Source organism: Nyctibius grandis, chromosome 4, assembly GCF_013368605.1.
Source record: "Nyctibius grandis isolate bNycGra1 chromosome 4, bNycGra1.pri, whole genome shotgun sequence".
Lineage (NCBI taxonomy): Eukaryota > Metazoa > Chordata > Aves > Nyctibiiformes > Nyctibiidae > Nyctibius > Nyctibius grandis.
In genome coordinates, this window is record NC_090661.1 from 77,438,309 (window position 1) to 77,665,644 (window position 227,336).

At 40.8% G+C, this 227,336-nt stretch overlaps 3 protein-coding genes across 9 annotated transcripts; 2 read left to right on the forward strand and 1 right to left on the reverse strand.

The window, feature by feature from the left end:
* The first annotated feature begins 9,192 nt into the window (after window positions 1–9,192).
* PLAC9 (placenta associated 9) lies at window positions 9,193–21,948 on the forward strand. 2 transcript variants are annotated; one of them, XM_068399367.1, is made up of 5 exons: window positions 9,193–9,481; window positions 19,163–19,263; window positions 20,198–20,318; window positions 21,117–21,180; window positions 21,765–21,948. In XM_068399367.1, the coding sequence occupies exons 1-4, from the start codon at window positions 9,424–9,426 to the stop codon at window positions 21,140–21,142; spliced, it is 306 nt and encodes a 101-aa protein (XP_068255468.1). In that variant the 5' UTR covers window positions 9,193–9,423; the 3' UTR covers window positions 21,143–21,180; window positions 21,765–21,948. The 2 variants fall into 2 exon arrangements, with proteins under 2 accessions (XP_068255468.1, XP_068255469.1); XM_068399368.1 differs by lacking the exon at window positions 21,117–21,180 and having other exon boundaries at window positions 9,206–9,481.
* A 998-nt stretch (window positions 21,949–22,946) lies between these two features.
* Window positions 22,947–46,258, reverse strand: ANXA11 (annexin A11). The gene is made up of 15 exons (XM_068399399.1): window positions 46,091–46,258; window positions 36,570–36,630; window positions 35,363–35,475; window positions 34,197–34,574; window positions 33,599–33,686; window positions 33,104–33,198; window positions 32,568–32,681; window positions 31,341–31,431; window positions 31,148–31,227; window positions 30,978–31,034; window positions 29,969–30,062; window positions 29,109–29,204; window positions 26,418–26,476; window positions 25,687–25,809; window positions 22,947–23,688 (listed from the first exon to the last, which is right to left on the reverse strand). Exons 2-15 carry the CDS (start codon window positions 36,619–36,621, stop codon window positions 23,629–23,631), a joined length of 1,500 nt encoding a protein of 499 aa, XP_068255500.1. The 5' UTR covers window positions 36,622–36,630; window positions 46,091–46,258; the 3' UTR covers window positions 22,947–23,628.
* A 48,196-nt stretch (window positions 46,259–94,454) lies between these two features.
* On the forward strand, window positions 94,455–216,863 carry ZCCHC24 (zinc finger CCHC-type containing 24). 6 transcript variants are annotated; one of them, XM_068397919.1, is made up of 6 exons: window positions 94,455–94,783; window positions 111,699–111,899; window positions 198,680–198,844; window positions 203,496–203,675; window positions 205,449–205,649; window positions 210,141–216,863. In XM_068397919.1, the coding sequence occupies exons 1-6, from the start codon at window positions 94,544–94,546 to the stop codon at window positions 210,252–210,254; spliced, it is 1,101 nt and encodes a 366-aa protein (XP_068254020.1). In that variant the 5' UTR covers window positions 94,455–94,543; the 3' UTR covers window positions 210,255–216,863. The 6 variants fall into 6 exon arrangements, with proteins under 6 accessions (XP_068254020.1, XP_068254021.1, XP_068254022.1 ...); XM_068397922.1 differs by lacking the exon at window positions 94,455–94,783 and adding an exon at window positions 121,469–121,571 and having other exon boundaries at window positions 111,815–111,899; XM_068397920.1 differs by lacking the exon at window positions 203,496–203,675.
* Window positions 216,864–227,336: the final 10,473 nt, after the last annotated feature.

The window sequence follows — 227,336 nt, forward strand, 5'->3', positions numbered from 1 at the left end:
TACCTCCTCCCAGCTGCTCTTTGGTGGGTCCCAAGGGAAGAAAGCCAACGCCTCAGCACTGTATAGCTTTCATTTATATCTTCCATACTGCCACCACTCACACTTCTTGTGTTTGTGCAAGGAAATCATCACTCATACCTGCACAGCTTTCGGTGTACCTAACTGAGACCTCAGTAAAACCAGCCTCTATCACGGGCACTGTATACATCTGAAGTGGCAATTCTTGAGAAGTGTTTTTATCCACATCATCATACAATATTATTATCTTGTACTTACATAATTTTGAGTCCAAAGGGAAAAAAAAAAAAACACTTCAATCAAGGGAAAGAATTGTGCTCATGTGCTAGTGTGTAAGATCAAGGATTAGGACTGGAAAGAAGTGGAAAATCTAAGTCTTGGAATAGCAGTTTTACACTCATCAGGTTATATATGACTGCCTGCCTTCCTCCCTCAGTCTCTAGCACAAAAGCCATTAAAAGATAGCATATGTGGAAAGTAACAGCTGCTGCTTTTCCTAGAAAACCCTCTAAACAACATTATGCTACTTTTTCCCCAAAGTGAAAAATAAAATAGGGCCATTTTGCCATTAAAATGGAAAACAGTGTTTCATTCTCTTGCAACCAGAGAGAACTCAGTTTGGACAGCACTGGGAAAAATAGCTATTACCATTGTAAATAAAGACTTCATTGAATTACAGGACTTGAAAGATGGTTTTGAAGGGTTAGCCAAGTTTTTCCCCACACTAAATAAAATTAATGACATTTCCAATCTCAGTGAGAACAGCATGGGTGGGAAGTGATAGTCTATCCAAAGCGGAGCATTCTTTGCAGAATTTGATCAGTTGCAGAAGGAAAGAGGGTGGAGACGGTCTGCAGTTAAGCCAAGAAAAACAATAAAAGTTGTTCAGAGAGTAGCAACAGAGAAAGACAAAATGATAATTTAGGATTATGCAATGTATCGATGCAAATGTGGTGGTAAACCACTATAATTATCAGTATGGATAAATAAGGACAATTCAAAAAGAATTGCCATTTTAAAAAAATGAAAAAGAAGGAACAGACACCAAAAAGCTTCACATTTCCTTCTAATTTAGCATACTAATTTAACTTCCATCTCAGTTTCTGCATAAATCAATACTTATAGAGCAGACCCCAGTGTTTCTATTTGTCAGATAGCAGGTGATCCATGGTAGTGAAATGTCACGTTCCCATTTGTTATCTTCAGGGAGCTGAGAAAAGACTGACAAGGTAGATTGAAATCATTGGAAACAGATCTAGCTTCCTCAAGCTATATTTTGTAGCAGCTGAGAGAAACGGCAGGCATCGATTCAAAGAATGTATTTGCTGGCACAAGAGTCTAGAGGGAAACCTGGGTGCACTTTGTGTAAAGTTACTGTGTGGGACAGACTCTATCTGCTTATCAGGTAAACATTTTGCAGAAAGGATGAGATATTTCTCAAGACAAAGAGCAAAACTTTACATTAGAGGTCCAAAAATTATCTCCCCAAAACAGTATTCATATCCAGAAAAGGTCTAATTCTAAGATGCTGAACGAATACATTTCAACAGCTGAGAAAAACTGGGAACTCCAGCACAGAGCTTGTGCTTTGCTGTTGCAAAACTATGCACACTCTCTACTATTGAGACTAAATAACTGATAAGAACCAGCAAAACATTTTGCGTTGCTATTTGGGATATTTAGCTCTGTGATATCCTGTTTAGCTCAATTTCAAGTTGTAGGATAACATTTTTAATACATGCAGAGGCAGTAAATTAGCGTTGCAGATGCATGAAAGTATCCAATAATTTATTCAAATCCACCTGACAATGATATTAATAAGCAAAGACTGGATCTAGGTATCTTTGGGTAATATGAGATACCGTATGTTATGATTGACTCCAGGCTTTTTGTCCTTCTGGGTCTAAAGCACTGGTCACGTGGCTGTGCTCACATTAGAGGAAAAGTGCACCAGCTGAAGCCCATACAGTGAATCCCTGAAAATACGTATTAGTTTGTCTGCGCAGAGCACAGCAACTGCGATCGGCACCTTCACCTTCTGCTATTTCAGATGACATTAGAACATCACAGCAGCACCACATAATTTCAAAGTACTACTATAATCATTAACTTTATTTTCACTAACAAAGATCACTGAGCATTCAAATGGCAAGGGCAAGTGAACGTGAGCTGAAACACAATTAGCTTTTTTTTTTTTTGCAGACTTACTCTCAAAGGGATTCTCATTTGCCGCAGTCTGTAGATAACCACTACATGATGCTTTCAGAGGCTTAAAAAGCCTTCAAAGATGTTTGAGATGTCACTGCTTGTATATCCAACAGCAGTGAAGAACAGATGATGCTTTCTGCTGAATGTAAATAAACGCTGTTGCCATACACCAGACTCTCTCAGCACCAGCACTTATGCGAACCCCCCTGCTTCCCCGCCAGCCTAAGCATGCTCAAGGTCAAGTACGTAACAGCTCGGTGTCTGTTACTTTGGCCTAGACTCTCATTGATCTAAATCCTGTTCCCTCCCCTCCCACAGCGTCTAATTAAAACGCTGAGCCCTCAGTTGCAGTCTACGCTGTGCTGGGGATCAGCTCGCCTGGGCCGTACCCAGCCCGGCCCTCCGCTCTGTCGAGTGCCGTGGTGGGAAGAGCAAAGCGAAGGAGCGGCCTGCGCCAAAGATGGGTGGGAGACGAAGCGGCTCCTGGGGTAACGCAGTGGCCACGCAGACAGAAATAGATCACCTCACCAGCCACCTGTGAGGCAGCTACCCTCGCTGCCAGGCAACGTTTACCCGTGCCAGCCAGCCTGCTCCCTGCGCTCCTTCCCCTGCCCTTCTGCTGGGCTGCTCCTGACCACCTTGCCTCTGCGAGGCCCTATGCTCTCTTTCCACCGACTCCATCGAGGCTGCACAATCGAGTCCCTCTCAGTGGTTTTTTCCTGGTCTTAGTATCTAACACCAGCAGAACACTTTCTGCACCCTGGACTGGTGTCATTTCTTCTTCCAAATTCAAACCACAGGCTCTCGCCCCATCAGCTTCTCCTAACTCACTTTCCTAATGATGGTTTAAAGATAATATATTACCTCGGAATTATTTATAGCATCCTGATGATTCACATGACTTCTCTACCCTCACACTTTTGATGCTTCTTATTCTTTGAACACATACAATGAGCCCTCTGTTCCCCTTCCACGTTTTCTATCCTCTAATCTTCTATTTCTTCTTTTCTCAATGTTAATTAGAAAAGACCTTAGATAGCCACTGCTGTGAAATGGAAAATTATCCCTTCTTTATTGTGTAGACGGTAAAAAAGTAATATCCAAAAAGGAAAAAACAGAAAGCACTTACAGAAATAAAAATACAAAATGACATAGATTAATATCTAAATTAAGAAATAATATTTCTATTATTCTTACAATGAGTTCCAGTGGTGGGTCTGCACTAAAGAACAGTTGGGACAGATAATTTAAAGCATTTTACTACATCTGGACAAAGCATTGTAACAGATATTTTAATATACTTAGAGCCAACTGGTCTCTTAAAGCAAGGTAGGGTGTCTGAAAATCGGGGGTTAGAAACAGCGTCCATGCTATCCTGATTTCCTGCAAGGATTTTGTTTCAGGCGGTAATTCTTGCTCTTACTTGTTTCATCCTTAACACTAACTAGAACATCCATGCAGATGCAGCAAACTAATAGCAGGTGTAACCACTATCAGCCTCCCCCCTAAACACATATGGAACTGATCACTCTTCAAGGATCTCATTAGAAAAAAATTCAAAATAAGGGGTGGAAGACAAGAATCCAGAGTCTACATATGTTTTCTAACAGTCCGAATTGATGCCCTGCCTCCAGAGCTTGTGGTGCATGATAATCTTGTTAAGCTATTAATTGGTTCATAGTCTCACAAGGTTTTTCATGCCTTGGATCAACTTTTAATAGAAATTGTTTCATGGACGTCCCCGTTCATGATTACACAGTTTCCCTATGGCAACTACCACAAATTCTCCTCTTAAATAGCGGCATTATGAAAGTATTTAAGTTGTCTTTTAATGTGTTTTTGCAACGGGAATTAAAGAGGTGAGAAGCCAGTACCATACAGTAATAGCTAGTCGTACTGTTGGGGAATCTTGTCGGACAGGATCCACCATGTGATTAACTACGCAGACAGCAGGATGAAAACATTCATACACATTCTTGTTCAGTCTCTGCCTAGAAGCATGTGTCAGAAGCATGCTTGAAGAAAAATTGCAGCTAAAGATGTAGGGGATCTGTAATAACACAGGAACTACTCCCATCCTGCTACAGTATTATATTTCCTCTGACACACGTATTTTAAAAGGAGTCTTAACCTGGGATTTTGACTACATTGGCTGTAAAATAATTCATGTACTGTAAATTTTCAGAGGAATGGCAGTGGAGTGATTAGCTTGGCTTCTTTCTCTGGCAAGTCATTCTTTCCCCTGTATCTGTCCATGACCTTGTGGTAATTAAGAGGAAAGAAGAATAGGCTGACTAATAATCCAAAATGGGATTTATTTCCAGCTGTTTCTCTGTTTCATTAGATACCTCCACTTCACAGCTCCCTCATATGGTAAACATTACTTATATTCAAAGGCTTCATATACATGGCTGATGCATTGCCTAATGGAGAAAGGTACACAGATGTTAAGTAACAGAGACCTCTGCTTTACAGCTGTTTGTCATGACTCCTGACCAGCAAGGTGCTATTCAACAGATGAATAGCTTCTCAGATATTAGCTGCTCCTTCACAGAATGAAAATGTTGATCCAGTTTCAAGTAATTACCTCATTTAATTGGTGTGGCTTGCAATATTGATCTGCTAAAGACTAGCTGAGTAATTATAACTTGGGAATAATCAAGTACTTTCCCCATGAGTATTATTTTCTGGAATATTATCTGCCATGGACTCACAGATCTATTTCACATTTTTGTGTGACTCAAATGGGTGGACATAAAGTTACAACAGCAAAGGGATGCAGCTTTCTGTAACAGAAAATACAGCACATATTATCAGGTTACCATGTGTGCAATACAAGATTGGGAGTCAAGAGTCTTTTCCTGAGTCACTAATTTAGCTGGGAATACAGTTAATCCAGCTTTGTTAGCACAAAGTTTTCCTTCCTCCAAAATGGGCAGGCACATTGCATGCCATATTTCACAGGGGGTTTCTGAGGCATGGCCAGGCTTCATAAAATGTATGAAGCCTGTCAAATGAAAGGATCTAACAACTGGTTAAAAATACAAAACAAACAACATCATTCACTGATATCCCACACGACCCACCTTTTCCTTCAGCTTTCTGATTCAGTGTCCTCGCAGATGATTGCTCAGGAAGCTGAAGCCACAGATGCAAAACAGCCTGAAGCCATCGGACGCTTACCTAATGCTGGCAAACAGAATCCACCCTAGTGTGTTGGCACCAAGATGACACAAAAGAGTCAATTCCTGTAGCTGACTCACTGTTGGCTTTAGGCGTAGTACAAAATGTATTGTTTTGAAGAAGGCTGGATCAGAGTTGTCTGCTCCATGACACATATGTTTGTTAACTTCTTCAGGGAGGGTACAATTAGAGATAGAGCTGATCTTGACAGTACCTCATACCATCAACCATGTGATATATTTTTTTAACAGTGTCGAAGATTATGCCTTTATGACAATAGCAGGAGAACTTCACACTTTTTGATGTCCCTTGCAAATCAAGATAATAAACACTAGTCCAAGTTGATATATAACGGACTGGAGAGGGGATTGCACTGGCACAGAACCTGAAGGTATTCACATATTGAAGGCTGCAGCCCACAAGACCTGTAACACCAACTGCGGCTTCCCCATGAACAACAGAGACATGGAGGCTCAGTGGAGACTGTCAGGGATGAGGTACTAAGAGTCACTATTATCAAAGCTTTAAATGGCAATGCCTACTTCATTCTGGTGAAATCACCACTGCAAGAGGCCTTTCATCTGTTCACCAAACAGATGCGCTGGTTGCAGAGCAAGCTTCTGCTTACCTTAGAAGGAGACCACAAGCTGCATATCTGCTCTGTGGAAATCAACCTCTCCAGGTAACAAAATTCTACTTCAACATCTACCCAACTACTGTTTCAACCCAGCAGCCAGAAACTGAGTAAATTAAGAGTGTGAAAATAATTGACCTTTTCTAAAAGGATCATCAACCAAGCCTCATTTTACATAGGGTGTTGAACTGCCTCCAAGTAGCAAGAACTTCTGGCCATGAGCAGCTAGCAGATATTAAGCTTCTGATGAGAGCCCAAGGAATCTCCACAGTCCCTAATGGACACAAATCTTCTCCTGAGGACAGGTAGGCAGGACACATAAACCTTGCATGGATTTCATCATCCACCAGTGTTAATCCAAGATAGAGATTATTCTCTTTCATTTCCTTCTTGTCAGTGTAAGGCACTTTACTCTCCCTACAAGGACGAGTTTTCTACCATATTTTTGTTTCTTGAAGTAATCTCAACTTATTTTTCTCTCTGTCACACTTAAAGTCCCAAGGGACTGCAGTACAGTGCACTCCAATTTTTGCCAAGTATATGCTCAGCTACATCCCATGCTGTGGGATTTCATGCCCAATAACAATTCAATTTTTTTTACAAGGCACATATGTCCTCTGCCGACACATGCCCTTTGTTTATTCTGTTCCTTCTCCCTGTGCACTCAGTGGGATCACTGTGCACTTATTTATTGCTTTTGCGAAGCATTTGACTAGTCCAAGAAAGAGATACAGAAAGACTGTACAAAAAAACCCACTCCCAAAATAGACTGAATCCTTGTGTTTGCTCTCCCTTTCACCAGACTGCCTGCTGGCAAAAATTCACATCCCTGTTCACTGGTATGCTTTTTTTGGCTGCTTGTATCTTGGGAACATCTCAACAGCTGGATTTTGTGCAAACCTACATTCATATGATCTCATTATATTCTCATATATGGACATTTCCAAGATGAATGTGCTGAAGACTGCTTTCTCTGATGGTGATCAGTTACTAACTTTTCAGAAGACATATAGATTTGTATCATATTCTTTCTGCTGCTCTCAAGTCTTCTGTCTTGCACTGAAAAATCTACTTTGCAATTTAATGATTTCTGTCATGCACCCTAGATTTTTTTTGTACTTCATGTTTCTAGCTAAACTGTCTTCATCCCTAGCTTAATTCTGAGTATTTATGAATAACAAAAGTCATCTTAGGTAATTAACCAAGATCATAAAAATTCTCAGGACAGGTAATCCTACTGAAAACCAGAACCCCACCTGGCAGAATTCTGGCTGCGTTTCCCTGCAGCTGAAAGAGCTTCTCTCTCACTACAGAAACAACCCCTGGAGTATGATACTAGAGAAAACCCTCACTATTTTGTTTAGTTCTCCATGGTTATCAGACCAGCACCTCACTACGGTCAAACACAACACAATATGTAAAAATAAGAAGCAAGTGCCTTGGAGCAACTGAACTGTCCCTGAGAGGAGCCTGAGAGCAATTCAGGAGGAACCTCAAGGAAATGTGCTGTAAAGGGGGTGAGTGACTTCAGCAGAGGTGGTCTGGAATGGAAATTGCATTATTTTTTACAGTGTGTTGAAGGGGAAACTGATTCAACGAATGTTCATTGCTTTTTAATAGTATGGTGTAGAGGACGGCAGAGAGCACACAGAAAAGCATCCACGAACAGGCTCCCTTTGCAATACAGAGAATGTATTGGGTGATTTTGCTTAAGAAAGGACTAAGGTAAAGGACAAACACCTTCAGAAAACAGCAACCAACTATTCATAAATATTCTTCTTCTGCCCCTCAGTCTCCTCTCTCCAAAGCGCAGACAACATGCAGATAATATCTCACTTCAAAAATCATAGCCTACCACATCAGCGTCTCATATTCAAACAGAATAAAACAGAGTGGACTCACTGTTATCTGTCGCAGTTCCTCTCCAAAGACTTGTTTATAAGAAAATTAAAATTTATGTAATTTTTCAGCAGGAATGATCAGATTTATTCTCAAAACAGGAATTTGTAAAAATTGCAGTATTGCCACATAGTGATTTAAGCCAAAACACCCAGAAAAACACTGCTATTCTAATTCTTAGAGCCAATTTCATTTTTATTTCATAAAAATGTTAGCTTACTAGCAGTAGCCCTGAGAGCTCAATACACACCGAGGTTGTTCTGTACCCTGTTTACTCAGTGCCTCAGCGAAGTTACCAGCTAAATTCCAATCACAGAATCTTTATTACTGAGGCTATTTTGCCTTGTAATTGAACATACAATCTAACTTCATTTGGAAGTCACTGAGGATTATTATACTTTGAACTCTACGATAGCATCTTTACAGGCTCACTTTCAGATATCTTATTCAAATAACTTGTTTTTCTGACTGGTGGTAAAGACTAAGGAAATCTATTCTAGTTTGCAGGTTTTTATTCTCAATAGTTAGAACACTCTTTATCATGGACAATGGCCTTTAAGATTAAGTAGGACACCTTAATGGCCTTTCACATTTTACTTGGAATAGTTTGAAAAAAGGTAACTTGAATATGAGGAACAATACCAGGACAGAGATACCTTAAGTCTTTGAACACCAGTCTAGTGGGGTCAAAGACTGACCCTTATCCAGTCAGCACCTATCAACCCTCCAGACAGTTAACATTTAATTAAGATCCTGCTAAAAATCACACATGTTGCCAGAATACCATTAGCTGTGCTATTTTTGCACGTGATGTTACCAAATCTAACAACCTATTCCAAACTGGAAAGAGCTCAGACGGCTCCTCAGGAACCTCTACGATGCTGTCCAAAGACAAGGCACCACAGACAGTTGCCACCTCCCACAACGCTGCCACACTTTGTCCAGTGGGACTTTGACCTGCCCCAAAAAGATTTTTCTGCAGTCTTAAAAATGAACAAATAATGGAAAAAGCCCTGTAAGATCACAACATCTAAAGATAGTGTGTTTTCCAGTGTTCCTGCTTTCCCCACCCTAGATGAAACCCTACAGGGAAAGAAACAACCAGCACCCCTTCCTCCTCCTCTCTTCCTTCCCTTTCTTGCCCCACTTGCCATATTTACAGGATTCAGAGCTCTTCAGCACATGCCAGTTGTAGTCTGTGTAAATAAATACAAGGGTGAAAAAAACCCCTTTGGGGAGCCTGGACCATTGCCAGCTTGCCTGGGTAACTGGACTTTGCGTGGAGCTGGAAGGGTGTTTTTTAAAAGGAGGGAAGCAGAAGAGAACAGCTCAAGAATCTTGGCTCAGCCGGGGCATATTTCCTCCTAACTCTGGCTAAACCTCAGCACGAACGGCTGGCCGGAGGAGTCGATGCAAAGCTGGGGAGGGAGGCTGCAGGGCTCACCACCAGGACTACAGCAGAGCTTGGAGAGGCTGGAACCATGCTATTCCTTTGGGCACTGGCATTTATTTTAGTCCTGCAGGAGCAAGAACTTTCAGGTAAGCCATTCTGAGCTTGCAAGGCAGAAACTGTGGCTTAAGTGTAGCACGGTCAAAGCCTTTGCATGGGGTGGGAGGGGGAGCTAAAGAATTGCTTATTCTGTGGGGTTTATATGAAGGTGACACAGGTATGTGTCAAAATTCTGTGGAGATATTGTGGGGAAAAACTCCATTTTTGTGCTATTAAAGCCCATCCTGGAGGCATATTGCTTTGGTAGAAATTTTTCACTTCTCACAGGAAGTATTATCACTGTATTTTCAGAAACTTAGAACCTCATTCAGGTGCTGCAGCCAGTGCCCTGCATTTCCATAATTACTGTTCTGGCAGCCTTAATAACATACACACTAATGCACTCAGAAATGAGATCGAAGTTCAAGGTGAATAGGGAAAGATTTTCCTTTATTCAAATCCTTCTTTTTTACATTTGCTGGTAACAGCACGGCATTTTTTTCTCTTCTGCTTTGGATTACTTATTCCTGAGATTTTGAGTCACATAACACCTTCTCCAAATGCCTTCAGAGTAAGAAGTATAAACACAGAACATCTGATAAACTTGCATCTGAATTTTATTTTCATTAACAACAGATTAGTGCTGGAACAACCTGTAATCACATTGTAGCTGACAGTGTGACTGAAAGCTATTCAGTTTGGCTAGTTCAAGGGTTCATAGTCCCCGTGTAACCACAAACCTGGCTTCCCAGCCTGTTTGTATTACGTGTTTTCTGCTAGCTGAGGCCCAGCTTTATTTTCTCTCTGCTCTTACTTCTTGACAACACACAATGTTTGTATTTCATGGCAGAGTAATGTTTCCATTACAATCAAAACATTTCCTGAAAAAACTGTTAGTCCCTTCTGCCCCCCAGTCCTAGTCACTCTTCCTTGCCCTGTCTCCCTCCCACACAACTGGCTTTGTAATGTTTATCAGTGATGAACTGAAATATCAGTACCCCAGCAAGGGCACTCTAACTTGTTTTCACTCCACAAGTACTCACTATCCTCTTGTGAGTTCTGTAAGCTTCACAAAAAATTTGTGAAATTAAAGAAGAAAAAAAAAGGGCTGCAAGAATGTTTTTGTTTATTCCCCCAAAAGTGTGGTTTTAAGCTGAAATCATTAGCAAACTCGGATAAAATCCACTTAAATAGAATAGTAATTGAATAATCATAACTGCAGTGGAGACTAGTACCTATTATCATGCCAGGTGGTAGTTACTCAGTCAGGGAATCATTTTCACTGTCTCAATAGTGTACTTTATGTAAGGTGGGAAATTATGTGTCTGTCACAGCCAGGGGAGTACCCTGGCTGGCTGACAGGCTTAAAAAGTCATCATCACTTTCTCTTTGCTACCTTTGAGTCAAGGAATCTAACTTTTGATTTCCTTACAGATCCTCCCTCCCAACCCCCCTGGGTTCCTCTTAAAAATGGTTCGGGGTTGGCCAAAGCAGAATTTATGTTTTAATTCAGCCATTAATATGAACAATGTCATATTCATAGAGCTCAGCCTTCAAAGAGCTCAGGAGGAGAGGCTGGCACGGGAGCCCTTCTGTATGCAACCACGTGCTCCTGCCTAATGGCCGCAGTTTCTAGTTCTTTGCTGTTGTTGCTGGCTTAGTTTTCAAGGTGCTGCTCAAATGTAGCATATAATGTAGCCTGCAGCACTGAAGCGTTCAATACCTGCCCCATTGAAACGTGTTTCCATTCTTACAAAAACCTCCGGGCAAATTGTTCTGAGGGGTGCAGCACCCCAACAGCAAAGTCTTTGCTACGTGTTTATGCACGGCAGAGAGGTGACCTGGAGTCCTCAGGTAAACAAGTACCTGGCAAGCAGGCTGGCCCCACTGACATGCTCCGTTTAGCTGAGCAAACCAAATACTGAGCATGCTACTAGGGAGACGGCAACAGGAGAGCTCCAGTGGAGGTATTGCTGCTCAGTACTCCGCATTGTGGCGTGATTTGTTTTTAAACAGCAGAAGTTTCCTTTGGTTTTAACTACAAGTTAAAGTAAACCAAGTGTAAGAGTGTTTTTCTTCGTTCAGCTAACATGTTAGGACTTCTCAGAATATTTTGGATCCTCTGATATCCACATGCAGTATCAAAGCTGAGATCTATAAGCTAGACCATTGCCTAGAAACTGGAGAGAAAAAAATCCCTTCAAAACAGCCTACTTTTGCCCAAAATTGACCACTTGCATTCTCACAGAATGGCATTTTGCCTCCAGGAGTTTAACTACTGCATGGCAGAAATAAATCCACAATAGAAATTAATGAGACATGTCCTATCTTAAACCAGACTTGGTTTCATATTTCTCTACTAATTAACTAGTAGTGGTTTAAACTATACCCTATGTTACAAGTACTTTCTGTCCTTACAGAAACTTACTGGCATGATTGTCTCCAATGCAAGAATTACAGTCTTTGCAAACACTCATCTCTGAGCTCCAACAAGGAAGGAGAAAGAAAATTTGTCACAACAAAGTGTACCCAGATGTAGGCGTGTTTCTTAAGACCATAAGGCATCTGAAGATAGGGGTTCTGTACAGAAGCGAGGCTTTTTACATATTTCATATATCTGTAAAACTTTATGTTTTGTTATATTTAGCTAAAAGGAATTTATTAATTTCTGTGGACTTTGTAACCTCCATGTGTAAAGCAAAGGTTAACATGGAACTCCAAAAAGTCAGGGGTTTAGAAATACAGGACTCCTGCTGTTCATCTGCAGGATGCAACTGTATAAACGCAGCTGATCTGCTCTGGTTGAAGCAGTTGTGAGACTTGGCCATGAATGTGCCGATCTAGTACGTGTGTGTGTGAGTGTATATATAAATATCTTGCTATTCTCCTTCCTGAGTTGTTGCAGAAGACATGAAGTATCTGCCAGAGGAAAACATATCCTCAAGCAAGTTCTTAGACTTAAGTATTAGAAAAAAAACAACAAGGATATTCTTTCATTGTACTATCATATGTCTTTCTACTACCATAACTTGCTCATATGCAAACTACACAACCACAGAGCTGACTAATAACTCACCTGACCCACTTCCCATGAACGTAGCTCCTATTACTAAACACAGACCAAAAGCCATGTCCTCATAAAATTGAAAAACTCTTTATCCCCAGATACCAGTGGTGATCCTTAAACTGATGATGGCATCGAATACTCATCTCCTCCATTCTCAAACTAGCCTCAAGCTCACTCATTCTACACAACTTATATTCTTTACATATGCTACAACATGGCTCTTCTTCTTCCTAAAACGGCTCATCCCCTTCTCCACACACAAGCATGTCCTATACAGCTACTAGCTATAAGCCTCCTAACACTTTGCCTTAGTTTCCAAAACAAATATATATTCACACAGAAATAAATACATAATAAAGGGAAACTTTTGTTTGCAGTCCAAAGCATCAGGGTATCCCATCGTACGTTACAGCATGAATTAGAGTCACCTACCTGCACATTACGTAGCTCACGTCTCTTATCAGTCCTGTTCCCTGTAGTCATTTTCCATTGCATCAACAAGCACAAGAGGATATTCCCTGTCTGCTTGTTCAGAAGACCAGCATGCTGGAAACATATTCCAAGCCAACAGCTCCCGCACAGGAACATTTTATTGCTATCCTCCTTCCTTTGAATGAAAATATACGAAACTTAAGTGCTTCTTACAATCACAAATATGGTAACACAGCAGCAGAAGAAAAGTGGTTTTTCAAGTAGTAATTTTGCTTCTGGCAGACAGCCATGGCAGGGGGCCCAGATTTTGCTGTGCCTGAAAAAAAGAGTGCCCGCTGGCAGCACGAACTGTCTCTGGCCTTGTACACTCCTTCTCAGTCTCCACTGCTGGGTAAGCTGAGCTGAAGCTCCCCTGTGAAATGAGAATGACATGGATCACGACAGCAAAAACTCCCTCCAAAAGAAGTCGTTTTACACAGAAATATGTGGCAGCCATCTCCTAGTCAGGAACAATTTCTATGAAGTCCCATTTCTGATTTTGCATATTTCACAAGCACGAGTGAGGCATAGTAGGACCCGACCACATCACAGCGTGACATCTCACATGTAGGCTGATCGGACAGACAAGTTAGAGAAGGGAGAACTGGTAGGCTGATACCCCAACCCATCTTCACTACTGCAATACATCCCACAATGCATGAGATTTCCTCTTTGTTCCTTCTCTTTCAGGGAAAAAAAAGAATTAAAATAAGTTCAATCTTAACCAATCTAGGATCTGAAATAATATTCATAGTAGCGTATTCTACATATTGATAAAAAGAGTATGAACCAAGTCTGAAAGTCTGGGATTCAACTTTCTGATATGGTTATTTATCTTCTAAAATGAATATTATAAATAATTAATTTCATGGAAGAAACTTATTTCAGGATGCTTCCATTATTATCAGAGGCTCATGAATCTTGGATACCAGAGGAATCCCTTGGATTTTGTTCCATGTTTGAAATCTTTCCAAGACTTGGCATTCAGGTTGCAGTTGAAGTACATAGTGAATGTACAGATTACAGATTAATCCCTAATCAGGCATTAAAAAGTTTCAATGTACCTTCTTGAAATTACTTTTAAAACATCTGAACCGAACCAAACCAATCCTCCCCTGCCCCCCAAATTCCAGAAAAGCTTTCTACTGTCAATTCTCTGTCTAATACACAATGCCTACCTTCCATCTCCCACTTTGGATATTCCACCTTTGCCCTGTATGGAATTTTCAAAGTCGTTCTGCCATAAAAGCTAGAGCCTAATAAAGGTGTGTGTACATATATATATATATATATATTTATGTGTGTGTCTGTGCATATGTATATTTGCATGTACATATGAGCAAACCCCTGCATTTGCCTCCAGTGTAAAGCACTGTAACCTATGACAGTATGTAAGCAGCTAAGAAATTTTATATATTTATTCCAATTCCTGCGGTCTTTATTGCAATCACTACAGGCAAGAATTCCTTTATCTATAAGCAAATAGAAATTCTAAACTCTAGAAAGCGGTTCAGAGGTGCCTAAATCACAGCTAAGCATTAGGCAGTGTTTTATGGATTACAGCCTGGAAGATGCTCTATGTCCAGTTAAAGATATGCTCCTGAGCACGTAAGAATTTGAAGACAATCTGTGCATTAAAAGGCATTTCCAATACAACACATTCTATCCAAATCAATTATCTTTGGGGTCCTAACAATAAAATTTGATACCGATTAAGTTATATATAATACAGCTTAAAATGAATTTGGGCACGCTGGTGATAATGAAACCGGTAGTGGTACAGAAAGTTAATCCAGTACTTCCATATCTAAAGATGCCAATGTAATTAAGGCTTGACATAACTGGCAATTCAGTTTGATGCCTTTAAGAACAGCCCCCAAAATTAAATATAACTAACAGTCTTGGCTTAACATGGTCTTAGGTCTGAAAGCACTAATACTGATAGTATTAGTATCAGTTCATGTTCAAAGCAATTGAACCTTGCCTGTATTCAGCTGCAAGTTAATGTCACCAACCACTTTTGTAAACTGTGTAATATCTTGAGCTAATAGTTCAAAGATACACACACATGTTAAAGTGGAGTCCAACACTTATATTTAGACAAGGAATAATTTAAGCAAGGATCAGCAAATCCCTTCAGAAGTCTGTTGCATTCTTCCCAAACTGGTTAGGGGGTTCACCATTTGAACTTGATACTCAGATTTGTGACCTTTTTCCTATTGGAACATAAATCCATTACTACCCCCTTCATTTTCTCATTGAAAGTTATCTGGCCACCTTGTGCTATAAGCCCCAGGAATAAAATGACACTGCTAAAGCTAAGGCAGTGCAAACAAGAACACACAGCATAGTATGTTTTCTTGAAAAGCTATACATGTTCTCCGTTATTCCCCTTGGTCTATCACATGATTTCAGGCTTCCGTATTTGCCATCTGGTTCCCATTTCAATCTCACTTGTCTTTCATTTGGCTTGTGGCCTGCTTTGTTTTACCCCTCCCTCCCTACTGAGCCCAACATGAACTCTCAGTTAACTTTCAAAACCACACTGGTCATAGAATGATGCAAAAGGAATTTCACAGACTCTAAGACCAATAGGGCATATGATGGTTACTCAGCTTGACCTTCTCCATAACACAGACCAAAGAACCCAACCCAGGAATTTCTGTATCAAGCCTGTAACTTCCATTTGACCAGCAATGCATGTTTAGGAAGGATACTTATAAAGACTTACCAGATCTGTGTGATTGCGTACTTCAATTCTGTCAGTAACAGCAGCAAATGACAGTGAAGAGAGTTGCTCAGGTTTATTCTGATGCTTAACATTAGCAACTACTTGGATGATCAAAATGAACTATTTAACAGCATTTAGATAGAATCCTGATGGTCCTACAAGGGGACTTCTTCAGGGAGTGTGTAGAAGCAACATCCTGGGGGGCTGGGAGAATATATCAAATGTACAGGAGGCAGAGGAGCTTAACTGAGAAGTATTCTAAAACTAAGGCCTTTGCTCTTAACCTGTTTGCTAAGGTTGTTTTAATTCTCACTTCATTGCTCTTTCTATCTCCTGCTATAAGATCAAGATTTGTACAGTCAGGCTGACCATGATACATAGATCTTTACTCTCCATCATGCTGCTTCTTTCAAACATTAAGCATATTCTTCCATTAAACATATCCTTATTAGCAACCAACTCGGAGATTCTCCATTTTCCTGCTCCATCTGCCGGTGTTTGACCGTATCACAGCACAGGGCAGTTAGAACTACCCAGCTTTATGGGCAATATCGACGTAGCACAGAGGACTTAATCAGAGGGAAAAAGGCATGAGTCGTTTTCTTACCTTGAACAAGAGAGTTCTGATTCTTGATGGAAAATAAGCACCTATATATCAAATAGAATGGGCTTCAAGAATTGAACTAAGCATCCCACTTGCAAGAACCATCAAGTGGGAATTTGCAGATGGGAAATTAACTGAAAGGTAATGTTCTCTCTGCCATATTGAAACATTACAAGAAATATCTGCCTGAAGGAATCCATTAAGTTTCAAATGAGATAGTCAAGACATTGAAACATGCCTCCTACACACTTGCTTAAGCTGTCAGATGTCGCAAATACCCACACACTTTAAATATGTAATTTATACAGCATACAAAGAACAGTTTACTGTTAAAAGCTGTTAGCTTTAAAATTTACTATCAAAGTTTTCTGTATTTGTGCATGTGCTTTGACACATCATAGGCAAGTAAAAATTCTATGCTACATTTTAAAAATGTTTCTTCAGCAACAAGAGAGCAAGTATGCAGAAGTATCCTAAAAGGCCATTAGTCTTTTGCTTACACGGCTTGCAGCCTTCCATTCTTCTCTTCCTTTACACAGTGACTGCTATTATTACGTGAGGTAGAGATGCTGCTGGAGAAGGGCAGTGCCAAAGGCAGAGTGTAATTTTCTTCCACCAACTGCAATACAGAGAAGGGCAGTGCTCATAAGCAACATGTGATACTCTTTGAGCACATGGAAATTATTGCTTCAGCTGAATTGTCTGACCACAGCGACCCAGATAAGTGCCATATTTACAAGGGACCGGATATGTCCTGTGAACAGACCATTCCAGAGAAAAAGGCTGTGGGTTAAGAGCTAAAGCCAGACAACAAAATAACAACTGGTGCTGGCCTTCGCCCAAACTTGCCATCCAACATTGTGATCCAACCATCTACAGCTAGGTTAATACAGTGAAAAATAACCTCCTGGGGAATTCTTAAACTCTTCCATTTGCTCTCAGTCCACCTAATGACTTCTGCCACCTCTTTTCACAGTTCATTTGTAGCTAGATCTGGGAATGTTCCCAGCAGTCAACAACCTATCTGCAGTTACCTCATCACCATGCCTTCTGCTTGCCCTTAGTCCTTTCTCCAACATGACGGGTGCCAGTTCAGCATGCAGCTGAATTAGGCCATGAGGCTTGACGCTGAGAGCTAGAGCTGGGAATATTGGAAAGGTGGAAATTTTATTAATCTCTGACAGTAAAATGGAGCTTACCTTGCTATTATCCTATTATTAGGAAAGCCAAGGTTTGTAGATAAAGGCTGGCCACTGCTTTGTAACCTCCATTTCTGACACAGAATTTCAGTATCTCCATATTGTTCCAGACATGACGGGAAAAAAAAATGTAAATAAGCAAACATTTTGAGAAGTAGCATGGTTCACTTGACCATTAAGTTACAAGGGAACAACATTCCCAAAACACCACCATCAACAACAAAGGGTAAAAAAAGGGTAACTTCAAAGCAGCTAGTGTTTAAGTACCTGCCGTATTTCAGAAGCCTTCTGTAAAAAAGTAGAGTAATTCTTTAGGATTCTGTCTTAACAGCACCACCTCCTGGTGAATGCAGCAAAAAACACCCAAATGAAAATTTGTTAAAAATAACCAAAAAATCTCTCTTAAGCTCTGCCAAACCGATTTCTAAATAACACCTAGTACATCAGATCACATTTTAATCCTCTCAGCCTCCCTGCACTCCATCCTCCAATTTCAAGGATACCATTCCAACTCAGAGTCCATCTCTCATCCCATCAAGCTGCAATGGCTACAGTCCTTATTGACACGTGGTTGCCACTATCTGATACTTACACTCCAGAAATCTTGGCACAGACTTGCGATGAAGCACCACAGCAGTTTGCCACTGCTCTCGCACAACAGTACTGAAGACAAAACTAGTTGCTCTGCTTACGTTTCTTATGTTCATTACAACACAAGCTCACAGTTTCCTCTTTGTCTCTGTTACAATCAAACGACAACAAAATGAGTTACTGCTGCTTTCTCCTTATCATAGCTTCTTCAGGCCTCAAACAAGAACAAGACCTAGCTTTACCAAGATACATTATCACTTCAGTGGGGTTTAAAATACTCCACTACAGTTCTATGCACACGTATTAAAATCTAAATGTTACTGAATGTTGCACAGAAGTTATGAAAAGGAAATTGGCTCCCTTAAAGCATGAACACCAGCAGGTACTGACCTTTCATGGAGCAGAATGAAACCTTCAAAGAGCAAGAGCTCATGAGTACCGAGAGGTAAATACAGAAAACTGGTAGAGATAAGCGACTTTGTATATAGCACCATATATGAGTGACTTGGTCAGGAAATGGCATCAGCTGTACACATTTTTATTGTTTCCCTTCCCATTGCAAAATCAGATTGTTCTAGACGAGTTTCTGGCACAGTGGAATCACTAGCTTGTATCCATTCGGGGCATAAGTGGATAAATGTAGTTCTTCAAAGCTTTACCATACCAGCTGCTTCTGCAGAAAGTCTAAGAGGAACTTATGTGTAAGACAGCTCTTCCCAGTGCTTAGGTTTTACACTTGTAGACAGAGTTACTGTCTATAAACTTACCCTACACAGGTGGGAAAAAAAAAAGATTGTGTAAACACACACACAAAACCAAACCAAATACCCCTCACAAGAGAAAATACCTTGATCCAACCAACCTTGACAATGTGTACAGACAAGGAGATACTCACAGCACTGGGGTATAGTTGTAGTTATTGGGAGAGAGGTTCAATTTCTACCTGCGACTCCTACGTTTGGTTTCATAAACAATGCTGTTTAGCATGCAAAATACCACTGCAGAAATCGGAAAGGTAAGGACTGCTATTAAAAAGCTCCTGCTAATTAACTGTGGCTGTTTTTCCAGCTGCTGCAGACCCTGTCAGTGTGTTACCTGGAAGTCTGGGAAGAGGAAGCTGGTGTAACGAACATGATATGATCCATGAACGCTTAGATATTATTGAAGAGGTAAGAGCTATTGTGCTGGCTCCTGTACCTTACCAGACCTCTGCCCCATCCTTTTGACCAAAGAAAAGAAAGATGAATTATGTTTCTAGACACTGTCCCTTCTTGATTTTATTCTATTAGTCTATTTTTTCTGATGTCATGGTTTGTAACTATCCATAAAGCCACTATTACTAGAAACATATAATCTTGATAAATTCCAAACAACTGATTAACCAATCACTGAATATTACATATCAGCCTTTTCTAAAATGTTTATAAGTGTGCCTTTAATATAACAATCTCAGAACTGATACTTGTAAAGCTTCACATCTGCTCATGGCTAGATGTGAATTCTGCAGGTGACTCCGAGACTGACGGAAGAGTTTCTGCTCACTCCTGCAGACACTCCAGAGCTAAATGAACTCTATGACTGGGATTCTAGGAAAGCTGCAAAGTTTTATTTTTTTTTTTTTCCATGGTGTCTTAAGCACTCACAAGATATGTGTCCAGTGCTAAATATTTCCAGCTGGGTAACTGCATGCTGTTGGTTCCCAAATGGCAACATTACCTCTCTTCTGCCCTAATCCCAGTCCTTTTCTTTCCACCCCATCAGCTCCTCTCATCTTCTGTGCAGATTCTTTTCTTGGATACGACGGTGGCTCAGAAATGAGAGAGAATTAAAACCAAATGAATGCAAAGGTCCCTCCAAGAAGTCAAATTATGCGTGATTCTTTATACAAAGGTCATTTGCGAAACAAAGTTTTAATACATCATGCCACTAGAGGCCAGCATAACACAATAAATATTTAAATCTGCAATGCGCAATATAAATTAAATTACCTGTTAGCTTTATGGGACATTAGATTTGCACTTCGGCTAACACATTTGGTACCATTCCTGCCACTTGACCCTTTGTCTACCCCCTTTCTCTATTTGTCTCCCTTGTTTTCATTAGAAGGTAATAAAAACAGTGGAGCATCTAGAATCAGAAGTCAAGTCACTCCTCAACATCATCAGTGAGACAACCTCAAATATCCCCACCGCTCCAGGAACCCCACTTATAGACATTTTTGATGGTAAGTATCTAGTGGGATATCACTTCAGTTGAAAACAGCGTTGCATATGTTATTACCAAATATGCCATCTTTTCTCCCCCCAAGATGTGAAGTAATTCCTTCATTCAGTTCAGTGCAGCTAAGGCCTCAGCTCAAATACTGGGTCTAGTTTTGAACACCAGATTTCAACAACCACTAAAGGAGGGGGGGGGGGGGGGGGAACGGAAAAAAACATACCAAACAAACAAGACCCCAGCCAAGGAGCTAGATACACAAACTATACAAAAAGGTTATTAAATTGGGGATGTTTAGACTAAATAATATCAAATGAGTAAGGCTGCCACAAAGATGAAAACTGTTTTCTTCCCCATTGCAAAAGTGAATAAAATGAGAAATAACGCAGCAAGAAATACTCAAGCAAAACACATCGCAAAGCTTTCTTACAAGGACAGTGAACCACTGAAACGATATGACTGTACTTTGCCCAGAACTGGAAATGTTAAACAAGCATCACACCTTAGAACAGCAGGATGGACTGAGCAATCTCAAGGTCTCTTTCAGTTTTAAGATCCTGTGATTCTTTAGTTTTATGTGTGACAAATGAAACAAAGGTGTGCAACAAACTACAAAAAAAGTTATTGGCAGTATTACCATTTTGATACCTTAAATGAAACTTTGACACGCAAGCCCCTCACACAAAACATGCTCCTGGATAAATGTTTTTGGAATAAATTAAACCACAACAGAAATTATTTGGATGAGACCACCTATTCTACACAGCTGCTTATAATGCTCTGTCCTCTTCATTCTCTGTCCAAGTATCAATAGTGCATTTAACAAGGTGATAGACACTCCTGGTGGAAAATAAACCTCTTGTGGAAAGGTATGAGCATCCACAGACATGTTTGTGAAGTGAGTTTTGTCAGTGTTGGGTTTTGTTTGTTTGTTTGTTTACATACATGTGTATACTATAGTGCACTTACGTGATAGAAGGTGGGCTCGAAGTATACACCAGTAGAGTTTATGTTGGGTTTCAGTTCTTGCAGTTGGCTGTATGGATCTGGTCACCATGACTGAATGTCCTCACCAACTTTGTTATTCATTAAAATTTCCAATTTTCTGTGAGGGGCAGTTAATAGGTAACAATTAAGTTACTCCCCTGCAATGGTAACTTATTTAAAAAAGCATTCTAATAAAGTGTTACAGTGAATTTAAAATGGAAAACCTAAGTCAACCTTGGCATATTTGCAGCACATCTACAGTAAGTATTACTTAGATGGAGCTTGCAAGAACTGCCAAATGGCTCAAGAATTGCAGAGCTCTAGGACCTTCCTTGTGATTTGGTGAATCGAGGTGACAATTCCCCACTTTAAAATAGCAGGATTCATGTTTTAAATGATGTTTACCTACAAAGATTGATCCTGATCTTGTAATCAAAAATAATTACATCAACTCTTCTCTATACAGATATCAGCTGAGCACTGCGAAGACAGAAGACAGCTGAATGTAACAGTATGGTTGCCATGAACAGTTGCACTTTTGTTCATTTAATAAGCTTGTGTTTCCAGGATTTGAGCAGGGATGAACAACCCTCAGCTGTAGTTTGCCTTCTGTGTTCCTGTGCTTTATAATAAACAGGTATTTGCTTTTAGACACTGTTTCAAAGATTTATATTTTAAATCTTTCAGCAGCCCTACTTAATCAAAACTGCATTTCAAATACAGCACTCTCAGTAAGAAAACAGGATCAAGCAGGGTCTGGGACTAAAGCACAGCTAATAAACTTCCCTTAATTCAAAAACTTACACCTTCCCTGCCAAAGAAGTGAACCCTTGCTATTGGTGTAAATCAATGAAGATACACTTTCAGCTGCAATTTCCCCTCAAGATACGCATAGATTGTCCAACAAAAACGAGGGTATGGAATGGTCTGGCTTTGGACATACCCACATTGCTGCCATTGACTGGAACAGAAGTCCTATCTCCACGTCCTGGTCAGAATAGGGACTAGTCAGAATCCATCATTTGGACGCACAGCCACCTTATTCTGATATCTTTACATTATTCTCCCTTACCGTAGTGACAATGCAACCCAGAATTAATTCCAGCAGTCACCCCCATGACACACCCATTTTCTTCCATGACAAACAGCACCACAACTTCTTCCGGGACAACAGACCTGCCTGACCTTTACAGAATGGAGAAAGGGAGAGTGCGCGCGTGTGTGTGTGTGTGAAATAAAAGGAGTAGTTTGCACATTCTTGATTAACAAGCAGTCTATTCCACTGACCTAGCTCCAAACCTTCTCCCCCCTTATACCTTTTTTTCTTTACATGTTTCTATTTGGACAATGACAAGCTGAAGAGATGTCATCCATGCTAGCAGAGAATAAAATTTCAGAATTCCAAGAATCAGAGAAATTACAACACATAAAATGAAAATACTGAGCAATAACTACAGATTACATATATCATGTACAGGCAATTGCTCATTAACTGCACAGAAGCCCCAAACTCTTGTCAACACAACCATTTCTGAGTAATTCTGTGGATTTAAGCAGAGAACTTCTATGGAAAAACTAAGTTACATGAACTGAGTCATCACTCACATGTAAATCAACATGAATACCAAAAAGCACAGTCTGCAAAGAGTTAGAAGATAGACAGCTTTAATTTCATAATCTCTTCTTACATACATATAAGGCGCAATCCAAAACCTGAAAACATTAACTATAAAATCTTCACTACTGTCAACGTTACTACTGCCTTGTGACAGTCACCCTAGCGAGAATGAAACGTGGAACACATCTTCCTTAAAAACAATCAAGGAAAGAAAACAGAACTTGACAAAACTTCTTTAAAACAGTCTTAACTAGACACAAAAACTCAAGGCCACTCTCTCCACATATCAGGGAGTAGGCTAGCATGAAACCAACTCTGCATACACCATATATAAAACTTTCACTAAAATGGCAGGTAATGTTTATACAAAATAAAACCTTAAATCATACAACTGTGATTTTTGTTTCATAAAACAAACATTATTTCAGCATAATATAAGCAGAAGAGAAATAATGACCTGCCATTCATGGATTGCTGAGAGTACTATACAGAATCCTGAGCAGATGGCACGTAAGCTTGATATTTATATTTTTTTGGCATTTATTACCTACTACTTTTGAACTGAAGGGAAGATATATGCAATATTACCTTTAAAAATTTAATTGCTTTAGGAGAAACAGGTCATTACGTATTTACTTTTGGAGAAAAAAAAGATGCTTCAAAGCAAAAACATGAAAACAGGAGCTTTTTTAAGAAAAGCTCAGTGCTCCATTTAGTCATTTCCACCACACAACTTGAGTAGGATTTTCCGGTAGTCTCCTGAAGTATCACCCTGGAAAGACAGCCAGAAAAAGGTAAGTTGAAGACTTGTGCTTTGAAATAGAGAAAAAAAGAAGTGTAAGCATCCTAAACACGACATTAACAACCAAAAGAGACGAAGCCAGGGCTCAAAAAAAGCAGATGTTAACATCTTAAAAAAGGAAAAAAAAATAATTAGCATGCTAGTTAGAAATCACTCTAATGCAAGTACACAGTAAAATCTGCTCCTTCCATAACTGGAACCAAAAGTGTCCATAGAGAATATATTTCTTTAGCAAACTGAATTTGGTATACTGGTTCAACTACTTACCTGGGAAAAGCTCAATAAAAAACTCTCACTGAAAAGCTGTCGTCCAGCAAAAGGTATGAAAATGTGGAAAAATTAATACAGAAGTCCTTTTCCTTGCAGTCAATATGGATATTTTTCCAGGGGCAGCAAGTGAAAGTTTACTCTTTAGTATGTTCAAACATTAAAAAAATGCCCTGATATCAAAAGATCTAAGGGGTTTTTTTCCCACAATTAGAGAACATCTCTCTCACATTGCGGGCAGTGAAAGTCAGTATGGATACACACACAAACATGCATTGAAAAGACTGGCAGATTTCATGAACAGCAGCAATTAATCACAAAAGGCCCTGCTAGCTGAGTTTTGCCTGATGCTCTTCTGAGTAAAAAGCGTTCCCTGGGAGCTGCTCATTAACTCGTTTTCCTGATTTCACAGAACAGTTTCGGCTAATGCATTTATCTCATCCTTCACCTTCCAGTATGACTGAAAACTGTTTTGCCCAGATCAAAATTACTACAATAGTGACAAAGAGACACCTCAAAGATGAGGATAAATTCTGTGCAAGGTATAAAGCACAATCTGCAAAATATAACACATTCCTGCTTACATATGTGCTGAAAGAACCACTGTCCACTTACAATTAAAAAAAAAAAAAAAGAAAAATGAAGAACTTTCTTTCCAAGGATGTTTTCGCCTCTACTTTTACAGAAATAAGTAGTAGAGTTTACATGCACATCACTGTGCACATGCATGCCCCATATTTACTGAAACCAAGTTTTGAACAAGTTCAGCCAATTAAATGCGTATGGCCTGTTCCTGTTTCTGAATGGTAAAATTATTTTAATGCCTGGTCGAAAGTGAAGGGGTGGGCGGAGAGAGACATACAGCTTTTCCACCAATGTCTCACTGTTTTTCACTCACACATTGGTGGTTACAGGGCATGTAACTACTGTAGCAGAACCACATCTTCACTCCAGGTACACACTTGGAAAAAGCTTCTTCTAGTTGATCCTCTGTGGCACATGGGCAGAAAGACCATATAGTTGCTGGCAGAAAACTCACATCAAGACTTTTTGGCACACACTAGCCTTCACTATCTTTGCAGGATTCCTTCCAAACACCACCAAGTTGCAGCCTCTCAGTGTCAACGGCAGAATAAACAGGGGCTTAACAGATTTGGCATCTTCATTACAAGGTAAATGAAAGTGGCTCCGCTCGCTCTCCTCCAGCTCTTACTACCCTCCTCATTGGCCAGGCATCCTCTTGACTGTTGCCACAGCTCTCAATAAGCAGTAGTAGGGTGGATCAACTGCTAAAGAATCTGAAGTTTAGTGTATTTCCAAAATCTCGTACTTTCAAGAGAAAGAGGAGGCAGTCTTTTAAAAACATATTAGGAGCTTTCAACTCTTTCAACACACACATGAGGTAGAGCACCATCGTTACTCAGTTGGAGGACTAAGTGGTTTCTACAAGATCATATAAAGAGATTGGGACAGAGACCAGACTTAAAACCAGTTTCTGAAACCCCTCTGGACCAACTTCCCTTTCCTTCCTTGTCTGTTGGCTTCCTTCACATCTCTCATCTAGCCCCCATGCAAAAGCAAGTGCTGTCTGTTCTCTGGCACTTCACACTCAGTGCAGTTAATAGCTATTCAGAGTAAGGATCCATATTCTTCTAGCAGAAAGGATGTCACAGAACGGAAAATAAAATCTCCAAGTCTTACAGTGATATCTGCATAGAGGGATCTGCCATACATCCGCTTGTATTCTGCACGGATGTCCAGCAGGTCAGCCTCACTGCGTGATACCATGATTCGAATCAGAGTTCTGTCTTTTGTTCCCGCTCCCTGAAACAAACAAAACAACAATATAATGTATTAATAATGTGTGGAAATGCTGGATGATACAGTACTAGTAAAAAAAAATAAAATAAAATAAATCATCACCCCACAAATGGCCGACTGTTTGCCAGCATAACCCCATTGACTTCAATAACCTTAAACAGAATTTGGCCTATCGTGCTTTATTTAATTAAATTTACCGGTAGGACACTAACAGTCATTTCTCTGCACAAGGACAGTTAGATAAAAACAAAGCGGGGGTTGTCAGAGGGATAGGGGGTCAGGAAAGTTTTGTGAGTTTCATGGGCCAACTTATTTATTTCAGCTAGACCTCTCTACTTAGAAGACATCAATTTCAATGATTTTTAAGCATATTTGTGTTTTACCAAGTGAGGACTTTGTTTAAGATGCAATTGTATGCATCTCTTTGTTAAGTAGATCAAATTAGCTAGATTTTTCCAGCTTTTCATAATAATGACTGCATCTTGTTAATCACCTGCCTGCTAAAAAACATAATACCTTCAGCTGAACAATTCATCCCAATGAGCTGTACAAGCATTTAAAAAAAAAAACCAACACACTATAAGTTTATGTATCTTGTCACAGGCACCTACCTTCATAGCTTTCTGCAATCTCTCTGCAAAAAAAGCTGGGGTGTTCTTGAGGCACTTAACTGCAAAAAGAATCAGTATTACAGAAATCAAGTTCTCAATCAGAACTCAGTCATTTTTTGAGCTTAGCCTAAATAGTCACATGCTTTAATTTTACATAAACATAGACTTGATACAATGCAGCTTCCACTCCTTCAGTTAGTCACTGAAATGATTTTTAATCCAAACAGTAGCTGCAATAAAGTTAAAGGACCTACTACACTCCACAGCTCAAAGCAAACTTTTCCATCACTAGAAACCATCTAGTGTGAAGCAGTCATAATGAATCTTTAAAGTCTAATGACCAGATTGTTGCTTGTGAAGGGAAAAGAGGGGATGGGGAGGAGGCAGAAGGCTTGCAGGAACACATCGTTAGTGGTGCTCCTGGCTTTTTCCTAATTTAAGAATTGTTAGGCCATGCATCAGCAAGGTATGACAAATTCAAGTCCTGTCCTAATACAAGTTGGGAAGTCACCTATGATAGAAACCTCACCCTTACTCTAAAGTTAGTTACGCTTTTTTTAGTCACAAATTCACCAGGACTCCTGAAAAATTCTTGACATGCTTATTTAGTAATGACTAGATTTTATATTTAATTAGCACAGTTCATCAGAAATCTGAAAAAGCAAAATCTAAATCAAATTACTGTCATGTTAATCAGGATAATGAAAGGATCCTCCATCACTCATCAGATTTAAAATCTATATATTGATCCCATGTTGGTTACAACTAAACAATCATGCAAACTGTGGCAAACTACACAGAAAACCCACCACACCTGACTTGTATTTCATAGCACAAAAAGGTATCAAAGGCAATCACATAAAAACAATACAGAACAAAAGGAGAAAACCTAAATACATACTTGACAGCAACACACATTCTATATAGGAAAAAGTACTTTTCTGAATAGGAAAATGTAGATGAGAGACAGCAGTTCACCACATTGACAACTGTCAATGATACGCATAATACAATTCAAAAGCAAATTACATGCTGCTTTCTTTATCACTGTATTTAGCTAAAACAACACACTTGTACTTCAAGATGTTTGAAGACAATACTGTAAGTTACCAGTTGTACAATCCAGAAAGCTTTAAAGAAAACAAAGTTAAATATTTCCGATTAGAAAACCTTTTTTCCTGAAAATAAAGTCCACAGAACAAATGATGCCAACATCATTGACTGATACAGATATGTATGTGTGTATATACATATACCTAAATTAAAAAAAAAAAATCAAAAAACAAAGAACAAAACCTGTTCAAAGGAGTCATTCAGTGAATATTAAAGACAATTCTTGATCAAAAAGCTATTGACTTCTTTGCAAGTTACAGTCCCAATTCTGAATCTGTATCTACATGGAGACTTGTCAAGGGATTGCAAAGCTCCACGAAGTTGAAGGACTTCTAAACTCTGACACAGTACCATTTCTTCCCTGAGGCAATCTTTTTCTATAAACACTGGGAAATATTCCTTTTCACTAAGTTTGGTTTTCTAACGATACTTTTTGAGATTACAAATTCTGAATCCTGGAAAAGGTTTGCAAATATATCACACCAACAGAGGTGGACCTCGTTTGAGACATTAAAAGGCCACTATAGTGACAGCTGGGCCAAGTAGAGTAAGAACAATAGTTACACAGTTCACATATGCACGAGACAGGAGTGAAAAAAATGAGGCTTTTAAAATTGATTGCCATTTTGCAAGATTTTATTAGAAACTTCCATGAAAAAAATCTGTTGCGGTTGAGCCAAATGTCCTCTCCCTTCTTGTTTCCAAGTGATGCGAAGTACATTCTTCCTATTTATTTCAGTAGGAATTTTTTTCTATTTATTATTTTTGTCACATCACTCTTCTGGTCACTAGCATATTCAAAACCAAAGAACAACACTTTTAAAGCAGCAGCTCTAGATACTACAGTAAATTCACAGTAATAAACAGAAAAAGAAATGGAGATGTAAAGAAGCAGTCTTGCCTAACAGATGAGAGACAAAAGATGAGAGAGAAAGAGGTCCACAATTTTATCTAGAATAAAACATTCCAAATGAAACTACTGTACAACAACTTGAGGCCTTGTCCCAACCTCATAGAAACTAATGACTACCTCCCAAGGGACAAATGTAGACTTGAGGTAAAAGTCTTTACTTTTCAGAAGTACTGGAGGCACTTAAAAACAAAGATTTAACAAAGCTGTAACCACAGGAAACGTGGAAAAAATAACCCCTTTGCAATCAAATTTAAGTTTTCTATCTACTAAAAAGAGGTAGAGGTAACTGATTAGAGGGTTAATGCCTATATTTTGCTTGATTTCCCACGCTGTCCCAAATACTGCATTCTCACTGACTCGGCTGTTAGTACAAGTTCTCATCACTTCTTAAAACAATGCCAAGTACAGTTAATAACTCTCTCCCCACTTCAACATGTGAAATTTAAACTCTGCAGCTGCCTGAAGCAAAAGCTTTATCTGTCATTTTGAGGTGAATTAAGTGCCCTCCTTTACTAAGCACAAGTGACTTCACAGAAAGCTCAACATAAAAAGCAGAAAACTGAAATTATCACTAGGAAAAACATCCTTAGCTGGAGTCACAGATGCCACCATCTCAGCCAGTTGTAGTGGAATATCAGGAATGAACTTGTTAAGATGACACATACCTACTGCCAGCATGCCTCTTTCCAGGTCTCCAGACATTTCACGACATATGCTTTTTTCAATGTCCCGGTTACACATCCTCTGGTACTCACTGAAGACTGTTAATAGAAGAGAAAGATTTCAGGAGTCAGCCTCACAAAAAGAGGTAGCATTGGTGCATGCTGGATGGTTTCATTTCAATCGCACTTCTCAACACGATACTACAGTATACTCACACAAGTTTTAATGTCTCGAAGACTAATACTATATTATCAACCATATTGTTTCATTTACATGTCACAATGCTCCTTCTAGCTTGTCTAGTTCTGTCCTTATTTTTAAAGGGCCAGACCAAGAAACCACTGTAAGGGGAACAGTGAAAATTCTTCTAGGAAAGCTTTGGGTGTCAATAAAATAAAGAAGAAAACATTCAGGTTCTCACACACACACACATCCCTTTCCTCTCCATATAAGTGCCTCAATATGTAGCACACTGCAGAAGTTCTATGTAGTCACTAAAACATTTCCACCACTATAGACTGATGTAACATCTAATCACTAGCAAGTAAAATGGGAAGGGAAGAACTGCAAGTGTCTTGTGCACACACAAGCATGCAAAATTGAAACAATTCTAGCTTTTCAATTCTTTTATCAGAGAAACAGTTGAACAAATATGACCCCTACCTCCTCTGATATTTAAGAAAGATGATCATAATGTGCAGCTCTTGCATACCCTTTCCCACAGCAGAATTCACCCTTTTCATTGAGGTATCATTGCTCCCATTTTACAGATGAGGGAAATTCAGGCACAGAGCGCTGTTGTACATTTTTATCATTACATACAACAGAAACAAGTTACAGTTTATGTACAGGACACAGTTACCTGCTCTGAGGTGGGCCCTGCTTCTCGCACACAGAATGGCATTGAATTTGGATTCATCAGTTCCTAGACGGTTCTCTCCAGCTGCATATAGCTCCTAAACACAGAAGGGAATTCACATTTCATTACTCAGAAAAGCAGTCAGGCTGAAAAGCTGAGCTACAGATCTGCCTCCTTACAGCCTCATCTCCTTTTATACTTATTTCTTAGTCTATGTACTGCTGGAAAACAGGAGCAAGCAATAGATAGCAACTAGTTCTAACCTTTCTACAATATGCTATGCTTGCAGCCTTCCTACCTCACTGATGCATAAGTGCTCAAACACAAGAGCTCCAGATTACTAAAGGGGTGAATATTGTTTAAAAAGTACCTTAAAACTGTTCTCCCTAACAGAGCTAACATCTAGGTTTTTTTCCTAGACCTCTAGGTATGTCCTGGGATGTTCTCATCTTTTGGCTAAGGTATACTATGTAGAAAGCTAATTACATTACTATTTATATGACAATAGTGCACTGAAACGATCCAGGGTGTTCTCTTTGCTATGTGGTGAAATGGAACACAAAAAAAGTAATGGGGCAAGAGTTACTAGGTCCAAGTGCCTTATTTGCTGCAAAAATCCAGAGTTCCTTAAATAACAGGTAAAGGCTAATGCAGGTGTTGAATAGATTAAAATTTAATCCACACACATATCACTTCAAATCTCTTTGGGCCATTCCCTTCATAAGCAGCACAATGGAGTCACTCAACACCTGGAAAAGCCAGACAGCTGACAGAATGAGAGATTTCAAAAAAACCCTATGGGATCTATTCCCAAGAGCTTCATCTTTGTAATGGAGCTACATGGCTCTGTCACTGTCAGGGCTTTTTGTATCACTTCCATCCACTGAAACATAAGCACTATATCAGGAGAAGTCACAAGGTGTCGAAAACTAAGAGTAAGCAGAAACCACACAGTCAAATCTCAGTGTATTGAGTTGACTATACTTAGAAATGATGAAGAATTTCTACCGACCTGCACATCTTTTTGGACAAGAGACATGTCAACAGTTGTACTTTCATCTCTGTTTCCCTGAAATAATTTGAAGATACGGAAGTGTTAATGGTAGGACTTTTTTTTTTTTTTTTTTTTTTTTAAACACACCCATACAAAACCCAAACTCCAAAATCCTGGCATGCAAGTACCTGAGAAAGTGAAATTAAAAGCCTCTGAAAGTGTCCAGATGTGTCACTTTTTATTGCTTCCTCCAGAGTTTTCTTAAATTCTGGAAGAGAAACCCAGTCATGAATCATCATACACCCCTGCTCATTTCATAAATTAATATTGTCAGCCAGTGATTAAGGAAGAAAATTTTGATGGAACTGTAACAAATCTAACCTGTTTTATAGACCCTGTTAAGTTCCTGAATATGCTCATTACTGCGAGAAGCTAAGATTTCAATGAGACAATTTTCATCTGTGCCAACGCCCTAAAACAAAGCATAAGGAGAAAACACACTCTTCAGATTCTCATCTTACTTCTACAACCTAGTATAAATGTAATAAAATTATACAACAAAATACAATTCACAATATAATTGTGTTATAGAAGTCAAAGCAAGTAGTTTAAATGCTACTTATAACGTGTTTCCAAGACACAGATCTGTATTAAAGATACAAATTGAACAGATAATTAAAATAATTATGAAGACAAAATTTCATTTTAAAATGTCACCCTTCACACCAGATTTTAGGCATTTTAAGAATCAATTTTTTCTGCCATTAAAGATGAATTTGTTAATTTTAATAGGTAACTTCCACTAACTAATATATAGCAGTTGCAATTACAATACAGCTAATATTATTTCATCCTCCTAGCTATTTTAGAATTGCAGCCAAAGAACAAGTAAATATACGCATTGACTCAGTAATGGAAATATTTATTTCACCTTCATTTAAACATTGTCTTGAAATACAAATGTTTGACCTGTTTTTATTTTAAAAACCTAAATGTTTATAAAATAGTCTGATTTCTTTAAAGAGAAAGTACCAATATTTCCATAATATTTTAGAAAAGGTTCAGCATGGCCTAGGAAAATACACTTTTGAGGTGTGGGAAAAGATAAAAAGAAGATACACCCTGCCCAAAATCTCTATGAACCCAGCTTTCTGAACTATTCTTGAGCACTGAGTGTAAAGTCACTGGAAACTCTAAGTTGAGCATTTTTATAATCAGTTTCATCACAGCTCAAAGCAAAAACTCAGAAACAAAGATGCCCCATGCAGTGGCTGGCTTAGAAGAGAGCCACCTCAGTGGCTTACTCAAGACTACATAATAAACGAACTCCAGAGACTGTTAGAACTCAGTTTCTGCCTTTTTTGGTGTATTTGTTAATATATTTTTGTCACAACACAAACCTAAATAGTCTTTACCTTTAACCTATGGGAATAACATTTCTCAATTTTACTATCATATACCTCCAAGAAATAGGGTACAAATCAGTCAAACAGTGGGTTGAGTATCTGGACGGAGAGGAGAGAATGTAAGTTCAAGCTTTTAAATACCAAAAATTTTATCAGCTCAAATATTTCCTCTATCTTATAAATTTGTATCTCCTACACAAACCTTTATAGCTTCTTTGATTTCATAAGCATCAAACATGACAGGTGTCTTCATCATTGCTAAGATTGTCCTCTCAAAGTTACCTGATAGCTCAGACTTGAGATCCTTGATCAAATCCTAATGAGAAGTAAAAACAAGAAAAAAATGCATAAAGACCAAAACTGACAAATGTAAGTACCAAAATTAATTAGAATTCTTTATGTGTAAACATAACAGTTCTTCAGAGTAAAGCTATTCCACTTAACAATACTAAAACCAGCATAATGTAACATGTATATCTAGGTAATTAAGTTTCAATTAAATAGACTGCACAGACCAAAGAGTCAAAGTAATAATTAAGCAGACAAACTGCTTTATGTGCTTCATCCAAAACACTGCATGAAGAAATCAAGAGTGGGTAAAAGCAGAACTCTGAACTTGTGAACCATCTTTCCCTTAAGCAACTTCAATTTTTTTTTTCCAAACACTAGGTCTTCCGACTTCCAATGAAGGAATGTAGACTCTTATTTCTTTTTCCTTCTGTTCTCATGATGATTTACCTTTCCATAAGCTGTTTTGAAGGACAGCATGATCTGCTGCCGTTGCTTGTTTGAACGACTTCCAAGACAATCGATAATCGCCTGCTCGTCGGTTCCTGTATATGCACATAGACACCACAGAATGAGCATGCATATCATGTGAGGACTCAGCTTTCTGTTTCCATTTGATCATATCTCTTCTAAACCAAATCGAAGGACATGTATGCCTTTAATTCATCTACGGTGTCTCCTCTTGTGTACAACCATAGAACTTCAAACTCTACTCCCAATCACAAACACAGTAAGAATACAAAAAAAAAACCCCCACCCCCAAACCAAATACCAAACTCATGATGTTATTTATGCCTACATACACTTCCAATAATTCTTCTGATAACCAAGGACAACCCATGTGAACTAGCCTACTCAGTACACATGTAACAATGGACAAAGGCAGTGCTGAATCAAAGCTGCAATTCTATTTTTAACTGAAATGTAAATCCATAGACTGCTCACCGAATCCCTTCATGGCCTTCCTTAAGACTTCTGCATCCTTCAGAGGGTCAAATCCCAGTGCATCGGTGATTGTGCCTCTGTTTCCATGCTAAAATCAGACCAAGTTGAGTTGCATATTAGTGTTAATCAGTAAAAGACTGTGTTACCATTTTTCTTTTTGTTAGAAAAGTAACAGAGAAAACTCAAAAAAACCCCCACCTCATGCAATTTGTTCATTTCTATATTCAAATCACGAGAAAATACAAGGTCAAGAAGGTTCACTGATATTAAACCTGCTGTCCAATTAATTAAGGTTTGATGAAATTGTATATACAACTGGCAATACTTTGTTAAGTTAGGAATGGCAAATTTCATTAAATTTGAGTTCACATCAGGTCTTTCTTCTTGGATAATGTAGTATAACAGCATTTTTTCCAAGTCATATGAGCCTACATTGCTTGCATTTGGAAAGGATCCATCTCTCTCTCTCTTTAGTCAAACTTTCTTTTCATGATTTTCTTTTCAGTTTTAGGCTCGGTTTACACTTATATATGCAAAGAAAATGTAGAGAAACACATACATGGTCACATCTCAAAACAAAAGCACTGAATGTTCTTACTGTTATGGGAGACACCACAGGCCCCGTAGTTCCTGAGTAAGAGGGCACAGATGGATTCACAGTTGGGCCTGGTGGATAATTTGGCATGGGCTGCTGCCCTGGGTAAGTTGCTGGTGGTTGTCCCGGATAGCTCATAGGCTGCTGACCAGGCGGTGGTGTGGGCTGGACTGGCACAGGGCCACCTGGGTATCCTGGGTAAGCTGGCATTCCTGATGGTGGATTTCCTCCAGGTGGAGGATACCCTCCAAAAGAGGGCTGTTGTCCTGATGGAGGTTGCCCAAAGCCACCTGGAGGGACAGAAGGATAACCCCCAGGTGTTGAAGGATATATGCCTTGTGGTACATTTGTCCCTCCAAAGGTCCCTGCCAGGTTGGATGCCTGCAATGACAGCCAATAGCAAGAGATGGGAAGGTGGACAAATGGTTGAGTTTCAATAATGTGCTTAACACAATACAACCTCGCTCCCCACCAACACAAATAGGTAGCTGCTCATTTTGACTCCTGGCGGCCAAATGACTTCATTTAATTCTTGCCTCAGTAAGGCATCTATAATGCAAGTGTCTTCCTACAAACTGTGCATTTGTTATGCAGCATAACAGATTTCTGAAGACTAAACTGTCAGACGTGTCACTCACTTCTACTCTATGCAAAAAAAAAGTCACATTGGAAACGTCTGCATTTTCTTCAATGTAAAACGTTTTTACTGCCATTTGTTAAACATCAGTGCTTATAAGAGACAGCTGATCCCATAGTCTTTTCAGGGAGGAGTCATTGATACCTCAAATTGCACAGCCTTGTTCCTTATTCAGACTGTCCAAAATCCAGGTAACAGGTGAAATCTGGACTGTGTTTCCCAATGTGGATACTCAGTGTTAACAGTCTGTTCCTCTATTCCTCTGCACAGCAAAAGCCAAGTTATATTACTTCTATGTCTATGACTTTTGAAGTTAGGCTCTTAACACTTAACCAGTGGTCTGCTTTCCTAAAATAAGGAATAGCTTGCAGTAACCATTTTCTTCAACAGATGATATTGAATGCTTAACACATAAAGAGACTAGACATAAAGGCACAGAGCTCAGGTGATAAACTTCTCAGTCGCAATGCCAGAAACACATCTTTGAACTTAAGGAAGTCACAGTGAAACACATAAATGAAAGCAAACTCACCATTCCAGCCATGTAGCTAGGATTGAACTGATTGGCATAGCCAGCCACATTTTCTAGACCAATTGGAGGTGGATTTGAAGGTGGATAGGCAGCACCACCCCAAGGACTGCTACCTGAAATCAAACACAGCTGTGCTGAAACAAGAAACTACACCTTTTAAAACTTGTTCCTTACTGCTTACATTTCTAATGTAATGTCTGTGCAACACTAGCAGTTTGGGAGAAGGAAAATCAACTGAAGAGGTGCAGGGTAGAAGTGCAATTATGATACAGAGAAGCCTCACTGGATATTTCTAATCACATCAGTTACGGTTGAATCTGTAAGTTCTCATTTAAAACAACTCTAAACATATTTGAAGGTTAACACTCAAGAGTTAATACTGTAGACACCATATTTTTTACTAGAGAGTAGTTTCTCTTTAACTACAAAGTTGTCTGGGTATTCCAGGAGGAAGAAATTATTCATTCCTTTTAGGCTGCTAATTTGAGAGAAGTGCACAGAGCGTGACGCAGTACATTCACAGTTACCCAAGTGACAAAACTTGGCTGCCCACAGCAGTACAGTCTTGTCCGCGTAGCAGTCTAACTAAGCCAGAATATTCTGCTGAGAAACAGGATTTATCCTCCCAGGCTAGGCTGGCTTCTCACTTTACATTGCTTCCCCTTCCCGAGTTAGCTTGCCTAATTCCACATTTCACCACACCCACGACTCCAGTCCTTTCTTTCTACCAACAATACTAATGACTATAAAGTTCATTACCAACAACTATAAAGTTCACCCTGATACTAAGCAGTAGTTACATATTTCATCAGCTTATATTATTACACTCTATATCCTTTTTAACAGCCCTCTCCCATATATAACCATCTGCCCAAGAACAGTGAAATAGGGATAACATCATAATTAAAGCCCTATTTTTTTCTGGGATATGGTTTTAAATTGTGTGACTGATTTCTTCCTGTGCTCATTTTTCTCACCATCTGCTTTCAGGATTCAGTACTGAAAGGACACTGTTGCTTGACATTTATTGATTTATTATATAAATCGGAATCCCCAGCCAAGATAAAACAGGACTTATCAATAGAGCACAGAAAGCTTCGGTGAGTCAAGAAAACCCTCCACAGTCTTGTTCCTCGTCCATGCCACCTTTCCACTCCAGACAGGACCACCACTGCTATTTAATTTTTACTTCATCTAAACAACTTACCTGGGGCTGCTGGTGGATATCCACCCGCTGGGGGATAGCCAGGGTAACTCATTGCAAAGATCTGAAAAGTATGCGTGACAGTTATTTTCTGTAATACTTTACTAGTTACACCACATAAAACTAACAGGCAACATGTTTGCAGTTACCAAAATTTGGATATAAACTGCTCAAGTCACACAGGCTCTTCCCTGGGAAACCTCTTCCCATTTCCTTTTGCTGGACCAATAAACATGTTCAGATATTTAAGCAGTTGTAGAGTTACTCCTCAGACTATTTTTCTTATTCATTCCTATTACTAGTTACTGCTCCCTTTGTCTATTATGCTGTTAAGGATGTATTACTTGAAAACGCGTACTTTATTCTGCTATTAAAGTCTCAAGAAGTTTGCAACCTATACAGAACAGTCTTATTAATCACAAGTACAAAACCATCTGACAAACAAGCCACGCCTTCAAGTGGATAATTGTATGAGAAGCATTAGAAGGCATTTAAATGCAAACGTCTGCAAAAGTACAAGGTCAGAGTGAGAAGCGGAAGGGATACACTTCATGCGTACAGCATTGCCATAAAATATGAAGGGTTTACTGAAAGGATAAGATAACTAGAACAAATGGCATCTCTCAAAGTTGATAATGCCTCTGTCAGCACAGAAGTGCACAAAGTCATTAGCTGTCCAGAACAGAAGTGGAGGTCAAAAAGGAAGGACAGCTAAATGAAGGACAAAAGGAAAATTATGTTCCAGAATACAGAAAGCCTTATTTTAAACTGAGCAACTATCAGGAAGAATGGTAAAAGAAATGCAAGGAGCTTTTCCCAGATGAAGAAAACATCTAGAATCAGCCTTAACTTTTTCAAGGTTATTTTTAGTGACAATTCCAGTCTATTTTTAAACTGCTGTGCAAAGAGTATCCCTTTCCTTTCTTTCCCCTAAAGCACTGCCTTTTGCATCTGGCTTGTTTTGCCGTGTTTTGGATTTCAGCTGTGGAGTTTTGTTTTGGGTTGGGGGCGGGGGGTGCTGTTCTTGTGGGATCGGTTTTGTTTTGCATAATCTTGTTAACTTCCCTTTCTGGTTTGCATGGCTCTTTTGCATAGCAACCGTGGAATGGAAAAACACTGTTTTTTTTTAAAAAAAAAGGAAAATACAATTAGGAAATCTTCAATTTACTTAAAAACTGTTTGGACTTCAAGCTGCATGTACTCATTTAAATTTAAAAGAGAGGGAAATGAACTAACAGAAATTGCAATGAGCAGAGCAGACTAAAAGTTTTAACCCCACCTTACTTTACTCCAGTATGTAAATGCCTAACAGACTCAATAAATAAGTGAACACAGTTTCTCAGAATTAGAAAAAGCCTCTTTACCAGTAACTCTATAAGGGATGCCTTTAACCAGAAAAAAATTATTTCCGTGCATGCAAATTTAAGTACTGCCCTTCCATTTGTGCCATTTGTTCATTTCTCCATCCCTACAAACATAAGTGCGAGGTGGGGTCAGCCAGGCGTATAACCATTACCCCACCATCACCCCCTCTTCCTCTTCCGATGGGTGTCACAGAGTTAACAATTCACCCAGCTCCACACATAAGGAGACCAAGCAGGACGCACAGCTGGGAAACTTGCTGACATTTTACAGAATCAGGCTTTAAATAAGTAAACTGTCAATCACAAATGGCCACATTTAAACCTCAAGAAAGGTCCAAGGGAAGTCAAAGCCACCCACAACCATCATGGCCCTACTCTGCATATTCAATTGTAAGAACAGACTATAGATGAGCTAACATGACACTGTTCATAACCACATTATATCTGAAGGGTAAAGGCTCACAGAAGTTTTTATATCATATCAGACACATGCAAGATGCTCTCCATAACACAGTGAATGTTTTTCCCGCATTCCCGTTGGCCTCGGTTTCCAATGACATCTTTGACTGCAGTGCTATCTAGGAGTTCTGGAATAAGTTAAATGTCAGGGTTGTTGCTAGCATTTATTTTACCACCTCTACACAGAGCAAATGACATTCTACAGGGCCACATTACAAAAAACCTGAATATGCAAACAGGTTCCAGAGTGGATTCTTGAAAGTTCAAAATAAAACCACTACCTACAAAACAGCTGCTCTCCTACTTAAAAGAGAGAAGAGTTTGCTGTAAGAAGTAGCATCCTTTATCAGACAGCTGCTATAGCTGAACAGACAACAAGCTTTTGATTATATAAGCACTTCTTCACATGACTAAGCTTTATGTAATTTTTCATTTCATATGCAAACACGGTGCATAAGACCTACAGCACCAAATCCAGCACACAAGACAATTACTGTGCAATATACACAAGGGAGTACAAACTCCATACACAGTAGTCATCAGGGAGAGCAAATTTATTTTTCCGGGCATGCCCAATGCATGTACCAATGCAATCGTCAAGATTTCGTTCCTATCTGCATCCCTGTTTAATGCTAAAGCTAAATCTTGGGAAAAAGTCTCTGATGGTCATCCCTGCAGTTCAGCAAAACAATGAATTTTTACTTTTGAATATTCACTAATGCTACATGCTAACATAAAGAGTATAAAGGTATGGCAGCAGCTGCACGGGGACTTTTTCAATGCTCTAGAGAGACAACGTCCCAGCCTGAACAAATGCCACCGCACTTCACTGCAACTTTACAGAACATGATAAAGCCAAATGTGTTAATAAAGAAGATGCAAATTCAGGTTATAAAACCCATCCAAACAGCACTCGAAAGATACTGCTATCCCAAGGGAATCATAACTGCTGGAGAACAGCAACTGCTGGAGGCAATGCCTGCTGTTACCCATACAATGACTGGTAGGACCCCAAGCTCATGAGGCCCAAAAGCAAAACCTCAACATTTCTGATCAGAGCTGAAAGCAAAACACGTATTCTCCTCCTCTGCTGCAAAAAGAGCAGGCAGCTTCCTCCCTCCCGGAGCTTCGCCATGCTCCAAACAGCCCACACACGGGTATGTGTGATTGCTGAGGCCCCAGCTGCGCGTTGGGATGGAGAACTTGCTGCCCGTGCAGCCAGCTCCACGCCACCTCTACCTACGGGCAGGCACGGGGGCACGGGAGGGGAGAGAGGTCAGCAAAAACAGAAGAAAAAAAAAAAATCAAGAGAAGGCAGCCCTGCATTTCAGAGCCTCGCTGCAGTAGTAATTGGCTTAACATAATAAAACACAGCCGTGGTACTAAAACAGAAAAGAACAACTATTACTCAAGTCACTCAAAAAAAAAACCAAACAAAAAACCCATAACCCAGATTCTGAGCATGCACAGTGCTTATTAATCAAAGTGTACATTTTTGATATACAAATTATTACAGCATTGAAAAGATTTTTTCTTTTTTTCTTCATGTGCAACCATAATTCATTTTTTATTTATTTATATACTTAATTTTAGCTTCACATGTAAATACAATAATGACAGGACACTCCAAAAAAAAATATAAGATGTCTTTTCAATAAAGCTTTAAGGCAAAAAGGCTTGAAGGGTTTTTTGTGGTAGAGGGTGGGGAGCAATGGGATAGTCATTGTTTTTCTTATCAGGGTTGTTTGTTTGCTTTTAATCCCATGTAGAATGCTCCTTTCAAACTGAAAAAAAAATAAGAGACCCTTTTGGCAATTAAAGCTCAGGTTGAGAAATAATGGCTAACTTCATTAGCAATGTGAAAAAACGTTACTATCCATATAAAAACGTTCCACTTGCTTCTTTCGAACACTACATTTATCCAGGACTCTTCCAAGGGGAATTTTTCCCACACTGGTTGGATTCCAGGCAAACTAGATCCACAAACACACCGACTTCTCACATTCAAAAACTTCCCTGATCACCACACCTTTTCCGTACTTCATCAAGTCTCTGTTGGCCGTTTCTTTAACTTAGCAAATATTTACCCCTTTAAGTTAACTTTCCCAACCATTCCCACAACTTTGTCTCCATTTCATCTTCTAAGCCCATCTTCCCAAATTTCTTCTGCTACATCCACAACATCTTACTAAAATTCTAAGTGCCACGGCACTTGCCTGCTGACAATAAAGTGGTGACATAGGCCAGGGAACCGAAGATGCCGAAGTCCACCCTGCTATACAAATACCGTGTGGGAGGATACAGGAACAGTGAGGTCTGTGTTTGCTCAGCCATAAAAGAAGCAGTGCATAAGAGGAAAAAAATCCAAACAACCAAGCCACACACGGAAAGAAGGAGTGCCTTGAAGAAAATACAGAACAAATACTGTTAAGGTCCTCTCCCCATTCCCAGTGTTCACCCTGGAGGTCCACCTCAAAACTCTAAATAAAGACCTGAGGTCTTACTCACACAGTGGACACCCCTATCTCGACTCACATTGCAAGGCATGAACTGCTCAAGCTCTTGAGCATTTTCCTGCTGCTTTGGCAAAGCTGAGAGGGAACAGACCTGTTCATAAGAGATTAAATCTGCGATACACTTTCAATGGGAATCTTGAAAATACGCTCCTCTAAGCCACAGCACAGCAGAAAAGCACTACAACTGGAAATATTTATAACAAAAATACAAATTACACAATAGTGGTAGAAGTAAAGAATAAAATTTTAAGGCTACCAGAAAACTTCTGTTTCAAGGTGCAACAGAAATAGGCTCAGCAATTGCATTCACACCTATTTCTGGAATTTATTCGGTGGCTGCTGTTCAGGCTCCAGCTATGCCAAGGTCCAATAATTTGAGGGCAAAAAGGGATGAAAAGATCATGACCTATATTTGTTCAAAACTATTTGTTTAATTATGCCCGTTTCCCAAGGAACACCGATTAAAGTGAAACCCTTGGCCTTCACTCCTCCTTCAGGTTTATTACCAGGATGTAGTACAAAAGGCTGCCTAAAGCTATAAATTACAGAGCCTGTTCCGGGACTGATCCCTGATTATGAAACCAGCAGAACAGAATTTATCACCTTACAATATGCTGTGGATTTTCATCACAAGTAAACTGAGGCATCCATCACTGTGGTTTTGCAAGACAAGGACGAGCCACAGCCAGCATCATACTAGCTAACTGGTATTCTACCAGCCTGAGCAAGATTTATCTTTGGCTTATGCACGGCAGCATAGAAGTTGTTCTCTCCTGTACCAGGTGTAATATTCTTCATCCTGACAGACAAAAAGCCCTGCAATTTGGTTTTCCATTAATTCTTCTGCATATGTGACTCCCTGTCCAGCCTTCCTTTCACTACGAAAAAACTAATTTAGTAGAATGGATTCCCCTTCAAACAAGGCTTAATGTAGCTGAGTTCATGCCAGCCAAAACTCAGGAAACCTCTTTTACACAGAACTTATCACTCATAGTTTGCCTTTAGGAACCTTTTCTGGTCTTCATCCAAAATGCATATTTAAAGAGTACTAACACATCATCCATTTCCTACCAAAAAATGGTTCCTTAAAAAACAAAAACCACAACTCTGAACAGATGGTGAAACAGAAACAAATTCAAAAAATGGGGCTTTTTAAAACTATCAAATTGAACTGCTTGCTAGTATTATGGGGCAGGAACACTGTCATTTTTTATGATCTTTCTAATTCAGTAACATCACTATTGTTAATATAGAAATACTTTAAGCAAAAAAGCTTTGTCCCTACATATATATTCAAGGCAACAAAACCCAGAGAACTTAACCGGGCTGCACGGGCTCTTGAGATTCATATGCAGCAAAAACATGAGTTAATTCCAGGAGATCAACTTAGCTTTGGCTTCCTACTCTGTCCTGATCCAAGTGTCTCCTTTTGTAGCACACTCTTGCAATGTTCTCTCCAGAATATTTACAATACAGTCAAAACATATATAACAACACAAATAAAGACACTTTCCTAACAACACAAGCAAGAAATAATATCAAAATATGTTTATGAGGTGTTTGAAGAAATAATAGAACAAGGTTCTTCTATTTCAAACTCATAACTTGTCATATAAAATAATTCGTTGCAAAAACCAGTCATGCTATAAATAGTCTAAATTATGTTCTCAACTGACTAATGCTCCAGGGATTTATACTCATCTATTTTAAGTTCTACCATGCAAGAACAAATTTTTACATCATCAGTACAAGTCAGAATAGGTAAATACTTATTACTTCATTTCACAAAGTATGCTCTGTGTCGGAAATCCTACAGAACTAACGCAATAGCATAATGTTCAGTAGTCTAAAACAGTTACTAGAAAAATACCTGTTAATTTCACGCCACCAATTTGTAACTAGCTGCTGTGCCAAGCCTGAAGCGCAGAGCCAGGGAGTGGCCCTGCTAGGAAAGCAGAGGGTTCCACTCCAGCGTTCCCCAGCCCTGTGAGGCAACAGGAACAAAAGGACGACAAAAGTTTTCCATGAGGTCCTCTGCCAGTACTTGCTACATTTACATTGCTCAGGCTGCAGAAGCAGACAAGTAACACCAAGCTGTGCTATTTGTAATTAGTAATACTAATTAATACTAATTAATGGCTCTAAAGAAAGAAGGAAACTTTTAACCTTCCCTGTTACCAAATAAGACAGCATCTTCTCTCTCGAACAGACAACACATAAGGAAAAAAAGGAAGCAATGTCTGGGAAGGACTTCTTTCCATTTCATTGTACGTCTTAGAAAAGATTATTGCTATCAATCGGATGGCACAGTGACACTCTGCACTGTACAGGGAACAGCCAGGTGGTGGGACTGTGTGAGGTTGTATTTGTTTTTAGAAAAACACACATGAAGTCTATTCAGTCTAAGATTCTATAATCTAATGATTAGCCTGGTCCACACTCAGCAACTGACAGCTGAGTAGAATGGATACAATTTCACACATACCCACAAAAAAACTGCTGCTAAGCATAGGCAGGATCGGCCACCGGGTCATCACAAGTACGTTATAAAATTGTCCCTTGGAAGGACACCAGCAAGTTCCCACTCTGACCCATAACTGCCCTCCAGGCTTGCCCCAGCCAGGATGTAACTTCCTATCAAGATTTTGTAGTGAGCTCTGATAAAATCTGGACCAAACATGGAGCAACAACAGAAATAATACACTGTGAATACTTACTGCTGCCCTTTGGCTTACTTATCTACCACTTGCGGTACTGCATTACTTTCTTCCCAGCTTGGAGACCTGCCTGAAGGAAATTCAGCATTTACATCAAACACACCTGCTTTCAAATAAACTGGCAACAGGAAAAGCAAAGGGATCACCTCAGCTTCAGTGCACCACAACTCAAGTTTCAAACGGGTGAAAGTGTTGCTCACAGGAGCGTAAACATGCAGCCTTTTCATTTTATTTTTTTTTTTAAAAAAAGCTTTAGCTACCTTCTTCAAAAGCAACCCAAAAGTCACTACATACAGCTGACAAGTCTCTGTCCTTATTTCCAATAGTTTATATAACACAATTGAAAAATATACCCAATAAGAAACACGTTTCAAGGTAGCAGACATAAATGTACGAAATAAAAGAAATTACATTGGTGCTGTTACTCAGTTCAACACTTAATTCAAGGTAAGCCTCTAACTGCAATTTGAAGCTGACAGAAGTTTCTACAGAGGACTACACAGAGCCTTGGCTAAAAATAAATGAAACTTTCTATTTGTTCAAAAGCCCTGCTATTTCTGTAGCCACCATTAAACCACCTGGTCTTTTTGATTACATCTCTGCTTTAACTATAGCTTCCTTTTTTTATCCCTAGATTGCTATCACAGAACTAAGATAGGCTTTATCTTAGCTCTGATTAATGCAAGTTCTGAAACTTACTGGAGGTCTAGGAAACAGCATCTCTTGTAGCCTTCAAACCAGACAGACTTCTTGGCTTGACTTTTTGTAGTACATCAGATTATGTATTTTAAGCTGTTATCTAACACTACAGTCTTTCAATGTTTTTTCTTTAATATACTGTATTGACTACATAAATACCTCCATGAAATATCTCCATCCCACTGTGGTTTCATTATACCTTTTAGTGACTTTTGACATTTCACAGAATTTCCAGTCTGACGATTCAAAACTTCTGGGGACTATAGAGAACGAGCTAAAGAAGTGATGTAGCATATGAACGAGTGTGATGACCACTCCAGAAATTTTAAGTTCAGATTCACAGAGATGTTTCGGCTCCTAACCTCATACTGAGGTCAGGAAAGAGAAAGACACATAAATGTAATTGTTGACATAGACATAAAATCATTAGGTACTTCAAAAATCTAGCTGAATCTCTATTATATATGGTACATCATATTATATATTTGGGGATGGGGTGGAGAAGAAGTCACAAGAGTAGCTACGGAGGCACTTTGAGGAAGAAAAATTCAGCAGAAATGCGGCAGGGACCGAGCCACAAGCAAAACTGGAAGCAATGCCCAGCACAAGTTATCTGGTGCATCAGTGGGAGGAGAGTGGTCCGCATGACTCTTACAGCAGCTCTAAAAACAGGAAATTATAGAAATAGCCAAGCTGTGGGGAAAGCATTTACGCACTCAAGCTTCCCAGCAGCCAGACACTAGCATGGGTTTTGTACAGCTTCTGATGTTACCGTACGTGCCCCAGTAGAGCACTGACTCACTCAACAGAACATACATTGCGTGCTGGGGGGGCGTCAGGGAATGAACCCCCCCACCTCCCACAGCGGCCAGGCTTTTAGACGAATAAAAACCTACTAATCAGCTCCTTCAAAACACATTGCACCAGCACTTTTCCCTCTTATCAGTCTGTTTTCTCTCCACACTTTCACCTCAGTCTTTCTGCCCCAATGTATCTGTCCCCCTTTTTGGCTGAGCTGCTTTCCAAGCTTCTGCCACTCCCCTCAGAAGATTTCTCCCTGAACTGCTCCTCCTTATCAGGGAGCGGCTTCCACGAACTACAATTTATCTGATAAACGAGGAAAAATTGTCCCAAGAAGATACTCCCTGCTGCCCAGGCTCTCTTCTCCAGAAACAGGATGGGGACAGGGAGGAACTCTGCTTTTCTGAATACTGAGATGTTTATGTTGTTTTCCATCTCACACGTTGCTAAGGTAGAGCAAGAGTTTAAAAAGTGTCAGTTTTAAGACACTTTAAGTATGTGCAGTGTAAGAAAAAGTAAAACACATTACAAAACAGTTTGTAGAAAGGGACGTTTCGTAAAAACAAGTGTTGTGTAACAGCTCTGACAAGACTACCACCTTAGGCTTTCTCTTGTTAAAGTTCAATTCAAACTGAGGACACAGGCGAAGTACCGACCTTCAAGAGCAAAACACTCACTTTCCTCTGAAACCACCTCATTTGCCTAAGAAACAAGAGCAGCCTTCTACGAACCGCGGAGCTGCAGCGGGCCCCGACCGCGCCCCGTACCAGCCCCCGGGCCGGTGTCACCCCGGCCGGTGTCTGTCACCCCGCGGATGCCGCGGCTCCTGCCGCCCCGTCCAGGCGGACGCCAAGTTCCCCATCACCCCGGGGACACCAGCCCGGCCCGCAGCCCCGCTCGTCCCGGCCCCGCGGCACAGGCTCGCACTCGCCCCGCTCCCCTTGTCCCGTCCCGGGGGTCGCTCCTACCGCGAGTCCTCGGGAGCCGCCGCCCCTCCTGACGGCTCGGTCGCGCTGCGAGGCGGTGGCAGGGGGCGGCAGGAGAGGCAGGAGGAGGAGCCGCCGCGGCCGTCACTCCTTCCGCCAGCCCCGCCACCGGCCTCGGTGCGAGGGAGGGCCGGGGGCGGGGAAACGCCGGCCGAGCCCGGGCGGTGGAAAACGTGACGGCTGCTCCGGGGCTCGGGGCGGGTCGCCCCGCCCGCTGCGGCAGCTGTCCCGGTCCGGCCCCGCCCGCTGCCTCGTCCGGGGGGGAACCGGCGCCGCCGTCGCCCAGGCCCAGCGCCGTGGCCGTGAGGGAGGCGGTGCTCCTCGGCGAGCCGCCTCGACAGGGCCTGTGGGGCAGCTGTCAGCGGCCTGCGCCGTCCGTGGGAGGCCCTCGGCGGGGCAGGCCCTCGGCAGGGCAGCCTCGGCGGCTGCCGGCTGAGAACAAGTTGGCGAGTTCCACAAAGCAGGTTTGACAAAAAGGCGATTTCCAGCGAGAGGTCCGTGTGACAAAGAACAAAACAACCAGGAAAAGAGTGACTCCACCCCTCCCAGGGGCAGCCTGGGCCTTCCCCTAGGGCACGTCCTCTCCTGAGGGGCTGGGTGACATGGGCACAGCAAAACCAAACCAAGGAAGCTATGGCCGACGTTAAGGTTTTAAGCGTTCAGCATAACATCAGATTTAAAGCCAAAAGCTGACTGCTTGCCCCAGGAATTCATAAGACATTTAGGAAAGCATGTTTTCCAGGCAAGGTGGGACAGAAAACCTCATTTTGTTGTATAAAATATACATTTCCGTCAGTAAAATTCTACAAAATTTTTAGAGAAAGGAGATTTTTCATGTTGACCTTTTCTAGTACAAAAAGTACTAGCTAAATGCTTCAATAAACAGCTTTTTTCCTACATGCATTCTTTAAACATGAGTGAAGTTGCTCACATGGAAGCATTTAGAGAGAGAAAACAAAATAATAAAAATTAAAAATAAAAAGGCCTAGCATTTTCCAATTAAATTTCTTTTGCCAAGACACTCATCAAAATAGCATTGCTGACTGAATCACAGCATTATACAACTTCGGCGGGGAATAGACTCGTCTTTGCAGCTGGGATTTTTGTGAACAGGGCCGCAGAACCTCCTTTCCAATGCTTGCTTCCCTCATCGGTATGCTTTGTAGCAGGCAATTTCATTTAGAACTAAACTAATTTTGATGGACATGTTCATGCTTCTTAAAGCATAGCTCCTTTCAGTGCAGGGGCTGGTTTTTTTCTCCTCCATAAAATGTTCACATACCATCACGACCAATCATTGAAATAATATGATGGAACAAAAGAAAAGAAATCCCCTTTTTTTTCCCCTCATCAAAATTTTAACTGGCACCACAGAGGCCAAGGCTGCACCCATGGGAGAAAGCTAAACTTAAAGTAGTCCAAAGCAGGTGAACATGTGTATTTCAATTTAAGAATGGCTTATTGTGCCATAGCCATAGCATAAATTATAGATTTATTCCCAGCTAATGTTAAGCCTCACTCGTAAAGACATTTCTCATTAAAAGGCAAAGCTAAACATCAAGACAGGTTTTGATGCCAAGTGTAGTCTGATGTTCACTATGCAGGCAGATGGAAAAATTAAGATGTGCCCACAGAGCAGCTCACATGGAAAACAGGTCAGGGATCATTGTGCCCTCAGTGTGCTGGTAGAGCTCCTCTTGGGAGTTAACTCCTCTGACTTGTGCCAGCCAAAAGGGGCACATTAACTCTAACAAGACAGTTTCATTAACCAGAGTAATTTTGACTGAAACAGGTTGGGAGCCATTCAGAGGAGCCACCACTTCCATCCAATGAGAACACAGTGACCTCTGCAAAGGATTACTTCTTCTGCAAGCAAGATTTGGGAAAAAAAAAAACTTATTTTTGCAACTTAAGTACTGTTATTTTCTTGTGTAGAAAAGCCCTTTGAATATCATGCCTAGGCTGGAAGGGATGTATGAGGAAGCTTGTACTGCTGCAGCCAGTCTGGTATTTATTCCAGGCCCAGTCGTGCTCTCTTTGAAGTCACTTGCAATGTTCCATGGATTTAACTAAGGTCCAGATTTGGCTCACTTCTATGAATCCCTTTATTTATCCAGCCTTGGTGGCTGAAAGTCCCACACCTTTGACGCTGCTTTCATAAACAGCAAACTGGGCTAGCTATGGCAGCATATGGAATATTTTTCTGACAAGGAAACCATTGTATGGAAACCTCACTAGCTGCCATTTTCAGACAGTCAGGGAGTGAGGCATTTGCTTAACGTATTTCATTTCTGGAAATTTTTCCACAGGAATGATAACCTCTGAGCCCACGCTCTTTGGGAGCTTTGGCTGGAGCAAATCCCTCTTTCTGCAAAAGCTGTTATAGGCAGCAAATGTTCTTGTCAGCAAAAGAAAAAGATATCATAGTGCAGTAGCTTTGGCAGCATGTTTTATCAGTAAAAATTCATCAAAATGATGAAAACCTGTGAAGTGATCCAAGTGTAAGCAATATAGTATAGCCTGCTTGAAAACATAGGCAGCTCAAAACAATAGCTTTAACTTCCATAGACATGTTGATGGAGTCTGAATTCCCAAACTGCCTCTGAGGCAAAAAATAAGCACTGGGGGAAATTTTGTTAGCAATAGGAATGTTGTGACTAAGGCTTCACTGTTTGTTCAATGCCACATTCTCTGGCTGTTGAGGTTCTTACCTGCTCTGTTTCTTTCACACTTCCACAAGGGAAAGGGATTCCTGGTGCTCTTGAAGAGAGGGACACCCATGTCTCCACTCCTGGGGGAAGACACATGTCTCTATTCTTGGAAGAAGAAAGCAGATGACAGCAAGGCCCTTACCTTTTTTTCAGAGTAGTGCAGTGAACCCTGTCCCCTGCTTTGTTCAACCTGACAGAAATCATTAAACCCACTGAATTTCACAACATTCCTGGGCAAAAATCTAAGACGGTGAGACTCACAAGAACAACTACATGAAGAAATAATGGTTTCATGTGGATCATATATTTTTAGATACATGCATGAGGGAATTACATGGCACAGATACATCAGTTTCTGAAATATCGAACAGAATGCCCATGTGCAATAGTAAGTATTGGTCATGTTTTTGATAGGTCCCTCATAAAGAAGTGGCTCACAATTAAAAAGAAAAAAAAAACACAAACAGAGATCACCTGTTTTGGTATATTACTACATTCCTTTTTCTGTGGATATGTACAGTTATGTAGTCGTAAGTCACACAAGTGAACATTTGGGGCATTTTCAAAAGGAGGATATGTGACTTCCTAAGTTACAGAGCTAGCCGTAACTTGCACATTAAATTATTGCTTCCCTTAGAGAAAAGAGATGTTAACAGGAACTCCCCATAAAGCCCACTTCTGTTCACCTTCAGCAGCATTACATCTGATATTCCCACAGAGATATTCACAGTATAATTGCTGCCAAAAAGGGACAAGGCCACTCTCTCTTTTCCACCCTTCACTTCCAGCCAGGCTTTCTTTGATCCTTGTTAGATCAGCTTAGCTGTATCATGGATTCTTACCAGGAGGATAGATCTAAGAGCCAACTAAGATTTCCAACTAGGACTCTCCTCTATATCTTTGTAACACACTTCATCTCAAAAGTACATTAAAACAGTTTATTGGTAAAGTAAATATTATGTCACAATTTGACTATTTCTCAAGAGCAGAATCTAACTGCAGCCATTTTCCTTAAGAGTTTGCAAGAGGAACAACATGCAGAAACATGCGGTATAGTGTATTGTATTACATATATTTATTATATTATATACATACCTTTTAAGACTGGTTTTGAATCAGCTCAGTTTAGGAAACCTAAACCCAGACTGGAATTGGAACCACTCCAGCATGCAGTTCCTAAGGTAACCACAGAAGCCATGCTGTGCAGCTGATACAGAGAAGAAAACAAGGTTTTCTCCAGTTAAAATTACAGGAAGCACACCAGCAAGTTTTAATACCTTTTTTTTTTTTTTTTTTTTAGTCTTTAAGGTTTTAATATCTAAACTGGTATTTAGCCATGATGGAACTCCCAAACCTCATGTGTTATGCATGCATTTTGAACCGAGGTTTACTTTTACTCATATTAACAACCGTCATTCTGTAGTAGGATTTCAAACCAAGTGTGTGTGGACAGTGATGCCACAGCCAAGATAAGACAGCAGCAAATGAGGCCTAGAATCCTTGGTGTCGGGATAGGTGACAGTTTGCACATCATCTTAAGCATGGTCGTACTGCTTTCCAACATTGTGCTGGTAATGACTTAGTACCAATTCAAACGGAGAAGTCTTTGTGGGAGAACCCACAAAATCACAGCAGCATTTCCTGCAAGCACTGCATCTTCCTAGTGCCTCTTCCAAACTTCAGTTCCAACCTCATACTTTTCCAAGTGGATTTGTGCGATAACAGCACACAAAACAGAACCAAGTGATGGAAACTAGTAGGTTAATTCAATACAACAAAAGGCATTCATTTTCCTTCCTCAGTTTCGTTACTACTCCTGAGCATTCCTTAGGTTTTATACTTACTTTTTTCACTTGTGGTTTCCAAATCATGCAGTTTGCAACTCTTCTATGCACGTGTTTTCCTTCTTCGTAACAGGGACTTCAGTTAAAGCAGCTCCCTGCAAGACAATATCATGTACTTGTATTTCTCTCCCCTGCTTGTTCCTCTGGAGGCTCTTTGTACCCCCTAGAATCTCAGGCTTAATGATATTTAAGAGGTGGCGTTACTCTCTATCTGTGCTACACTCCTGAGAAAATTTTACTGCTTAAAATCTATTGCTTGGAGGCAGGCTTAGCTGAACTGATTTCTGCAGTCCAGCTTTATTTTCCCAGTGCATTCATGTTGCAATGGGAGGCAGCAATGTTTAATGGCTCTGCATTGCCCCTGGTCTGGAGTATAGGTGGTACAGCCTATGGCTTGACTTGATGTATGCTGAGAAATGCAACAAATACAACCGCTTCATAAATGGAACTAGAAATTGTGATGGACAGTACAGACTGTGTTATCAAAACATACCTACTTAGACCTGTGTAGGTCTTTAGTACACAGGATTTTTGCTGAAACAATTTTCTTGCACATATTTTGCTTTTTTCCCAAAACAGGCACATCGTGAGCTTTGATCTGTGGGGCTGTCAATCTGAACACCTTCCACTGTTACTAAATTCATTCAAATTAAGATAAGAGCTAATTCTATGCTGCAGGCTATACAAGTTATGGAGTGTTGAGCATGTGTTTGTATGTAAACAATTACATTTCACACAAAGCAGAATAAAGTCCTGAAATAAAAAGCTTCATCAAGGAGTAGCAGATGGAAGTGCTTTAGTTCCCCTTTTGTATTAACACAAACTTGTCGTTAAACTCTTGAAGTGTTACAGTTGGATAGCTCAGTGTTTTACTGCTTGGTGGACATGACCCAGCTTACTTCAGTGAGCTGACACCTTGCAACACAGACTCATAGAAGTCACTAGTTCAGCCCTTTGCAGGTCAGATTTCTACAGTTTGTTTAGATAGGCTTTGGGTTGTATCTTACGCAAAATCGAACTCCAGTTAACGTCTGTTTCCAAGTAATAGAGTTGGATACCATGAAAAGGAGCTCACAGAAACAGACTGAGCTGGCCCTGACATGCACACCCCACCTACACCTGCACAGTTTAAGCTCCCAATGTGGGAAAATAGATAAATATTTGCCATTGTTGTTAAGTACTTCTGAATGCAAGTCAATTAGGTGACAGGGAAACACTTCTAAATGGGTTCTAGATCAGCCATTTATCCCTATGTGTCAACTGTGGCAGTTTGCAATACCATTTTGAACTCTGCTTCGTCATTGTAAATGACTTTCCAGCCCCACAAAGTTTCTGGGTGGAACTTAATATGACAAACACAGGTACTCACCTTTTTTTTTTTTTTTTTTTTTTTTTTACCCTGTCTCCAGGAAATGGAGAGTGAAGCAACTCCGGCAATCCGACACTCAGCAGTATCACAGAAAGCTTTCAAATCAGGTCAATAGTTGAGCAGAGGATTTCCTCCTCTTGGGCAGAAGAAAAGCAAGGTTCTCTGATAAATTCACAGGAAGCTGAAGAGACTTAACCAACCGTATACTGTATTTCAATAGCACATTTCAAAACATTACCTTTGCATTTTCAATCGAAGGACATTTGGTTTGCAGCAGAATTTCTGAGAAAATATAAACCAAATATGAGTGAAGACAGTTTTTCTAGCACTTCCTGTACTCCATTATGGTTTGTAGCAAGCTGGCAGTGGTTAACTCCAGTGATTATTTATAACAGCTATGGTTCCCTAAAAAAGCTGTATTAGATTCATGCTGTTTACTATTGGTCTTTCAGTTATTTTCAATAGCAAGGTATTGCACTGCTTTTCCTATTATTCAAGCACTACCAGTTTCTTTTGGATTTTCCATACTGCAAGTGCAGATTAAAATATCAAAGACAGACTTTCATTGTAATGTGTATGTAAACTGAGAAAGCGTGAGCTATTATAAGTACCTACACCTACAATTTCAGAGACTTGATAATCCTTGTATTTACTGACACCATATTCCATATTTCTAAAGGTTTAGAAGAAAATGCTTATTAACCCACAAATATTAACAAATTGTTAACAGAAGAAAAAGTGCCGATGTTTTGTGAAGTCATGCAAGTGACTTTTTGTCCTCTTAACTGACCCTGATTTCCATAAGTTGCAGGCGAATTATTAAGACAGGTCATCACTGTGGGGTTAACCAAAAGGTTTTATTAAATGATGGTTGAATGATGATTAAACAACTATTAAATGATAACTAAACAGCGGTCAAACACGCTACTGCTTACTACACTTCTAATAATTAAGCTAGCTTGTATACAATATGCTTTAGATCTAAAACAAAACTTCGCTTACCTCGCTGCAAGTATAATCCCGATCAGCTGGCCCTGTACGGCTACCCAAGGTATGCCTAGCGCTAAGGCTTTTCTCCACAGTTTATTGCGCATTTTTCAGGGGTCCATTACCTCACCAGGGAGTTTATGAGATTGGGGAAGGTGTCGGGGGTTCTGGGGAGTCTGTTTTAGTTGCCAGGTCTGTCTGCTGTCTGCTTCAGCTCAGGATCGCCCAGCTGGTGTCAGTTTGTCCCACCCTATCTCTTGACCATGGTTAACAATGCCATGCATCTGTTCTGCCCAGGTCAGGATGTGTCAGAGGCTGTCCTGACCCTCCTGAGTGGTACACTCTATGTTTTGTCTTATTTCATCCCTTTTTGCAGTGAGGTATGGTTTTAAGACAGCAGGGGCTCCCTTTATCAGTGGTCTACGGGGGCAGCGATAGGGTAATTACCATGTGCTCCCCTGTCATTCATAGCCTGGAGACAGGCTGCTTTTGTAACAGCAGTAGAAACTTCACTTAATGATCTGATTGGTGTAGCAGTGGGCTCCCCCCATCCCAACGGTCTATGCCTCCTGTCCAATATGCCACTCGTCGTGTGATAGAGTGTGACTCGGTGTTAGGATCTGGTCCCTTGTTCAAGAACACTCCTGGTCCCCAAAAGCCAGCCGCTACATCTTGATCTAACATAGCGTGGTCTTCTCCAGTTAAGGAGATGTGCCACAGATATTCAGTCTCACTCGTCCCAGTTTTCTGCTCATATTTTTCTTGTAGATTGGCCAGTTGAAGGGGGTCCCATGGAACGGTCCTTGTGGTATTTCTCCATTTGCCCCCTTGGAGTCCAGTAGATACCCGAGTTTTAACAATAGGGGCTGCCTTAAATCGTGATTCATCTAATTCCCTCTCCTTGCTAAATTCTTGACCAGGTTCTTCCCAAACATCTCTGTCCCAATCTTCCGGGGACACGATTAGCTTACAGGTTTTTACAGGATCTGGGTTATCATGAGTTCTAGTTTATCCTCTACCTTCCTGCATTTTTTGTTTTCCTCCTCCAGTTCTTTCAACAATTGTTCTATTCAAAGAGATAACAGCATTTCTTGTCGCTTTCTTTGTTCAACCTCCTTTTGTAACATTTGCATTTACCTCTCCTTCCATTCCTTATACTGACAGAGTGCTTCCAAACACATTCCCAACCTTTTGCATATTATTGCCTTTTCTTTACCGTCTTTCATTTTCCTTCTTGCAAGGTTTAACTGTTCCTCTATCTTATTCCAATTATCACACACCCAATCTTCCGAAAATTTCAGTGAAGGGCTAACTCCATGCCTCCGTAAGTAGTCAGTGATTGAACCCGCCATCCTGCTGACTACATCAATTTTTGTCACAGGTGAATTATTAAGAGAAGTCATCACTGTGGGGTTAACCCACAAACAAAAGGTTTTATTAAACAATGATTAAATGATGATTGAATGGTTTTAAAATTATAATTATTAAATGGTAATTAAACAGTAATCAAACTGTAATTAAATGGCAGTCAAACACTGTACTGTCACGGGGGAGATTTAGACAGCTTAAAAGAACCACCACCAAAGGTAGCAGCAAAAGTGGTTTTATTGATGATGTTGTACAAGCGAGGCTTAACAAAGTCTGATGGCAAGGTTCAATCTATTACTTACTGCACAAAGAATATAATAACGATTCAAAGTTACCAATACAAGACCTTAATGCCCTGCAATACAAGGTTATGTGCGATATTGGTCACTTACCAAAGATCTGCAGTTGGTAAGGGGGGGTCTATCAACCTTGAGGAGTAACCTTGAGAGGTGTTCAAACTCAGAGGGAGATAGCCATGCAGCCAGCTGCTTGGCAAGGAGAGCTCAAAAAAGGCTCACTCAGTCTGTCATATTTATGGAATAAAGTGGTTGGCTCATAGTCAGATTGGATGGAAAAGGTATGCATGAGATTCCTTGTACCCACAACTTTCTTTGTTCCTTGACAAATGGGTCTTGGAAGAACCAGCTGCTGTTCATGTGTTAAGTGCATGGTCAGCATTCCGGTTTCCAAGCTCATATACATCAAAGCTCACCATGTCACCCTGTTCCTGTGTGGGTTTTCAAAAAACAGGTTGGAACTAGAGAAGGTCATGGCCTGCTCACAGCCTAGATCTTTACCTCCTTTGGACCCTGACCCAAACTAGCACTAGCTTCGTCAAGGAGTCGAGCGTATCTGTCACATCTACTACTTACTACACTTCTAATAATTAAGCTAGCTTGTATACAGTATGTTTTAGATCTAACATAAAATGTTGCTCACCTCCCTGTAGATATCAGATGCCAGGTCAGGGATCTTCTCAACCACGAGGAGTAACCTTGAGAGGCATCCCTGCTCAAGAGGAGATCACCACTGTGCAGCCTGCTGCCGTGCAGAAGAGCTCAACAGGCTCTGGTGGCTATGGATATTCGTAGCGTAAAGTGATTGACTCTCAGTCAAACTCCCCTTTGGTGTACGTGCAGGTGTGCAGTCGTAGCAGTTCTAGTTTCATCTGGTCCCAGCTCAGGCTGGTACTATTAGCTCCCGATAAGACATGACCTAAATTCCTTAGGTTCCTGAGAAGATATGGCTTAGCACAATTCCTCAAGGTTTGCACAACAGGGCTGGCTTCAGCCAGGCCTCTTTGTCAGTGATGCCTGAAACAAAGTACCGTAACTCAGAATGGGTGCACCCCTCACAACATACAGTTTGGGAAACAATGCTGGCAAACAAATATCTCAATTCTTATATCCCCTTGCCTGCTTCTGTCAGGCCATGCATCCACAGCTTTTCTATGCTATTCACTAGACCGGAACCCTTCTCCTGTATCTTCTGCTCTTCTCACCTTTAAATCCTGTGTTAGGATACACCATATTGAACTGTCCTTCTATTCATCTACTATGTGTCCCTCTTTCTTATTTGTATGGTAATTTTGTGGGGAAAGGAGTGACTATAGCTTATTCATGTATTTAAGTATGTCAAAACAATCACAGAGCTGAAAATATGACTACTTGGTGAACATCAAGATCTGGGTAATTTTGGCTTACTATAGGCCTAGTAAGTGACTTTAGCCTGTCCGTGCTTCAGATTTCCTTCCCTAAAATTGAAGATAAATACCACTCCTCTATCCTCAGTGTGAGGATAAAAACCAAGAGGGCTACATAAGGATAAATATCCTACGTATACAGTTCTTCGTAATTATTAGTCAAAATTGAAAGACTTAATAAAAAAAATCCCAAGACTACCAAAACACAAAGTTCAAACTGTAGTTAAAAGTGTAGCTTGTGAGACCTTCTGATCATTGAATCTAAAGCCTGCGGGGGTCATCTGTGCACAGCAAGCTCTGAGGGGCTCCTTCACCTCAGTAATGATATGGGTCAGCACCTCCTCAAACCGTGCCTCCAGCTGCAGCAGCATCGTGCTGTGGCAAAACACTTCTTTGGGGCATAACTCCTGGAACATAATAAACTAGGTCTCATACGTAGAAGTAGCATAATCTTCCCATGACTCAGCCCTGACTCACTCAGCAGCCTTTCCCACATTCAGGGAAAACCATGTCATTCAAGCCATCTTTAGCACAGCTGATCTTTTACCCAAGATTGCTCAAAATATACTGCAACCATTAAGAAAAGCAAGCACTGAAAGAGTGCCTTTCATATGTGTACCAGCCTTCCAGGTAAGCACCCTAACCACGGACTAGGGACCAGATCCTGGGAGAGTTGGATGACACAATATTTAACTGAAACTGAATAAAATCAGTTTTATGTTCTCAGTACTGACAGCAATAAAGCAGTATCTGCATAAAGGGAAGAAGGTAAGTTCAGATATAGAATTTATCTGAATTCATTCTGACAAACATTGCCTACTTAGCTGATACTTTGAACCAGTACACACTTCTTTCCTTGCCTTTAAATTGCAGGGAGCGAGAGTCTCCTGGTGGCAAGCGAGCAGCACAGCTGTGCAGCATTGGGTGGCCGCAACGCGTTGCACAGGTCCCGTTCTGCAGCTTCACCCAGGATCCCCACGTTGTCCTTCCACCGCAGGTCTGTGTGTGGAGCCAGGGGAACATGTACAAAACACAGGCTCAGGTGTGACGGTAACTCACCCTTGCCAAGGAATTCTTCTCTCCTTCTTTCTCCAACTCACCTGGTCCTAGATGGTTACAATTGGCCTCAAACGCTTTGTTTTGTTTTGGTTTTGTTTTGTTAATATTTACAAAGCAGCTGCCATCAGTAAAACCTATTATCTGAGGTGGCTCAAAGCACAAAGGAATGACAGCTCAATGCTAATAGGTAAGATTCAGACCTTCGGTCTATTAAAATACATTGCATGGTGAGTCAGAGCCTTCTCCTGGAAACAGAGAAAAACATTTTTTCTTTTCTTTAAATAGTTGTGCCATTTCACCTCCACCAATATTGAGCCACTGACATTCCTGCTTCCTTCAATTTTGATTTAATCCTACAGCAGGGAGTAAAAAATGTGTTAGGAGAAAATATTGTATGTGATGCTCAGATGTAAATAGACCAGAATTATGGAGGTGTCAAAGTTTACGGTTCAGTTGCAGATTGTGGCTAGTTGGTTTTGTTTGTTTGTTTAATCTCAACTGCATTAATCAAATTGCTGAGATTTCACAAAATTCAAATATCCCAGGAAGATATATACACACAATAATTCTTATTTTATCTTATAGTTACACATAGATTTGCCAATAGAGGGAGTCCTTTTACTGGCTACGGTTGGACTCGACGATCCCAGAGGTCTCTTCCAACCTGACTGATTCTGTGATCAGTTGATTCTGTGAACTTTATTGACGTGAATATTCACAGAGGTTTCAAAGAATGACTGTGTCCCTGCTGTGCAACCATCATTGCACTAATAGCAAGAATGAAAAAGGTTTGCAAAATAAAGTCACCTCAGGGTATTTAGCAGATCAAAGCATGGGGTAGTATCAGCCATCCAATCTCTAGAAGTGCACTGGAGAATTCAAGTGGCCGTTTGTGTCATTGCAGCAATTATGTCTGTGGGCACAGCTATGAAACATCTCGGAGAGTAATTACTTTTAAACACATTGAGAAGAATTATGTCAAATAACTATACAGTTCCCCTCTGCTGGCAAATCAGTGTTTAACTGAAACTCATTTGAGCTCTTTCCTGATGTTGTAGTCAGAGCTTGTCAAACAGCAGCTATTCTGTTAACCCCTGCTGTGGTTTGAAAAAAGAAAAAAAATCATCTTTCTTCTACATTGTCATTTCATTAAAATATTGAACAATTTTAATCACAACCAAACTACCTTGTATACAGTAAGACCTTCCCAACTTCACTGCTCTTTCATCACAACATGAACCAAACTTTCTTTTGAACTATGAAAATGTTAATTTAGTATTTTGGAGCCATTGTTTGGATTGTTACTGTTTCTGCTGCTTACCCTCTACGTGATGTCACCAGTTCCCTTCTGACTTGATGGGAGGATTTCAACAGCTGATTTGATGATGATACAAATCATGTTCCAGATTAGCTTGGACTAAGCATCTTAGTGCATTAAAGGAAGACAAAAAATAAACAGAAATAACATTTATACTTACTACACCAAAGTAAACTTTACAACTACAATGTATTGCCAGGGCTAGCAGAGTTCTGTGGAAATATTAAGTAACCAAACCAAGAACTGCAAAGCAATCATGTTTACTTGCCTAGAGATGTGGTGACTTACCAGCAGTATCATAAGGAAAAAAATATGAGGTTACATTCACATCTGTGCGACAGAAGCTTCTCCCTTCTCACAGAAATTGCCATTTTCATGGTAGTTAAGACTTAAGTGCTCATGAAGCAACTCCTAAACCTCTGCTTTTTTTTTCAGCTTGACATATCACAGTGAGCCTTTACAAAAAAAAAAAAAAAAAACAACCAAAAAAAACCCCAGAAAAGCAGTCCCTTCCTCTCCTTTCACTGGGGCCTGGGTTTACACAGAGATTCCAGCAGCAGTCCTAATCCCAACCAATTCCCTTCTGAAATCAGTTCATGACAGCCAAACCAGTGCCAAGGAAACTCAGAACTGAAACAAAACTGAATCTAATTGTTGATGGGAGACAAATATGAAATTTTTTTCTTCTTTGCTTTCAAATAAGTAAAACTCCTCATTTAATACTCCTTGTTAATGCTGCAAATAGATCAGCTTTGCAAGTTTTGGACATCTGTGATGTGATTCTGTGATTCTGTGATCTGGCCATTTTAGATAAACATTCCAACCTTTTGGATGTTTACAGACTAAACTGCAGAGCTAAATGTTTATGTTGCACTGAATAACTTCAGCATTGTATTTTACAGAAAGGCTGCTAAAGTAATATTGTTTCAATCAGCAGGTGAAGACACACACTACTGAAACAACCAAAATTTTAAAGGAAGATATTAATACTAGTCTGTCCATAAATATTTAGCACATCTCTATGTAGTAGGCTTTATAGTAGGAATATATAAATCTTCCAAAGTTTACATGGTTTCTAACTTTAAATCTATTCCCAGGCCTCTTGAAGAGAATTAATTGCAACTATTAGCTTACATGAAAACTAGAATGTAGCTTTTTGGGTTTCAAATAGTGTATTCCTCCCCTAGTTCTAGTTTAATATGAAATAAAACCTTGGCCTTGCATTTTAAGGAATGTGGCCCAAGATACAGCTAGGAACAGCATTTGGATCCTATTGTTATACCTGTGCAGGGCAGGAGTGAAATGTATCTTGGTTTTAAGAATGCCTTGTGTTCATTCTGACAGGTGCAAAATTACATAGGGTGGAGAACTGGTCTGGTCCAGAAGAGAGAATGTCTGGAGCAAAGTATCTGTTGTCAGTCAAATCTCTACTCAGTTTTAACTAATGATCTAGTTTTTGCCTGCTCAGGTTAATTTGAATCATGTCTCTCCCTCGTGGTATTTACATTTTTCTTACTCTTTGGGGACGGCAACAATATCTAACAGTGTGTAAATTTGAAAGTATGTCATTCAGTCCAAAATACCACTTTGCTTGCAAAAGGAAAACAAACTGGGGTACGATATTGCTTCTCAGAAGAAGAAAAACAATTTGAGGAGAGTTGCATGGTGGCATCAGCTTGCAGGCTGTGTTATTTCGTCACTCAGCTTCTCATGTAAAAAACTTTCCATGTTAAAGCAATACAATGCAGACGAGGATATTTCTTAACTTCTGTGGTTAACTTGTATGTTTCCATTTCACTGCGAGGCTCGGATGGATGTGTTTTCCGCAAGGTCAGGAGAGCTTGCCCTGGATCAGCTCCTCTGGGGTTCATACCATTACACGTTTCCTGTTTTGCACATGACAACACAGTAAGCTTTTTCAAAGACACAAGCTGTATGTATAAGCCTTCTGAGCTGATTTACTACTGTACTATTGCAACAGAGTCAGACAGTACAAAGCTGAAGGAAAGCACTCTTGACCGAAACCTTTGTCATCTTTCTGTCGAGTCCTTCAGGACCTGAACTCAGGCCCACAGCTGAAACAATCTGAATTCAAAGAGCGACCACCTCAGGATTTAAACTGGGTTTTCATATCCCTAAATGTAAAGTGATCATAGCATTTGAGTTTTGTCTTTTGTCCGTTGCTTAGCCAAGGCGATTTTCACTGTGTCAGAGCAGCTCCACTAGCACTTGTCGAGTCTGGTAGTATGAAATTACCAGAGACTCAGTACAGACACATCCTTTCTAACAAACCCAGAGGTCTTCAGGCAACAGTTCCTGAACCAGCTGTTAAAAACTGGCATCACTTCCTTTTCCACAAACTGCTTCACCTATGCTCAAAACGGCAGGCTGCTCATCATCCCATACAATTTTCTGAAAGTTCCGAGTTATTTAGAGGTCGAAAATGTCCAGTGATTTACCATAAGTCTGTTTCTCTGCCATATTGCAGATAAAGTAGTGTTTTCAAAGGAACTAACATCTCCAAGAGTCTTCTGTTAATATGCCGTATTTTAAAAGGATTTTTTTAAAGAGAACAACACCAAAAGCATAGAAATTACAGAGAAGTGTAACGAAAAGGAGCAGCAAGAAACACAGTTTTGTTTTGTTGTTTTTTTTTTTTTTATCAGTTCAAGTGGAGAGGCAATTTAGACATCCATCTGAAAGGCCTGATGGTCATCTATGAAACTGGTGCAGAGGAGAGGGCTATAATGTTAAGATGGTTTATGTCGGCCAAGTATCACTGAAATTACACTGGAAGACTTGTCATAGCTCTCACTTTTGCCAAGACTGCTGGAATCACAGTTCAAACCAGGATGCTCCATCCTTCATGCACATTTCTGTCGCTGTCTGGCCAGAGAGCATCCTTGGAGCATCTTAAAGATAACAAAGAAATTGTCTGAAATAGTCAGGTTTGTCCCAGTGTGGGACATGAGCTTGAAATATCCCTGTTCTCTGGATGTGAAACTGAATTATAAAGCAGGACTTTTGGCTAATTGATAGAGTCTGATAGTCCGCAAAACTGAGATTCGTTATGCATAATTAACAAAGCTCTTTCCTATGAGAAAACTCTTGCAGTATGTAGGACAGAACAGCAGGAGGGGATGAAGGCAGCCTTCATTTGTGGGAGCTGGGAGGAGTCCCACCAGTACAGGGACTGGGGAAAAACTGCTCTCTCCTCTCTCCTGCTGCTTTTCTGCGTGAGTTATCGCCCCAGAGGAAGCTCTGCACCGGAGGTGCCTGGCTTGCCTGCTCCTGCGATTGGGAAAGGGGACAAAGCTGAGCCAGAAACAGTGCATCGTCCTGCAGGACATTGCTCTCTAAACTTAACATTTGGGAAATTGTTTCAAAGCAAAAATTGAAGAAAATATATAAAAACATCATCATTTCTTTCTGGCATTTCTAAGGATCTTGGAGACAAAGTATTTCATCCGTAAGCCACCAGCCTGTATCCGGCTTCAAAGATGGACCATCTCACTTCACACACAATGAAAAACAGCTACAGGGAACAACCTGATGCCCGCTTGAATCCCTCAGCGAGCTCTGCGCAGGCAGATCCATAAACAGAGTGCAGGGGCTGCTAGCATGAAATTCAGTACAGGACTGGAGCCGAATTCTCTGTTCTGACAGCTGTGTGGTAGCGTGCAAGACCCTATCTGGTGAGCTCAGATCAATCCTCAACAGGCACATGCTCACCTCTTAAAATAGTACATTCTGGCAATAGATTGTAAAAAGACCAGATACACATGCTACAAAATCTAATTACCATCGCAGCCCACATCATGGCCTGCCATTGCCTGTGATGCATAGTAAAGGAAAGTTTTACTCTCCAGGACTCTGACAGCTCAGCATGGTGACTTTCCAGCCCTGCAGTACACTGAAGAAATATATCAGAGGAGAGATATTTTTATCTATTTTTCTATAATGAAATATTTTTACAGGAGTGACATCATAGATGCTAGAGATGGGGAAGAAATATAATTGATATGTCTCATATTCCATGCCAAAACAAGACTGATTCCAACTGTACATTTACTCATGCTCCAGCCAAACTACTGTTGTATCTGAAAACGCCATTCCATTGCCTCCATCTTTGCAGTCTAAAAGAGTTCACCATTGGCAGAATAGAAAAGTTTCCCTTTCTTGACTACAACCTGTTAGTCTCTATTATACCACCGTTTAATTACTCACTTCATTCACCAATGTTTGTATATGTCAAGTATTTGCCAGCTTTTACCTTGAATCCTCTGCAGGGAGACTTCAACTCTTTGAGGGTTTGAAAAAACTAAATTCCCTATTCATGGCTCTACTTATGTACTATATGAAGTGCTAATTGGGTGCTTAATGTTTCCTCTGCATATATTTTCTAGATCATCCATATTATCCAAATATAATAACTGGGTACTGAATATCAATTCAATGACCAGTTTTGATCACTACCTTCTACACCTACAACCCCAAGCTTGCATCATATGTATTTCATTGCCAGAATATTGAACAAACGTATCTAAGCTATGACATTATTGCCTTCCTCCTGTATTTTTTAATTTCTAACTATCCTTCTATAAAAGAATGACAGCACATAAGCTGCAATGATCCATGGCAAATCAAATTTGTTCATTTCTTACTCAAGCATCTTATTTCCATAGTTATTTCTCTGCCCATTCTAACATTTACAGTTTCCTCTCAATCTGGTATTATCTGAATATTTTACTAATCTGCTCCTGTTTTCTTTTACAGTAGGCTTATGATGCACTTTCAATTCATGTTTTTAAAAAATCAGTAGTTCATCTATGTACACAAGATTAAAAACTAGAATAACCATTTGTTCGGTGTTATCTTCAGTGTTATCTCCTACTATACCTTGCATTTGCAATCTATTTCTTCTAACCCTGAGTTCAACTCTAAATTTATGATACTCTGGGCTTTTAAAATTTGTTTGAAGCTTATCAATTGAAAGTCTACAGCCCTAGTAGTGGGAGCTTAAGAAACCATTTACTTACCATCTATGTCAAAATAGACTCTCACTTCTACCTATACGATCAGAAATAGAAGAGCTGAGCAACTTCATTTTTTAAAATCTTTTTTCCAGGATCAGGAAGGGGAAGGCTTTAGTAGTGCAGCCAGGTTACTAGGTACAAGTTATTAACAGGAATTACTTACCTTTTTTATTGATATATAAGGACTAAGACACTATTTTTAAAGCAATCTAGTATTCATATTAGATACTAGTGTCTAATACATAATAATAGATTAACATGACCAAATTACACAAAAAACAAGCCGAGTTATATGGGTAAGAGGGCTTGCTTCAGAATATTCTGCAAAAAAATTCCTGATGTTTTTGAAGAAAGTTTACATTCAAAATCCACTTGGATTTCTAATCAGGATAGGCCCAGTGAAGTAGGAGAGATCTCCCCTCAAGATAACCCTTTAACAGCTCTCCCTTGGAAACTGGATATGCAGAGGGATAGGAATAGACTGGCAGAGGATGCACGCTTAGAACAAGAGAAAATAGCAGCTGCTACTATAGCTGCCATGCATTTCTGCTTGTGAGACAGCTTGAAAGTAGCAAGGGAGTAGTAAGAACGAGTAACTTAAAAAAAAAACCAAAACAAAACAAAACCAAAACAACCCTCTAATTCAGTGCCTAATTCAGTGTGTGTAATTTTAACCTGTGCTGAATGACCAGCTGAACACAATGAAACAAGGACAAGCTAAAAAGAAGTCACAGGAGATTTAGGGGGGAATTTTGAGCAAGATTCTAACTCCACTCCTAAACTCAAGTGAGATCCTACTAATCCTATCCTTAATAAATTATCATTTAAATTGACATGGCTACTGATCCTATTACTAGTAAGGTACAAAAGCCACTTTATATGTATAATAATTCCACAAGCATTGAGGTTTCCATTCAACAGGCCGTCTAATGTCTGCAGTTCAAGACTGGGGCACGGCACTTTTGTCAGGGAAAAAAAAAAATCTCAGTCCTCAGTGTAATTGCAACAAATTGATAATTAACTGCTTAATATGGTGTGTAATGAAAGGTTGAGGGTAAGAGAGATTACTTTCACCTCTGCTATAGTTTGATAGCAGGAAGATTCCTTTAGATCCTACAGATTTACATCAGCTGTTGGTTGAAAAGAAAACATTGTGTGGATTTCTATGAGGCTTCTGTGAGAGGCAACAAAAGTTGTCCTTTCTGAGAAATGTACCCAGAATGAGAATATCTCCTGCTGGGCAGCTTGGACAAAGAACTGGAACTACCAAGAGCTAAGGAAAGTTGCCAAAGGAGAGGGAAGAAAATTAGGCAACAGAAAAGCACTAACATTTTATCAACAAAATCTTTAGGGCAGGGAATGGCAAACTTACAAATACTGACAGTCACTGTACACAGAACACTGAAACAGGAAAGACACAGAAATTTCAGCTGGGGAGCATGGTAAAAGACTTTGAACAGGAAACGGGGAGATCACATTACCGTCGGTCAACATGTATGATTTTCAGAGAGGGCCCAGATACACGATAAAACAAACAGTTACAATCCTATAACCCCTTTTAATACTACGAATAGTAAAAAATGTAATGTACGAACTGGAGTTAGGATGCTCCACAGTCTAACCTGCAAGCACCCTTTATGGATTACCACCTGTAAACTGCAGGAAATAGAGTCTCAGACTTTACTCGGTAAAGTGTGATGCACACGTATCAGACTACAGACATTTTCAGGTAACGTTTTGCTGCCAGTCACCAATATCTGGGCTTTGTTCAGTTATTTGCTGGATCAAAATAAAATTTGTATCAATTGCTGCATGAAAACAAGACTAAGCTATTAAAACTCCTGTGCAGAACTACAATTATTAAGCCACTCAGTTGTTAAAACTATGACTTCAAAAGTAAAACCAATTTTTTTCTTCCATATCCAAGGTAGGTAGAAAAAACACAGAAAACCAACACCAGCACATTCCAGAAAATTTCCAGAAAATACAACCAATGACTTGGTACTAGTGAAGCAAGAGAATATTTAAGTTCTGTCCTCAAACTGTCCTTTTTCCCCTCATTCCAAGAAAACATTTTCACATGCACTTTTATATGAGTTTGGGAAAGAATTCAAAAGAAACATCTTTAGTTTTATTCTACTCTCATGTAATCAGGCCTGACTTTTAACAAGAAGTTACACCTGACTGTGGAAACTGAGCTGCTGCATTACTGCCACAGAGAGATTAGATACTACTAAAATTAAGAACATGGAGCCACATGTCATGCTTTGCAGCATAGTTACTTCTCTCATTACAATCTTCAGCATATGCTTCTTTAGTAGTATGCAATTCAGTGTAGTTACACAAAGCATGTGTCTATGCATTTGTGTATGCATACGCGTTCTATATTTCAAATAAATGTGTCAGTTATCATATATACCTGCTATTGGAGATTTTATTTTAGCCTTAGCTGCACGACTAATCGTATCCTGTTTTATTGGTTGGAATGTGCATATATAAGAGAATAAGAAAATATGGCATCCATTTATTTGCATGATTAGTGGAAGCAGTCCTGTGTAAGGATCTCTTGATTGCCATTGACTATAAATTATTATAAAAAAAACATACAGTAGCTGGCACTGAACTCTACGTGGCAGTAATCTACCAGCTCAGTCTGTACAGCCAAGGCTTAAAATAGGTAGGGGATTACATGATGCAGGTGTAAATAGGAAGGTATTAGGATCAAGCCCTGTGAACTTTGAGGAAAAGAAACAAACCCTGAAAAAAAATCTAAAGAATTTATGATTTACCACAATTTAGGGAAAGCATCTCCCCCTCTCTCTCCTGCACAACTAGCAAAAATTGCACTTCATCTTTCTGAGAATTTATTCATGCTTGGTACAGCCTTAAAAATCTACCTATATTTTGAGGTCATCCTGTCTGGCTTTGTAGGATCTTTTGGAACAGAGCTCTGCAATTTTCCACCCTAAGACATCTGATAGCTACACTAAAAATAACCCCGTGGCAGTTCCCCTCTTGAAGATACACCTACTGGTATGTGTCATGCTGATCATGGTTTAGAATCCTCTTGGACCCTCAAACTACTGCTGATGCCCTAGAGGCTGTAACAGAATGAGTCTCTGTGTGCTCTTTAAACAATCATTAATAAATTATGCCCATAATAATCCACAGTAGAAATGTATCTATTTCTGCACATCAAGTATATACAACTTACTGTGTTCTCTGACCACATGAGGTGGGGGGGATGCAAATCAATGAGGAGAGGGTATGAAGAACATCTTAGCGTTGTTTGCACAGCTGTGGTGTAATTTTTTCCCCTTACATTACATTTTCCAGTGTTCCTGTCCCAAGCAGTAAAATACTCAACAAATCAACAACAATTTATTAAGAGCCAGTAGTTAGAAGAGCTAGACAAAATCCTGCTTCTATGAATATCCGCTCAGACAACTTAGAGAAATTTAAACTAGGGTTTTCCACCCAAACCATCTCACCAGCAGGGCTGCTAGGATGTGCAGTAGTAACTCATACCCTAGTACCTCAGGACACACTTCCATAGTTACCCTATGGCAGTTAGCAGCAGTGACGGCTGTTCCAGCAGGAATGTTTCCAGGCAGGCTTTGCTTTACATTTTTCTTCATATACATCAAATAGTTGCATTCTGCGTGTAAGAAGAATCAAAGATTATATAAAAAATAATAAAAATTCTTGAAAAAGCTTAAGTGTAGCTTGATAACTTACCTTAATTTCTCATTAAAGGAAGCTCTATAGTATCTAGTTTGCTATTCTGACTAAAAAAATCTCTTTTCCAAGATCAAAGGAGTACAATGAAAAAGGCCTAAATTTCAGGACTGCAATATGAGCCAGCATTTTCTATTTTGTTAACTGTTCAAGAAGATTTTCCTGCTTTTTCAGCTGATAAAATAGAATTTCTGGAGGAAGTAAACTGATTCAAAATAAATAAATAAATCAGTCTTCATTATTCTGTCACCTTCCTGTAATCTGAAGATATCTGAAGATATTAAGACAACATATCCAAATTAGTCACTTGGTATCTCCAGTCTTGCTCTTCTTTCCATCTATGGTTTTTAGCAGTGTAATTATTGCACAGATGAGCCTTCCAAATGGAAGCCTACAGACAACAACACAGCGAGGCTTGGAAAAGTCTAGCCTATTTCCTTCTTTCAAATATAAGTTTGTAAGAACTGTCTTATTGGAGGAGCATGGAAACTTAAGCCACCTCAAAATACGAACAAGAACCAAGGCAATCATATTGATCGTAAGCTAAGTTGCCATGAAACATAATATGTACCAAATGTGAAGAGAGGAATGGAGTAGGTAGGGTGAGGGAGGAGGCATCTTGAAAAGCGAGAGCATGTTTGATAACATCTTCCTGTAAGGTGTAGAGTATCACTCCTCTACCCTGCGAGACTTTCATTATCACTTTCCAGCTGTTGGCTTCAACCAGGAGTGGAGGAAGGTTATCCAGGTATGTGCTAATTTGGTCAATTTATCCTTTAAAAGTTGCCTTAAAGTCAAAGTTAACAACTGCATGTACTAAAGTACATCATTCATCTTCCTATCTTTCCATGCACTTCTTGCAAGCGTGATATGCAACACATCGTATTACTGCCTGACTTTAAACTGGTGACATGGAGAAGGTCTGTCCTGAGCTTTGAGACTAAGGGTACAGAGAGACAGAAAAGAGAAGAATATGGAAGTTTTTCAGATTCTAGAGACTTCAAGTTCTACTTTAAGATGTTTTTTGAGAAGGCAGATGATAAAAATCCCCATTTCCCCCAATCCACTTAATTACCTGGAGAAAAAAAAAAATCATTCCTGCAAGTCCCAGAAGGTATACAAAGCTTTGATATCCAAAAGCAAGGAACGCAGTTGGGCTGACAAAAGGACACTATCCTGGAAATCAGTGCCTATTAAAAGGCAATTGGAACCAGCATGATCCTTCCACGCGCTCCAGGCAATCCAATTTCTTGGCTATACAAACAAGAGTAGATGTGCTGATTTTTAGTGGGAATGTGATTTATCTCTATATAAGGTATTGGTGAGGTGAACTGGAATACTGTGCACAGCTGACATCTGTATTTGAATGAGACTGGCTGAAGTTTGGAGAGCAGGGTAGCAGAAAGAAAACACTTAGGAAATTAAAATAAAAAAGCTTTTGAATTCATTTTTTATCTAGTAATAAAGGTCTCAAACAATTTAGTCTAGCAAAATGAAAAGGCAATGTGATTACAGGACAGAAGAACTTCCACAGAAAGAAAGCACTGTGTAATTAAAAAAAACCTCTTTATCTGGGAGAGGAGGAAGAAAAAAAGAAGGAAAAAAAAAATTCAAACTGGTAACTAGTGGCTGAGGCCACTTTTAATGCGGTGGGTGATTACTCACTGGAGTTGATGCCATACCTGTTGCAGGGGTGTTTTTAGATCAAGAAGATATTTTTAGCCAAAGATATTAGAAAGATTATACAATTCTTGGCAAAATTCAGTAGCTTGCATACTAGAGTGGGTCAGAATAAACATTTCCATAGTCTCTGCCAGCTTTAAATTCTGTGAAGAGTTAGACCTTCCTCACAGAATTTACAGGTGAAGTTTTTGATCCACTTTTCTACACAAAAATCCCATTATCCACTAAGGTATCTAGTAAAAGCAAGTGTATTTTTAATAAGGTTGCTACTTCACAGCAGTAGAAGGGAAGAAATATGAGCACACACAACAAAACAGTTAAATCCAGTGCTAAAATGCAAGCTCGAGGGAACCGAACCATATTCCAGCATGTCTGCAGGGCTGAGTGGTCAACAAATTAGGTAAGTCTTTTTGCAGACAACTGACAGAGACATATAACAGGGATTTTTTTTTTTTTTCCTATTCCTTCCCAAGAAAAATACTGAGTACATTGAAAGGGAATAAACCCACACAACAATAAAATACACCGGAAAACACTCATGAGAAAACACACTATCAAATCCTTGATCAACAGGTCTTCTGTGCCTGCACAAAGCTACCTACTACTGCAGACACAGGGTAAAAAAAAAAAGTATTTGAGCTTGGAAATATCCAGGATCCCATAATGAAACCTCTTCACATGTTTAAGAGTTCTTATCTAAGCAATTTAAGAGCCAAATGAGTGGCAAGAAAGAGGTATATGGGTGAAAGCAACTTCCTGACCACCTACATTTGACTACCAAAAGGTATTTTCTGGGTAGAATGTATAGCATTCCCTTTTTCTTTTGATCACTATATTTTTTCCAGTTGGTTATTTCTGACCTTGATTCTTCTAATTGTTTCAAAAAGATGAGCCAGGGCAAACCCTGGCACATTCCAGGTCGGATGCAAGTTTATACTCCGTGCTCTTGATAATTTGAAACGGGATAAAGAGCTGATCAGTTTAGGGTTTTTTGTTTGGGGTGGGGTTTTTTTGTTTTTTTGGGGTTTTTTTTGCAAGGAGCACCTCTTACTTTTTTTGTGCTCTTCACAATAGACTGTTTTTCAAGCACCATGAAAATATTTCAGCAACATTTGTCAAGCCAAGGAATTAACCTGAAGACATTTAAAAGAGCAATTCATTTTTCCCTCCTATTCCTCTGCACTACAACCAACATAACAGCAAAGGAAACCTCCCTGCTTTTCACGTCACATTTTTTCGTAATCATGATCCCACTAGGAAATATCTGCTGCATGTACTGCAGATGAGAAGATGCCACCAGCTAAGTTGGCTCTTTTTTAAAAGAAGTGTTTGCAATCCACATGGCATAGCTAGAGCTCACTGACAACAACTCTGACCCAAAGGGGAGTACCACAAAGCCGCCCTATTTCACCCCAAATCTGTCCAGTTGGACTGTTATCATTGTACCTAATAATACACAACAGCATTTTGCATATGAGTTTTAGGCATAGTAGATATGAAGTTGATTTAAAACGAATGTTCTCAGTGGCAGGTTTTATGCTTAGTCTTCCCAAACATCTGATCTGGTTTGAAGCCCCTGTGTCCAGCCTCAAGGTAGGGAGAAAAATTTAAACTATAAAGGCACTTAATAACTTTACCCTTCGTCGTAAAGCAAAGCGCAAGAGAGTGAAATAGCTACACTTGGTAAGAAGGAGAATGATGAACCTTATATATCCCATCAACACCAAACTACATGATACGATCATTTCTGATCTTGGAAACTGACCTATAGGACTACAGTAATGGACACAGTAGCTGGATCTACATAGATGTGACTGAACTATCCAGCCAGGCCTTGTGCTGGGCTTGGCAAAACAGAGAACAGGGATAGTTGCTTAATAAAAAGGCCAGACAACCTAACTAAAAAAATGGACAAAGGAAGTGTAGAGAAAGAAGTGAAGGGATTTTCTTAGAGTAGTTCAGTGGCTGAACAAGTAATAGAAATAGAGCTCTTCCCAAGTCCCATCTATTGCCCTAACCACAAAATGGTGCTGCTGCATACTAGCAATTATTCTTCAAGATCATGCCTTTACTGTGTATTGATTCACTACTTAGAAGCTGAAAACAGACAAGCAGTTCAGAAGTGTAGTAAGAAATCAATGGATCACTGTTAATTTCCTTCCCAGTATCCATTGTTCGTTATGAGACGCTTCAACACAGCATTTATAGGAGCTCTCTAAGCAACAATGCAGCCCTTCTTAATCCAAGCAGTAACATACTTTTCAAAGTTTCATTTCCAAGAAGATACTTCAGCAGCTAAAAGGTTAACATTTCTTAGTTTATCAAGTTCTTTGCGGGGGGAAGAAAAGATTGGCAGGCGCAGCAGTGAAAACAAATTCCCCAAAGAAGACGAGAAGTTTGGGCACTGAATAGAAAGTGGAAAAATGGCCAAAACATGAGTTGTGAAAACTCAGACTTCTAGAAAGTGTTCCTACAAGATCTCACATTTCTTTACAGACGGTAACACATCAAGAGTTATAACAATCTTCTGAGATAGGTAAAGACAGCCCTTTCCATGTAGATTAGTTTTCCAAGATGCGAAGAAGACAACATTCCCAAAGCCTGATTTTTGCTGAAAAATTAACAAAGTCAGGTCAAATATTTTCTGGTGTTGATATGAAATTCATTCAAAGTAGCAGGCTTTACTAACACACAATGCTTTAAACATCCTGCAGAGCAGCAAAGGGATTTTTTTTTTTAATGCAGCAGTATAGGAACAGAGTCAATCATTTATCAGAGGCCCATTGTACATAGTACTGACACCAAAATTCAGTTCTCCACATCATATAACTACTGATCTATACTCACCCTGGTTTTGCTTAAGAACATAAGTAATTTGTATTTCTACAGCAAAGTAAAAAGAAAGAAATTTCTTCTTTCTTAGAGAAAGAACATATCAGCAAGTCCTAATAGATAATTACAAGAGGATTACACTGCATTAGCAAGTATTTTACAGAGTGTGTTCTATAGGTGTATAGAAATAGATACAGTAATTTTGGCCAAACTATTTAAATATAGATATTTGTTGACTATTTGCTACCACAGCTAAGGTTAAGAATTGATATTTTAAGAAAAGCAAGCAGTCAGAACCCCAAAACACAAGTGCCCATGCATTCATTTGGTACAGTCATATGGCTATACAGATGCTGTGTACTGAACACTGTTAGAATTACATGGTTTTCTCTTCACACTGGAGAAGTGTAGTCCTATAAGAGTAAGACTAAGGTTTGTGGTTTACTGATTGGCAAAACTGCTGTGTTGATGTCTATATAAGCTGCATTGTGGCCACTCCTTGGTCAAAGGATAAATATATATGGTTTACTATTCTACCAATACATAGCCTCCATTGACACGTACACTCAAGAGGCTAAACTAAACTAACCCCCTTCATCTCAATGGCTATGCGATTTAGCAATGTTTCAAATCTATAGCTAAATTTTCAGGCTTTTGTAGCGCGGAGGAGACTGTTTAACCAGTGACTATTTTCAAGACAGCAGAGCAAGACATTAAAATAACTAAATAAGGTCATGCACAAAGTCATCTGAATAATGAATTCCCTTATTTATCCCTAGAGATCCCCAAGTTAACAGCAAATGCAAGGGGTTTTCGACAAATTCTGCAAGACAATCTAGCTTGAGCTAAATCTCAAAAATCTAATACGATGGGTCAGATATTGGACAAGACAGTCAAAGAAGAATAATACAAAATACATTTGTCCATGGTAAAATATTCTTTTTCTGTTAAAAATTAGAAACTGATTTTTTTTTCCTGGTCATATTTGTACATCATTTTTCCACAGAATCTGACCTAAGCGTAAGTTACTGGAAAGATAAAAAAAACCACAGCCCGTTACACTTATACCAGATTTTGTGTCAGGTGAAAACTGGGAAGGAATAGCTGCATTAACTGCTGACAGATCATCAAAAGCCTTCCAAGAAACTAACTTACTGTCCATGTAGAGCAAGCAACAGAGTCACTGACTTTTAAGTAACCACTGGTCAAAACAAACAACTGGGAGGCACCATTCCAATAGCCACTTTTTAAGCCTGAAAATAAAGAAATTGGCAATTGCTAGTTATAAAAATTGCTGCTGGATAAAGGCTGAGTGATTCTTACTTTATCCTTAAGCCAGGTATAGCCTGAAGCAGGAGGCAGCAAATTCATGTATTTCAAAATACACTGCTTCAAAGCATAGGAAAATACTTTGTAAGTTTTTAGAGAAAGGAAATAACAGTTTATTTAAAAAAAAAAAAATCTATCCTAACGATGCATACTAAAATTCAGCAGCTGTTTTAAATTTTTCATTTGTAAATTTTTTCATGAAGTATCATGAAATAAATGCTGTCATCCTATACTTCTGGCTTTGTTATTTTTAAAATAACAGAGACCAGTTTTTTATCTAATGGTGATTAAAACTTTGGATTTTTCCCCCAAGTCTTCTTTCTCAATGTTTCTTCTAAGGCTTTTTCGATTTGTGTTGTAAAAAAAAAAAAAAAAAAAAAAAGGTCAGATAGCTGTAGGAAGGTGTGTACTTGGAGAAAGTTTGTCAGAGTATATAGCTTCAGTCAATTCAAAGATTTATGGTGTACAATATTTGAAAAATTCTAGTTAACTGCAGCCTATAATAAATCATTCCTTTATAATAATCATAAACATTTTAGTGGGAAACTAGTGAAAATTTATTAAGGACAATGTAGTCCAACACTGAGATAAAAGCATCAGCTGCTCAGTCAAAGCAGTGTGGTTTCTTTAAAGAAAATCTGTTCTCTCCCTCAACAATTTGACTACACTGATAAGTTAACAGAATAGGCAACAATAGAGTTTATGTGCATTTTCACAAGGCATTGTGAAGAGTTGTCTCACAAATATTAGGGAGGAAAATAAATAGCTGTGAGCACACATGTAACCAGAGACATACATGCATATTCCTGCTAGGGGAGAAATAACATAAAACCAAAATCTGTTCTTCCACAGATGAAGAAAAATTAATACTGGAATAACCAAATCTCTATTTATGAATTATATTATTGATACATTTATTAAAGATTGGAAAGCAGCACAAGAAAGTCATGAAATGAAGGTCTTCTGAAGGAAAGGATTTCCAAAGTAAAACTCAATACTTTACTCCAGTCTTAATTTTTTGCTAAGTTTTGTCATAGTTTTTTGCAGATTATTAATTTCTCAAAAATTATCTGCCAAGTCCTTCCTACAAATAATTTTTACACTGTAGATCATATGGGAGAAGTATATTAGAAGGACTGGCTGCTCATTATATACAGCTGGCTTTGCTGGCAGTGTAAATCACTGGGTGTTTTTCTGAGTATGCAGATGTGTAGGGGTTCATACAAATATGCAGAGTATTGATGAAAAGTGCTTTTCAGTTCCATCCTCTCCCTCCCAAGGCTTCTCAGCAGAAACTACGTGCAAGTGATGACTTACATCCAGCTGACAGAAAAATAGCAGGCATCCTGCATGGCCAGTGCAGGCAGACTGGTTCACACCGCACAAGTGCCCTGCATGATCAGGTCTCCATCAGTCAGAGTGCATACGCTACACGGCCAAAAGTCTCCTACAGCGATGAATATGCTGATGACAACATAGCAGGAAGCAGTTAAATGAAGAAGAGCAAATACAAGAGTTAAACGCAACACTTTAGTGAAACAGCACATAAGCAATGACTTACTAATTTTGTGTTTTGTTTTGGTCTGTATCATTTAATAAAACCAAACCAAAACACAACAATGTTTAATGGGACCAACGCCTCTGAACTTGTGAGCCAGGTTATTGAGTCACATCCAGCCTGCAACTAGTAGTAATGATAGATTGTGTTCTCAGAGTTACCCGTTATCTTTCAGAGAAGGAAATTTTGAGACAAAGTGCCTAAAACCGATTCCCATTCTTGCATGTACACCATTATCAGAAGTCCAGTGAGTTTACCAAAAGCAAGGAGGATAAGCAGAGATGAGACGGAGAAGAGAGCAGCCTGGTCAGCAGGGACCCTTCAGAACTGCAGCCGGACACTGCTGTAACTTCTTCAGCCACCCAGAACTATGCTGGTTGTGGAGGCAATAAATCTAATACCTTTTGTAACTTAGACATTCACACTTTTAAAACTCCTGGTTTGAGACAAAAGCTGGTGTATTTTGTCTGCTATAAAATTATAACAAGCTTTTCAACTACACAGCACTTTTTGCCTGGGATTTCAAAGTTGCTATTGTTCTTAAAAAATAAAACCAAACCAAAAAAAAAAAAAGCAAATACAGATCTGGATATACTTATATGAAATCTGTCAGGGTAAATAAATACATAAAGCAACTCTCATTTAAAGAGCAGAAGAACAAGGAGGATCAAGAGGAAGAGTACATTCTGTGTTGTCTCGTATTGAAATACACTATAAATTCTTAAAATGCTATTATGCAAAAAGACAGAGCCGAGGGTTATTAAAGAAATGATTGTAAAATATATTTTCTTAATCAAAATGTTAATGGGCATCAAGCACGAAGTCAAAACCAAATAACTCTTCTTTATATACCAGTGAGAACTGCTAAGTCTTGAACTCTTATACAGGTATATTCGAGAAAGAAAATCTTTACTATTTTTAACAAGCAAAGCTATGCACTGCGGTTTGCAGAGCAGGCGCTGGATGCCTTCCAGGAGATGGAAGCACTCCAGGTAGAGCCAGGATGCTGGGAGCAATTATGGCAGACCCAGAGCCTTCCTCTTGTTAGAAGAAAGGGTGGCTTATTAGTGCTGGGAATCTGTCATGACCAGACAGTGGAAAAAAGGGAGCTGGAGATATTCCAGGTAAAATGTAGCAAAAATGGTTTGCAAACAAAGGACTTGCCACAAGCTAGGGTTTTTTGTTGTTTTTTTTTTTGTTTGTTTTAATTCTAAACAATGTCCTCCAGAAATACCAACATCCCAGTTTAGCCTGTACCTATATTGCTGCAAGAGCAGAAGTTGGACAGTAACAGCAGAATTTTAAGTGAAAAAAATGTTTAAAGTGCAAAGCTTGTAATAAATTACTAGCTTACGCTTGAAACGTCAGGGCCTGGGCAGACACTTAAAAGCCACAAACACACACGTGGCCAAAGAAACCCAGATTACTGCAGACATCCAAAGCCACAGCTGAAAGCTTGGGTTTTGACTGCCTTCACTTGGTCATCAGTTTAGCTTGATGGGATATCAGCGTTGGATGACATTGTGCAGTGAGCAGACTGTAACAGACATAGCTGATCCTGGGAAGGACAGGAAAAGCATGATTTTTGTTTTCCACAAGTATTTAACAGGCAGTGAGTGGGTTTAAGGTTTTAAGCCTATCCCAGCCCAAATGCCTGGCTGCCAAAAGGCAGCTGGGTTCTTTAAAGTCACTGCTTTGCAGTGGGATTGTTTCGCACTCTTAACAGTGGTGCAACTTTACAACACTGTCTGAGTGGCATGAAAAGAAAGGAATAAGTGAAATGAAGGCTTTTACAGTTCCCCAGTAGCGTCTGTCACTCAAAACACAGCCACTCTTAATCCCAGTTCCAATAAACAGTGGAAACCATTCCCCTAAAATCCATGTTGCAAAGCAGGGTAAAGGGAAGGGTTCAGACGACCATCTTGCTCTTGGGCCCCCGGGGGATGCCAGCAGCTTTAGCAGCCAAGTCAGCTCATTAGAAAAAGGCAGAAACGATCTCAAAGGTAAACAGGACAATGAAATAGAGGAGAAATACTCTTCATGCATCCAGATTTTGTCCTTTAAAGATGACAAAATTCATTGGGACGAAAATTTCAGAAGCAGACAAACTGACTAGGATTTTTTTTTACTGAAAATTTGTTCTCATTTCAGAGGAAAAGGCAGGATAGGACTTTGCATCCCAAACGTAGAAGATTTTTTCAAGGGAGGGGATGTATTTCTGGAGTACCCACTGTTAAAGCACATGCATCGAATCACTGCTATGTGGGTTAGTGGTTGAAGTAAGAAATTCAAGGTAACAGCTTTGGCTGGCTTTGCCCAACAGGGTTCACGTTTATTCACAGTCAAGTTGTTTAGTTGGTCCAAGTTTATGTACATACAGAGTTGGTTTTAAGAACATCTATCAAATGACTGGACTCCCCTTTATTTAATATTGATTAAATACTTAGTAATTCTAGAGTACCATTCAGCTGAGAGTCATTAAAGAAAAACATTACTTTTAGAACCTGAAGAGAATGATATAGGGACATTTTCTTCTTCCCTTGCTGGTTGAAACTACGCCTACACCACTGATAAAATCCTGACGTGCTCTGACTGCTGAAGGGCATTCGGTCTAGATAGCAAGGCTAGATCTTGTCCTAAGGAGAAAAAGCCTGAAACGGGTAGAGTGTGGATGCCAGGTCCATTGATCCTTCTTCAAAAATTCACTGTTCGCTGCTATCAGGCCACAGAACTCACTAATGTAGATATAACCCTATATGCCATCCACCACTTGAGTTGGACTGTTACTTCGCCAAATAGACTTTCAAAACAATAAGCACTCAAATTGTCACAGGCCAAGAAAGGGAACAAAGAATTTACTGATAAGGAAGATATCAGTAAGGGAAAGTGGATGATTAGAGAAGCAGGTCGAAAAGAATGAGGCCTTTTCCCCAGTCTCTGGGGATTACTACGAGCCAAGAAAATAAGTTCAAGAAACCCAGGCAGGATATATGACACTCTCAATTTCTACTGAGTTATAACTGAATGGTTTTCAAGCTTTCAATGGAATATGCAGGTACCACATAGTCCAATTAAAAATGCATCACAGATTCCCAGGAGACTAAGCTATATCTCTGGTAACTCAGTGGAATTTATTAGTCCTTGCAGACTGGCTGCTATTGTGATCAAAAACAATTATTTATGTCATAAGTGTGACTGTCAATTTAAAAATGTCCCAATGTAACCCAAGCCTCCTGCTAACATATAGTCTTCAAGCTATCCAGAAAACAGATCTTTAGGGAGTATAGCATGAATTATTTATTTATTGTCCTTCTAGAGCCATTCTTTATGAAAGATTTACAATCGCATAACTATGATGGTGGAGAGAACAAGAGAATCTTTGAAGCGCAGAAACAGTACAAGATAAAGGTATTTTAAAACAGAGAATCAAACCAAATCTGAACCCAGTTCAAACTGTCCAACTACAAATGGAAATGAATTATTATTTTGGAAGTACTTCTGCAAATTACACCTCCTGCTGACACCCCAGCCACAGTTAACCACAAATAAAAGCCAAACCACAGCATTTTGCCGGGGATATGAGTTATCGCTGTCAGTTCTTCTCAAAAGATTTTTAAGAGACTCATAATTTTAGCAATATATGCAGCACAGTCATATTTTCAGTGCATCAATAGGAACAGTTTAAAAGAAGTTAAACAAAGGACATTATTTCTAATATATTGTTATATTCTTTACTAAATATAGGTAAGTTTAAGCCAAGTGAAGCTTTTTGGTAGCACTCAGTTTGCCAAGGGATGCCTGATATTTTTCTGCTGACACACAAAAAACACAGTATGGGTAAGTGGGTTTTTTTTCCTAGCTGCATGAATCCTCTTATCTCACCTCAAGATATCTGGCAAGATAGAAAAACAGATGCAGGATACTGACATCTTCATTCAAGTCAGTCATGATCTAGAAAGAATCTGGCTGAAAAGCATGAGTCCTTGTGCTGTGCCTCAGTGTGGATGTTACCATTTGTCATCCCCACTTTGCTATATTTTGATATAAATAGTCAAAATACACATGTTCACACTGGAGGCAAAATGACTGGCATGTGTAATATTACACCAGTGAGGAACCAGAACATGAACTTTTCCTGTATAACCTACAATTGCACTGGACCCCTCTGGTTCTCACTAATAAGGGACAACACCCTGCACCCCTACTTTCTGAACACAAAAAACAGGATTTGCATCTGTTTCTTTGGAAGTAATCTGTGCTTGACAGTGTCCTAATTCTCAAAACAGTAGATGAATATCCTATTTCTAATATTTTAAGCTTTTTTTTTTTAATTAATTCTCCTTTGCTCTGAACCCCAGAAAGGGGAGATGAACACAGACCCTTTTGACACAGTGGTTGAACTCCCACTCATCACCATGTCCTTCATTGAAAAGATATTAGTGACTAAGTAAAAAAAAAACCACAAATACAGAGAGAAGGTTCAACGATATCATGTTCTAGAAGTGGCAGTGAACAAATTGCATATTTCACATATGTAAATTAAATAAACACTAAAACTTAAACATTTTTGCTTTTTTGAAAACCTAGCTTGTTTTCAGGACCCAGAGACTCACTGTTTGATTTTAATTTAGGTTTTTCTGAGCAAATATTGTCAATGAAGACAGTATTTTGTATGAGAGTTTTCACTAATTCAAAAATAATTCAATAAAGAAATTCAGCTTGCTTAACTACTGTTATATTTCTCTGCAGACCTGGATAAGTGTTTGTTGAATGAAATTTTACTATAGCATTAATTTATTAAAATCTTTGCTCAGAGATGGGAAAAATATTTTCGATGCATGCAATACATAACTGTGCCATTAGCAAAGCTGGAATTTGGCAGTGGCAGGAACACACAGTACCTTTGACATCAGTGGTATGGCATTTGTGCTGGTGAGCTGAAGCCACTTTCCTGAAAGATGTTCCACCTGGAGGCATAAAAGTCAACCAGTGTAGAGGGAAGCCATCATGAAAAGATCTAAAATGTGATTTTCTATTACGTATCCTTTATACCTCTCCAGCATAAAAACATGCAAGACCTTTTGCTATGGCTTGTAAAGGGAGCGTTCGGTTTATGCTGGGATATCCACCTATTTCTTCATGTCCTTATTTACCTAGCAATTCAGTTTTGATGTACTTTTAAGGAGTGTCTCTGAAAGCATTGATGAGGATGAGTGTTTTTCTCTCTGAGGTTTACAGTGACAGGTATATTTTGGCAGAAACAGTGGGATGGACACATTTCACTTGGAGAATGTGTTTCTACAGCTAGAGTCACCTGCATGCTCTGTAGCTGGCCCTGGCCTACAGCTTGCACTGAGACAAGTGAAAGAAAACAAGGTGTAATCAATATTAAAAGTGGGGAAATAAACTCTGCACTTTTTTCACTAGTTTGTCAAAAAATACATCATTTGCTCATTGGCTCTTCACATTTTCTAGCAAATATGACATTCCATAAGGCAGGAACACTGGAAAGTTAATTTTGGAGCAATTACACCCTTGCAGACTACCTTTCATTTTTACTTTTCATTCAACAAGTTATTAGTGTTAATAATACCCTTGGCTAATCCCATCCTCACAGGGCCAGGTGGTATGTGTTAACACCTTCAAATTAACAGTTGTGTTTGAGATAGAGACACTAGTAGGCTTGTTCAGCCCTTTATATGAGAAGAGGCTACTTGCCTCATTAAATGGGAAAGGGTCAGGTCAGTACTTATGGGCTGGTACCAGTCTTAACTTAGGAGGTGCACTGTAAGAGTCTACAGTAGTGTCCAGACCAACATGGAGAGTAAAAATAAAGTTTCAAGTTAGCAGGCAAGAAAATTTTCCAGAAGAATGATATTGCTCAAAACATTCCAGTTCTATACCAAAAGAGTGGAGTGTGTTTTTCTCTAAAGCATATCTATACCAATCTCGTTCATTTATTTACTGTAATCTCCACCATAACTTCATCTTTCTTATTAAGGATTGTATTGAAGAAACAAAGAAAACATGTCTTGCCAGAAGTTCACGTTTTGCCTTTGGTGGAATTAAACAGGGCTAACATGAACATGAATTTGACCAGGGACAAGCAACTCTATATCAAGAACTCTGTTTTTACGCAGGCTTTGGTATAGCACTTCTTTTCCTTGTGAATCTTTTCTTCTTGCTGGTGAGTGCCTGGACTGTAGTACATAGTGATCGGACTACAGTGCTTTTACTAACAAGACATATATATGAGGAAAAAGAATTATGTTCACCAGTCTTACTACTTGAGCTGAAAAACCAAGCAGGCTTAAGAAGGAAGATCACATATTTTAAAGTTTTTAAGTAGAGGTTTTATTGTTCCATCATCAGCGCTAACTTGTGTAAGTATCACCATGATTTTTATCTATATTCAATAAATGTACATATATGAAAAGTTTTATACTAGAATAGCTTAGTCCATATTTATGCCGCACCAATATAATTGTTCTTATAAAACCATACACCGGAACTGATCTAGTAAGTCTTATCCAAAACCTGTATACCACATATCTGTTATAAAAGCTGATGACTTAAGGCCCTTGATGGGATCGTACTAGGTGACAGCTTCTTCCTGTCCAGAGCTGTAAATGGATCAGTACTTACTGTCACCACATTTCCTGCATCAGACAACTCAAACCGAGATGCTATAGAAGACAAGTTCTAGATGATCCCAGAGAATTTCATAGGCATGTGAGGTGTGCTTACTGAGGCAAAAATTGAGCCCTCATGTGAGACAAAGGTCCAAGTTTGGGAACATGAAAAAAAATAACAAATGAAAAAAAAAATCTTGTCTTCAGGCATCTGCAGTTCATTCCTTTCATGTAAAGGACTGCCTAAAACCGCCTTGGTGAGTTTCCAGTTCTGATATAAATAATGTGTCAGCTCAAAGTAACCAGGAAACAAACTTTCCTGCAACAGGGTTAGTGCTAAATAAGAGAAATGCCTGCTCCAGAATCAGCGTGGCCCTGCAACTCAGAATGGATAAGATGCATATATTTGTGAACAAATGAAATACTCATTCTGTTATCCAGCCTAATGGAAAGCTGGGACAAAACAGAAAAAACAAACCCAGAGATACTCCTGGGTATGTAAAGAAGGCATTAAGAAGAAATCAGTGAGAGTGCAATGTTGAAGCAGGCAATAGCGATATTCTCTGAGACAACTATGGTGCAAGCAGATTCCCATACCATAAATAAAATACTGCTTTGTCCTGGTTTGGCCTAAACCAGGCCGATTTTCCTTTCAGTGGTTTTTACTTTCAGCTAAGTCTCCTCTAACTAACTGCATGTTTTTGCAGACAGTGTCTGCTTCCAGGACTGATAACGCTCGAAGTTTGTAGTTATCACTGAGGCACCGGTAGGGATGTTGTGCAGAAAGGCTCTTGCTGTACTTATTCTTGAGAGAAACCAAGGTCACTGCTGAATTCCTCATTGCTTACGAGTGAAGAGCCGAAGGGGGGGTCGCAGCTGCAGAGGGGAGCGAACAGGGCAGGTGACCCAAAATTGACCAACGAGGGTATTCCATCCCACACACATCATTCTCGGTATAAAGGGGGGGGATCACAAGGGTCTCGCTCTCTTTCTGCTATGGCCGGTGTCCAGGGAGGACTCCGTCTGTTTTCCTGCTGCCCCCGATCCCGATCCGTGCGTTCCTGAATCCAGCTCTCGACCATCGCTAGGCCCAGGCTGGGCCTTCCCGGAGCCTGCCCTGCAGTGCCGGTGGTGACGTGGCTGACTTCAGGGGAGCTCAATCTTGGTTTTGTATATATATTTGTATATATTTGATTATTTCTATTATTATTATTATACTTTTTTTTTCATTATTATAGTTTATTAAAACTGTTTTAATTTTCCAACCCAGAAGTCTCTCTCCCTTTTCCCTTTCCCTTTCCCTCTGGGGGGAGGGGGGGGGGATAACAGAGGGCATCTGCCACAGGTTTAATCGCCAGCCCAGCTTTAAACCGTGACAGATTTATTGGCGCCCAACGTGGGGCTCAAGAGAAGCTCCGACAGGTTGCTCTGATAAGTCGAATCCCAGCTCCAGTGGGAGGAGACCCGGAGAGCTCAGCCAAGAGAGTATCAGATTTCTTCCTTTGAGATTTACGAGGGGTTGGAAATTAAAACAGATAGCTAAAATGATAATGTTATTTGTGAGCCTTGTGTTACCTCTTTTCTTTATAAAGCTTGTTTTAGAGTTATGTGTAATGATACCCTACTTGCCGTATGCGCTGTGTGTTAGTGCTTTCATGTGGTTTAACAGGGCGTGCTGGTCGAAATGTGTCTTTTTGGTATGGGTTTTGATACTGATTTATGTCATGATAAACCGGGCAGTTATTATTCCGATCTCTTATCTCTATGATACAATGATGGGCAGCTTTAATCGCGAATCCGTAGCTGCGCACACCGGGCATCTTTTAACTGATTTTGATAGTATCTGCTCCTTTTTTGCCAAGCTGATTCCTGCAAAATTCGAACAGGGCATGTCGTTATTTTCGTGTGTCCTGAATGCGTTACTGGTGTGCTATGTGATTAGATGTCAGTGCAGCAACAGCGGGAGGTATCATGCTGCCCCTGTAACCAGGAGAAAACACCGAAAGAAATCAGCTAGTAAAGTGAAGGATGATGACTCAGAGGCTTCTAAGGCAGAGCCAGCACGGGACCCAGGTGAGGGCCCTTCTCAGTCAGAGTCAGGGCCTGACACAGAGGGGGGTTTCCTTGATCGTCTTTTTAAAGAAGGCCCATTACACAAGAAGGACAAGAAAGGTCCTTCTAAAGCAGAACAATCACAGGAGGACTCGGACTCGGAAGTAGAGATAACCTACCACTCCTTATCCCTGAAAGAACTGCGAAATATAAGAAAAGATTTTAGTCGTTATGACGGTGAGCCAATAATTACCTGGTTGCTCCGATGCTGGGATAATGGGGCAGATAGCATAGAATTGGATGGCAGAGAAGCCAGACAGTTGGGATCCCTGTCCAGAGATGGTGGTATTGATAAGATGCTTCCAAGAAGGTCGAACAGTATCAGTCTCTGGAGGCGACTCTTGTCAGCTGTAAAGAGCAGGTATCCCTATAAAGATGATGTTATGAGCCACCTAAGCAAATGGACCACTATAGAAAAAGGTATTAACTACCTTAGAGAACTAGCTGTGCAAGAGATCATTTATAAACACCCTCAGGACATTGTAGATCCTGTAAATCCTGATGAAGTGGAATGCAACCGATCCATGTTCCGGAAGGTTGTGAAGAGTGCTCCACCAACACATGCCCATACATTGTCAATATTAGTCTGGGGAGAAGATGCTATGGCACGACCTAGTGTGGGCGAAATGGCTAACTATATGCGACAGTATGAAGATAGTATTTCTTCCCCACTGCAGGCCCGTGTCTCGGCTGTGGAAAAACTGACTAAGGAGAACAAGGACTCATTGAAACAACTGTCAGACAAACTGTCCAGGATCGAGAATAAACTTGACTCTCTACCTACACAGGCCCGCGTTGCAGCCTTTAGGAGGCAACGCCCTCCTACTGGACCGGCTCAAAGGAAACGGAACACGTCACGAGGTATCCTGTGGTTTACCCTGCGTGATTATGGGGAGGACATGAACAGATGGCATGGACAACATACCAGTACCCTATAGGCACGAGTACATGAGTTGCAAGCTAACAGAAATACCAGAGAGAATTTTTCTAGGAGGATGGCTGCTCCAGTTACCAATGAGCAGGACCCCAGTCAGGGTAGATGGGCCTCAAATCCTTTTTTTCCAAGAGTGAATAGGGGAAATGAAGGTCCAATCCCCGTGAGCAGCACGAATCCAATCTTTAATTAGAGGGGCCCTGCCTCTAGCCAGGAGGAGGAGAGGGATAACCGGATTTATTGGACTGTGTGGATTCGATGGCCTGGCACATTAGAACCACAAAAGTATCGAGCCCTGGTAGACACTGGTGCACAGTGCACCCTCATGCCATCGAATCATAAAGGGACAGAATCTGTCAGTATTTCGGGAATAACAGGGGGATCTCAAGAGTTATCTGTATTGGAGGCCGAAGTGAGCCTAACTGAAAATGAATGGAAAAAGCACCCCATTGTGACTGGTCCAGATGCTCCGTGCATCCTTGGCATAGACTACCTTAAGAAAGGGTATTTTAAGGACCCAAAAGGATATAGATGGGCCTTTGGTGTAGCAGCTGTAGAGACTGAGGACATTAAACAGCTGTCTACCTTGCCTGGCCTCTCAGAGGATCCTTCTGTTGTGGGGTTGCTGAAAGTTGAAGAACAACAGGTGCCAATTGCTACTGCCACGGTGCACCGACGACAATATTGCACCAATCGAGACTCCCTGATCCCCATTCATAAACTGATTAGACAATTAGAAAATCAAGGAGTGATTAGCAAGACTCGCTCACCCTTTAATAGTCCTATATGGCCAGTGCAAAAGTCTAATGGAGAATGGAGATTAACTGTGGACTATCGTGGCCTAAATGAAGTTACGCCACCGTTGAGTGCTGCCGTGCCAGACATGCTAGAACTTCAATACGAACTGGAGTCAAAGGCAGACAAGTGGTACGCCACTATAGACATTGCTAATGCATTTTTCTCTATTCCCTTGGCACCAAAGTGCAGGCCACAGTTTGCTTTTACCTGGAGAGGTATCCAGTACACCTGGAATCGACTGCCCCAGGGGTGGAAACACAGTCCTACTATTTGCCACGGACTGATTCAGACTGCACTAGAAAAGGGTGGAGCTCCAGAACATTTGCAATATATTGATGACATCATTGTATGGGGTGATACAGCAGCAGAAGTTTTTGACAAAGGGGAGAAAATAATTCAAATTCTTCTGCAAGCTGGTTTTGCCATAAAAAGAGGCAAGGTCAAGGGGCCTGCCCGGGAGATCCAGTTTTTAGGGATTAAATGGCAAGATGGGCGTCGCCAGATCCCGATAGAGGTGATCAACAAAATAACAGCTATGTCCCCACCAACTAACAAAAAGGAAACACAAGCCTTCTTAGGCGTTGTGGGTTTCTGGAGAATGCATATTCCAGATTACAGCCAGATTGTACGCCCTCTTTATCAGGTCACCAGAAAGAAAAATGATTTTCAGTGGGGCCCTGAACAACAACAGGCTTTTGAACAGATTAAACAAGAAATTGTGCATGCAGTAGCCCTTGGACCAGTCCGTATGGGACAAGATGTTAAAAATGTGCTCTACACCTCAGCTGGGGACAATGGTCCTACCTGGAGCCTCTGGCAGAAAGTGCCAGGGGAGACTCGAGGTCGACCCCTAGGATTTTGGAGTTGAGGATACAAGGGCTCTGAGGCCAATTACACCCCAACTGAAAAAGAGATACTGGCAGCATATGAAGGAGTTAGAGCTGCCTCAGAGGTAATTGGTACTGAAGCACAACTTCTCCTGGCACCCCGATTACCAGTACTAGGCTGGATGTTCAAGGGTAAGGTTCCTACTACTCATCATGCAACTGATGCTACATGGAGTAAATGGATTGCATTAATTACACAGAGGGCTCGAATAGGAAACCCTAATCGCCCAGGAATCTTAGAAGTGATCATGGACTGGCCAGAAGGCAAAGACTTCGGAATGCCACCAGAAAAGGAGGTGACACGTGCTGAAGAAGCCCCACCGTATAATGAACTACCAGAGGATGAGAAGCAGTATGCCCTGTTCACCGATGGATCCTGCCGTCTTGTAGGAAAGCATCGGAAGTGGAAAGCTGCTGTATGGAGTCCCATATGACGAGTCACAGAAGCCACAGAAGGACAAGGTGAATCAAGTCAATTTGCAGAGGTAAAAGCCATCCAGCTGGCTTTAGACATTGCTGAACGAGAAAAGTGGCCAAGGCTGTATCTTTATACTGACTCATGGATGGTGGCAAATGCCTTGTGGGGGTGGTTAAAACAGTGGAAGCGAAGCAACTGGCAGCGTAAAGGTAAACCTATTTGGGCTGTTGAACTGTGGCAAGATATTGCTGCTCGGCTAGAGAAACTAGTCGTGAAGGTACGTCATGTAGATGCTCACGTACCTAAAAGTCGGGCAACTGAGGAACATCGAAACAACCAACAAGCAGATCAGGCTGCTAAAGTGTTCCAAATAGATTTGGACTGGGAACATAAAGGTGAACTATTTTTAGCTCGGTGGGCTCATGACACTTCAGGTCATCAAGGAAGAGATGCAACATACAGATGGGCTCGTGACCGAGGGGTGGACTTAACTATGGACTCTATTGCACAGGTTATCCATGATTGTGAAACATGCGCCGCAATTAAGCAAGCCAAACGGTTAAAACCTTTGTGGTATGGGGGGCGGTGGTTGAAATATAAATATGGGGAGGCCTGGCAAATTGACTACATCACACTCCCTCAGACCCGCCAGGGTAAACGTTATGTACTTACCATGGTGGAGGCGACCACCGGATGGCTGGAAACATACTCTGTGCCCCATGCCACTGCCCGGAACACTATCCTGGGCCTCGAAAAGCAAATCTTGTGGCGACACGGCACGCCAGAGAGAATTGAGTCGGATAACGGTACTCATTTCAAAAACAGTCTCATAGATAACTGGGCCAAAGAGCATGGCATCGAATGGGTATATCACATCCCCTATCATGCACCAGCCTCTGGGAAAGTTGAACGGTATAATGGGCTGTTAAAAACTACCCTAAAAGCAATGGGGGGTGGAATCTTTAAAAACTGGGATAAGCATTTGGCACAAGCTACCTGGCTAGTTAACACCAGAGGATCTATCAACCGAGCTGGCCCTGCTCAGTCAGACCTTTTACATACAGTAGAAGGGGATAAAGTCCCTGTGGTGCATGAAAGGAATCTGTTGGGAAAAACTGTCTGGGTTCTTCCTGCTACGGGCAAAGGTAAACCCATTCGTGGGATTGCTTTTGCTCAAGGACCTGGATGTACTTGGTGGGTGATGCTGCAGGATGGTGGAGTCCGATGTGTCCCTGAAGGTGATCTGATCTTGGGTGAGAATACTTAATTCTGAACTGCATGATGTTAATTGCTGCATAATACTAACAGTGTTCATAAGTGTCTTTTAGGTTGAAGCAGTGGTGATGAGACCGGAGCTAGCTGCAAGTGGCGTCCAGTAACCTCCTCGAGACTGACATCTTTAACCTGCAACCCGTGGGCACGAACTGTGACAAAGTTCATATCATCTCTCCTACCCTGGGAGACTCCTAGCCAGATGGAAACCCACAATCCTGAACTAAATGAACTTGATGAACTTTTTTTTGTATAGAGATGAATCATAAACTAATGTTATCTGTATATATTTTAAAATGAAAAGTTAGTGGTGATCTGAGTATGACGTGAATGGTATGGAATAAGGGGTGGAATGTCCTGGTTTGGCCTAAACCAGGCCGATTTTCCTTTCAGTGATTTTTACTTTCAGCTAAGTCTCCTCTAACTAACTGCATGTTTTTGCAGACAGTGTCTGCTTCCAGGACTGATAACGCTCGAAGTTTGTAGTTATCACTGAGGCACCGGTAGGGATGTTGTGCAGAAAGGCTCTTGCTGTACTTATTCTTGAGAGAAACCAAGGTCACTGCTGAATTCCTCATTGCTTACGAGTGAAGAGCCGAAGGGGGGGTCGCAGCTGCAGAGGGGAGCGAACAGGGCAGGTGACCCAAAATTGACCAACGAGGGTATTCCATCCCATACACGTCATTCTCGGTATAAAGGGGGGGGATCACGAGGGTCTCGCTCTCTTTCTGCTATGGCCGGTGTCCAGGGAGGACTCCGTCTGTTTTCCTGCTGCCCCCGATCCCGATCCGTGCGTTCCTGAATCCAGCTCTCGACCATCGCTAGGCCCAGGCTGGGCCTTCCCGGAGCCTGCCCTGCAGTGCCGGTGGTGACGTGGCTGACTTCAGGGGAGCTCAATCTTGGTTTTGTATATATATTTGTATATATTTGATTATTTCTATTATTATTATTATACTTTTTTTTTCATTATTATAGTTTATTAAAACTGTTTTAATTTTCCAACCCAGAAGTCTCTCTCCCTTTTCCCTTTCCCTTTCCCTCTGGGGGGAGGGGGGGGGGATAACAGAGGGCATCTGCCACAGGTTTAATCGCCAGCCCAGCTTTAAACCGTGACATGCTTCCAGACCTGCGCTGACTTCAGGACAATCAGTACTTCCACAAAATGCAAATAACCAATTAATCAAAAGCTAATTGTAGATACAATCCCATTTTACAATCCCACCGCAGCCACTCTGTTCACAAGTCCCACCAGTCCCCTCTTGTTCTCTTCATCTCCTATTAACCACTGTGACCTGTGCCATCCACTAATTGTCATTTCACTTATCTTTATCTCTGTCATTCTCTTTTCTCTTCTGCAATTGCTCTAACTCTTATTTTCTTGAAGCTTTGTTCTACCTCAGCAAGCAAACTCAGAGGGTTTATAGCTACTGGAAGAAAGAATCTGGTGGGGCTCCCAGGGAAGCAAAGAGAAAAAGTGGCAAACAATTAGGTACTATATCCAGCTCCTGGAGCTTGCTGTACTGTGGATTTAATGAGAGAAGCAGATGGGCAGAGATACCATATGCAGTAAAGGCACGCACAAAAAGATACAAATTAAACCCTCCACACATTTAAAAAAAATCAAATAAAGAGTCATCCTCTCCCTCCTTGGGCACTTGTTTGAGTATTTTTATTGGATGCTTTAACACCAGTGTCCTTAAGGGGCTCCACAGGCAGCACCTATCTTCTTCATTTGGTAGCCAGTTACAAAGCACTGAGGACGTTTAAGAAATGCCCTCAGTAAAGGGTCTCCTACAGCATAAGGCAGGTTAGAGGGATTCCCAGGTGGCAGTAACTCCCCAGGCCTCCCCACGCACCTGGTGAAGCCAGCAGCAGCAGCAGTTCCAAGGCAGATACTGCCAGATGGGCTGCCCCTGCACCCGCTTCTCCTCTCCCTAACCAGTTCTGCCCTGCTCCTCTGCTCTGCCCGCTTCCTTGGACTCCCTCTCTTGGATTTCTGGGTCAAGCAAGAGAAAGGGGCTAGGATGGGCTAAGTAAAAGGGATGAGATGCTTCAGCTACTGTTTTGTACAGGGATGCTGAATTTTTATATCAGTACTAGAGACAAGGAGCTACTGCCTTTTAAAAATGAAGTAACAGAACACTTCAGAAGCCCATGCTGCAGCTGAAGAGCCTGCAGGAAGCTTTACAAAACAATGCAAAAATCAAACCATCATTTCTCACACAGCTACACGTATCCAGGGCATCTTTCATGCAATTACTCAGCAATGCACTGACATCTTAACACAGAGCAAGTGGGGAGGCCCCAAGACTTGAAACCATAAACAGGCCAGGTGCAAAACCTAGGTGCTCCAAGAGGTTCTGTTACACCAATTACCCACTTGGTGGTTTGAGACAGTCTTGCAGGAGTTGTGCTTCACACACTACCCACAGCAAATCATTACTGCATATGGTATATATTTACCAAAATTCTACATATGAATGAGCTATAAATTCATGTTCGTCCATTTCCAGAACTTTCTATGTCAAAGTTATATGAGGAAGAGTAGCTTAGAGGAAGCAAACAGGAAATTTGACTTTTGTACCTGAGCACTAGGTTCCAGCTGAGCCTTTAGAATAGGCGCAAAAATACATAGTGTAACATACCCAAGCACATGCATTTCATAGACTCGCTTTCACAAACTTTGGTTTATGCTACATCTCATTGCTGGCAGCAGAACTGTTGTACCTACATAGCAAGCACAAGTGGCTGCAACGTCCATAACTCAGAAATGCCACATGCAGATGTACTTTTACAGTTTACAACTCTGCTGAAATGCCTTCTTATCATTTGAAGAGTGCTTACACACCATTTCCACTGCATAGCTAAATTATTTCATAATAAGATAAGAATCTGTGCTGCAGCATATGAAAAACATTCATTTGGAATATTCCAGCTACGCTGCAGCTGAATGGCCCATTGCATTACGTATACCCTGATTACAGAAACTGGAGAATCCAGTGGTGGATTCAAGTTACCTGGTTTCTGAAGTCTTATTGGCAGTTTGGGGTATTCATTCTGTTTTCCTTTTGGAGCCCCATCTAATTTAGAAGCAGACCAAGATGACAGCAGTTCAGACCAAGATCTCTAACAGCAGGAGAATCCAGAATATTTGCTATTAGGGCATATTCATTTTTAAAACAGGGAGTACCATTAAAAAAAAAAAACAAACCCACACATATGGAGAACAGTGCAGTTTAAAAGCTGACAACATCTAAAGGTATGAACACTGAGAGCAGGAACATTAGATTAACAAAACAAGTCCTGGCCAAAAATGGAAAATGATGGTCCTTGCTCTTGCAAAGATGCCTTGGGAAGAGAGCAGCCGCAAGATGTCCAGGTTGCTAAGGGGACAGGCTGAGTAAGCAGTTATAAGGTCATTGTGAATAAATTACATGGTCACCCACTACTTAGGGAATAGGACTGAATGAGCTGGATCCTGTCTCTGTGTTTGCCTTTGACCTGTTTCAAGACTTCCTTTTTGCAAGTCACTTAGGCCATTTAGATCATTTAAAGTTTCATGTTACAGTTCCAGTTGTTTGTTACTTCATTAGCACTACTCATGGGTAAAACCAGAAGGATAAATAAATGTTTCACCAGTGTAAGGCTGATGCATAGTCTATGTAGTTGATGTCACTTATACTCCACCCCAGCGTAATCAATAGGAACTGTGCACATGTCCTCAAGACATCTTGCAGCCATTGGACTATTTCATTGCATAGTTTTGTTTCAAATATTTCACAGACCTTGACACAATTGACCTTGACAACTTTTTTTTTTCCCCTCTACTGTGATGTATCTGCTACATGGGTCATTTGCACCAATCTCCTCCTCACTAATCCATGATTTCTAGAGGTGAAGAAAGAGGGGACTTACAATGAAAGAAATCACTATCTTGACCCTAACTGGACTGTAGCAAAAGCGGTAGCAGCATTTTGCTAAGCTAAGAGCAGTATTAAGTCCAGAAAGAGAGGACAACTGCCTAGAACCTGTTTTCCAGAAGAAACTGCAGCAGAAGACCAGGATGACAACTGAATCTTTTAAGTGTGAGTGCTCTTTGGTTAAGCTTTTAATAGTGGAGGCATTTGCAGCCTTTCCCTTTCTTGATATGGTAAATAAAGCATCTATTCAATTCACTTATTCCTCTACATGGTTACTAGAAGCCAACAGGACCACTATCGAGGGGAAATTACAGCCAAAACACTTTGAACATTCAAATGCATCTGGTGGAACGCATGGTGTGCCGAACATCACAGGGGGTTGGCTGCACCTCCAAATGCAACTGCTGTAATAAATGCACTCTAACTCTGCCTTCCCTCGCCCTATTGCAAATCCCTACCGTGTTGCCTAACTACAAGTAATCAAAGCAACCAACTACAATGAGGGCTAATTCAGTTTGGAAAAAAAGTATCAAAATATACCAAAAACTCTTAATCCAAAACATTGTATCATCTCAGCCACTCTGTATTTTGACCTCTATTACTACAATAATCCAGTTACGTTACCTTTTCTGCTTGTTCAGAACTCCCATTTGCTTCACAGCATCTTCCTAAACAGAGTGAACAGTGGAGCTGTCAAATAAAAATACAAGTGTTTTGTTTTAATTTATCAAGTAGAAGAGGGAAGTGATAAGAATAGAAATTGTCTTTAAGGAAGGAATTAGCATGCCTACAAAAAAAACCACAACAACCGAACAAGCGGCTTCAGACTAGTTCCCCCCTCCTAGACTTTCTACCATATCTCCTGACTACTATTCACCATCTGCCAGAAAGGCAAGTTCCTCAGATGTCATCTGTATTTCTTGTTCTTGTTAATTTACCAGCAAATCCTGAAAAATCTTCCACCACAATTTAAGTCACTAAGCCTCATTCACTTTTTTGCTTCTTTAAAACACTATGTAACTGTTGGAGTTTGGGATGCAATTTGATTTAATTCTTCTGTTATTATGATCTATGCTGTGGACAGTTACAGAGTTAGAGACCCTCTACACTGGTGTAGTTTGTTCCTTCTCATGCTGATATGCACATGTTTAGATATGCTCCAAAGGGCTTGTAAACCAAGACAGCTTACAAAGGAGCAAACTGCATTCATGCTGCAAAGACTTTGTAATTTAAAAAAAATATTAGCACCACTAAAACAGTCCAGTTTGATTCAGCTGTTCCAAACTTTACCTTGCTTTGCAGTTCCGAAAAGTTACAATCTTCACCTTCACTTAAATTCCTGCAAGCAGATAGCTCTGCTGCCTTAACTACCTGCTCTCCGAAGTAAAGTGCATCCATCTTTGGTGTTTGCAGCTGACAATTTAATAGCGTTTTCTACTGTGCATATGCTGACCTGCATTTTCTGTTGCTTGTAACCATGCCTTCTCAGAACAGTGATTTTTCTTCTGTCTTAGCAGAGACGTATGGCTCATTATGGCAAACCTAGATGCCAACTTTGATGTTTCAAAGGTCAGATTTTTTTTCTGTTATCTAAGTAAGGAAGGCATTTTTTTTTTCTCCAAGACCATACTGGGAAGACGCATTAATTTTTACCCTCCTGTCACTCAGGAAAGAGGACAAGGAGCTTTGCTCGAGTTTTTAAGTTACCTCCTGGGAGTTCCTTTGGTTTTAAAAAGAAAACTCCTAGCTTGATTGCTACAGTGTTTGTACCGAAGTGAGAAATAGCTGCCTTGCTCCACTCTACTCATCACAGGGAAGGCAGCGGGGAAGAGTTTATGAACTGTAATTACCAGCTTACCCATGCAGGCTCCTTCCTAAAAGGAGAATCATCCATCATCCTCTTTTGTGCTACTGACTCCTTAAAAGGCCTACTCAGCTTTAACTCCAGTGTATCCCACCGCAGCCAGGCTCCCCGAGAGCCTGCGCCAGGGCTACCTAGATGGATTTCAAAGGGAACATTGCACCGCTCGCCTGCCTTATTTGGGAAACCCGAACTCTGCAAGGTTTGGCACAACCTCAGTGACCAAGTGAGCCTTCGTAAACCTGGAGCTATGACAGAGATTTAATGAGAAGGAACCTTAGATTACGATGAGCTGCTAGCACCGGCAAGAAACAGAAATGAGAGTGAAAATGGAGGGCGAGAAACCGAGCGAAACTTGCAGAGTTAAAAACAGCTCCGAAAGAGCCCGGCGAGGAGCCCTCGGAAGGGCTGTGTGTGTTTAGCGTAAGGAAGGAGGAAAAGGAAGGCCGGGGAGCAAGCGAGCGGGCCGGCGCAAACCAGGCGGGCAAGTCGCCAGCGGCCCGAGGACACCCCCGGCCAGCGGCCTGGGGACCTCCGCCGGCACACAGACACACATACGTGTATACACACACACACATATACACACCCGGAGGCCGCCGGGCAGGGCGGGGGGCGGAGCGGCGCCGGGCCGCCGGTGCATCCAGCAGCGATCGCGGCCGCCCCCCGCACCCCCGCGGCGGGCGGGAGGCCTGTGGGGGCGCGGCGCCGCTGCCGGAGCGCCGGCAGCCCCTCCCCGCCGCTGCCTGCGGGAGTGGGAATAAAGACAGATAGCGGGCAGGCACCGGCCGGGCGGGGAGGGAGAGCGCGGAAAGTTTCCTGAGGAGCCCGCGGGCGGCGGCAGCGATGCCCGTGCTGCGGGGAGCGCTGGGCGGGCGCCGCCGGCCTTAGGGGGAGCGAGAGCGGCGCGGGGCCCGTCAGCGAGCCCCCGGCCCGACCTCTCCTCTCCTCCGGGCGGCGAGGAGGAAGCACCCCGTGCAGGGACGGGAAAGCGGCGCCGGCCGGAGCGCGGGGAGGGGGAGCGGCACGGTGGGGACAGCCGCCGCCGCCGGCAGAGCCCGGGGGGAAAGATGAGCTTGTTGTCAGCCATCGACACCAGCGCCGCGTCCGTCTACCAGCCCGCCCAGCTCCTCAACTGGGTCTATCTCTCGCTGCAAGACACGCACCAGGCCAGCGCCTTCGATGCCTTCAGACCCGAGCCCTCCTCGTCCCAGCACCCCGACCTCGGCTACACCAAGAGCACCCCGGAGCTGGGCTCCTCGCTCAGCTCCAGCTATCTCAACAGCTTCTTCCAGCTTCAGCGGAGCGAGGTGAGTCCGCGCCACCGCCGCCCGGCGCGCAGCCCCCGGTCCCCCCGAGCCACAACCGCCATGATGCCTCAGCAGCCTCCCCCCCCTCCAGAGCCGGGACCGAGCCCGCCGGCGGGACGGGGCAGCCCCGCTCCCCGCCCCGCACGCCTGGGGAGGCTCAGCTCGGCTCGGCCGCGCAGGGTCCTTCCCCGACCCGAGCCTTCCTCCCCGCCGGAGCGCGCTCCCCCGCTGCCCCCGGCCCCGGGGCGCTGGCGGCGGCGCCCGTCCCGCTAACGGGCCGGCGGCCGGGCCGGGGCGAGGCGCGGCGCCCGAGCGGCATTGGCGAAGCCGCCCGCCGCCTCCGCCCGTGTTGACAGTCTGGTAAATGGTTACACCGATTTCCCTTGCGCGGCCGGGACGGTGCCAGGGGTGCGAGCGGGGACACATAAAAAAAGTGCTAAGTCCGTAATAACATGCAAAAATCCTCCCCCCCTTTTTTAAAAAAGTGATATTTAAAGAGCTTGATATAAAGAATATATATAGCCTAAGAGAGATCAGAGGCTGGCGTTATTTAAAAGGAAGAGATATAAACAGGAACGTGACAAAAACAGAGTGAAAACAGTTTTGTGCACGTTTCATAACAAGAACAAGACCAAATGAAACCAAAGGGAAGGAAGCTAAAAAACCAGGGTACGCAAAGACAATTCACTGTGGAACTCCCTGTCACAGGAAGTTGTTGAGGTCAAGCACTTCTGCATTGGAGGGACTTCACATGTGTGGAGATACTGCAAGGAGGCACCTCGCACACCACAGCTCACAGCCTCTCCAGAAAAGATCCAACAATGGTTTTACTCCCTACCACGGGGCTCTTGCTGGAGGCTTTCAACAGTGGCTCCATTTGATGAGGGTTAGATGGACTATGTATCCGACCCATTCTGGCACTTCCCACAGAATGACATTTCAGAGTCCTTCTGGTGCCATTTATGTTAAAGCATAGGTTCAAAAAGTATTCTCAGTCAAAATACACATTCCTGTTCTGTCAGCAAAGATATGGTGTTGTTAATTAAAAACAAATCAAATTCCCCAACTGCTCTGGTGTTATAGCTGTTAAGAGCCGGAGTTACATATACACATTCTTTTTTCCTTAATTAGAAATTCTTTCTTCCTTAACAATTTCACAAAGCACATCCAGTCTCAAAACAGACACTGGTTTTGAAAGTATATAGTTCAAAATCCATTCAGTCTGACGTACCCAGCCTTATTAAGCACAACGTAACATACTCAGTTTAAAAACACGGACTTAACAAGCACATTGATTTTGCAAAAAGGCTAACGGGCAGTGTAATTTAAACTTCCAGCTACCTACCTGTTGATTACAAATTGTAGATTTTGCCCCTTTCTGCTTGGCTTACAAGCTTCGTGGTACCCAGGTAGTGACCAGACTCCAGGATTTTGGCTTACATGGACTCTCCAGATTGGAAGTCTGTTCAGATCTGTGTTTGTTCAAGTCAGGATACATTCTGCTCACAGCAGGTCCTTTTTCTTGGGAGAAAAAGGAAGAAACAAGTAAATGGAGACTGCATTCAGGAAGCCTTTGAAACAGTCTCTGAGAAACAGTTTTCTCTTTTAAAGTTCACCTCGAGTTCATTTTCTGCTTTTACTGTACTGTTTGCAAGTAGGGGCTAATCCTTTTGTCACACACTGTCCCTTTCCACTGAGCTCACATTTTCTTCCACTTTTTTCCCCTCCAAACTTTTCTCCTTTCTTCTGGAAAATCATTTCCCCAGTATGCCAGGCCTTCCCCAGGCCCCTGCTTCAGCCCCAGCTCCGAGCGGTCAGCCCCTTCGCAGCCTCCCCCCAGCTGCGCTGCTTTTGGATCTCGGCAGTTACCTTAGCTTCATTTCTGCATGGATTCCTATCATCTACGAGCTGTATGGATGCAACTTTGTTCTGCTCTTTTTAACCTCATTTACAGTTTCCTGAGGCACATGAATGACAACAACTGAGAACGCCAGCTCTGTAGAAAGCCTAGAGCATTCACCATTCAGGAAATCAGGAGCCATTTCATTCTATACAGATATTTTAATATTTTTAAAAGATCAAGCATGTTAGTTTGTTCCAGTTCATTTTCCAGCCTGTGACAACAGCAGCATTGACTATGCGGCCGATAGAAACACTTCTATGTTTCCAGTCTTTACCTGATCTACATGTTAACACAGGGTAGCCTGAAAAGAGGGAAAGAGGCACAGCCATCTCGTATGGCATGGGGATGCGTTGACCCTGCTGGCTATACCCCAAAGAAAGTAGAGAACCCTTTAGTTCCCCAGGCTAATGCTGCCTGCTTATACAGCAGCTTTCATTCAAGGGTTTAGACAGTGTTAGAGATACTGTTGCTCAAAAAATGTTCTGTCAATATGTTAGATGCTCCATTCTTTCCAGAAACTGGAAACTAGACTGCTTTTTTGGCAGGAGTCACCCAAGAGTTTCCTACAATGTCATGCTCTTAATTCTTGACATTCTAACATCTGGTTATTTGCAGATGCCATTGGGTATACACTACACATTTCAACTGCGTAAAATTATTTTGGGGAGCATTAGTACTGTATGCTGCTTTTGCATCAAGTGGGCTTATGCTATTTTTGGAACAACACATAGCTTTCCACAGTTAAACTGTTGCCTGTTTTCTACACAGTGCTTGCTTTCGTTGGCATTTTTTTTCCTCCCAGTTTTGTCCTGGGTTGGCTTAGCCTGGAGCTGAGCTGTGACAGTGATTGACACATAGCTGTACACAATATTTGGAAAGTGACCTAATGAGGGGCCAAAATAGCAACAGATTGAGAAATGATAGGATCATAGGGTGTAAAATAGTCGCGCGTCCTCTATGTTGCCTTGCAATTGAAAATTTCTGGAGGAGAGCGCTTGAAATAAGAGCCAGCACTTGTGAAAAGTTGCTATTATACAGAGTTTGCAAGTCTGCATGGCAGTGCCTGTGTATGTGACTTGCATGCTGAGAAAAGGAACTGGACAGAAAAAAATAAAAGTGCCAGCACCCACGGAGTAGTCTTGCACTTCACCAACATTTTTGTCCTCCAGACTTTTTCCACTACAATGGACGCCTTCTAAATAAACATGATGAACACAGCTGTTTGGTGCATAAAAGCCCATTGTACCAGGAAAAAAAAGCAATAATAAAGGTTTAAACAGTAAAGTGACAATGAGTGTTTTGTTCCACAAGCAAGACTGATTTTGCAAAACAGGCCTGCTTTAAATAAAACTTTACTGCAGTATTTATTGTCCTAGATATGAAACAAACGCATGTTAGAACATTAAGATGCATTAAACTGGCTATTGAACTGAGCTCCACCCTCATTATAACACCATCCATCAGAGCCAAGTATTTGAGGTTTTGTTGTGGGGCTGGTTACATGGGATTTAACGTGTCTGAGACACAGCCAGGTAACAGGGGCTTTGTGTCATTGTGTGGTACAATTGAGAAATCTAGAGTAAGGGTGTAAGAGTATCGTACGATATTTGTCTGTACTCACAGTAGACATCCTATCAGATCAATGCTGACTTCAGTCAAGAAGAGTCAACAACCAGTAACTAGAAATTACCATATTATAATCATCAAACTTGTTTCTTTGAACGTAGAGTGCTAATTCTGGCGCAAGCCAGTATTTACACACGAGAAGGAGCCTGTGTCCTAGTGAATTCTTTGCCCATGTGCAATACTCTGCGTGTCTTTCCAAGAGGTGAACTCCTTCCAGAAAGCTCTATGGCAACTTGTGGAATTAAAAAAAAAGGTTTAGAAAGTGTAGTGTGGAAAATAACGTTCAAACCACCGAAACAGAAGCAGGTCTGCAGCACTGGGATAGATACTGCTCATCAGGCAGCTTTCCCAAAGAAGAAAAGTTAGTATGACAGTGACATTCATGTATTAACAACAACATCCTATGAAACACTGTCAAGAACAAAAATGTATGGAAGGAAGTTGGCATTTCTACAGAAAATACATTTTATATCAGACAAACTCGTTTTCCATCTGTCTTTCGTAGAATTAGAGGAATACACACTAGCCTGATACTTGATGAAGAAAGATCTGTTATTTAGCCTGGACGAATTAATTTGAAGATTTAAAAAAGTGTTTCATCATTCTCATAGTATCAGAAGAATACAGGGATTGCCATATAAGATCAGGACATTGACCCACTAAATTGTCATATCTCTGAGAACAGCCATGATTAAAAGATTTAAAAGAACAAAGCACCTTATAAGAAGCTGCTCACAACCAGTATGGTCCTAGGGCAAATACAACAGAGATGAAGATTAGCAGACATTGCCATATGCTCCAAAACATTTCCGATTCCCCTCATTTTGTGGAATATTACTAGTTATTCTAACACAGAGCATATTTCTGGTCCACAGAGTGCTTAATGTGCCCAGCACTGCAGTCAGGACTTCTTGCTTCTCACTTGCAGACTAGACAACCACAGTATTATCTCCTCTTATTTAAGCATAGTTATTGACAGTCAGAGTAGTGCAGTGTACAGGTTACCTGCAGTACAAGAAGGTACCCTTTAATAACACTGTTTATTATTTGATTGATTTCCTCATCTTCATTTTTCTCGCTGTTCTTCATATAAGTACTAACGTTTCAGTGCCCTTATCCTTCTGCAAAATTTTATCGAAAAGGCAAGAGCTCAACAATTCCCATGTTGGAGGATCTTGTGCTCTCTGCCTCAGGATGATTGTACATTATAGATATTTTGTGGCTACTTAAAGCGCTGGTCAACTATTTTTCAAACTGGTTTTCAAGAAGTTAAATGTAAATTCTCGCATTGGTCCTTTTAAGAGATTCCAGGGAGCTGAATCGCTGTTAGTCAGGACACAATATGTGTTTGGGGATCCTGGTGGCATCAGCCTCCTCCATCTTCCCACAAAGCCAGCTCTAGAGCCCTTTTGACGATATTGCCTCATCACAAAAAGTGCAGCTTTCACAGTCCACTCTCTATCCTGGACTCAAAGTCTCAGATCCTATTACAGGTATGTGAGCTAACAACTAACCTATTTCCAATTATAGTTAGATGTGTGCTTCGAAATGCAAAAATTCAGGTTTTTACCTCTAGAAGCATTCTTTTTTTTTTTTGCTCCCTATTCCTATTTTTGCAGCCATGGCCTCCTGCTTTGCCACTTCTGTCTTTGGAAAACACCCTCTTTTGCCAGGGAAGAAAACAAACATATAGGAAGTGGGTCTGAAAATAAGATCTGTATTTTGTACAAGAAGTGGGAAACTCAAGTTATCATACAAATTACACTCTTCCATTTCTATCCCCTAAGTATGGCTTTAGACTTCTCTACTCTCCAGGATTAAGTGGGGGTTTTGTTTGTTTGGTTGGTTTTTTTTGTTTGTTTGTTGTTTTGGTTTTTTTTTAAGTGCACTGTACCGCATATGGTAGATAGTCTCCTTATTCTTCACACTGAGGCTGAATTGCCTATTAGCAATTTGATTGCAGAAGGGAATACACAAGAGCCAGATTTGGTTCTCTTAAGCAAGTACTCTAAATACAGTTATGTTCCTTTTACTTGAGCTCCCTTACCTGAGTAAGAACAGCAGAAAGCTCCCAGAAGCAAGAAGTGAAGATGTGTTGAAGTTACTCCAACAGCCAGAGCCTCTTTTGTTACTTCCTTACCCTCCCTACACCTGAAGCAAATGCTGCTGCATCTCTGCAGCGCACCTGTGCTACCTCTAGCTAACTAATTCATACATGATTTACAGCTGGGGTTTAATTCATGACAACAAAAATATCATCTACCGTAGTCTTCTGCAGCTACTTAGTATGGCATCAAAGGCTGAACCACATTTGGAAAGCTGGCAAGAGCTAGAATATTAATTGCTGAACCTAAATCAAGTCTTCCAGAAGAGGGATATGGGCTTTCTGCTTTACTATTGATTTCTTTTTGATAGGTTAAAAAAAAAAAGCTAGCAATAGAAGGTAGACCAATTGTATGTATTCTTCCTGGTTAGTTGAAAATTATTGCCAACTCTTAAATCATTTGGGACTTTGTGTTTATGCAAACTCGTCATTGAGAGAAGGACTGGCATTCACTTTGTCTTACAAATATATCCATGTCTTGAAAAACTTGCCAGGCAATACATAGAAAAATCCCCCAACCCGTAATTGGAGGCAAAAGCATGTAGAATTATTGTTACAATTCTGTTTTATATACACAGCTTTCAGTTACAGTTATTTTATGCATTTACAGTGTCTTCCATCCCAAGGCACCCAAACAAAGGAGTGATGTAACTGTGTGTTGGGTAATGATTTTTCATCCCTTCCTCTTTTGCTCTGCAGACACAGACTCAGTTATTCAGAATAGAAAAGGAAGATCCTTCTCTGATGAACTGCAGAAATGATCAGACAATCAAGTCTGACTTGAACCAATATATTCATTTATGAAGTGTATGGAATAAATGGATAATCAAAAGATGTACAAAACAGATTTTATCCAAAAAAGCCAATCCCACTCTTCTCCCCCCGCCCCTTTTTGTTGTTGTTTGGGAGGTTTTGTGGAGTTGTACGAGATAGACAGCAAACAACTTTTGTCAATGGTCCTGTTACATTCATAATAAACTACTGAAGAGAAAATCACATTATTGACAGTCACTAGGTGAAGATTAATGCAAAGAAAAGTTTTCTAGCTCAGATTTTAAGTGGGCCATAAGAGGACTCTGACACCCGATTTAAGCAATATTTAAATCTAAGACCAGAGAATCTTTTCCATGCTACTTTAAGCAGCATGAAAAACAAATGACACAGTGCAGTTGCAGAAAGGTGCAGGCACAGATATTACAAAGCTAAATCATACAATACTGATAATATGTATTTGCATAGAAACAAAAGCAAACATTGTTATGTTATCTTAACTAGATGCATGCATATAAATACTGCCTAAAAAGTGATACTTAAAGCTCCTGAATGGTTTCGTGAAATGTAACAGTTAATATTTGTACCTCTTCTCGGTTTCTTTTCCCCAGGAAAATTGCCAGCAGCCTGATGCCCATTTTGCCACTCTCCTGAATTGCCCTTCTTCATCTTTTAGAAAGCCACAATGAAACAATTAAATTAAATGGGAAGAATATAAGTCTTTGGTTCATGGCAGTTCACTTAGGTTCTGTCTGGGTTCCAGAGAAGTTATAATGGATCAAAGGAACCAATTAAGTTTTACAAAGATATTCAAATCTTACAGCAATGCTGGCATAATTTAGACAGTATTTCGTAAGTGTCACAACTTAGATCACTTCTTTTTTCTTGCAGATTGGTTTTTGTTCTCAGAAACATTACAATCTGTGATCTACTAGAAGCAGAACCTAAAATTATAGACAGATTCACTTGAGGAAGGGAGAATAAATGCAGAGTTACGAGGCCTGGGCTTTGTCTGTGTCCCTCATTGCCTAGCCAGGCCAGTGCAGCTGTTGGGAGTTTTCGTGGTTTTTAAGTTTCATCATATCACAAGCCTAGCCCATTACCTTCTGTCATATGTTTTGGTGTAAGCAAATACTAACAAGTCCAATACTTTGAATAAGAGGAATTTTAAGGAGCCTCTTGTAGGCCTTTTTTCTTAGCTCTTTCAACTGCTGCTGATAGGAGAGCTGCTGCGTGGTCTTCCAAACCTGTATCTTAGGAAATACATTTTGTGTTTCTACAGATTTAGTTTGAAGACAAGTAAATGCCCTCATGGTTCGGGACTCTTGCTCTCATATCCAAAGCAGAAATACATTTCTGCTGTATTAAACGACCACCCACACCCAACTCCCTGCACATGGCAGGACCTGGTGTCTCTTTTGAATGAACACAAGTGCAATACCCTAGAAGGATCGCAGGAATCTGGTAATCTATATTTACATCTCATCCAGCTAACTGCCAACCAAGCAAACATTTTAAAGGGATTATCTTGCTGCCATAGCTTTCTTTTGCCAACCTAGGGATTCCAAGTTTCTAAACTTGGTTGCGATTGTAGCAGGGAAGTTGGAGCCTATATTTCTTCACACTAAGCCAGCCTGCTAGGCAACTATTTGTGTGCAGTCATTAGGGCTGTGGATACCTGTGGTTGAACGAAAGCAAAGGAACTATTGTACAGTCATTGCATCCTGAAAATGGGGGATTAGTAAGAGCTCTTAAGAGGGTTTGAGCATCAGTGGTCCTTGAAATACAGAGGTGTTCTTATAACCATCTTTCTCCAACATACTTTGCAACTGAAATTAATAGAGTAATAGATTCATTCCTCTAATAGACCCAACCTGGAAAAAAAAATGCTTAAGTCTACTTGGAAACTAGGTTACTCGATTGTTATTTTATAATTTATCTGAAGCAGATTGTGAAGTTTTGGGTTTACTTGCTCAGATCACACTTCGAGCTGTGCTGTATCACAACTGATGAAGAGGGTGGCTTTAAATGTAGATAAAACTATCTAAAAGCTGGAGTCACAAAATTAAATTCCAGCCTATCATTTAGTACATGGAAATAATTTATTTTCCTCACTATATTCAATTTAATGAAAGTTTTTGTCTTCCCATGAGTGCAGGAACTGAGGCCCTAAGCACATTGCGAGGGGCCCGTTCTGGGCAGATGATGTATTGTTTCTACCTCTGAGAGTGACCTTAGCTTTGCCTCTTTTAAACTTTGGCAGCCATCGCAGGGGTTTCTGCGCCAAGAAGGCATTACTGAATGTAAATGATATAAACAAAACTGTCTCAGACTTAAAGTTCTATTTAACCCAAAATGGACATTTCTTAGCAAAACCTTTCATCACGCAAGAGCTGCACAGGAGGTAAATGCTTTCCTAAGTGTGTCTTGAAGAGGCACATATCTATTTCCGGGTGTTATTTTTCTTACATTTGGAGTGTCAAAAGACCCACCAAATGAGAGGAAACCGGACTCTTGTTTTTCAAACTGCAGGTCAGATTGAGACAAGATTTCCTGCAGGAAACAGAGATGTTAACAGAAAGTGCAGGGGTCAAAACATGTCCATCCGTTTCTCCCCTCACTTTATGCTATACAACCTTGGTAAGCTCCTCCTCGTCTGAGGACCCTGTCTCGACAAAACAGGCTTGTTTTTCGACAATGGGAGGAGGCAGCGGGACTGCGGTATCTGGTGGAGACCCTCTTCGTGGCCCTCTCTCAGAAGGGTCAGGGAGTTTGGTGGTCTGCAGCCTGGGGGAGACTCAGCTGCAGGCATTCGAGGGACAGGCCGAGGAATGAAAGCTTCTGTGGGGATGTGTTAAAGTAATTTGCAACATGAATGGTCTCCCTTGTCCCCAATATAGTGCTCATGTGTTAGAGCTTCTCTTTAACATAAGTGGGCAGTTGTTCAGCATTCAGTGGGTGAAAAGGATCCCAGCAGAGCTTGGTGCAAGGTTTAGAAAGCTCCTTCAAGACTGTGCACCTCTGACCAGAGGAAATCTCTATCCTCTTTTCCCACCTTTCCACATCTGCCATTAAAAGCTTTTTGTGAGGTCTCCATACATTGTGTAAAACAAGTGTCCTCACTGACATCCACAGCAAACCTTTCCCTGAGGCCAAAATAAGGAGGATCACACTACTAGCAGAGAGCTAAGAGGCCTATCTGAGCTTCAGCAAGCTTGAAGATGGTGAATGAGCAACTACTTAACTGTCAGTGTTTTGTTACTTCTATACCACTGTAGAGTAGACGCAGAGCAGCATTTTTTTAAGATGTAAAGATCCATGAAACTCATTGAAAGCTTTGGATCAAAATGTTAAATATCAGCAGATTTAAAGCAAGGAGAGATGGCGGCACGCATTGCTCTTCAACCTTCCTGTGAACTGAAGGTTATGCCAGTCATACACAGAGGAGTGTGTTGCACCCACTTGCTGTTCTGCAGGGTCTCAGCAGTGATAAGCAATTACAACCTGAGAAGCCACACCAGCCGAGCTGTCGGATCTGGAATAACTAGATTAGGTAAGATCTATCCGCTGTATTAAAGATTCATTGCCCTACCATTGACTCACTTCACAACTACTAGCAAGTTATGCCGCATTCATAGTTGTCTCCTTAAGATACTGTTTCTGCAAAAGGAAAGTCCTAGTGCCATCTATCTGAAAATATTTAGAAGTAGGCATTAGTGTTAGCAGTTTAATATAAGCATGTATTTATCTAAAACCACCTATAAAAGAAGGATGAATTAAGGTATACTTGACTAATCTAACTAACCAGGAATGTATTAATTAAGGTTTGCTTGGCTAATCTACATTTACCTGTGTTTTAAGATTAGGAACTTGAGTAATTCAGATTTCACTAAAGTCAGCCCAAAGACCAGATTTTTTGACAGCTAACAAACGTTGAGTTCAGAAGGAAACAGAAGCCCAAGTCTTTTTCTTCTTCCAGGCAAATTTCTTCACTGAGTGATGAGCTTTCCTTGCAGTTGTCCAATGATAAAATGTTACTGAGTAAACTCTTAAACTGTTTTCTGTAAAAGTATCTATAATTTATCAGAGGAGCTAAAGCAGACATAAGCCATACAGGAGCAGTTTTTGAGGTTTTCCAGTTCAGCCTTGGTAATTAAACTTCTCTATTTCTTCTGGCTCAAGTTAATACAACTAAATTTATGATGGTATTTTCATTTAATCCCTCTATTTTCAGAAGGTTTTTGGGTCGGCCATAAACATTGATTCTGCATTGGACGTTTTCTCTTGGGACAAAAATAGGGAACTGTTTTGACCACTTATAAAGAGCTGAAGCACAGAAAAGTCACAGATTTACAGCGGTCTTCTCCACACATGATTGTCTTCAGGTGCAACTGTTGTGCTTTCACACATGTTGCATGCCCCCACAGATAAATCCCATGTCAGAAGCAAGCCTTGGGGCACTCGCAGAGAACACAGATATAGTACCTCAGGTTAAGTTTTGTATATTAGCATGTACAAGCCACTGAGTTACAGTTTGGGTAGCTTCAGATTTCCCTCTCCTCTGACGTAAAAGTAGCAACTGAGTGAGAGCAATGACTTGTCTATCCTACTGCTTTACCCATGACAAAGCATGGGGATGTACTCAGTTCTTATCTTCATGAAAATCCAAGCTGATAACTTAAACACCTTTTGACATTTCAGTGCAGGGCCAATTATTAGCATGGCTAGTCTGGTTACCATCATACATGCTTCACAGACTAGAGAATGTTTATAATTTACAGTATATGAAAGCCTTACTTTTTCCACACTGATGACAGGGCAACCCAACTCCTTTTTTCCAGCAAACGTCAAACAGCCATGGTGCCTGCTGACTTAAACTTAACTCTGGAAGTTAAGACTGCTTTATTTTTGTTTGCTTTATTAGGCTGGCAACATACTAAAGCAAAAATAAGTCATCAAAAATTCTTTGCTCATCGCTTTTCAATTACAGACTATTTCATGTAGTAGAAGAACTGATGACTGGACTACGTTATAGGAATATTGAAATGCTACAGTACCTCACTTACAGTATGTGCAATTAAAACAAATGTGGAGAGAACCACTAGCACAAATCACACTAACTTACAGATTAAGCAGGTTCTTTCACAAGTCCTTTAGAGATACTTATAAACAGCTGTAAATCAGGAAGAATTTTTTAGTATTGGACTGTTGTGGGGTGGGGGTGTTGTTTGTTTTTGCTTTTTTTAAATGTTAACCCACTGGATTTCAGGTGGAATAGTCACAATAATGATGCCACATCCAAATGAAATTATCCTGCCAAGGTGAAGTAGTCACCTCTGCCGATTTCAATGTTAAATAGCTTAACTAGCAGGAACAAAGAAGGACATCTGTGACGAGGGATACTATGCACAGAATCCAACAGTTTGGGAGCATTATATGGCTTCTCCTATTCAGTTTTAGCTATTGCACTTCAACAGCAGATGACTTCAAAGAGGTCAAGAAGCTGCATTTTCTTCATGCTCATTTGGCTGGTTTAAGTATTTCTTTTTCTCCTCTGTTTTAACTGGTGAGATATTGTGTAGGGGTACCAGTGTAGGGGGTCTTTTTGGGGGGCGGGGGGAGAGAGGCAGTTTCTCAAAGTATAGTTTTTAAAATAAATTAAAAAAACAAACAAACAAACAACCCCAAGAGCACCAAACAACTGTACTGGCCAGATGCAGCCTATCAACCACTTCAGCCAGCACAGGTCATTCTAGCTTCAGGTAACTGAGGAATCTGTACCCCTTTATCACTGCCTTAAGGGTCCAGCAGCCACAAACTGAATTTAGGGCAGAATCTGAGTTTTCCAGATATGCCTCTACATTTCCAGTCCCGTGCCTAAAAGGTTTGCTTCGTAACTCCTGTAAGTCCTAATAAGAAGGTACCATTCCCACATAAACAGGTTGCCATCACTTATTAATATCAGCTGTTCTGGAAGATAGGTAATCCTATCACCTTTGGGCAGAATTAAATGTTCTCATAATTGAGATGGTATCGTGCTATCTGTGCTTTGTGCTTCCCATTAAAATACATTTACAGCTAAAGCAGTAGCCATACCAGTGGGAAATTTGGAAAGTAAGACTTGCCACCTATTTGTTCCAATGTTTCATTGCATATTCCCAGCAGTACTATAGTCTTTATTTTCAGTATTATGCCATTGCTAAAAAAGAAGCTGAAGAGGTAAGTTCTGTTTCAGTGTTTCCTTATCCACCTCTTGGCCCATCAATCTCAAAAGCTGTCTCTGAAAGGCAGGGATCAGCCAAGGGAACCAAGAGAATTTGCCAGATCATTCACTTAACTAGGAATTTCTTAGAGGCGAGTTACATGCTGGAACCCTTGAGTCATTCACATATGTTACCCAACTGGAAATCAGAGTAATGAAGCTATAGAAGACAATAGCTGCCTCTTTCACAAAGGACCACACTGCAACCTTACAGATTACATGCCCTTTAACTGGAAACACTTAGCAAACAAGTAACAAAGGAAGCCTTCCTTCCCAACACCACCAAAAGATACAGTTTAAAGGTCTACTGAGCACAGAGGTTACCTTTGGAAAGTACAACACCACATTTTCAGTTTGGTTCACATTCAACTAAGTCAACAAGTTTCATAGGAATTAAAAACAAACAAAAACCCAACCAAACAAATTTACATTATCAGCTCAAACGTCCCACCAAGCCAGTTTCTAAGTTTTACCACCAGGTCCCCCATCCTCCCAGTACAGCAAGATGAGGAAATCCTGAATTCATTGCAGCTGGCCTGATGAGCCTTGTAATTAGGAAATGCAGTGTGGTCTTTCGGCTCCTTGAGAGCACTAACCCTTTCACTACCATATTCCTTCTATCCTGTTATAGCTCAAAATGAGACTTCATTTAAGATGTATTTTTTGTTGTCTGCTTTTTAAAGAAATAGGTTGGCTTTGCTAGTGGCACACTGTGTACACAAAGCAGTCATTGCTTTTGGTGGAATTCATCAGGGGAGCAGTCCCCCTGCCACCTCCCAGATGTGTACCAATATACTCGAGGCCAGAATGAGTCAGAATGCATTTCCCTCTTCCTCTCTGTTTACCTTTCTATTGTCTGTCTGAGACCATCAACATTCTTCCTGTCACTCTGGACATCCCCTTTGAGTGTGAAGCTAATTCAAAGTTCTTGTTCAAAACCCTTCTTAAAAATCCCCTTTGCAGCAGTGCAAACACTTAGGGCTGACCTGCTGATTTGCTCAATTAAGTGCCCCAGACAAAAAATCACCCTGGTTTTATGTATCTCAGCAATATTCATTTGCCCCTTGTCTTCTACAAAGACAAGATGGACTAAATCACCATTTGCTTTCAGCACATTCATTACATGTTCCTGAGCTTTCGCTATTTGATTCCAGGGGCCGGGATGAACTTTCCCACCACCGCCCTTATTATATAACTTGGCTTTTTGGAACGGCTTTTTTCCTCATCTCCTTCTGAAGAACTGGAGATTTCCACAGCTAACAACAGGATGTAGCACCGTTTGTGCTGGTGTTCTTTATAGCATCTTTCAAGTGCCAGATTGATGTGTTTTTCACATCGACTTGGAGTTAAACTGATTGAAGACCATTTTCCAGGTCAGCTTGGCAGGAACTGCTGAAGTGGTTTGCCTGACTCAATACGAGGAGGAATGGGCTGCATCTTGGGATCATCTAGGAATTTTCCTTAACAAATACATTGTTCTTTGAAGCACCAGTGACATCAGCAATGTCCATCTTCTCCTTTACTGTCATCTTCTGGGATGTTATATTTGTGTCTTTTCCTTTTTTAACACTGGGCCTCAAGATGATTATAGGGAAGTGTTTCACGGTGGCGTGTGTAGACTGGATGTTTTGGTGTGTCCAACTTTGGCATGTATCGCACAAATACCCTGCCAGCTGAACCAGGTGGCCACTTTCAGAGCCATGTGTCACGCTTTGGCCACAGAGCCATTGGTGGCTGCTAAGATTATGATTTAGTGTCAGTACAGCCTGTAGTCTGATGGGATCCTGGCCTTTGACAAGGCTTCTGGCTACAAATGTTTGTAAAAGTTTGCTGACAGAGTGGGCAAAACTGTGGTCATTGCAACCCTTACGTTTCTGTATTGACCTGAAACATGCCAAGACAGGTTGGTGTAGGAGTAAATTACATAACATCAGCTCACGGTACAAAGTTCTCCCTTATAATGGGGTAATAGCTCAGTGTAAAGGATATGTAGAAAAGAAAATAATCACCACTGCGAGCCATATGTCCACTTCAAAGCCCACTGAAGGTAGCAGATCAGTATGTTTTGTTTTGTCACTGGGTTGGCCCTGGGGGCAGAAATAGCAGCCTCCTGATGGGCAGGAGTTACATATTCTACATCCCCAGGGGATGTTCCAGATTTTGGCAATGGGTAAAAAATGTGGGATTTCACACATTCTGTGTGTCCATACACCCACCCTTCTATAAAAATCAGATAATAGGGAATTTGCAAGTTGCTGCTGGATGTAACGCATGTGAAGTACTTTAAAAATCTGTTAGCAAGAGGGGCTCTTAAAAAGAAAGATTTTGTATTATTCCAAGAGTATATAAGAGAAAGTGGCTCCTAGGGAGACAAGAATTTCTTGAAGACCCTTAGTTAATACTATTTTGGCATCCGTAGCACTTCCCCTTCCTTTTAACAATTTGATGCCAAGAATTTCTCATTCCAATAGTGTCCAATAAATACTAGGAAATAAATTCCAGTGACCGTTGGAGGTATCTGTGGTTGCTTGATGACTAAAGCAGCTAAAACCTTTTCATTAGTTTTTGAAATAGCTTTTCCTTTTAAAATGTATGGGTTTAACCCCTGAAATGAAGTGGCTGATTCCTCTCTCAGCAGCTATAGCATAGTTCTGTGCTGGTGCAAGATGTTGTGCTGGGAGGAAAATTCTGGGCATTTCAGTGCCAGGACATGTGTGAAGTCCCTGTGAGATGAGACTCTACTCTGTGGCCCTTTGAACTGATCCTGCTGCAGTGCACCAGGTTCAGCTTTGTAAGAGGGGTCAGTGGAGCTCAGCATGTTGTGTTTGACTATAGTGAGAGTGGGTGAAGCAGATTATCTGTATGGCGGTGGCCTGCCACTTAGGCTAAATTTTTATTTACAGTATACACCATCTGTAGTGGGATGGGATTCAGTGATTGTTGGGACTCATCCAGGTAATTGTGCCTAGAGCTTCCATATGATTATTTTGGTATGTGGCTGTTACCCAGAAAATGCACTCACTGTGCAGACATCCTGAATGCTTGAGATCTCTGAGATAAATGTAATTCCATTTCAGATTTATTTCACAAACTCTCTAAATCAATTTCAATGCATGTCTTCAATACGTATATAACATATATAAACATATGAAAACATATATGACATATATAAAGACTCCATTGAAATATTTGGATTTAATAGCACTGAAAAACAAGGTCTCCACAGAGGCACAGATTGGACCTCTTCTTACCTCACTTTCCCATAAGCCAGCAGTAATTCTCTGATGCCAGGAGAATGACATGAGCATTGCATTTTTATGGGGTGTATCAGACCTAACATAGAAACACCCTGTGAAATGTGTCCCATCATTTCAGGGTGAAGAGGACTGTCAATAGTTCATCCTGTTTCTACAGTGATTCATTACCATGTTAATTTTTTTTAAAGTTATTTACTTTTTAAACTCCTACTATACAGTTTCTTTTGAGCCTTAACACATTGAAGCGAATGAATCCTTGTTATCTCCATTAGGGAGATTAGCTATTTAGGTGATTATGGGTTTCCTGCTGTTCTGAAACTACTGAATGGCAAATTAGGAGCTCCTGATTTTGATTTGCAGATTGAGTGAAGATCTTATTGAGGTGAAGTACAAAAACTAGGTATTTACTGTTTATCAGGAAACGTTTAAATCACAGCAGGTTTCCCCTTAGAAAATCCGAGACAGATGTAGATCTGAATGTTTCTTGTTATTGTTTGAACATGGGACTCTATGTTGACTGTCTCATCAACCAGATTGGAAATTAAAAATTACTTCGCATTTTTCTTGGTGTTCTTTTCCTTTCCCTGAATTCAGTATTGTTCGTGTAAGCAGTTTTGGACACAAAAACATTCCCTTTTGTGGATTGTTCTTTCAGCATTTTGCCTGCATATTCTAACCGTACAGTGAATGTGGTACGATCGAACACAAGAAAGCAATTGTTGCTTAGTGGAAAGGTTGGACTAAGTGAACCATGGCAAGCTCAATAGTTTCCTCAGCAGTGGGGTGACCAGCTCCATTGCATTGCCTTCGTGAAACCTCTTTATTAATGGCCCGTATATTGCTCTCTTCAAACATGCAGCCATGTTCTTAATGAAAAAAGAAATAAATCACATTTTCTCTGCTATGTTTATCCTTCCCCTACTCAGATCACTCTCAGAACAGTCCTTAATACAGTACTATGTTTCATGTGACTTTTTTCTTTTCTTTTGCAGGCTCTGAGCAGCAGTCTGTACAAGAGTGCATCGCCTTATGGCTCTCTTAATAACATTGTAGATGGGTTAAGCTCCCTCACCGAGCATTTCTCTGACCTATCCCTTTCTTCGGAAGCCAGAAAACCCAGCAAGAGGCCACCTCCTAACTACCTGTGCCACCTCTGCTTTAACAAGGGACACTACATCAAAGACTGCCCACAGGTAAGGAATATACAATATTCTGGAAAAATCTTTATGAAAATTTTCACCATTCCTTGATCCTAGTAACATAGGATTTGACTGAAATAGTTCTTTAGAGTGAGTAGCACTGAAGAAATATCTTGACGAAGTGCCAAGCTAGCCATGTGTTCTTTTAATCTATTCTTTATCACAATGCTGATGGAAAAAATATGCTATTTCATTTGCCTAATAAGAGTTACAAAAATACTCATCTAGGCACAAGATAAGTAGATTTTTGAAACTTCAAAAATGGCTACTATATAATTTTCTATCACAGAGATTATGTAAAATACGTTTTCAAGCAGCACACTGTACAGTCAGTTTGGCAATGTCACTTAATAAAAATATAACAAGTTACATATGCTAAAGGAGAAGAAATTGTTACACTAGATGAGGACTCTGCATCAGTGTTGCAGTAACACAAGCTACAAGTATATCTCGTGCAACGTGTCTTCCGTCTCATAGAAGAGGTGTGCTATACTTGGCAAACGTGGCAGTCTTGGACTCCCAGAACTTTTTTGTAGTGGCAAAACAGGCAATATTTATTTCCTTAGAAAAGAGGTATAAACCAGTGTGCACTAAAACCACTCACCAATCTGCAATTTTTTTTTCTGAGGCTCCAAGCCACAATTGTGCAAGGTTTCTTCACCCTCTCAAGTTTCAGCTGGATGCAGGCGTATTGCTGGCTTAAACTTTCACAACTCCAGCAATTTTCTGCGTAGAGTCCCAATGAAATTAAGGTGCTGCCAATACTCTAGAAATACATATGTGGACATTACTGGCATCCAATTCACTATGCTTTAATCTCCTACCCTCTTAATGTGTGACTCCCAGCAGAATTAATCTGCATAGAATTAACTACAGTTAATTTGCCATTGGGGATGTCAGACATATATAAGCCAAAACACAGGCAGAAAAGCATCGGCCAGCTGAGCAGGGTCAGCATGAAATCAAGTCTAATGTCTGATGAGATGCATAACTCCTCCTGCTGTTATGTATAGACTAAACTGTTTTCTTCAGGGACTTTAGCTGTATATCTTTCGTTAATTCTAATGAAAGCTGTGGAATTAAAGTACATCTGCAGTCTTGGGTGTGGCACTTGAAAATATTTTTACTTCATATTATTTCAATATATGTTGAGTAAGGCAGTTTTCTTTAGGAAGAAAATAGGAAATTTTCCTTGCTAGGCGATCAAAAATACTCCGGTTTGTATACTTATGTGTTTAATGTACTTAGTTTAGCATGTTACAGCGAAATGTAGAGATAGGACCATGTAATAACGTACATTACTTAACAAGGAGATTAGAACTACAACTACTAAATATGCGGCAGAGGGAAATAGAGTGCTGATCTGTGGGAGATGGCTGTGCCATGCTGTGTAAGAAACCAAATGAACACAACAGGTCCCTTGACGATCAATACGTGCAAGCTGCAGCTCACACAGACAGTCCCAAGTGAACGTGTCAGAGTTGGAGCAAAAATGCATTATTTTTTTCATAGGTATTTTTACAGTTCGAGACATTAGAGATTAAAGAACAGTTAATGAAAATTGAAGACATACCCACAGAAATCCAGGAGATGCAAACAAATTAAGACTCCTGTAGGAAGATTAATTTACTTAAATTGCACATCCTATGTAATTTTTTTAAGATTTCACCAGTTACGTCTTCAATTTCTCTGTGAACCAGGAAAAAGACTTCCTACAGAGCGTACTCTGTGACTAGCCTATGAGCTAGTGAATACTGAGTGAAGGAACACGGGACCGGGAGGCATCTGCTTGATCACTGCATGCAGTCTTCTACAGTTACAGGCAGCCATATCATACAGTCCCTTTTGTAAACTGATCAAGTTTTAGTTGGGAAGTATTTCAGTATTTTGCTCTTGCTACTGCTGACGTGGGAAGCTGCTCCAGACCCTCAGTCCTCTTCTAATTAGAAATCTTCCAATTTCCAGGATAAGTGTAACTCATGGCCACTTTATAGTCATTTGTTCTCCTGCCAACATTGTCCTCCACTGAAATAGCTCTTCTCCCTCCCTGGTGTTTATCTTGGGATGTATTAATAGACTGCAATCATATCCTTTCTCAGCATTCATTCCATAGGACTAACTGAGCCAGGTTTTCTCAGCCTCCTCACAAAAAGTAAATGGACTCTCTCTTACCCAGTCCTTCTCATGGCTATCCTCTTGTGCTTTTCATCTCCTTGAACATGCATGACTACATGTACTTACAGCATCCCAGAACAGATCTCATCAGTGCCTTTTGCTGTGTGTGCAAATATCTGTTTCTATAGATCAAAGTTTATGTTACTTAAGGAACAGGTGATATGAAATTAGTTCTGCTTTATTGGAGATTTCTAACACAAGCAAGTGTTTTATGGTCTAGTCAGCATGTTGTAATTGCTTTCTTGAAAAAGAGCAGACTTAAGCATTCACAGAAACTTAAGCACTTCCCTATTTTATCTAAATTTGAGGACAGATCAACAGGAGATGACCCTGTGTGCATGAGTTATGTTCAAAACATTGAAAACATTGTGCACAAGAAGGGAGCACCAACAGCAGGATCAGGCCTTTGTTAGAAAGATTCCATTGGTTACCACTGCTTTTGACAATAACTGATTTCTTAATTTGAACATTATATGCACTACTTAATAGCTTAGATTTTGATACTTAGTTTTTCTAGTGCTGTCAAAAATGAAAGTTGTTTTGCAAATCCTACCAAAAAAAGGGTTGTAGCTATGCTTTTTTAAAGTACTTAAATTTGAATAGAGAAAAGAGATAAACTAATCTGATTTGGACAAAATGCGTATCAGTAAATCATACAGTATTTTTATTTTCTTTTTATGTAACTGCCTAATAAGAAACAGATTTTGAAACAGGGTGTTTTATGGAGTTTTTCCTGCATAACAAAGAACTTGTGTAACAACTTTGAGACTTTATATCCTCCCTTAATTCTGCTTGTTGTAAACACTGTAAAGATGTATGTTCTTTTTCTGTTGCTATAAAAGCTGATGGTATACCGTACTGGCGAAAATACATGTATTGGTTCAGATTTATATCTTAATACGATGATCATATTCTAGGAGTTTAAATAATTATAAACAAAAAATGCCAGCTTTAGTATTTGATTACCTCAGGTATCTGCAGTTTGCCCAATATCCTGTCCAAAATTATCTGTTTGGAAATTGAAATGGGTTTTAGAAAACTTCTGTTATTTTAGCAGGTAGCTTGTGTGATCTGTAGTAATAGAAAGTATGTTTTCTGTTTTAGAGACTACCAGAAATCAGAGCAATGTCACGACTGCAATTCATCATTTCCAATTTGCCTACCTTTGCAAAACCTGTTTGTTGCAATTATTACATCTATAAAAAACACAGCACTTTTTATCTTTAGTGTCATCTTTATAGCATACCTACATTTTCTCTGAACTAATTTTTGAGTTTCAGTGGCTTAGACGGTAACATCTGACTCATACCTCTCTGATCTTTCACATATAGAACTCTCATTGACTTGACTGAACTGAAAGATGTCTAGAGAATAAAGGTTAAAAGCAGTGCTCTTAAACTTAATACAGTGGCGCTCTTAAATTATCATTGACAGTGCCATCAAATATACAAAATATTTCTCTTTAAATAGTAGGGAAGGTGAGGGATGAGAGTACTTTTCCTATCTTGTTTACTAGTGGTTAGTTGCATGATTATGAATATATACACATAGATTTGTGAAAACTTTGTTTACTTATTTGTGTACTCGAAGGTACTGTGCCAGTGTACATTTTGCATGTGCATGATAACCATAGGTTTTCTTGCCCTTGCCAGGACAAAATAGTGATGAGCTCTGGGCCAGGAATAATTAAGATATGTGATTCTTTATTACCTGTATTTATCTAGCAGATGTAGAAACTCATAGAAGACCTTTTTTAAAAAGTTACATTGTCTGTTTTCACCTATTATCACTGTAGTCTATATTTTAAAATCCTACAGAATATAAACAGTGGGATCATTTGTACTATGCATGGCCTATATAAAATGAATCTTGCTCCTTTACAGTATAGGGATGTTATTGATGTTACCACACTTCCGTGATGTCGTCGCCCTAAACTCAGACCTATCATATAGCTTTAATATGCAGAAAGTACAGGATAATGGGGTATAGTGTTAGACACAGTGTATATGGACATTTGTGAATAAAAGCCTAGTTCAGGTTCGAAGAAGTTGCTGAGTGATTGAACCTTTGCCATGGTTCAAAATCTTCTTTGGGAAGGAAGTACATGGACACAGATTCTAGACCTCATTTATTGCATATGTCATTTCTCTTGTTAATTTGGGCAGTAATGGATTAACAACAATGGCAGCAACAAAGTTTGTACTTGTGGAGGTCAAAGCTCAGAGCTCCAGCAAAGCATCTCTGTATTCAAACTTTCCAAACTGCTCTACCTTATTCTGCCAAGCACCAGTTCCATCTGCCGGTCTCTCTGTCCTAACTTTATTCAGGTGCCATCAAATCCTTTTTGTGAAAACACGTGCAGGCCTAGTCACTCAAAAAACACATGGCTCTAGCCATGTTTCTGAATGCTGAACAAGGAGACTGGTCTGATCCCTGTGCCAGTGCCAAGCTCTCTGAAAAAAATCTTCCAGACAATGCCTGTAAATTTATACACAGGCAAGGAACTCTCACATCATGGAGACTTGGTGGAAAAAAAAATTATGGGCAAATATCACCATTCTGCAGTCAAATCCCTGATGCACCACAGCTGTTTAGTCCAGTCGCTGGGAGACAGAACTGTTACACAGTGTGTCCCAGTTTTATACTATACTCATAGAGGAAAACGCATGTGCGTGCTCGTAGAAATACAGACATACTACCAGAGACGTATACGTAAAGGGAAACAATATTAGCCTCGTTTTGCACTGCATTTTTAAATCTGTGAATGAAATGTGTGTCATGATCCATACTAATGAGGCCAACAGTGGGAGTCTTTCCATTGCCAAGAGTGATCTTTGAAGCAGATCCTGTAAAACTAAAGTACCTTGAGAACACATATTGAAGTCAATGGGAGTAGTAAGTAATTACTGTGGCTGCTTGAGTTTGCATAGACTTGCTTTTGTGGTTTCATGCAGGATGTGGAAGAAATCAGCGTCAAACTGAGTTCAGTCCTTTCTTCTTAGGCCATAGCTTAGTCTGCCAGATTATGCTGCCCTGAAGCTGTCCCTCCCTGTGGTCAGATATAGTGGATCTTTGGCAGCAGAGTTGGCTCCGCAGGCAGCTATTTGGCTGCAAGATTGCAGTGACTCTCATGCCTGAAGCATTAATCTGATTTGTCTTGTGCCTCATGGTTGTGCAAGGATCTCAAACGTCTGCAATATTCAAGGAGTCCACAGCTGTACTTCCTCCAGGTACCAAAGGCTGGCTAAGATGAACAAGCTGCCATCTTCACAAAGATAGAAAGATTTTACCTTTCTGGGTTTTGGCTTAGAGATCTTAATTTTTAAAAAAGCAAAACAAACACAAACCTCTTGAAATTTATTTTTCTTTTTAAGTGGAAGATGATGTTTCAGAGAGCTCTGGAATGAAAGGAGATCATAGGCTTTGAAAAATCTTAAAATTCACTCTGAAAAAAATAATTTTGACAGTTGCTACATTTTACAGTAGTCTTTTGGATATCAGGTGATGACTTCCAGATAAACATGTCTTTTCTCCATTGACCTGAGTGAAATAAGAATCAGTATTCTTATTCAGTTATAGCATGAGGGGTCAAACTCTCCAGTCTCTGCCACATGCAGCCACTTTGACAACTCCATATCAAATATACTACAAAATTTATTGCAGCGTTGTTTGTTTTGTTTTGTTTTTTTTAACTCAAATGCCTGAACTTAGCCCTGCCACGTTTTCTCAGAGTTTCTGAGTTTAGCTGGATATATTTTCTCAGATAATTTCTACTTTTATTATGAAGACTTGCAGAAATCTCGTAACAAAAGTATGGTGGGCTATAATTTTGTCATATCCATTTTACCTCTGGAAATGTAAGCTGTTTAAGAGTCTGAAACATCAGAAAATACTCATTTCTCTCTGTTTTGGAAATTCTGAATAAGCTGTGCATCTTATGGCTGTAAACCATTTATCAGAGAGGCAAGCAACTTGGACAGTTGTATGCGAGTAGAGGGCATCCAAACAGCTCTGCTTTAACAGCATGCTCCCAAAGTACTAGTTTTAAAACTGTGGCTATAATATGTGGCATTTACATCCAGTTGCTTGATAAACTGGGTGCTTGGAAAGGAGATACTGAACCCTAAGAAACCAGAATAAGAGCAGTTAAATAGTGAAAAAGAAAGCAGAAATATCTAGTGACCTGTGCCTGTCCCCCTTTGCTGTCTAGCACACTACTCCGTATTACATTCCCAAAAGTCTGGAATACCAAAACCAAACTCCTCCTTCAGCACCATCATTAAGCCGTTATTACTGTGGTTCTGTTTTTATTATTGATATGAGTTCAAACTTTTTTTTTCTGTGGGAAATGCAACGTAAACAGATGCAATAAAGGCAAATACTGTAAGAGGGCTTGCTTGCTTGGTCTTTGTGGCAACCTTGGGGTGGAAACTCAGGTGCTGTGCGATGGTTACCAATGGACTGTATGACAGGTGTTGGAGGATCATCCACCACAAAATTTGAGGTTTCATTGAGGTTTTCCAACTTCTTTATGGTTACCTTTGAATCTCATTCACATATTCACTATCTAGATAAATTCAAGTCAGTTGCCCTCTGACAACAAGGGGGATATCAGGAAAAGAATTCTGTTTAAATGTAAACCCTTATGGATACCTGGCATTTCAACAGAATAAGGTTTCAGCATTGGTAAATTCTCAGCTGGGTCCAGGTTAAGCACAGTAATTCAGGGAAGACTGGAGAGGAGAGAAATTAATTTGGCATCTCTGAAACATGACTTCCATTGAAAGACTGAAGAACCAGTGTTGTTTGCTCCCACAAAAAGACATATTAATAAGTTGCAAATATGTAGAAAACCTTGCATGAAAGGCAGTTTGTTTTCCAGATCCACAGCTAATGAGTCCAAAGTATTGGATTTCAACTAGGCTGCTCTTTCTAACTATGAGGCATTGAAATAGAGTGCCTCTTGATCATTGGAAGCCTTTCAGAACAGTATAGATAAACATCGATCAGGATTTTCACAGGTGATCCTGTCCAGGGACGAGAGAGAGAACATTGCAAAGCATCTGCCAGCCTTATGTTTCTACTATTGCATATCTGCGTACTAATAATACAACTCATTATCTTAAATGTGCATAATTTATATTTAAAAACTGTGCACAACAGACCAGATCCAAATCTGGTGCAAGTCACTGGGAGACTTTTCTAAACTCCTTTGAAGCAGACTGAATATTGCATTGGTCTAAATCTGGACTCTGTTTACCAACAATTTGGTATTTGCTTAGTTTGCAGTAAAACTTCTGATAAACCGTAATTAAGTGCTTAGCTTGGAAATGAATACTGCAAGCATTCCTCTTGAGAGGGAAAGTAACGGCTGGTTTCCAGCCCTCCACAAGCTGATTTGTAGATAAGGTAGAGAGAGAACTAGCAGGTCAGAACTACACTAGTTTATCAATTCCTCATTTGCACTGATAAGAAAGGAGTAATGGAAGATTAAGTGAATCATGTTTTCTCACTTCGTAAGAGTATTTTGCTTTAGTGTGAAATATAAGTTGTGGAATTTTCATCCATGCTTGGAAGCGTTCAAGATCCGACTGGACAAAGCCTTAGGAAACCTGACCTGAACTCAACGTTGGTCCTGCTTTGAGCAGGAGGTTGGACTTGGTGATCTCCTGAGGCGCCTTCCAGACTTTAATGATACTGTGATTCTATTCCATGGTAATTAACTAAATTTTAATGCTCTGCAATAAGAGATCACTGATTGTTCTTCAACATCGCTGTATCTCCCAGCTCTAATGTCTACCACAATCCTTCCTCACTGTGCTTTTAAATAAAATACTCTTGGAAAATACAATACTGCTAAAACATAAAAGTTGAAGCAAAGAGGCATTTATTACAACAACAAATACAGGAAACAAAAGACCCTAAACCTTGGAAATAACACCTGTCAAAATGTCCGTGCACAAACACTACCTGTAAAAATGTAGCTTCATTTAATCTATATTTAGAAAGTCAATCAAATAACTTTTTTTCAAAAGGAATTTTCTCTAGAAGAATATCTATTTCAACAAGGTATTCAGCTGAAAAGGCAAAAGGTTGAAGAACACATCTGAAGTAGAAGAAACATTCTCTGCTTCCCAGTGTTTCATACATTTCATTTACTCAAATGAATATTTATATCTTTTATATATTGTTTCACAGTTTCTCAAAAGTGAAAACGTGTTTTCTGATAATCCACATGGCCAATTAAAGAAGGCCTACGAGGTCTGAGTAGAGGCTGGGATGGCATCAGGTAAATGGGACATGCTCTGGCTGTTGAGAAGAAAGCGACTGTCAGGGGAGTGAATTGCCTTGTCCCTCCCTCCCTCCCTTTTCACTTACTGCACAGAGGACGAAGCTGGCAAACAGATAGCAAAGCAGTGAAGAACGAGAGCAAGTCACTAAAAGGCAGTGCAGCAGTTTCTGCTGGCAACAGCTGGCAGCTGCAGCTCGGCTTCTCCTTGCCTTTCTGATTGTCCCAGGACAGTCTGTAGATTGTGAGGACACAATTCCAGCCCTCTCATTTTCCTGCTGTCAAGATGTACCAGTCAGTCCTGCCTTTCCCTGCTGTTATGTCACTTCCCTCAAGAAATTAAGATACTAAATGGAAATTAATCCCTGGTATACCATTTCCCTGGTATAGCACAAATATTGGTGCTATTCTGCTGTATCTGGCTTATGTCAATAAATGTAAAAAGGAGCCTTATATATTTCGATACAGCTCCTTCTATAGCTATAAAAAGGTCTACTATAAGATGCAAACAGAGTTTGTCAGGTAACTAATGCCCATCAATGCCTTGCGGGATTTTATATATCCTTCAGACTGGCTGAGTGAGCTAGATCAGAAGCAGAAGAGAAGGCAGCACTGCATGGATCGGGAGCACATGTCTTTGTGCTGTACTGATGCATGGATGTCAGCCCCTCAGACATCAAGCTCAGGAGGCATCATGCAATCTGATTAAATAGTCCAGGGCATGCTTTTCAGAGCAGTATTACCTACAGAGTATACTCTGAGCTGAGTTCACTTATAACCAGCAATCCTGTGGCTACAAAGGAATACTCAAGGATTCAAATTGGTTTAGAAGTCATTACACCTATTGGAGAATAAACCGTGTGATCTTGGTATTGATGCTAAGATGCAAGGGCTTGTTCAGCATTCAGTTTGTAATCCTAAAGAGGCTCTTCCTGTATGTTTAGAGTAGCTGTCTAGTCACTACTCCCTCCCAGAAGGAGCACATTTTGATACAGCTGCCATTTGCTGCCCATACAGCAAAAGCCACATGTTTTAGCCTTATGTTAATGGTATTTTAGAGCAGCTGGCATAAAAACTGACTGCAGGTTCCTTGTTGCAGCAGCACCAATCAGTGCATACCTGTGAAAGGATAGCTGAAGCACCAAACCTGGAGACTTTGAAGACCTGTGAGACTAGTCATGCTAATTTTCTTGCAAATTCAAGTAAGAGCAGAATCTGTATTTATTTTGAATTTGTTTATTTGACATAAGGCCATTCCTAATGCTTTCAATATTATAAAAACCGTAGATTCCCTAAAATTAGTACCATTAAGCAGTCACTTTCATAATTTTGTTTTTCCCTGTTTATATTCTGGAAGTGTTAGCTCTGACTCCACTCTACATCCAGAAATTCAATGTGTTTGTTGTACAAGTGTATAATGTGACTCTCAGAAACCTAATAACTTCCCCCACTGTTAGACTGAAAGAGCTGAGAACAGAACTTCAGTTCACAGACATGTCCTGTTTGAACTCCTACACTATTTCTCTGCATCAGCTCACCAAAACCAACACTAAATATCTGAAATTTTCTTATTTTCAATAGCAAAATACGCCTTGCAAAAAAGTAATAGATTTGCTGATAAGCTTACTGTAAACTTAGCTCCTTACCATCTTGTATTTTACCCTAGAAATTAGCTGTCATGTTACTGATAGAAGACTTATTTAAGGATACATTTCCCACGTTTCTAGAAGCTTGTTCTTCTAAATTTCCTTCGTGGGGCAGAAAAGCTAAAATGTTTGTATAGTAATTAGAGAAAACAAAGAATAAGCCTTTCACTTCAGAGAACAGTCAGTGCCAAATTATTAGCTAAGGAATAAAGCCCGTAGACAGGCACTTAAGCTGAAACATTTGAGGATTTTAGCAGCAACAGCAGACATTTTGGAAATGACATAACTTGATTACTAGTTCATCCTCAGATTTGTGCCTGGTTTTCCACAAGATACTTGGCTACTCTTTGTTTCTAACTCATTCTCTGACTGTACAGAAACGTGCTTAGAAGTACAGCAGCACCTTTTGAGAGCTTCTGTATTACTGACCCCTGTAAACAACTTCTTTTTCATTCTGCAAAGTAAGAGCATATTTCAACTACGCTTAGACACTGTATCAAGCTGTAATTTTGGACATGAGTTCAGAATAACACTGAACATTTCCCACGTTCAAGGGTTTCATATACAAAATACTGGTTTCAAGTCCATTTCTAATTTTAACGCATATTGCAGGTGTGCAACTATAGATAAAACTCTACAACAGCACAGACAAATCAATACTTCCACCTGAGCCAGCGTACCCACACCACTTGGCAGCCAAGAACACCCAGCCCAAGTGCACACTCAGCCCTCCCAAAAGCTGCCCCATGGGTCTTATGTAGGTGAGGAAAGAAGACCTCAGGAGACTTTATGACAGCAGAGAGGACCTCCGAGATGGTTTTATATAGCAGTCATGTTACTCCTAAATGCCTGATTACGCAGTTGAGGAAACTAGAAGAGCAAAAAGTAGGGGAGAGAAAGGCTCCTTTCAAAGAAATGGCAAACAACAAGTCTTTCCCAGAATATCAAAGGAGATTTATCATTAAGGTAGAAAGGCAGCTTTGGTTTAAATAGTTTTAAAAAACAAAACTTAATAGTAGTCATTCCAGACCTTAATTTTGTATTTCTCAATGCAAGTTAGAGCTCTGCTATTTAAAACAGATTTCTGTAAATCCTGGTTAAGAAGTTTAATAGATTAGAGCTAAATGACAAAACTGCACTGCTTCTTTCATAATTTTTTACCAAGAATCATGAAAAAGTCCTCCTGTAATATCAGGTGTCCCTGGGCCTGATTCTCTGTACCCTTTACATGAGGACAAACCACCACCAAAATGGTCATTCTGGCTTTTGTGCTGCACTTGCCACTTGTCAAGGTGTTTACACAAAACATGGGAAAGTAGAGAATCAAGCCCAGGAATTTTCAGGTTTCCTTGAAAATGGTTACTTATGTAAATTAAGGGTATCATTCCTATCCTGAGATTGTTGTATGGCTGTGACAGGTGAAATACATATCTGTCTGCATTTCACATGTCACAGGCATATAACTTTCTCAGGATAGGTGATATTGATATCTCCTGAGATAGCATAGAGTGCTGTTACACATACAAAACTAACCAGACCCTGATTTTAGAGCATGCTAATCTTTTTTGCATTAGTGATCAAAAGTTTCTAGCAGTTTTCTGCTAATCTAAGTGTATTACGCAGTTGTATCCCATGTAATGTAATGTGGACATCAAATGTGTAGGCTGAAGCTCTGAAGAAGGGACAAAGGCCTGTTTCAATGATGTATGACATTTTCTTAAGGTGACTTGCAGGGGAGTATGAAGGCCTGACTTCCACGTTCAGCTTTTTTTTAGTATCTGTAATCACACTGCCCTCTCAGCTTTTCACTATTTTGTAATTCTGTTTGATTCCTTATCCTAGACCCATCTGATCTTCTAAAACACGACCAAAAGCTTCTTGTCGATCCCTCTTCCTCTGTGTGACCCAATCACAAATAATACTTTGAGTCTCCTCATCTCCTCTTAGCACCCTTAGAAGACAGGGATCTCTGACTAGGTTTCATGGCACTCGTGGTCTGAGAGCCTGAGGTCCTTGTGCGCTCAGGAGGGAGAAGAAGGATAAGGTGGGCTGTAAAGATGGATGTTGTATGCCTGCAACCATCAGCCTTAGCAAATAAGAGGAGATCTAACAGTCATACAGAGACTGTTAGCATAGCGCCACGTACAGGACTGACAGACGGTTACTGCTTGTGTTACTGTTTCTGTTGTTCAGTAGTGAAAGCTATGGTAATTAATAACAGTCTGACTTTTAGGCCACTGCTTACACTCCTGTTAAGCTTCAAAACAATTGTCTCTCTTGATGGTATCATTTACAGCAGTCTCCTGAGCAGCAAGTCTTAACTGGAGTTTTATGGTTAGTTTGTGATGAATTATTTACTTGCATACTATACTGAATCTATTTAAATAGAAGACACGAGACACTTACTATAGACCTGAAAAGTGGTGGTATTAATGTGAAACTATTGGAAAGGCAGAAAATGTTGACATATGTAAGTAAATAATACAATGTTCTCCTCTATAGCTACTTGAGGCACAATATATCCAATATTAGCGTTAAGTGGGTACAGCTAATAAGGGCTGTACTGTTTATGCTGAGCTCAACATGACTCACATTTTGTGTTTGTTTGCAAAGCTGGAGAGGACAACGGGGCATTTCTTTTTAGCATTAACATAATTTTAACTCTCATCTGCTTTCTTCTGAGCTCCCATTCCTGATTCAGCACGCATGAGTCTGCTAATGAAATCCAGATGTCAGACGAAAAAACAATAAGCTCTCCCACCCATCTGGTGGATCAGGTTTCTCAGAGATTGGAAAAAAAAAGAATCAGGAGAGATTCCTAGAATGTCTGAAACTTTAGATTTCAGTGTGTTTTCAGAGAGCAGAGGGCAGCAGGGGGATGGTTTGGAGGTAACATTTATAGCAAGACAGGATTCTTGGTGGAAAAGTGAGAAGAAATTGAGAGGTTATGTTATCAGTTACTCTGAGCCCTAAATAGACCTAGTATATCCCAAATTCAGTGCTGCTACTGAAAAATTACCCTGAGCATCACAAATAGCAGCTGAGTCAGAAATAAAAAAAGTGATTAAAATTATTAAATTGTTTTATTCCTTGGCTTTACTGTTTCAGGGTCCCAATCCCTCCAGAGACTCAATAAACCTGGCAGGAGAAATTACAACATCAGCCCCTGGTTTACTTTGGAGGATCATTTGCAGAATCTCACAACAGTGTCTCTGGGCTTCCTCTCTTTCAACCCTCAATTTAAGCCTAACCCTAGTCCTAGGCTGAGCAGTACACAAGGTGCCCAAGCCCTTTCCAAGATTAAGACTTGTCCTCAGGGGACAAGTCTTTCACAGCCCTCAGCTTCTTTGGTAGCCTCTTTCCAGCCCAAATCCAACTGTAGCTTTAGGCTTTCTCCTTCTCTTGACCCTGACCATAAACCTAAGCTTTAGACAGAGCAGTCCAGTCCTTCCTACAACCGAAGATTTGCTTTTTTTCTTTCTGTCTACTATTTTTCATTTCTGTAATGTATCATAATCCTTGAAATTTATTACACCTTAGGCCTGAGAAGAAGGGGTCAGAAATTTCTATACCAAATGACTTGGGTCAAGTAGCCAATTGGAAAAATAAATTTGCTTCATTTTTAGAGAAATACTTAATAAAAATCAATTTTACTCAAGCTTTTTATGTGACTAATTCAAAGGAATAGTCCCCATAATTTTCAGACAAGTGAATAATTGAAATAAAAGTGGTGTTTTCTAGACTTCCAATAACATTAGGATGCATCTGGGTTTTCTTTGACTCCGAGGCATGTTTCCATAGGCACAGATTGTGAAGCATTGCAAGCTTCCCTCATTTCAACTGTATTTGACTTAAAAAAAAAAAAGTTGCTTTTATGCTACTTTTGCATCTACGTTTCCACAGCCACGCTCCTCTAGATTAGATTGGCAAGATAGAGAGAAAAGTTTTATAGGTTGCTTTGCCCACTCTGTTGCAACTGCAGACTTCTCTTCTACACAGGCATTTCCCTGATCTGTGGATGGTGGGTTAATGGCCTCACTGTGAAGGTCACTCTGGTCTGATCTGGTCTGTTCACTTCTGTTCCCCTTTCATATAATTTAGCATCCGAGCGTTCTCAAGACGTGTATAGAATCATAGAATCATAGAATTGTTAAGGTTGGAAAAGACCTAAAAGATCATCAAGTCCAACCATCGACCCAATGCCACCATGCCCGCTAAACCATGTCCTAAACCATGTGCTTGTGGTTTGCTCTCCCAGTCTCTTCCCAGGGCCAGTCTTGTGCATGTAACGTAGTGTTTTTGTTCAGTAACTGTTTTCCTTAAACATCAGAAAAATGAGGTCAGATACATGTACCTTGTGCTTGGAATGGGAGAACGTTCCTGGTGAGCTTAGTTTCTGTGAGAGCATGTAATGTCATCTCAGCTCAGCTTGTAACCCAGGAAAGCTCCCCTTTGCCTACTGATGAGTGCAGCTCTGCTAGAAGGTTTCCATTGTGCCAGAAAGCAGAGCGGTCAACAGAAGTGGCCTTCTCTCAGTGGCTGCACCTCTCCCAGACACATCTGATTGCAGTGCTTGCAGACCTGGGCAAGTTCTGCCTCTGCTCCTGGCCAGCTGGCCCAGGCTACTTCTGATCCAAAAGTCCTGTAACCATACCTGTTGAGATGTAATACAGTGTTATGTAGATTTGGGGTTTTCAAATGTCACAGCTTCACATCTGTGAATGTTGTACTGTTTTCCATGGAGGACTGTGGTTATACCTATTATGATGGAGATAAATCTTCCAACCATCAGGAAATGGCAGAATCACTCATGGGTGCTGCTTAGTGGTAGCACAGCATCTGCACAGACTCCAGGAGATCTCTGCTGTCAGACTGAACAGAGCTATTGAATGTTTGTGCCTCCTATGAAGGGAACTGCTCTGTAGCTACAGGCACTTCAAAGTGCTTGTTCATTACTATGGATTTGGCCCAGGTTATCGAGCTGTTCATTATTCATGAGCTGGTCTTATCTGAACCCTGGTTCACATTGGTGATTACTTGCGATGATGGATGGTTAAAGCTGGGTGCAGTCTGCAGACTTTGCATTAGAGCCTGTGTTGTTTTAACAGGTTCATCTGGTGGTTGTACAGAGAGATTCAACAGGATCAGAGTGCACAGAAACCACAGCGGGGACCAGTGGCAGAGCTGTAATCAGTCACTGCTCTTGGGGAGGGCAGACTGAGCAATCTTTTCCATTAAGGATGCAAACCACCTCAGTGCAATCCCTTGGATCTCACCTCTTTCTCAGGAGGAAGAGCAGTATCTTATGAAAACATCGCTCTTTATAAACATTTCTTATCATGTCTTTTCTCTCTACCCCATAGTCTTCTCTCTTACAAGCCCCTAATACATTTGATGGCTGATAAGGGCCAAAAGCAGAAGCTAGTAGAGATAAGAGCCAGGGAAGTGTGAGAAGTGAGAAGACAGCTGTTGCCTGAAGACTGCCAGCTTTTGAAAAAGAATCAGAGAGGGCAGTGTACAGCATCCCCCTAAGGTTAGTTAAATAACGACTTAGTCTAATTTCCATCTACGTATGTGGAAAAAGACCTACTTCTTTCAGTAGGAGCTGGAGACAGACATAAGCAACTTTGGATGGTCAGCCTTCAGAGACAGGCTGTTGTCTTGCTCCAGCAGAATTATTGGAGCATGTACGGAGGGTCTGACCCTGCTGACCCCACATTCTATATCCTGTCATACTTTCTCTTTATCTCACCTCCATTCTTGAGATTCTTTCCCAATCAATTCCCCTCCTTATCCAGCTGCTACAGTTAAATCCCTCATTCATTTTCCAGAGTATCTAAGATCAATATTTTGACCCATTCAGTCTCCTTTCCAAGGTGCCTTCCATTGACATAAGAGAATTAAGGCTGAAAAACAGATATTTGGCACACTGAAACAGATGTAATGGGAAATGGAAAGCACAGCTCTTGTATTCCTTGTATACAGTTCCCAGAGACACAAGCCTTATCTAGCTTTTCCAAACTCAACCTTTTTTCCTATATTTTTCTCTTTTAATCTCCAGTGGCTGTCATTTCATTCATCACTGTCATTTTGTTAATCACTCCAGAAAACATGTTGTTTATCTACTTAGCACATCTTGCAAGTTAAGACACAGTGGTTTCATCTCTGGATATTTTTAGCATACCTTGGGTGGTTAAGATACAACAAGGAACATAGCCAAAGTTCAGTGAGCCCCAAGAGTTAAATCTACAGATTTAGATCTATGGAAAAGCAACCTGAAGTTCTTGAAAAAACCCATAGTAAGTTTTAGTAGGACTCCATAAGTCAGACTGTCAGCTAGCAGTTGAATATCCAGCAGTAAATATTCAAAGTCTCCTTATAAAATTGATGTATTCCATACTGCTTCTTAAAAAAAACGATTCCTGATTCCTTCTCACTTAAGGCAGTTCTAGCTGGGATGAATAACTGAATTTGGACACTGTAAGAAGTACCATATTGTACATCTCCAGAAGACAAAGTTTCTTGGAGCTGATTTTTCTTTTAAGTCCTCCCTGGCTTTTCTGTTGGAGTAAATTACATGGACTGATAAGATAAACGTCACACGGAATACAGAACTGGTGTTCCACCACATGTAGCTGAGCCTTTTCTGCTAGTCTAGCCTTGTTTCATACAGGTAGAACTAGATGACTGTCCTACAGAACACAATGGAGGACATCAGTCTATTTTCATTTCGTTAATGATCACTTTAGGGGAAAGGAGTTTGGTTTTAGTTGAATTTGAACAGTCTAACATAGTTTTAACATGCACCTAGATTACATTCAGGTTTCTTAACTATGGCTGGTTACTAAGCTCACATGGTATTGTTCCTTACAACAAAAATAACAATATTGGTTTTCCAGAAATATTGTACCAGGAAATGTGTTTCCTCAAATTTTTGTAAAAAGTGAAGATGGTTGAAGACAATTCAGTAAAGATCAGTAGATATTTAAAGAATAATTTGTCATGCGCTCAGTCCTCTTCAAAATCTAGTCCCATGTAGTTTTGCAGTTGCAAATAAAGCAAGAAATACGGTCTTGAGCACATCCATATGAAACTTTTGAAGTTGAAAAACCCCTGATGTTTGCAAACTTCCCCACTGTTTGTACTAAATACCACTTTTGTTCTCCCCGTTACTCTTCAGAACACAGGTACTTTACAGGAAACCTTCCACATGACTCTGGAATATTAAATCACACAATCAACAAAACTGCTGAGTCTGGCAGTGGTCTGGGGAGATCGGCTAGTCCAACCCCCTGCTCAGCACCACTCGGGTGTTTAGTATCACCAAGGATGGGGACACCACAACCTCTCAGGACAACCTGTGCCAGTGCTTAGTCGCTCTCACAGTAAAACAGCTTTTCTTATATTTAAAGGGAATTTCTGGTATTTCGGTTTGTGCCCATTGCCTTTTGGAGTGCAACCCTTCTGCCACTGGATACCAGTGAGAACAGACTAGCTCGTCTTCTTTAATCTCTTCCATGCTACATACCAGCTACACAAAGCAGAATTGAGGAGCCTTTTGAATTAAGTATTAGTCATGCTGAACAGGTTTCCAGTGTGTGAAAAGCCAGGATGGCCATATGGCACCTTTTTGCCACCTGTTATCCAAAGTCTAACAAGGTTGATACTAAAATACTTGATTCATAGGATGTTAGAAGTCACTTGGACCTAAACTCTGGCTGGGCTCGGAACAGTTATACCTTACATAACACAGTGCACTGCCATGTAGAGAAATAGGGTTGCATGCATCACAGCATGCAATTTCTAGTTCTGGAAGTAGCTCCTTCAGAGGTACCATGACACAAATATATCCTACAAGTCCCATAAGATAGAAAATAAGAGGTATAGTCATGACGGATTACCAGGTGGAAGACAGCTTTTTCTCTCAAATACTGGGTACGCTCTCTGGGAAAAGAGCCAGGTCAATGAAATGATAGAATTTTGCCCATCTAAATAGTTGATATGGAAAATTCTCTTGAGGCAGGCAGTACTTTTCAGATGCTGGGGGTGATGAAGGTCTGAATGGATTGGATTAAAACATGCAGAAGTAATGATCTAGAGTGAAATAATGACCCAACTAACATTTTGACCACCTCCAATTCCACTTTCTCTGTGCCAGTTGAATGGGAGAGAGGGCAAAGAAAGAGAAACTAAAACCAGAACTCCATTTTAAGTCAGAATATCTGCACTGGCTTTAGTACTTCCATCAATTTCTTGACAGAGAATGTTCTTTGCATTGGAGATTTTGTGTTGCGGGTAGACAGTTTGCAATTAGTTCTCCATTTTAAAGAGAATTACAGGACTAGGATTTTCAAAATCTTTACTCCCTCTTCTCTGTCCTTGTTGGGTTTTAGCTCACAACCTCTCCTAGATTTTCAGCAGTGTTTTGTGTGTTAGGCCTTAAGGCTGAAGGCAGGCAAGCCTAACAGGGTCAGCGCTCAAGGACAAATGAGTGTGATTCTGTTCAAGTCTTTGGGGATGCATCTGTTTGTAATATTGGATGATCTGCCCCACAATAACAAACAAGAAAAGCCAGGTGATACTGTTAGCTGAGAATTTCAGCTGGTGTGGCATTCTGACTTTATTTAGCTGTCGTGTTTATATAGTGGAAAGAACTCAAATTGCACAATGGATATGTGAATCTTGAGTCAGAAGTGGCAAAGCAACTCCCTTGACCATTTCTTGTACCTCGTACTTTTCTATGCGTTTCCACATAAACCAAACATTTCTCATTCTGTACAATGCCCCTCATTAGTCACCAGTTGTCTTCTTTCTGATCCAAGGCTGGAGATACAAGTTTTGAATACCTGCATCTCAGCTGACTCTGAGACCCTTGGGTCAGACGTACCGGCAGTGCTGCAGAGCTGGCCTGCGGCAGATGTGTGCTCTGTGCCCAGGATTTCACTGTCCACTTAGGTCCTTGGAAGTAGTAAACTTTCTGTTTGTGTCTGCACAGCTGACCTAACTGCTCAGAGAATTGAATTAAAGTACTTTTTTTTTTTTTTCTTTTTAATGACTAGTTTGGATTAAAAACCAAACCAAAAGATACTGTTGTAGCACACAAGATCATCAGCGATGAAGAAAAAGTTTAATTTTTGTATAGCATCACACTGGGAACTCAAGTTTAGCTGATTAACAGCAGTGGTTTGAGGTAATTTTCAGAATAACTCTCATTAGAAGAAACCTGTACTTACGGTAGCAAGTTGTACCCCTCTAATTTTACATTTGGCCATGTTAAAACATGACCGTATGCAACTTACCCAATGATTGAGATCACTGTATCACTTACCTGACCTCTTCATTATTTATCACACCCCGAACACTGTCCTCTTCAAATGTTATTAGTCCTTATTTTACCTTTATTCCTCTTTTTAGCTACAACTCAATGTAATATTATCAAACCGAAACAAAAGAAAGGTGTTACTTCAGCATCCAGAAGTTAAAAATGATGAATTTTTATTTTCAGATTCAGCTCACCACTAAACTGCTTTTGACAGTGTGAAAAGCACCCCATTACAATCAGTTCAACTATAGAGATGATTCAGGGAATGGAGATTTTGTGAGACTGAATTACTAGTCATCACTACAAGTAAAAGTCAAAGCTGTTCTAGTATTTTTCCAAAACATAAAAGCCTTTCTAATTTGGAATGTCTGGCTTTGACCCATATCTATATAATTGTTTGTATTAGTGTAGTTAAAATTCTGCTTATGGTCCCTTGTCCTATAGGAATATTGTATAATCACAAACAGGTAATATAATGTCTTAAAGGTTTAATTATGAAGACTAATAAATAAAAATCCCAGGAAACCCCTTGAAAAAAGGTCTTAGATAAAAAGCTCTTCAAAGTTGCATATGATGAAAAATCATGGAATTTTTATACTTTGATGAAAATAGCAAAACTAAAAAAACTAACTCAGAGTTGAAATGACAGTTTCTCCTTTATCAAACTAATGGAACATTTAGAAATAAACTCAAGTATTATTTTCTGAACTGTTTTTTTATTCAAATAATTTTTGAGAAAAGTTATTTCACTGGGTTTGTGATCGCCCAACGATGTTTGAATTTGTAATGCTAGTTGTCTTGCTATTCAGGTACAGAAGTTTCTCTGAAATCTTTTTCCTCCCTCCCCATTTGCTTCTTACACTTTCAGTCACACTTTGTGGGCCTACGCCAAGGCCAAGATCTCCTTTAAGTCCTACAAATCAATCATGAACAACTTTTACACCCATAAGTATATATCATCACTCAAACTAATGGTTTCTAAATGCCAACAAAAGTTGTTGTCACTGTTCTAATTTCTCTCTCAGTATTAAATCAACCCAACCATGATTTCCCTTTCAACTTTGTATTTTCAAGAGCTGTGTCTTAAGCTCGTCGAGACATACAGGAACTAAGGACCAGGAAGGAAAAAGAAGAAGTTACACTAAACATCCATATTTTTGGCACTTATGATTTTGGTGAGAGAGTTGTATCATGGTGGTGATCCCTTCTAGAGTCATTTATGAGCATATTTTTGTCTTTATCTTATCCTTCACCTTTATCTAACACTGTTTCACTCAGGAGAAGACTACCTCAGAAAGAGAAGTTAAACATGTAGCAAATACACCAATGTTCTGCCAAAGTTTGAGGGAAAGCAAAGAACTTGATGGATTGCAGGACTGGAACAAACCTATTACAGACTACAGATGCAGATGCATTTGAACAAGCAGTCTGACTAAATGCTGCTTTCTTATGCCTTTTTGGTCCTGGAACTTTTACTTACTTCTCATTCAAATCAACCTCACAACCTTGCTTTAGTCCATGTGGAAAAATGCTGTCTTGGAGTTTTCATATATTTCACATGAGTTCGATTCTCACAATCTTTCCTCTTTAGCAGACACTCTCCACCACCATAATCATCAACAGTGAGAAAATACCTTCAACAGAAAGGTTCAGCATGCACTTGTGATTATTCTCTGGAGTGTCACTAAAGATACCAGTCTCAAGATGGAAGTCCACTTATGTAAAATTCCAGCCTAGAGATGCTAGTCAGTGTCAAAGTACATTTACCCCATCCACCTCTTACAGATAGTCATTCACCTTGTGGGTATCACATTATAAGATCATATCCTTTCTAAGTGTCAACAAAAGAACAGGCATCAATGTGCTTCTGCCCGGGAGTCTGGGCGAGTTCCTCCCATCTTTCTGGAATGTGAGTAGGGTATGTTAACAATTGACAAAGCACATGATAATCCATTTTTCTGTACTGATCTTAGTTATACACAACGACCTTAGCAACGCCATGCAGAGGATGCTGGCCGAAGAATAAACAAAGAAGACATCTGTTACAAAGCAGTAGTATTCTCATTTGCTTTAAAATTCTGTTTCTCATCAAAACCCTGACCGCCTGCATTTTACCACACTCCAATAGCGTTTGCCAGATACATCATGCAAAGCTGGGTACAATAGACATCTTCCTCTTTTACAATTTTTTGTTCCTACTCAGTTCCTCCTGTCCACAAGGTCATGTCATGAAAGTAGTGTTTTTCCCTTAGAACTTTTCCTGAGACCAAATTGATCAGCGCATGCATGCTCTGTTTGTGTGGAGCACTGATTGCAGTGTGACCTCATGCAAACATGAGCAATCGACAGATTTTGTGCTTCCTGGGAGGAGGAGCCAAGATAGTGCTTCTCAATGAACAAGAAAATGGAGGAGAGAAGACAACAGCAGGAAAAATCAAAAGTAAGTACCTTGCCTACATGGAGAAAATAACTATATATCTCTAGTGAAATGTGGTCTGAAATACTTCCATAGCTTGCTATAGAGGAGAAGGTGGAAGCAAGTTCTGTTGTACTCCCCTGCTAGGGACGCTTTGAAAAGCTGCACTGACAACTTTCACTTTTGGAGCTAAATGGCTTTATCAGCCATCTTTCTAAAGCACCGTCTCTCTGCATTCCCCCTGGCAAACAATCCTCTGTAAGATATGCCTCACTTCTTATTTTGATTTGCTGTTAGTAGAAGTAGAACACTAAGTCTTTTAGAGTTGTCAATGAATTGGTGTTTAAAAATAGCCACTCGTCCTCTTACATAGTGGAAGAGATCCCTGCATGCCCTGTTCTCAGACTTTGTCCTCATTGATTCCCCGTAACTCTGATACATGAAACAAGTAACTATGGCTCTGGAGGCAAGAATCTCAGTATTAGTTTCACCAACTGCGTTACTGATGTTTTTCTCCTTTTAATCTTTGGTACTCTGCATAACATAGCAGTTCACACCATTTGGCAAATCTGGAGCTCAAATCCAACTGTAATTTCTATTTAATCAGTATTATGCTTATATTGTCACAAGAAAACAAAATAAAAAGGAAGATCATACCCTAATTACCTGCCTCAAATTACATATTACACATTTTGTTACTTGGAAACAGCAAAAAAAAGCGTGCTCTTCCCTTAAGGTACATAACACACCCAGGAATATGTAATTGTCTCTTCAGCACAAAACGCCACAAATCTTGTGTGATTCTGACTGGTAGGATCAGGATCTGTTGTGGTTCAAGTAAACACAAACTTTAGTGGCTGCATGACATCCGACTTTGACCTCCAAATGCACTGCCTTATAGCCCAGCTCTGTTCATACTTCCATTGACAGGTCAAAGCGGTTAAAAATCTAAATCAAGAAAACAGATGACACCTAAAGAAAGACCGTGTGCGTACATGTATGCACATGTATGTACGTAGCTGGCTGTGAGGGAACAGGGAGTGCTGAGGGAAGGCGGGCTTGGAGAGAGAGCACTCGCTCAAGTTCACCAAGAAGGAAAGCAAACATAAAGAGCAGGAGAGAGGCTTCCTGCCAGCTGCGCAGAGCTGCGTAGAGGGATGCAGTCTTCCTTCTCATTTGCTGATCTAACAGACAACTTCCCTTTGGTGTCTCTTGCCAACCAAAATGAACTCCTATGAATGCCTATCTTACCAGGAAATGCTAACACACAACATTTAAAATCTTAGTGGACGTGAAAGAGCTATAAAGTTTTTGTTTGGGTTTGAAAGAGGGTCACTAGCATTCAAGCATTTTCTCTGATGGCCTTTGGTGTGTATATATATATGGATGCTATCCGTCCATTTCTTTGTAGACAGGCATCCATAAACATAAAGGCTGTTGTAATGGCTGCAGCACCATTGTTCACACCTTCAGTAGAAGGGCCAAGAATGGAAAAAACACTGTCCCCCACCAGCTCTTCTAAAGATGTCCTGTGCACAAAATGGGGTGTGATATACCTACTGGTATAGTCTCTCAAAATAACTCTAGCTCAACCAAAATGTAGCTTTAAGTCTTGTTGCCTTTTCTTGTGCTGTGGCAAGAGCGATGTGGGAAGCCTTGCCTGTAACAATCTGTACCATTCATGTCCTTAAAGACGGGGGTTTGAAACCTAAAAGCTGTGTATTGCAAAAGCTATCTGCAAGATACAGTCTACTGTATATGTTTCTGTATGTATCCAAACAGAAGAGTTTTGCAAGATGCCTGACAGTTTTTTGTGATTTAATCAATTTCAGCCAACTAAATCCAGCTAAGTACTTTTACATCATTCCCATGTGAGCCTGTCCCTTTCATAGCATGATTGGCTTTTACATGGCATAGCTGCAGGCTGAAATGTGAGATGAATGCTGTCCCATCCTTCTAAGAGGTCAGTCTGAAGCTCCCCATCTCTTGTTGAAATGCAGTTACATTCAAACTAGTGACAGTCCTGTCAATTAAGGCATCGATTACATTCTTTGGGATGATAGTAAGTCTTCAAATACTAATTTGTTTTGGTACTGATCATGTAATTTTAGTTGATGTTGTATTTCAGCTGGCAGATAACTATGATGGTTCTATGGAAAATGTTCTTCAGTCAAAACCCTACTAGTTTAGAGAATATGTGCTTAAAGCACTTGGGGCTGGTTAACCAACAGAGAAGGGAGATTCTGGAAGGCAATAGATCAAAGTTAGATCTTACTTGTTACTTCTTTGAAGGAAAGTTGAAATTCTCGGGAACTAGATGAAATGAAGAACATAGTGGTACCCTGAGGAATGCATTGGTCAGCTAACAAAAGCTATTATCACACATGTTTTTTTAACAACTTGTAGCCAGTATCCTCTTTTATCTAGAAGTGGAGCAAGAGCAAAACTATTAGTAATTTATAGTATGGTCACTTGTCTTGGATTCACTCTGCTAGGCATTGTTCTTCTACATAGTCACAAAGGTCCCTAGTCTCACACAGATGGGAAATGTCAACAGTGGAAGAGACAATTACTTTATACAAAAGAAATAAGGAAAATAAGGTTAGAAACCTTCCTAAAAGATATCAGGTGTTCTATGACAGACTCTGGTCTTTCTCATGGCATCCTGCGTACAAGATCCACTAGTAATGCTTTGCCTTTGTACTGCATCAGTGTGGAGCGCTGCATCACAGCATCTTTAGACCAAATTGTGGACTACTTTTTCAAAACTTTTGGTTGAGAAGCTGCTGTTTGATACTGCCTCATGTATTAAAGCCTAGACAGTTCAATTCTGCTCAATAAGTTATGAAAATATTATAAGCCTAAAGAAAGATAATCCCATTTACTCTTCAGTGAGGACTGTCCCATCTGCTATTGTCTTTTGCAGTGCCACATATTCGCCACAGAAATATAACAGAGACACTGTGTGCCGACCTCCCCAGTTTAGCTCCAGCGTGCAGTATGCTAAGGAATTTCAGTCACAAAGAAGATCCTTTTTTACAAGAAGGCAGTAATGTTCCCTTAGAATCCATTCACATCACGTAAAACAGAGCTGTGTTTGTTCTGCCTAATGGACTTTGCATGGGGCATCTTTCTGGCACAGTCAGTAATATATTCCTTGGCTCTACCAGTTTTCCCGGAGGCACTGCAGTACCCCACACATTCTCCCCAGGGAATTCATGCTTTTCAATATCATAGCCAGGTCCTCCTCGGTAAATGCATCTGTCCCTGGAACTTCAGTCTAGCATGTTGCTACCGGCTATGTGTCCTAACTGTAAAATATAGGTTGGAAACAGCGTGGGGTTTTTTTGTTATTTCTTTAATATAAAGAGTGACTGGACTATGTGTCTGTAGTTCATCACAGTCAATCATTATTGTTTATTGCATTGGGAAGGGGGTTGTTTAATGGGCATCATGTTACTACTACAATTACATTATAGCAACTAAAATAGTGAGCTCTAAAGCAAGCAAAATAACGTGGCTTTCAGTAACTGACACTGAAGCGATGGAGAAATTCCTGGAGAACTTGACTTCCATGGAGGCTCGCTGAATCAGCAAGGTCTTCCAACTTTCTTCCCTTTCTTTGGTAGCTCCAGCACTTAACTTTGCAGTCATGTATTCTCAAAAATAGATCTTCTTCTTCTGCAGGTCATCATTAGTTTAACTAGTTGCAGAACCTGGGAGTTAGACATTTTTTGTCTTTTAATAAGCACAGACATTGTGCATATTGACTTTAAAATCAGTTCTGCTTGCTGCCTACCACAGGCGCAACAATAGAACATACAAACTTATGTGGTCAGAGCGAGTTAGGCTGACTGCGAACTCACTGAGGCGACAGACTGAATCCCAGCCAGTTTCCTGCACAAGAGGCTTTTCAGATATTTTTGTTTGCATTTAGACTTCTTGCAATGTGTAGCACATTCATTTGGATGTGAGAGAATGGTCTTGTGTTTTAAGCTCTGGACTGGGATTCAAAAAATCTAGGTTGAATGCTGACCAGTTTTATGTGCTTAAGTTAGCGATACCGTCTATCCGTGTTTTATAGATGAGGAACTGCAGCAAAATCCTGTCTTACCTATTAGAGTCTAAGCTCTTGTGGCCAAAGTATTTTTCTATCATTTTGTACAGCTCCTACTGCAATAGACTCAGGATTTCTGCTTAGTATTAAAAGATAAATGATTTTTAGACAAGGGTTGAAAAACACTTCATTACTTCTGGTCTGCACAGGTCTGAGGATAAGTGTATCAAGTTAGCACAGCTGACATACCACAGGTTTACAGAGTATTATTTACAAAAGGCATGGGAAACCGAAGAAGAATTCAAATATGGTTCAAAACTTCCAAGTGGAACCTGGTTTAGCTTCCTGGATGTGCCAAGCAGGGCTGGAAAGCAGACGAGAAGAATCTTTCATGACATTTTCTTACTTCTGGTCAGGCCAGAAATTTTGCAAGAGCAGCCTTTCTCATGATATTTTGGCACTTTTGCTTCCCGTCTTGCCTGAAGCCTGGAGGCAGAGCCATGTGAAAACACTAATGGAAAAAGCAACTTCTCTCAATGCATTTGATCTCCAGCTACAGCTTGAAACATTCATGTAGTTTCTCATACTTTATCTATGCTCAGCTGTTATTTGCAGGTCAAAATGTTTTTAAACTCGTGCCTCCTTCCTTTGCTGCTGTAAATGTGCAGCCTCGCATACAGCTTAATCCTTCTTCATCAAAATCTCAGGAAGAAACTGAAAGCGTAAAAGTTTCAATCTTAAAACAGACGAATTTGAATGAAGGAGAAAAATGTGCTGTCCATAAAGCCAACTCTGAAACTACCTTAACGCCACCATCTACTTGACCCCAGAACTTCCCCACTTGATGCCAGGACAGTGTGGCTGACTTGAGTGTGGACCTGATGTGGCCACTGTAGTCGGTAACAAGACTACAGGAGTTGATACCATGTAGTCCACAGACCCTCAAAACAAAAGTAAAACTACATGGTTTTCCAATCCTCAGTCTATGCCATCATCTAGAGGATAAACTCATTGGGGCAAGGACTGCCTCTATCCATGAGTTTCTACCAGGTCTGATGTGACAGGCATCTTCTCACAAATAGTGGACAATAACGTTAACTTCAGACCTTTCTCCTTTGGAGCTTTTACCCTCCATGTAACGTAGAGAATCATGGAACACACAGGAATTAATAGGAAAGGATCTCTGGCCCTCTTACCAGGAAGCTTTGCTTCTACCCAGATGAACAGAGTCTCTGCCTTTTCCCTTTGACAAAGGAGATAATCTTGACTACAGCTAGCAATCATAAAAAAAAAAAGTTAAGATCACACTTCCCCTCCCCCCAATTTTTCTGATGACACTGTTCCCATGAACTCCCTGATATTTGCTGGGAGGACTACTCAGCCAGCCATCCTCAGTCCAGGAGGTTCCTCCAGTGCATTGATGATAACTTTCTGATGCAAATGGTGGATGAGCCAACTAGGAGAGGAGCGCTGCTGGATCTTATCCTCACTAACAAGGAGGGTCTGGTTGAAGAGGTGAAGGTTGAGGGCAGTCTTGGTTGTAGTGACCATGAGATGGTAGAGTTCAGGATCTCATGTGGCAGGAACAGAATAGCTAGCAGAATCACAACCCTGGACTTCAGGAGGGCCAACTTTGGCCTTTTCAAGCAATTGCTAGGGGAAATCCCATGGGACAGGGTACTAGAAGGTAAGGGGGCCCAAGATAGTTGGTTAGCATTCAAGGACTGCTTCTTCCGAGCTCAAGATCAGAGCATCCCAGCAGGTAGGAAGTCAAGGAAGGGTACCAGGAGACCTGCATGGTTAAACAGGGAACTGCTGGGCAAACTCAAGTGGAAGAAGAGGGTGTACAGATCATGGAAGGTGGGGCTGGCCACTTGGGAGGAATATAAGTCTGTTGTCAGAGGATGTAGGGAGGCAACTAGGAAAGCTAAGGCCTCCTTGGAATTAAACCTTGCAAGAGAGGTCAAGGACAACAGAAAGGGCTTCTTCAAATACATTGCAGGTAAAGCCAACACTAGAGGCAATGTAGGCCCACTGATGAATGAGGTGGGGGCCCTGGAGACAGAGGATAAAAAGAAGGCGGAGTTACTGAATGCCTTCTTTGCCTCTGTCTATACTGCTGGAGGCTGTCCTGAGGAGCCCCGGACCACTGAGGCCCCAGAAGAAGTCAGGATAGAGGAGGAATCTGTCATGGTAGATGAGGGCTGGGTCAGGGACCAATTAAGCAATCTGGACATCCATAAATCCATGGGCTCTGATGGGATGCACCCACGGGTGCTGAGGGAGCTGGCGGAAGTCATTGCTAGGCCACTCTCCATCATCTTTGCTAAGTCGTGGGCATCGGGAGAGGTGCCTGAGGACTGGAGGAAAGCAAATGTCACTCCAGTCTTCAAAAAGGGCAAGAAGGAGGACCTGGGTAACTATAGACCGGTCAGCCTCACCTCCATCCCCGGAAAGGTGATGGAACAACTTGTTCTTGGTGCTGTCTCTAGGCACATCAAGGATAGGGGGATCATTAGGGGCACTCAGCATGGCTTCACCAAGGGGATGTCATGCTTAACCAACTTGATAGCCTTTTATGAGGACATAACCCGGTGGATAGATGGTGGTAAAGCTGTGGATGTGGTCTATCTCGATTTCAGTAAAGCATTTGACACGGTCTCCCACAGCATCCTCGCAGCTAAACTGAAGAAGTGTGGTCTGGATGATCGGGTAGTGAGGTGGATTGTGAACTGGCTGAAGGAAAGAAGCCAGAGAGTGGTGGTCAATGGGACAGAGTCCAACTGGAGGCCTGTGTCTAGCGGAGTCCCTCAAGGGTCAGTACTGGGACCAGTACTATTCATTAATGACTTGGATGAGGGAATAGAGTGCACTGTCAGCAAGTTCGCTGATGACACAAAACTGGGAGGAGTGGCTGACACAATGGAAGGCTGCGCAGCCATTCAGAGAGACCTGGACAGGCTGGAGAGTTGGGTGGGGAGAAATTTAATGAAATATAACAAGGGCAAGTGTTGAGTCCTGCATCTGGGCAAGAACAACCCCATGTACCAGTATAAGTTGGGGGCAGACCTGTTGGAGACCAGCGTAGGGGAAAGGGACCTGGGGGTCCTAGTGGACAACAGGATGACCATGAGCCAGCAGTGTGCCCTTGTGGCCAAGAAGGCCAATGGCATCCTGGGGTGTATTAGAAGGGGTGTGGTTAGTAGATCAAGAGAGGTTCTCCTCCCCCTCTACTCTGCCCTGGTGAGGCCGCATCTGGAATATTGTGTCCAGTTCTGGCCCCCTCAGTTCAAGAAGGACAGGGAACTGCTAGAGAGAGTCCAGCGCAGAACCACGAAGATGATTAAGGGTGTGGAACGTCTCCTTTATGAGGAGAGGCTGAGGGAGTTGGGTCTCTTTAGCTTAGAGAAGAGGAGACTGAGGGGTGACCTCATTAATGTTTATAAATATGTAAAGGGCAAGTGTCATGAGGATGGAGCCAGGCTCTTCTCAGTGACATCCATTGACAGGACAAGGGGCAATGGGTGCAAGCTGGAACACAGGAGGTTCCACATAAATATGAGGAAAAACTTCTTTACGGTGAGGGTGACCGAACACTGGAACAGGCTGCCCAGAGAGGTTGTGGAGTCTCCTTCTCTGGAGACATTCAAAACCTGCCTGGACGCGTTCCTGTGTGATATGGTCTAGGCAATCCTGCTCCGGCAGGGGGATTGGACTAGATGATCTTTCGAGGTCCCTTCCAATCCCTAACATTCTGTGATTCTGTGATTCTGTAACTTCTTATCTAACCTGTTTATAGCTATTTGCAGCATTACTCTAAATACAGTGACATTTGTGCCAGCATGCCTGCCTGATTTCTCTCTCACCCTGTTTTATCTGCAAACACTTGTTGAGTGCAATCATCTGCCAAAACTAAAAATTGAAGTTTAGGGGATTTATAGTAAGAAACCTTGTGTTTTTTTCTGGAGTGGGGAGTAGGAGAGAAGAGGAGATGAATGGACTGAGCCTTTCAGTCTTTCTTCAGAGTAGCACAGAGCATTGTCCTCACCTAATCATTCTCACCCCAGAACACGTGTATGCATATTAGGACCTATCACATATGTTCTCAGACTGCATTTTGGAGACAGGTGATGACCGTACTCTGGGACCACTGAAATTTCATTTAGTCTGAAAGTTATTTCTCGCTTTAACTACAGCTGTTTCTGAGATGATAAAAATAGGCTCCTGTGTTGGTGCTATGTCTGCCTATTTTGATTAAAAAAAGATGCACGACTAGATCCTGTTCTGATCCATATGATCCAGAATAAGGGAAGGGTGAAACAAAGTTTCTAGCAAAATTATGAGGAAATGGAGGGGAAAAAGAACAAGCAAGAAACAGGCAGTTACTTCTCAAACCTTCTAGCCTTTTGAGAGCCTTTCCTAGAGTGCAAATTGCAGTGGGTAGAACACTACACTGCAGTTGTCATAACAAAACCATTAGCCCAAGGGGAAGTCAACAGTTGATCCTTGCTTGTTCCTGTGACACGCACAAAATAACGCTGCATAGTTCTGCATCACTGTCAATGCGCCAAAGAAGGAGTTAAGGACTGGAATCAGGTCTGGCATGAGCCTGTGCAGCAGTTAACACAAAACAGTGATCACTGTGTCAGGCTTCAGATGGACTCACCAAAGCAGTCACTTTCACTGCACTATTGTGTTCCAAGTGGTGGTATTGAGGTCTGTGCTTCTCTAAAATTATTGTACCAAACTAGAGCAAAAGAACTTCCACACATTCAGGGCCAGGTTCATAATGGGCAGAACAGGATGGAAAGAAGTTCCATAGTTTGGTACCAGCAAACGTTGTACTGTAACAACAGTGGTAAGCCTGGGCAGAGGGTGATGAACCCCGTCTGAAGACTACATATGTCATCTACCCTCAGAGCAGACAGAGGCAAATACCCTGCACAGTGCCCTGTTACTTCCAGTACTGATGAATTTCCTTTCTACAGAAGTCATCCTTATAAGACTTTTTGTACTGTTTTAGAAACCCTACAGTAATACCTTCCAAAAGAAGATGTCGAAACCAAGATTTCAGGTGACTTTTAGTTTCAATGGCAGTACAATACTATTTATCTCTAACTAGTGTAGGTGTTACTCTGTTTAGAAGTCATTGGAGTGGTGCAGGACAACAACAGCAATCAGAATTTAGGAAAGAACAAGAGACCATCTAGGGAGACTCAAGTAATCTTGCAGTTACATGCCTCAAACTTGACTAGTGACCTAATCAACAGCTTGTGCTGTTTTCATGCATCGTTAGGTGCTGACTGTGGAAGTAGCATAAGAGGTTACTGTTTTCAGTCACAGGAGTGAGGATACTCATCAAGAATTAGACACAGTTGACTTAATTGAATCAGGTAAAATATTACTATTTTCAAAAGTCTGTATTGAACCAGATCCCAGCTAACCTTTTATGGAGCTCTGAAGGAGTATGGATATTCGGCTTTGCCTCATCCTGTTGCGTGTTTGTAGACCTTTGTTAAGCTGAATTGCAGAGGGACAATAAACAGGCATGCCAAGTAGTACAGGAACAGTTATTATTGATTTATTCCATGCAACCAGGGTACAGGTGATACTAAAAGTCTTTCATCTAGATATATCCAATTAACTTTAGCAGGTCTAGAAAGTTTTTGGTAGGAGTCTAAACCTGGGAATGTTTATTTGAACCTCTGCAAATTCTGCCATTACCAAATAGGATTAGAAAAGAGAAATAATGTAGCCCAGATCAAAATTAAGAATAACAGGTTAACGACTAGCCCCGGATGGGTTTAAACAAAAATTTGTTGAATCCTTACTCTAGAAAAGCAAATTACTTGGATTATGTGGAAAGGAGTTATACTAAATGCCCAGAGCCTCTTGATAGGTTACACAAGAAAAAAGACAGACGGGAAAAAAAAAAACAAACCCGTAACCCTCACCTCCCCAGCGTGTTGCTTCTATATCCTACACATCTTTGTAACTGGAGATCTTTGATCATGAAGCACCTGTCGTCCTTTAGTATTAGAATGTGCAATACTGAAAAGAACAGAACACTTTATTAAATTATTTACTTATGGTCTTTGTGAAAGCATTTCATAGTTCGACTGCCTGGATTGCTTTCTGCCTTAATCTGGCACAGCTTTATCTCAACAGCAAAAGGCGCTAAATCTTCAAGTGTGTTCAGGCACATCTGTGATGTCATACCATATGCAGTAATGATATATTTATTATGTGATGTGGTGTGCATCTGTCCTAGTAGGTCATTCCTATCATTGTCTTGATCAGCGACAGGCTTTTTTTTTTTTTCTTTACATGTGCAATATTTTGTTTTACTTTGAGAACAGAGGCAGCTTTGGCAAGTAGTCAGCTTTAAAACTTAGCAGTTGCATGGACCTAACTGGATGAGTGAGCTGATCAAAACCAGGAGATAACTGTATATTTATCGGGGGATATGTTTATGGAAACCTATGGGAAAGGCTAGCTTCCTTTTCAGAGAAGACAGAGGTTGTGCACGCTCATTGCAGCTTTGGAAAGTTTTCCTGTTACCATTTTTCTTTATATTCTGAGTGAAAGTTAATTGCAAATAAATTCCTGTTACTCCTGTCTGTTCTAATGCTCTATTAGGCTTCATTTTAATACTCCATTGTTGTGCCAAAGTCTTCAGAACAAATTCTCTCTTGGCTTAGCTCCACCGACTGCGATGAAGCTACATTAGAATGGATTAGGCCCTACAGTTTATCTTTTTTTTTTTTATTCAGTGCTGCTGTTGTGCTTGGCACCATACGTGACCAGAATATAAAGACAGCAAGCTTACATTAGAAATAAGTCACTAGAGAAACCGAGAAATCTTTCTAAGCTATCAAATGTCTTTTCATGGGGTGTAAATGACAGCACAGTTCATTTCCTTTCTTTTCAATATCTTCTGGCAGGAGGACAGTTCTAACTGTGGTGTAAACATCAAGTTTTACAAACGATTTCTCAAAAGTAACTAAAATACTAGTTCGTGTTGCTTAGTACACTTTTCCCATTGTTTATACACAAACCTGAAATTCCCATTACAGAATTACAAACATAAACAATTACAACCCCCAAAAAGGTTCTTTTCAGAGGACAATCTTTTTCAACATATTCATGGTCTGCATTAAATGTTTCAGCTGGTACAACAGCCTCCTGGGTTTATTGCTGATCTGCTGTGCAGCAGACCCTTAGAAATCCTGCCAGAAAATGCCTGCTCAGTCATCTAGGTTAGCACAGTCTTTCCCTAACACATGATTTTCCCCCTCTTGCTGTCCCACTTTAAATGACTCTGTGATGAAGCTTCCATGCTTCACACTGAAGTCAATTCCACGTTCTAGTTAATGGTTTGATTTTTTTATTATTATTTCTTTTTAGAGTTGAAAGAGAACTGCTTTTGTAGCCTTAAGGCACATGGCAGGAAGAGATGGAAACATTTTTTCATAACCTCTTTCTGATTATAGAGCCCTTTGATCCTAGAAGATTTACATTCAAGTGAAAAACAAAAACTGAAACAAAACAACCATGTGTAATTACTAGTCACTAGTACAATTTAGAGTGTCTTATCAGGCAGGCTAGGAACAAATTGGCATAACCTCACAGAGACACATACAAGGATATGTCTACCAAATTATGTATGAAACACAGTAGAGAAGAAGAAACATTTCCAAGGGTTTGGCTGCAGTGTGTATTTGAAAGAGAGTGTTATCCCATTAGTGCAGAAGAATCTGAAGATGACAGAGATCAAAGCACCAGGAGAGCACCGCTCTTCCTTGTGTGGTGTGCTGTGCCAGCAAGCTCTTTGCTTAAGATGACACAGTAACAAAACGGTGGCTTGAAGTTAGACATTTGCTAAATTGAGAGCTGTTGGAGATCTGCATAGGCACCTAAGACTACATGAGTATAGGTATCTTAAATGCTATTGGTAACATTGAAGTAATGGCTCCTTTTACATTGTCACATAGACCTAAATCTCACCTAATCTGCACATATGTATCTGTGCCAAGATGGTTTGTTCCTGTCTGGTGCTGAGCCTACTGACTTAGAAACTGAAGCATACGTGTTTGTACATCTTGTCCATCTTGTCCAACTAAGGGCATAAGAAGGATTGTCATCTCATCTTTGGCAAGTCTTTGTCTCTTCTGACTAGAAAGTGAGGAAATCAGAAAGTAGAGACACACGTGAAATTTCACACTATTTAACTGTAGTAGATATTTACACAGTTCTATCTGCAAGTGAAAGTCTGAGCAGGGTGGAGAGGAAGGATACTGTTGGAGGCTTGGAGGAAGTGACAATCACAACCCACAATGGAAGAGCCCATTAGCCTTGCCATTTCCTCGACTGATGCTGCTGCATTTCAGTATGTTCTGAAGTGCTCTATGCAGTCTGACCTCAACTAGCTGAAAGAGTGGCATGTCTGCCATTTCCTACATGACAGCTATACCTTACTGTTATGAATTTTCTTCTTAGACATTTAAACTGAAGTCTCACATATAATAACAATAAGAAGAACATCACCATCCTACCACCACTTACTTTATAGTAGCCTGACACTCTTCATTTACAACTGCCCACAATAATTCCTTACTCCCTTGGAACTTATGTTTGATATATCTACAGAAGTATCATTATACTTCTGAAATCTACAGAATGTTTACTTATTTATTAGCAAAACATCATCTAGATCAGGATTTTGCCACCAAATCCTACTGCAGTTCCATGAAGTCGAGTACTTGATACATTAAGGCTCTCTTAGAAAAACCTGATGACTGACTTTTTTCCTTATGGATCATTTTCCCAAATTTTATTTGGTACTTTATAAAAATCCATTTTTGCTTATATCTTAATCTATGCTAACACAAAAATAAAAGAAATTCTGAACAACAACAGATCTTGCCATAAGTAGTCTCATCAAACTAAGACTCTCAGGGTCTGAAATCCTAATTACCAGCATTTTGGAAACTCAGCGCAGCACTCTAAAGCCACCTCATCTAGTCAGGCATTCTGCTTTGATGATCTTGGGGAGCTACTGCTTGTTTTAAATGTCAGCTACCGAATTCCCAAATCAGTCGCAAATAATTTCTATTCCTAGCTGCAAAAACACCATTTTCCCACTGCATTTGATTGCCAAAGTACTTTTTATCATTTGCTAGATTCTTAGCTTGAAAGAAGAAAACAAAACCTAATATTTTACTGACGCTTGTGGAGCTTTCCCACCCTGCTGGGGAAGCCTAAATACAAGCAGACTGGAGCAGAACAGGAACAAAGAAGCCATGCAGGAGGAACTTGCTCTAAAAACACAGCTGAGCATGCCGAGCTCCCAACACACTGGAGACGCAAACAATAATATAAAGTGAGGATGGAAGCTCTTACTGTGAAACCTCTTGTCCCTGTGTATCTCTAAGAATATATCCAGCCCAGAAGTATTTACACGAAGGCCAGCGCAAGGCTGCACAGCTCAGAGATACAGCCAGAGCATGCAACTCCACATAAAGCCTTTTGTGTTTATGAGGGGCCGGTCTTTTGCTCAGGGAGCCATGTCTTATTGTTCACCCACTGGGGTGCTGCCTGCTGCTCCTTATTAGGGCCCCTGCCTCTACAGGCATTTCTTGGTACAGTCAGTGCAAGCATTTTTTAACTATTACTTACAAAATGGCAGTGGCTTCCCCAAGGCCATATCTTTGTTTCTTTGTACAATGCTGTGATTGTGTAAATTGTCTTGCGTAAGCACATCAGCCTACTCTGGAATTCATTTTTTCCCCCTTACGGCCTTTCATTGTTGTTCTTTTATGGTGGGATTTGTTCTTTTGCCATCTTGTCACAAACCCATTCCTGTGGCTGTGTCACTTTTAAGGAACAGCATGGCTAAGTCTGGCCTTTCAATTTGGTCTGGGGAGCAGCTACTTCTGCCGAGAGAGCTGTTGCCAGCAAACTGGATGGGTTCTCTTGCACTGTCACACAAAACTGCAGAGCTGCCAAAACCATGAAGCCCAAAGCAGCCACTTGTAGTTCTTATATAGTAGTCCTTTCCTGCACATAGCTCAACAAATTATCTTCAAATCTAGTGATGTGACTTGTGACATCAAAGCTGGGGACTAAGAGAGAGCTTCCTCTCCTAGCATGATCAGGCAAAGCAAGTCCTTGAATCATGAATGCAGACACCGCAAGCCTCAGCATTGTGTACAGCTATTTCTTCTTTCATTTGTATACAGAACGAACGAGTCTGTGAGGAACTTGCAATTTTAATTTTTGATGATTAGACAGTGGCAGTTCTTTGGAGCATCTTTGTTCCCACCCATCTCGACCTTAGCTGTAATTCCACTTCAAGGACACTGTTAGCAGTGTACGAGACCTGCCTCTGGATGATGGATCCGACCCTTATTTCCTCAGCTGCTGATACTGACCTGACAAGTTATAAAAGGGTGACCTGAAAGCACATGTAGAGACTTCCCCCTTTTCTTTTGCTTCAAACAGAAGGGTGTTGGCTGGCCACTGGGCTTTACTGGCACAGCACATGTGAGAGCCCATCAGGAGATGTCTATATGGGGGGAGGCTGCTACAAGACAGACCCTCAGGGTTTGCTACAGGCCATGTCTGCATAAACCCAGAAATCATCCTGGTCAGCACTGAGCGTATTGCACAGACTGCCAGATATGCCTGCAGTAGCCCCAGTTGGGCCTCAGGAATACAATAGTACACAACCGAGGTTGGGCAGGAAAGAGTTGGCTATCAGGCTTTCTTGGAAGAAAGGAAAATTGCACTTAATTACCATGTACCACCTAGAAGGATTGAGACTATTTATGTTTTTAGCCAAAGACCCACTCCAAGGGAACATATAAATCAGGATCAGTATTGTTGATTTTCCAGCAAACGTGTAATCCAGGTCCCCGTATCCTAAATGTGTTGGTTCATCATTAAACAACAAGACCCATGGAGGTTACTTCTTACCACTCGTACAAAGGTAGTCACCTACTCCACTGAATGACCGGTAAAGAATAATCTAAAGCCTGACTGAGGGCAATGGGAAGTCCATTGGCTTCCAGCAAGCTTTGAAATGAGCCTGGATTGATCAGACATACTGAATATATATCGTTTTTACATGTGTGCTCCTTATAATACAATCATACTTTAATGGACAGTGTTGCAAGAATTAAAGTATTATGTTCAAATACTCTAGGCTATGTACATAAAATAAATTTCTTCTATTAATCATGTTTGCTCTTGCAAATCTATTGTTTTTAGCCACATTAAAAAAGAATCAATATCCTAAGTCTTGAATGCTATAAATGTTCAGATCAGATAAATGTTCAGTCCATAAATCCATGGGCCCTGATGGGATGCACCCGCAGGTGCTGAGGGAGCTGGCGGAAGTCATTGCTAGGCCACTCTCCATCATCTTTGCTAAGTCGTGGGCATCGGGAGAGGTGCCTGAGGACTGGAGGAAAGCAAATGTCACTCCAGTCTTCAAAAAGGGCAAGAAGGAGGACCCGGGTAACTATAGACCGGTCAGCCTCACCTCCATCCCCGGAAAGGTGATGGAACAACTTGTTCTTGGTGCTGTCTCTAGGCACATCAAGGATAGGGGGATCATTAGGGGCACTCAGCATGGCTTCACCAAGGGGAAGTCATGCTTAACCAACTTGATAGCCTTTTATGAGGACATAACCCGGTGGATAGATGGTGGTAAAGCTGTGGATGTGGTCTATCTCGATTTCAGTAAAGCGTTTGATACCGTCTCCCACAGCATCCTCGCAGCTAAACTGGGGAAGTGTGGTCTGGATGATCGGGTAGTGAGGTGGATTGTGAACTGGCTGAAGGAAAGAAGCCAGAGAGTGGTGGTCAATGGGACTGAGTCCAACTGGAGGCCTGTGTCTAGCGGAGTCCCTCAAGGGTCGGTACTGGGACCAGTACTATTCAATATATTCATTAATGACTTGGATGAGGGAATAGAGTGCACTGTCAGCAAGTTCGCTGATGACACAAAACTGGGAGGAGTGGCTGACACACCAGAAGGCTGTGCTGCCATTCAGAGAGACCTGGACAGGCTGGAGAGTTGGGCGGGGAGAAATTTAATGAAATATAACAAGGGCAAGTGTAGAGTCCTGCATCTGGGCAAGAACAACCCCATGTACCAGTACAAGTTGGGGGCAGACCTGTTGGAGACCAGCGTAGGGGAAAGGGACCTGGGGGTCCTAGTGGACAACAGGATGACCATGAGCCAGCAGTGTGCCCTTGTGGCCAAGAAGGCCAATGGCATCCTGGGCTGTATTAGAAGGGGTGTGGTTAGCAGGTCGAGAGAGGTTCTCCTCCCCCTCTACTCTGCCCTGCTGAGGCCGCATCTGGAATATTGTGTCCAGTTCTGGGCCCCTCAGTTCAAGAAGGACAGGGAACTGCTAGAGAGAGTCCAGCGCAGAGCCACGAAGATGATTAAGGGGGTGGAACATCTCCCTTATGAGGAGAGGCTGAGAGAGCTGGCTCTCTTTAGCTTAGAGGAGACTGAGGGGTGACCTCATTAATGTTTATAAATATGTAAAGGGCAAGTGTCATGAGGATGGAGCCAGGCTCTTCTCAGTGACAGCCCTTGACAGGACAAGGGGCAATGGGTGCAAGCTGGAACACAGGAGGTTCCACATAAATATGAGGAAAAACTTCTTTACGGTGAGGGTGACCGAACACTGGAACAGGCTGCCCAGAGAGGTTGTGGAGTCTCCTTCTCTGGAGACATTCAAAACCCGCCTGGCTGCGTTCCTGTGTGATATGGTCTAGGCAATCCTGCTCCGGCAGGGGGATTGGACTAGATGATCTTTCGAGGTCCCTTCCAATCCCTAACATTCTGTGATTCTGTGATTCTGTGAGATATCACAGACAAACCACAAAGCTTACTAAGAGATGGGAGAAATGACCTTCCTATAAATAAAGTGCATCATCTTCAACACTTAATCATTTAGAAAGAGTTTACCTCTTAATATTGTTATATTATATTATTTAACAACTATACTGTGTGAATAATGCCAGATGAATATAGGGTTATGCTGCTGTTGTCAAGAGGAATTAAGGAGCTTGGTGTAGGTTAGAAGTATTTTCCTTTCTTTGAATGGCATGACCTTGATATCATCCCTGAGTCTAACATTAGTTTTTATTCAAATAAAATCAATTATCATAAAGCATAAATGCTGCAGGTAAAGTGGAGGCTGTCTTTGTAACAGTGATTCTCCAGGTCTGCCTCGCTCCCTGTTTCCCCCCCTAAATGTACACAAAACTGCTTGTGTGCATTTCTGATGAGCTGAAAGAGCCACAATCCACATTTCCTAAAAATACTTATGGAAGGCTGCGAGTCTCAGTGATCCAGAATGAAATACTCTTTTGCCAGCATGGTGAAGAACAACTGTACCAGCTCTTTGTCTTGACATGTTTCAGCCTCATTGCTCATGTATAAATATCAGAGCTGAATGTTTTCAATTCAGAATTGGCTCTGAAGCCTCGGCTGAGTGAAGAGATGTTATACGGGCTAAGACATTATTACTGAACCTTGGCTTATGCTTCTGAGGCTATGTTTGGCATGTGAGACTTGAGTTCAGTCCTTGGCTAAAACACTTCAGGTTTACTGCTATTAGTATTATTCATGTTCATGCTGTTTGTGTGTCCCAACACACCCAATCACCAAATTTCAAAGGAAATTTAGAGAACTATGGTGTTGGTTGCTAGCTAAAGCTGGTGAGCGCCTGCCTTTATACTCTGCTGTTGTGGTCCTCCTGCTAGCACCAGGGCATAGTCTCTTCATTGTGGCTGGACTTTTCTCCTAACAATAACAAGAGGGGAGTGTTGGGTTAAAAACATTTAGATTAATTTTTCTCTGTTGCATTTGTTTGAAGCTTGGCCTAGCAAACAAGAGCAAGATTTCTGTCGTGTTAGGAAAGGAAAATACAGAAAAGCAATAAAACTGGGCAACAGCCCATTTGAAAATGACCTGATTGGTCATATTGTTTATCCCATAATCTTAAGAAGCTTGGAAATACTCATTCTGCCTGTACTTTGGCTTCAGCTGCAGCAAAAAGTATCGGCTGTGCTATTGGTCTAAGCAAGTAATGGTGGGAACAAGTTCAGTTGCAGAACTAAATACATAGAGGAAGCAGGAGATAGTCCCTGCTTTTTTCCTTGAGAAAATCCTGAAATACGCGTAGTTAGCATGAAGAGGTCTCAAGAGAAGATGTGCAAATGATCTGACTGCAAAGATCAAGTATATGTCAAGAGATAGAAACAAAGATCACCAGAAAGGTACAAGTTCACTGCTACATGCGGATCATAGCAAAAGGGAGAATTGAACCCTTATTAATCCTACCTTTCAATGTACTAAAAAACAACAACAAAAAAAAGACGTACAGCTTTATCCTCCAGTAGTAGGTTCCTCCCTGCCTGCCGGGGCCGGTGCCACACCAAGCTGATGCAGCCAGTGACCTACGGTGCTCTGCACCATTTGATGCGCAGAGCAGGCAGGGAGCCAGCAGGCTGGCCAGCGGATGAACGCAAAAGGAAAAGCGTGCATTAAGCCAGGGGATGATGCTTTTGGGATGAATCTAGCACATATTTTATATTACTAATTGGAGGGGTTCAAGTGGCTTGTGTTACATAGAAGGAGATGAGTAGTAAGGAATTTTTTAGAAAGGTGAGGAACTAGACTTTTGTTTTCTTCCTGGCAAACAGGCAAAATACATTTGCATGATTCTTGCCAGGAAAACTAAAAGGGAATTAAGCTATAAAGCAAGTCCTCATTTTCCAGAGTGCTCAGTGAGGAATTATGCTTGAAATTCCCATGAAGTAAATTTTTTTAATTTTCAAATGGTGTTTCTGACAGTGCCTATTTAGAAATGTGAATCGAACATGGCATGAAAAAGGCCCAAGTACGTAAAGCCTTCAGATATTCACAACTTTTCTGTTTCCTTTTTTTTCCTGTTTTTGATGAGGCTGTCCTATAAACAGACATTTCTATCCTCTTCAAACTGAATGCTAAGGACTCCAAAGTTATTAGGAAAAGATAATCACCATGACGGTCCTTGAACTAGACCAAGAACTATTTCAGCAGCCAGGCTTATGTGCTGCTGAGCCTGTTTAGAAATAGCATCTCAAAACTATTTACTTATACACCCTATAGCTTAAATTTTCAATAGTTAGTTAGGTGCTCAGCTCATTTAAGTAACTATTAAGTGCCTGTTGATATATATCCCCGTCCCAAAATGCACGACCTGAAAATCAGTATTCTACTAAAAAATCCAGATGCATCCAAAGAACTGATTCAAAAGCCATCAACCCAATCACCTATCACACAGAAGATGCCTGCAAAGAATTTCTGCTTTCTGTTTATTGTGGAATTGCCCGACTTGGAAGGATGGTGAAGGGCAAGAAGTCGTGATGTGGATGCATACAAACACAGACCTAAGTATCCAAAAGGAGTTTCTTATTTTGGAAAGCAAAGCCCAGACACATCCCTCCAAGTCTCCTTAGGAACTAAGGTCTTTGAGGTATCACCCAGAAGAGACAGGAGTTCAGTACACTTGTACAAAAAAGGAACCAAAGGTCCCATCCTTCAGGTTGCAAGCCTGAAAATAACTAGTGCAGGGTGGATTTTTAGTTTTCACAAACTGATATGATGCAAACGTGGGCTATTTGGAGGCAGAGGAATATTTTTTCTGCCCTCCACATCCCAGTTATTTACCCATCTGAACAGGGAAACGTGTAGATGGGGGTATGTAGATGCATGCAGACAACTCAGGGCTTTGCAGGCTCTGCTACAAACATCCTATCCTTTTTGCTAGAGAGGAGCTAAGAGAGCAGGGTGCCAGCAGGGAGTGATAAAACAGAATAACACGTACACATGGTAAGTTATTTTCAAAACTCTTTTACAGTTCTTAAACACTGATAGAGACCAGTCACCACGTATGCGTCACCTGTGTGAAAAAAGGAATTTCAGTTCTTTGAAGTGGTTGAGAATGAACTCAAACTGTATCTGTACATATAGGTGAGAAAAATGAATACGTAAAGCTGATAGTCCTCAGCATAAGTGCAGGAAAAGGAGCTACAGCTTCTGTTCATACACAAATGAAGATTGCTCAGTCTCCCCCACGCCTTTCACAAGTTTCATTCAGTAACCTTCATGCCAGCTTTTCTCCAGTTCCTGCATCAGCAAAACTAACAGAGCAAAGAGGAGCTCAGAGCTGGACTAAAGGAGACTCCAATTGTCCTGAGAACTTTTCCCAAACACAAATCTTGTCCTGGCCAGAGTGCAAAGAAGGCTATGGGAAAAATTTATACAGCACGCAGGAGGCCAGGAAGGCCTGACACGTAGTAGGGTCCTACAGTCTATCACTGCTATGACTTGGAGAGCTGCTCACTTAGAGGGGCTAATGAGGTCGCTTTGAAATTGTGGTCTAAAAGCTTTTTTTCCCCTCTTTCTCCTTCTGAACCCAGACTTCCTTCCAATAACATTTCATCTTCCAAAAGAAACAGTCAAAACCTCCAGGTTTAAAGGAATATATCATGCATGAAGGTCTATAGCCCAAGTGCAAAATGAATAATGATATTTTTTTTTTAAGGAGATTAACTCGATACCAACAAATCTTTAATTATAAGCCTAGGGTCACAAAGCCCGAAAGGCGTGCGAGGGTCCCACTAACTCCAACTGAACTGAGGCACAGGGCTTTCCATCTGTGTTAACCTTCATCACAGCCCCTTCCTGAGGTGGGCAGCGCATCATCGCTGCCACAGACTATTAAGTGGTACGCAGAGGAGTAAGGTGTGAACTGAGAAGCCAGATTCAGTCCCAGGCATCTCCCGGGAAGGCAGCCCTGCCCTTCCCAGCCCCATAACTCAACTGCAAAACTTTTGCCCCAGAATGATCTCCCCTATGCACACACTTCAGTGTAAAAACAGCACTTGAAATGAATATCACAGAAGCTTCTGTTCTGTGAAAATTACATCTGATGTCAGTCTACTGGCAAAATGCATCAATTGCAGGCAGGGGAGAGGGGGAATACAAAGCAGAGGATGTGAACTTCCACAGAGCTCAACAGGAGAACTGTTGTTATCATTGGCCTGGGTATTGTGGCTTTAAATTACAAATTACTTTAAATTGTAAAAACATCAATAGCAAGCCCTGGAGAAGAATCCCCAGAACAGCAGTAAATAAAGAGCATCCTATCCCTCTTTATGCCACAGTTAATGTGGGAGGCAATATAAAATCCTAGCTTGGCAAGTGCTGCATGTCAGAGTTGACGAGTTGAAAGGATGTGCACATGTACACAGACCCAAACAAAGAACTTCTAGTACACAGAAAAAGTACTGCAGTAATTACCTTAGATGTTGAGCAGCACAACAACATTTGCTTTTATACTTTGGAGTAGTTCTCCTGCATTTTTACACAGGCTCCTATTACCCTGGAAGTGGCAGGTGGCTTTGCAGGGTTCCTTGGGGCTGGCATCATGGGGGAAAGTTAAGCTCACAAAGTACTTCCTTGTCAGACCCCTCACCACCCTGGGAAGAGGACAGATTTCTCTTTCTGTTTTGTCCCAGGTCTGGGGTCCTTGCCTGGGAGTCCCACCTGCTCCTGCAGCTCACATCCCCTGAAACCAGACCCCATCCAGCAGCTGCATAAATCATTACGAACAGGGCTGCAGTGGGGTGTCGAGCAGTTGGCAGCACATGGTGGAGTGACTCCCTTCTCCCTTGCACGCCTCCATCTTCCCCTGAAGTAAACAACAGCAGTCCCCATTGTGAACCCAGTTGCAAAACCACATGGCACTGAACTTTTATCTCTGTGCCGAATTGGCCTCACAGGGGCGGCGCGGCTGAGAGCAGCTCTGGTCTGTGTTTTCCTGCCACCTTCCAGGCTGCTGCCAGCCAGGGAATTCTTTCCATAGCTCGTGCGGCCACCCTGGGAAAGGAAGCCTGCTTGCAAACATGCAGATGAACGTGGCGGTGTGGGCAGCTTAATGCCTCCTTTTTCTGAGGCCGAGTCAGGTCTGAAAATGTGTTTAAATAAATTGCTAATACCCGTTTACATGCAGTTAGTTCCATCAACATTTATCCTATGTCAGGTAGCTTTTATTTTCCCCTAGAAGTTCTTAGCATAAAAAAGCAATGCAAAAAAGCAGGCCAGTCAAGTTGCAAAGTTCAGTCACAGACCAGAGTAGGAACTTCCCTCTGACTAGATAATGCAAACGATTTTTGGTTCAGACATAATTATAACAACATGTTGTAGACACTGATGCATTTTTTTCTCAAGCTGGAATTTCCAAAACTGGCAAAACCTACCACATCACAAGTGAGGAAACCACTCCCTTGGTGAAAGGAGGATGGTACAACATTAAATCAGGGGAAAAGAAAACCCTCAAAAAGCCAATACATTCATTGAAGCTATCCATACGCAGAAGTGGTGGTCCAGGGATCTGAGCAGTAATGCTCTGCAGATGCCTCACGATCCAAGTCATGTTTAAAGGAATTCTTAAAGTCTCACCCACACAGAGATTCTGGTTTAAAGCCAGCTCCAGGAAACAGCACTCTGCAATGTTTCCTTCATATAATGAGGACTTTTTTTGGTCCTCTTTTTCATTATAATGATTCTAGCAGCCAGATAATCAGGACCCAGCTCTGCACGCTGAGCACAAGTTTATCCCTCTTCCTCTAAAGATTGCTCTTCTACTGGTATTTTTGTTAGACTCATTTATCTTTTGTGCCATGACCTGAAGGAAGGATACTGTCTTGAAATTTTCCAAAACTATCTGCAAGCATGGAACCTCCACTGAAGTTATTTATATGAGTTCTTACAAAATAAGAACAATGGCTCTTAGCTTGATTTAAATTTTCTAACTTAACGGTCTCATTATAAAAGGCTAAACCACTGTTTTGGTTGAAACTGAGCTTTCAAGCTGGATTTGGGCTTTATTACTTGGACCTTTTCTTTCCCATCTGTCTAGAGATATAGATATGATTGCGTATTCCCAGGCTTTAAGAAGTAAAACTTACCTGTGTGTGTCAAGGGTGAGAACCTGACAGGAAGAAAAAGAGGGCTTCTAATTGTGATTGGAACTGAAAATGTATTAAAGCCAGGAGAGAAAGAGTCAGCTTCAGGAGATCAGGTCATTCTATCAGAGCTAAGCCGTGTTCAATGCACGGGCTCTAAATCTCACTGTAGCTTACCAAGTCTCGGGTTTCAGAGCCCTGGAAGATTAGCAGGCTAAGCGGCGGTGAGAGGTACTGTTCACAGCATGTTCGTTGGGCCCTCAGGAGAGAAATCTCAATTTAGTTCAGTTTTTGTAGTAGATTTTTAGCCTTTTCCCATCACTTTGGATGTGAAAGTACGTGAATTTATTACTAAAGTAAATTGAACTGGGCTCTGTTTTTGTAGCAGAGGGGGAAATGGGAGACGGCAAACAATCTGCCATGGGTGCACATAGACACGTAAGATGTCTGAGTGAAATTCGAGGTGACTCACCATTTTAGTGTATTTTTTAGGCCACGTTCCAAAATGCCAGCTGTTATAGTGTGTGTAACCCACCTGTAACTGCAGTCAAGCCAGCTGCTGCTCACTAACTACTTGAAATTACTATCACTGCCATCATGCTAGTGTTGTTCTACCAGTATGCGGCTTTGCTCAACCTCTTATTTCCTCTTCTGTTCGCCCTTTCACTAGTGGATGGGGGGGCATTAGATGGCCCAGGCCTTTCCACTTCTCTAAAACCCAGGAACTTCCCAGGAACATCTGCTCCTGCCTGTGCTTTCCTACTGGTTCCAGAGAGAACTGTTTCATCCCACACACATCATCTAGAGAGAGAAGAAAAAAGGAAAAGAGAGTTCCTCTCTTTCTTCCTTTCTTTCCACAACATGAAAAAAACATTAACTGGGATGGATAACTTTTTGGGTTTCCCTTGTGCAAAGATACCTAAGCAAGCTATCCTTTACAGCTATGTAACTGTGAATTAATGCCTCCATTATGTGTCTTTTTTCAGTTAGATATACTCCAAATGAGTACAGATATGTTGGATATATTCCAACAGAAGAACACTGTCCTCCTGCAGTCGAGCTGAAAACCTTATTAGCACAGGACTATGTACTTTCAATTCATGGCTTTCTCCAGCTTCTAAGGTATCATTTAAAAAAAAAAATCAGCTCTCTTTGGAACACAATCTGGTGCCAGAGGTTATGGCAAGTTCTAGCAAGTAGACAGAAAATTTCCTCCCTAATTTTGTTTTCCTCAGGGAGTTGTGGTTTCCACGTAAACACTTCTATGAGCGAGCCCTTTGAGACATGCCTGGAAGAATATATATTCTGCCTAACACATATCCACCATATCTTAGCAGCTAAGAAAAATAATTCTGCGGTCTCACTACACTTCACCACTGTCACCTCAGCCTGGCTGAGCTAAAAATTAGAATAAAGAACAAAGTAGTGTAGGTATGTTGAGAGAAAGCTATGGCTGATAACTTGACTGTTGTTTCTGGATTTTGTCCCATCATTTATGCTAGACTTCTGGCTTCAGGAAATAGTGTTTGAAACCTATGAAGTATGGTAAATAAGGATAGGGATAACAACCCAATATTCATTCACTTCTCACTGCAGTGTGGAGCAGCAAACAGCACCAGCCTGCGACATCCAGAGAATTCACTCTAAAATTTAGATCATCATTTCAAAACATACAAAAGACTTTTTTCTTCTCTGTTTTTGTGTAGGGTCTGATACACATTGTCTTAATATAGACAATCCTCTTTGCTGTCCATGCACATTCCATAAGCCAAGAGCAATATAGTTAGGCCCTTGAAGGACAAGGGGAAAAAATGTAAGCGTAGGTTATTCTTGGAAATAATTTGGATCTCCAGCTCCAGACCAGAGAATCTTTGAACCTGCCTGAGCAAACTGTTCAGTGTCTGAGCCCAGCCCAACTCTGGACTTGCAGTTATAAAAAGGACAGAATCCAAACCATGGACCTGGATGCTCATAAGCTCCTGGGCATTCAGTATTTCTGGATTCAATTTTTTTTACCCTGAGCCCACTCCTAATTATTTATACAAGACATCTCTGAATCTTTTGGTTTGGGTTTGTCCTCACGTGCGCTCACTTATAATTTCGGGATGCTATTAAATATTTGTAATGCTTACTAAGCAAAGCTCTGAGTAGTGAGCCTGGATCAGAGCACCCAGAGATTTCTTCCACAAATTCCAAGTGCAGCGTCAAAGAAAAAAAAGGCAGTTCTGGGATTTACAATTACAGGATGTTTATCTTTAAGGTGTGCGCCTCCAGTAAGCAGGTTCTGAATTCATTTTGCACAATCATTGACATTCTTCCCTCTCAGCAAAATAATATTTCTTTATCTCAGTGGAACAAAGCAGGAGGCAAACAGAGCAGAAGAGTATGTGAGTATGTGTAGAAGAGCTTGCAGTCTGGTCACTTGATGACTCAAGGACTGCAAAACAGAAACTGAAGCTTAGCACGACAGGACAGGAACAAAAGAGCTTCACGTCCAAGGGGTGAGATTCCAAATGAGTTAGGGTTTTTTTGTTGTTGGGGTTTCCCGCCCCTCCCCCCTGCCTTCAAACAAAGCATTTCTCTGGGAAAGTCCACTTCCCTAGTGGAAACTCAAGCCCTAAAGTAGCTGAAATAGCCTTTTCTCTCTCCAGTTGGTCTCTGCTTCATGGCTTCATGAAAAGAAGGATTTTTGAGCAGGAAGTTATGTTGGTTAATGGCACAGGGCAGAGCTCCCAGAGGAAAATTCACCTACAGCCATTTTTAAGGTTGGTAATGAGGTGGTTTGTGGCCCTTTCTTTTTTTTTCCGTAGAGAACAAGACTGAGAACTAGATCCTGATTCAAATCCTGTAGCTCTTAGTTTTTAGACAGCTGAGCACTCCTTATTCCCCACAAAGTCCCCAAGAGATGCTGAGTCTCAAAATGATGCTACATGCAATAAACTTCCCATACTTCGCTAAAATTTCCAAAGAAACCTCAGGGAACCTGACACTCGAGGTCCCACTGTTTTCCACAACCATTGTCTTGCTTTCAGCTTGCAATTCTTTTGGTTTATAGGCACGCCACATCTGTGTCTTATTCTTTGTGTTCAAGCAATGCATCTCCGTTTTCTTGTATTGCCCTAATACTTAGTAAGCAAAACAGTACGTATGTTTTTGCAGTTGCTTGATTTTATATCTGAACCTTGTAGTTCCAGCGAGTATTACAACAATCTGCAGAGCTTTAAAGAAGTAGGGTAGATTGGGATGTTAACACACCAATTGGCCCCTTATCTATAATCTAGGTCTTTTCTCTAGATGCATATCAGTAAAGACCCAGCTCAACAGCCATAAACTTCTACTTTCAAGCAGTGCATGTATCCTGCTGTGTAACAACCCTTTTGATACTAAAGATATCTCCTGTGATGTTTTCTCCACTGCCAAGCATTGATTGCTGACATAAATATTTCATTTAATAAATATTATCAGTGTGTATGAGCGTGAGGGGATGATTCAGCAGTGTCAGGGGCCACTTGGCAGCAGTCCTAACAGGAAGACAAAAGTGATTGCTTCATAGCAAATAAGTCAGGCCCCAAATCTAGACAACTTAGAGAAGCGTCTTTTTTTGCACTAAATTGTCCTGCCTCAGGATTGCATTAATAATGACAACATATGCATAAGAAGCAATTTGTCAGGACAGGCATTTGCATGTCTGTCTGTTAAAAGGAAACAGGCAATGCCCAAAATCAGGAACTGAACCCAGAGCCAGGACACCTGGGTTCTCCTTCCAGCCATGCTCCTGCCCTGCACATCTTTTCCTTCCATCCATCCATGCCTTAATTTCTCCTTTGTAAAATGGGGATCATGACATTCACCTCTATAAAGCAGCCTCTGGGTCTGTGTAAGCTCATTATGATAAGACTAATCAAAAAACCTTTTCCATGCACTATCCTATCAGCCATACCTTTTTAAAGCCTTTCTTTGGAATGAAAATTATTGAAACCTACCAACTGTGCCACCTACAGCTGAATTTCCTTGTCAACCAGTTAAACACATTAAGCATGTCACCAAAAACTCAGCCAGTCTTGAGGAACTCACTGTGATCCAATTCCTTCCTTTTTTTTTTAATGTAGAAAATTGATAACAGACTTCCACAGCTAAATTCATAAAATCTGCTCATCCTCGAACCGCTATGCCAAAAAAGATCAGCCTTTTGTAGCCAAAATGCTGCATGTGTAAATACCAAATTACACAAATAGAAGTGTGCACTACTGTTCCTTACTTTGGTACCCAAGGACTTTAATTCAGCTGTTAGGCTGTCATAGCATTTTATCTAACACACAATTTCTGTGAGGTATAAAAAAAAATAATGGAGAGACCACAGTTTTATAGGTGCCCACAGATGAAGATAAACGATGAGACATTTATTCTTTCAGGAGAACGGCGTGCTCAAAAAATAATTGCATTTGTGTACTTGTGGTTACTCATGAATGAAAAAGCATTCAGTGAGAGAAATAAATGTTCACAAAACTTCCCTAAAGAAATCCAAATGTTTAAAAATTTGTTTGTCAGCAACAGATTGATTTGTGGTAAGAGTCTCTTTCAAATTAATGAAAGGTAAGTTTGCCACATTACTACTGGATGAATTCCAGGGAATCTTAGTTTGAGGCTGGTTGAAGATTAAATAGTATTTTAATTATTAAACATCTGTGTAAATCTAGTGTAAATCATAAATCCTGTCTGTGCCATATAATTTTTCTAATAGACTTGGCTTATAGTTACTATTAGTTTCCATAACGTGTATTGAATAGGTGTTGTACTGTTAAGTACTGTGAAAAGTGCCCTTTCTGTTACCTGACACAGACAGGACTGACCCCACTGCAGATCCCAAGTCTTGAAACATAAAAAACTGTCCAGGCTGGGAATGCGGTGTGAGCAAATAGCAGAGCCAAGTTAGACCTGCAGGATTACTGTGTGCTCTTGCGGGATGAGAATTCTGTTTTTAAACTGACTCCGAAATAAATATTTAGCTATAGGCCTTTGAGAGTCCTGGTTTGTTTGGGTTTACGTTCTACACCAGCACGTCACAGTATTTGGTAATTCGCATCCCTTGGGGTGGCTTCCTACTTAGAGCATTACACAAAGAATGCATTTTCAGGCTAGATTTCCAGTAAATAACCCTGCAGTTCCAGGAGATGGACTAAAATAGCAGCATGCCTGCAGCTTAATGCCACGTTAGTTAAGTTCTGATGTCTCTCTATTATTCTGATTACATCCTCTTCTGTCCCTCCCCCAACACTAGCATCTTTGTCAGTGTCCTCTTCCTATGAGCATCTTGGTTTTCACTAAGTTCTTCACAAACCCGTCTTTGCTTGCAAGCGTACTCTCGTGGCATCCTGCACTCTGTGTTGCTTGATTCATGCTTCCAACCCTTTCCATAGAGTCATCATCTTCCACCATCAGATTCACAACTGCTGTGTAGGTTCTGCCAACGCTGCCAAAAGCCTGGAGATACCCAGCACCTTTTCTCAGACTATTAGTCAGGAACAGCCTCAAAAAAGAGACCACTCTTAGTAAAGAACAATGACTGAACAGATACTTCAAGAAGTTTTAAAAAATCCTGTAGTGGATGGGAAAAATCTTAAAACAACGTGACAAAGATACACTTTATAAGTTGTAGTTGCCATGTGTCCTGCAGAATAATGGTTTTTATTAATAGCAGAAGAGTTTTTACCATGCCTAACTCATCGTTCTCACTCTTTGTAAATCCCTGATTCAAATCCAATTGGGTTCTCAATCTCAGTGAGTGCCAAAGATTGCAACTATGCATTGTATAATGCATATTTCCTTTAAACCTTTTCAGTGTGTTATTTTTTAATTCAGCTTAACATCTTCCTCTGCAAAAGAGCTAGGAGAACTTGCAGTTTACCCACTCTGCACTTCTGTCACATACTCGTTCACTTACTGTGTCTAAACAGTCCCAGTGTTTATTTGGCCTTCATAACAGTCTTCTGAATTTCTACACTTTACTGCTACCTGTCTACAGATTGCTTCCAGTCAAGTTATTGACACCCACTGCTCTCCCCTCATCCACAAATCCAGTTATTTTATCATAAAAGGCAATCAGATATGATTTACACTCAGTTAATCCATGCTGACTGTTCCCGGTGACCTCCTTCACATACCCAGAAGTGGCTTCCAAGAGGACATGCCCCATGGTTTTGCCAGGGACCAAAGGGAGGCTGACCAGTTTTTATTTTCCCAGATCATCTTTTTAGCCTCATCACAGCCCAAATCAAGAGAGACAGCAGGGTCTCTATAGACCTAATCTACAACAAGCAGAGTAACCTATGCAGACTTTAGCCCTCTCAGGAGGAATTGGCCAGAAATATATTGCCAAATTAGAGGGAAATCTGTGGTGGACAACTCAAACAGTCATAAATCTGAAGAAATATTAGTTACGTTTGTTTAACTTGTGGAGTAAGTCAGCTCTTTGGAAGTGGCCTAATTTTGCATACAGATACTGTGTTTGATTCAGCCATTCCTAAAATGCATCGTTCTCCTTTTTGCCAGCTAGCTTACTCCAGGACAGGGTGCTAACTGGCTGGCTGACATATCAGGGTGAGTTAGCAATGTGTTACGAGAAATGTAAGAAAAAAATTAATGCATTATTTTTGGTCTTGTTTTCATAGTGTTTTCTGCAGTCCCTCACTTGCCACTTGGTTTTCTTCTCTCTCCTCCTTATTTTCCTTTCATCCCTGAGTGTTTCTTCTCCTTTCTTCCACTGGCCTACATTGGCAGGAGGTATCACTGAGCAGAAGAGAAGCCTGTCTCTCACGTCTGTATAGCTTTACTACTACTCACTTTTTTCCAGGGCAGTACTTTCACTTATCCCCTATTTCACTCTGCAGAGGCAGCTTGGCCAGAATATAGCACATTTTCCAGCCACAGATGTCTATCGGATTCATGCCTGGTTCTTGAAGATGTGGTAGAAGGGACTTTTTTTGTTGTAATCCAACTAATACAAATGATCCCAAGCCAATATAAAGCAAATTTATTTTATCCTCTTTGCCTTGTACTGGAAGATCAGGTCTTTCTGATCACATGTGTTTGCCTTTGTTACATGAGGAAAGGCTGATATTTAATTCCAAATAAACAATTATTAGATATTCCATTAAAGGAAAATGACTGAATTTTTAATACATTCCCTTTCAAATATCAAGACGTGGCTACAGCTCTGGTCTTACAGTAAGTGATGTTTTCAAGGTCATGAATTTACAGTCAGATCCTATGAAGATTTTCCCTAAACTTCAGGGGAGTTTCCAACTGTGCTACAGGTCATTCTGCATGAATCCAATTGCAAGACTGGAACTTAAGATTTCCTCCCCCCCCACACCCCCCAAAACTCTATCTGACTGGTTTTAACTTCTGAAAGACGGAGTGCAGTTCCATTGTAGAATCTGAGTACTCTTTAACAAAAATACATACATTTTCATAAATCAAAACATGGCAGATCTATTGCCAAGAAAAGAAAATAAAGAAAAAGGAAAAAAAACCCTATGAAGACACTCACAAGATATTAATAAGGTGCTATTTAAAACACTCTCTTCTCTGATCAGAACTGGTTGCTGAACTGGTCCCTGCTAGTGATAGAGTATTCTCATGCAGAGATACCAGCAGCAGGTCACAACAGAGTAGCTCAGTTTACACCAATGCAGCCAGCAAGCACGTTTGCAGACCTACACCTTCAAAATTTTTTAATGGATGGATTTTAAATACAATGGGAAAAAGTGATCACTTAGTCTGATCATATCAAATTCCTTGATCTTTTATTTTTATTCCTTTCTTTCACTTTCCTTCTTGCTACCATTGCCATACAATGGAAGAAGGTGCAGGGGGAGGAGGGAGGGAAAGAAAGAGAAAGGAGTAATGTATTTCTTTGGCTAGTCCAATTCAGGCACATTCAAAGGGTTCTTCTGGTCAATCTTGCACATAAGGTTTTATCTCTAGTCAGGATCCAGAGAGCAATGTCCTAGTGCTCAACAGTAAAAGGGGAAATGTCACTTTGAAACAGGCTTTCTGTACTCGCTGTTATCTTTTCACAGCTTAAGAGCTAAGATACAGTGGAAAAGTAAATGGGTCAGTTTGTGCACAGGCACTGTTTCCGGAGAGCAACATTGCCAAGGAGGAGCAGCGGCTGCAGCAAAGGACAACCCACAGTCAGCATCACGGTGCTGTGCAGGCAAAAAATGGGATGCCTGCCAGTTCTCAAACCAAATGAGAGCAAAGCCATAGGTATACAGTCTCTAACTTCCACAGCTGCCGGGAAAGTCTGTGTTACATCAGTAACATTATAGGTCTCCTATGACTGCTCATCCCGGTCAGTATCACAGCTCCGATTTTAGTTGCGTCTGAAGTGAACTCAGCAAAAAACATCTTTGTCCTGAGTGATGGACAACTGTTTACTTCCAGTTTTATGTAACTCTATATGCACATCACAAGAAGAAAAAGACGACATCCACCCTCACCAATCGGTCATTTCTTATGGTGTTGCTGCTGCATGTGAACAAGCGTTATAAAGCACTACAGCAAAAGCTGTCACAAAATCCCAGTCCCAATGAAACAGTTGTAGAGCCTAGGATTTAGCTATTATCATGTTTGTTTACCCTAGCATCCATTTGACTTTAATGGGTAACCTAATGGGGAGTTTTTTGAAAGTATATTTTAATGTATGAATAAAAGGCAGGATTATCCATTCCTAGCACAGCTTGTCTCAAACAATTATGGACTCTGTGGCATCTTGCAATCTTGGCAGCTGTACTGTCGTCTTATATGGGAATATAGATGCATGTTTGTCTTGAGAGCTCCCAAATCCCCACATTCTCCATAGGAAAGAATGGGACAGGAAATTTCTGGGTTACTGGGCTCTTAGGCGCAGCTGTCTCTTTTGCTTTCACACGTATTTCTACAGCAAGATGAGAGCCATCTTAAGCGATGGAAACAGAGTCTCATTCAGCAATGTTTTTTTTCTCGTCTGCTCTAAAATAGTCTGAGTGTTAGGAAGAGTAACAAGCACCGAACTTTTCTCCACATACACGACTCACACAGAGGAATGAAACTGGGTTGAGATAAGAATTTTTTTTTCTTTTTAAGAAAATTGGTTTAAGTTCGGATTCCTTCAAATTAAGTTTACTATTGGAGTCACGAGATCACAATCTAGCAAAATTTACTGATTTCGGTACAATTTTTCCATGAACTTTTGAAGTTAAATATGTATTTAAGAACTTGCTTACTTCGGTGATCAGGCTTGTGACAGAAGATACATGCAAACACCTAGATCTCAGCTCTCATACCTACAGCATTAGGTATCAAGTTCCAAAGACACAGAATATTTACATTCTCAAATATTTTGCCATATTCTGCAGTCCTTAATCCTTAAGTTCAAAGAGAGTTTTCCTTGTTCAGTAACAGAACTTAGTCTATTTTTCCTCTTGTGTTCTTACACTCTCTTTTTATTCTGTTTGACACACATTGCTATAATAAGAAGAGTCTAAAATTATTAACTTTGCCTTACCATGTTCCTATTAAGCCAAAAGTAACTAGTAATCTATGGGGAAGTGTGAGGAATAAGAAAGGCAACGACATGTCCTAAGTGCCATAGTGGAACTAAACCCTCTTCCCTTCAGGTCCTGTTCTAGCTCTGGAAAGGTTTTTTCCCTTCAGCTATATTTTTGTGCTGTTTATCAAAAAAAAAAAAAAAAAAATATGTAGGCAGAGGTCTTCTGTGAGAAGCAGAAAATTATTTCTACTCAGTATTTTGCATAAATAGTTTCTGAGTAGTAGTTTTGGCTTTTGTTTTGCAATATAACCTGAGAAACAATAGTGGCTTGCTAGAAAAGATAAAGAATACATATTGAAAAGAAAAAAAAAGAGGCAACTAAAGTGCTAGAGATGTAACAAGACCACAGGCATGACTTTTCTGGAAAGGCTACAAGGCTTGAACCCCCCCTTGCACTGGTAGCACCCAAGCAGCTGCAGCGCAGCTCTGCGCAATTAAGAAGCTGCTTCCTCTCCCTCCTGGCAGTAGCCGCTGTCTTAAAAATGTACAGGGACCAAGATTTTCCAATGGTTATCGCTTCCATCTGAAGTGACCTGGTTTATACATATTTAAGATGGTCTGGGAGAGGATGCTGAGTGACTTCCAAAAAAATCAGGCTTTTTGGAGGGGCGAACAACATGGTGCCTAGGAAGTAAGGCGCTGCCGTGCAGGTTTAGTCCAGAGTGCACAGGAGAATTGGGAATTCAAAGGCATATTTTCACCGTGCTTCAAGGAAAGAAGAATGACAACAAATGCAGAATATTACTGGTAGTTCTGCATCAGTTACGAAGCTCTCACTAGAAGTAGTTTTAAGACTCCTAATATCTTTTAGCACCTCATATTCAATTCTCCTCAAACCAAATACCGCTTGCAAGTCAGGAAATGTTACTGCACCTCTATTTAAGTTCATCCCTATGGGAGTTGCATCTTATTCCCACTGACTTCTACAGCACAACTTCTGCTGTCATGCTTGAAGCCCGATTTGAAACCACACGGGTCATTCGGTGCTCTATCTGATTTCCCCATGGATTATTAGCGGTATGGTTTGTCTGTGCCATAATCTGTTCACACATTCTGACAAGAAAATGCACAGCTCAAAAGGTGTATAACATGAACCACTATTTTAGGCCTGAACCTCAAAAAAAAAAAAAAAGCATTAAACAGCAATGTAACCAGCTTAAAACTGCTCACATTTTAACTGATGACATTTTGACCACAGCATACAATCCCCAGACATGCAATTTACTGGATCTAAACAAGACAAAAGAAGAGGGGAGAAAACTCCTTGGAGTCTGCTACACGTGATGGACACAAGCGCTGCAGAAATCTGCTGATAATCCCCTTTTCGGTTTGTGTTCGCAGCTAAATCTACTTCACTTCCTATGATACTGAACATTATGCAGTCCTTTGAGGTCCACCACTAGCCATAAATCCCAGGCAGGAAACAGTTTTCAAGCCTAGGAGGAAAGACAGCATCTCATTTTCTAAAGCCAGTCCAGAGTAAGCGGGTCAAACAAAGTTTGGAATTGAAGCTCTTGAAATCCAGGATATAATTGTGTGTGTTTTTCTGTTTGTTTTGTTACCGGTTAACCGGATGCAACACATAAAACCATTTTCCTTTCTTATTTTTTTCTCTCTGACTGTCTCTTTGGGAGCTAACCTCTCCATAAGCCAGTGCTTGAGGTCATAGCTCCCTAACTTTACGACATCTGCTAGGTCAGATGCACTTGAAGAGAATCAGCTGCTTGGAGCAAGCACATTATTAACACACTGGAATCACAGGCAAATGTTGAAGGTGTCTCTCTCTCTCTTCATCTAACAAATACATATATCCATATATCCCGTTTAAAATTTCTTGTCTTGATCAGAGCTCTATCTCCAATGCAGAGCATTAGATTAATATTTCAAACTCTTAAATGTTTGAATTGTAAGAAAAAAATTACAAAACAAAATACTACCTTTACTTTTGGCACTAGGTACTGAATTTGCTTTGTACTGTATTCCTTCTAATGTTCTGAAAAATCCTAGAAGATTGAACACCTGAAAAAATAGATTGATGAGCTGTAATTTGTGAAAACAAAACCCTTTCTTGATGTTTGAAACTGAACAGCCAAATCCAGAGATTCTCCAAAGCACTAGCTGCTTATGAAGCACTTGGTCTCCCTTCTTATATTCATTATGTAAAACATTTCAGTTGTTTCAGTAGCACACATAAAAAAAAGCCAAATAATACCCAGGATTCATGCTTATCTCTCCATTAACAAAAATGTGTGTACAGATGAAGAGGAGAAACATACTTAGTAAGAAATTATTTCTTCTTTTTAAGTCACCAAAGGCTTGTCCTAGAGGTCCTTCAGGACACCTTTTACATACTATAAATGAGATGTTATTCTAAAATAGAGCAGTCAGTTTTTACACTATGGAAAAAATCTGCCTGGAAAAAAGTACACCAGGCTTGATTCAAAACTTGCACGCTGGAGTGCCAGGTTGGCATCAGTTGAAAGTGCAATGGAATTGAAAGGTTTCCATCTTGCTGCTAAGCTTTAACACAGTGTGTTAGATATTCATACTGCTTTGGCAAAGACCTGCAGCCTCAAGTGTACTAATTTCTGTGAAGCTTTTGAAACTCTCATTCAGGTGCCTGAAAAAGCAGAAGGTACAAGGGAATTGGTAACATACCCCTCAGGAAGTACCTGCAGTATCTGTATTTAGGGGATCAGGGTAAACATCCTTCCATACAGTTCATCTTTATGGTAGAGTTTAAGAGGGAAATGCTAGGAGCTAGATTCACAGCCACTATAAAGCCATCAAGCTGCAGTTACGCATTTATATGTGTTTAGACCAGCTATGGATCACTCTTCAACCATCTTCACCAAATCCAGTGTTATGAAAATAAAGAGGAAAAGTCATCATATATTAAATGCCCTTTTAAGCTCTGTCCACTTCATCCTCTGTCATCTAATAAACTTTATTCTTTCTGTGTATAGTAAGAACTGATTTCAGTTATTCACCTATTCATTTCAAGTCTGCTAAAACAGAAAACATTAAGAAGGCAAGATACACTCAAACTGATGCAGTCTCTTTACGGAACCGTAAGCCTGTTTCTATGCTTTTGCAGTAAACAAAGTCTTAAAAGAAAAGTAAGAATAATGGAATAAACAGACAAATTTAGCACAATAATATAAGAGTTATGTTTTCTATTTCAAAGCATTTTCCCTATATTTTATTCTATTTACATCACAGTAACAAGATCAAAAATTGGTTGAGGTTTAAGTTTTCATTTGACAGCCCCTAGGGAATGCTCTTCTGCTTGTCTGCAGAGACCGTACAATGTCTGTGGCAGTACCACAGTTGTTGCTCTTCCCCATGGCTGAGCCCAGGAGCCAGCACAAGCTGCCCAGCCTTGCCTGCAGTCCTCTCTCTGCCCTTGTAAGACCAGTGCACAGGAAGAGAGCAAGCTCTGGTAGTGGCTTTTGCCTGCAGGAGTTTGTCTTTCAGGAACTGGATTGAAAAGCACATCTGATAAGTCACCAACACAAGCAGCATGTTTAAACCAAGACACCTCAACAGAGAAAATGGAGCCTTTTATAAAAACATTCTTGCTAATCTACCTGATACCATTTGAGCCTGCAAAAAGGGCAAGTCTGAAAACAAAAATATCTTTTCTGTGCTAACTGTAAGTCATTTTGATTCTATCTGCATCTTTTGAGTTAGAAGGCAAAGCGTGGGGAACATAAGGATTTTCACATAGCATTTTACAGTCGCGTTGTTCATTATCTCCACCCAAAATAAGAAATATGGAGTGTTTAGTCACTCATGATTTTTTCAGTGGAAGTGAACTATGATCTAACGCTGCCACTTGGTTAGCACATTCACGACACCGTTACTCGTTTGTTCTTTTGTCAGCTGTGCTCTATCAGATACAGTACTCTCAGAATATATTTCTGAGAAGCAAGGATCAGAACGGAATTTGGAAAAAGATACCATCTCTGGCTCAGGGCATCCCTGAATTACAAATTGGTGGAGGATGGGAGAGCATACTGGGGTAAATACTGTTTTATGCTTAGCTTGGTTTTATACTCTCCGCTGACATCCACTGCTGGCCCTGCCAGGGACAGGACTAGCACCTTTGTCTGGCCCAGTATAGCAATTCTGACATGTACATGCCTGTACAAAATGAAGCTGTTTAATGAAGGAAATAACTGTCTTTAGTTACAATAAAAATAAAAAAGGTCCAGCTCCAGAGAAGACAGTACAGTTGCCATAGCTACCATTAGATCTCCATTAATAAAAAATTACTGTATTAGGCATGCTATACTGTAAAACAAAATCTTGACATGGAACCACCTGACTAGTTGCTGATAACAGGCACCATTCAAGATGTGATACAAATACTAGGTATTAACAACCTTAGAAATTGTTTACAGTTTGTGGAGAGGGAAATAGTCTTGCAGCTCATTTATTTCTTTGTTCCCAAATAATATATGAGGTTAATTAGAAAATCACAGGGAACCTTTCATTTTCAAATACAGTTTAGATTTTATTGTTTTTTAAAAAAGGGGGAAAATGAAGGTTGAGACTGTACTTCATCGCATCGGGGGTGATAAAAAGGCTGCATTGTTCTAGCATTCAGCATGGTCTGATCTGGTTTTAGAGTTGGAAAGTAGCACAATTCTTTGACAAAATAAGACAGTTAATGTTTTTAGCATGTAATCAAACAGATGTGTAAACTTATTCATCATGGGCCTCTCAAATTCATTTCTGAATGGATTTACCCAATTTGTGTGTCAGCACAGTCCTTTACTTGTCTGACACAAAGAACGACTGGGCATGTACAGGTCAACGTACAAACATACCCTGCTCTTGGTTTCTGAAGTATCAGCTCACACTGAAAATCCTGTTTACAACATCGGCTGAGAAGTCACTTTCTTAAACCCTTTTTGGTTTCAGTGCTGTCAGAATTCAGCTGCTCTGCATTAATGTTAACACATACAGTAAGAAAAAGAAAGGAGTACATTTAACATTAAAAATCTGTGAAATGTACACTAGAAGCAACTCAATACTCCTCTCTGAATGGTGCATTTTTATCAGCCCTACATGCAAGGACTACCAAATCACAAAGAGAAGAGATGTAAGGGCCCTTTCATCCTGACCAGGAGACAGGAAGGAGAAAAAGGAAAGGCCCTTGTGCCCTTTTATCGTACCTTAGGCCCAGAACATCAGGTTTCAGCATCTTTGGGGTTTGTAAGAGATTCTTTGGAAGAGATTGAATAAGCAGAGGATGGTAGCATCAAGGGGTCTGAAATCTGGCCAGCAGTTTGCCTAAGGTTTTGAGTATAGATAGGGTTTGAACAATATGAGTGGATTTTTACACTTACTAGTAAATTTATAATCAAGCTTGTAAATTGTTTCAAAACTAGTTCGTTTTGAATGGTGGTTTTTGCTAAAGTTTTATTTTAGCAAATTAAACTCTCTACAAAGACTACTTTAGAGGGTTTTTTCCTGCAAAATACCCATTCCCATGCACTTACCACCCCTCTCAGGAGATGTGAAGGCTGTAGCAAAGACATGACTATAGCAGATAACCTTCATTAAAACAAAAGGAAAGAAAAGCACAAGATGATATTTCTAACGTGTGAACAGGACAGCTATCTCATCCACCATCTTTTGAAAGGTAACAACAGGAACTCTTCCATGGATTTCCACAGTCTCTGCCAACCCCAAGCACATACATACACATAGGTGCAATGTAGAAACTTGCTCTGACTCAGAGTGTTGTCAGCCAAACTTGACTAGAATACATATCTCCAAACACTTAAGCCCCTGCTCTTAGACCTCATCTTTCTGAAAGCTGAGAATTAATTATCAGGATGGTTTGGTTTTGGTGTGGTTTTTTTTTGTTTGGTTGGTTGGTTTTTTCCTATTATTTTACATTCCGTTGCTCTTCTCTGCTTTCTGGCTTTGCTGGTGAAAGTGCCTACTGCTCTTCTGTTCTTGCTTCCCTTCCCTGATTTCCATGGTTCAGATGTTTGGAAATGCTTTGTAGAATTCTGCAAACTTCTTCCAGCTGTGCCAAAGCAAACTTGAACTCACAGCCTTCTGAGGCTTTCCCATCACTGCTGACACTCCTTTGGTGATGTGCCTGCTCTGAAGTTTTTGCTGGGGTTTTCTGATCATTTTTGCACATCCACTGTGTTACAGCTAAATGAGCTACGGATGCCAAGGGTGGGGGGAAAAAACCCCTACATTGCTTTCCCTTGGTTGGTTACATTACAGAGATGTTTAAATACAAAAAGACACAGAAACAGAGAGGGAAGGAAAGGGCAGAAAGAGAGAGAAGCACTGTGCGCATGTGTGTTTGAGAGAGATGGGGAACTGTAAATGAAGATGATCTTAGTGAAAAGAAGTACTGCCTCTTTAAAAATAAAATTAAAAAAATACCCTTGGTGTTTTCTTTAGTCTTTTTCATTCTTTGGCAGCATCCCAAAGATTTCACTGTCCTCGTCTCCAGCATCTGGAAACCATCAGGGTAAACAATAGAGTGCTAGGAACTGGAACCCCTGCCTCAGCTCCCGTGGGACCTCACTCTGGAGAACATGAGAACACAAACCATTGGACACCATGTGGTCAATTACTTCAAACTAACAAATCTGTGTGCCTTCCTATTTTCTGTTTTCCTTGGCACCACATGACCCTTTCACAATGGAACCCAGCTGTTGAAAAAGCCAGACATTTTCTTTTTTAACCTCTTGCTTACTTTCGTGCTTGCTTTCCATAGCAAGCTTAGGGTTGGCATGTGCTCTAGGTAAAAGTGTCCCGCTTATTAAAATCCTGGCTGGCTGTAATGTTTGCCTGTATTAGTCAGCAGAGAGGCTCGAGAGTATTAACTTAACAGGATCATACCGCAATGAGGACTCCACAGGTGGTCCTGTGTTTTCTGGGTTTCCTGACATTGCATGCCAGCACTTAAAGCAGATACACCAGGACACTTTTATAGCCTGCCTGTTTTGTGCAATCAATAATTGCATGTGCAGTTGTGACCTACTTTTTAAAATTTGTTCCTAGTGCAGGTGCTGTATTGGCAATTGCAAAGAGCTAAAGTCATCTCAAAACTAAAGACTGCTGAGGGGGGCTGCCCCTTTCAGTGCCGTTAAATAAACTTTGCTCTGGATTAACCATGCTAGCCCCACGACTGAAGCTGGTGGTTGGCAGGGGGGTGGGGCTGACAGGTCCTTGTTCTTTCCAGGCTTCTCTTTCAAAAGACAATCTTTGAACTGTCCAGTGTTACTGACCACACACAAGCCAAGACTTCTATATTATATTCAGATGCATCGTCTTATTCTGTGCGTTTTACTTTCATTAACTTCCTCCAAAGAGTGGGAATGCTGAACAGAATGGAACTGTGCGAGAGATTTAGGGCTTAATTTTTAAGTCACCTTTAAAGTTGCTGAACATTCCTAGCACATACTGAAGAAAACCAACTGACATTTCATGTATAAATAATCATACATGCTCCCAGATTCACAATTTTATTTCTGGGAGAAAGATAGGTACATATGTAATGCTACAACTAGAAAACAGGTAGAACAGGGACATGCCATGCAGTTGCATCCTTGCAGCTAGCAGTGCACCCAGACGTGGTGTTACATGCGTTTTGGCACTCAACTTCATCAGCTTTGACCTCAAACAGGTGATTGCTTATCTGCTGAGCAAAGACAGTCAGTTATATCAGTTCGTAAACATTAGGGAGTTGGCACTAGTATGGTCAGGAGACTTGTTTAGGGCAAATAGATTCGCAGTGCTAGCTATTTTGATCAAAGCTGTATCCCAATGTGAAAGGGCTATCACACTGAATTGGCCCAACCTATTTCCACAGGTTGATTGGCAAGGCTGGCCTTGCCTCTGAGTACAGGAGGATCTTTCTAGGCATTAGCTGTTCAAGCCCTGATTCTTGACTAAGCACTGAACACTAAGCACACTTTATTCATTTCCAGGGTGCTATACTGAACTATACCACCTTATTTCTATTAAGGTTACAGAAATTTGTAGAAACTTAGGACCCTGCCAATTTATTTCCACTTCCAGCAAGTAGTGGAGATTTTTTTTCCTTCTTTCACCCTTTTTGGATTATACATAAAATTTTTTCACTGTAATGACCTCACATTAAAACACAAACCAACTAATACAAACAAAATGAAACAAAATAATAATATAAACCTATCTGCTGTCAGCTGCAGATACCAACCATAATCACGAAAGTTGATAAGTTTAAACTTAAAAGGCAAACAAACCAGGAGACTGCTTGGGTAGGCTGAATAAACAGGGAATGCTTTAAAATGTTACCTGCAAACTTGTTAAAGATATGCTGCTGAGGCTAATGAGACAGATACCTGGAATTCGTGGAATCTTGTTCCTCCTCTTTCGGTGATGTGCAATGTATATTTTGCGTGCAATTTTACAGTTACATTTCTTTTAAGAGAGATGAAGATGAATCGTTAAATGGGTTTGCTGAAGGAACTGCTACTGCAGGATCTAGGCATCAAGCCATTTTGTGGCCAGTAGCATAAATGTATTTTTTTTAAAATCCCAGATCCAGCCTATAGCTCAGCAGTAATACTATGGAAGCTTTTTCCCCTTTTCTGCCAGAGGTTTTTGATCCCAGATGTCTGCAGAATTGATTAGCATGATACTGAAAGGACAGAAGCAGGTAGAGGGAAGGGGAAGGGGAAAACAACACAGTAGCATCTTAAACAGCACAGTGCATACTTAATCTTTTAATATTTATGAAAGGGTTGGTTAATTTTATGGCATAAGTTCAAATCAGTCTACTACTTCCCTATGTGAACACCTTGGACAGCTTCTTGTCTGGCTGACAGATATTCACAAAAGTATAGATAAAAATACAGCTCTTTGAAGGAATGCTCTGCCTGTGGCAAGAAATATGTCTTAAAAGAGTTAAGGGAGTCTGCCTAACAGAAGCAGTCCCAGCACAGCTTGGATGCAAGCCAGAACACAAATGAAACCACTATAATAGCACTGATGGGTGATCTTGTTCTGGCAATGAAGAGAGAACACATCCATTCTCTTCATCATGCACCTCTTTGGTATTTGACACTACTAGCCATGAGATACAGCTGTTGCATCAAGAAGAGGTGGCAGGCAACCAGAGCAATGTGTTAAGATGGCTTCAGTCTTTTTCAACAGGAACAGCATTTTCAATAGTTTTCCCCCTTCCTTGGCTCAGTTTTGTGGCATCCCACAAGAATCAGTTTTCCCTCCAGTCTCTTACAGTATCTGCGTGATTGCATTTATTAGGTAGGATGGTTGCCTTTAAATACCAGCAACATGTACATACGCGACACACATAGCACTAGCTAGTTTTCGCTGCCTGCAACCATATTACTTCTATATAGTGAGCCCATGTTCAGTGGGGTGAATTGAATTCATGGATGAAAAACAGCTGCTTGAAGCTGAACAAGAAAAAGCTGATGCTGGCAGACAGAGGAAAGAGCGTTTGGAAATGTTTTAGGACTAGCGCAATCTCAAGATCGGTTAAATTTAGTCACTTTTAGGACTGTTACAGTATTACTCCCCAAGACTAACTTGTCATAATTTTCAAGCAACGTTTTTCTTCCCCTCTCCAAATACTGCAGTTTAGCCCCTCTTTGCAGGAAATGATCTAGCCTGCTTCACTTGCATCTTCCTTACCTCTCTGCTCGAGTGCAATACTGTGTACCTGAATATGACACCTACACCTCTTAGGAAGCTAAGGGTATTCAAGAATAGCTCCTTGTGTCCCTAGCAATTCAAGAGTCAGCTTGTCTTCTACAGCTTTCCACAAAACAGAAGCACAGGCTGGATCACATGCTGAGAGCCTACAGACACTTTCACTGAGTTCGTGGGATATTCTAAACGTCTTTGATTATGTGGTCCATAAAATCCTCATCTTTGAGTTGTTTCATGAACTGCGCCATATTACTTAAGGATACCTACAGTTCCCCTAGTAGGATCACCAACAGTTTCATTAGCATTTGTCCCCAAGGGCAGCAGCCTTTTTAATGGGGGAGTTTTAACTTCAGGAATAAGGGCGCTCAGGAATTAAGGATTACCACAAGCCTTCCTGAGTACGAGGCATGCATATTTTGAGCTTGTCTTCAAGTAAATATGATGTATGTATGTTTACAATAGGTTTAGAAATGAAAAGTCCTGTCTAGAACAAGATTTCCACTGCACTAAAGAAGGGTAGGAGAGATTGCCAAATGATGTCATGACATAACATACTGTGTGCGAGTGCTTCGGTCTTAATGTTGATTATCCTGGAAGAAAATATCCTGAAAAGTTTGTTATCCCATCTTTCTATGCATCTAGAGAATGCATATCTTCTTGCTGGTTTTGAATCAGCATGGCATGCAGAACACTTCAGCTCCTGTGGTCTCTTTACATGTATTAGTAATATGTTTAACATGAGTTCATGTTTGTCTGTGATTGCTCCCTGTTTGAGACAACCTCTTTTCCCATCAGTCAGGAGCATTTTTTTTCCAGTCAAGTCTGTGAAAAGTGACTGCAATTCTGATTGTTGTGAGAGAGGTAAAAAGGCAAATTTTCAAGTTCCCAGCAAGTTGTTAGTATTATAAACAAAACTGTTATCTACACTCATTTTTGGTTTGAAATTCAGAAGAACCCAAAGCCCATGTGCAATATTTTCCCCATCTACTACAGTTTCTACACTCAGCTGGGATCTCCTACTCAATTTTAAATGGAACTGGTAAATCATTAATTGAAAACAGTATACTGGTGCAATTTTGTGTTTGAAAATAATTTGCAAGTTGTATACAGTCAGATTTCTGTGCCCGTTTCTACAATACATTCTAATAAATAGGTCCGCAAGCTGCATTTCCTGCAACCATTTACAGTACAGTCCTACATATCACCACTTCTGACAGATCACATAGACTATAAAGTCATATTTCTGCCTCATGGGGCTGAGTTATTACTAACCACCAAGCCCCACAGAGAGAAATCTGTTTATCATAATGTGATAAAAGGAGCAAGTAGTCAGGGTGGAGGACAGTGCTGAGGGGGGAGAGGTGTAACTGGAAAGAAAGCTTCGTTTGTAGATGACAGGGCACTGCTTTTCTGCAAAGAAGAATGACTTAGAGGAGACTTGACACATACTTTTTTTTTCCCTCCACTGCTGAAGTTTTTAAACATTAAGAACACTGATCTAGAAAAGAGAAGGAAAGAAAAAAAAGAATAAGGAAGAGCATGAAAGTCATAGCAGGAGAGAAAAAAAACATGAGAGTAGGGAAGTCTGTTAATTAACTACTAATAAGCACAGACAAACTGATGGTCATTTCACCTCATTTACTCTTCTGTTTTCTGAAGACAACTGATTTCAGGCAGCTGATCAAGAAGGATGTGCATGTAGGGAAGGCTGAAAGAACCAATTGTATTGCTCACACTGTTTCTGCTGCGGGGGGACAGGGGCACTAAAGTCATACCTGCCTTTAACGCTAGGCAGCATTTTGGACGGTGCTGTTTCTCCCTCAGATTTAATACAGAAACTTTTTTATTTCCATTTAACTGACCAAATTTCCCACCATCTACAAACAACAAATGTACATTTTATGTCTATTTTGCAACATCTGGTCTTCAACGCAAGGTTTCAGAATATTCCCTTCAAAATCTGATACTGCACACTGGAATTTCTGCTAAGAAAGGACAAAAGAAACAAAGGGAGAATAACACATTGTATATAATATGGGAGAAACAAGTGTTCAGTTTGCTGCTTCTGTAGTCACATACCAGAATGTACTGGGATTTAGGGCCTTGGTTTAGACAGTGCCACCTGAACGACCTTCCTTTAACTCCAGTTCAGCTAGCATATGGGCTTGTTTGTTTTCAGAAACATGTTTACATGACTAAGTGCTTGGCTTACGGAAAGCAAACATGCAAACAGTGCAGATGCTGCAAAGGGAAGTTCATCTTCACACTGGCCAAAATGGTCACAGGCCCTTTCCCCCTATTATATACCTTGCCATGGTAGTACATCATTAGTCCAGGAATGCCAAGGCAGACGTAGGAAGTCCACGTGCCTTGGGTGCTTAATTCCTTCTGCAAACTTTATCTTGTCTTCAGTGTAAGGGGCTGTTCAGCTCTCTCCATTTAAGGGAATGAATATATCGTTTTCTTGTGGGGATATTAATCTCTATCTGAATGGCCTAAAGATAATTACCATATTCAAATGAGTGCAAAACTCTGTGCTCTAAGGCTTTTATTTATCGTAGTAAACAGGTTTGTGCATAGTTAGTCTCTGTTTCCTGGACAGAAGAAAAATTCTCCATCCTTTATTTATATGCCCTTTTACTGGCAAGGTCCAGCTTTTTCCTTTTGTCCTTCCTATTCGCCAGTGCAAATACTAACATGACCTACTCCCAGCTGCTGGAAGCCCCGCACTGTCCCCGTCCCCCTGCCGGTCCTGTTCCCAGCCAGGAACCAGCAGCTGTTACTGTGCACAACGCAGGCACTTCAGGCTCAGATCCAGGTAATCTCAATCACTGCTTTTCCAGGGAGAATTTCTGAACTGTTGTTTGAAAAGCTCTCACTGCCAGGCAGGAGGCTTCATGTGCAATTTTACTTCTGTTCTTCATTAAGCCATAACGCTGGTTAGCAGAAGAGACATTACTTTTTTTTTCTTGGTTAAACACGTAGTATAACCCACTTTTAGCTGAGCTAATTATTTGAGAGAAAGGGGAATGCAAATCCTAAATTGGCCCCACACACTTCAACAGACTATTGCTAAGTAGTGGTTGAAAGCAATTTCTTCTGCAAGTTTACAAAACTGACTTTGCTATAACAGGGCTGCCTTAAATTTTCAGCATAGTTCTCCTTATATAATGTTGAATGTATCCTACAAAGTCTCAAAACAGTTTCCAGTGAATATGGACAGAAAGAATGTTTTCCAAAGCAGCATCCTACGCAAAAAGCTGCAAAGTTGCATACACATTAGCTGGGACAGACACCCAGCTTTTATGACGGCTCTTGAGGGCTGCCATGGCCCACCCCAGTCACCTGAGCAGAAGCTGCAGAGATCTGCATCACAAGCGGCGTGCCTCTGCTATGTGCATGCCTGGTCTGGCTGCAGAACAACAGTACCACAGCAGGGGTGTCTGTCTGCTCCCCCATGGGTGCTTAATCCAGTGATGTGACAGGACCTGCAGTCTAGGCAGGCAGATATCTGCAAGTTATCCCTGTGACAGATGTGTATTGGCACCAAACAGCAGCACTCCTAATCTTGTGTCCTCCACACTACCTTAATGACCCAAGCAGAATGACACCCAGCCCTGGTGAGCCCTTCTGCACCCTCCCTGTGGAACAGTGCTGCCCACCGACAGTGGCTGTGCAGCCTGAGAGGTCACAACTGTAAAATCTGAACTAATAATTTTAAATACCTCTTCTCCTTGGTTAACAAAGTCCTGTTAAATGCAGATCTATCTACACACCGAGACGGCTGCAAACAGCTCCAACTTTTCTACAAACAGGTATGAATAGTGGCATTAGAAGTGCTCCAGTTGTTTGCAGGCACTGTGAAGCAAAGCAGTTCAGTTTAAAATCAGAGGTCAAACAAAGGCAGAAAAGATTTTTGCAGCTGTTCTTCTGCCCTGGAATTTGTTGTGCATATCTCCTTTTTTTGGAACACTTCTTTGTTTCACAGTGCCTTCAAAAATATACTGTCATCACAGCCTTCTTGCCAAGTACCACTCCAAGCTGGTTATTCACCACTGCCCCCTTCCCAAGTCAAACTGTCCATTTCTAAAACACTTCTGCACTCACTGACTGGGAGCAACATGCTCACTCTTTCAGGCCAACCTGTGAGGTAATCAGCTGATCTGTTTCCTCTGTATGAAGCAATGAAACATCTGTTTCATAAGAGCACTGATAGTCCTTGTGTGGTTACAGTCTTCTGGCATCAAAGGCTTTTTTTTTTTTTTAAAACACCTCTGGTTTGACAAATTTAGTCATAATAGACCACTCAACTGGCACTAAACACTGTGTCATAGATAGAAACTAATTGGGGGACAATCTCAACTTAATTAGAGACTCAACTTTTTAGAGATCTGGGTAAGTTCTTTTGTATTTCCCTATCTACCCCTACTTACAGAAAATATTTATAAGTTTCAAGATTTACAATTTTTACATAAAAGAATAATGAGTTAAATAACCTGGATAAAGCCTGAGAAAAACAGCACAAAGACAGGCATGGTAAGAAGCGAGCTCCATCCCAGTTCACACGCCATCTACCCTAATATCCTGAATAAGCTATTGGATCATAAACCTAAATAGAGTAACAAGGATTCACTGTGTTTAATGGCCCTGGGATGTTTTCAAACGTCTACAGGAAGGAAAAACTGATGGCTATATTATCAGCGATGGCAAATGAAGTAAATTCTGGAGGCTGTTCTTAAAGCTTTTCAGAAGTTTTAATGCGTTTAAGACTGCTAATATCATGTGATATAGAACAGTGAGTTTTTTACCATTTCACAAATCAAACTAAAGCACAGAAAAAGCAAAGAACCAAAACTACATACATAGACATCACAACTACTATTTTCACTTTAAAAAAAGACAGTCATCATCCCACCCCCTCCTTCCAGAGGAGAGCACTATTTTAATAAGTAATATTTTAAAAATAGAGCCCACTGAAAAAAATCAGTGAAAGAGCAGGAAACACTGCTGACTGTTGGAGAAGCTGCTGAGAGAGCACAGATAGGCACTTCTGACCAATGGGCACATCTACCTCTGTGGAAGTTTGCTTGGTATTAACACTCCACTTCCCTGCTACGCTGCAAATTACAGTGAATATATGATTCCACACTTTTTCCTTACATCTCTCTTCTTCGTAACACATTGTTATGTTTTTATTTTAATACACTCTTTCTATTGACTTCACTACAGATTATGTTTATAGTCCTTAAACTCCCTGTCCATGCACTCTAAGAGAGTTCTCCTTACTCATTCTTCATATATTTCTAAGTAGAAAAAAAAATACTTCACTGTATATCCAGTGAGGAAGATAGGACAGGCAAGGGAAGGGATTTTCAAGTACTTCTTTGCCTGGTGTTGAGGATGTGACTTCAGTTCATGCTGTTTAAACCCAAGTCCTAAGTGATGATTTAGGAATAAGGCACTTAACTGTGGGTGCTTTAGAGAAACGAAGACACTCTGGATTCCCCTTCTGCATACGCAGATAACAAGATGAAGGAGGCGGCCTTTCCTGTTTATATCCTGATTTCATGTGCAGAACCATGTCCTTAAAAAGAAGCAGGTGATGGGCAGTCTTTAAAATGATTTCTTACACGTTTCCCTGAACACATCCTGGCAGCGTGGAGTGTGCTGCCCACAGGCCAGTCTGACAGCAGTTAGCAAAATGCAAACCACAGACTGGTACTGCTCACCACCCCAAAGGTAGCTGCATTTCCATACCAGCAGATATACTCTGTATAATTTGGTGAGTGCTCTGGAATGGGAGCAAGTGGGAAATAGCCCAGGGTATGTTATTAATGACCCACAAAATTCATTTAACTTTTCACTAAAACACAGCAACCTCTGCTATGTTAATGCTTTAACACAGTCTAATTAGAGGACAATTTAAAATAGAAAGATAAGACAGTCTGAAATAATTAAGCCTTCCCAGATCTCCATTGCAGCAGTCTTCATAACACAAATACCCTAGGGTTAACCACCTCTATGCATCACTCTGAGTAGAGAGATTTCTAAGTGAGCTCAGTGCTTGTGCTCAGCTAGGAGGTGATGTGATATTTAGAAAACCACTGGATCTGTTTTCAATAAAGTGGAATATTCTTGGTTACATGGAGCTCTCCTGAGCCATCTACTTTAATTCAACAGCAAGGGCAAGAAAAGCCAATGCTGTTTGTGAGAAGTCGCCTGCTGATGCATTGAGCAAACTGTCAAAAGAGCTCGATCTCTTCCACAGGCTGTTGTTGACATATTTGTCTCCAGTGGAAATGTCTGCTGTCCTTCAGCATCCTGCAGGGCTTACTAGGTTGTCCAAGGAAGAGCAGGCTTCCCCTGTTTCGTCTTGCTCCCTCTCAGTGGTACGTTTGATAGAGCTCAAGTTGTCCCTCACTGCTGGCAAGGGCCTTGTATTGCTACATGTTGGACAGGAAATACAAGTCTCTGATATTAGAATAACTGCATCTGTGTATAAAGTAAGCATGAGGATAAATCCATTTCTTATAGGTTTAATTTTGCAAAGCAAGAGCGAACCCAGGTGAGCAGTACAGCTCTACAATTCTTAAAGATGGGGCTGCCCCCTAAGAAAGGCCATTTGTTGCTAGTCAGCTGTCCTAAAAAATAAACCTGAATTTGCCCTGTGACCCCAGCTGAAGATGTGGTCAACGCAAGGCAGCCCTCTGTCTCCAGTCCGGTGAGACCTGAAGACAAAACAGCAGCTCCGGTGGAGTTCAAAGTTTGACAGAAGAACATTTTCTGTCCTCTCAAAGGGCTTTTCCCGAGGTCTTCCGCCTGTCTCCCACTCAATGAATGCTCTCTTTGTTCCCACCAAGTTGACAAACGCCAGTGTTACAGAATAAGGATGACATTTCTGCCATGGTATTAGGGCTGAGAAAGGGGATTATTCTGGTCAGCGCCGGCTGGGAGGCAGCGCACAAGGGAGGCTGCGCGGCGCCATTGTTTGTGCCGTGACAAGGAGGCCCTTGAAGGCCATGGACGAGACCGAACACAAGACCTGTGTGTGGAGATGTGCACGCACACTCGAGGCTGCGTCCCCAGCCAAGTCCCTGGCCCCGTGGCACACCTGTGTCAGCTTCCTCCCGAGCCCTCCTCATTATGCCCGAACGCACAAAGAGGCAGCTGCGCCGGGGCCGAGGAGCCCGCCGCAATGGCTCAGCCAGGGAGGCCGGAAACCAGGACCGGCCGCCTCTTTTGTCGCCTTTCAAAAATCAGGGGTTTGTGTTGTGCCTGCAGAGGATAATGAGCCTCTCACCAGGCACACACTGAACTGCACATCCTCCTGAAATGCAGAGCAGATAAAGTTAACTGGTCCTTGGAAAGACTGAAAAAAAATAACTCAAGGGGCTAGAAGACATTTGCTGCTGTGCCAATCTCTGCACAAGAGTCTGAATCTGTGGCTTACCAGAACAGCACAGCCTTGACAGTACTCCTTCATTTGGGAAATTAACACCCTTAGACTGAGACCTTATAGTAAGTCAGGTGGGATACACTTGTTTCTGTTCATCTTCTATTTTATCATTCCATATTGATTTTTTTCATTTTCTTTTTAAATCAATAACACTGCTGAAATACTCCAGTGCAACAGAAAGGAGTACCTTAATATGAAAAACAAAATCAAAGACTCCTGATAAGGTTTTCTCAATGGTTTGGAATTTTTTCTTCCCATCCCTGATCAAGGCAAATTCACTTCCACTGCATCTCTGCAAGAGCAGGCATGAATCTACCTTTAGACTAACATCTCTTGACAGAAAGAGTATCAGGGTGAAACAGGAAAGGGAAAACAGGAGCAAAAGGGATAAAGAACTGCACGCCTCCCTTCCCCAAATCTTCATCCCACCTCTCCAATCATCTTATGCAGCAAACACTATGGCAAGCATTTTATACCAGATGCTTCTTGCACAATACCCTTTCAAAAATGAATAGTTTCTTAGCCTTGAGCAAACAAGAGAAACAACATCTAGTAAAGACATTTTGCAGTGGCCTGTTCACTGTCTGTGTCAGGAAGACTGCCTTAGACTTTAGAGAAGTTGAAGATGGCCTTGGTCACAAACATGTTCCCATGAAAAGTACTGAGCATAGCACAAAGCCTTGTCATGCCTTCTGTGCCCTACAGCCCCTTGGTGGATCCTTTGCTCTCATGAGGTTTCTATTAGAACATGGATTCATCCTTTCTATTGTTTGATAATGAGCTTTTCACTTTACTTGCCTGTGGGTATTGAAACTGTCTGCTAGGACAAGAGTGGAATTGGATAGTTTGAACAGAGCGATGGGTATGATCTCTAAAATAGAACTAGCACCTTAGGAAAAAATGCTCCTAGAACATGTACAGTGGCTGAACACTGCAGCTGTCCTTCACACGTGCTTTCTGGTGCAGCATGTTCTTCACTAGTATACCTAACTTGGTAGTGAGTTTTGGTGTTGACTTGGGGTTTTTTTCTTGGAAAAAAAGGTCTCCCGTTGGCCAGAAAGATTATTTACTCTAAGGCCTGTTCATCTCCCAGTCCATCTCCTGATCTTCCCTAGGGTCAGTATTTGTCAAAGAATATGGAACTATCTGTTGGCCTCAGGCTACTCCCCCATTTTGGGTTAGCTGCTAGCAACAGATCTGGGGTACTGCCAACATCACATGCTCAGAGCAGTCCAGTGTGAGACTCCTATGGTGTCAGCTACTTCTGTACCCAGGCAGGAAAGTGGTGACTTTCAGGAAATGAGATTTTAGGTATCCATGATAAGGAAATGCTGTGTGCGAGTGACAATAAAATGCTTAAATATAGGAAATGCTGTCTGGGGTCACTGTACAAACATATTGTGAAGGTTGCAAACGGTTGAGTAGCTTTGCTTTTTAAAGAAGGAATAGGCAAAGAGGTAATGAAAAAAATGGAATAGAAATGTCGTCTACTTGCATTAAAGGAAATGGTGGTTACAACTCACTTGTTGATAGATTTGCCATTTTGTTTCACTTTTCTGACTATACTCTGGTCAAAACAGAGTTTCCATTCAAAGTTTTTAACAGCAATGATTATCTTAATCTCAAAGTTCCTGCTACACAGCTGTACAGAACAAGCCTAGAACATAAGTGTCCAAAAGACTTAATTTCTTACAGTACAGCCAGGCAGCCTGATGAGTCAGACATGAGTTTCCTATTTCAACACATAAGAGATTTTATTTCTCTCAAAAGCCACAATTATGGACCAAGACATACAACATCCATGGCCTAATTCAACCTATGACTTTTCTGTTTCCCAAAAAGTTTCAGATAATAGTCCTTCTCCTGGCTTGTTTTGTGACAGATTAGAACAAAATAATTAGTGAAGAGACAGAGTCAGTTAACTAACTTTTTGGCAGAATCTGAATCACTGAAAAGGCTATAAATTTTATTCCGTATCTTTTCTGTGCATCGGTCATCTCCTAGATGCCACTTCTCTCCTTTCAGTCTAGCCAGAACTCTGATGTGAGAAGTCCTCTTCACCCAATGCTTTGACTATGTCGTGCTCTCACCCTTCAGATACCTATTAGCATTCTCACTCGGTATTTATTGATTGCAGTTCATCCTTCCTCACCTTCAAGGCACTGCACATTTCTGTGTGTGATCAAGAAAGATATTAAAGAGGAAAACCAGTTTGCCTCAGTTCCTTTTCATAAGAGTTTCAGTAAAATGCCTAAAGTTCTTGTAATACTACAGACATCAACCATGAATGTCACAGAATGGTTAACAAAGTTTGGCAGCTGCTGATGCTGTTTTGGTAGCATGACACAAGCAATTCTTGAGATGATTCAAGCTAGCTTTGCACATTGTCAGGGCAATGGTTGGACTCAATGATCCCAGAGGTCTCTTCCAACCTGATTGATTCTGTGATAGTGGAAAACCAAAAAAACAGTGAAGGAGCACGGTGGAAAATGCAAATACAACTGCAGGAAAAGGATGGACTGAGAAGGGAGGGAAGGATAGAAGAGATTAGAGGTGCGGATTCATACTGTATTATCACCAACTCCACACCAAAGGATGGTTGTCTTTGGGTCATCTCAAGCATAGGTGTATATGCCTATACGCTTTCACTGCAAACCAATGGTTATGTTTAAAACAGTGAGACTTTTCTGATGCACTTCAATTAAGATGTTAAAAACCTGCTCTTTCATAATAGAAAGACTGACCCTACAATAGAAGAAAAGTCTAGCAAGGAGTTCCTCCCAGGCACCTGCACAGGGGTCCAAAGCAACGGAGCAAGCGAGGAGTTCTCAAGTGATGTCATGCACATGAACTAGGTCAGGGGCTCTGGGATTTGAGGGCTCTTGAGGTAGACAGATTTACACATGGCTTCTCTGGGCAGAAGGGGTGGGCTTCTAAGACTCTATTCTATGCATTATGCTCTTGTGTAATCTGGCAGAATATTTCTAGAGGAAAGAATACTGGGACCAAAAAAAAAGTCCCTTACACGTTATTAAACATAATAAACATTTGTGCAGTTTAGGTATCAGCAGCTGAAGTCATGTTTCATTTTCGGGCTATGCATAGCATGTCTTTTTTCAGGCTCAAAAAGAATGCTGTAATTTAAAGCAGGCTGACTGACTCAGCCAGTGTTTTTGTATGTCATCCTGGAGACAGCATGGGGTGGGGGGGGAGGCGGAGGGAAGGAGGCCGAGGTGGAGAAAGGGAGGGTGGTTGCTCATCTGGTCTTTATTTCCTTTCCCTGTTTCTTAATAGTTCAAGCAAAGGGCCCATTCCAGCTAGAAGCAATGACACTCTTGCTGTGGTATTTCATCTTGGAGGAGGACAGGCCACAGTCTGCTCTGTGTGCTAGCATTCTGGGAGCCTCCACCACTACGCTGCTTTGGGGTGGGGAGGTTAGGGTGGGTGCGGGCAGTTCTTGCATTGTTTTTGTTACAGTGGAGATATTTCTAAAGAGGGCCTATGCTTTATCTTTCACATAAAGAATTTCCTAGCTAGAAATCGTTACAACAACTGTATATGTACTTGCCTTACCTTCTGCTATGTGGTTTTTGTTTACTTTTTTAAATGATGTATCAGTGGAGATGTCACAAGCAGTTAATGGAAAATGACATTTCTGACTACTTTAGCCAACCAGGTTGTACAGAAAACAAAATGTATGAAAGAGAAAACATCTGTTAAGCCGAGCCTTTAAAAAAATTGGCTCAAAAGGTGAGGTCAGGGTCACTGGTGACAGGCCTACAGCAGTTGTTCAGAACTCTTATCTGAGAATTGTATAACTCAAGATTCATGCGTACTGCTCACTTTTGTAGTAATAAATGTTTATTATACTCCCAGAACATGAGGTACGCTAGTACTACCCATACTCCAGATGAAAAATTGAAGCACAGAGAGATCAAGTAACTTGTCCACAAACCCACAGAAAGAGGCTGTAGTCAAGCCAGCAATGAAGCCCAGGCTTGTGGAGGCCCAGTCCAGTGCCTTAACCACAAGATTGCATTCTTCTCCTCGTGACGTGCACTCTCCTGTTGGAATTTTCTTACTGTGGTTACACCTATTCTTAGGCAGTGCACAGGATATGCCATGAACCAGGTCTTGAATTCTTAAGGATTTAGTGAGTAGTTGAAAGAGTTCCTGTCCCTTTCAGAGTAGAAGGAAGGAAGAAGGCTGAGTTCTGCTAGAAACATCCTTTCCCCTGAAACTCATCCTTATCGTCTTAACAATATTTCCTTTGCTTTCCAAGAGTTGTTTTGAAGATATAAAACAGACCTTTACAAGAGCAAAAGCATTTCTAATTCAGGCTAAAAGAAATCCATCATTATTATGATTCATACACATATGAAGGGAACAAGAAAAGGTTGTGTCAGTCCAGAGGGTGCAACAATCAGCATAAATTCAAATGAGAGCAAACCAAGCCATCTCCTGAGTGGTAACACTACTAAAGTTGCATTTCATATTGCATTGTGCAATTGCATTGAATTAAAATATTCTCTGTTTTGTCTCCTCCTCCTCCTCCCCACCCCATGTATTCTCAACCTCCCAGTGCAATACCTTTCCCTGCGTACCCCCACTGCCCAGTCTTCAGAGTACAAAGCACTCATCCTTTGGCCATCATCAGAGTCCAGGACAGACACTATTCAGGAAACTGCATAGGAACTTGATATGTTTCTTAAAAATTTCTTTCTTAATTAAGGTTATTAAAATATCTGTTGTATCAGGTTGACCTTGCTGTGGGCTACAAATTGTTAGGATAGAAGAAAAACAGATATGCTTTAGGATGATGCAGTTTTACTTTGAAACTAGGAAAAGAAATCAATGTTATTTTTAGATATATGAATGATGTCACAGCTCCTAATTGAAATAAAATCATCATTTATTGTAATTGCCTCATTAATGTCATCTGAGTCCTACAAACCACTCTGCCTCAGAGGAAAAAAAAACTTAGCATAAAGCAGTGGTCTCTCTCCTGACATCCCTGGACATCAACAGACCGTGTTTCTAATGAATGAGTAAAAGTAGCAGATTCTCAAGTTGAGGTTTCTTAAGATTGATGAGGTAATTAAAGTCCCTCCCAAAGTACTTTCAGCAAGTGTAGCCCAGCAGATATATGGCATGGAGGAAAGCCACAACAGGTCCATATTTACAAAAGGATAAAGGCACCAAAAAGTACGAGTAGTCATACAGCAAGATTTTACAAAGCCACCTGAGCAGCAGAGGAAGCTATCCTCCCATCAGAACCTACAGTCCTCTTTATATTTAATAAAAAGGCCCTTTCTCTACTCTGCTCTGTAAATTCACACCAAAGTTATATCAAGCTGTACCCAGTATAAGATTAAGCTACAGCAGTTCATCAAGACTAAGTACTAAATGTTTTGCAAAGTGACATGTCTGCAATTAAAGTTCCTATGCAGCTTTCACAAAGAGTTCAAATGGTAGGGACAACACTATTATTCTGTGTGTAGTTTGATGTGAAAAAATGTCAGATTCTCAGCTGAAACATAAACCAAAAAAGCAACACAAGCTCTACAGACACCGCATAAAGTAGAAAATTCCCTGATTCATTTTGAAAATTTGCTTTGACCAAATAGTGGCACACCCAAACCAGTCTGGAAAGAGTCTTCTCATGCAGTTTCTTTACCTGGACACTTAATAAGGATAGAAATACCATCACAGGATATATTGGAGATCTGTAGCTGCATCTCAACATCATAATTCAGTCCAGATCTTCTTTTCAGGTGGAGACTTCACATAAGCACATCTCAGAACAGCAATGAAGCAGAAAGCAACATCCCACATTTTGAATGGGGCTTCAAAAGCACCTGCCACTCACTTAGCTTTGGAGTAAAATGACCTCCAGTGACATCTGTCTGCCTTCCTATCTGTTTTGCCTCTGGAAGGGTCCCATCACCTATGGGGAGACAAGGGGGCTACCTGAGCTACTCCACTGCTTTTTAAAGGACAGAAGATCATCATCTTTAGACCTGTCAGTTCATCACTAGAGGTGTGCCACATTAGCCCTAGGAGAAATCTGAAACCCACATGAAGCCATCTGAGGTAGACCAATTAAACAGGTCCAAAAATATGAGTCTTGACCTCAGCTTGGAAGAGGTAAAGCCTAATTATAGCAAGGGTGTGACCCTCACTGCTCCAAAACTCTGATTTCAACTACTGAAAAAAATGCCAGCATATTTAATATAGTGTGCTACCAGAGGAGAAGGAAGAGAGAGAGAGGAGGAGGGTATTGCAATTGTATGTTTTCAAGCAACGGATGAAGAGGGACAAAAGAGTCCACACATCAGGAAACTATTAAAATGAATACATTCCTAGTTTCTTCATAATTAATTCAACATGGCCAATTTTGTATCAGAGAAGAGGAAAGAAAGATTTCAACCACTTCCTTTTATCTCAAGCTGTTTGGAAGAATATGTACTTGTAACACTGAAAAGAAGTGCCTCACTGCATCCCAGCAGGAGAGTGTAATTTTAACTCTTCCACATGCCTAATTTGATATGCAAATCCCTATTTGCTGTATGACTTACAATACTTAAATTAAACAGCAGAGACCCAGGTCCATTTAGGCACTACCCATCCCCACTTTCTAGCCCTACCCCTTTTTTTATTTTATATTGCATTAAACAATACATTGAAAAAAGTTTTCACTGCTGTTCCTGAAGAGAATTTTTTTCAGTATGCTTGCTTCGTTGTGCAAGTTAATATTTGTTTCATATTTTTATAGTTATATTCACATGCATGAGGACCAGAGACATATTCTTTCCTGGTTCTTGAAATTTTAGGTTCCGAGTTAGGCTGAGTTATGGAGGGTAGTTGAGCTCTGCGGCTCTGAAAGTCTACCGAACACGTTAAACACTTCATCATTACCTGTTGCCCTGTATGTAACACATGATATAACTAAATATATAAGCATACTGTTTGAAATTCTAAAACCTGGAAAATTCATGTGAACATTCAGCAAAAAAAAATCTGAGGTTAGTTAGAATTGTGAATGCAAAGGGAGTTTCACCTTCTATTAAGACTCCACTAACAAGCTTCATCTATAGAGGAACATGTTTCTGTGCAATCCACTATGCACCCAAAATTTCTTCTATGAAAAGGATTGACTGAAAGTTTTGAGAGTGTTATTTGTTTGGTATGTTATAATAGCGCTTAGATGACCCAGATGAAGTTCAAGGTTCCATTATGCTACACAAACTGCATCACCGTACGTAGCCCAAAGTGATTATACAGTGCCACAAGAACCACAGAAATGGCAGGGAACAGCAAAAGGACCTCCCCTCACTACAGATGAAGAGCTGGGGTAGAGTCTGACTACATGACCTAACCAAGATGAGACAGGAAATCTGTTCGGGTTACTTAATACTCAATCCAGGTGTTGGAAGTCCAACATCAGTCCTGTCACCACATTACTGTTCTTCCCAAATACTTTTCTGTTACACTGCTTGCTTGTGTCAATACCTCCAAGTCTTTTTTAATTAAGACAGAGGTCTATGAAAACAGCATACTATTATTTAATTAGTATAGTTGTTTTCTCAGACTGTATGGTACTGAGCTTTTACGTGTTTTCTATCTCTATAAGAGCTGTGGAGTGATGACTAGGATTCGCAAAGAAGGAAACCCACACTACCAACTTCTCAGAGCATTCAGTGTTTAGTAATTGACATATCAGATAGTAACTAATATTTGGCAATTCTACAAATACTATGCTTCAAACTGACTTAGCACAGAAATTAGTATTATATATCTTTGGCCCAAGGATGGTTCTAATGATCAGCTCAACTAGGCATTTTGTAGCAGAAGAAAAGCCTTTGTTCCACAAAGCATAGCTAGGATTCTGAAAAATCTGCAAAACGATATTTTGATTTAAATGTTAGAATGTTTGCCAAGCCTGCTTCTCAGGTTTCTAGACTTTGATCAGCATGTCCATGACAACCATGCCTATTGCTTTAATCATCATCAGAAACCATGTGCGTTTTATTAGTAACAAATACTGCCAAATCTTACTTTTGGTTTACCATTGTGGAAACGAGATCAAAATTGCAGTTAACATACAATATGTTGACAACACTGATTTTTCAAAGCAACCAAGATATACATACTCATGTACCTAAATGACAACATAAAATTGGTCTTCTGCCATTTCAAAATTTACCTATACGAGTTCATTGACACAGCTTAATCGATATACTTTTAAATGTTTCCCAAAGAGTAAGACTTGGGGAATGAAACGTTTGTAACAGCAGGTTTTTGTTCAAGCGAAATAAAAAGACTAATGGTTATTTTGGGTTGCACACTACACAAACTTGCACATTTTGTTTAACGCTCTGCTTCTGAAGAATTGTGTTCCCTTCTGAACACCACCAACTGCTAAAAAGTCATTGACTGCAGAGCCAAGAAAGTAGAGGACTATATTTATGCTCAGTAGAGGTACATGTGTGAAGATGAAATGAGGACAATGAAGATGAAAGACAGGAGAAATGTGTGGAGGAGCAAACTTCTGTATACACTTGACTGTGAAATTATTGTCCACATAAGGTGACAGAATATACTACTAGCAAGATCACAGTATATAGTGACCCCTGGAGCAGTAATCAGACACACAGAGAGCCTAAGCAGTCTTACCCACTTCTAATTTTTTTTTATGTTTGAGAGGCCAGGCATCAGCTCCAGCACCTCATTGTCCGTTTTTCCCCAGCCCAACACACTGACAACAAGCAGGAAGGCTACAATACACATACTGCCCTAGGGAAGAGGTGCTGAGGATGCTCGGCTGTAATAGTTTCATTATTTGGGACCTCAGTACAAAGCCACCTCCTACCTTGATCAGGTTTTAAGAGCAGAAGTGGTACAAGTGTGATAGAAGGTTTCAGATCAGCAAAAACAACTGATGAGCTTTAACTGCCATGAAGAACAAGCCTGTTTCTATGAATGCAGTGGTGTGAATTCCTGATGCTTCCAGTGACGATAAAAGCCATACAGTAGACCTCCCAGTCAAATAAAACACATACTGGCCTCCTCTGTTAAGCTACACAAACAAGTTTTCAAATTTTCTTTATTTTTCAGCCATGTCTTGCTCAGATATAATTTTATTTGTCATAAATCCTTAGTCTGGAATATCCAATACATCTAGAAATTCCATAGTATCTATTGTTCAGTAAATCAAAAAGAAGTTTTTATTTAAATAGTGGTGCTGTAATGAAGAGTCTGCTTTCTGACAGTTATCCCCCTTTTCCTTTAACTGACCCATATCAAGTAAGAGTTCTCATCATATCACTAATACACAAATTATACTAGAGACAAGAAGGCTGAAACAAAGCATTAATTTGGTTTCTGTATCCCCTAGATGCTCTTCCTATATTGCGTGTCCTAATTAAAGATGGAGCGGACAGTTCATTTAAATACCTCAGAAGCCTCCAGTGTCACACATCAGCAATATCATATACCAGCAACATGGACTACACATGGCAAGAAAAATAGGCCACCTATGTTGGAATTAATTTCCTAAACATATAACCTCTCTGTCTGTGTATTCTGTTGATACTCGAATACAAAAGTCAAGGACAAAGAAAAAAAGTTGACCAGTCTAAGGATTCCCTTTTATGTGCCATTTTGGCATATGTGTGCAAGTGTGTCCTCATTCTCTATGCAGCCTACACAGACCTGAGAAGGGTCAGAGGACTTCGGTTAATTTTCTAACACTACAACTTGCTGCAGAGTCTGGACTAGAATGCCAGGACACCCAGTATGCCAAATTAGTCCTAATACTTTCTTTTTCCTTTTCTAATTGACAATTTTGGGTGTGCTTTATTATCATCATTTCATCTTTCTCAAAACTATGCACGTACAGTAGTGGAAAAATAAGAGTGCTAGGTTTTTTTAATGCCATCTCCTAATTGTGCTGACTTACAATTGAGAGTGTTGGAGGGCTCAAATTTCAAAATACAACTCCAGCCCTCCCACTCCTGCAAACCACTTTGGAGCCGGTCAGTGCATCAAGCTGTTGTTTGCTATTATTGCTTTTCTGCTTCATTTGGTGAAGCATCCTTATAAGCAGATCCTTACAGAGTTCTTCTAGGAAGGGGATCCACCTACCAGTGTCATACTGACTTCATCTTCCCTGTGCTGTTCGCCTTTCAGCCGTGTGACACAAACTTGGGTGAAGATGAGGGGAAGATGAGTGTTAAATAAATTGTTCCTCTGCATTTCACTTTAAGGGAACTCTCTGCCCCTTGTTGTTTATAACTAATCTAGTTTTAAGCATGTTGTGGGGGGGGTTTTGCTTTGGTTTTGCTGACTGTGCAAACTGATACTTTGAGATAATTATCTAGGGAAAGCAGAGAGTCCTTTATTATGTCCATCACTGCCAAGTGATTTGGCAGATTCCTCCATGAGATGCACAATCCAATAGGTTGAGAGAGAGCTTGGCTGGCCAGTTACCAGCAGAAAAGCTCAACTTAAACACTTCTAAAATCTGATCATGGCCAATTTGTGGGTTTGGCTGAAGAAAGGAAAAGGATGAAAAATAGAGGCAGCTGGGTGTCAGTGAAGGATGGAATATTGATGTCATTTTCATTGCTGTGCCACACAAAAAAATACTGTCTTTGTACGTACGTTGGATCTAGCTAAGGCAAACATGTGCACTGGCTAGGTAAACCTGCAAAGATGATTTCATTTGTCTTAGCATTTGTCTGGAAGACCAAGGTGGTGTATCACCGTCTCATGAATCAGAGGGCAAGGTCCTTTCATTTGGCTAACTGCTAGTGGACAGAAGGCCTGGTGAGGGCTTTTGCAGAATCCGTGCTGCTTCCTGAATTCAAGGCCAGCGGGAGTCCCCTTCAGCCTCAGCAGCAGCAACACCAGTCCGAGATTGCCTTCAGTTTGTGCCTGATGGCCACAAGGAGGGAAGGGGCTCTGGGCCACCACAGCTCCCACCCCAGTGGTACCTTGGAGAAGGAAGGCTCTCCCCCTTCTGCAAATGCCCTGCTGGTTTCCAAAGTCAAAGCAGCATGAAGAATCTGTTACGCAGGCCTAGATCTGTCCATTGAGACATACTTCAAGTAATGGCTAGTTTCTGGTCCTTCTAGAAAAATCTGTTTGGTTTTGATCATCCCCAAAGGCCTACCTGTCCTGGCTGCATTAAATAATCTTTGAAATGTCTGAATGAAGACATGTATAGCTGTTGGAGAGCCATACAGTCACACAGCAGGAGCAATGCTGGGAGCTTTGGTTTTACGGAGTAAGTGTGTCAAATCAGCATTTAAAGCACAAAATTAACTCCTCAGACAAAAAGAATGCTGAAAACATAAAAACCTTGTTCGTGTTATGATTTGTCACCTAGTTTGAATATTATTTCAAACATGGTAAGACAGAGGTTCCACCAAGCTTTTGCAGCCAAGGGTAGAAACTGGGCCAAAGACTACCTGGGCCTAAAGACAACAAGACAACATGTTAACATGGTAACAACAAAATATTTTGCCATTATGAATAGGGGCATAACTGTGCCAGGTTAACTTCGTACATAAGTAAATCCCTATCTGCAGAAAGAGTATGAAAAGATAATAGTCAGTGAGGGAATTGCAGGACCTGAACACCAACCAAGGTTCGTTATTAAACACCATTCAAATCAAGCCAGGATGGGGAGGGAATAGAAGGTTAATGGTTTAAACAACGTAAAACCCACATTTTGTAAAATAAGAGTCTTTAGGTTAATGCCAAAAGACAAAGTATGTCTTCTTGCTCTTTTTTTCACACTTATTTAAACTCTTGCCCTCCAGCTGGATGAGCACTGAGACACCTCTGTCACAGAGCAACTGGGTGCTCGAGCACCCTGCCAGGCATGGCTGGCTGCTTCTGTGCCAAGGAGCAGGCTGTTTCTTGGAAATGTTTATGCAATTGAACTGTGCTGCTGCTGCTGCTGAAGCCACAGACACTAAAAAAAAAAAAACACCCACACCCAACCCTCCCCCCGCCACCCCCCAGCCTCAGACCTCTCAGGCCATTAGTGTATCTCACTCAGGTTTTGCCTTCCATGAAATACTGTCAAATTTCTATTTTGTTTGGACCTGAAGGGTGGAGGGAGTTGGAGAGTTGCCTTCGCTGCTGTCAGTGCTTCCTAATGATGTTTCTCACTAGAGAAAATGAGCTTGTTTGTTTGAGAATCCAAATTCCCTGTGGGGCACAGTTTGGGAAACTGAAGATATAGGAAGGAAAATAATATCTCTGTTAGGGCAAAGTATAAACATACATAAAGCAGAATAGCGAAACACCTACAGAGAATGTTGTAGCTTTGCCAGCAAACTAATTAAAGTCACTGACTGAGGAGGGAGCTGTGACAGCCGAAAAGTTAAAATAAATCAGAAGTTTAGTCTAGCAATTATAACAGGAAATGACTGCCAAAGTCAGGGCTCCTACGTTCTTTTCCTGGTTCTGCTTCCGATTTACTGAGCAAGTTGGAGAAGCCAAATTTTAAAAGTTGCTTCTAATTTGGAAAGCCTCCATTTCTGATGCCCAGCTGTACACACAGAGGACTTCACCAACTAGCATCTTCAGTGCCCTCCTGTGCATTTGTGAGGGCACTGGCATCTCTGAAGTCAGCTACCTGACCTGGAGAAACCTGCAGTTATCTGCCCTCTCGAAGTGGCCATCTCTGAAAGTTTCCCCTGTCTGTGAATTGTGGCTAGCACAACATATTGCTGTGGGAGTCTGATGTTTAAATGCTCTTTATGGCTGGCAAAACATATTGCAGTGGGAGTCTTCTGTTTAAATACTGTTTGTAAACATTTACAAGACTTCTCAGACATGCTCTGTTTCCAAAGTCAGTGCTATTACTTTTGGAAATAATGCACTCAGTGACCCGGATGTTTTCTGAAAGGACTGCTTCTTAGTAGGGGCAATGAAGCCACATTTCCAGGTCTGACTGCAGGAGGAGTTTACTTTAAGTAGAGTACAACTGAAACTGAGAATCAGAAATAACTTGTCTTCTGTTCAATAACACAGCCCCAGTTGAAACTACAAATAAAGCTATCTGTGACGCCTCAGGAGGAGGGGGAAGGTCTCTCAATCATGGGAGCTCTCTGTACACAGAGTTCCTATTCAATTCCATGAGAATTTCTAAATGAAGAGAGCATGTGGCTCCTTCTTATGCTGACTTGAGTTGTGCTACAAATTCCTCAGAGGCAAAGCCAAATTAAGCATCCAGAATAATGATGCCTCCATAAATTGACATTCTCCTGCCCTACATTCAGTTGCAATCTCCCGTCCTTATCAAGGGACACCATGGATCAGAGGATTACATTCTGGGTGCCTGCCAGCACTCATCTAGTCATGGAAGTCCAAATGTTTCTTATTATACCAATTAACATTTTTTTTTTCTTCTGTGCAATACTTCTGTAAATATATGTGTCCTAGTGTCAGCTTCATCTTAGCTATGAGCCAGAATATTTACAGTAGCTTGTCAGATTGAGTGCCACAAAGCAAGTGATTATAGATGTTTGCCTATTTGTAACAGAGGTTGCTACTGCATCTGATCTTTTAAAGACGAATATTGCTATGCTGAGGAATAAGCATGAAAAATAGAGAAGCTGTTTACTGACACTGCAGGGGAAAAAAAAAAAAAAAAGGCCAGAGCAGGTCTGAGGTCCTCCTGCTCCTCTTCTGCCCGCCAGTGTGTTGGGGGGAAGCGCACTCAGCGTTCCTTTCCCTCTTGCTCCCATGTGCGACCCTGGAGGTAACAGCGTACACCATCTCCATCAGCCATGGGAGCTTGAGTCTCAGAGCTCCTGCCAAGCTCAGGTCTCCTGCCAGCCACCTGCTTTTTCAACCCATGTTTTCACATAGAAAGCAATTTGGACCTACACACTGAGAAATCATACAAGCTCCTGAAACAAAAACAAACCCTTTCCCATCACGATGGGTCATTTAACTTTTGTAAACTTCATCTGGGAACCTTAAAAAAAAAGAAAGCACAGAAGCGTGACATACAAATAAATGACAAAGAATCCTTTGATAGGTGACTATACCATTCTGCCACTCTACAGGCAAAGTATCTCCCTCTAGGCAACAATAAACAAAATACAGTGAATAAATGGGGAGTATTTCAACACCTGCTAGAGACTCTGGGAAAATGGCTTCCTCCTTACAGCTATCTTCAGGACAGCTGTATGCAATACTCATATCTTCACCTTAACATATTAGCATATTATGTACCTAACTATATTTTTGTTAAGTACAACACAGTTTTAGTGACCGTATTTAGAAAAAAAACACAGCATTTGCATAAGGTCATTGTCGACTCTACTAGCTTCCCTAGATAAAAAGGCTTTCTTTTAGGGAACATTTAACATTTAGATGTCACAACAGTCCATTTGAGAATCCCCTCCTATTTCCTTCAGAATGTAGAAAGCAGTGAAACAATTTACCAAGAGAAGAAACCAAATTAAGTTCATGAAATTAATAATTTCCACTAATCAAAAACGTCTTTCCTTCATACTCAATCCAGTTTGTGCACTCCCATATAATAATGCGTATCCACATACTAATGAATTGCCAATATTTCATTGTTTAGAGGCTGTGCAAAGCTGAATGATAAAAAGTTTTCTGAATGATAGGTTCTAGAGGGGAATAGACAAGCATCTAGTTAAGACATACAGTCCTTTACTAGTGCACTACTTCTCCAGGTGCTATATGTAATACTAGCAATATGTATTCAATAGAGATGATCTTATTATAACGAAATGGATATTAAAGCTATTCATTGCATAAAGCGCACAGACATATTTCTAAATGCTATGTTCAGTGTCACAAGTCTTCTTGAACTTTTGAATACTTCTTATAGAAGTAACTCTCAGAACTGTTAAACTCTAGCTTCAACATACAAACTCTTCATTAAGAGGATATGACCTTCATGTCTGCCTCCAGTACCTTTTACCCACAGTTTCCCACTTAAAAACCCCTTACTTTTCTACTACTCCCCCACACTCCTTTTTTCGTCATTCATTGCTACATCCCTTTGTTTTGTAGGCTCGTCCGAAAGGAGAAGGCCTGACTCCATACCAGGGCAAGAAACGCTGCTTCGGTGAATATAAGTGCCCCAAATGCAAGAGAAAATGGATGAGTGGAAACTCCTGGGCAAACATGGGACAAGAATGTATAAAGTGCCACATTAATGTTTATCCTCACAAACAGGTAGGAGAAGTACAGACCTACTGGCATACATGCTTGGAATTAGGAATGCTCTTGACTTTGTAAAGCATGGGTAAGACTTAAACAGGACTTGATGCAGACTACAACACGCTGCAAAAAATTGTTTCCCAGATGAGCTGCTGTTCTCAGTCCTGGAAATCTGGACTGGTGTCAGAGATGCAAAGTTTGAATGTCCTACCTTTCAGTAAAAATACCTCCAAACCAAAAATCTCTACCTACCTTTATTATAGAAACAGATTATGGGGCCTTATAATCTGAGATGAAGTAAAACAAGTTTAGCAGTAGCAATCGGCCTCCTATTCTCTTCTGATTCTCTTCATATTTACACCAATTTAATGTTTCATTCCCCTGGTGTTGGTGGAGTTACTTCCCATGTGTACTACTTTTTTCACCTGTTGAAATCAGATTGGATTTGTTCAGGGGGCTATGTCTATTTATAATGATTAGTGATAAAAAAGAACAATATTAAGATGACTCCTGCCTACGGAATTCCTTGGTTAATGACAGTAAAGCAAAACAGCCTGGTTAAAGAGAAGTTTCTTGGTTTCCATAATACCAAGTGATGCCCAAGCAAAGAAGTTCAAGAGAAAGCCTTTTATTAAGCTGAAAGGATCAAGAAGTAGTTCTGCTAGGAAAGCTATATCTGCCATCCTGTCAGGCATAGCTCACATGGTACACACAGCCGCCTTTCCTGCTCCCTGCAGATTGCAGTTGCATCTATCCCTTGAAGTAATTTCCTGCATTTCCAACTCACAAAGGGAAAGCTGACTGTCAGTTCCTGCTTGTATCCCACCAGACTTGGTCACAAGCAGTCAACCAGTTCAGCGGTCTTTAGTGGGAGAGAGACAAACCAACTGCATGAGCTCATACCCCTTTTTTCCCTGACAAATCAGGCTAAGGACTGGCTGCCAAAGCTGACTTGTCATGCATAAAGTCACTTTTGACAACCCCATGAAAAATAAATGGAAAAATTTGAGGGGGATTTCACAATATTACAGAAAATTGTTGTGGATAGAAAAGGTGAGAATTACTTTAAAAGAGTTTGGGCAGTGTGATTTGCCTCAGGTGTAATTCATCCTAGCTGAATCTCAGTAATAAATAGAGCTCTGCATGGGTCAAGTTACCTGCTGCCCACTCAGAGAGACTGCTCAAACTGTAGACAGATCCTTTGGATGTACTTGCAATAGGTGCAAAGGAAATCCCATCAAGAGCCTTAGGTGTCTCAATAGTTAGCCAAGCACTTACAAAATTCCTATAGAAAGGTCTTTCCGTGGGCTCATAAGGAACACTTCATACCATTTCATGAGATTGTGGAGGGGAGAGTGTCAGGGAAAAAAAATCCTGAAGAAGGATATTGTGACTTTATTATGATGAAAAGACATAAATATTGAAATTCATTGCAACAAGAAGGACGACAAGATAGAAATAAGTTTATTAAGCTTTATCCCATACAGGAATATAAATCAACTGTATTTCTTCCTCTTGTACACATCACAGAATGTTAGGGATTGGAAGGGACCTCGAAAGATCATCTAGTCCAATCCCCCTGCCAGAGCAGGATTGCCTAGACCATATCATACAGGAACGCGTCCAGGTGGGTTTTGAATGTCTCCAGAGAAGGAGACTCCACAACCTCTCTGGGCAGCCTGTTCCAGTGTTCGGTCACCCTCACTGTAAAGAAGTTTTTCCTCATATTTATGTGGAACCTCCTGTGTTCCAGCTTGCACCCATTGCCCCTTGTCCTGTCAAGGGATGTCACTGAGAAGAGCCTGGCTCCATCCTCATGACACTTGCCCTTTACATATTTATAAACATTAATGAGGTCCCCCCTCAGTCTCCTCTTCTCCAAGCTAAAGAGACCCAGCTCCCTCAGCCTCTCCTCATAAGGGAGATGTTCCACTCCCTTCATCATCTTCGTGGCTCTGCGCTGGACTCTCTCTAGCAGTTCCCTGTCCTTCTTGAACTGAGGGGCCCAGAACTGGACACAATACTCCAGATGCGGCCTCACCAGGGCAGAGCAGAGGGGGAGGAGAACCTCTCTTGACCTGCTAACCACACCCCTTCTAATACACCCCAGGATGCCATTGGCCTTCTTGGCCACAAGGGCACACTGCTGGCTCATGGTCATCCTGCTGTCCACTAGGACCCCCAGGTCCCTTTCCCCTATGCTGCTCTCCAACAGGTCTGCCCCCAATTTGTACTCATACATGGGGTTGTTCCTGCCCAGATGCAGGACTCTACACTTGCCCTTGTTATATTTCATTAAATTTCTCCCCACCCAACTCTCCAGCCTGTCTAGGTCTCTCTGAATGGCAGCACAGCCTTCTGGTGTGTCAGCCACTCCTCCCAGTTTTGTGTCATCAGCGAACTTGCTGACAGTGCACTCTATTCCCTCATCCAAGTCATTAATGAATATATTGAATAGTACTGGTCCCAGTACCAACCCTTGAATATGCACATGTGCATATTCATCTAATTCTAAGGGCAAGATTTGGCTCAGTCTCTACAGCAACATTGCATTCCAAGATGCAGCCAAAATATTGATTTAGAATTGCTAGTACCTTGAAGCAATATGAATTGCAGTTAAAATGTAGTGTTTGAAGCCTGCCTGCTTGTGGCTTAGTTTAAATTTGACATACTTCACTACAAGGTGGATCACCCCTTCTTTCTATCATGGAATTTTTTTCTACTTTACAATGAACTTGTAGAATTCCCTGACTGAGCCAGTAAACATCTTTGTTTCTGTTGGCCAGTTGAGATGATGTGATCCATTCCCCTTTCTCTGGGCTAATGCCACTCTGATTCCAAACCTGAAAACAAGAGGTCATCTTTAGCAACAGCAGTCTAATTTCCCTGACAAAGCTGTGACTGGAAACTATATTGCAAGTGAGAAAAAGCAAGGACCTTTTTTTGTGGAAGCATACATATGGAAGGAAAGCTAAGCAATTTTCTTTCACTAACTTACATGAAAGAATCTCAAAGCTTCCAAGGTCTCTGGTTCCTTGCCTCTGTTTACATTGCTTGTGTAGACAACTGCACCAAAATCCAGGGAGAGCAATGAAGTCATTTATCACATACATGGAAGTACAGTCTTGAGGGTGAGAGAAATTACAAGACCATTGACTTATAACACAAGTTTATAAATATTTACCTTGTTCTTCTAAATTCTTTCCATCATTTATACTGTTCAAAGGATCACAAGAAATCTCTCAATTGTCATCCCATCCACACTATGCAAGGGGCATTATAGATTTGGGAATATGTATGTTTTATAGTAAAGAAGGTTTGAAAGTAGTCCCTTGGGCAGAGTTCCCCTTGTGGCAGGGCTGTAGGAGTGTAATCTGCATAGTAGTACTAAAGTCAAAGACATACTGTGGAAGGGTTACAGTCTACAGTGCTTCCGTAAGCTATGCTTGCCTTGGAGCCATATACATGGTGTTTTCCGGGGAATAATCGCAGCATGTGCAGTGCAGGCTTCCACAGCTGACCCCCATCACTATGTTTCCATGCCATTCCCTGAGGACACTGTAACTCAGGATGTGGAAGAGCTTTGCTCTTCTTATCTATCCATGTGTTCATGTCCCACCAGTAGGTATTGCAGCTATTTGAGATCTTCAAGACAATAGTGCATTTCAACTAGGCTTCCAGATATAAATAACTTGCAGCCAGTCACTAGTGCTCTTTCCCAAAATTTGAACTTACAACCTCGAGTTGAAAGATTTTCCATCCTGTTTTCACTGCCTCACTTCTGTCTGCTTCTTTTTAGTGTTACTATCGTCATTCTTTCTAGTCTTTTTCATTCTTGCAGAGGTGCCCTGTGCTGCTTCTGATTAAACATACCAGCAATAGCCAGACAGTAAAGAAAACAGTATCAGTTCATGCATAGAGCCAGCAGCAAAGGAGAGCTAAAAGGCTAGATGAGGTCAGCGCTGCTTCTTAATGTTTGCTAACCCATACATGTTTTTTGTTCAAGCATCCAGCTCCACACCAGACTCTCTCTACACATTTATCAGTCATCTGTGTGGTATTATTCTGCACCATTTCAGAAAATATGCTCTACCCAGTCACCAGGACTCCTACACTAATGACTATATTTTGTAAAAGCACAGTGAAAGATATTTAATTAGAAGTCTAATATTTCTAGTATTATTGTGCACATAAGATTGTTTTAGTAGGTTTTTCTTAATTACCACTGCTACACCACGTTAACATTTTCTGTATATATTTCCTATTTATTCTTTAGATTTTGATTACTTTGTTGGCACCTCCCAAAGGAAAGTCCTCATTCATGTTTGAACTCCTATACATTTCTAGAAGTTTTCAGCAATGCCCCCCCACCCAGTACATTAGTGGATGTCCTCAGCTAATTATGTGCTCCTGCTGCCTTTATTATATTTTCACTCACCTGAATCTTCCATTAGACAGTTTTTCCAGCTTAAACAACTCGTCTAAGAAAAGATGCTGCCTCTCCCTAGAAGCCATGTTTCTCTCATGCCATTTTAACTCCATTCAAGAAAAAGAAATCAATGTTGCTGTTTTGTAGTGTCTATTCTTTCACTGCAAAGTCACCACACTATGTGATGTGGTCATAGTACAAGCAATCCATGCATGGATTTTTTTTTTTTTTTTTCAGTTTAACAAACCTCGGATGAACTGGCCAGACAAGAGAAGTTTGACCTACATTCAGGCTCAGACAGTATTTACCTCTAGTGAAATAAATGACTTCTACTTCCAAACAATCTTGTCAATATTTCTTCTCTGCAATGTGTTGGAATTCATCATCTCCTTTCCTTACTCCTTGACCTACCATTTGGTAAACATATAATTGTGATCTAACAGATAAAAATGTATCTTGAACATTATTTGAAAAATGTAATGGTCATTTTATCAGCAGATGAAAATCACTGTTGGTTCCTCAACATTAACTATCCTTATGTCAAGTTACAAGAGCCTCCAAAACTATAAAAATTACTTAACTGCAAACAACTCAGACCCTGTGTAAAACCAGTCAGATGCCACATTTCCCAGATGAGGGCATATTATAAAAAGTCTCCATTCACGATAGTATATACGCTGTGAAAACTCATACCAGATGAGATCAAACTCCCCTGTTCCACATCTGATCCTGGGCAGTAGAGGACACTTACAGGAAGGTGTGGATATAGACAAGACGCAGCAACCACCTCTGAGGTTACTTTCCTATCCTCTGGTATGCCAAGTGGTTTTCTCTGCATTCCCCGTTTCTCACCAAATAGTTCAACCTCTGCACAATCTAGTCAATAACTGAAATATAACCACACGGGCCACCGAGCCTTGCTACGTCACCCTGAATATTGGAGATTAGGATGCCTTTGTCCAATTCAGGAGAAAAGAACTGAAATTCTTATTTCAGGATTGCTTGATATTCATTGCAGTGAATTAGGAGTTTATTTTCAATTGCCGGGCTTGCCCTTTTCTCTGGTCCTCATCTCCATCTATTTCATCTTCCTCAGTTGCTTTGCTCAATCCATGGACTTTTCAGTTCTGCAGGGGTTGTACGCATTGTCTCACAAGTGATGGTTCATGCCTGAGTACTCCCATGCAACTGGCTCAGGCAATAATATCAGAGTACTGAAGATTATAATCTCCACTCTGGATAGCACGGGGGTAGCCATTCAAGCACATATACTGGGTTTGTGAATAGCTTGTGCAGCTTTGCTCAAATCTTGATTTCCTATGCATACCTTTCGTTAGTGGGTCCCCGGAGAGGAGAGCAGCCACACTTCCCTGCCACCTGCTCTTTGTTCCTGGAGGCTCATTTCACTCCAGGAAATGATCCCGTGCCAATTCCCCACAAGGAATGTCTCAATTCAGCCTTATGCTCTTACTCCACATACCTTATCTGTGAGAATGAGCTTTTAATCTCTCTGGGGCAGGAAAAGTCTTCTCAGCAATTTTACAGCTGTGTATATACTTCAGAGTGCTCTGTAAATACAGCTCTAAATCTCTGCATTTAAGAGAGATGGTGCAGCATGTATTACAAGAAGTAACACAAGAGTCTGATAGCAGGGCTGCTGCCATTCATTACCCAGCTCATCCACAGAGTGGGGAACCACGTGGCTCTCACACCTGAGCTGCAAAATTGCTCATCCCAAGGAAGCTCTGCGTGCATTTTTGTTTTCATGACTAAATTGTGCCATTGTGTTCCCCCTTTTGTGTTTCTACCACATCACTCAAGTGGTAAACCTCCCTGTGAGAGTGCTTACAGGAATTCACAGGACATGGGGCAAAAATTAGAGGCCCATTGAGCTCAAGCCTTATTGAGGAGTAGACCAAAGAACTACCCTGACAAAGCTGCTCTATGGCTATTCCAAAAGTAGTTTCCTGGGTAGTTACTTAAGCTACTCTAAACATAAACAGAGATCTCCGATGGGACTTAAACCTACCTGTTATTCTTCCAAGGAATTTGGATTTTGTAGTTGTTTATGCTCCTTCTTACCCTGCTCCAGCAATGGAGCCAGTCATAGCCATTCACTGGCATTCTTGGCACTGTAACAGCCCAGATGCCAAGCTTTGAATTCTCATTTTCTTCCCCTTCCCACTACAGCAGCAACATCTGCACCTGTGGTTGCTTCCTGGCTGGTCTCTTATCAAGGCTTCTTCTCTGACTTTGTGGCTAACTCCAGTGCTGTTTGTGATGACAGCTGTTACACTGGTGCAGAACCAGACATCTGGTGACCGACTTGTCCTCTTGGACACTATTTTCTTCCAGCTGTCAGGAATTTACTGTTGGACTGGAAATAATTTGGTATGTAAATACATTCTTCATGATATCCAAGCTATTACTTCCATGGGCAATGCAGTGGTCCCATCACAATTTCTGTACCCAGGTCCATTCACAACCACCCTCTTCTCTCACTATGGGGAGGGATGGGTCTGATCACTCAAGCCCAATAAACTTTTCAACAGTTTCAGGCCTACAACTATGATCTTTTGACTCTTTAGATTTAATAAATCCTCCCCAGCATGCCCATACTTGTGTGCTCCAGCAGTGGGAATACAGATCACCCCAGAGTGCTGCTTCTCTGAACTCTAAGAAGAGATTTTCAGCAGTTAGCTTATATGGTTATCGTTAATTCCTAGCTGGCCTGTCCCAGAGACATGCTGCTGACAGAGGCTGCTTGCTCTCTCAGAGCATCATGCCTCTGATCTGCAGCCTTCTTATCATTGCCTCTCAGATCCACAGTGTCAACTGAGGGCCTTGTTAATATCCCTGTTCCCCCCAGGCAGACAGAAAAGCAGAGGGCCTGCTGCTCAAGAACACACATTACATTTTATCCTTTTTCCCCAGTGCATATTTTTTTATTGGACTAAAAATCTACAAATTCATGATAGCATGTGTGTCTTGAGGGAAGCATAGATAGCTATGGCTGCCTAAGGCTGTTAACCTAACCATTATCCTGCCAGCTATAGTTGTAGAATCTGTTTCTATTCACATATCTAATCTGTCATTTAATCATCTCATTTGCTCCATTAAGACTGGAGGTAGTGAGTCCAGAAAATTATTCATAGGTGTTTTCTTACATTTGAATTTTGATGTGATCCTTTATCTATCAGTGGTGCAATCAAATTGTTCCATTCTACAGCAAAAAAAATTTAAATCTTCTAAATACAAGCATAAACAGCCACATTATTCCATTCTGCTTCTTAGTGGAAGCAATTTTCCTCAAGGATGTCCTAGTGATGTTTTCTCTGACACCTAACACTTCATAAGGGTGAGCTTTTTGTTTTGAGGGTTTGGAGTTTTTAACTGACTTCTGGGGAATGCGGAGTTCATTCAGTACATGTAGACTGGGACAGCAATAGTTCACAATCAAAAGTTAATTTGCAGGTCAGGAATTGCTATATAAATTGAAATTTATTTCAGCTTCATTCCCCTGAGGCAACAGCTTTAGTCACTACCACCAAATGCTTTCCTGGTGGAGCTGCACAAGATTATTTCCACCCTGCAACTACCAGGAGAAAATTAAAGAAAGACACACAAAAATGAAGAATGTAAGAGTCCCTATCCCTGTAGTTTTTACTGAACATATGGACTGCCAAATCCTGGACGCTTGCATTTGAAAAAAGACAATGAAAATTGATATATTATATTTGAACTCTCCATTTAATGGAAAAAAGCATAACTTTCCCAGAGAAACATAGCAGGATTTTCTGTTGTTTTACAAGCTCCATTTCACCTCTAAGGAAAGGAATTACTTTTTCAGCCAAATAGCCTGTCCCCTTCTCCACACCCTCTCCAAACGCATGGCTGAGTTTTCATGCTACCAGTCTCTCAGCAGCAGCACAGAATTCTTGCAGCCTCCTCTGCTATTTGGATCTTCTGCATAATTCAGACAATCCCCAAAACTAATACACAGCATGCAGTAGCCCAACCCTGCCACACCCCTATCACAATGGCACCTTCTCCTTCCCCTCTGCTTCCACCATGCCAAAGCCGGTGAGAATTGTCAAAGGTCAGCCTGTGCCAAGGAAGTCCAACCTTAGTGGACACACAGCTCTTTGGCTGTCTAACATCCTACCCTTTTAGCGTGGTGTAAGAAAGGTTGCAAGGGTGTAAGGTTATTACTTTAAAGTCCTCCACAATTCATAATGGACAAATAGCAGCAGGACAAGAACAGTTTCTTCTCTGGGTGTTTGAAGGGTTCTTTTTGCCTTACAAGAAACCCATGAAAAGAAAACAGCAAATGGAGGTAAGCTGGGAGTTCATTTTATGCAAGAGTTGGATTGAAGTGTTTTTGGGACACAAACCACACACACACACTACCAGTTTTGAAGCCTCAGCCCTCCACCGCCTCACCAGAAACGTAGCCCGGGCTTTGGTCAGCTTCGCTCCTTCCAGCTGGCCCTTGGCAACCTGCTTTCCTGCGTTTGTAACCCATCTCTCCCCAGCCTCTGTGTCGTAACACACTGGTAACAATAACATTTCAGAAATCAAAATGCTTTGCAGGCCAAAAAGCTGAGCTCAGTCAACACAGGGGGAAAGCAAACCATGGAGAGCTATTGTTTCTGAAAACCATCCAAAAACTCTTGGCGCTTCAAGGCATTCCCAATGTCCTTTGCACTATTTCCAGGAAAAATTATTCCCAAGGCCTTGTGTATTAAAAAAAAATCTGGCTTATATCAATAAACATGATAACTGCTGTATTTTTTCTCTTTAATCAGAGCACAGCTAGCATGTAGAAGCAATCAAAGCTGAGTCAAATAGCCTGTTTAAGTGTAGCATTTCAAAACTCTCAAGTTCTCCACTGAGGAGCATAAATTAACTCCTGGGACTCCTGAACCTAAGCATCATCTTTGACTACGTTTATGTAACGCAAATTCTTGAAGAAAATTTGTGGGTCGATGTTGGTGGAATAAGTGGTAGAAAAGGCAGAGGGGCAGTTTTCTGACCAAATAAACTTATTCAACTTGTCTATTTTGTGGCAGAAGCACTGCCTGTGCCAGTGGTTGGGTTGCAAGCCTAGAAACCGGATTGCTGGTTCTGATCTCAAATCCTAACATACTGACTTCCAACAAGCCATTCAAGCTCAGTGAGGTTGCAGGGGAAAGTTAAAGGATTTAGAGGAGGTGAGGAGTCCATTAACCTTCCTTATACCCTACCTGATACAGGGAATGCAATTTGCAATTAAATTGTAAATGAACTTAGACTCAAAGGCATATAATATGTGGCCCAGGACAGATGAAACTTCAGGCAACAGCATGGGTAAAAAGATTGGAATCAGTAACAAACCATTGGCATCACCACTGAATTACTCCCATGTATTGTTTTTACTAGCTGTGCAAAATAATAAGTGCTGCACTTACAATCCAATACAACCAAGCAAGAATTTGCAGACATCTCTTGTTCAGGATAATAGAATATGTTTTGTCTCATTTTAGCTGTTCAGAGAGCTGAGAAACCCTTCTGTTCTCTGGATTATGAGCTGTTCTTGCAGTGTTACATAGCCAAAAAAAAAAAAAGCTTTGAATGTCTCTGTTCTTCCTCCACAGGGTCTCAGGTGGGTGGCTTTGGAATGAAGGACTTATAAATGAAAACTTAGATGATCAGGTGTACTTTAAGATTGTACAGGTAAAGGAAAGCCTTTAGGATTTAGGAAAGGTGTGAAAAGATAAATGGCCATCATTTTGTAATTTATATTTATCCACCCCCTGCTCCAAGAATCATATTTTGAAGAGATAAGCAAGAGTCTAGTATCCCTCTGAGAACAGTGGGCAGCTTATGGCTTGTTTTCAGATTTCACACCACATGCTGTCTCTACCGCAGTCCCATAGAACAACTGCTGTCTTCATGGGACGGCACTGTGCAATGAAACAGTCTTTCAGGTACATTTCACAAAACCAGAAATTATGGGTTAGGGAATTTTGTTTGTTTTTTTTCAAACAAATGGTGCACTTTATGATGTTCTACCTCACACGTCTATCACCTCTCTACCTTTCCAAACACTTAACCTTACTGCAATATTTAACATGGGTATTTTATTTTCAGAATGATTGTGAAACCCTTTACATGTCATGGAAAATTAAAGAAAAAAGATCTACTAAACCCACAGCAGTTTCATTCCCTTGTTTAGCCAAATATACCTCCAACCCTGTGATTTCACAAATATTATTGAAAATACATAGTCAATTTATTACTCAGGTTCAGGGCAAAGGGTTGTGTTGTGAGGTTGGTTTTTTGTTTGCTTTTTTTTTCTTTAATTATTAGTAGCTTTGCAGCTGCTCTACTTCAAAAATTTCAGCCTCAGAAATATGGGACTGAGTATTGGGAAAACCTCATTTAGCTATGTAATATCTGTGCATGCTTAAGACACTTTTCTTGTCATAGTAGCTAATCCGAACATTGGTAAGCCCTGCTGGTATTGCTGGGTAATGGGATTCCCATGCCTGAGGTGTTAATGCCTTTGGGACATCTCAGTTACTGGAGCCAAGAGAATAAACTCTTCTCTGTTACTGCTTTTATAAATATAGCCCACAATTCAGTCTTTTAGTAATTTGTCTGCAACAAAGTTACCACCACCTTTAGGCAGAATAATGACATTAAGTTGTGAGGCCACTCTGAACCAATGCAGAGCTGAAGAGCTGAAAAAGTCTTTCATCTCTTCAGGAAAGAAATGCAGTACCTTTATAATTACGAGGAGAAAGTTCACTTAAGCATAAAAGTAGGCTTCACATGCATAATAAAGAGTTACAGTGACAAAGCCTTGGATCTAATCTGATTTCATTCCCTTCACTGCAGAGACCCCTGGAAAAGCCGGATGGCCTGGATGTTTCGGATCAGAGCAAAGAACATCCCCAGCATCTGTGTGAGAAGTGCAAAGTTTTGGGCTACTACTGCCGCCGTGTGCAATAAACCTTCGAAGTGGCCTCTTCCCATCCCTATCATCCTTACAGATTCTCTGGCAGCATGCGATCAACAGCAACACAACAAATCAAGATAAAAGCTAAAATAGTTGCCAATATTGCCTATCTAATAATATGCCTTACCATTAATAGAATGTAACAGTTCTCCTGTGCATGCGCATGCGTGCAACAGGTATTTACAGGACTATGATTTGTATACATACATATATATGTAAATTTATATATATATGTACACACACATATATAAAGTGTTACCGATAGTGTTCACAATAGAACCGCGGTTGCAGGTTCTGCTGATTGTTTACACAGACCCTATATCATGTCCAGGTGAAATACTATTCAATAGGCAAGGTATAATATTCACAAGGAATATATGTTATATGTATGGCTTTTGCAGAGGTTAAATAACTGTGGGGCCACTAATTGCAAGCACTCGCCCACAACACGAACGTAATTCCTATTATATGACAAGACAAAGGAAGATGAAACAAGCCACAGCATAAAAGAAGGCAAATTATTGTTTTCCCAGTTTTAGAAAGTCTGAGAGTTTTGTGCTGCTGATTTCCTGGACTATTTGTTACCATCGCTTGGGCAGGGCTTAGGCAAAATCGTTTTTGCAAATGTGGCAAAAAAAAGTGAATAATTGTTTGAGGGTGGGGGTTGGGTAGAAAGGGAATGCCATAATGGAACCCAGAGCATCAGGAAGGATTCCAAGAGGTTTTGGGAGGAGACAGAATTGGCTTGCTTGTGCAACTAACAGATCCTTCTCTTGTCATATAATCCCACTGAAATGGTCCCTGTGTGTGTATGGGTTGTTCATTAGGCCACAAGCACACTAAATTTACTGTGAATAAAGGGGGATAGGAGTACTTAAAACTGTCCCCAAAATCCTTAATTGAAAGATTAGCCAAACTTACTATTTATAATAGTTTTAAAGCCACTTTCTGGAAATATTTTTATGTCCTGTTTTCTACTGTAGAAATTTGTTATAATATAAAACTTGTTAGCCATAGGGGTGTTTTGAGGTATGGAGAACACTCTATGTAACCTTCCCTCTTTATGTCTTCCTGAAGCACCTACATACCTGAGGAGAAATGTGGGAGTTATATTTCATTGTCCCATTTCAGGTAGAACTTTGTGCAGGGGCATCCTGCTGCAAAGAAGTATCTCATCAGGGATTGGGAAATATGAACTGAAAGTACCTCGAGACAGTATCCTGTTTGTATGTCTACATAAGAATACATTGGCAAAAGGACACAACAAGCAATTCACTTGCAGCATTCACTAAAAAATTCACAGGGATAACGTTGAGGTTTTTTTAATCAACAGTTTCTATTTTTATGAAGTTTCCTTTAGAGATTGATTTGTGTGAATTATGCTTAGTGGAAATACTTTAAATCCTAAATAACTTGATGTGAATTAAATTCGTTTTGAGGATTAATTCCATAAGGCTAAGAAAGAGGAGTTTTTATGCCAAGTGATAGCAGGATGTTACCAGTATGTACAGTCAAGCTCTTGCAAATTGAAAAATTACAGTGAGCATTCATATAGGAAATGTGAAGCTCTACAAATTTGCCTTAGGGTGAAACTTTTGCCGTTTTCCTGCTTTGCTATAAGCAGGGCAAAATTATTTCTGCTTATTCTGGTGGTAGTGTCATGTACATATCTTGCGAACTTCACTATTTATGGGTAGCCCAAGTGACCTAGCCTACTGGTCGGAGCAAAGGATAAACATTGGGACTCCTGGCTTCTGACCACAGCTCTTCCTTTAGCTCCCTGATTTTGGGCAAGTCACAAGATCTTTCTGGACCTCAGTGTCCCCAGCTGCAAAACGGGAATAATAATACTTTAGTACACCTACCTCACAGGAGAGTTGTGAGGCTTACTTAGTATCTATAAGTGTTTTGACATCACTGGATGAAAAGTGCTATGTAATGCTAAAATAGGATTGACAAAATTAATCACTTTGAAACTAGTTTTGCCCAATTGGAAATTCCATCAACTGAAATAGCTGAAAATAATATGATTGAAAGTTAACACTAATAACAGGTCAGTTGCCTCAGTGAAGATATGCAGGTTTAGCATTTTCAAATGGAAACACATTCTTTTGCACAGACTCAGAAATTACCATAGAGACAAATTGTCTAAACAAAGATACTAATCTGCCCATACGAATAAGAAAATACACAGGCGAATCTAGGGGTGGGTTTTCAAAGCTTGACCTCTAGTGTTAATCTCGACAGTTTGTTTCAAGCATGAGTAACTTTGAAAGAGCTGCATACTAAACCAGATCTACTTTTTCCTCTTGAGCACTTAATAGTACATGGAAAAAAAAAAAAAAAAAAAAAAAAAAAAATCGCCTTGATGCTTCACATCCAGGTAAAGGCCATGTAGAGAAACCCCTTAGATGAAGATAAGGGCAAATGTTGTTTTCTTTTCTCCCTGAAACGAAGATGTTTCTATCAACCATGTTTCTTCTGTGTTGAAATAATTTCTGTCTTATGATAACCACTAGATCAGTAAAATAGCACATCCCTTGATATAGCTACATCAATATATAGCACACCACCAGGTTCTGAACAAAGCCCAACTAAAAGATACCATTATGTGCAATTGTTGCTATTTTCATGACAGTGCCCCATTAAAAATGGTTTATCCAGATTCAACGCTGCATGGCAGTGCCTTTAGCTTATGGATTTTTAGGTTGTACTTTAAAATAAGGTTCCTAAAAATACACGTGATCGACTTTAAAACAATTAACGTCTGTAGGTGTAGAATAATAATTCTTAAAAGCATACTTACGAGAGTTCAATATTTATATCACTGACATTTTCCTAGGCAGCAGACATATAAAGTACTTAAGTAATATTTAGCATATTTGAAATAGCAAGGAGGAGAAGAGATTTTCCCCTGCACTTATGCAGGGGAAAAGCAGATAAAGAACAAAATGCGCAGGAAAGCAAGAATCAACACTGCTGTAGTTTGTACTGCCTAACTTGTAGGCCACAAATCCATCCCGGTGCGGGGTGTGGATGCGATCAGGCTCTGAGCACCCCAGGGCTGGAAGCAGCCTGCTTGCCTTGCCATCCCTGCCAAAAGTGCGGTGGGGAGGAAGAGTGACTGGGGGTCCCTGGGGAGCAGCCACAACCTTCCCTCCCCTGCAGCCATGGGGCTGAACTCTGGCTTCCCCCCAGCCCTGTAAGGACGTCCTCTTGCTTTCCCGTCTTCACTGCACAGGGCTGAAACCTCATCTCCCTAACGAGCTGGTGCCTGGGGAAGACAGCAGCACCAAGTTCGTGCGAGGGGAGCATTCCTCTGCCCTCCCTGCGTAAGCTTTGCTCATAGGATTGTAGCATTCAGCCCTGGGCATTTGCTCCACAGTTGTCTGTATATTGTTTGCGGGTTGCTGGAAAAACACATCTGCATAAGTAATGTACAATAGCTTACGACCATTGGCTTTTAGTTAATGGCACGGAAGGGAAATTTCTGAATTTTGATTTAAATAAATAGATAAAAGATTGACTACAAAATATAAGCTGCTTCTCCCCCTGCCCTGTCCTGAAGGTAATTTACCTATAGAATTAACTATATTGGAAAAAACATAAAAATTCTGATTTTTGACTGGAAAGAAGATGAGTTGATTTACCTTAGATTTTTTTCTGAATGCTTTCTGATGTTCGCTCTTTAACCAGCTCTGCATTTAGAACATCACCTAGTAATCCTTGAATGCATTTTTAGACTGTCTTACCAGAAGCAAAGCAGGCAACAGTAAAAAGAGTTTTAAAATCAATACAGGCCTCCCTAAATTGAGTATTCTTAGGGATGCACCTGAGGGAAATTTGGCTCTGGGCATTTATTTGGCAAACTTGATTTTTCACCTCAGATGCTTGCTGTTGCCTGCCTACCAATCCATCCAGCACACACTTTTATCTCAAAAAAAAAAATCTTTGGAGATTTTTTTTAAACTTTCATTTATTTATTAAAAAAAAAAACAAAAAAAAAAAACAAACACAATTTGTTTCCTCAGTCGGTCAGAACATTTCACACAGAATTTGTCCTTGGCATTGGCACTGCTCTGGAGAAAAGTATCAGTGATTTGAAACGTGTGGTGTAGGTTTTTAGCTGCTTTAACTTGATGTGGCTCCAATAAAGTTCTTACAGATACTTCATTTAATGGTGATGAAGAAAAATCCCTGTAGTTTAAAGGATGGCCCCATTTTAGCCAGTTTCTACTGCTGCTACCACAGACATAAAACAATGCCACACAAGCAAAGTTTGAGGCCTTTTTGTCTCAAAGTTGCTTTTTAATTTCAGATAAATACACAAGAGTATATATTGTTTCAGAAAATAGGTGTATTTTGAAGTTCCCCATTATATGGGACTTAGTTTGTAAACTAAAAATGTGAAGTTACATATGTCTGAGAGAAGCCTTATAACAAGAATTATTCTCCGCATTTGACCTTTGTGTATAACGTGAAATTTAGATTATACATGGGTTGCATATTAGTGACACTCTAGCAGTTATTCCAAAAATAAAGCTACTTAAGACATTAAAAGTTAAGAGCTTTTGGAAATATCAGACTTCATAGATCAGTTCTCTTTGTCCTGCAGTCACGTAGAATGTTTTTTTCCCTAGTATGGAACCTAAGAGCTGTCCCCTGAACAGTATGCAATAAATTGCCAACATGTGTTTTTCAAGTTAAGTGAATTGACATACATTTTCCACTTGCCTTTGCCAACATAGTTTAAAATATGGTGAAACTATTCCTGTACAAAAATCATTCTTTAAGATATCACTCCACTCCTGATTGGGCTTAAACTCATATCTCTTTCCTATCTGCAAAACCACTGCTGTCCGTTGAGTTTGCTATATTGCTGAAGTGCTCAGAGGGCTGTTGAGATCTTAGATATAGGGATGATGGTTTGTGTTTCTAGGATGAATTTCAAAGGGACAATCGTGTGCAGTTACTAGCTATAGATGATTGATATAAATGTTTACCCCTGTATGAAATATTTTACAGTTTTACTTGCAGATGTGTATTTATCTTGAGTTATACTTGACAGAGTTTCTTTCAATTTTTTTTTTAATACTATGTGTGTATTTTGGAAACCTTTTTAGATGTTAAAATTTTTGAATGGTTACAAATATTTCTTGTAATAGTGAATTGTTATCTTATCTGGAAACTCTTTGCAGTAACTTTTTTGTATATATTTGAGGGCCTTTTTAAAAAAGTATTGTTTGGTTTTTGGGGAAAAGTTTTTACAATTTGGAAGCTTTCAGAAGGGCCTCCCTCTCAACTAGGATACTAACAGAGGTAAGAGTTTTCTTAAGTATTTTGCAGAACTAAGGATGTATCCTCAAGAAAATATTTATGGAAGTAATTTACTTTTTTTTTTTTTACAATGCTTTTGTCTGTATAAAGTATGCAACAGAACTACATTAAGAAGGAAATATTGTCTACATAAAATATTATATGAAAGTTGGTACATAATTCTGACAAAAAACCTTGCAATTCTTTAAGCCATATTGTTTTTGTTATCCTTGGATGAAAATATCAGTATTAAGTAACCAATATATTATTCAAGTGCTTAGACTTATATGAAAATGCTTATACAGTTTATTTATGTGTATTTGGGGAAGGATTGCTAGAAAAAGCTATCACTAGACAAGTGATATAGCAAGTGAGAAGCAAATAACAGTATACTGTCACTTTATGGCCTTGTGAAAGACACCGAAGATACTGAAAGCACCGCAGAGACTCGGCTTTCAGAAACTCTGAAGCACAAGCGTTGGGTTTCAAATGGTGTTTCTTATTCTTTCCCATAATCAGAGAGGAAGAGAGTTGGTTGGGATGCTGTTTGACCACTTGACTTTCACAACTCTTTGCAGACTGTGAGCTCAGCTATGCAGTATCGGCTACAGCAATAATATCGATCAAAGGATGTAAGAGAAAAGGACTGAAGTAGATTATTGTAAGGGTTTATGTTTATTTTAATTAGAAGTCATAGCAATATAGAATATGCATGTGCACGTATTTGAAGCATTTTACACTTTACATTTCATGTAGTTTGATTATATTATGAAGGACTGGGTTTTTAGTTTGATATTTTAACATGCTAAAATGGGAGGTATGCCCAACCCTGTACTGGATTCTTGTTTCCTTTAAAAGGTTATTTAGTACAGCACTCACTGTGTTGTGTACTAGTGCTAAAACTAACACTGTATCTTATGAATTTCTTCAGCTTTAAAAAAATTAACCTAATTATTATTACATTTGTTTAGCTGTACCCACTGACAGTGTCAGATTCAGCTGGTGATTTGTATAATTTCTTTTTCTGTAACTGTTAATAAACTTGTACAGCTAAAACAAACAAACAAAACCTATGGACAGAGGCCTCAGAGGTACCAGTTCTGCTTCAGCAATCAAGATGACAGCTTGCTCATCTGGTGACTGTGTTGCTAAAGAGACTGTAAAACCTCTGTCGTGGATTGTCCATAAAATGGCATTCCGACATGTGCCTTATTTGCTGGATAGTATACAGCTTTCCTCTAGTATTCTAGCATTTTAATGCTGTATTAAAGTACTGCAAAAAAACAGCAAGAGACTTGTATGGTTTTCTTGAGAGTTCCTTCCTTTGAAGTTTTACTACGAGCTGCGTTGTGTTCCCAGGTACAGACTGGCCAGCCATAGCCTGGTGTTTGCAGTGCAAATCTGCCCCAGCATAACCATGACCCAGACCATGTGAAGAAGAGTTTCTCCACTGCAGCTGAGTCTAATCTGCAACAAGCCTGGTCACATCCTGGGTGAGCAAGCTTCACCCAATGCCTCCTCTGCTGGTGGAACAACTTGGGTTAACAGTGCTGGCTCTTAGGTTTTCAACAGCCTGGTATTGTCTAGCATTTTTTCTGAAGGAAAAACCTCCTATAATCAAAGTACACTTGTATCCTTAATAGTTGGATAGGAAAGGAGTGGAACATCTCCCTTATGAGGAGAGGCTGAGGGAGCTGGGTCTCTTTAGCTTAGAGAAGAGGAGACTGAGGGGTGACCTCATTAATGTTTATAAATATGTAAAGGGCAAGTGTCATGAGGATGGAGCCAGGCTCTTCTCAGTGACATCCCTTGACAGGACAAGGGGCAATGGGTGCAAGCTGGAACACAGGAGGTTCCACTTAAATATGAGGAAAAACTTCTTTACAGTGAGGGTGACCGAACACTGGAACAGGCTGCCCAGAGAGGTTGTGGAGTCTCCTTCTCTGGAGACATTCAAAACCCGCCTGGCTGCGTTCCTGTGTGATATGGTCTAGGCAATCCTGCTCCGGCAGGGGGATTGGACTAGATGATCTTTCGAGGTCCCTTCCAATCCCTAACATTCTGTGATTCTGTGATTCTGTTAGATGCCAGAAAGTTGCTATAATGAAAAATAACATTCATAATTTTAAAGAGTCATTAAGCTATATATCACTTTAAATTTAAGGGATGGGATCTAATTAATTCTTTGTGAACACTGGAAATTGGCAAGAACCAGACCTACTAAATGTTCGTTGCTTATTAGCAATACTCTTCTTCTAACCTCAAAGTTCAATGGCAAGCAGTGTTTCTATTGAGACTGCCAGTACTGTTGTGATTGGAAGTTAAAATAAGGTTGTCATGAAATTAACTTTGGCCTTTAGGTATCCTGCCTCTAACACAAGAGATCCCCTTCATTTAAAACAAGCAGAAGACTTTATTAGACACACTAACACACAGTTCTTCTAGGCCTAATCATCCCTACAAACATGGTGCATATTTGATATTTGGACCTCTATATCACAGTGACACCATTTATATTACATAGCCAGCCTGATTTCTGGGAAGGTTTGAGTGCTGTTCACATTCAGTCTGCATGAGAGAGAGCAAGAAGATGTGCATGCACGTGTGCATGTGTGCGCCTGTGGGAGGGAGAGGTTGTCCAAGGAATTGTGCAATTATAAAGCCTTGAAAAAAGTGACTATTTCATCAAATGATGAAAGACATCCTCCCAGCTGAGCCCCGTGGAAAGGAAAAGCACATATTCAGAGCTAGTTGGTAAATATTGTTTGAAAAACAAAACATACTGCTCTTCCATATAAAGCTTGCCAACAGCACTGTTCCCATAGCAAACACAAGCCACAAAGCCAAGCTTTCCACCAGAAGAACTGGGGGTTCCCCAAACACTGACACCTCAGATTCAGCGCTCCACTGAGACCAGAAAAAACGCTGAGCAGACCAACTACAAAGTCCTAGCTCCTTATTACCACATTTTCTGTGATTCCTCAAAGAGATAACTTTTTCATATTTAAAACAAAAATAAATTAACACAAACAACATGGCATCAACAAATACGATCAAACTACTTTTCCCTCATTTTTCATTGCCAAATGAGTTCAAGAGACAATGCAACACTCTGCTCATAACAGAACAGCCAAATAATTCCCACTTTAAGAAAAATGATAGGGATTTCATATAACATTGATACTTTGAAATAAAAAGCTCTTTCATTATTCTTCATGGAAAAACAGTTTAAACAGTACACCAAGGTTACTATTTTTAACATTAGTCACATCCCATCAAAAGCCCCATCTCAGATCCTCCAAGTATACTAGCAGGTGTGTGAACTAGACCTTAAATCCCAACTAGGAAGGACAAACAGTCTACATGTTACACTTGTGTAGTCTTGGCAAGAGAGGAACCTGAAACACCAAGGGCTGAATGCTGACAGTCCAGTCTTTCCACTAAGAACTAAGAAATCAAGAACTAAAGAAACCTCCTAACTGGAAAACATAAAAAATCCTTACTCCTGAGAAGCACACAGTACATAATTAATTTGTGATCCTGAAAAAACAGAATACAACATTCAGCTTTGCTTTTCTCTAGTATTCACCTCCCAAACTTTGAGAAAGATCATTTGCAAACTCCTGTCTTGATAACACCAGCTACCAGGCCCACACCTACTCACCGAGCACTTCTGCTTTACTGCAATTGCTCTTCCTCACTATGCTTATCTCAAAAACACTTCAGACAATAACAAAAACTAGAAAACTAGTCTTGATAGAGCCTACCAAAACTGCAAAACCTCATTCAAGCAACATAGATAAAAACATCTCACAATTCTTTTACAAACTTCAGGAGACATTTTTAGTAACTGAACATGCTAAGAAGCACCTACCTCAGTCAGCATTTATGGGGTGTTTTTCCGAAGGGCCAAAACTGAAGCTGAGGCAATCACATCCATGAGGAGTTAGAGTTTTCCTGGCTGGCAGCCCAGGTGAGCAGAAACAGCCAACACTGCTCTGCAAGAGAACATAACACCATCAGCCATCCCTGTTCGAAGCACTGCCCAGGCATATGTCTCTGTGGCCGATGAGGAGACTACAGACACAACAACAACCCTGGGCATTCTTTAGAGACTTTGCTTCTATGCCATGAACTTAGCTAAATAAAAGCACAGTAATCATTGGTTTTCTTCCTTTTATTTATAAAAGGTAAAAATAGAGTTTGTGTACCCAGCTAACCCAACCAAAACCCATGCCTACAGTGAAAGCAAATCATAGCCAAAAACTATGGATGTTTTAAGTGGAGTAGGGTGCAAGCCAAAGATTTTATTTTATTTTGTATTCTAGCCTCCTTTTCACCAGCTGAGAACAGAAACTAGAATGCCAAAACACCATAAGAAAGCTTTATCTTTCACAATTTCTGAACACATCTAAGCAGCAGGTATGGGAAACCTAACTCCAGCCAGCTTTTTATAATGTTTCCTTACAGTTTTGCAATGTAGAAAGAAGGTAAAACTCAATGGACTTCCAGGGATTCAGACATGCTTATGCTCTATTTTATTTCAGCCAGCAAAACTTCAAGAAGCAATAATGCAGGGAAACACTACAGATATAACAGGAAACAGAGACCTCAAAACTCACTGTTTGCAAATACAAGGATACTAAACAGACAAATACCACTAGCTCAGGGAAAAAAAATACACTTTTTAAGTACCTTCAAGAAGAACGTCAGAGAGCTGCTATACCCGGCACCTGGAAAGAGCCTCCTTCCCCTCTGCCTCTCTTACAATGGCTGCAGCCCTGATTGCTGGGGACTCCAGCTGTGGTGACCAGCTGCAGGGGGGCACCAGCCCCTCCCCAGGTGCAGGCACTTCCCGCCTGGCTGTGCCTGCTGCAGCGCACACCCAAACAGCCTCTCCCAGGGCACTATACCCACCGAGCACAGAGACATCAGTGCCACCAACAGGAATCCTCACAGGCAGCCAGGAGGCAAAGGACAGTCATGTCTAGGAGAGACAAATAACTCTCATTTTAGTGTTCACAGTAACTGAAATCTCAACACGGTTAAGCCTTAGGCAGCTGTAGGAATTCCATCAAGGAAATACATAAAAGTAAGCTTCGCTGGACAGAAACTTGAATCAATGCCTGTTGTAATGAACCAATTCACACCACTTTCCAACACACTCTGCTACAGTTTCTGAATGTGTCAGACAATTTTTGAAAACAGTGATTTCACATATCAAGTAGTATCTTGTCTAGCTATTTGGTCTAAGGCGTAGTTACTTCTTTGGCCATTTGGCTACCCCATGTGTTTGCATTGCTTTAATTAAACTGAGGTAAAAGTGGCTGAGTTAAGTAAAGACAACCAGTACTGCCTCGCACCAAGATCTTTCAGAATTTGAAGGAACTGAACCAACTTCATTAAGCTAGTCTTCCGTAGGGAGGTGAACAGCAAAATTTACCAAGTCAGAGTAGTAAAAGCAAAACCAAACTGAGTAGTGGCTGACAAGAGTCCTCGACACCCCGTGATGGGCTGATAATTTGGCAGCTGCAATTTGACGTTGATAAATGCAAATACTTCACACTTGGTAAGACACTCCAAATGGTGCATATTCAATAACAGATTTTAAATTAGCTAATAACAGTCAGGAATAAGTGCATGGTGCTATTTTGGATAATTCAACTCAAAGATCATAATAGTTTTTTTTTAAAAAAAGAGGCAAATAGAGGATTTGGAAGTAGGGACAGGAAACCAAAGAGAAAACATCATTATATGATCTTTATCACTCTAAAAGGATAAAACAGAAGTCAAAAAAATCAGGAATTACGAAAAGAAAGAAAGAGTTTCCCTCTGAAAAGAAACTCTGTGCACTGGGCCTCTGTCTCCTGGAAAAGACATCAGGGCGGATGTGATAGTGGCCTATAACATAATAAACGATTCGAAGAAGGGAGGAAATATTCATTGCTTCTACAATGCATTCCTTCTAGAAGCAGAGAATTTTGGATAAAATTATCTGACATAACAAAATTAAAACAAAAATTTCACACAGCAGGCTGAAATTTATAGTCATGGGATATTCTAGCTGTCAAAAGAATAAATGAGATCAAAACCAATTACAAAACCGCAATTAAAAAAAAAAAAAATCCTATAAGAGTTATTAACCACAAAGCTGAAACCCTGGCTCAGGAAGTCCCAAAGCACAGAAGCAGCCAGAAGCAAGAGACGACGCCAACAGAAGGCTGATCGCCCATGTTGAATATCTTTTCCCTCAGTAAGCTGTTGTAGGAAAGAAGATACCGGAGTAGGTGCTGGTCTGATCTTTGGTCTGGTCTGAGAGGACTATTTTTGCATGACAGTAGGAGCTGCAATATATGAATGTAAACATACTTTTAGCCCTGTATGTAAGGAAACACTTGCACGGCACCCATCAGCACCTGACAGCTGTCAGGGCAGGCACGGACAGACATGCCCAGGAAAATACTCCTTAGTTCCCCAGCATTCATGCTGTGGAATAAAACCTTGCAGCTTAGCTATGCTCATGCTCGGCTGGGCTAATTGGCAGGGAACTAATTGAAACACCACCGTAATTTGTATTCTACAACTGAATATTGCACTACTGTGGCTAGTTTGGTATCTTTTTTTTTTTAATTCATTGCAGACATACTTTTGGTTGAAAAGCTGGTCCTAATTAGGTCTGTTTAAAGTTATTTTAAACGCATCCACGCACTGCCTTCTTGCTTGTTGGGCTGCACCACCCGCTCTTGCTCTCAGAGTGGCAGGAGAGGCTTTAGCTCTCGATTAGCCTCACCATATGGTTTTCTGGGGTCACGAAGGAATTTACTGAGTCAAGTAAAATTTCTAAGAGGTGTTTAAGCACCTCCCAGCATCCTAAAGGTCCAGTAAATGGAGCTTATAAGGATGAGGTCGTAGGCTCTGGCTGAGCCATGCACCGTGCCATGACAGGAGGCAGACAAGCCGTGTTGGGCTTCCGTGATGGGTTTCAGCCATGCTATGCTATGCCCTTCCGCCCAGCACCGAGCCACAGCCAAGGACATCCCGAATTAACGTGGAGGTTGGTTAGCCTGCGCCTATGTTTCCCCATGTACTCATCTTAAATAATGACTTTAACTCCAGGGGTACAGCTTCACACCCAGACAGCCCCTCACGCTGCTCAGAGTCCTGAGGCGCTCTTGTACGAGTAAAAACACACAGGAGCTCTGAGGAGAGCACAAGACGCGCAGAGCTGGATTGAGAAACACTCTACAATTTATCTTTTCTGCCATAAATATCACTGCCCATCTCTCTAAGAGGGGAGGAAATGTCAGTCCGAGGCAGACAGAAATATTCAGACCAAAGGAGTTACATCTGGAAGCTTTTCTGAAATGAATGTAGCCAAGAGAAGAAAGTGAACTTTTTCTCCCGATTTCCTTCCTACATTGAGCCTCATGCAACTCCTTGCAAGAATTTAGCACAACGGGAGAAGAAATAGAGGCTCAAGTAAGGCTTTACAGTCCCAGGAAAGGTGAAGTTTAGTCTAACGTATGTGTGATTTGCTCCCTCAAGGACTGTATATGTGAAATATAGCTCAGATTATTTTTTTTTTTAAATGAGAATTTAATACACTTCATAAACCTGATCTTCTCTTCAACACCTTACCAGCAATCCTGGCAGATTTCAAACAGCTTTCTAAATATGAAAAGTAGGGGAAATTTGTCACCTGAGTTCTTTTTGTAAAGGTAGACAATACAGCTGGTAGTGTTTAACTTTACAGTAATTGGCATATAAACCTCATTTTCACTACTGGCAGGTATTCTTGTTTTCTTAAGAGTTGAAAACTGCTTTTCTTCTAATGCAGGTACTGCCTGGTCTCTAGCATGTCACCAATCCCTTTTAGGGATACCTAAGGAAAAAAAAAGAAAAAGAAATCTGCTATTAATTCACTCCAAAGCTGTGCCCTGTTCCCCAGGCAAAAAAAAAAAAAAAAAAAAAAAATCCCAATAACTACTCTTCTAAAAAAATTCATCTGGTTAAAATCATTTCAGTGACTGGAATGAGACACATATGTTTAAATTATAAAGTTGATCAACTTCAGCAGAGGCTCCTTCACCTATAGATTTTTGTTTGTATGTGATTGTGCATTAAATAACTGGAACGGTAGACTTCAAGTCCCTAGGTGCCTCCTCGGTTTTTCTTGCCTCTCTCAACTCCCTTCTATTGACTGTATTTCACAGTTGTTGGTCTTTTGTGGCCTCTTTCTTTCAAGCCTAAGGTATGTGCTTTGCACCACTCCTGGTTTTTCAAAAGCAATATTTTGCATTACAATATCATGCTGTCCCCTCCCCACATCCTTAACAGCATTCTCACACACATCACAACCGGTCCCTGCCCCACACCACCTGCAGCATAGGCAAACACCCTGGTGCTCTCCACTGCCAGTGGTACCTTTAAGAAAATTATTTTTTCTACAGTGTTGAGTAATTTATTTTATTTTAATGAGAAGCATTGATTTAGGAAGCACTGAAAGGGCCTTAAGTTTGTTAGAAGGACATGAAGAAATAGCTATGCCAACTACTGAGGCTTCAACCAGCACCCAACCCTGGCCACCTCTAAATCAGAAGGCAGCAGGTGCGTGACCATGGCTACTTCACTGCCCTTGCGGGAAGCAAAGCGAGGTCTCTGTGATCAAGTCATAGCTGTGGTTTCTGGTCTTTCTCGCACAGTCCCAGTCACTGGCTCAACAGAGAACCAAATATACCATGTACGAGACAGACAGCACCACTTTGCAAGGGGTGGGAGTGAGTTCTTTGTTCCCTGTTAGTCCCCAGGCATGGCCACCTGCAGCTGGGTTACAGCCAAATAATCCCAACCTTTTCTTCTTCACAGAGCTCCTTCTGTCACTCCTCAGACAGCTCAATAGCTCTAGGAGGCCCTCCCATCAGGGATGAATCCGATTTTTCTGCCTGTGAATGGCCTGTTTGAAGCCCTCGTTGTTTGTTCGGCCAGGCGGAGCCACTGAATAGCTCTTCAGGGCAGAAAGCACATTGCTTAGGGGAGCACTTTGCTCCCCTGAATGTTAGAGGAGACAAGTGACATGGTGCAATAGTTTTGCAGTGCAGCAAAAAAAAAATATCCCAAACACAGTAAGCTGGGTGTGAACATGATCTTCTTGATTTCTCCTTTTAGCAGATTTGGTTGCCTAGCGAGAAGGAGCCCAAGACGGAGTTAGCAGATGGGTCTGCAAGATCAGTGCTGGCAAATGTGGAAACTTTTGCAGCCTCTGGCTCCATCCCCAGCTCGTCCCCACTTTCCATGAATGCCTAATTGAGACTGCCTGTTTTTTTCCGCAGAGGTGGGAGCCAGTTTCCAGGCAGGGCATATGGGTGTATTCTGTAAGTCTTTGCCTTGTAAAGTTTTAGCACCCAAAAAAGCCTCCCGTCTCCAGTATGATTCAGTCGGCTGGCAAGGGAGTGGCTGATGGACGGGGGTGATGGTTGTTGCTGTTGGCAGGAGAAACCAGAGAGTAGGAGTGGGGACAGAGTGGCTCTCTTTTAAAGAAATTATGCCAACAGCAATCACCTCATTTTGTACGGGGCATCAAACCCTCTCAGGGCATGACACTAAAGTCCCTGCAAGACAGAAAACTCGCATGCAGCTGCAGCACAGGTACGACAGAACTAGCCTGAGCTGCTGTTTCCATATGCAGAGCAGCAAAGAGGCACACAAAGCCACGGCTCGGCATCCAGAGAAGGATGGGGCTGCCCACGCCACGAGCTTTGCCCCCCACTGATTTCCCATAGGTACCTGAATCAATATTAACTTACGCCCAGCCTAGATAGGGAGCAATCGTGTAACACCCAGCTAGGAAGCTGTCTAGGCTCCCCAACCTGCCGTGTTCACACTATTCCTTTCTCAGTGGGCCAGACCCTACACCTGCCAAACATAACATGGAGGATGGAGCTGCCTGGCCTATCATGGATGTTGGCCTTTTATATTAATCACATGGAAATCATTTTGGACAATTAAGCATACAGAGGAAAGGCCAACTGGCTGCACATGTTGTGTGGGGCATGACCTAAAAGCAATCCCAGTGACTGAGATAATGTAGTGCGAAAGCTGGATTAAACAGGTCAAGTAAATTTGGAGCAGCTAAAATAAACCGAACTCTCTTCCAAAACATATGTTGTGCTTGCCACATAATACTGCTGTACTGTGGTAGCATGTCCCAAACATGCCAAAACTGTGATACGCTTGTTCCAGGGTCACAGTGCCAGAGGGAGAGAGCAAGGATGGTTACCTTGGAAAAAAGCCGGGTGGAAAGTAGATCTGAGAAAGCCACAAGCACTGCTGAATGAGCTGCCCGATAAGGTTTTGCACGTCTTCCCTGAAGCCAACCTGCCCAAACACCCTGAGCCCTAGGAAGGGATCCAGGCTCACACTGAGCAATCAAAGGTGAATGAATGTTCTGGGCTTTTGCTCCCCTCTATAAACATTTTTCAGCTAGTGGTAAGCTGTTTTGAAAGCCCCCAGCAGCTTGGCTGGGAGCTGGAGACATTTTACAACATCTGGGAATGATTTCCAAATCACTTCCCCCCATACACCTGTACAGAACTTCATTTGCATCCAGTTTGCTGTGGAAAGCCAGCCTGCGCTACCCAGCCAGGGCCAGGGCCCGGGCCGGGCGGGCATCACCACCGGCCAGGCTGGCCAGTTCCAGCCCAAGCGTGGTTTGCGTGGGTCTGCGGTGTGGAAAGCAGGGGTGGTTAATGGTGTGAAATGCTCACCATTCCTCTGTGCTGACCTCATTTTGAGCCACCACTGGTAACACACACAGTGCAAAATGCTTTACTGGAGTGCTATAGCCTTGTAGGAAAATAAAACAGCCCTCAACCACTCATGGGCAGATTATCCAGGCTGGGCATTAATCATAGTGGGAACACGAACACAGGGAGTCCAAAGTGAGCTGCAAAAGGGCTTGGCTGAACTGCAGCCTTTTCCCATCACACAATCTTCGCAGCTACTCCTGCTCAGGTCAGTGCTGCTCAGTCTTCCACAGTGCTCTTATTTTATTTTCTTACCATTTAATTGCCATATGCTTTGTATTATCTTTGTTTTTACTTTGTCTTGGTCATCCCAGTCCTTCTGCTACACCAGATAATCAAGAGTTGTCAGCAGTAAGCCTTTAGATAGTAAAACACAGCACTTGAAAGACAGGAAATGTTAAGGGTCGACACTTCAAATTCTTCCTTGTATGGAGCCCTGCAACATGTAAAGGGTTTTATCCATCTTGAACTCATCATGGAAAAGTGTTTTTAGCTTGTACGTGTGGCTTCAGTGCTGTTCTTTTGAATGTCTGTATTTCAGTATTGTTATTAATTGCCAAAGCCCCGCCTCATTTGCAGGGGTTGTGATGGACCGTGCACATGGCATGAGGCTCCCAGAGCGAGAGAAGGTGGTAAGGGCACACCGCCCCAGGGGCAGCTGGACAACACGCTGCTTTTTTAATTTCTCCATGAGAATTTGCAAATATACCAAAGTTCATGAGTTTGCAATTAATGTCTTATATATGAAGCATACAAAGCCATGGAAAGCTTTGTGAAGGAAGAGCAAACTACTCAGAGAAGGTAAAAAAGCTCACTAGAAACTTGGTGATGCCCAGCTAAACACGTGTGAGCTAAGGGAGGCATTTGCATTTGCCACGCTGACCGGTTGTGTGTGAAACTCCTGGGTACCCAAGCTACCTCCTTGGAGGTGGAGGGGAAGGAAAAGGGAAGGTCCAA

What these genes read in the sequence shown, in the direction of transcription:
- PLAC9 (XM_068399367.1), top strand. Translation starts at nt 9,424, where the DNA reads ATGCTATTCCTTTGGGCACTGGCATTTATTTTAGTCCTGCAGGAGCAA. An exon ending in GCAGGAGCAAGAACTTTCAG is followed by an intron (nt 9,482 to 19,162) that starts GTAAGCCATTCT and finishes CTGTTTTTCCAG; the next exon opens with CTGCTGCAGACCCTGTCAGT. An exon ending in ACTTATAGACATTTTTGATG is followed by an intron (nt 20,319 to 21,116) that starts GTAAGTATCTAG and finishes TCTCTGTCCAAG; the next exon opens with TATCAATAGTGCATTTAACA.
- ZCCHC24 (XM_068397919.1), top strand. Translation starts at nt 94,544, where the DNA reads ATGAGCTTGTTGTCAGCCATCGACACCAGCGCCGCGTCCGTCTACCAG. An exon ending in ACTCCTTGACCTACCATTTG is followed by an intron (nt 203,676 to 205,448) that starts GTAAACATATAA and finishes TTCCCACTACAG; the next exon opens with CAGCAACATCTGCACCTGTG. An exon ending in GTTGGACTGGAAATAATTTG is followed by an intron (nt 205,650 to 210,140) that starts GTATGTAAATAC and finishes CCTTCACTGCAG; the next exon opens with AGACCCCTGGAAAAGCCGGA.
- ANXA11 (XM_068399399.1), bottom strand. Translation starts at nt 36,621, where the DNA reads ATGAGTTACCCTGGCTATCCCCCAGCGGGTGGATATCCACCAGCAGCC. An exon ending in TAACAGGGTCTATAAAACAG is followed by an intron (nt 31,228 to 31,340) that starts GTTAGATTTGTT and finishes TTTCTCTTCCAG; the next exon opens with AATTTAAGAAAACTCTGGAG. An exon ending in GATTGCAGAAAGCTATGAAG is followed by an intron (nt 25,810 to 26,417) that starts GTAGGTGCCTGT and finishes TGTTTGTTTCAG; the next exon opens with GGAGCGGGAACAAAAGACAG.